This window comes from Cottoperca gobio, chromosome 5, assembly GCF_900634415.1.
Source record: "Cottoperca gobio chromosome 5, fCotGob3.1, whole genome shotgun sequence".
Taxonomy (NCBI): domain Eukaryota; kingdom Metazoa; phylum Chordata; class Actinopteri; order Perciformes; family Bovichtidae; genus Cottoperca; species Cottoperca gobio.
The window spans coordinates 15492173-15750936 of NC_041359.1; the positions used below are offsets into that span (position 1 = coordinate 15492173).

Below are 258764 nucleotides of genomic sequence, written 5' to 3' on the forward strand. Positions count from 1 at the left end.
TGGACTCGAAAATGAATCAGTAACTATTTTGATAATCGATTCATCTTTTTTCAAGCATAAATGCCACATATTTGCTGGTTCCAGCTCCTGAAATGTCAGGTTTTGATGCTTTCCTTTGTCATATATGATAGTAAACTGAACATTTTTGGGTTTTGGACTTTCAGATGAAACGAGGAATTACATAATTGTATTTCTGGTCTGATTTAGGTTACCTGTCTTTCACGGAGCAAATACAAGGGTGGTCAAATCAACAGCACACTTAGATGTCAATTGATTAATTTATCACACATCATCTGTTGGTATTCAATTAGTAATCAAAAAAGAAAAAACCCTCAATCCAAGTGTAAACAGACAATCGTGTTTTTCCCCAACATAAGCTGTAAAAATTTAAATGTGACTGCTGTTTAAATTGTCCATTTCACTCTCAGTGATTCATTATACATGCAATGAGATATGTGATTACCATTTTGAGTATCATCCCCCCCTTCAATCATCCGCCCACTACCCCACCCACACACACACATACACGCACGCACACACACACACACACACACACACACGCACACACACGCACACACACACACACACACACACGCACACACACACAGAGAGAGAAGCACATTCAAGGTCAGTTTTAAAGGACAGTTTTTCTGTTTTAATTCCTAAAACAGAGGAAAGCAAAGCTTTACTATCTGTATATCAGTGTGTCAGAGATCATCCTTCTGACTCAGTACTCAACGTCAAAAATCAGCATCACCGGCACCTGTTTGGAGGTTAAATGCCAAGCTGCTGGGCACGTAGCCAGCGTGGATTTCCATCTTAGTGCTGCTGAAAATAAATGCTAATGGTTCTGCTCACAGTGATGGCGATGAAAACAGTAGCATCTAATCTCAAACATGATGCTGTATTTGCTTTTATTTATTAAATTTCTTCTTTTTACTGAGCTCAGTGGCCTTTAAAAAGCCATCTGTCAACTTACCTGTCAGCATCTGTTACTGTGACTGTGCCGCAATTATTTTTATGGCATTATTTCCTGCAAACGAAAGAGAAAAAATATTTTAAAGAAAACATTTTATGACACGATATGACAGGAAGATCAAGAAAAACAGGCTGGCTAGCATTCTTTAAATGTGTCAGTCTCTGACTATTTTCCTTTTTTTTCTCCCATTGCGTTCTTACATCAAAGGAAATGCTCTATTTTTCTTGGACTCAACTGGACTCAGCTTCCCTCTGATGTCGCATTCATGTCTTGTTTTTCAGAGAGCAGTTGCAGCATGAAAAAGTACTTTTAAGAGCTACATAACAGTGCTTTCCTCCTGCTGCCCACCCTCTGTACCGCACCTTCCACTTATGTCTCTTCTTTCCTCCCATCACATATTCTGCTTTTGTATCTGCAGAGGAAATAACTCAAATGGAAGAAGGGACCTGCCAGTTGACTTGCTCATCATTTATCACAGTCTTTTTGTGGCCACTGTACGCATCAGATGAGTCAGCAGCAACCTGCGCATCCATGCACCACGACTCTGAGGATGACCGAGGGGGCATTTGTGGTCTTCAGCAAAGTTGACAGACAGGTGTGCTGCTTTTGGCCTGCTGTCGGACATCCTGCCTGCCACCTCTGACCTCTGAGCGCTTTCATTGGATTATGCTCTGAAATGTCATTAGCGACGAGGCCAACCCATGCTAATCGCTAACATCTTGAAAAGGCTGCTTCTGACATTGGTGCAGGGCCCGAATGAGTTGTGATAGCTGATGATTGTTATCTGCTCACGGTGGAGACGAAATCTGCCCGTCACCGTGTTGCTGCAACTATGAATGCACTGTGACAGAAAGCCCAATCTCACATCCTGCAACAGTAAGAGGATTGACAATGCAGCCAAGGGTGAAAAACATTGGTGGCAAGTTGTTATTTTCTCATTGAATGGTCATACAGCGCATCAGGCAAAGCCGTTTATGTGACGATTTGGTGAATAAGCGATTTGTCGTAGAAGAAAACTGCTGATCCAGGCTGGCTTATTCTCTAAAAAGTTAAATAAGTTCTATAAAAGCCTTCCCATATCTCACATTGAATTATGTTTGCAAATGAGCATTACATTTTCATTCCAAACCAGACACCTGTGCAACAAACCAAATAACTTCCTGATGTTATGCATACACTCTCCATTTTCCTCTAGCATAGACATACACATGCATATTGAGTAAATGTTTACCAATTAGCATTTCAAAACAAAAGAGAATATATTAGATGCTTATCGTGTGTTTCTCACAATGGATTGTCATTTGGCTTTTTCTGCACCCTGTAAACATGCAGTGTACATAGTGTGGTACTGATTAATTTCACCACAGCATAGTGTTGGGGTTGCATGCCCTGCTAGAGTGAACAATGGGAAAATGTTTCCATCTATGTCATTAAAAACAATTGCTGCTCTCCAGCCTACTCTCAGTCTCATCGTGTAGCCAAATAGTGGGTTGTAGTTTAAAATAGACACTTTTCAATTCGACACAATTAATATTCATAGTGACAGAAACCGCTTGCTGAACATGTTTCTCTGCAAAAACTTAATCTTCTCATGTGTTAAATCTTGTCCGGACAAAAGTTGCTCTCTACAAAATAAATCGAACACTGCAAAAGAACCTGAGCAATCGGTATTTTATAGTTGTTGCATATTGAATATCCAGCCCTACTGTGCAACTTTGAAAATCGTTTTTCAAAAGTTAAGAATTAGGGCACTGAATGCAGCAAACGTTGCTTCTTCAGTATGCCTATGACAAGCAGTACCTGCTGCAGCACAGGTGTGGGGGAGCACACATAACATACTTAAACAACTCACTAGTGAAGGTCAAAGTCATTATTGTAGCTAACAATTAATGCTAAGGTGAAGAAGAGGATACTGGCAGGCCCATATCTTATTTTATGCATACTAATGAGATAGTAATGGGGGGCCTGCGGTGCACTTTCACTCAAGCAGCACAGTGTTACATTATTTCTCATACTGGTTGTGTTGATGCTCATATAAATGGACTGTTTGGCTCTTTAATTGAGACAAGCAGTGCCTGCTATTTTTCTCCTGACTAGACTGGGCTGAACACAGTGACCTGTCCTTATGAATTCAAAACACATAATCAAACATAGCACCTCGAATTGTCTACGGGTTAACTGTCACCACGATTTTCTGAGCTTGTGCAACCTCAACTCCTTAAGTTGTTGGCGCAATAAGTGGGATACATGTGATTAATTAACTGTAATACAAATGTTACAGTTTTTATTTCAGTTACATAATATCAACCAGTGAAAAAAGAAAACTGAATAAGTATATGTACTGCCATTTATAGAAAATGAACTTACTTTCTTGTTGTCCATTTTCTGCCAGACAGCTACAATTACCAACAACCAAATTTACATTGATGGCTCATTATACTGCAATTACCACTACAGCATCATGCCATAACTTAAAGTAATGATCTAAATCTGCCAGCTGCACTTACAGCTTCTCCTCTATGACTCATTGTATCCGTGACCAGATTATAATGTTCAAACCAGCCGATAACTACTGACATGTTTATATAAAATGGGCTTAAAACAGGTTTCACCGATCCTCCGCTTCCTCACTGTCGTCGGTATAATCATGCCTGCATATGACCGGGCACATTCGGAGACAACCACTCTCCATCTGCTGCATTAGGAAACGAACACAAGCTGTTTTCAGCTCAACACATCTAACTCAGGCACCTGTTACTGCTAGACAGACTAGGCTCTTCTCGGCAGCTTGCAGTATATTATAAATTAGCTTCCTGCTGCTTCTGCTAAATGTACTAGTTTACATCGAGTTTACCAGGGAAAATTGCTCTACTCCTTCATGCTACTGTGATTCTAAGCAATTATGACCTTTAAATAAAATATCCTGTCATTTAGATTTTGTTAGCAACAAGCCTTTTCCCATATCCTCCTGCTGTGTTCCCATGGACACACAATAAAGTGTAGGGTTATAATATTAGCACCCAGTGGGCATGCAAGTAAGAATTGATTAAACAACATGGGGACAGTTTGACATTAATACCAAGTACGGAAGCTATTTCCAGCTCCAAATCATGAAAACACATTCACAACATTATCCGATCTATCAGATTTATCTTTCTGTGGAAAACAAGCATTACGTGGCAACGGGCTTCTAAATTCATTTTGCCTATTGTTACACATCATTGCTATCGTTTCCAGTAAACCACATCAAATAATGTAAATAATTAGTCTGTCAACCCTCACTCAGGCTAAAAGAAGACAACAAGCTGAAAAGCATTTTACCTATATTTTAAAAACGAAATGTTTGTAAGACTGTAGACAGGACATGTTGATTAAACTATTACTGTCTGTCTTAGTGTTGTTTAAACTATGAAGTAGATGTTTCCAGAGGCTAAAAAGCTGTTTTTATGTGTGAGACGCCATCCCAATGTAAAGCTAGAAAACTATGTTGTGTGCTCAGCGAGCGATTTCCGTTGAATTAATGGGTGCCATCTTTGAGTCCGTTATAAAGTTCATAATAAATCTTTGGTTCTGTCTGATTGTGGAGAGATATATAAATATCCATAAACTGATCAACCTTAATTCTGCATTCATTAAAGCTAGGGTGTGTAAGGTTGGAGAAGCTATCAAGTGTAAAAAGAGTTTTTGAAAATGATCCAACCGAAAAACCCAGCCTAAAATTGCCAACTCTTATCCAATAAAGGTAGCGAGCAGAGAAAGTTCAGAGAAAGTCACCATATTTACATCACCGACAGCGTGTTGCTTCAGACCTCCCTCTAAAGCAACTAACCAAAAATGATCATTATGAATGTAAATATACATTATGAACACATACAAAGAACTTCTGGTAGACTACGTTTACGTGCAATGAGTGCACGGGCAGAGTGCGCGCAGGCAGGCAGGCAGGCAGGCAGGCGGGTGGGTAGTTTGACAGGTCATTCGTCAAATCATTTCATTCAGCCCAAATGAAATGATTGGACTGCCGACATGACGGACTTATTACAGTCCTGCGTCAGCCACAGATACCAGATGTTTTTCTTTTTTTTGTCAGAGCATTTGATTTCTTGATTGCTGTCGGCATGTAAAGAGCATTTCAACAACTCTAACAAAATGTTTCTAAAACAAATTATTACTATCCTCCTTAGCGTTGTTTGTGACAGAAATATGTCTCAGGTGATTTCAGTCATGTCTTTTTGCTTAAACCTAAGCCAATTAGGCGACTCTTTCTTCAGACAGATGACAGATCCAAATAACATGAGATGAAAAATAAGATTTTACTTGCAAAACCAAGAGGAAAAACAATGGATGGTATGTCATAGGAAATTTAAATTTAAAGCAGATAGCAGCATAACATTGATATTTCTGTAATTATGATAGTACTGTGACTTGTTCAATGTTTAACAAAATGGTAATTTTTGCTGAAATCACAAACTTAGCCGATAGTGGTGGACTCCGGCTGTCTGAGAGGCAGGGCCGGAAATGTACAAAAGGGCTCCAGCTGCGAGAGATGGGGCACTCGTGCACAGGAAGTGTTCTAGCATGTAGGGCAGCATATATGGTACTACATTACATGTTCTTGATTTTAATGCCACACAGGCACTTCATCACATTCTCTCCACTGGAAGGGTACCCTAGAACAGTGTTACCCATTGCGTGGCTCGCGAGCCTCCTGCGGCTCGCCAAGCTTTAATTGGTGGCTCGCATGACAGTAGGCTGAATAAAGGGGTGATCGATATGATTATGCAGTCAATACAGATATGTCATAAAAACAGTAAAAACAAGCAGGGCTATTACATATAACCAGTGGTGGGCCCTGCATTTCACACCTAGGCCTTCAGTGATGTCCTACACAGTCCTACCTGAATTATTCCCCCTCTTAATACCATCATTATGACGCCATGGCTCTAGAAACTATACATTTAGACAGAAACGCAGTATAACCGGGAGTTGCATCACCCTAACAACAGAGTTATATTAATATTTCTGAAACATTTAGTTGTAAATAGCAGGCATTCCCAGCAGTACAATGTGCAGTGCCTCTCGGAGGCTGTGAGCCAGGGGTACCGCTCGTAGTTAGTGATTTGAAAGTGGCGGACAAACCCTTTTCCCGGCTGTGATAGGCTCGCTAGCGTCGGGGTTGGCCGTTCTCTTCTCACGATGTCTAGCTTTTCTTAAAAAGTTCGTCTTAAAAATGGCGTTGTAATTATATCTGCGACCAAATCGATCTCTTCTCCTCCTTCAGCCATTGTGGGTTGAAAAAAAACAGCTTGTAGAAATCTACACAAATTAGCTCGTTCAAAGTTTGCTAGCTCTGCCTCTCAATATTGCATATCCAATCAAAAGACGTGCACGTGCTGACGTTATCGTACGCCTGCTAGCTGGCCCCGGTGTCCCCAACTCGAAATCTGATTGGTTAACGCCACAGTTTTGTCTCCGTTCACTTTAAGCGACAGGCGCCTAAGGGCAGATTTCTTGGACCCTGGCAACACATTATGGCTGAAATATGATTGGATAAAAGCTCTAACATAAAGGCCAGCCCTCCAAATCTCGATCTGAGGCTGGAAGCAGCGCAACCAAGAGGAAATCTATGAAATGAAGAGAATAGACTATGGGGAATAATTTAATACATATTTGTGGAAGAAATATATAAAAATTAAATGTATATTCTGATGATGTTTAGGCCAGCAGAGAAGGCCTTGCTGGCCCTGACGGCCCACCACTGCATATAACCCATTAAAACACTGAAAGTGTCTGCTCTATTAGCCTACAAATAATACAAATAATATATATAATAATTATAATAATTGATAAAAGATGCACTAGAAACAAGATATTTAAACTTGCTCAGCACTACACTTGAGTCACTGCGGAGTTGCTAGTTGTGGCGGTCTATCCAGGACTACAATGGCGAATGTGCTCTTGGACGGGTAGATACGTGGTGGGCTAGTAAAGAAAAATAGATAACTTTAAGTCATTAAAAACATGTTAACTTAAGCATGCTTATGAGTATAGACTTTTGCTAAAAAAATAATTATATCTCTAAATTGGAGCATTTAAATTGGAGGATACTACAACCAACCTGGCACTTCATACTCGCGTTAGCTTGGCTCTGGTCAACTCGTTTCACCGTTTCATGCTAGTTAGCACGTGTTTCTACAGACGTAAAATGGATCGATTTCTCATTTAAAAAAAGTTGCACACCAGGTGGACAAAAACAAAGTGTGACAAATGAGAAAAATTAATGCTTAATTGGAGCATCAAACCACCGCAAATCGAGATGCTGGAGATGAGCTTTGTGGATATTGGTTGGCTGCATTGCATATTGTATGTTCTGGGTGGGATGACTAGATTAATAAAAAACATGCTTTTTATGACTGGATGTAGCTTTTCATACTTTGCGGTAAAAGTGGCTCTCCTATTGACTTTGTCCTATCAATGTGGCTCTCCTGTAAATAATAGTGAAGACCACTTCATCATGTTTGATCTACCATATGGACATTCAAGAGAACACTTTGTAGCGTTTTCTTTTACCATGCTAAAGTTGCTGTAGCTCACTCGGGTATTCTGCTTAAATGGCTTCTCAGGTCTTCTATACTAAACAAGTGTATTTTATATAACTATTCCTCGATCAACGACATGCAAGCAGAAAAATAACTGGATAAATTATCATTTAGTTTCCGACAGCCATCATAATAATAATAATAATAATAATAATAATAATAATAATAATAATAATAATAATAATAATAATAATAATAATAATAATAATAACTGCAGGTATTCCAGCTCAGTGAAGAAAACTATTTCATAATTAAGTAAGATAACAATGGTAAACTCCCACCAAATGAATCACAGTTCAGTCTGTAATGATTTTTTTTTATCTCAAATCAATTATTTTGTTCTGTTTTTGTTCTTAATGTTGTTGCTTTGTTTTTCTCATTCCAGCAAACTGATTAGGCATTGAATCAATACGCGCTCTCATCAGTGATTGACTGGAATATGACAGTAGAATTGCCAGAGATAAACTACCTCATTTTAGTGTTGATGTTGATTTGAAGTTTGACAGTAATTGTGCAGCATCTGTTCTAATGTGGAGAATATATGAAAGTGTGTGTGTGTGTCTACGCCATATGTAGCCATACGGATTGTGATCTGGCAAACGCATGAGCATGTGTACCAACATTTTGATCAAGTAATGAAAAGTAAAATGCTTACAATGTTTTTTTTTACCTCTTTTGTTGCTGTTCTATTAGTCAAGTATCGCAAACCTTTTGTGAAGAGCTCCACCTTTCATTTTCAACTTTTCATAAATCATGTAGACGACAGTTTTGAGCTTGATAATTGATCATTTTCTTACCTTATATCAAGTTCATGGACACCTTAACCTCAACTCACCGTTGTTGGCTTGAACAATAGACTCATTAATGTTTAATAATCATGTTTAATTTTGCAGAGAGACACTTATCTTTTTAAAAGTCGATAGAATAAGTTTCTTCGGAGAAACCTTTTATCATCAGGCCAATTCCTCAGCTTTGATGTGAGATAAAGCAATTGAGAATCCCATTAATACCAAAACATGGTCGGGACGATTTATCTCAACCAGCTAATGAGCCTGGGAATGTTTCCAGTGTGCATAATGAAATGTGGAGGAAAATACAATACATTATTAGCATATAACAAATAAATACTAAAACAAATCCGCCAGTGCTGGTACAAAGGAACAGGTAGACTGTGACAGAGCTGGAAGGATTATAGAGGATTTACCTGGGCACATAAACACTAACTATACAAATGTGTGCCTCTCATCGATATTTATCATCATTTTCTTAATAAAAGCTAAAGAAAACAGCTCATACAGTAAGAATAGCTTGCCATTCACTTTAGTGGGTATTTGTTTATGAATGTATTCCCTGTTGTTTATTTCAACAGCCCAGTTTACAAGGTTCACAGGAAGACCAAATGAGAAAACAGATGAGGTTTATTACAACTTGGGTCTTATTGTCATAGCTGTAATTAAAGACATAGGAATGTCGCTAAACAAAAGTCAAAGAGGGTAAGATCCTCTGTGTGTCCACACAGGGAAGGCTTCTTTTGGCCTAATTACATGTTCTTATCTTCACTAAACCACCTCACCTGTGTGTGGGTGTCTTTTTTCCCCAGATCAAAACTGGCCTGCTATAAGATCCATCCTTGTTTCCTGAGCCTCTCTCCCTTATTATCAAGCTTTGTTGAATACGCACTATAATGATTTCCACTAAGTTTCAAAACAACCTTCTGTCAGAAAGGTGCAGAAAATGTCTATAACTAGCAGTAGACAAGGGGTTGAGTGTGTGCTAATGTTAGCCAACTGCAAAATACTTCTTCAACATTTCGTTTGACATTAAAGGCCTTCAGCATCAAAAAGTTTATTGTGAAGCACAATTAGGAAATGTTGAGGTATAAACAGCAGTTTTACACAACATGTGTGACATTTGTCCCATTAGCAGATCAGCTATCGATACAAACAATCGAAACCATTTGGAAGTAAAACTGAGATACTGCATATCCTGCACAGCACAGGAAAACTGTTTGTGTGTGCAACCACGGCAAGTAGATTCAAATAATGTTTTACCTAAAACCATTTGTATAAAAACATGTATGATCATGTGACTACTTGTTCCTTGCCCTGTAGAGATCTCACTGTGTTCCAGATCTAAACAATCCCCTTGGTAAGAACTGTGATCACAGCCAAAAGTGCGACAATAAAATCCAAGTTGTAAAAAAACTGGAATAATCCTTTAAGACGTCCACCGAATAGGAATTAGTTTGTCTTCTCTGATGAGTCTTGATTTGAGATTTTAAGAACGTTTCTCGCAGAATCATGCTTAACGAAAGACAAGATGTGCCCTTGCTCATTAATCATCATAATTAGTGCCTCACACGTGTCACACACTTACTGTTGTGAAGTCACAGCATAGGCTTTTATGTAGGCCGTCACATCACAGCTAACTGCCCGCACAGTGAGAAAACACTCCCAAGATATAGTAATGATTAGATTGGTAGCCGACCAAATAATAGAGAAAATGTGTCTTTCAGCCAAGCATCAAAAAGAGGATGTGAAAACATTCAGAATTGCAAATGATACTGACAGAGCTAATTAAGCTGTGGGTGTTGTGTGGCGCTAAATGAGCTGGCGAAAGGGTCTAAATGTAAGGCTGCATGTTGCTGTAATCTTTGCACAGCGTGTGATTATCTAAAGCAGAGAATGGAAAATTGAACGGTTTGTGTCTGTCTTTAGAATCTCAACCTGCCGCAGACGTTCACTGCTTAGTTCATCTTGAATCCGTTATTATTTCTGTTTCTCTCGTTGATTAAAAAGATTGGATGTGTTATAAACCGAAAGTATTTCCCTAGAGATTTATATCTCCTTGTTCTCGTCCCTCCACAGTATTGATGTGCAATTTGTATACGAAACAAGAGCAAGATTAACGACCCTTGACAGTGAAATATTAAATGATCCAGATGCAAATCCGCTGTATAGAAGTGGCCGCTTTTTTGTAATTCAATTCAAAGGCAGAAATTAGACTTGCAAAACGTCAACCATACACAGGGAAATTCCACCGAGATGTAGTCTTGCTGTTAGTTGCAAACAACAGGGAAATGAAACATGCACCAGAAAGAAGGGACCATCAATCTAATGGGATTCTATTGCAAATTCTCTGCATTTCAGTATTGTCAGCTCTCACTGGGGGATAGTCAACAGTGGAATAGCTTTTATACACTTCAGCACGCAAGCAGGAGGAATCCAGCACTCTAGATCCCACGTCACAAGCATTATAGCATGTAAAACTGTGAATGTCATTTACATTTTTCTATAGAAAGAATAACAGCTTGAAATACAATATTTCGTAAAAAGCCAAATCAGCCTCATTAGATACGGCAATAGCCTCACTTAGTGATCGCAGTCATAATGGCTGTGGCAAGAATTAACTCCGCTCATTAGGGAGATTTCAGCCTCACTGTGATCAACACATGCTAGCCAAGAGATGAATGACCCATTTATTTATCACATTTCTGTGTTACACAGTAATTATTTTTCATTGTTAACCTTAATATAGGCATTTAGCATGTTGTGGTGCAGACATTTCACTTGGATGTGTTTGAGGGAACTAGAGGTGTCACCGTAAGTAACCTGAAGCATGGCCTCTGTTTTTTTTTTTAAATTCAGTGCAAAAATGGAGCTTGAGAAGCCAAGCTCTTCGTGTGTGTGCACTCATTTGTGCTGGAAAAGAAAGAAAGAGGAGGGTTGGATGACAAATTTGGCGGAGGGAACGCGATTACTGAGACACTGGCAGCATCGGTTGTCACTTCTGTAAAGCTTCACAATACAGCCATCTTTTTTCTGAACTCCCAACATCTTACAACTAGTGCAAGAAAGAGCAGAACGAGTTGGAGCTGCATACACATTATGACTGATAGTAATACATGGAGGTACCATTTGACCTTCTTACTACTTCAGTAGATGGCTCCGTGCAGTCACATCACGCAAGATGAAAGTCCAATAACCTTTGCATCATTCCTGCTCTCAGCTACAGAGAGACATTTGGGAATTAGATATCTGGGGGAAAGTGTGGGCTGATAAGAAAAAATGTCAACACAACATTAAAAGGCTTAACCTGGATTGCGTATTTTTTTTCTGTTTTTTACTTTTTTACTAAAACCTTTGTTAATTGATTATGAGTGGTACTATAAATGACCTTTAAAGGAACATAATGTAGGATTCTATATTTTTGTGATTTAGCACCCCTACCGTTTCAGAGTGCAATTCACTTACACCGCTGTGGTAATTATGGACACCTGTAAAATTATGCATACATTTGCTATGATTGAATTTCTTATGAATGATCAAAACTAGCAAGTTAACGACTTTGCTAACGCAGGTAAACATCAAGCAAGTGCAACAACACCCCCCTCGCCTTGGGCCTGAAAACCTCCTCCTCTCAGATGTCCAAAGCTTCTGTGCTAGTGGTTTAAACACCAACACTCCCCCGGGGCTTTGAGCTCCCAGCCCAGGCAGCACTGCTAATTGAGCTAACAGCTAACTAGCGAATGGCAGATACTGTTAGCAGCAGTGAGCTGCAAGCGTTACTTTAGCAACAAGCTCCATCATCACCCCATCCACCCGTATCCGCAACAGTCACAGAGTGTGGTGTCATCCTTCACCACACACTCTCGTTCCTGCCCCATGTCAACCACATAGCCAAAACAACCTTCTTCCCGCCTCCGACCATCACTGTCACTTACTGCGGCAGGAACACTCATTCATTTTTTATAACATCCAGGCTTGACTGCTGCAACAGTACCCTATGGTACCACAAACAAAGTTCTTAATAAACTCCAGTATGTACAGAACTCTGCCACCTACTTACCAGTACCTGCTGAACTGATCACATCACACCGGTCCTCCATGACTCCGGCTACCAACATGTTGACAATATGAAGTTGTATTCAGGCCTGTACAGATACTTCTTTGCAGTATTTGCCATTTTAATAAAAACAACCTTCAAAGCATTACTGTCATTATAGTTTGGGCAGTGAGTTCCTTTCAGTTAGTACTGAATTATTATGACTTTCTGTCAGCGTCTGAGTCCAGCTTTGAATTCACTGCAAATGATTTAATGATGTCACCACCCACAGCCTTGCTGAGCTAATTTTACTGTACTGAATGGAGAGAACATAAGATCAACTGTGGTGAACACATTTATCCTCACAATTCATAATGAGAAGGCGTTTGGAACTGAAATGTATGTACAATTAGCAATCTCTGTCCATTGTTATTAGTTGTTAGTAGCTTTTCATTGCATATCTGCATTACTGCACTGTGTTTTCAATGGGTTTGATGGAGTGCATGAGAAAAAGAAAGAGAGATTTTATTTCATACGCAAAAGTTTAATACATTCTTCCAAACCAAGAAACTGCCGTCTGTCAGCTGGGATTCCATTGAACATAAGGTCAAAAGAAACTACAGTATGTCAATGAAGGTTTCCTCTAGAAAGTGCGCTTATATTTACATCCAATGTTTTCTTTGTTGTGGCTCAGAATGGCGATAACATCTGGCATCATACAGTATGCAGGAACTCTTTTCTTGAATTATGCTGCATGTTATTCCAAAAGTGCAAAGGTGTTAGTCTTTCGCTCTCATTTGCAGACACAACATAATGTTATACTCTTTAAACACTTTAAACACGAGTCGTTTTGAAACACAAAATAGGCTGATAATTCACCAATGTAAAAAAATAATAATAATAATTACAATTCAAACTGACCTGAAAACAAGAATAAACTCATTTTAGAGGAAGTTTTGTAGTTTTTCACATAACGGAACAAAAATAAATGGGAAACCTCAGTACTACACTGAATAACAAATAATATCATACTCAACCTCACTGCTTCACTATAAACACAACACTTTTAGAGCAAAACATCAAATAAAAAGGAAAAAGAAAGAAATGAGACAATAATCATCACTGATTGCTGCATTTCCACTTTGCAACTCCCAGATTAGTACGAGGTGCTAATTGTTGTTACATATGCATCTTGTTAGGGGGAGGTATAACGAGTCACAAGGGACCACATCCATAATTTATTATTTTACCAATAAACTTAGATCACAGAGAGCGAAGAAATACCTTTATAAAATGTGGCAGAATAACAGCTTGTACATTATGTGCAAATACACAATGACTTAATTGACAACATAAACGATCATTTATTTGAGGGTTATTACGCATAATGTTTCTGATACTGGAGCTGAGTACACACACTCTGATAAGTCTGTTGACTTTGACTACATTAACTTTGTGTTGTGTTTTGTTGCCTACCTGTCAATCAAATGTTCTGCAACATCTCAATTATTTCTTCTTTAGTGTGGAAATATCCTGAGAAATGTTTTTTCTTTAATACTGTAACAATCCATGTGGAATAAATAGTGTGATCTACAACATGGGTCAAATTAGTCAACCTTATTTGGTAACGCTTTATTTTAAACCCAGCATTATTTAGTGTATTGAATTATAATGTATGTGTAAGCAGATATAAGGACATCTTAAAATTGTATTAATGAAAGTGTCAATAACTATAATAGCTCCTCCTTTGAAACATCCAGAGCTGTTGACATCTTTAATAATAGAAATACAGTATTTATTTAGCATTTATACATGTTATTTGTTATATTAATGTTATTGATGTGTTTTACTTTTTAATGAAGTGTTTTATTAATCTAATTTTATCTTTAAATACTTGTTCTTCCCTCTCCATGAAAACACTCTGAACACTGATGAAGGCCACACGATTTAGTAAGTGGACTTTTCATTTTGTGTTTGTTTGAGTGTCAAACTACTATTTCCAAGGTACAAAATGAACCTCTAAGCTCAACATATCTTGACATATGACAACAGTCCCTGTAAATGATATGTACGATACAAGCAGTGGATGCTTTAAAGGGGTTTATTATTGAATTGTTGACCAACACAATAATAAAGACTGTAAAAATGTCCTTGCGTGACTTACAACTACATTATTGTGTAACATAAACACTTTATTAGGTCTACACATCTTATAAATGCTAAATAAGGGGTGTCAAGTGTTACTCGAAGTTTAATTGTAATGAATCCTTCTTACAGGGCAAATAGACTTTTGTTGGCAGCATCACCTGAAGATATACAATCCCTGCCATCCCAATAAGATCCCTCGGTTCATTTGTTAATATCACTTGCCATTTTTGCTTTCAAGGACACATAAACGAAAGGTTGAGTGCAGACATTGAACCTAATTATGCTGATGGTTGTGGGACTCTAAAAGCCGTGGGTCATTAGCTCTCATAAAGGTCTACATGTCGTCCCCTGAGTGACGTTCTGCTGAGGACAGGGAGATGCATCTGATGCATTTTTATTATAGACTCCACAATGACTGCGGAGGGAGGTTGGTCGATAAAACAAAGGCTTAGGGAGTGTCAGGAGTGCACTGTTTTTTCAACTGTCAGGCTTGCCAACACACGTTTATATTGAATCTGTGCTCTGTATGCAGACCTGTATCATATATCTGCAGAGTAAGCCGCTATTTTTGTTGCAGCAGTGCGGTGAAGAAATTCAATGCATAATTTCTGCTATGAATGTGACTTAAAAACTACCTTAAATGTGTTTGTCTGTCTTCCTTTTCACAAATATATTTCTACTTCAGCTGAAGATTTTTCCTGAAAGCTAATTTTGCAAATGGAAGACACCTGAACAACATAATATAAAGAAATATGCCTCATTTTTGGCTGCGGTACTTTCAGTGTACTCCCTTTAATTTAAAATGCTTGTGTTTTCAGCTGGATGTTCCCCCCCGGGACATGTATCTATCTTCTCCACACAATAAAGCTTGATTTATTTTCAGTCTGCTCCGTGCATTCGGTAATGTAGTTTAATCTGATTCAAAGCAGAATCCTGGCATGCAGGTAGCAAACGCTCCTATTTGTCTGCTCTTGGATTTGGATCCATCCTTTTCTCTGGGACCTAAAACAAAGCATGTGCTGGATGTGAGCCACTCCACAGACGAGTAGCTCAGAAAATGATCTTCAGCATGCATCAATACGGCAATGATTCAGGTGGGGAGCCTGAATGGAGCTCGTCTCATTGCAAAACAAACAAATTAAGGTGTCTGGATAGTTGTTTTATGCATGGCACTGGAAGGATAACAGCTTATGGTAAAATAGGATTTATGATTTAATGTACTTTCTGTCTTTATATTTAACACATATACAATTTACTTCAAGTATAATAAATACTAGCTCACCATTATTGCACAGAGTAGAGTAGAGTTGAGATTGCATATAGGTCACACATACAGATTTCAATTGGAGTTCATTATTGCAACCAGACCACTACAGAAATACAACAGTATATGACCTTTCAAGGCACATAAAGAAGGCATGTGAGGGTGCATTGATGGTAAATTGAATTTTGTGTCCTTCCATGTCCATCTCCTTTATATAGAAATGCTTCAATAGTCTGTAATCTCACTTGACTGCATAGTGTTATCATGTTATCCTTCACCGATGAACTGCATGCCTGCAGAATGAGTTGAATCCAGGTGACATATTGAAATGAGAGAACATAAAGATGGCCTCACGTGATCATGTGTTCGGAAGGATAAGATGAAAAACAAGAAAATACTGTATATAAACCCCCGGCCCAAGCATAATTGTCACGTCAAAAATAAATCATTATTCACAGCAGGGAAAAGAAACATTAAACATGATGAGATTTAAGTCAACTGTGCAAGCTGAGTTTTTGTATTTTATGTTCTTCTTTCATGTCTTGTCACTCCAAAAATGCAAACATCTATGTACCTTGTATACACTGTCACTCAGAGCAAATAGCAGAGTATGTGAATTAAGGTAAATAGAGGTCATGGCAACAACAGCAGCGATAGGGCTGTAACAATATCAGATTTTCTCTACACAATTATTGTGGCCAAAAGAACGATATTATCATGATATCTATATCTGTTCTATATATATATATATATATATATATATATATATATATATATATATATATATATGTATATGTATATGTATCTTAAACTTAATGTGCCAAATGAATTACACTCAAAATACTTGTGTAGGGAGGTCTGTAACCATAACTGTTGAAAAGCGTGATTTAAGAGGCGCTGTGTATTAATTAACGATTTATATATATATATATATATATATATATATTTTCACGGTTATCGTCAATATTGGAATATCACTTAGTGTGAATGCTGTACTGACATGGTCTCACTTCAGATCATTTATCTCAACAGGATGGGTAACAGGTCAAATAAAATAAGCAAGTAGAATAGGTATGTAGACTTTATTATTCTATATATATATATATATATATATATATATATATTCTATATTATTAGGAGGTACCGAGCCATGCCAACTGAACTACTTGTTTTGTTTAGTTTATTAAAGGGCAAAGGCAATAGCCTTCTGCGTACATCAGACGTACAGCGTGTGTCCTACCTGTGGGTTAAATGCTCAAATGAAAATGGATACAAACAGTAATGAAGCAATTTAGTGTTCAGACATTTAACAGGGAGAGGAAAGATAGATTGTTCCATTATAAGAGTAAAGAAACCTAATTCAGACTAATAAAGAAGTTGTAAGAAGTTTGACCTTGCTGCTGGGTTGCTTGTAGTGCTAAGCACTGCCAAGCATGGCTTCTGCCTAAAATCTATTTTACTTTTATTTTTCAACTGTTGGGTCAATAACACCATGGACAACATCAGAAACAAGTTAAGGCTGTTCCACACAGATACAGAGTTATAGTTTCTACCATATACATTCTGTTAATTAATTAATATTAACTGTGCATGACAAGAATAGAGGACAGTAACAATCCTTTTGTTCATCTGCATAACTTCAATTTTGAACATTTCATTCCTCAAATTAAACTTCAGGCCCCTGCGCAGAAGCCCTACTTAGCTGCTATTGCTTTGCACTCTCCCTTCAGCTGCATACAGACTCTTGCTTGTGATTTTTCACACAAAAAAAAGCAGGCTAGTAAAATATTCATAAACAGGTTGCAGGGTATGCACATCGGAAAAAAACACATGACAATGCCTGACGCACATCTCTGTTAGATCGAAAAAGGCGCAATTAAAACTGCTGGGAGGTTTTAATACAGTGCGCTGATCTTTTGTCTGATTCTTGCCCTAGTAAAATATTCATCCCTCTGCTTCGCATAAATTACATCTCATTATCAGCTGTGCATACAGTCACATACTTTTACAGATATTATTAATGTTATAGCACTTTCATCTGTTACTGTGTAATTGGCTTCAAATTCTGCACCCTTTGTAGTCTCTCCTGGGTGAAATGTCTCTAAGTTTGTTGCTGTGTCTTTATGTAAAAACTAAACTAAACAGAGATCTAGAGATGAACCCTTAGGTGGTGTTTGGGTCAAAATGTGTTTTTACTAAAAGAAAAAATATATACTAAATCGCGGTTCTTCATTATGAAACACCACGGCTGTTCTTTCTGGGAGAAACATGTAATGCAAAACATTTTCTCTGCGTACATACCTGCTATGTCCTTCATCTGGTGTTGAACTCAATTTGACCAGAAAAGTTCTTGCGGTTTAAGTGTCCCATAAATTAGAAAGGATTCCCATCATGCAACCTGGGTCAAGAACTTCTCACAAGCTTAAAATGTATCCACCGATTTAGCATTGCAAGCGAGCAGGAAAAATGTAGGGAAATTAAATATGTATCACTGCTATTCCTATTTGAAAGGTTAAAAATGTGTCCTTGTTTATTATAATACAATTCTGCATCAGGCCAACACTTGCCATCTCAGCAGGTTAAGTCTTGGAATAAATTGTCTATATGAGATACAATGTCAAACCTGTGTTTGGTGTTTTATATGGTTAATTATGCAAGAGAGCGGAGACTCATTTAAATGATTAGTTGTGGCAAGAAGACCCTGGGATACATGGTGGTCGTGGGAGGCTGTGGATGAACTGAAGAAAAGACGAGAAAGCTCTGAGGAGCTTCACACTTAATGTGCACAGTTGTTAACTAACACAAAAGACTTAAGCAGATCAATGAGCTGAAACACTAATGTGGGATATCATGCTCAAATCATGTTATGGATGTTCCATACGACACAGGGGATGCAGCTCTCTCCGACACGTTGATTTCCTTTATCGGGACGCCTTACTATGACAGCTTCTTTCGCCATGTGTCCAAACATCTGCCAGCTCCCGCAGTCACTCTGTGACTAAAAAGACTGGCAGCTAGTGCCAGGAGTGGAGAAAAATTAAGCAACTTCTGAATTATTGAGGAAAGTCGGAGGTATCTTAATTTTAATGACTTTGGACATGAGGGGAATTTGAGGATTGTCATTGCTCTTTTGAATCAGAGCAAGGACATAAAAGCATCCTCTAATTCAACAAGGAGCCAACTTCTAATCTATTTTAGAAACGGTGGCGATCCCAAAGCAACTGTAAGCAGCTCTAATAACCAAAATGCAGCAGCCGGATCATATTCGTGTTACAGCCATCATTTAAAATCAGTGGGAAATGAAATCATACAATGAGAAAATGTTTGTACCTTGAAACAGTAACTGTATAATGTTCCTCTCTATTTTCAATATCCGATACAACCATTTTGTATCCACTCTAGTTAGCATTTGAATTAATTCAGCTGAAGATGAAATATGATGTATGCATTTATGCAAATTCCTTGATTCCTTTAAGTTTCAACAATCCTCTGTGACTTGCAAATTAGCAGAAGTTGTTGGAAGTGAAATGAAAATGGTTCCCTGGGCTTTGCTGATCCTGGTACAAATTATCTGTAAAAGAAAAATATATATATATATATTGATGTTTTACCAGGCTTTTCACAGAATAATAATGAATAATTAATCATTTTTCTTCCATGTCGGAAGAGGACAGCCATTTTCGATGTCGCAATATAAATGTAATGTGTCTCACTGTTAATGCTGTGAATGCCTCTCTCTATTCCTCTCTCCTGTTTACCATTCTCTCGTTTCTTCCAGTTGCCTGTCTTCCAGGAGTGCCAGTGTTAGGTCCGTCAGAGTCGGTTGGCTGCACCTGGAGAGGGAGGGGCCTAGGATATAAAATGACTTGTATCTTGAGAGATTTCCGGACGCCTTCCAAAGGGCCTTCACCATAGATTAGTTTGTCTTTGCTTTCTTTACTTCAACCACCCTCACTTCACTCATCCCTTCACATTTCTGGTGCCTTACATTCACATATATCAGTATGGGTTAAATAGCCTTTTCACCTTTCTATATTCTGTTGATTCTCATTTTTTTTGCAAGCCCTGAGCCAGGTGTATAAGACTGTATACATACAGTTTAGTGGCCTTCTTCTTTGGAAAGTGTTTACCATTGGTCATCGGTGAAAACGACGACACAAACGCTCACTATGCATGGCCTTTTACTCAATACACTGACATCGAGTAACTTATTGTGGCTTCAATATACCATACTAAACATGTTGAAACTCTGACTCTATATTCTGGATTTCTTGGCTATTAAATCATCAATTCAAGTCCTTTGCTGGGATTCGTTGCCCTACTGTGACAAATTAATCTATTATGTTCTTCATGAGCTTCACCGACGGTCCTAGGTGGTTTGAACAACTGCAGTGATTAATGGCAACATGAATTTTGTAGACACCCTCCACTGGCTTCAAATAGTAACTACTACCGCCTCAAATCTTTTAAGTCATAAGTCTCTCTGTGCCAAACTACTTTTTTTTTTCTTTTGCTCACATCTCTTTTATCCAATACTGACCACCCAAATCTAAAACTTTCCATGTTTCTCTCCTTATCACCGCATTACAGAAGATGATTCTCCGTCCTCCAAAATTAGGTCAACAGCACCAACATATTACATCATGGCAAAGACTCTCTACAGTATTGCTTTGATGAATTAAGTCATTTGCACATACGAAACAACTGTATGATCTAATAATGATTTTAAAATGGAGAACACAGTGGTTCAGTTAACACTTGCATTACAAGAAGTGTACAATTGTGTGTTATTTATTTTAACACTGATTGCCACTGTGAGTCTTCACACTGAGGGAGACAGATGATAAATATAATACTATCAATAATCAATACAGGGACTAGCGTTTGTACCCCAGGAGTTGTGTCCTCCTGTTTCCACAGGAACTGCAGCGGTTCCCATCTGCTCTCATGGAATCGTGTTGGTTTGAGTATTATTGCTATCGACACCTTTCTGTTCTCAGGGGAACATTTGTTTCGATGCACAAATGCAAAATTGAAATTCAAACCTTGAATCCCTGATTGGAATTATGAACACATCCAATATCCAAGACTTAGCTGCAACAAAACTCACAACACTTTGCAACGTCTACCTATTTTCTTTACTGATTGTCTTCAAACTTTCCCATCAGCATAAATCATGAATGCAATCCTGTTTTGCAGCTGACTTCCCACAGCACATAAATGCATGTACACAGATTTTACGAACCAATCCACACTTTACAATAACAAATGATCAAATAAAATCAGATGTTATATTCTTTTTAATGGGTTAAGCTGTCTGCTGTTATACCATGAAGAAATGAAGTGGAACCAGTGATCACTATGGGAGGCAACAAAAATGCATTAAAAATGGATGCCGTTCATTCCAAATACTTTTGATTTCAGTAATTCGGCCAAAACCGGATAAAGTCCTTTAATAAAAACTAAGCAATTGGCACAGATTTGAAAAGTTTGGATATGAATTTCTCATAAAGTGCCTTTTCTCCTGTTTGCTTAAAAAATAACTTAACATCAAAAGGACGGGTGTTATTCTTTTATAATGCAAATATAAAATAACCTACTTTTCTTTAAATCAATTGTTCACCATTAATCAAAAACATGTAACCAGACTGCATCTCACTTCTTTGACATTTTAGTTTCGGGGAAAGAAAAGCAAAAACTAGTATTGACTTGCTCGAGGCTTACTATTGAACCCCTCTTTGTAGTTTTAGAGTGCTCCCCTTTTTAAAGGTGTCCTGCAGCTGGCTGGCAGACACTTGTGTCACTGTCCTGAGGCATTAATGCCGAGAGGATTCAGCGCAGAAACATGACACACTGATGTGAAGAACTAGAGGACGGACCAACAAAAGATAAAACTAAATGGACAGAGTTAGTGGTAAAAATAGCTTTTGATTAAATAATGTAAGAGATTGAGAATCAAATAAATTATATATGGTCATAGCCTGAATTGCATTACATAATTGATGCACAGAGTCGTACATAATGTACCAACTGTCAACATGTGAAATGTGTTTGAAAAAATAATACAAGTGTGATTCTCATACCACTTAAGGGCAAAGAGGAAGGAGATGCCCTTGGGGACAATGCTGGTGTCATGGCTGAACTCGCATGAATCATGTATATTGCAGCTTTTCTTTTCTTTTTTAATCTGAAGCACAAATTAACTGTCAGAGGAAGTGTTAGAATGCCCTCAGGATCTCAACCCCCAAAGGGTGATAAAAGATTAGAATGTCAAATGTCACAGCACACTTTACAAATGTCTCATGAAACTACTAGAAACACTGCGGAGAGCGGAGGGTGGTTTTAGGGTCCTATGATTTTTCAAGGTCTTGGCATGAAGCTCCGCAGGATACATTTAAGACAGACAAGAAAATCGACATGACTCATCGTACATGTCGGCTGTGATTGCTTCTATGTATTAGAAACTATCAGAGAGAGAGAGAAGCAACGGCTCTGCATGAAAAAGCAGGACTCGGACCACATGAATGCAGAATCACCTGAGTGCATTTATCAGATTTCTAGTTTGATTGCCATGAATGCAACTTACTGTTGAATTAATAATTATTCTGATGCCGTCTTTTATGTGTTTCCAAAATCCACAGCGCACTGCAGGCATTGAGGCTAATAAGTGTTACTGTTCAGTAGAAAATTGAGTTTCAACAGGGGCTGAGATGCAGCCGCAAAATGAGTTTACAAGTACAAACAATCATCTGAGGAAGAATTTGGTTTTTCTAATATTCTCAAGTTAATTTTGTCGTGAAGAGCATGTCACCCATCTGTTTTATTGTTAATAAATAATAGTTAAAAAAAACCATTATGGAACACTTACATCCTTTTTATTAAAGCTACAAGCCTGGAACATGTCATTTCTAAACAGCTGCAAGGCAATGTTTCACAAAAGACACGGAGTATATCACAGAGTCTCGTAGATTATTGCTTAAATTATGACCACAAATGCTACCATGGCTTTTTAATTTTGGACTGTCTATTACTTAAGTTTACACTGATTGCTATTTGTTTGTCTTGTTTCGAGGATGCCTATTCCACCACATGAAAAGTAATTTGCGGAAACAAAAAGGTGACAACTTTAAATTGCTTTTCTTTTTCGAATAGTCCTAAACCAAAATAAACTCAGTTTACTATCTAATATGAGGAATAAAAGCATCAAAACTGAGAAACTGGAAACCTTGAAAACTTTACTAATTACTAATTGATCTTCAAAATAGTTGCAGATAGAAGACTTTCTGTCCGTCGACTTACAGACTTATTGTATCAGCTATGACCTCAACTGAGCAAAATCTCCTCACTGACAGGATGTGGTTGAAAGCCCTGAACAAAAAACAAGCAAGTGGAGCTTGAGTTGACATTATTATGTCAAAATGAAATTGTGAATCTTACATTTGATGATACTGATGTCTGACATACTACGTTCGTACATTAGAACTAACAGGAGTTAACTTCATGTGGTTATTTGCATTATCTGTGATGTTTTATTCATTTGGTGACACATCTTTGCACGGCTACACATAACTGGAAGTGCCCTGTTGCAGAAACATTTTTTGAAGTCTGGATGATTAATCAAAGGGCTGTCGTGTCGTCACCTGACAGAACAAGACAGAAAACAAAACAAACGAAATGAATTTAGAAAAAACTACAGTTCAGGTTAATTGCACATGCTCAGTCAGAATGCATTCATGTCTGGAGTATTGTCAACCACACAAATGTTTTGCAGTGCGTATGGAGGTAGTGCAGCCTTGGAGGACCGTGCGAGGATGCCCCCGAGTATGTGGGGGCTTTGACAAGGTAGGCATTTTGGAGAGGAAGCAGATGGCCCACATTAAAAGCAAAGGGCCCTTGTGACTGTCTTCAATGGCCCTGCAGAGAACTGGGTAATTAAATGAGAAATTTAATCAGATTCCTCAAATTAAATGTCCAGCTGGATAGTTCTGCAAGAACACCACTGACTACACATTTACCTAAGGGAGTGTCACCGGTGGATGCATAATTCTCCAATCAGCACACACTCATACATGATGATATTCCAGGTGAAGATTACTGCTAAAGTATTCCATTCACAGTTCTGCCAGCAGGAGGCAAAGGGACATCACTGTGTGGCCACAGGAGGGTCGTTTTAATAATGGGGCCTGGGAGGAAGCAACAAAACAGTGTGATGACTGGATGGGGGTTGGAATCAGTGGATTATGCAGGGAGACTATTTTCTCTTTTCTCTTTTTGAACGAGGCTTCAATCTCCTGCATATTCTGAACAGGCCTTGACAGTTGTTGTTTTTTTCTTCACGTTTGATGCAAAATGTTTGATGCAACATTTAAAATAGGCAGCACAATCCAGATCTAGACTTTGGTGATTTGACAATCTGACACGAGCTGGATTTCTGGAGTCTTCCTTATCATAGACAGAAGCCAGACTCTGGGTCCGTTCTGACTCATTTTGCATTCAGCAAATCCAAGAACCGCCTTCCTCCCTCCCTCCCGCTCCGCGCTGGCTCCCTCTCGCACGCAGCCTGTCCTGTAGGATGGGACCAGCAGCCAGATATCCATGCATGCCTGACCGCTAGTTCACTTCCTGGATGGAAGAATGGGACATTTCCAGCACCACTTTTCTTCGCATTGTGCATTGCCCTTTGTCACGCTGACGCCGCGGATAATCACTTAATAATGATCACGTGTAATCGATATTATTCGACCACTTTTTCCTGTAGTTAAAGACAGCGATCGATCGCCGATTGACCCCTCCACACTACGGGAATGTCGCTATCTGGAAGCCCGCTACAGGCACGGTGGAGTCCAACACATTTTGAACAGTTTTTGCACGGCCGTAGTGTGCGTTTCGTTTTATTCCTCGAAGCTAAAAACAGCCTCTGCTCGGACTGGAGGCGAATAAATTTGTCTTTTTAAAAAAGCAGTGACTCTGCAGACGAGCCGCTAACCATTACTTTGATGCTCTGCCTTCGTGGCTGCTGTGCCAACTTCGTTTCTGCTTCGGTCGTGTCTATGTGAATTTTTTTTTTTTTTTTTTAAAGAAGAGAAAAGACTCAAAAACTTTGTCACCCGTTGCCTTCTTGTTGCTCTCGATGAGGAGTCTAACATGCGGAGAATACGGGAACCGAGTTACTGGTGGATTTTATCCTTAATGTTTTTAACCTTGCCCAAACACAAAGACTGTCATCCTGGTAAGTACTTGCAACACGGGTTAGCTTTCATGTATGTAGCCGAACTACTGAGAGTCCATAGTGTTGCATTCTTGTTGTACAGTGAAGGGTAAAAGCCACTTTTGGTTGTCGAATAAATGCTTTTATATGCGGCTCTAGGGCCGAGCCGAGTTCACGTTAACGCGGAGCCGTTTAGCCTCCGTGATTTGTGTGCATGTTATTGATTAGGCAGCTGGACTATGGCGCAAACTATGCTTTTAACGTCACAGGCGAAAACATGCAGTCCTGCTAAACAACTCCTGTTGGACCCTTTTACATGTTAGCTACAACCCTGGCTATTCACACAACGCAGTGTCTCAATAATCTATAAATCTCAGGAAATGGAGCTAATATTTAAAATTCCTGTAAGCAGTCAGATGATTTGTGATTTTGTTACTTTGTCTCCTGTGGAATTAGCAGCATTTCTCTGTCTGTTTTTAAACCTGCAGTTTTGTTTTGGTGTTTTATAAGGTGCAGCCAAGTTTTATTATAGGATTACTGTAGTTGTAGTTTATGTGGAGGTTTAATCATATTTGTCTGCTTGCTGTCATGTGCGTAGGTAAAAACGAGGATGAGGGCGATAGTTAGCGCTGTTGGCTCGTGGATGGATTTGGATGGATGTGCATATATGAGGGGCGATTAATGCCACCGGAGCAGAAATATAGTCCTGGAATATCTGCTTCACTATCAGTTTTGACATGACTGATGTTGCACCCACATTTGTGACCCATCAGATTCTGTGCCATTAAACTATTAAAAATGGACGAGTTTGATGAATATTAACAAGTATTTGTTATAAGTATAGTAATATTAGAGCTTAACACTGCTGGACACCAGTGTATAACAGCTCAAATGTGTGACTCTCGCTTTGGTTTTTAGATAAGGTCATATTTTCACAAGTGTTACCATTGCCACCTTTGATCACAGCTATGACTATACAGTATGTGACCATGTTAAAAACTCTCGGAAATATAGGTAAAATGCCCTTCATGTCACAGGATATGGTGCAACAGATGTCCGCTTTGCCTTTTGAATAGTGTTTCCCAAAGCGCTGCTCCCTGTTGGCTTGCAATAGGGCCTGATTTAGATTAACATTAATGTAAGACCATGGTTAGCCTCACCCAGATGACTGGTTAGTGTAAAGGCTAACATTGGATTGAGTGTTAAGCACACACTGTGACACTAATACTGCTTTTAAAGGTTAAAAAAGGGACACAAATATATAGGACTATACGGTAGCCCAAAGGAAGTCAGATTGCAACACAGGAAAATGGAAGACAGACACCTTACTCAAAATAGTACAGATACTAAAGTTAATGTTTTTTCTTTACACCTCTTAGTTATACTATCTTGATACATATCATACATACTTTATATATATAATTTATATATATATATATATATATATATATATATATATATATACAAAATATATATAACTATTTATATACATACACAATATATATATATATATATATATATATATATATATACATTATTTTATATATATACATTATTTTATATATATATATATATATATATATAGTGTATGTATGTGTGTATATATATATATATATATATATACATATACATACATACATACACTATATATATATACATACATATATATATATACATACATATATATATATATATATATATATATATATATATATATATCTATATATATATATATATATAGAAATACACTTATAATATATGCATGTATATATATATAGATATATATTATATATAAATATATATATATATATTTGTATATATATATATTTTATTATACATACCATATATATATGCCTATATATATCTATATATATTATAGTATATATATATATATATATCTATATATATATATATATATATATCTATATTATATATATATATATATATATATCTATATATATATATATAGTGTGTGTATATATATATATATATATAGTGTATGTATATATATATATTATGTGTATGTATATATATATATGTATGTGTCTGTATATATATTATATCTCTCTATATATATCACTACACTATATATATATATATATATACACTATATATATATATATATCTATCTTTTGTTCTCTATATATCTCTCTTATATCTATATCTCTCTCTATATCTATATATCTATCTCTATATATATATCTCTCTATTCTTTTTTTTCTATCTCTCTCTATCTCTCTCTGTGTGTGTGTCTCTCTCTCTCTCTATCTCTATCTCTCTTCTCTTCTCTCGCTCATCTCTCTCTTCTTATGTCCTCTGCTCTCCTCGTGTCTGTGTGTGTGTGTCTGTCTCTGTCTCTCTCTCCTCTCTCTCTCTCTCTCTCTCTCTCTCTTCTGTCTGTCCTAGTCTCTGTACCTCCTCCTTCTCATTCTCTCCCTCTCTAATGTGTGTGTGTGTATATAATATATATTTTTATATATATATACATATTATATACACTTGATTTTTTGATACCTATATTGATATTTCATAGTTAGAAAATCACCATCGAATAGTCACATATCGACTGCAATGACATGACATCATGTCATCTGAATATAAACATTATTTTGGTAAAATCTACTGAGCGAGACATTTTACACTTAAAAAATGTATGTGTTATTGGTCTCTGGTGGACAAACTATGTGATATTATACACTTACTTCAGCTAACACACACCTGTATATATCTGTGATAAGCTAATATCGGCCTTTAATAGTTTATCAGTCTGGTTCTATTATCATACCATTTGAGGAATTAACTTAACAGTAATTGCATTTACTTTGTACAATCAGTTATATGTTAAATTTAATTTGAACATTGTAGCAACCGGAAAGATTCTAACATCCGAAGTAGTTTGATGTTTTTAATTCTGTGGCATCAATCATACCCCATAGGGAAATCGCAGTGATGTAACACAGGAGAATGGTTCCTCTCTGAGTCACCCCCCTTCTGCCCCAAAATCCCCCAGTTCCATGCTTCCACGTCCTTAGTTTGAGACTTTATTGACTAGTAGCCCTCTAGGCCCCTAACACGTCTGGGTTTCTCATATGGCATGTCTCACCAGACCTCTGGCACTCAGCAGGCAGGCAACACAGGCTGATGGGCAGAGCAGCTCGAAGGTGGTGGAGGATAAATCCAATTTAACTACTTGTACACTGTCACGTAACCGTATTCATCTACCGTCTAGGCCGGGTGACCTAAATCTTTATGATATAAATTTAGAGTTTACATCATAGACAGTATTGCATAACCGGTGCCTAAGTTAACATGAAAAGAAAAGCTTTGAAATGGAGGGGGATTATTTTCCCTCTTAAATCAATGCATACCGGATTTAAAGACATAGCTGTCGATGAAATTGGCCTGATTTTTGAGAGTTTTGTCTTGCGCATTATATGTAGAGGCAATAAACAATAAGATAAAATGATCAGTCCTGTTTTAAAAGGCATGTCTTCTCAGTAACGCAAACGTCTTGGGGTGTTTTTATCCAAAATGTCACTCCCTACACTAACATGGAGATAAATAAAATCTGTACAAGGAATATCTGGAGTGGTTATTTGGTGAAAATGCGGTTATGTTTGTTTTAAAGTTGTGTTGTTGGAATTGCAGCTCCGCAGACGTGAGGACCACAGCTTATAATTTCTTATAGAGGTTCTCCTGATTGCATCACTTAAGTAATGAGGAAATTATTGCATGTTATGTGAATACGGCTATTCAAAAACGGATAAAGGCATAAAGCCTTTGTGATACAGCTGGGGAATAATTGGTCACATAGAAAATGGAACCTTAATGAACAGGATTCGGGATATCTTAATAAAAAACAATTATTTATTTTTGACAGACATAATGGCCATTATTGGCTTGTGTTTACTGTATTATAGGGATGTCCTTTTCTAATAACACCATCACCGTCCACCGTCCTGCGAATAGTATATTAGTGAGCAAACATGCTATTAATGTTATTAATGAGGTCCTGATGTACTGCTGTGCCAGCAGGATGCCAGCTGTCTGGACATCACTGATGTGGGCAAAGGCATCATTATCATCAAGGTCCTCCTCTGCCTTCTCTGGATAATTGGTTCAATATGTACAGTACTGACAGAACCTCTCAAAAGTAACTTTCTGCAGGTTTCAAAATAGCATCAGTAACATATGCTCAGCCTCGATCGTGGATGGGTTCAGCACACGGTTATCTGTTGTCTCTCCACCAGCTGCCTGTGCCACCCACTAAATGGTCTGATGGGGGCAACACTGCAACTCTATTCATATTTCACTCGTGCAGATAATTTGCAGTTTCCTTTTTGCTAGTAATACTCATCCTGTGCTTATTCCTTTCAATTCTTTTGAGCAGGCAGCTTATCGCTATGTGTCTAATTAGTCTGAATACACTTTAAAATAACAATGTCATTTTGTTATTACGAACAGTTGTGACTTAGTGTGTTGTTCATATTGTATGATGGGGGTTTATCAGTAACCACTATTGTGGTGTAGGAAAAGCACCCCAGCGTGCTTTCTTCAAACTGATCAGCCGTGGAAAAAGTATTTTATTAAAGATATACTAAAGATGTGAAATAAGCTTCCTTTTTGTTATTCCACACATAAATTGTGGTTACCGATAACATAAAATCAGTTTAGTTTATGCTACAAAACACTTTTTAAGAAATATAGGATTATTATGTTCAATGACATTAAAAGTACCCTAAAACTAAATAAATAACATTTTTGTTTTTTTGGACAGAGACGGCAATCATAAAAATGAGACTCACCTTCACAAGCGTTGGCAGAATAATTTAAAGTTTGAAAGGATTTCTTGTAGTAGAGTGTGAATTATTTCTTTCGGGTTCAGTGTTAATGTTGCAGAATGTCCTCACTGATCGCAAATGGTCTTTGAAAAATTGGTCATCGTTTCCCATGTGTAGCCAGGGCAAGTGTTAATAAACATTTGCAACCTTGTATTAGTTTAATCATTTATGATTCATTTAAAAAAAAAAAAAACATGCTTCACGTCTGATTTTTTGGCCGCAAGGTCATTCCTTTGAAAATGTTTGGCCATGTTTTGAGATTTATAAAAAATATATTTGCGCCGTGTTCCCACACCAGATGTAGCGTTGCTGTGTGCTCCAAAGAGTCATCTTAGGCACCAAGAAATCAAATTAATAGACACTGAGTGTATTTTCATAATATGAAATGCTACTAGAACATGATGAAAGTGCAGCATGTTGGCAGTTAGAGACTGTGCTGCTCATTAAATGTCTCTAGTAGTGTTTTCTTGTAAACAAATAAAAGTTATGGTTGCATTCAGTTTTTTTTTTTCATTATTAAAAGGAATTGTGTGTATCCTTGAGGTCTAACAAATAAGTTGAATACGCTTTCTTCTTCACAAAATATTTGCAGAGCAGATTAAAAAATATTTTTTGTATCCCACAGTGGATACATCTGGATTCTAGCTTTTAAGTCTTCTTCTTCCCTGCCTTTGTTGGCGCATTGCTTTTTTTTATCATTCAAAATGGTGTGAAATCAGAGGCAGGATGTGGATCGCTTCACCTGCAGGAGTATGCACACGCAAAACAAACAAAATGGGGAGCCCCTCATAAAAACATTGATTCATAGTGCTACTAGCAGTTAGAAACTCAACAGGGTCTTTTCTTTTTTTTATAAAATGTTTTGGATAAAAGTAGTTGAGAGAGTGCAAAGACGGATCCCCAGCAGGGTGGATATACAATGCATGTTGAAGAAATATATATATATATATATATATATATATACATACATACATACATACATACATACATACATACATACATACATATACTCTACATATACTCTACCACCTATATCCTGTTTCTGCCTGCTCTTTAGTTGTATGTTATTCTAATTAAATTAGAAGAGGATCAATACCTAGCGTACCGTTTCCAGGAGCCGCAACTCACCCGGAGCGACCAGCGGTCATTACTGGCGAGGTCGTCCTGTCTGGAGATGCTGCCATTTATAGTCGAGTGGACTATTTCAGTTGATATGAGCCCAACATTATGAGAACGATGCTTTATTTAAAGGGTAATTATAGTAATTTGACATTAATTGTGATTAAACTGTTTATTTGTATAACTTATGTTAATCAAGGCAATCAGTCATCACTTCATTACTTGGTGTGTACAGATGAGTTCACTCGGGTCTTTCAGCCAAGATACTCCAAGCTGGTCACAGTAGCATTTTAATCATGACTCACCGCCGCGTACACACACACACACACACACACACACACACACACACACACACACACACACACACACACACACACACACACACACACACACGAACACACACACAGACACAGATTTCGACCAGGGTGGTTAAAATGAGGGAGGATAAATGCTTTTGGGGAAACTAGTGTATTTATTTTCTGTGCTTCCTGACAATAGTGATTAATGTCCAGGCAATAAGGCACTGTCGCTGAAGGACGTATACTGCTGCATTCAAGGACTTCGCCATATCAATAAATGTCCCGTGTCCTTCAGTCGCCTCGTCCTCTCTCTCCTTTAAACAATCTTTCCGAGATGTGTTACTGTGTCAGCTTTACGTACAGCTGGTCTGTCAGTCAACACTGCCCTGTAGAGAGTGGACACAATGGGACCTTCAGGCTCCCGTTTCCCCCTTTTTCCTGCATTGTGCTATTGTGGGTCAAATGAGAATGTGTTTGCTTTGTGCTCAGTTTATTTTTTTTTTGTTGGGCTACATTCAAGACTGTCTTTTTCAGAGGCGAGGAAAAGCAAATTCAAAAGTAGGCTATCCTATCCACCAGGCTCATTTTCCCTGTCGTGAATTATGGCGACAATCACTGAAGATATGGGATTAGGCTGTGCATGTTTTATCAAGCTCAAGGTGCTCTGCAGAATGCAAAATAAGCTCGTTGAATGAGAGTCAAGTTGCATTTGATGAATTGAATTTTAACCTTCGCATAAATTATGTTCTTGTTATTTTGTGCCCCTGTAGGAAATTTCTAAAATATATCTGTGTATACCTTTTTTGTTACTATGCATCTAGGTCACTTTTAGTAAAAAATGCAGTCACTACAGTCTTTATATAGACAATCTCAGTCTTTACCCGGCTCTTGAAACTGAACTGTAGTCACTGTGTAGAGTAGTTATCGCTGTCGGGACAGACAAGTGTTTTGTTCAAATAGAACGGCAACATAATGCTTAAACGAAATTGAAATGACGCCATGCAAACCTGACAGTCCTTAGATCTTTGGTATCGGCTGTTTCCGTTAGCAAGAAAACACCCGAGAGTTTTGGTTTATGCAACTGGAAGCTTTAGCCGTGTTGTTCCTTTTCAGTGGGCTGCTTTTTAACACAGACTTTTGTGTAGAGATTTATTTTTGAAATAATTTGTTACGGTTTTACGTCTTTTTTTCGTTTAGTTTTTACTGTCTGACAGATACATGATGATTATTATGGGATATTCTACAAAATCTGATTGCAAAACATAAACCGACATTTTTTTTATTACAACCCCTTAAATGTAGTTATTAAAGAAATGAGACCAAGATATGTACTGAGATATACATTTGTGTGTGAGAGTGTACCTCAGTAAACTAAAAGTCTTTGTAAAGAGAGCGTGTGATTGCTGCAGTTATAATCAGCAGCTCTGTAATCTCCAGTTTGGCTATTTTGATGAATTTAAACTCACTTTTCAGACAACATATAGAAAGTTGAGGATGCAGACAAAATATTGCGTCATCAGGCTCCACCTTTCTAGGGTTTTGACTGTAGGAGGTCTGTAAAGGTCCGTTACTTAAGGCGAGAAAACGGCTGTCACTACCCAACAGCCTAATACCCAAAAGATTTCCTAAAATGTTGCCATCTTTCCAAATGGGTGTTAGACTTAGCGATGATTAAGAAGCTTCCAATCACCAACATTAGAGCTGCAGCAGTAACTAAGACGGTCGAAGGCTAAAGAGAATCCACTGAATCATTGACAAATGTGGGCACTTGGAACTTAAATGCCTTCTTTATCGAGGGTGTGTGATAAGCAGGTTGCTTTGACATATCGCATCGTAGTTTGATGATGTATTGTTTATTTTGGGATATACACAAAGCATTTTTCTAGACTAGAATTGTACTAATAGTGTTGATTTGATAATTGGATAAATAACTTATTAGGGGTAATTAATCATGAGCATATGACATAAGAGGTAAATAAAGAAGGAGTTGAGTTTAACCCTGAGTTTATATCCACTCTTCCCCTCCAGTGCTAAACCCACCTCATTAATTCCTATTTGAAAGCATTTTCCCCCCTCCCTAAGTTAACACCCTGAGAGATCAGTCCCCAGGCTCTTTCCTTTGGGTTTCGAATGAGATTGATGTTCTGTTTGTTTCTCTCACACACTTCAACCGTCTCCCTGGGAGCTTTCTCTATTTCCAGAGAACGCTCTAAAACAACAATGGAGGAGGGGGTCATCGGTATCTAAACATGTTACTAAAAAGACGGGCAAAGCATTTCAGGTGGCTTCAGGCATTTTTCATGTACTTAATATATTGTATCTGAAAGCTTACTCTGGGATGTTTAACTGTTTCACAAAGTACATTTTGTGGGAGAAAAGCGTAGTATTGGAAAAATGACAGCGGCAACTAGTGTGAACATTCGGTGTTGGTTAATTTCAGAAGCTTCCAAGGGAGAAGATGTGCTGAGTTGGATAGTTTTCGAGGCGGAAAAGGAGTTTAGAGACTACCCTATCGATCCTGCTGACATGCTCCCCTTTAGGGAATGCAAATGTTTCTGTTATTCAACAAAAACATTCAAACCCTCCTGGTAGTGGAACCCTAATTAACTCGGGATTTGAATACCGTGGCCTTTTCCTTTTGACATTTCAATATTTCAGGAAGCCATTGTTAAACGCTTCCTCAAAAAAAAGACAACTCTCGTCTTTATTAGACAGTGAAAAGACCACACGGTCAACAGTGGAATTGGTTGACCATTTTAAATGAAATAAAATAAAAAACCCCTTTGCATTTTAGCAATTCCTGCGTGTGTGCTTTATCTGCAAAATACTGGTGTGAGCTGAAGGTGTGACAACTGCTGTTGTTGTCACTGCAAATGTAAACTTCACAACACAAGTGTTTACCACAGCAGAAGAGACCTATCCCCAGGTAACCACTAATCACTCAGGGGTGCCCACACTTAGCAGCCAGCGCAAGGAAGATGGGAGCTAGCAACCACCAGCTTCAATCGCCTAATCATCTGCGTCGCTGTAATGTTTACAATGAAATGCTTTGAATGGTCTTCATGGCACAAGTGACATTACTGGTTGCCATCTTAATATAATGAAAGTTGGTTGCTCTCGGACAATAAAAAACAAACAAAAACAAAAGGTTATTCTTGTATTCAAGCCTATGAATATTATAATTGTCTTGTCAATAATAGATGAAAGTATTCTTTATTAGGTAAAGAGGATTCAGGGGCCGGTACAGGACATTCATCTTAGCACTGGCAGCGCTTACCCTTTGTTCCCATATCTAAAGATAACGGTAGATATTGCCTAACGGCAGTGTTAAGTAATCTGTCTTTGATCGTACTCGGTACCAATAGCAGTATATGAGCAATAAACCTTTACATGAACTGTGAACATTACTGTGAACGCAGCGTAGTATTTGCCTGGTGCGAGCAATGGCGTCCGTTCAACCAGGACAACCTGCTCGCTATTTTTTATTAGGTACTCTGAGAAATAAACCAAAATATTATGATAATGTGTAGTTTTTGTAAGATGGAGACATATAGGGAACATTTTTATTTTATTATATTTGTTATGTTATGTGGGGAATTTGACAAAGCTGTAAAATAGACATTGCATTACTAGCATTTTACACTCTTTACAGTGTCCAGCTCAAGTTTCTTCCTTTAACGTGTATTGATCAATGTTATGATCAATTACCCGTAGACGGATCAGGCAGGCCCACATCGACTACTGCATGAGAAAGGTGGAAGAGGCACTTGCTCATGACTGGAACCAGTTTAGGTGCATGAGATGCAATATTTTCCAATAAGTGTGTTGATGCATATCAACTGATTTGATAGTTGTTTGTATTCATGGCCCAACGAAGAACTAATGTAGATCAACACATTAGCACAAATGGCAGTTTATTTCTCTCTGTTACTGCAAATGATAAAACATGTCTGTGTTCTCTAGGAAATTAAAAGATGTCAACGTTTAATTCAAATCTATAAATGTAGTAGAACGTAGCAAGGCATTGAGTAAATATCAGTAACTTATATTCGAGGGGCCGCTGTGAATATTTCTCTGATCTTTTAATACCTGATAAAACAACTCTTTCATACCCACGATGAAAAGTGGTGCTTTTCTGAGATAATGAAGACCGCTCTGGAATCTTAAAGGCAACTGGATATGACTTGAATTTAATTAATGGTAAAAATCACAGAAACAGTTGATTATCAAAATAGTTGTAGATATGTTGTCTGTTGATGGCTTAGTTGATTAATCGACTAATAGTCATTGGAAGTTCCTGATTTTTGCACAAAGGAGGAAAGAGCCTTGGTAGAGCTGAGAGAGGGACCAGCTCGCAACAACCACCATGGTTGACTGTGATGATGATCAAGTTAACACACTTCATGATATTCCCTTAATGCAACAACAACTTTCAAAAGATGTGAAGCTACATTTTGGAAGCCTAAATTCTTGTACTAAAACTGTAAGATAATCTAAGTGTGCTTGTCCTAATGGTACGCATTCTGTCATGTTTCAGGCCATTGGAACTGCAGCTAAATAAACTCACATCGGCTTCACCACTCAGATGAGGTAATGATTCTCGTCTGCTCGATGGGAATCATTACCTCGAGTCTAAGCCAAGTACTGCTAAATTAAATGCAGTTTTTTTAGCCTTTTGTTTGCTCCTGTGCGCATTGATCTTATGTTCCTCAGCCTTGAATTGGTTTTGCTGCAGGTTTGACTACTTGTCGGGGATGAAATTGGTGCCAAGGGGTCTTCAATAAATTTGATGTACAATTGTGTGGTTGTCTATTGATAGTCTACTGTTGATTTAAGCAGAAATGGATTCATTTTCACATCTTAACCAGGCAGCCTTGTATGAAGACAAGGCCAAACAAGTGTGTGAATGCGAAGGAGCTGTGGTCTGAGCAGATGTCCTCATTTGACACAAGTTATGTGGTATACACTGAAATGCACCATTTTAAAAGTCTTGTAATCCCTTTTTGCTAATTAGCGGCCGCCGTGACATTCCAATTCCTCCATCACGATACCGCTAAAGTTAATCAGCAGGAGCATGTTCTCATTGTTTGGACCACAAGCTATGAACATCTATTTAAAGTTGTTCTGAGGCAAAGAAATACCACATTTAAAATCACAGATTTAGGTTCAGAGTTGACTTGAACTTTATACATTTTTGAGGAAACTGAATCTGAAACCTTCAAACTTCACTAAATGTATCACGGTGTCTTTATTTGTCTTGATTCAGTTCATAGCCAAATGTATCAGTTTGAACAGTTGAAAGCATACTGTAATTTTAACAGCGGCGATGAAGGTACTTACAGGAGGACGACGATATCTCGGTGTGGTTGCCATTTTTGGGCAGTTTAATGAAATTAAACTTGGGCTCCAACTGTCCAAATGTCAGTAAATAGTGAAACATGTCCATCCCAGTGTCTCAAAGTACAAGATGATTTATTTAAATGTCTTGTTTTGTCAGTTTAAAACTCAAAGATATTCAGTTTAACATGATATAAAATGGAGAAAAACAGGAAATCTCCACATTTGAGAGGCTGAAAAACGTGTAATGCAGTTTACACTATATGTTGGACCCTTCTGGTCACACAGGTCTCATTTCTCGAGTTATGATTGTATTTACGTCCTGGTCCTGGTTCTTGAGAAATAAATAATGAACTGCTATGGTAAACATTAGATACTTGGCTGCTAAATAGGTATCAAGTGCATTCCTGTTCTTCAGGGTTTTATTTATCGTTTTTAAATCCACCCTTCAAGTATTGATTAGAGTCCAACATCAAAAAGCATTTAAAGAGGAAGAGAGGAGGTCGGACTGCTTGTATGGCCCCCGGCAGGTATGAAGAGCCTGTTTGGAAGTGATTCATTCAAAGTCCTAGTGCAGCAGTGCTATTATTTATGGCTAACATTGAGTCATTTGCCCGGTGAGCTTTTTCATCAGTACTCGGCAGATGTTTTCTACTAGAGCACATTTCCACACGCATTTGATTCCACATATGTTCTTGAATTTGCAGCTTAATAATAGTCATATTTACAACTGAAATCGCTTTGCTGTAGCGACAGCAACATAACATTTCATCCCGGGTGTCCAGAGATCAAATCACCAGCTCGGCAGTATCAGTGTCACGCTCTACCTGCTGCGTTCAATGGGTCCCATTTACATTGCAAGTAATCAACCATCACAATTCATGAACACCAGTAATCCGCGAGTAGTGTAATGTATCCACCAGAGGTAGCTGAATTTATTTCAGAATCAATAACTAGACAATTCATGCAGGGCTGCACACCGTGTCCTCGGGGATGACCTCATAAGGCACTTACGCCATCCAATTGCCACATATTGAAATCCTCACTTTGCACAGTAAATTTTCTTGACATTGTCAGAGCTGTTATGTACGGTCCTGACACTGTGTCTGGCGACACGTTTGAAGGGTTGTTTATTGTAGTCTGGGAGGGGAACAAGCTATAGCTATTTTATTAAAGAGGTCACCAGCCCTGAATTTGTTTAATCTTGTTAATGGTTTCCATCAGAGGCCCTGACGCACTCAATCAGTGAGCGCGGCAGCTATTTAATGCACTTACTTTACTGTACCAGCGTTGCCCTAGAAGCACACTCACCAGCAGATTGACGCATTCAGATTTACTCTATAATTTCACAATTTCTAAGGTTTGGCCATTTATTGTATTCAGCCTGTATGTGTCTAAATGTTGACTTCCCCTCCGGAAGTCATGCAGTTTTAATTAGTAAAGAGTCCGTTTGTTTTGGTCAAACAATAGAACAATAGTTCTTTACCAGCTTCTTGTGAATAAATGGCAGTATATTATATATATTTCTTTTGTTAAAGAAGGCTGAATACACTGGAGACTTTCATCGAGACCTTTTTGCCCACATGCTCGCTAAAAGTCTTTTGATGCGCTGTGTTTCTCACTTATTCCTTGTAGTAAAAGGTTGAAGAACAGTGTAGCACATGGGACTTTGCTCTATTCACGCCTCATCCCTTCTTGACTTATATGAATCATCACAATATGCTTTTTTTTAAGAGGGTTGGAAACTGCAGGAAATACAGGTGTCCGTAGTGAGAGCTGGTTGAGAGTTGGTGAAACGTTTTGATTTGATCATTAGGAAATGTCCTTATCCGCTTTTCTTCACATACGTTTAGAGAAAAGACTAAAGAGCGGCATAATGGAAAAAGTTGAGCATGCCTCCTTTGACCTTCCTCCTATTCTGCTTGCTTTTTTGTTCAAGTTCCCCAATGAAACAAAACAAGTTTTGTTTTGAGATTCTGTCTCTATATCCCCATATGAAGTTGTATTTTAGGGTTTTCAGCGCCCTGCATGGCATTGACAACCTCCGCTCTTCTCTGTGAATGTGTGCAGTTGCAAGTCCTGTCAATTAACATGATGACCAAAGAAGCCAGACCTTGACATGCACACACACACACACATGCTCATATACGCGAAAGGAAAAAAGATTAAGACGAGGCGTAGAGGGACTTTTTGAAATTGGTTTTTGGAATTTTTCATTCTATGAAAATTTATTTCAATGAGTTACTCGAGGAACAATTTCAACTCTAGACTAATGGGCTTAATTTCAGCTAATATGGCTGCCTTTCTTTGGCCCAAGGGTGCTGATGTCCTCTTTGCTGAAACGGCTTCTTTGCTTTTAGCTGTGTAGGCCTAAATATTGGTATTGGGATTTGAGTTGTTGTTTTATCATTTCTGAGCTTGACGTTATAGCCTTAAGCTTCGGCTCCCGCTGCTCCGTATCTTTGGCTGATCTTGGCAGTTCTCATGTTCCCGAGGTCCTTGGTGTGACTCAAACACTTCCGGGGATATCGAGCCACATTCGCCCACTTCCCCGAGGAATGAAAAACACATGTACTCTCAAGATCAAGCTCCCTTCTTAGCCCTTTTCTTTGCTCGACCCCCAACCTCGTTTTACCACTGTGACTTGTACTGATAACCATGTAAACCTCCACACGCTGCGGATTGAGTCAGGTGTTTGAAATAAAACACGTGCTTGACCTCTGATATTGCTGCTCCCAGATTCTTTGAGAACCGCTCATCCAAACCACTTCGCACTCCACGCTGCACTTCATGGAGTCCTCGGAAAGGAGTCGATTGGATGAACATTTGTTGACAGACAGACTCCTTCCATTTCAGTTAGACGAGCACATTTGAAATGTAGGTGCGTTTGTCATAAATACACGTTAGTATTTCACCAACAGCAGAAAGCCAAGCAGATGTTCTCACATTTGCTAGACGCCATGCATTGCTGATGAGATTGTACAGATGGCAGCTGTCTCCCGCAGTATGCACACTTGTTCCTCATGTACATAGCGACTTTGCATCACCAGTCTGCCCTTTATGCACTCTTGATGCCTGTGAAAAACACAGCTCACTTCTGTTTAGTACACATTCAGACAGAATAATGTAAAAGTTGTTAAGACCGCAGTTTGTCTAATTAGTAAATGCAATGATATGCCTTCTCTCTCTCCCTCTAATTAAAGGACGAGCTGAGAAAATGGGGCTGGGTGAGGTGCATGAGCTGCCTTCCCCGTCTCTCAATAACTACTGTCAACGTGTCCGTACGTAGCTGTATGAATGTAAAGCAGGCCGATGCTGGAGGAGAATGTCAAAGATAACAACGCTGACTCACTTGTTGGAAAGTAATTGATTTTATTCAAACGTGCGTTTTGGTGAAACGCTTTAATAAAGTGCACGCTCTTCAGGGAAGTTAGTGTTGCTGACTTATTTTCCACATTTAGTTTTTTTTGAGCACTTGGTTGGTGAAGACGGGTCAGGACACTTACGAGAAGTGAGCTCAGTTAACGTTCCTTTGATTATTGAGCTAAAATAAATGGAACTTTTCTGATGGCTTTTAACGGTTTTGGATTTCAGTTGTTCCACTGCAACGTGTCCTTCCCAGTTTTAAATATGTGTATAACACAGCAGAATTCTATGATTATCCTATTGCCCTTAAAGGATAAGTCTGTTGACATTCTCTATTTGTCTTTGGGTCAATAAATGCCAACACCAAAACCAACAATGAATTGATCACACTAACAAGTGTTTTGTGGAGTTGCCAAAACCTGAAATAGCTTATTCCTCGGTGCCATATCTAAAAATGAATAAAAACACATCAATGAGCCACTCTATTGTTCCTCCGTGACATGTTACTTCATTACCATTAACACAGGCGCTGCAGTTTATTTTGAGGCAATCCCACATACCCCATCCTGCTTCAGTAATTACTCACTCACATACATGCGGCTGGAAATAGTCCCCAACAAATACACTCTGTGAACTACTGTTTGCTAGAAACTACAGTGCCCAGCTGTTTTAAGAACTCATTTAGGTTTTTCGTTATTGTTTCTTAATTGAAAGTATATATTTTGGATGTGTTTAAACCAAAACCTCTGTAGGGAAAGTGTAATTTAATCCACATTGTTGGTTTTGGTCTTTTCATGGGATTTGTTGATAATAATAAAACAGAGTGTCACTGAGGATGGGTAAAAACAAATGAACTGATCACTCCTTGTCTTGTGGACGAGCTTAATGAGTATTCATTTATTCTTATTGTAGTCATTACTATAAGGCACTATAGCGATCTGTAGGGGGAGCCTGAAGATGGTGGGTAACTCACAAGCAGCAGAAGTAGCTGAGATCTGGTCCTGAATATGTTGCGTTGCTAGTTATCAAAAAAAAAAGTTGATATCATGAAAAGAAATAGGCCTAGTGTTCTATATTTAGACCGGGTTTTTTATTTCTAGTGTTCCATTTTCTATTTTCGGCTTATATAGGCCGTTAGCCACCTATTACCATACGATGCACTTTTACTGTGGAGTTAAAGTCATTTTCACATGAATCACATTTATGTGCCAAATCAAATGTTTATCACATGGGACTCTGTTCCTGTGTTGATAATAGGCACTAACTCTACTTCGGTGGAAAGGATGAGGTTGATGATTTTGCGTTGTTATATGCATGCGTGCATTTTCTTCAGAAGTGCCTCCACACAATTAGTAGAGCAATCTGAATATATTTATTTCCTTTTTTTTCTCTTCTTGAATTTGGTCCCATGTCGTCGGTTAATTAATCTGGAATCGGCTACATTAAGCGATTTTTAAGAAAACCATCTCAAAAGAAAGGCATTCACCAACCATAGCTTTTGTGATCTTTTAGCTGCATGGGGCTTGAAGATGTGTTACTTAAAACACCTTAACGGCAGCAATGTGTAAATGACATGGTCATTGTAACTCGGGATGCATTTTATGGCTCATGCGTCCTATAATTATCCACCTGGTGACATGGACGTGCCAGCAAGGCTGTTCTTCACATACCTAATGCTAACACTGTTTTAAGATTGATATTTAACTCCGGCCCCCAATGACTAATGGAAGTTAAACGCTCCTATGGTTGTTGTTAGGCTGCTGTTTTTCAAGGGCTCTCAGGGGTTCCTGGCTTGTTGTTGAGTGCGATATTATGGAACAAATAGCAGGGCGTAATAGTGGTGTAGATGATTTAACCGCCCTCAGGGCAATGAAAAGAGGAAAAATAATTTTGTATGCCTAGACGTTGTACTAGGTGTTGTTCTGTCGGTGTTTTGAAGCCTTTTATTTCCTCCGCGCTTCCTAAGAACATATTCAGATGTAAAAATCAGGCAAAGTTTCACAATGTCTAAATGTAAAAATACCTTTCTTACACCAAACTCTCTGCATAGAGCATCTCCTTTTTAAACTGCTGCTTAACCTACATAATTACCATTCACGTGTGTTTTTCTGGATTTATGAATGTTTGATTGCTGTGCAGCTCTCCTCAGTCTCCTTCAGGCCCGGCTTCGACTGTGTTGTCTGCTCGGTTCTGTCAGAGATGCTGTGGCTTTAATCCTTTGCCCACAGGGGACGGCTGACATGGATGAGAGTAAACTGTTGACATGGTGCTGTCTCCTATGCTCTCTGATCAAAGACGGTGCAGCCCTACTGTTTCACAACCTGTCTTCAAATATGCTCCGAGTGTCTGCCACAGAGACGCCCTCCATCTCTGTTTCACACTTTATGTTAACCCCTGGGTTTTCTTTCCATAGTCTCCTGATATGTCTGTGGATAACAAAGCATTCCATCATATTAGTAATTTATGACTTCACCCATTTAGCCTCTGTGACCTCCCTCCAAGAGTTGAATTTGATTTGGAAAGCTTTGTGTCAAGTGGTTCATACGTAGTGGAGACCATTTTTAGAGACAGCAATGCGCCAACTTTAAGTGCAGGGAAGGACTGATGTAGTGCTTAGTTTAATTAATCCCCAGTAATGATGCAACTATTAGTAAGAGCTGAGCTCGTCTTAAGTAGCTGGGTGTGTGCGTGTGCGTGTGCGTGTGCGTGTGGTGTGTGGTGTGTGTGTGTGTGTGTGTGTGTGTAGATGTGTGCAGATGCTTATGAACTATAACACTATCTGAAGGTGGTGTATCTTCAGGAGTCCAGGGAGTTTCTGGTGTTTCTGAAGTGACCTTTAACCTAGTGGGACTGAAGTCTGACATACTGTTGTCATGGTTACACCCTACAAAATAAGAGAAAGGGACCTCCTGTCACATGTATAATGTAAATGGAGATTTTAAACTGTTAATCTTGTTGGGAAAATTCTTAAAACGAGCATAATCTATATCTGTTTTGGTAGATATTATATTATGTTTTTTAAATATTTATTGCTTCTAAGTTTTTGCACGACTATTGATTGACAGATAATAATAAGCACTAATATTATCAGTATTCTTTTCCAGTGGTGTCTGCGTGGAATTGTTTCGGACCCACATGTTCTTAAAACTACATTACAGCCCTATAAATATTTGTATTATGGTGCTGACATTTTGGTTCTTTTTTGGTAAAGATTGTAACTCTCTCTCTTTTTGTTTGAATAGTTGTGAAACGGTGAACACAGTATAGAATACAATTTGTAACCAGTTGTACAAAAACATAAACTGTCAATACAACATGGATTCAAAAACTCTTTCTGCTTCCATTGTGAGTCTGGCAGATTGACATCTCTGCTTTTGTTTTAGTTTTCCTGCCGTTCCCTTTTACACAGAATCAATCTGCCTACCCAATTGTTTGCATCCTTCTAGCAACCGGCAACTATTAGTCAATACATCTCAGAGTTTTGACTGGCACAGTGGATCTCGACTGCTTGAAGCAACACACAAACCTCTGTTTTGCATGAGCACCTGATTGACAATGGCTTCAGCTAGACATTTTCTTCTCTACTGGCACAGGCTGCATCCATTGTGGAGCACATTTTCCCCAATGAGTTGGATTATTGCAAGTCTAGGACTAGGGACTGCGTTTGCTTAAGGACAATTGGTGCCTTTAGCATTCGCTGTAATTCTGTTGAAGATGTTCGATTCCTTTTGGGCAATTTGTCCTAATAAGCTCAAGAGACATTTGTGCCCAGAAGCCATATGTATGACTGATTGTCTACACTCCTGGTTACATGGACTGTCTGCATTTTACTGAATGATGTTTCCACCAGGAAGGTATTGTGCCATTATTGTATCCCTGCTTATTTTGCGAACATATTGACCGCCCAGCCTATTTTTTTCTTTTTCTTGTCAGGCCAGCTGCTGCCGTAAAATAATTGTATTGATTGTAGCTGTAAGAGAGCAAGAAGCATCATAGTGACTGAAGGAGAAGCTCTTCTTGTTTTCTGCAGATCCCCGATGGTGATGATCATTACCAACCATTAAGGCATCGTGTCAAATGCTGGCACCTCGGCTGAAAGCAAGGGATTTCTTTCTTTTTTCTTTTTTTGGTGCACATTGTCCCCAGTGTTGCTCCCGCTTCAGTTTTCACTGGTTCTGTTTGGGAGACCATGAAGTTCAGGAAACCGAACTTTGTCGTAAGAGCTTCAGTCGTTGTCAGTATTGGGTGTCCTTCCTGAGAGTAGCTGCAATTTGGCAGGAGATTTGAACCCATTTTGACTGAACGTTTCCATTAAACTGAAGTATAGAGGCACTTTAACTGAATCTACAATCTTGAGCGTACCGCAAATAGTTATTTTTATTCGTTTTCTGTAATCTTTTTATAAAAAAAAAGAAGAAATCTGCAAAATATGCATATAACAACTACAGTAAGCTAAAGGGCAGCATTTTGTAAACTGATAACAGTATTTTGACATTATCTCAATATTGCTGAAAGTTGACAAAAGATAATATTGAGTTATAGTCCAGCCCTAAGAGATGCAGGAGGAACCCAGTGGGCAGTGTCAAAGTTACACATTACACACCCATCCATCACCCCGACCTTCATATTCTCACATTTTGCGCAGCTCCATTGACTGCATACTTTCTGCACTGGCACAAATAATGTGTAAATCTAATGTACCCCGCAAAAAAAAAACCGAACACAATTTGTAAGCAGACTGGACTTAGGCCTATTACCTTCTCTATAAATCTCTCACTATGCTGCCATGTACATTTTCTCATAAATTTTTAATAGACTGTCGGATAAGTTGGCAAAGTATTTGTTCCGTCTGTAATTGAAACTTTTTCTTCCCCTGTGGATTTTCTCACCTCTGTCTGCCTCCCACAGTTGAATCGGGTGGCCAACCTCACCATGCTGGAGACGGGCACCGTGGGAGCACAGGCGTAATGAGGGAGAGGAGGGCAGCTGGTGACCCCTACTGGTCCTATTCAGGTGAGCTCTCATTTGTGCGCCAACCAGAGCCCTCAGTAGGAGGAGAAATACATTTCCTTGACCTTTTCACCTCAGCTGGATGTTGCCCATCATTTTCCTATTTTTGTCTACCTTTTTTGCAAGAAACCCCTGTTTTCTTCCTGCTGTAGCCAGAAGGGCTTAATCAGCATTTATATAATAGTATACCTGTACTGTATATTTTCATTGCACTTAGTAACTCTCGTGAAACTAATACACTAGAGCAGGGGTGTCCAAACTACGGGCCATTTTTAATTGGCCCGCAGCTAATTCTAAAAGTATAATGGAATAAGGCCCAGATAGAAACTTGCGCTTGAATGTTTTGTACTTCTTAGTTCTAACACAGAAACACAGTTTTGACTTGTGAGCTAACTTAAAACATCAAGTGTCAGATAAAGCTTGTGCTTTAGATTTGTACTGGATTGCATGTGATGAGAGCACAGACGCGACAGACACCGCACAGCTGTTCATTTCTTTTGTGGGGAGTTGACGATAACTTTTGCGTTACGGAAGAGCTGCTTGGTCCTAGGAGTCTAAAGGGCACAACATAATTCGAGCACGAGGACTTTACCACAGAGAATGTAAAGCTTTCCTGTCTGAAGTCGATGCTGAATACGGGGACGCACTCCACAGTTCTGATGTGCGCTGGCTGAGTCGCAGCTCCGTGCTGCAGCGGTTTTATTCCCTGAGATCAGAAATCGATCTGTTTTTGAAGAGAAGGAGCGACCTCTGAGCTGAGTGACCCTCCATGTTTGGCAGACCTGGTATTTTTAGTTGATCTTACTGGTCATCTCGACACTGAACAAGAACCTACTGCGCACATGAAAGCATTCTGTGTGAAGCTCCGACTCTTTGAGACACAACTACGCAACTTCAATGTTGTTCACTTCCCCACGCTGTCTGATATCAGATGTACTTTTCCAAAGGCCAACCTTTCTGATAACAAGGGGAAATATGTGTCTGTGAAGAAGTTTAAGAGAGTCTGCAACTAGAACTTATATATAATAATTATATACGATAACTCCCTGAAGAATCAACATCAGCTTCTCTCCCTCCCCGACTTCTATCGGAGCTTGGAAAAGTTTCCTCTGATGAGACGCCACGCACAAAGAATGATGAGTCTGTTCGGCTCAACATATGTGAGCAAACATCTGTTAACTCTGAACAAAAGCAGATTGAGAACCTAAATGAGCGACAGCATCTCTGTGATGTCCTTCGTATCTCAACCACCAAACTCACTCCTGACCTGCAGCATCCTTCAGTCCAAAGTGCAGCATCACTGCTCCCACTGAGTGCAACAGCTGTTCCCATTACAGGAGAGTTAAAACATATATTACACAGCATTCATGTTAATAAGATACATCTTTCAATACATTCAGTCAATTAAAGTTGATAACATTTCTAACTAACGTTAGTTGATGTGTTAACAAGCCCAATAACTTATTTGTGTAAGTTCACAGCCCTTTATACAGGGCTGTGAAGAGGATCACCTCCTGACTAATCTGACCAATCTGAGGCTCCGGTTTTGAGAATGAGCTGTAAACCCTTATTGTTACAAATTAAATTAAACCTCATTAATAGAAAGCTGTGATGGAGGCTGCACCCCCCCCCCCCTTGAGCATATTCAATTATCAAGCATTATTTACCTACATTTTATTGATTTTTTTTTTAGGCAACACACCTCACCTCGAGTGAGTGGTCCAACCCTTCATATATCTTTCTGTTTGTGGCCCTCAGTGAACAATGTTTGGACACCCCTGCCCTAGAGGAAAGAAAACCCTGACATACGGCAAAGTGAGCTGATGTTCAGATTATGTTGTAGCCAACTGTGATTAACCAAACATGATGAGGCCATTTAAAATGTATTTATTTATTATCGGGGTTTGAACCAGGCGTGCAATTTGTGTTGATTTGAAATGCATGACTATTAATTAATGTGCATGTAATTTAATAAAAACCTCGCAATTAGTTGTGAACCATACTCTTCTTCAACAAGTGATGGTTACAAATGTTACAAGCGGTCTCCTGCAGATCTCCATTTATATTAAAACATCTTGCATCATATATACAGTAGGCCAAGCTGTGAAAGCCAAGCTGGATTAGTTATTTCATGCCTGCCTCTATTATTGATAGTATGCCTTTAATGCCAAAGTTATCATTTTTAACTACAAACATGCAGTATTGTTTTTTAGTAAACTTGTTTTGTATCCACTCACTCAAATACTTAGTATTTAGATACCTTGTTCAGAAAGAAAGCTCCTTCTGCATTTTATATTCCCTTATCTTTATTAGCATGATGCTTTTGGACACTTTTGGGCGGGGTTTTTTTGGCCGGGGAACAGTTCCGATAAACACACATCAATGTTCTTTAAGAGCACTGCTTCACATTCAACTATACACATTCGCACAGTGCAAACACAGCCCTCAGTTGGCCATTGAGCAGCTCCGGTGGGAAATAGGGGTCATGTGCTTTGATCGAGGGCACCTCGTTGTTAGAGCTCAGGAAGGGAGGAGCAGTCAGTCAAATTGTATTTACAGGTTCCTGGGTCCAAAAACACCCCCCAGCAAATAACTAACGTGGTCCCTCTGCTCTAGGAATGAATCACAGCTCTGAACATGATTACACTGATGGAATATTTAGTCTTTGGAACTGCTGTTCGGTTTTAAGCAAGGAAATGCAAAGAATGTTTATTTGTTTTCATAAAAGTATATAATATATAATTTCTTCCCGATGTTAGTGGTTGGTGTTCCAACCCTGCTATAAAACACCGCGTGAAACCATAGCTGCATTACACTTCTATCCGTCTTCATCGTTCTCTTTGCATTGCAACAGATCTTTGGTTTTTAGTGTAGATGACCATATTCATCGCATTCTTACGAGAGGGACCAAACCTAAGTCAGACTCCAGCGGGACCTGATCTTATTCATTCTGCTTTGTTTTTTTGAGACGTGAGATTCGTACTCGTCTCATTTCTTTGCTGCGACGGAGTGTATTTTATTTGACGGAATGTTTTGTATAATTATATAAACAGTTGGAGCTGCAGGCTGTTTTAATACCTACTAATATTTTGTAACCATTGGGGAAATATTCAGCTTTTGTGTTTGTGTGCAGAGTTGTATGAAGGGAGAGGCAGGCTGGTAATTTGGAGAACATAACATCTCTTAATGTTTTTCTTTATATAAGGAGGGTGGTCAAAAAAAAAATGAACAAACATCGGGTTCATTTTGGACATTCATTTCAGGCCTGTGCAGAGCACTAATTCCTACCAGCGAAAGGCAGCTGGCTGATTGTACTGAGAAAAAGGGAAGCATTGAGGGAACACAGAAATGTCCATTGCTTTGGAAAGGTAATTAGTGGCTAAGGCTTTGAATGGGGGGCAGACAAGCGTGCCTTAGCAGCTAAATGGTTATTAACAGCATTTGCTCCGTGCAAGTGAGTGTAAAAGAAATGCACACAGTAGGGTTAGACTGAAGCTAAAGGGTACTGGTGCAAGACTTAAAGCTCTATGAGGAAGTGACATATAGTATAGAATACATAACATAGAGCAGCATATCACCAATTGTTTCACTCAGACTTTCCACGCCCTTCCCTGTGTATCCTACAGTCTACACACTTCTGATGGAGACAGCTGTTTGAAGAATGTAGAACAAAATGAGTCTCAGAAACTGGAGCGGTGGCACATTGGGTTGAGTAGGCCCGACGATTTAGAAAAGTTTCTTGAATCCAAAACTTTGTTCCGATCAGATTTATCAGTTGAATAACATCGATTGCTAAGTTTATATAACACGTTAAATGTTTGGCGTAATGGTTTGAGTTTTTACATTACTTAATGACATCAGTATAAAACACAATATTTCATGGTTTTCATGAGAAAGATCGAAAAGTACTTGTTTTTTTACACATTAGTCCAGTGCAATGAGCAATGAGGCCAAAGTGCAATGGGAGCCCTAATCAATCCATGACATGTCACCATCCTGTGTGCTTTAGTTATGAACCTCATTGCAAGTAGCCTCCAAACGTACACCCTGAAATTTGATTAAAAGTTATTTAAGGCATGTTGTGTGTGTGTGTGTGTGTGTGTGCGTGTGTGCGTGTGGATGCATTTTTCATAAGAGGGATGATATCATACTCACCGTAAGATTCCCACAGGAACAGAACTATGCATCATTTTCCCTCTTTTTATATCTCTGCAGGTTTTCACATCTTCTCCATTCGTTCCTCCGGCTTCCTATTTATCAGTTGTTTTATATTTTGGGCCAGTATAGGCAGTAGGTTGCTTCTGATTGTGCTCTCGTTGATTTATTGTTCTAGTTTAATTACAGCACAACAGTTGGAGTACCTTAATGTGCGTTTGCAGAAGCATTATGCTTGATCCCCTCTAACAGTGTGTTGATTGAAAAAAGAAAGCAAAGGAATAATGGTATTAGATGTAGAAAAGTATAGATTAACACCCTGAAGATAATCTCCACTCGATTTTTGTTTTTACTGCGTTATGAGATTTTGTCAAATCCTCGAATTACCTCGCATGTCATTCCAGACAGATATGAAGCAATTAGTCCTTATGAAAGATTTATGTTCTTGCTGTGCTCACTGTGCGAATGAATGACTATGGTTAGAAAAAACGCCAACTGTGCGTAATTGGGGAAATTAAAAATGCATTAAAGAGCACACTACTGTTGCCCAAATCATAGACATGATATGGTATTCTACATCCGCAAAATAACTAATCTAGCTATTAAAGCTTTACTCATTTGTTTTTAAAACTCTGAGCTCTGCTTTGTATTGATGGAGCTCCTACTGCAGCAGGCGTGGATGTTTTGGATGGAAGCCATCCTCACGAGCTGTTGTAGCCACTGAAAGAGCCTGCGATTGTCTGATACGTGTGGATTATATTTCTCCTCAGCCTGTTTTATTCCACTTCACTGAAGTTTCCCGTGATCATTACCAATCTTTCCACTCATGTCTCACATAATGAAGTGTCATTTTCAATCAATTGCTATGTTGATCCAACTTAATTAGTACTTTAGAGGCTACAAAACAAGATTAGGTAACTCACTGTTCTTGATTGCCAGGGCTGTTTGTTTTGTTGGCTTTGAATTAACCCTACATTCTACTGCTGCAACCACGTTCTGTATTTTCACTCCTTCAGATCTTTCACATTATTGTCGTCACTTTCTGCTAAATAATATGTCGTTTAATTCCACTGACACTGGTAAACATGCCAATCATACATTATTCTGCAGTTGGACAATTGATCTCATCATCATAAATCTTTATAGAGATGGATGGAGTCGTTTAAACAAAGCATAATGTTTGGGTCCATTTGAAAAGATACCTCTGCCGCTCAGATTGGTTGGGTTTAACATGATGAACCCGACGTGTCATAAGACCTTAAATTGGCGGGCTGCTTATGAAGGCTGTGCACATTGTCTCCTGTGACTTGACACCCCCCTATAAAGACTGGAGGGAAAAGAGCAATGCCATGTTGTCATGGATCCCGACAGAAGGAGCTCAGCCTCCTGGAGGTATAATGAATCGTAAGGAGGATTGCTCCCGGTAGACCTACATGTATGAGAAGCACTTGACTTTAAAGCAAAGCTCCCAGACTATGAGGCTGTGCAGGCGGTATGCATTGAGGGTAAAGTAAGGGGCATATTATGCAGGGATACGGAGGCATGCTCATCTGGGGTGAAGATAAAAATACCAACCCCGAACGTAGGTTTCCCTGTGAGTTTTTCTGATGAGAAAGAGAAGTGAGCTCCAGGGATCTTGCCATGCTCCCATTGATGAAATCAGATTTATTGGAAATAATGATGTTTTGCTCTTGATTGTTCCGAGACAATCAAATAATGAATATTAAAACTATTGTGGGAGTTGTTTTGTATCATGAATCATGATACACAATTTTAGTTATCCAAATGAACACTGCAAAAAAATTGTTAAATCAGATTTCGGCCGGAAGGAAATACTTAGAATGGCAGCGGAAAATCACAGTTGAATTTAATTTCCAATTATCATGCAGTCCAATGACATTACCATCAACTATACAATATGCCCTGCTATTATAAGTGGCTGTGAGTAATATCATTCTCAGAAGGGGGTGTTTTTTGCAATATTTCTGCATTACCCAGTCAAAATATACATTAGTAGGTCCTTATGTGAGCATGTGCATTGTGATGGAGTGCTGGCATACCAACCACAATCCATTTACATGACATTACAGTCTTTTCAAACCTTGCATTGATTCTTGCTTCACTAACTGATGCCCCTAGCCTGCTGGTTGATAAAACCCAGACTCTACCCCCCAACCTCCTGCTGCTAAAATGTAGTTAAGCTCTTAAAGCAAAAGGTTTTCCTGTTCTGTTCGATAACAAAGGGACTGCTGTGCTTCCGAATGTGTCAGTCCCAACGACATCAACATTCAAACCATTTCATATTCTTTGCACCTACAAGACGGTATATTGGGTTCAAGATTTTCTACTAAACACTATAGTTAGCTAAAAGTATTGTGGTTAGTATTCAACCAATGTTTTTTATGTAAGCTCGCAGACTGGCGGCGACATAAGAAACTTTGTTGCCAGTTGACACATGTTAGGTCTTTACAAAAGCAGCCATTTTATCACATTCAATCCCTTGATTGGCACTTCTTGGCTACTGCAAGCCCCTTGAGGCAAATCTGAGATATAGGGGCTATATAAATAAATTGGACTTGACGTTCCCCAACTACATTGATGTGTGCTACATGTTTGTGTTGCAATTGTCTCCCCCTTTTTCCATTTTTTATTTTGAGAGTAAGACATTTATTTACAATATTCTAAACTTTGTTGTGCTCATCCTGCAACGTTCCTCTACTGCCTCCCGTAGCCACTTCTGGACTTGATTAATATCCTCCTCCTGGGAGAACAGAGAGAGATTCATCTATCTTACGCCCTGCATTTATAGTCACAGCCATTCTCTGTGATGATGGAAGCTTAACACAACATCGTCTATTTTCCTCCAGTCTTGCTGATGTGCTATATCAACCTGTAGTTGTACCTGCACTCATTTTCTGAGAAAATGAGAGGTGCAGGAACACTAATTATTAAAAATGAATTCTGCCCAAGCTCACTCATTATTCATCTTGGTTATTGCTAGCAGTTTGGATCAGCCTTCGCGTGCCAGAATTGGTCCATTTGTCTTTGTCAGGAGTGGGCACTTGACAGATGTGCCAATACGGCTGCCGAAGTTCTGTGCTGGGGGAGAGGCATCTTAATTCTCCATGATGTATCACGCTGGCAGCAACCAATTTAGCAGAATTGAGCTCCAAATCATCTTACTTCCCACTGCTTCTGCCAACCTGTTTCCTTTCTCTAGATGAGGTAAATATATTAAGGATGGAAACAAATTAGGGCTTTCTGCGCCCTGGGCTAATACGGTATCCGTGAGGTTTTGTTGGTGTTGATTGTTTTTTTTTATTGTCACATTGTCATGTCAAGAGAACAGTGTGGTCTTGGGCCTGTGCCACCAAGATCCATAATGCCCAATGCACAGCAAGCGCGGCCAAAACAGTCAAATCTTCTGGATTTCCCAGTTTAGGACAGATTGATGTATTGGACCGACAGGTTTGTTGAGTAAACCTAATTAATTACATTTCAGGTGTCGCATGGCGTTGTTGTGCCTTGTGGCAGCATATTAGGCCTAGTTGGTGGCTCGGGTCCAACATAATGGATGTAGACAAGCTTGGCCTGCTGGGATTGCAATATTGAGGAAGTGTGAGATTGCCAGCCCACAGGTTTCCTCTCTAATATGGTTATGCTGATGAGCTGGAATGAGCTAGCTAGCAGCTCAGCAAATTTTTAAACTCATAATCATGATGACTTACTTTGTAATGAGTACATACCCCCCCAGAGGTGAGGAGTTAACTACAGGGGGTGGGGGGCAATGTCGTAATAGTGGAATAATGGCACAATGTTGGGAGATATGCAATGTTTTGCTTGAATTATAAAAGTGTTTGACAATCATATGTTCAGATGCTAAGAGGTATGTTTGCATAAAATTGCACTTAGACCTGAGTAGTAACTGTAAAGAAGCAATTGATGGGATGTAGTGCCGCATCACTTCTCGATCACTGACGTCCCCGGGCTTGTTAGATCGTTTATCCTGTGCTACTATCCCTAGTTTACTGAATTACACCGCTAACTATCGATTCCTGTCTGAATTCTAAATTATAAGGACACTTGCTGTGTAAACATGAAGCCATTGTTGTCCCTGCTTAGCTTGCAGAACTACCGCAACATAGAAGAGTAATGGCTGCTGAGAGTGTGAGCTGAGCGTAGAGAGGGCAATAGCTCCGAGTGGTTCAAGCCTTACTTTTCTACTGTGCTGTCCTTTGGGGTGGAGGATATGGTTTGGGGGAGAAAAAAAGACAGTTTTATGTAATGAAAATATATGGATTATATTTTAATAATGCTTACATTTTGAGTCTTTAATTTGGTGTATTAATCACGCTCTATGTTGGGTTGCTTAAAGTATGAAGATTGTTAAAAACTGAATACAGCCCAACATCAACACTATAAATTCTGAAACATTGTTAACTATTCTCTTTCTGCAAACTCAAAGACATTTATGTTAATTTAGGGTGACCCAGCTTGATATTGTCACAGTAGCAGGCAGGAGGAAGATCTGTTCATTCTTTCTGTCATTCTTTGTCTTGTAGAGTCTCATGACTCATTTAAGTGGGAGCTCATATACCTGCAAGGGGTAATAAATAATTTAGATGCATCAAGACATTATTGGGGTAGAAGCTGCACTTTGCGTATTGCAAAAGAAGTTTAGGCTATCACTTATTTTAGAATGTATGATAGCCAGAACACCCTCGCCGATTTTCTGTTTGTTTTATTCTTTTCTTTTTAAAGCCGAGAGCTGAAAATGACACTTCATTCAGCAAAAGTAGGCCGGATTTATAAATGGTGAGCAAAAAAAATAATCCTCATGTTGGAGAACATGTTGAATGTGCAAATGTGTCCAGTTTTCTGAAATATATAAATGTCCTCGTTACTTCCTTTTTTAATTACATTTTTAGCCCCAAGCAGCAGAGGGAAACTTTGAAGCCAGAGGGCAAAGGACCACTTTGTCAGTTTTCCATGTGCAAACGACGGCCTCTGCTGTGTCAGCCATGAGCTAACTGCTGTGGAAACAACAAGCCCACATTTACATTTCATTAAAGTGGCACTTATAGTAAGCTAGACTTTCATTTCTAGCATGTGTTTCATGTTTAGTATAAATGCAAAAATAGGACATCGGTATTGAGAATATGAATTTGTACTTTTTAACTTTTGTATTTTTATGTTCATACCTAGCAGAGACCTGCCCTCGGGAGCTTTAATTATGAATTTAATTGAACCAATCTTCCCCAGCTCCTCTGGAGTCAATTTTATTTTCCTCTCTGTGAGCTCCCTCCTCCCTTCTATCCTTTTAATTTCCCTCCTCATCTATCTTTACTAATGCTAGCTGCATTTCAATTCCGAGCAGGGTTCTGCATGTAGATGCATTGGGGGTGGTGAGGAGGGTGAGACACAAGAGTGGATTAAGGCTGGATTTAAAATGGCCGCTTGCTGTGCTTAGCTCAACACTCATCTGGGGGATGTGGTCATGTGCTATCTTGTGATTTGTGGCCTAATTAGTGGTTTTGGGGAACCCAAGGCTAAAAAAGACCTGCACAGTTTCTCTCTCTTGTGCACTCAGTTTTATTTTCCTCCATTTTCTTGCCTCTCTGTGTCTATACCGACTGACACATGTACCCACATATGCACACTCTCCCACTCTCAAGCTGTACAATTACAAGCAGAGGATGACTGTGAAACCACGCAGCAACTAAGCAGCGTGGTTTAGCTGTGTGCGGATAGAGGCTTCTCCACACAGCCACTTTAATAAATACACGTCTGTTTAGTTCAGGTTGAAGTGCACAGGTGCGAAACGGAAAGATAATTTGGCTACAGTTGATGCTCACCGCCCCCCCAGAAAAGGTGACGTTAAGATGGCCTCTGGCTGTCTGTTTTAATGTGTACCGGCGTATCCCACACAAATGGCTGCATTGACTTGGACTTTTCCGCGTTCAGCTGTGATCTCTGCAGAGAGTGAATGCCACAAAGAGGAAGGCACCTATTAAATGTGGAGACTTTGTGCCCTTTCCTATACTGTCACCATCATCTAACTTGGGCTATGCAAAACTGTTCCGCTGTGTTATCTAGCCAAGACCCTGTTAATTATAAAAGTAATTGAAAGTCATCTTGAAAATGAGTTGGACTTTTTACTCTATTCAAAGCAAAAACGCTTTGCCTTCAATACTTGTGTGAACGCGGCTTGCTGATTTGCATATCAATCTAAACTGAGTGAAAGTATTACACACTACCTCTACTAGTGCAACTAGTTCTAGGAAAGGCTATAGTAACATTTCACTGTTGTCATTTAATTGTTATTTTTCATATCTATCCTTTTGTCAGTGAGTCTCTGTCTTAGTGTGTAAGCCTGTGTTTGTGCACATTTGTGTTTTTCTGTTTCAACTAATAGAGAAATAGAATAGCTCATAAGCCTTTGGAAGATAATTACAATGTCAGGGCCGTGCATGGAGCTCGGTATCAGTCCCAGACAGCATGTGATTTGCCGAGCTGATCTCCACTTTGTGATGAACGATGACAATCAGATTTTTGCATTGCAAACTCCCCGCCTCCCAATGTCATTCACAATCTATATTTGATAATGAAAATTGCAACTTATATTAGAGACAACCTGTGTCCTGTATGTATTGCGAGTATCTGTAACTACCTATGTCACGCTACTATGAGAGGAGGTGCGCTTTTACATCATGGGCAATTTGGCAAGGATTATTGATACATTTCCCAGTTTTCACACTGGCAATGTAGATCAAACACTTTAAAATAACAGCTCTCCCAAAAAAAATGTACATGTACAAGCAGGCGAAATAAAATGGCAGATAACATGCCATTTGAAGGTTCACCGTGTGGGTGGAGATCTTTCACCTCTACCTGCTGACTGTGGCTAATAGTCTGCTTAGTGGTGACCTCATGCTGTGAGGCCATCCTGACGCTGTGACAGGCAGGTAAGTGAGAGGCCTCCGTGTGTCTCACAACCTCTGTCCCCCGGGAGACAGCAGCCTGCCTGTCTCCTTATGCCTGTCCTGGTTTATCGCTCTGCAGTGAACCACAGTCAACTCATCCTCCTGCCGTTGCTTCGTCCCTCAGTCACGAGGACGAGGGCCCACTGGCAGGCATCTACCGCCGTTCCCTCTGCCCTCACTATCTAGTGTCCAGCTGCTTAATGCAAGGATGGGGACACAATTGGGTCTGTCATGTTTGGGATGCGTTTGGCATTTTAGCCATGCTAGCTGCCTGGCTATGGGGGTGGCACTGCCTGACTGCCTGCTGTTCCACCACTGTGGTCCAGACTGAAATATCTCATGGATGGATTGCCATGAAATTTCGTACACATGCCCCTGATGCGCAGAGGATGAATCCTACTGACTTTGGCCATCTCCTGACTTCTCCCCCACTCGTGCCACCAGCAGGTCAAAGCTTTAACTTATCCTGTGAAATAGCTCCACATCTACTCCATTGGCACAGCATTTTCATACCGACAATCTCACAGATGACACGACTTTCAATTTTCCACTCAAGCTAGCAGCAGGTTCATATTTGTGGTTTTCAGTGAAATGTCTCAACAACTGTATTTAGTATTCACATTCATGTCCCCCCCCCACACCCCAGGATGAATTGTAATCATCTTGGCGAATTCCTCTTAACTATTCCTCTAATGCCGTCATCATTCATGACCACAGGCAAAGCTAATAACGTCCCATCAGCCTCGGATGTACTTTGTGTTTAGCGCTAATTAGCAAATGTTAGTATACTAACACCTACACTCAGATGGTGAATACGGTAAACATTATACCTGCTTAACATCAGCATTTTATAATGCTGATGTTAGCAATTAGCTCAAAGCACCACTGTGCCTAAGTACAGCCCTGCAGAGCTGTATGACATATGACAACGTGCAGCAGTCGAGCTTTGCATTTGGCCTGAATACAGTTGAAGAGAGTGCTGTGAGAAGTCACTGTACAAAAAGCAAGCTAATAATCAGAAATGGGGAGTTGGACCATGAAAAAAAGGATAATGTTCGCTTTATAGACATCCTAATATCATGAACATGATGTTTATTTCACTATACTATAACACAATGTTTACATACGAGTGATACAATACAAAGAGAACGTCATCTGGAGTTTACAGTTTTCCGCTTGTACCCAATTGGGGCTGAAATGCTTTAATGACTCTCGCCAGTGAGTTGAGAAAGTGTTCTGTAATAGTCCGGTGTGGAAGTTCATAGCTTAGCTGAAGTTCCCAAAGTAGAGATAATTAAACAAATTGATGTAGCTTCTTAAATGCCATGTGAGGGTAAGAGAGCTCAGAAAGAGGTGATTCCTGAGAGTGAGATAAGGTGCTCACTGAAAAGAAGTTTAACAATAGCAATAGATGGAGAGGGCGAGGTGACAAATTAAAAATTGATTATATTATACTTTCTCTCTATGTGTGTGCGCGCTCAGTCTGCAGGGCCCTGATTGGTTCAATTTAGGGAAACAGATTTGCTGTTTCCTCTGAGGACCAAATAAATAAATACACATTGTGCAGACGTCCTCACACATTACTATATAATATCCACTTAAGCCTCAGTGCTTCATCTCTATTTTAATAACTGCTGAAATACTCACTAATTATTCCGTGATATAATATTGACTGTGATTTAAATACAATTGCTATTTCTTATATTAAAACGTCCATCACACGACGTGCTGCAGGACATTTATGAGTGCTGAGGTTAGCGTCTGTGCTTCCGACAGTTAGCTGATATGAAACAGTTGCCCTTGGACAAAGCGGAGTAATGTAGCGTCACTAATCAGTGTTTCACTTTGCGGCTCTACAGAGGAGAGATCTGCGTTCTGCTCGGCAGAGTGCTCACCTCTCCCTCCTGTTTACAATTAGCAAGAGGTTTTCTTGCACGGATGCAGAGTTGGATTGGTGTCAATGTGCACTGATACACAATAAAGGCAACAAAAAAAACCCAAAAGAAAACATTTTCTCTTTTTATACCGTGTGGGGAAAAACAACTTCTATACGTGCGGGAAAGCAACGATGAAGTTTAACTAAAAACACATTTATTTACTTGCTTTATTCACCCAAATTATGCAAAACCTTCTCCCCAGTCATTAGCCAGACACACACAGGGTTTGTAATGATCTACTAAATGAAGTAAATTAGAGGGAAGTGTATTCTACGACAACATCTTCTATATCAAAAATAATACTTTTACATTTCAGGGACCAAATTCGCTGAAGCTGGATCGAAATAAAAAATATTAGACAAAGTTAAATTTGCCTAAAGAAACTGCGTTACTGAAACAACTGTTGCAGGGAAGGTAAAAAGCATGAACAAAGAACATTAATAATTAGAAACGCTTCTTTTGATTACCACACGGATTGTCATGAATTATTCTTTTGCTTTCCTTTTTCAAACATAATTACATTTCTTCAGAATGGCCGAGGTTATTAAAACGGATCTTGCTTTTATTTTCATTGTGCTGCCTGTTTTGACAATTGTTGTAATAAAAAGAGTAAAACAGTTGATGCAGTCGGTATAGCCTAGACCGACAGCACAATGTCAAGATTTAAAATAAAGGTAAATACGGACCTAAACATCCTAACATTTGATTCATTTCACATTAACAGTTAAATCAATGAGACTATTTTGAGTTGCAACCATCTCCTGCGTACACTCATGGTATTGGATACTATTACATTACAGTATCATAACAAATCCATCATGCACACTTCAATTTTATAAATAGATGTTTAAATGTACCCAAGAGCTAAAAATATAATCGCTTCTTCCAGTCTAGTTCCCCAGAAAGCCTGCATCATTTAGGCAGCAATTCTTTCTTTCTTTCTTGTTTGGCTCAAATGCAATTACTGGTCAGTTTTTTCACTACTACAGTTTGGTAATTTGATTACATAAATGAATCTTTGTTATAGGCTTTGTTGGAGATGTTTGTGTGGAGGTCCTGTTTTGACACGGTGAATGCACAAAAATAATGAACAGATCCGTCTACTTAAAACGCTCCAGTTTTTATAACCGACGTCCAGCGTTTGAATTGAGAGTGCTACACAATTTGATTGGATTTAATCCACAACTAAGGGCCCTGATGCACCAGGTCGGCTTCAGAGAACCAGTGCCAACAAAGGCTGGCGCTCACTTCACGCCTGGTGTTTAGAACATTGCACACTTTTGCACAAAAAGTAATAATTTTGAGTGTTTACTGAATTTAAATCACAAATTAAATAAGCACAAGTGAATCATTTGATCCATAAATTCAATAGTGTCATCCCTCCTCAAAATTGCATCCTTTTACTAATGACCAAAAACAGAAAATTAGTTACTGCAGAACATCTACTTGAAGACACTAAACATGTGTGGTGCTTGAAATCTTTCTACTCTTCATCATGAAACTAAATGAAAAAACAGACCTTGGTCATAATCAGAAGTGAGATGTTTGAGCTGTATGTTCTCTGTAACTCCTTGAGATTAAAATGTCAGGAAGGAACTGGGAGGAATGGTGAAACAGGGAGCAGCCACAGGGAGCAGGTTAGATTCACTGGTTGGTTTTAGAGCTGGACTGAAGCTAAAAGTGGTGGAAGACCTTTTTTTTCTTTTATCGTAGAGAACATATACAATCAACAGCTACGAGATGAGAAGTCCAGAGCTGTAGTTTTAAATTTTTAACTTTTATTTAGTCTTTTAATTAAATGTTGAAGATACTAACCCCCATTAGTATCACTATCATTTGTATCTCCAGGGTCATGAAAAGCAAGACGAGCAGAATATGCAGGTTCAGGGAGAACGGGGCTTTTTGCTTCCTTAACTATTACCCGATGTTATTTTTATAGAGCGTTATTAGTAGAGCCGGGCGATATGGAGAGAAAAATATCACAATATATTTTACCAACAAAACCTCGCTATCGACATTGTGACGATATTGCGTGTTTGAAAACTTGAATATTTACACAATGAGATTGTTGATGAAAAATAACTAAGTGGGTAAAGGCAAATAATAGAGCAACTAGAACTGTCTAAGTTTAGAAAATTACATTATTTTACTCTTAACGCCGCCTTTTAAAACCAGGAAAAGAAAACACTTTTGCACTATTACGATATCCAAAATCTAAAATGACTACATCTACACTACATCTATATAATATGAATATGTGGCCCAGCCTGACTAAGCAGAGACCTCACAGATACTGTAGCAGTGTTTCAGCTCTACAAACCATATGATACCTAAAGTGCAGTTAACAAAGCCAACACCTCTCACACAGCGGACACCAATCACTCAGGTCACACCCGTTTTCCTTTGCTTTGAAAAGGACTGAAGCTGAATTATTTTGTGGACATTTTGTTAAAATCGACACCGCAGTCTACAGCTGTTTGATCTGACAGAGCGAGCCGTCCACCTGCTGCCTCTTCGCCAATCACCTGCCTCGCCTGTCGCAGAACAGCAGCTGTGCTGTGAGGCAGAACACACAAACAGCGACACGTGGAGTGATGGCGCACAAACTGCACCCGCCTCGTCTTCCTCCAGCACGCACACAACATATTGTTAGTCGTGCAACACCCATCGTATTCAAAAATAGAGGTGTGCAACTGAGAATGAGTCTAACGGGGCCAGAGGGTTCTTATTCTCGCTGTGTGCGGGTATGTGTTCACATACATACTGAGGGGTCAGGTCAGGTCTGAGCATCAAATATAAATGTTAAATTGCCTATGATTTTGTTTTTGCTTCATGTGCTTTCACACACACGCCACTCTAGCAGTAGTTTAGCACGGTAACAACGGAGGTAATGAGGATAAATGTTAGATTGTTTCCGTCTAATTCATTGTCTGATGACCATTCAGAGATCCAAACAGTAATAAAGGCTTTGAAACATTTGTATGCATGTTGGCTGCTTGCCATATTGAAGGGGAAACTGTTAAATTGTATGGGAAGCTCTTCCTCATGGGGACAGAAATACATTCTGTCTCTTTTTCTTTACACAAGGTCCTGGAGATTATTTTTACAGACTAGGGGATGTTGTACTTATGCAGCGGCCAACACCCAAGAACAGGAAGCCACAGTTTCTATGAAGGTCCACGAGATGGAAGCAGATAGCGCCAAGGGAAAACAATATTTTGGCTGGAGCTCATTCTGGTGGCCAATTAGACCCCAGTGCCTGTATGATTTACCACTTCCTCTACCTGCTTTTATGTGTTTGGGGCTGCTGTGTGGAACACAATGACCCCTGATTAAAGATTGAGCTCATGCTCTGAGACGGCCGTGGCGCCATCCTTATCAGATGCCTACTTCTCAGAACTCAGCAAGACCACCTGAAATCAATGGTTGTATGGTTTTGCCACACCTACATACACAGAAACTGAGCATATTTCGACTTTTAATTTAAAATGATATATAATTAATACATAAATATACATCCAAGCTCAATTCATTATGATTTTGTTGCTACTTTTACTTTGGAGAGCAAATTTCCCAGATATTTCCCAGAGGTCTCATACAAGCACCTAATCAACTATTCAATATTTGATGTCTTTGCAATGCTTGCTGCATTAATGTGTTAAAGATATAAAAGCTTGCTTGACATTTCTGATTTTATAAAGAGCATTCATGAATAAATACATGCATTATCAACTTGGAAACATACAGTATATTTAAGGATTTGAAGTCTGTGGTCTACTATTATGGTCCCTTTGTCTTTTTTAAAGCATTCACCGAGACTCATTGTATATGCGGATGGATTGTTTGTCTTTTCCTCCACCCTCTCCTGTAGACATGGGCGGGAAGGAAAGCCCGGATATTGAATGGACGGGTGGAGTGAGGGGTATGAGGTCACACTGTTAATTGCATAATGTAACATGTCTAGATTAAGATAACACCTCAAAGAAACCGTTATGTAACCTGAAATCGGAACTGACCGAGCAGTCAAGACGGTATAAGAACAGCTATATGTTTGTCATTGTTTTGGCTGTGTTCGCCAGCACATTGGGGTAAAAATGAACAGTTACTTTCAGCTTTAAGGATCTTTTTGAGGGTGTCCATGTTGGATGAACAGTGTAGGAACTGGCTAGCCCTTTGTTTAAATAACCCATCAATGTAAGGACAGGGGAGTAGAACAATGGTCCTAAAAGAACAGAGCGACAATCTTTTTTTCTTTTTATGGGCAAAGAGTAGAGTGCTATTGTGTGGCCAAGTCATTTGACCTCAGTCCAAATGAGCATGCATTTCACTGGCCGGTGGGTGACCAGAATGAAGGCACAAAAAAAAAGCCACTGAAACAAGGAAGAAGTGTAGATGGCTGTAGCAGAGGTCTGGCAGAGCAGCACCAGGGAGTGTCTGCTCTTGTATACAGGTTGTAGTTTTCACACATTGATTGAAGAAGGATTTGCAACCAAATGTCAGGATATGCCTTTTTTTTTTTTATACGTTTCTTTTAACATCTAATTACTTTATGTCCCGGCAAGTTCAGGGGATACAGTTTAAATACGATTTTACATTTCATCTGATGTGATTATAGCACGATCAAATCAAGACTGAGAGTTAGTCTTTATAGTCAACATTTCAAGTCCACTGGGTCGAGTACAGAATATGTTTACTAATTAAATGTAACTTTTTACTGCCTTCTCTGGATGAAAATCTCCCTTTTTTAATTTTTTTTTTTACAAATCCTCCCAGCTATTGGAATTACGCTAAAAGTCGCTGATCAGCGGTGTTCTTTTCAAGTAGTGGGAGTTATTTACTATGCCAACATATTTTCATTTTTCTCAGGTGTCTACCATATTTGCTTCCATTTTATCGTCCCCCCTCGGAAAACTCTTATAGTTTCCCTCAAACGAACCAAATCAATTCAACATTAACGCCTCGATTTGTTGACAGACGGGCAAAGTCTCCAGATTATATTGTTTAACCCGAGTCACACATCCACACTTTCTACTGCCAACTCAAATCTCGCTCACTTCAAGGTAGAACATAAAGACAAAAAGAGATTCTTGTGTCTGGTTTGTACAGAGCATTTATCTTTGATACACATATACTGCATTTAAAAGGGTTAGGCACGTAGCTGCTCGATAATTATATATAGTTATAGTTAGTTATATAATAACTATTATTTGTCTTATTTACGTAGTAAACATGGTAGTGTACAGTATGTTAGGATAATGAGGCACAGGTCCTTTTTTTTTCTAAAATCTCTGTCTCACTCGAGGCACGGTTCTTTTTCTCCACACACAGATTGGTTTGGCTTGTGAACTTGCTTTCACTGAGTCAGTTCCCATCATAACTCCATGTTACGGCCTCATCACTCTCTTAGGGTGTGATTATTAACTTCTTTGGAGATAAGACATTTAACCTCCACTTCTTTCTTTACAACATTTGGCTTCAGTCCTACTAATTGGCCATTAGATTGCCATGAAATGCTGGAGAGAAAAAGTAGAAAAGATTTTCCTTGACACTGGTTTTCTTTATCGCTTCTGTTAAAATGACCACTCTGATCAGTCAGATCCTTTTGTGGTTGAGTCGTATGAGCTTGTACCAATTTCCGATTAAATATAGATCTTCCGGACTAACAAAGCAGAATAATATCTAAGTGAAGTACCACTTCTCACCACGCCAGGAAGCAGTGTGAGACCAGGAAATCTGACTCATAATTCAAACTGAGTGGACAAGTTAACAAAACTGACCCCCCTGTTATATAAGAAAACAATTTAAACTTATGTAACAGGGGTCAGTAAGTGACCCGCAGCATCAGCGAACGGGAGTGCAACTTCAAAATGCCTCTTGTGGAGTTTCATTTTGATGTTTGAGATAGCAGAGGATTATTGACGATCCATTGGATCTGATGATTCATTGGACTTGTCGGCTTTTTATGTCACTTTGGCTTTAGCATTACACATTGGGGGAAAGTAGTTGCCTTATCTGAACCTGCTGCCAGCTATCTCCCAGAGCAGCTAGACCTTTAATCACCTGTCACAGTTGGTGTCTGCGGCAACTCCAAGGATTCTGTTACTGTAGTGGTTCTGGATACAATGATGGAAAGTTATAATTACTGTGTGGGGATAGTATTCATCATATTTATTATCAGTTGTCATAGTCTTGTGAAAGGTATACATAGGAACAAGGTTGAGAAATGTGTGAGATAAAATGATAAAATCTGTAAAGACACTTTAAAGAATTTTCTTTTTCTCAATTAAAATCTTGAATGAATTCTTTAGTTATCAATAAAGCTGTAAACACGACCATTTTCCTTAAATAACAACTGTGGGAAGTGCATTTAGTTCAATACATGTTTATATGTGTTGGTTCAATATGCTCCGATAACAGTTTTCATTCAAATGTATTTTTTCCTTAACCAATAAAGTGTTCAAGACTTAATTACACAAATTACATTTTCCCATAAAATTCAGACATAAATAATAAATGTAACTTGATAAACAACCAAGACCAAATTCGAATCTAATCTATAATTGAAAATGTATTAAATAATAAAATAATAAGGCAAACACATTTTGGATGGACTAATAGGTGAAATGTATCTACTGTCTAGTTATACGACTATATATTTCATGCCAGACTTGTCATTATTAATTTGTATCCCTTTTACACTTACCCTACTCTTTATGAAACCTTTCTTCATCAGCCATGTGCATTTTGTGATTTATTATTGATTGCAGTTTAGTTTTTGCTGTTGCACTGTTTTAATATTGTAGAGAGACACATGAGTATGTTTTGTAATCTGGTAAAGTCATGCTTTAATGCAGAGGCCACTTTACATTTTTCTACACACTGACAACATGTCACTTTTTTATTCTTTGGAGAAAGTTAAAGGATTTTTTTTAATGACAATTCAAGAAACATGGCTGTCCTACTTGTTGGGGCTGAAGTTTCTACTCCTCATTCTCAGCTGACCAAATATCCCATTCCTTCTCAACTTTCTCACTGTAGTGTCGGTGTCCCTACAATTTAAAGAGATTATTTTCGGAGTGCATACTTGCTTGCTTCTTGCATCTGCCTCTTTGTTCACGACGGAACTCACAAGGTCTAATAAACGCACCTTTTAATTTGGTGAAGTGTAACTGAAGACTCACTCATGCATCACCCTCTGTGTCACCCGCAATGACCCCAGATGCCTTTTTTCATTCTTTCAAAACTGCGTTGATATGTTGAGTACCTGTTCCTTCAGATCTCCTCTGTGAAGTGGATGTTAGACAATGTTGAGGAAAAGCTTTCAAAAGCACCAAAGCAGACTCTGCAATTATTTTCACATTTAGAATTGCTAGTAAAAATTATTCTCTGTTCTTCGTAGCATATTCCCTCACTTGTCTTTGAAGACTACCGACGCCCACTGAGGGTATTATGTTTTTCTTTTTTACCTTCATGGTTCACTGATAATTGAGACGTCTTATGCAGACCGGCCATTAAAGGAATCTGACAAGAAAATCCTTTTTGAAAGTACAGTTCCTACGAATCTCAACAAAACCACACACCACGCACGCACGCACGCACGCACAGGAGATGGAGGAATAATTGTTGCAATTGATGATTCGCTCTCGTAAACATTCTGCCATTTACCCGAAAGTTTCCACTGTTTGTCTCGATGACACTTCTACGCTGAATGTTCTCAGAGTAAAAAAAGACTCTTGATTGCAGTGGCATGCAGTCTCTTACTGTTGTACATCTTAAGATACCCAGAATCCCACACGTCACAGAAAAAAACAGTGTTAGACTAAGCCCCGGCTTTCGGTATTAGTGAATCCAAGAAAATTATAAAACATTGAAATGAGGTTGTGACTGAATTTGTAAACCATATCCATCCCTGGTTGCTTGTTATACCTGATGCATTTGGGAGTCTGTATCTTTATTGTTAAACACTCACACTCTGCATCATTCAGCAGCCCGCATCAGGAGTCTGCTCTCTTTTTCTCGCAGTCGATTCAGCCGTGCGCTGAGCTCTGTCCCATTCCCTCATCACATCCCAGCCATTAGGTCACAGAGCTGCCAGGAAGCATGTAAAGAGTGGAACGAAGTGATGTGGAGGAAGGGGACGAAGTCTGTCGGTTTGTGTTGTGCAAAGGGGCTCTGGTATTTTACAGTAAGATAGTGTGGGACTGAAATTTGCTTGTGTTAGTACCATGGAATCCCCCTGCCTAAGAGTTCATTTTGAATGCGCTCAACATATACAGTAAAGACTCCATACAATGTGCAAAATCCATATTAAATTAGTCTCTACTGCTGTGAATAGGTGTAAGAATATGTATCTGGAGTATTTTAATGGAAAAAGGTTTGAGGCACAATGCTTATGAATTTCTTGCTTATCTGAGAAAGAAAGGACAAAGGCGCGCCGAGCCAGCAGCATGACTATGAAGATGGCAATTTCCGTCTGTCTGTTAGGTTGCTGGTCCTCCACTTTGGTCCAGACTGAAATATCTCGGTGTCAATCTGTCAAAATTGAGATTAAACTAAAAGAAAAAAAAAACATGTATTTAAAAAAATAAAATGATATATATATATTTTTTGCAGCACTAAATCTTCCCTCGGCGACAAACGTCCTGTTGAGGGTTCTCATCTTCACAAAAGAGATTTCAGACAAATTCAAAGATAACATTTCCAATTTATTGTAGTTTGTGGTTACCTTTTTTATTTTAATTTTAAAAGCACACCACCAATGTCGCTAATCATCTCTCGAGAGTGCGAACGAGTCTTAATTAAATGGCACATTTGAACCAGGAAGTCTGGCTGTAAGCTGTTTCTTACATGTTTAAAACGGACACTTTGGGTAATCATTTTACCTAAATTTGACTAACCTGGGGATATATTTTAAACCTGTGTGAGTCATCTGAACACTTGTACCCCATCTGACCTACATTTAGCAATGTTGCTGCGCTCTGAGATCTCAGCAAATTTCCTCAAGTCGATGGTCTAACTTGAAAGATGTTGGACCACCAGATGTCAGTGTTACTGACCGAAGAAAAGAAACGTGTCTCTGCTGGTCATCAGTTGACCGATTACAGACTTTGTTGACAATTCTGGCCCGTCCTCACATTGTACAAGCCCCTCGGCGCATCAGTTGTCTAACCTGGACATTTGATACTCCAGAGTGCTACAATGCCTGTGTCTCCACCATCTGGAGTGTTATCAGCATATTGAAACTTGACAGTAGGAATGTTGTTCAAAATGTAATCCAATGCTCCTGCACTCACTGAAGGGATTCTGCAGCAAACACGAGGCTTTGATCTCACTCACCACTGCTCAAACTGCAACAACTATTATGACCCGCTCTCAGTGCTGCCGATACTGTGCCTTTTTATATCTGCTGGTCATGTTATGTTGTCAGTGCCGCTCATACATATGGACTGATCAGCGTAGATTTAGCTTGTGTGCCAATTCTGGGAGTTCTGCCAGGCGGCATACAGCATGGATGCTTTCTCTCAGAGGGACAAAACAGAAATGACAAGGCAATTGCCATTCTGTCAGCATTGCCATGGTAGCACAGGCACGGCTGTTTATCCCAAGGTTAATGGGATGACGCCTGGAACTGAAAGTGGCAGATTGAGAGAAACATGCGCCTGTTTTACTTAAGACAAGAGGGCTGTCGCATCACACAGAAGCGAACCCAGATTAGGTTGGATTACCAAACAGTATGGATTTTATTAACATAAATCGTTTTATACCTAGCATAGATGGTAAATGACTAAATGGAGGCATTATGGAATTTGTCAAAGATATTGATGTAGATGTGATGTTTTGTCGTTAAACCCGTGCTGCCGTTGATAAAAACACCTTAACGTGTGCAGACCGTTACTGAAACTGATAAAATCAGTCTGTTAGAACTATTCATTTTGTACAGGCGAGCTGGTGGGCATCTTGGCATCAAACCTGCTAGAATCCATCTTGGTGAGGACAATCTGTATGTTTAACAGATATAGCTGGATGCTTGTTGTGCTTCTGCCACATGTGCTGAATTTGCCTATAATTGTTACATACAGAAAATAGTTTGAATCCTTCAAAGACACCCAGACATTACAAATGAGCCACTAATTCACTAATCTCTTGCAGTTAGAAGTCGCTGCTTACTGTAAACAGCTGTCCAGATTAATCGCTCCATACTGCTTATTGTGGCACTAATGTCCATCAGAGTCGTATCATCTTTGCGTTCACATCTGATTTCTATCATGCAGCAAGTTACATTCAAAGAGAAAAGATTAACACAAACCGGATAATAACGGCAAAACTATATAATGCAATCCACCAGAGGAAAACGACAAGATAAAGACGTAATCACGGCCCGCCTTCACAGACTCAACAAATATATAGAACATTACAAGCGTCTCAGAGGTAGGATTTGGTGCAGGGCTGTTGTGTTGTGGTGATTCAGATTCACCAGTTTCCTCTGCAACAGTGCTTACAGATACATTCAGCTCAATATTGTTATAATCCTGGAAGGTGAGCTGTAACATCGGTGTAACTGGCTCAACTTTTGTCCATAAATATAGTATACTGTACTATACGTATAGTAATAAGTATATAAAACGATCAGCATATCGTGTGTGTGTGTGTGTGTGAGCCGTATGATGTATAGTTAGAATATAGTTGCAAATGTAGCGCGTAATGTTTTAGATCATAGGTCTTCAACAGGGGGTCGCAAAATTGTTTGTAGTTAAAGCAATTAAAAAAAAAAAAGGTTTTTCTTTTTTTTATTACAATTATTATTTTTTTCTTTGCCATTCACATTCCCTCCTCCGCTGTACTTCGCGAAGGACGGCGACACACACTTACAGTCAGAGACAGAGTGGAGGAAAGGAGAGGGGTCGCACAGACCTCTTTAAGCCTCTTCTATACAACATATACAGCAGGGGGTCCCTGCACCACGCTACACCAGTTTGGGGGTCCTTGGCCCGAAAAACGTTGAAGACCCCTGTTTTAGATAAATCTAATCTACAACACTTTCTTTAAACGTATACTTATTTTTAATTTGTTCACCTCAGCCATATAGAGTGGCAGGGTTGCAATGGGGAAGGCTTAACCACTAGGATTATCGTCATTCTGATGGATGGCAATGAGACAGATTAATCGACGGCTGTGCAACCCTCACTTATCTGATTTTAGCGCTGCTCCTCCCTTTATGTTCTTGAAAGGCAGAATTATCTCTCTAGCAGTAAATGGGATGTAATGTGTGTTTTAATGGAAAATTAGCAAAAGATTACAATTTCCTCTAGTTACACTGAATAAAACAAGAGACACATTCTAGTGGTTTCAGTATACTTAACTTATTACACTATGTGTAATGTCGCTCACATTTTATGTGGCCCTATATATCTCTGTAACGTCTCAAAAGGTTTTCTGTAGTTTATCACAATTCACTTAAGAGCAGAAAGAAGAAAAGCAAGAAATGGGGGTTGAAACTGCCCACTGGAGAACCTGAATAGATCTATGTTTTATTGTTTGTAGCCCACATAGCAAACTCTGTCGGTTAGGGGAGTGGTAAATGTTCAAAGCAACTGGAGGCATTGTGCTTCAGACAGCTCTGCCAAAGAGAATATATTTTCTGCAAACACAAATGGGACTGAAGTAAGTCATAACCAATTGCACAACTGCCTCAAGTGTGTAGTACTTTAACTGTGTAAATATACAGCTAACCCTACACATTCTGAGCTCCACTGCTTGTCCTAGAAACATTCAGAGACGTTAATACAACTGTGTGGGTATACAAGTCAACTAAAATAGCTTCTTTCACAATCTAGCTTTTATTGATACATATTGCAGCCCGGCAGATACTGGATTTTTGAGACCGATGCTTACATTTGGGAGTTTGCAAAAATACAATACACAGCCCGAAAGTAATGTTTGAAAAAATAAATGTATAAATGCATAACATGAGCAACAATGTTTAAACGGATCCCTTACTTTTTTTCTCTCTTTTTTTTTTTTTACCAAGATTTATACTAATCGTAGATTTCAAAGATCCGCTCGTCAGTGCTCTCTGGTGGACAAACTATGTAACGGTGACAATGTTCCTATACCTTGTTGTTCCGCGGCCGACACCAATTTATCTGCATTAAGCGGATATCAATTTATCGGTCTAGCTTTATGGCCAGACGTAGGCTGGACATCTATCTCACGGTTAGATCAAGTTATGGCATATAAAATGAGCAACACAAGCCCAACAGATACATTCTTTTTTTACTTTAAGATAAATGGCAAATAAATTGTAAGTCAGTTTTGAATGTTTCACAATAAAAACAGAAACCGAGCAGCATTTGAATCCCACTGCTGTCCTTTTTCTTACCTCCTTGTTTGATTTTTACTGTTTGGTCTAGCGACTCCTCAGGCTAATATCTGCCTTTCTTTGGTTCGACTTTTTTTTTTAGCTCTCTTCTATTGATTGTGTTGTCGATTCTCAGCGAGACTGGCCTTGGTAGCAAAGCTTTTACATCCCGGGGAGTCATTTGCTTCAGTGTTGATCCAAAAGATATTAACTTCACAGAGCTTTAACCTTTTAATCAATTGTTTAATGGAGCTAATTGAGTTTAATTTAGCTTCCGACAACTTCCACGTGGATGACAAGGTTATAGCTAACGTGTCAGCAAGCACAAATCAAATGGAATAGATGGATAAATATAAAAATGTTTCTACATAATGGTTTAACAGAAGATTTGTAAACGGAACACTTTTATTTGAATACATTGAACTTTCACTCCATTTTATATAAATCCCTTTTGTGTGTTTTTGTTTGCCATACCGTTTTCTCTTTCCTTTTTATAATAATAATAATAATAGTATTGCATACATGATGAGCTCTGTCAGGGTATAAAATATTGGTTGGTGTACTGGTGCAGACATATTGGTAAGTCTAAAGCCATAACTGACAAATGTAATCCTCATTGCTAATGCAGTCATCGTTAGAAATTCAGCTCAAAGCCATTTCAACACTTAAATGCAATCCAGACCTCACCAGCTCATAATCTTGCAGGTGGTATTCAGAAGACAATTAATCTTAATTTACGTCACTGGACGAATCCAAACCATTTCCAGGGGCTTAACAGTGTTTAGTGCACCCTTTTCCTAACCTAGTGACACATTCATTGGAGAGATGAATGAAATGATTCCTGTTTATGTGCCTGCGCTCTCCACAATGCATGTTTATGGTTGTTTATGGTTGACTGACGTGGTAAAACATTGGATATTTAAAAAATAATCCTGAATGGTGCTGTTTTTTTCTCTCTCGAGGGACTGGAGCACAGTGTTGGCTGCGAGGTGTTTATACATTACAAGACATAAAGCCACCCTTGATCCAGGGTGTTTTAGTGAAGAGGGGTTCTCGTATCTTTTTCATGAACCGGTAGCAAAGTTGTCCTATATCTGTAGGGAATGGGATCATGAATATTGTGTTAACCCAGAAAAGTTAAAATCCGTGCATGCTTCCTTGTTCCCCTGATCCCTCAGCTTTTGTTGTTGCATTGGCCCATTGTACCCGAAAAGAGATCAAGGGGACCCCTGTCGGTTGTGGATTATTCCTTTGTAGAAGCGCCACTGTAGGGGATAGAGGATTAAAAGAGCAGACAGTGGATGGGGATTCTACAGGAAGTTCGTTTGCAGCACACACTGCACATTCATTGTTAAAGTGGAGTATATTCTATTGAATAGCCTATTTGGTGTAATGTTTTTTTGTTTTTTTAAAACTATTCCAGCTGAGGCAAAGACCCACATTAGCTCTGTAACCATTCTAAGATCAATGTCAGTATGTGTAGAACTGTAGGATCTGCCTCATTTGGATATTTATATCATATATGGACTTTATGGACTAATTAACGCTGGAATTGCCTGTAGCCAGATGATGAATTTTCATTGTGTTCACATGTTTTCCCAGCTGTTGGAGGGGTTTAGAGGGCACTGCAGCTCTGAATATGAAATAATCATTGTCCTCTTTCTCTCAATTTCCATTAAGGGCATATTGAAACCTGGCCGCTGCTGTCGCAGTAATATTGTCACAATGTTTCCGAAATTGTGTGCGTTATAGCTAGAATCTTTAGACAAAAGTGAATTCCGTAGACATGTGTATATTTTTCACAAGTTTGTGTTTATTCTATTGCTGCAGGAAGCCATGGACCTCGAGGCTGGGCAGCCTCTTACCCAGAATGTGCTGCGAAGAACCAATCACCTGTGGACATTGCAGATGAACAAGCTCTGGTTTCGGAGGAGTACCAGGAGCTGGTGCTTGACAAGTTCAACGCGGAGTCCTCCAACCAGACCACCATGAAAAACACTGGAAAGACAGGTCGGCATCTAGTGTTGTCACGATACCAATAATAATGACTTTGAAACTATACCTGCTCAAAGACTCTCGATACCGATACTAAAACGATGCCACGGCAAAAAACTAAAACGTCAGGAAAAGTAGTTTACTAACATACGACAAAACATAATTTTTCTGAATATATTGAGTCAAAGCGAGGCAGTGGAGGATGTGCAAAGAAGCCATACAAGAACAGGAATACATTATTTTACCAGTGTGGTCATACCGATTATTATCCAACCAGGACTGGAGAAACTGTTGATTAAGATCAGCTCTTTATACATTCACATCTGCACCTTCACGTCACACTGATAGTTATAACTTGTTAATTCCTTGCAGTGAGCTTTTTTTTGTTGAGTTGCCTCTTAGCGAAATGTTTTAGTGTATTTAAGTTCTCCCCTGGTAAGCAGTGATGCAGCGTATAAATCAAAGGCTTTTATTGTGAAAGGTAAGGGCGGAAAGAGTGCGCTGCCACTGCCAATGTGGGAGCAATAAAGAGTTTGCCATCTTTAGATTTTACTATGGATAATGTGTTGAAGCCTGGAACCTCGCTGCACACACACGGCTCTTATTAAAACATTGTCAAGGACCGATACTAATAACATTTGGTATTTTACCGCAATACTTTTCTAGTCTCTGTACGCAACACTATCGGCATCAAATAATTTGTTATAGCCTAGTTTGGGCCCTAAACTCCTAATACCAGGATGACTGTCGAGTTGGACAACATGACTGCGATATTCTGTGAGAAGAAAATGTGTCGACAGAGATTGTGCCATATCATTTAACTGAAGGTGGCCATCGCTTCTCAGCAGAATAGCTTTATGGAGAGATTAGATTCACAGGACGCATCACTGACTAGACATTATATGTGGTAATTGTATTTATAAAAAGCTTTAAAATGGTATTTAAATTTAGTTTACCATTCTACAACATACGGTATAATGACGATATAAATATACTGTGTGTGTGTATGTATATGTGTATATATATATATATATATATATATATATATATATATATATATATATGTGTATGTATGTATGTATGTATGTATGTGTGTATATATATATATATATATATATATATATATATATATATATATATTTGAAATGTATATATATATATATATATATACATTTCAAATGTGTATATATATATATATATATATATATATATATATATATACATTTCAAATGTATATATTTACAGTGATACAATACATTATACATATCACATACCCACTTGAGAGATTTTAAATACTTCCCATGTCAAATTTCAAGTCTACGCTCTTAATGTTTCAGTGAAGCACCTCACAATCACACGCATGTAGTAATAGTCTCAGTCCGTCAGTGGTTTTAGTAATTCTTTTATCATTGCCTTCATTGTACTGGCCCCTGCTCTCCTTCTATCGCTCCCCATCCTCAGCCTGCATGCCTTGTTTACACAAACATTTTGACGCTTTACTTGATCAACTGCTACTTCAAACCATTGCTACTATTCTTTTTTTATTTATTTTTATTTAACCAGCTAATCCGTGGACCATTGGTGTGAAACCCTGACCTTAATTGATCTCCTCTGCTTCTGGCACAATTTCTCTCAGAGAGTAGCTTCATCTTTTGCGTTTGATCATTATGAGAGTTGTTAGCCTCCATGACAACCAAGACCGCTGGGACAGCCAAGCAATGCTGCGAGCTGCTTATTTACAAAGATGGAAATAACACGGTTGGCTGTAATTTTGGGCACAAACCGTACAGAGGGAATTTTAGATGGCTAAGTACTGTGAAATACAGGAACAAATGTAACACAAAATATTATTATGCATATGCTATTTAGAAGAGGTCAACTCAACATAGAGGAAATTCACCCTTACAATATTGGGAAATTGATTTAAAAGGAGTTTGCCCTTTATGAGGAATCTTTTCATTTGTTTATTAAAATATAGTTTGCCGTTACCACTGCCCTTTTGGAATCATAGTGACGAGACATGATGGGTAGACTTTATTTTTCATTGAAACGTACAATATTTTTATTGAATGGTAAATGAAATATTACATTAACAAGATAAAAGGTACTTCAGAATATCATGTCATATTACTTACATATTACATTACATTGACTCTTGATAGACGCTCATTGTTACAAAAACTTTAACAGCGAGGTTGAGAATAAATTGAAAAGCAGTGGGTAAACTTTCACCGCTGCATTTTATCGTCTTTACGTATTGAAATATGGATGAATGTGTTCATGGACTACATATTTTATAGTTGGTTATTGATCCTAGCAGATATTTGTCCTTGACGCTCTTGGAAGACCTTTTTCAAAGTTTTATTTGTAATGTGTTGTTCTCCTCGTACAAATCTTTGGCCTTCAAAGTTTTCTTGTTTTCCACATCACAACTGTGTTTGCACACAGTCCACAATCTTTTGTCATGCGCCATCCTTGACAATCTTTTATTGTTGAATTGTACTGAAGTTCTTAAAGATGACGTCAAACATGACCAAGTGTATCCAAGCCCATTGTTGTCATTGTGTGGTTGTCCCAGCTGTGGTCATCAGGGGGCGAACAGACTCCCGTTAGTGACACTTCCCTCATCTATTACCCGACTACTGTCAACTATGATTATGGCTTTAATCATTCCGTATCATAAAAATTCAACCATGCAGTATCTCCTCTCATCTTGGCTGCAGTGTTTCACACATCAGATTCTTGTTTGTCCATTCGTGTACATTATATTGTCATGAGACTAGGACTACTTCGGTCATTTCTTTACATGGACCGCTACAACAGAGGGATGTAGGAGTGCTTCTCGTCACAAAGTCTCAAACGTAAAACCTTCGGTCACAAGTCCACTCGATTATGACCATTTTACACGTATATGTGAGCAGTAAACAGTGTCTATACCGATGTCATCTAGCTGGCTTTTTTGTTAGTGTTTTTCACCATTTGGGGGTAGCGGAAACAAGTTGTGTACAAACATTGTTGTTTTTGCATTGTCATACATGGTAGATATTAATTATAGCTGCTTTAAATTACATTATTATCGTTGAAGACACAAGATTTTGACACATTGGAAGCCAATTTGAAGCATTTTCCCTAATAATTGTTATTGCCGTATACATTGGCAGACATTGCTAAATCCCATTGTGTGCTTTCTTTATGCTGCCACTAGGGGGTGCACAAGTCCAAATGTTCAAATCCTACACAGAGGCCCTTTAACGTCGTTCATACTATTTAAAAGTTGATCTTGTAATTAGGAACTGAGTGGAAAGAACTTCATCGAGATTGATTTCACAATGTTCCCTTGTGCCTTGACCCGATTTAAGATGGAGCTGATTAGCGTTCCTCAACAAAACATTTCTCAGTCAAATTTCAAACAACTCTCAACGAAATTCATGAAGAATCGTAAGGGCCCCAGAGACATTTGCATTGATCAAGGATTTACTTCCACACACACTCCCCTTCTTTCACTGGCTGTGATTCAAGGTCTTTTTGGCTTAGCTTCTAATTCCTGCTCTGCTGTTGGAGGGTTCAAACGCAGCCAGGGCCGCATTTCTAATGAAACTCCCATGACCAGCCAGTATTCCCTTTCCTTGTGTTGCAGACAGGATTACACTAACAACAGCAGAAACAGGGATTTATTGCCAACCTTGTAAATATGTATGCGTTTGCACAATTATGATCATGACATGGTTAGTTTATTCCTATGCAGACTGATTTACACTTTTGACCTGACACTTTCAGTCTTGGAAATTTCCTCCATCTAAGACCATACTGTGGGCCATCAGCTTAAGCAGCACTGGCACGTTAATACTGCTGGCAGATTCTTTCTTGCCTCACGACAGGGGCTCAACTCATCCCTCATCACACAAGGTTCTTGTCTCTTCAGATCTCCTTGTCTCTCTTCCTTTTCTCTGGATCTCACGCTCGTCACGATTCTTCCTGTTAGTAATCATCGCATGGTGATCTGTTTCACTTACCTTAATGTCATCCATTCCCACTGCACAGCTTGTTCATCATGTCATCTGTGTTTACTGACAGTCTGTGTTTGCTTATACACACGCTCATTCTCTTGGTTTGCTTTGTGTGATATGATTAAAAGTGGGCTGTCCTTATCCAGAGAGGCTGACTAAATCCTCCTGTAACAGGGTAGGATCAGCCGACAGAGCACTCGCTCTAATCTGGCTAATGATGTCAAATGTAGACGTGGTACATTAACATGTAACCTCCGCCAGGACAGCAGAAGGATGGTAATATGCCTTGTCATGATGGTATTTCGGGTGTCATGAAAAAATGGAGAAATAACGCAGCTTTAACTCCCCCTTAAATGACAGCGCTGACTACTTTTAAAAATGTTGGCTTCTAGGAAGAGCAGACAGACTGAACTTTAAAGGAGAATCCGACTTGCTGTTGTCATGTACAAACCTCATAATATGTGTAATAAGTAATATGTGTTTTAACTACAGGAGGAGGATTACATGGCCCACTATGAATTGAGAAAAATGTTATGACTCTTAAAAAACCCTCTAAGAAGCCACTACAAGATTTCAAAAGTGCTTAAGCAAGTAACAATTATATTTTTCTCCACTGAAAAGAGACATTTTGGACTGGACCTTTTTTTGGTATACAGTATAGCAACAACATGCACAGCTGTGGTGTCATCCCCTCTGTGATTATGGTCAGCTCTCTTTAGGCAAACACCAATATCACAGCAACAGTTGTAATTTATGACGTTCATTGTCTGCTCACAGTAGTTCAATTGAGCAGAAATATTTATCATGCAGTTGAAAGGTTTTTATAGTGCTTCACTCCCTGAATCTGGATTAAATATTCCTAGGAACTTTTCTAAATCCTGCGTGAATAACCTAATAGTAATACGCAAAATGACCATTCCACAGAACAAGCAAAATCATTTTGTAATTACGTTATTTTTAGGTTTCACAAACATTCAGATAAATGCTCACAGAATTAAAATACAATGGAGACCTCAGGCTATGGAAAGTGATTGTATTTTACATGCCTGTTTTGGGATCTCATGGGCCTGAACTTGTATACTTACCATACAGATAATTATGACAAAATCACTGATAAATGAAATGTCATAAAATATCGTAAGTATTATTTAGCGGGGGGGGGGGGGGGGGGGGGAACCCGAATGTTTCGAAGAATTCCACTGTTGCCATGGTAACGGAAGTCCAAATCAGTATTGGCTTTGTCTGAAGCTTCGCACACTCGGCCAACGGGACGTCGAGGACACTGTAAGGGTCTGGTGTGTGCTCTTTCTTGAGGGCACCTCAGTGGCATCATTGTGAATGTGCCCACCATCGACTTTGCATCTCGCCACGATGATTCCCCACAGAGAGCGTCCTACAGAAACAAACCATGTCAGGCTGTGGGTTGCCAGGTAGACCCTTTTAAATAGCCTCTAATGAAAGGATTAAAGCACATTGATGAGTTCCAATTAAAAACACTTTCTGTGAAATCATTTCAAAACAAAACCAAATCTGCATTCAAGGCGGCCTATTTAACATCCGATTTCATAAAGAAAGGTTGATGTAGAAATGTTTGCACAGTTCACATTAAACGCTAACATAAATCTGAGCGAGTATACCATCTTTGCCAGGTTTTTAGTTCATACTGACAATGTCCCAGGGAGAGGAAATGACTGATAAACAAATAAATCAGTGTCAGAAGCAGGTAGAAATTGCATTTTGTCATTTCATCACAGAGAACAGATTTGATATTTTTTCGAGATAACGAAATGCATCGTCTCAGGATCAGAAGCTATAGAATAAACATGAACGTCACAGCATTTAAATGTGTTATCTTGAGATAATGAGATAATTGAGTTGTCATTACAAAAAAAACTGATGAGAATAAAGTTGAGATCTTAAGATAACTGGCGTAAATTAAAAAAATGAGTTGAATCAATTCTTTGACTTCTAATCTCCATTTTTCTGCCTTTGGATGAGTGTACTTAATATTCTTTCATTGTTTGATTCCTTCTTTTTATTTATTTTTTTCTCCTTTTGAACCCTCTTTGTCTCCAGTTGCTGTTCTCCTGAAGGATGACTACTTTGTGAGAGGTGCTGGACTGCCGGGGCGTTTTAAGGTTGAGAAGATGGAGTTTCACTGGGGCCATGGTAATGGATCAGTAGGCTCAGAACACAGCATAAATGGCCGAAGGTTTCCTGTAGAGGTAAAGAATCCTGTCACTACAATACACTTTGACAAATGTGCAATATGGGGCCTCGAGGGTCCATGTTGAATATTGGAGCATGGTGCAAAATTGAGGCAGCACATTGATGCTTCTAAAATCCAGTTTTACTTCAAGAAGAACTCCAAGAAGCCCCACTGCGTTCAGGGCTAAAACAAAAACCCTCAATTCACTGTGGTCAAAGCTGTTTTTTTTTTTTTAGGTAAAATCTTGCTTCCAGATGATGATGAAATAGACCCACTTAAAAGTGAAATTGAAGATAAATAGCAGCTTCCTTAATAATGTAATCCCCCCCTTGTGAAATGTGTCTTAAAGATACAATAGTACATATTTTATAACTAATCATTGTATTACTTCTAGTTGCTTGAGGAACATTTTAAACTGAGAGCCATCTTGACTAACTCATAGTTATAAAGGGTAAAGTCAGTTTGTTCAAAAATTAGAGGAGAAAATAGTGAGAAAATAACCCTGATGATGTCATCAGGGTGACTGCACATTTACAACAGAAACAGTTTATTCGAACAAGCCTGCACATACAAGGAATTTGTCTTTCATGTTATGGATTAAAAGTTAAGGGACAGATTATAAAATAGACGCATTTAGAATAGAACATATTAGAAGAAAATACATGCAAATGTATCTGTTTTTAAAGTGGAAGAGCTGTGCGGTTTTGTGCAGGAATGAGCAAAAAATATTGACAAGGATATCACATCAATGAAAACCAGAGTGAAAAGGCATTGAGGTAATGTAAGGTAAGGTTTTGTACCGAGTACTGAGTTAAAATGAGATAAACATTGAAGCAGAAGTTTGTCCTTGCTCTTAAAGGCTTTTTGCACAAGGTCACAACACATTTCTCAATGCCAGTGACGCCAAATAGCAGACCAAAGAAACAAAGGTAGAACATACTGCAAGTAATAAAGGAAAACAAAGGATCACCCACTCGTGTAGCACAGATATAAAGGGTATTAAGTCTAAAACCTTTTTGGTATTATTTATTTTGGCTCCTGGATTAAAGCAGAAATCCCACTCTTTATGTGGTGCAGAAAATTGGTTATTAGTGCCTTTCACATTTTTATGATTTACAATGCCATTTCTATTCATAATCTAAAATGAATTTGCAAATGTGTCATACTCTTGCATTTTTTTTTGCATTTTTTTTGTACCCCTTCTATCGTCAAATGGTTAATAATTGGTGTAAATATTACAGTGTATGAAAAAGAGAAATGGCTGTTAGTGTGCTTCGCTGTCATATCTCCAAACTGGCAGCGAGAGTTCTCCTGTGTTTGTTTCTTGACCCTGTTCTTTGTAGCCCTCTCTGCAGGCACATCGTTTGATGCTGAATGAGGAGTTAGATTTCTTTTTGCCACATCACTTTGTGTTCAATGTACTTTTAAAGGGCACCGGATTATATACAGCCATTATAAAGCTGTTGTGCGTATGGCTCTTTTGATGGCGTGCTTCTAAATTTAGGCAGCCGTTAGAAAAAAGCTGAGCAAGAATAAAAAATGATGCCTTACAGATGGGAAATATAGATTTTGTGTGTGTGTGTGTTTGTGTTTGTGTGTTTACATTAACCTCTCTGTCAAAGATATTTTATTTCAAAAAAATTAAATCCAAGACATGCAGCAGCAAATTCAAACAAAGTTTCAGACATACAACATATAACAGTTACGGACAATATTGTTTGAGATCACAGCATGGCTATATGGAAACGATCATATCCTGGATCATATAGCGGTACTTCCTTCAATCTATTTTTGAAAACACTTTAAGAGAGCATTTCCCCGACAACAAATTACAAGCTGCAGGAGCAGGATGAGTAAAAGCCCTTTTTTCTCATTTCAAGATGGACATTGGGGACAGATAGTAAGAGTAAGTCTTGCAAATATGTCACATAGCAGAGATGGTAGCTTCCAGAATCTTTCAAAGTGATACATTTACATAGATACGAAGGAAGCAATTTAGGAATGCCCTTATAAATAAGGAAATGCCAGTGATTGAGTTTGTGGGTGAATGCATGCCAACCAAGTACACAGACAGCAATGGTGAGTGAGGGCCTTAAGATATGTAATGAATTTCAGTGCTCCATGGGATACAGTATCTAAAGAGTGAAGTCATTGAGAAGATGCAAAACCTCTTTGCATCAAAAGAAAATAAAAATGAAAATTTGCATTTACTTTTTATATACATTTCAGAAGAAGAATGGTCCTAGGACCGACTCCTGGGGTACACCCTTTATTACATTAAGAGAGCTGGAGGTAATGCTTCAATATTGTATGATCGACACGGTCAAAAGCCTTATATAATCCAATAAAAAGGGCTCCACGGTGTTGTTTGTTGTCCAAGGATTCAATAAAATAATTTACTACCTTTTTTAAAGCTGCTGTGGTTTTTATTATGACCTGATTGATAATCAAATAAAAATAAGCTGCTCACTCACAAGGGATTCCAGAGTCTTAGCTAAGTATACACTGTTGGAAATGGGCCAATAGTTGTTTGAAAGTGTCGTGTCTCCTCCTTTAACAGGGGAAGAAAAACATCCATTTAGGAGGAATTTTGTTACAGACTAAGGAGAGATTAAACGCATATGTTAAAGGTGGTGCAACATAATCATCGGCTAACATTAAAGAATATGGATGTAGGATATCCGGACCTGCTGTATAAAAGTCTAAGGGCTTTGTACACCTCTGTGACAGTAACCAACTTAAAGCTAAAAGACTGACTAACAGTTACAGATCAAAACAAACGTCTTCTCTTGCAATTGGTAGAGAGAGTCAAACAGGGAACCAGAGGCAATGAGGTGCTTATTGAAGCAATCAAGCATTATGGTTGTCAGAGATGTTTTGAGAGTCCTTGACTGTGCATGAGGGAAGCTCAATACTGTTTTTATTTCCAGATAAAGATGTAATAGTCTTCCAAAACAGCCATGGGTTGTTTAGGCTGTTTCTCTTTGGCTTTTTAAATTGCAGCTGTGCAACAATTGCGGCTGGAATCGGCTCATCATATTACTGAATGCTCTCTTTGCTTTCCCAATGGTGAGTAATAGTTGGCCCCTGATTTTTTTTTTTGGCCAGCATTTCATACAAGTCCAGTGCAGCTCACCTCCTCTGCGAACATAGAAATCTGCTTCCCTCTTTACGGCACCACCAATACCATCCGGGGCAGCCTTTTCCATGGGAATGTGCTGAATAGTAACATGCGTGAACCCAGAAAGCAAAGGAACAGTACTAAAGAGGTAAACATTTGCTTTGTTCCTGTACTGTAATGGGTCCATCACTGATTACATGCTGTAATCACTGCATCATGCGTCACTGAACTATAAGCTGTGTCCAGGTGTGCCCACGCTGTCCGTAGACAGTGTTGTCTACATTTAGTGCCATGGACTGTGTAGGGGTCGCAGTGTGTATTGTGGCCTGCTTTGGGTTGCCTCCAAAATGATAAGCTTGTATTTTCTGTTTTCATCTTGCTGGTGGATCCAGTTGAATTGATTTATGGCAAAGGTTTTTTCTCCGTTTGTTGAAGTAACCCACTCCCGTTGTTGCCAAGAAACCTCTGTACAGTCTCTCTCTGTCTGAGATGCTAGTTGTTTTCAACAGCCCTCTCTTGGCGAGTTTGTTAACCAATAGCCAGACATTCTCATGTTCCACACATGCACGTGTGTCTCTATCCCTGGTCTTCGGCTCTGTGATATAAAAAGGCCGACTTCTGGCAAATTGTCTGTAAGACATGGAGAGATGCTGCACCACCTCTGTTGCTGTGCATAGAGGGGCTTTGTTACAGCGCTTCTTTGTATTTTCTCTTTATTTTGGTGATTGTGTGTTTTTCCAGCTAAAAGATGACTCTGAGAAAATTGATAACCGCTTGTTTTCTCTCTGCTGACAGCTTCTTGCACCCCTTTTAGCTTGTATTTTTTTTTTACTTTGCCATTAACCTCTTCTCACACTTTCTGAATGCATCTTTCCTTTTTCTCCGCTACCCCGTTCCTCAGATGCAAGCCCTAGGTTTTCAGTTTTACACTTCTCTTTCTAGACTCTTTGGCAACATTTCTCTGCTGAAGATGTATTCCTTATCTCTCGGGTGTGGAGGACACATTAACGTCTTCATTCGGACCTATGGGTTCTACCACAGCTAGCTGCTCTTGTGGCTGCTCTTGTGCTGTTTCCATATCAACCAGAACTGGCGGAATGTTCTCCACAGATGTCGGTGTAAGGTGTAACACAGCATTTGCCATCTTTTTCCTTTCCCTATAATCACTGGATGCAGCCCTCCATTTCTCTCTCTCTCTCTCTCTCTCTCTCTCTCTGAAAGCTCGCTTGACTGCTGTTTTCTTCTCTGGACGCTGAAACAGTAATGTGATATAGCGTCATGCCATACATCTACAGTGTATAGTCAATTTTATTTTAGACTAATAGATGACAGCAGATGAACATGTTAACGAAAAAAAGCATTTCCTCCCAGGTAATGAAAAACACACGAGCAATATGTACTTTCATGTTGCTTTATTTATAGTTTTCATTTAAAAACTGAATAACCATCCGTTTCAAATCAATTTAAAAGAGCATATTTGGGAACATAGAAGAAAAAGAAAACCTAACTGGTTGTCTCGATGAAGGTCTACATCAGGCAGGTTGCTTTAGAGTATTCTGTGTATTTGTTGAAAATATGCTGGTAACTGATGAAATGCTCTTTGGATGAATAGGAAGTCTGAATATGTTCATAACTCAAAGGATAGGGGACCCTCTTCTCGTACTATTTATTATGTTAACAAACATGTCAAGAGCATGCAGCCCTGATAACATTGACTTGACATACAGTATGATGGGCGAGTATTTTTTTGAACAAATTGGCAACCTTACAGTCATATCCTCATGGGAAATACAGCATTGTCTTTGGTACAGGAAGTACAAAAAGGAGAATTTCATCCACATATTCCTGTTAACTACATACTGTGTATGTACATGGTGCACCATATATGCAGAGACAGAGTGGGAGGTCTGCTTATGAAAGTTATTCTCTTAATCAATAAGTCAGCCGGCTTGTATCAACATGATGTATTATTTCACTCTCTGAATCAAAAGGTGAAAGAGGAAAATCAAATGATGAATCGTTGAAGTGGAACATGGTAATGCAGGATCTAGCCTTTGGCCATTGAGCTGCTTCATCCTGTAATTCCTGGCATTTTCATATTTCATATTTACGACGACAGAGTTTGATGTATTTGCGATTATATATCATCCAACACCATGCACGGCAAAATTCCACATTCATAAATGTTTGTGTTTGACATACCCAGTGATCTTTTTACAGCAGAGGTTGGCTTTTGTTTTGTTTGTATATGTTTAGTTCTTGGAGAGTTGAGCAGAATGACCTTGGAGGTTGAGCTCCAGGGCTGATTTTGTCTCTGCTAAACAGAGACTGTTTTCCAATCTGCTGTCTAATTATCTCTCCACTTCAAATGAGTCACATTCAGCCCTGACTAGCTTATAACACACTGCAAAAAGCATTTACTCTTATAGTGGAGGGTGAAAAACAACTCAAAAGTGTTTATTCCACCTGCCCAGAAGCTTGAAAACACACACAAATATAGTTCACACTTTCGTAAAGGGGGTAGAAAGAGAAATTCAAAAAGCTGCATTACAGAGCTGCTCTGCTTTTGTAACATGGTTATGTAAAAACACAACAACAAAAAAAACCCAACCATGGCTGTTCGGCCTGTGGCTCCTGAGCTTGACATTAATCTAACCACGGTCTTTTCATGGCAGTGAAGTGGGGAAATCGATAGATGGACCACCTGTTCGCTCAAACAGCACAATGAAAAATGTTTTTTTTTTCTGCCTCAGGGTACCATAAGGAGATCTTTTCTAATAATATATTAAGGTGTCACCCAGGTTGGATTAATTATACATGGATTACAAATCACACCTTGGAAGGGTACGCACTCAGTAGTGGGGATGTGTGAAGGGTTGGGCTGGGTGTTCAGTGCGGTACATTTCAGAACGAGAAAAAGCTCCACCGGCACTGGAAGCACATCTGCAGTCGAGACTAATGTGGAGGTATACGGCGACCCTGCGAGCTCAACACGCAGAGTAAATAGATGGAACACAGAAAACACTACAATGTTATGGAAGTAAAAACCCAGCTGTCATGGTTTGTGATGCATGGGGTGACTGAAGCCAACAACCCATCAGCGGTGTTGGAAAATGAGTGCACAATGAATTGAAACGCTAAGTGTATAGCAAGAATCTGCTATTATGTATCAGTCATGCAATTACAACTGGTGAATATGTTTTCTTTATCGGCTTGTGTGTCGATTTGAATTTGTTACGTTGCAATAAAAGCAGAAAAGAATGACGCACGTTTGTTAGCGGTGAACATCGAGAATCTGTTCCTGTTGAGAGACTAGATCAAGATTCAAAGGCTTTGTCATATGCACAACAGCGACAGCGTAGTTGTTGGAAATAATCATCTAAAGTCCCAGGCTTCTTCGACAATGCAACATACACTTTTCAAGACATAAAAAAAGAAATAAAATAGTGCAAGAGACATAGTAGTGTAAGTAAAATGCAGGAATAAGTCAAATATATACATATAAAATAGAATAAGAAAAACAGAATGTCAAATTAAATACTGTACAGTAGAAAGAAATACTGTATATTGTAATAATATATAAATATGTGGATAAGTGTGTGTACTATAAACATATGTAAGTAGGGACACTTCACAGAGCTCAGGAGTTTAATTGGAAATGCATCCCTCCTTCACTATCGATTCCTCTTATCGATGTTTTCTGACAGTTGCACATGTGCAATGACGTAACGCAATACACCGATCAGTTTGTTTGGGAAAAACGATTAAAAGCGTGCCGCTAGTAAACCTTTTATGTACTCGTGTACCAACAACTTATCAGGAATCGATAAAGAATCGGATCGATAAGGAGAATTGATAATGGAATCAATATCATTAAAATCTTATCAATTCCGATCTGTGATGTTTACAGTGTCGGACTCGCAACAGCCATCATAGCAACGGTAACGCTTGATCTACGTGGTGAATATGCTGTATGTTTACTCACATACACTCTGCACACACAACTTATTCTCATCCTATTCTCTTGTGCTGTCCTTTTTCATCGTCCGTGAAGTTGTCCGTCAGTAATCTGTAATGTGCGACACACTCGGTTTCATGTATTAGTTCAGTAACGCCTACTGTACACATTTTATGACACCTAATTCTTCTTGAAACTGAACGCTGTAGGTGCTCTATTGAAAGGATAAGGCAGTTGGTTGTGGGAAAACCATACTGTTTTTAAAGAACAACACTGTTATATAATGTATTTATAAATAATAAAGTACGGAAAAAAAGAATACATTAGTGATGCTGTGGTAACTCTTAAGATGTCTCCGCACACAATCTTATCTTTGCAGTTTGCTTGTCTTGCCTCACTGTCTCCAGAAATCATGCCAAACATGACTTTGTTTTTCACCTGTTTGTGCTTAAATGGAACTTGAGAATGGAGAGCAGCGTTCAGAGCTTGTGTTTGCACTAACGTTGTGGGGCCGTCTGCTCTACAGAGAAAACTGGAGGTGAATTATAAAGCTTGTTTTGTTTGTCTTTTAGTTTCCACCTGCTACCTCTGGTTTCTCGCCAGCTGTCTGTTATCGGTACTCACCGTTCTCAGATTGCCTTTACATCTCTCTGTACAACAGTACAGCACATTTTGTACTAACAAGAACAAACATGTATGAATGTTTCTGAATGTCTTAAGTGAGCCTAAAGATTGGTCAGACCACCTGTCTGTCCTGCTTAAAATCAACAACTTCCAGCGATATTGGTGCATGTGAATGAAGTGTACTCCAACGAGGGGGTTTTGTGCCTGAGCTTGCAAACATACAGTGAAACGAAGCGTGCAATCAAGTGATTCAGATCGCTTTCGGCAACATTTATTTTTATTGGCTGCCTGCTATGAAAGTGTTTGACAATTGAATATCACGTTTTCCGGTGTGCTGTTAATAAGAGCGGGTCACGTGGGCCGATGTCAGCGAGCCTAAGGGGGCCGGCTTAATTAGGTAATGTAGTTAATAACATCTGAAGGCTGATGAATGGCTGGAGCTCTTTCTTGCTGAGTTCTCGCACAACAAATTAGTTCCATTAAAGGCTGCAGTTAAAGGAAGTCTGAAGGAAACTAATTAACTTAAATTATCTGGATTGCCTCATTTTGTACCTTGTTTAGGAATTTGGTACATATTAGTGGATGTATCCTTATTTATACGTTTATTTATTTAGAGTTTTTGCATCTGATTATAGCACAGTCAATTGTGGCTCGTTTTCCCCCCCGTAATTTTCCTTTTGAAAGAAGAAAAAAGACAAGCATATCCTCTAATTAAATCAACATCTAGGACCTTTTTTTATTGCCAATTAACTTGGTTCAGTGACATGAAAGGCTTTTTCTTTTTAAAGAGGCTGGAGTATGCGAGATGATGGGCAGCTCCAATTGCTACTTTTAGAATCGTTCGCTGATTTCGATCAGCACTACCATAATATGTCTGCTTTGAAATGAACGGAATGAAAGTCTTTTTTTTTTTTTTTATTGGAAACCAGAGCCATCAAAGGTATATGATGTATTCTCTGTATGATGTGGTCACATTATATTCTCTCATCCTAAACTCTGTTGTGAAATCAGAAGTGATGTTGTGGGTGATTTAAGGTAATTGGAAGCAATGATTAGAAGCGCACCATTCTGTTAGATCTCGGCACAGGAAAAGAGCACATTCCTCCAGCTCTTCCTCTCAGCTCGTGACTTGTCTCTGTGAGGACAGTCGCCCTGAGGAATGGGATGCTGTATTTCTCTAGCATCCCCCAGGAGTGGCACAACACAAAAAGGAATGACACAGATTATGGGAGATTTATGGGACCGATAAATACACCCTCTTTTATGCCCCTCAAAACAGCTTTTCATCAGCTCCTCAGCAGTGTGTCCAAGTGATTGATGACAGGACTATTGGTTCTCCTTGTCCACTCCTAAAGCTGTTTATGCTCTGTTTCCCATCCCAGATGCAGATTTACCTTTACAATTCAGATGACTTTGACAGCCTGAGCGCTGCCATCAAGGAAAGACGCATCATCGTGGCCATGGCCGTCTTCTTTGAGGTAAGGTATCGCCGGGTCCGAAGGTCAAGACAAATGTAATCTGAAGAAAACTGATACTACGCAAGTGCACTTACAGCTATAGTGCATGCTTCTAGGGATGTCTGTCCGGTGGTCAATCACCTCTTTAGTCCAGCCTGAAATATCTCAGCAGCTTTTGGATGGATTAACATAAAATGTGGTACAAACATCCATGCCCCCTTGAGCATGAATTATATTCACTTTGGTAATCCCCTGACTTTTCATGTAGCGCCACCATCAGGTCAAACATATTATTTTTTTCAATAATTTGATTTAAGGACATTCCCATGAGCCTCAGCTCTAATTTGTGTTTCCTGCTCATTAGTACATGTTAGCATGGTAACTTGCTAAACTAAGATAGTGAACACGGTCAACATTAATATCAGCATGTTAGCATTATCGTTGTGAGCATGTTAGCATTTGAGGGAAAAGCACAGCTGTGCTTAGTTTATCCTCACAGAGTAGACTTATGTTTAAAGATGCATCCTTCACATCCGCAATTTAGTTTTTCTACGAAGAGTAACACTGCTCTTAAGGAAAACCTTCGTAATGGCTCTTCATTTAGTTGTTGTTATATATCATTTTTCATTGCCTTATTAAATGACTATGAACAACAAGAAAGAGATAATTATATCAAGAGTGAATACAAATAAACTGACAGCAAATAGGAATTCATACTAAGAAAATAAGAGTGGATGGAAAAAAGACTATAAATTGGTGAGGCAATTATGACTTAAGGGGGATAATTGTTAGTCCAATTATGAAAAAGGGATGAACATCTGAATAAGTATGAGGTCAGTAAATGATAAATATTTATTGGAATTGCTACCTGTGTTGTAATAGGAGAGTTTATCTTTCACCTAGCAGCTGATAATTTTTCTATTTTCTGTGGCACATTGCAGATTGCTTACAGAGATACTACAAATTGTCCCCTGAAGGTCTGCGCACATAAGCTCTAAAGAGACAAGAATGGTCCTAATTTCTATTAACAGTTAAAACACTTCAGAGATTTATGAACCGTGAAAAAGCATACACCAGCAGCACATGCTACACTCTTAATTTCTATTAGCACTATCTTTACGATTGATGGCAGGCGATCAATGCGGGCTAACTTTCAGCTTAATAGTATATAGGCAAGGGTCAGCTCTCAGGAAGAGTGAGGCTGGAATGGGGACACAGGTGTTTGTAATGTAGGTCTACTCTCAGACACTGATAAACCGTGTGTGTACGAGAACCTAAATGCCTTCGCTGGGTCCTGACAGCCCTATTGCTTACTGCAATTAGCACCACCATGCACAATCCGCTGAATAGCAGTTTACAGTGCAAGAGTTTTTAAAGTGGGCACACACACATTGGCTCAGATTTACCATCTCTAATCAATGAGCAGAGTTCCTCCTTGTCTCCCCAAAGGCCTATTAATGGCCTCTAAGGTGTGAATATTGTCCACATTCAGCATTCAGTTCCACACAATTATTCTCCTCTGACTGACCTGAATTAATGTTGAGCAAGGGAAGATTGGTCCCTGCATCCCATCACTGTTTTGTCCAGTCCTGTCTCTTAAGTAGGACATTTGGGAATATGGCATTTGGGAATATAGCAGGATGTGGGGCTGAACAACATTTGCCAGTCTTCAGTCATATCGAGAAATGAACAGTAGGTCTAATAGATAAGGAGGGAATCAACAATGGTGTTAATCTTCTGGAGACAGTAAAGCAAACGGCCAAATGGCCTCAAGGAGTTACTGAATACCACCAGCTACATCTCATAGCACGATCAGATGTTTGACACATGATTTTGTGTCAAAATGTGATCGTAATTTTCCACAAAGAACCATTACATAATGATAATCAAGATATTTGGTAGTAAATGCCATGAAAAATACACAGTACAGTACCGTCCTCTAGTAAAACTCCAGAGACCGGATTAACTGGGACATAAACCTTTCAAAATCTCCCCCAAAAAATGAACATCACAGACTTCACAATAATAATAATAATAATAATAGATGGTATTAGATGCTGCTAGATTATATTGCGTTGTAGAGATGTTGCCCTCGTCGTGTCCACCACCCTGTATTTTGTTCATATTGATCGTCTTTAGTCATTATGTGAGATTATTGTTCTAGTCTTGTAATCCCTTTTTGTAATCCCTTGTCTCTGGACATTTCCTGCAGCTGGGGCAAAAAGACAATCCAGCTGTGGACCCCATCATCCAGGGTTTGAAAAGAGTGGTGCATCATGGTGAGTTATGGGAATGTTTTGTTCATTTACTGTGCACTGGTTTTGTTTTTACCTGTCATACCACATGAAACAATAATGTGGGAATCATGTGGGATATTCAAAAACACAACTATCCCTTACAAAATCACTCTGACATTTCTGCTCATGTTTTAGTTGATCCGAGAGGTAAATCCTAGTGGCAGACATTGTGCTCCTGCCCGACCTCCATAGAACAAATACATGCACTCACTTTCAGCTGCTTAAGCATTGGTCTTCATTCGTATTTATTTTTTACAACAAATAAGAGTCTAAACACAAGATATGAGCAGAGTTTAACTTCAAAAGGAGGACGAATTTGCAAGAAGATTTGCAAGATACCGCCTCTCCCTTGCTAGTACAGCACCACAGTAGGAGACTTCAATTGCAGAGACGGAGCTATTAATTACATCTGAGCCTCAATTACACAACACTCTGACTCAGACGTACATGTTTGTACATTGTGGGCCGTGGCTCCTGCGAAGGCTCATATTCACATTTAAACAGTTAATGTCTTCACGGCATATTGTCCTAAACGTACCGCTGCTGCACTGTTCTCACTGCATGCATGACTTATGCAGACCATAAGCAGATGTTTTCACGTGACTTTGTTATCCTTCACTGCATCTGTGGACACAGCAGCTCTGTTTACACAGACACGTATGGCTTCTCTTTACAACCTGCCGCTGACAGTCTTTATGTGAGCATAATCATACACTGACAAGGGACATGTAAATGGATGAGGATATATAGAAGCATGGAGTAATTACGCTGTATCTATCGCTGGTTTCACAAGTCCAGGGCTGAGCTTCATTGAGTCTGTTGTAATTACGATTTCACCCCCTGTACTTCCTCGAGATGGATGTTTGATGTTTTGCGGTAGTACGGTTGTGATTTTTTTTGTGTTGTGCATTGAGGGGGAAAAAAACTTTCCGAATGAGTGGGGAAAGAAAAAACATGTGAGGGGGGGGGGGGGGAAGCTCACTTAGAGACCTCCAGTTTTTGTTTATTGAAATTTTCTGCACTCAAAATTCCATTGAAGTAATTGCAGTAAAGAAAATGGCCTATTTTTCGATTGGCCCATTATCAGCTGCTAGGCCATTCTAACTGTGGTATAACTCTTCTTTTTTTTTTGCCATATAACCTTAATAAAGGCAGTTTGCCAAAACACATAATTGCACTCAATTATTTTATGAATCGCCATCAGCCTCCAAAATTGGCTGAACCCTTCACAGATGTTCGTGCTAACAACACAGTATCTCTCATCTTCCAGCTGCGAGAGAGCTCGGTGTGGGTGTGGTGGTTTTTAGACTCTCTTCCTGCTGGCTGCTAAATGCTCCTCGCCTCCTCCCCTGTTAGGTTGGTTGATTTTTCCGCTAGCTCGTTATCCCACAGTCATCCATCCATCAGCATCTCGGCGGCCCATGAGCGATAGGGCACGTACGCTGTCTGAAGACTTGGAGAAGAAAGGCTGTGAATACTGAATTTGACTTTGAGTACAGATGATGCATGTGAGCGAGGCTTCCAGTGCCTCAGTAGTCCTATCAGTCCTATCACCCCAAGCCTCTGCTTTTTCAGATAAGTTCATGAGCTGTGAGAGATTGGATTTGACATAAATTCTGCTTTATTTTTCATGTCAAAATTCAAGGAAAAAACAAGCCCACTTGCATAGCCCACCCAGCGTAATTGCTTTGTATAAAGGGTTCTTCCTGCAGTTTATTTTTGTACACAGCGTTGCCTGGTTCTGGTAATCATTTGGATCTGTCTTAATCCCCGTGGCCCATGTGACAGTTGTTACACGTAGAGCAGGCTACCACCTTGCCACAGATCAGCTGTCAGAGCAGGCCATTGTATCTGACTCCCCTCCCTTTGCTCCTTTCTAAGGAGTACCAAAGGGAGATCTCGGAGTACAGAGATTTGGCCAGTGATAATAAGTGGTGAAGCTTTTAACTGCTGTCACCATCTTTCCACTAGTGGAGGTTTTAGGAAAGCAGTTAACATGCCACAGGAAAGATGAAAAGAAACAACCGTGTTAATATTGGTGTAAATGTAACTGAAGATATGCAGGGTTTTCAGCAAAGCATTTAAGGGTAAGGTAAAAATGTGGTGCTTTTTGTACCCTGACAAGTTTTGATTCCATGCTTTACCCAGAAAAGGAAACCAACCTCAGGTCGTTCATCCTGAGGGATCTGCTGCCATCGTCCGTGGACAATTACTACCGATACACCGGATCTCTGACCACGCCGCCCTGCATCAAGGTGGTGGAGTGGATCATCTTCTCCAGGCCTGTGTATCTGTCCCACTCACAGGTTTGTTAAGTCCACACACACAGACATACAGAGCACACAGCTATATTCTCCATTTGCACACAGTCCGTGGATCACTTACTGTACCACAGTATTGACGCACAAGCAATTTTTCCCCTCATCTACCTCTCCTCCATCTTCGCGTTTTCCCTCGTTCCTCCCCAACTCCTCTGCATATGAAACCATAACTGCCTATATAGTGGATGAGTAAGCAGGAAGGGAGAGCCAATTACTGGCATTGGAATGATAGTGTGAGATCACTTTCATACATATATTATGCTGTTAGTCTGAGGCGGTGACTATAGCATCTTAAATAGAGTACTGCTGCACATGAGGTTGGTATCAGACAATTAACGTTGTTTAAGTACTGACATGTTCATTAAAAATGATTACACTACATTACAATGATTGCAGTAAATGTTTAATATATCTGAAATGCAAAATGAAGCATTTTACAGGACTCCACCTAATGTGCTTTAAAGCCGTTTACCTCCGCCTATTTTCTTGCCATTTGTGATTTTGAGAGATAATATATGCCAAATCATGCCCCATGCTTTTTGCTGATCCCATACACAGTCCTTTGCTGCATCTTTTATACATCTTGGGTTACCCAGCTGCATATTCTCTAGAGATTTCTGGGCAGTAGAAATGTGCGGGGCTCAGTGGAATTTCTATTAACTTGCAGGAGGACAAATCTTTTGTTCAGAAATGACTTCTGCTGCAAGAATATTGACCATCGCCACAATGTTTGTGACGCTCACAGATAGTCTTTTATGAACCTGTAATTTATTTCTCCTAGCACGCATAGGACACATTGATTCCACAGTATCTGTAATGTGTAGTCATTACAGCACGCGGCAGGAGATCATTCATGGCAATCAATGGCCACAAATTTGCCCCATTGAGAAGTTACAGCGCAGTAGGTAGCCGGAATGATGATTGAGGTCTGTGCCTGCTGGTGCCTGTGGTGTGAATGTTTTTGCAAATACTCTGCTCCAGTTGTGAACACTCAGCTGCTGGCAAGGGGCTACAAATGCAGTCCTGCATGATATATTATATGCAACACACACAAATAGTAACAATATTACCTAAACTTTGCTTCAATAGCTATTCTCTTGTTTCTTTCTAGCTGGAGGTCTTTTACGCCATCTTTACAACGGAGCAACAGGACCACGTCAAGTCTGTCGAGTACATGAGAAACAACTTCCGGCCCCTGCAGGATCTGGACAATAGGAAAGTCTTCAAGTCGGCTGTAAAAGACGCATGGCAGAAAGATATAACTGAGGTCCTGGGAAACCCTCACAGCACTGAGGCTTGGAGAAGTAAGCTTTGTTTTCTGCATTGTTTAACATTGTGTTTGACGCTTGCACAGCAGCACCGCTGGTCTAACCAATCAATCATACAATCATGTAATTACAATCATTACTTGTTATTTTATTCGGTTTTTTAATTGCTGCCTAAAGCACTCACAGTAGTCAGAGTTTGTGGATTAGCATTACTTAATGCACACTGTGTGTAATACACGCTTACGTCAGAGATCAGCAAATCAAGCAAAAAAAAAAATGTCACATCCCATTCAACAGCTTCCCAGAATCTGTAGCTAGCTTGCTAATTAAGCTAACATTAGCGTCATGAGGCGGTTAAAAATACTGTTTCTGCCTGACTTGTACCAAAATGAAAAGGCGTCTTATATTAACTATTATGTACTTGATGGCTACATGACATCTTGCTAAAAGACTGAGGCTTAAACTGCATACCTCAGGCAAGAGGTCAGCATCGTCACCAGTTAATGATCCATGGATAAGACATGGGAATAAAGAAACAGCACTGTAGAGCCAGTCAGTCCCAGTGATGTAAGTGTGATAAAGAAAAAAGTAGTACTCTTGGCCTCCGCTAGGTTACTACTAGGTAGTAAGCTAGTTTACTTCAGTTAAACATTTGAATCCATTCGTTAAAATTCTTTGCTTGTTTTAAATAATCGCCCTCCAAAGTCTTTAAACGGCAATCAATGGTATCGCTCTTACTCGATGTTTGAGGGGTGTAGGTTGGTTGGTTTCCGCATTGGCCCCCATGCTGAGGCGGTTCAATGATTCTGTCGCACTAATGTAGAATACAAGTGTCAAAAATAACATGTTCTTAAATGATCAGCGTTTGTATTTAAATGGCTTTAGTATTATAACAAGAATACAATTCAGTCTGATTGCACAGGGCTAGTATTACTTTGGGTCCTTGTGTGATTTGTTGCAGATGTCCATGTCCTGCATTGTCCATTTCAATGAAAGTTTTGACCACATGTCATCTTCCACACACAAAGACTCCTGAAAAATCTAGTCAACTAACTGCACAGCATAGAGACGCAGCTCAAATCAGTACGTCGGTGCATTTACTTGGACCATAGAAAGTCATTATTCTGCCGCGATTAAAATCGGCACAAAAATAGGATACGATTTCAAATTTCACAAGGTCTATTGATAAAGATTGGTCTGTCAGAATAACGCTCGCCATTCTCTCATTGTTACAAGTCATTCTTATATCAAAGACGATGTTAATACAAAGACCAGACCTCACGCAGGGCTTGATTAGAGTATTTTTGTTCATCTTTCTTTTATGTGTGCATCTTGCGGTGCTTGCTTTAGAAGAACAGTACAGGAAATATGGAGACTAATGAGAAAGTCTGGTGCGCCTTAAAGTGGTGTTGTTGGTGTCTGGCAGGGAGAATTGATTGGGAATGCTTGTGATGAAGTTGGAGCACTCTCACAAGGCCGATCAGCAATCATCATTAATATGTGGCACAGCTAAATTAGACCCATACAAATTAAGTTGTGAAATTGCTTTTGTGGCATTATGTCAGGAGGCAGAATGAATGTGGACCAGTGTCTCTCCATTTTTTTTTTTTCCACTTCCCCCCTCCCTCTTGCTCGTTTTCTCTTTTGTGTCTCGCTCGCATTTCTATTGCACTGTGCTAAATTGTAAGAATCCATACTTAACAGGAGGTGCTGGGAGTAAACGCTGTCAGTCTTATCTTCAGGAGTGGCATCTGTGAAGGTTGTGTAAACTGGGATATTTATCTGCGCACAGTAAATAATGGCTTTGCTTGTAAATGTTGAGAGAGCCAGGTCCTTACCTTGACTGAATGTTCTATCACTGTGGCTTTTACAGCCATGAAAGTTGTCTGGCCATTAGAGATGCATAGCTTCAGATGCAACATACAGGTTGAAGATTAGTTTATGTTGGGTACATTCATTGTGTATATGTATATATATATATATATATATATATATATATATATATATATATATATATATATATATATATATATATATATATATATATATATATATATATATATATGATGCATTTTTACTGTACACACGTCATCTATCGCACGTCTGTCCGTCCTGGGAGAGGGATCCCTCCTCAGTTGCTCTCCCTGAGGTTTCGTCCATTTTTCCCCCTTTAATTTTGGGGTTTCTTTTAGGAAGTTTTTCTTTGTGCGGTGCGAGGGTCTAAGGACAGAGGGTGTCGTAACCTGTACAGTCTGTAAAGCACACTGAGACAAATGTATAATTTGTGATATTGGGCTGTATAAATAAATTTGATTTGATTTGTATACAACTGCAAAAACAAGCCATCACCCTGTGCACGCAATCCTTTATTCTCCGACCAGATTTAGCGTACCTCTGTTGGTTAATGGTGATATGGTCCATTGGACTGCAAATGACTTTTATTTTAATTATAACTTACTCTGCTGCTTATTTGTTTTTGTTGAATAATTGTTTTGTCTATAACATATCAGTAGAGGCTTGTTTTGGCCGACTTAGAGAGCATTGAATACCGTTGTATGGTATACCGAATACCATACAATTTGATAAAACGGAGAAAAGCAGCAAATACTTACATTGCATAAACTAAACACAAAGAATGTTCGACATGTTTGCTTGAGGATGACAACAATCGGTTGTCTAACTGCTTACCAGTTTATCTTCTCTCCGTTGACTAACAACATTGTCAACAGAGTCTAATACTGTAATGTTGTTGGTCAGTGTTAAGAGTATGGTGCTAGCTGCAGCAAGAGTCTCTAATTGTGATGCAATAGTACTGCAGTTGTGCCTGTTGGTATGTAGCCCTCAGATGACATGCATAACTTATCATCCCTGCAAAGTTCAGAAAATAATTTAGGTTCAAACCAGATTTATTTATTTATTCAATGGAATTATTGGTTTTTTTCGCACACAGCCTCTATAAAGATATTGTAGAGCCTTGAGAGGAGATAAGCACTGGACAACTGTCAATTCATCCCCTTTATTGTTGAATCCGCCAGAGAAAGATTTGTGTTTTGAGAGGCATTGCAGACTGAGCTGAAACCACTATGAAGGCGATGTTACAGTGAATCTATTCACAGAAAAATGAATAGGATGTTTTTTTTCTAAAGCCACTAGCATGTTAAGTAATTGTGCCATTGATGAAACATTCTGAACTATTCATTGGATTAATACCGTGTCTCAGTTGAAGTTGTTCTTTTCAGTTGAACCTGAGATAAAGTGACACGATGTGCACACAGGAGGAGCACATATTCATTATACATTATATTAAAAGGTTTTTATAAAATGAAAAAAACCACCTCGGCTGAATGTATTTTGTAATTAATACAGAGATGCCATGTCATTTCATCAGTAAACCACATGTAGGAAAAGTTAATTAATGTGAACAAATTTTAAAAAGATTTAACAAATATACATGAATTACAACAGTGTTGTAGTTTAAGGTGCCAAATAGGTGTTGATGAGATATTTATCTTGAAGATCTACACCTGCTGTCAACTTCAGTGTTGCCAGTGCACTACTGTTCTTGGTGAGGAGGAGGATGGCTGACATGACGGTAATGATGCAGGCAGTAGAACCATGATGATGTCTTCAGCTGTTATTAAATGGCTGTTTTTGAGCTACTGAAGTTGACAACGAACATCCAACGGGTTATAATGCATTTCACACCTGTCACACCTCATCAACACCCCAAGATATTCTTGCTATTGTGTGTGTGTGTGTGTGTGCGTGTGTGTTTCCCCCCCCCTGTGTACATCTGACTGATTTCCTCCCACTCCGTCTCCCTTTCACATGTCATGGTGCATAATTTGCACCATACATAGCTTCACTATGTAAATGGGAAAAAACTGTGGTGACAATTTCAATTTGACAGAAACCCTGTGTGCACATAATCAGCTGACACTGGTTCCTGATTGCTGTTGCCCTGATGTGCTGAGAAGCATGTCCAGATTGTCCCTCACTCATACTGACGGATCCCTGTGTAAATATCCGTGCTGCAGCCTACACTGCCACCTTGAGGCCGACTTACAGCTTTACTTTCTTTCTCCTCATGCATCCTGTTTAAAGTTGCACAGACAGGAACTTGCAAATTACGTATGGGCAGGAAGCTGCGCTTTTTATCTGTAACACATGTTTAGCACTACATCCAGCGGTTTGGTATTCTCCCTAGAATCTCTTGCAGTGTTGTGGAAGGAAAAATGTCCAGAATAACAATCTGCACTGAGACTCGATTTGACCCCACGCAAGCCTTCAGGAGTTTTTATTTTGAATGTCTGTATTATCTTGCACCCTTTAGTTTCCTTAAGTATAAATGCCTTCAAGTCAAGTCAGCAGCAGACAGTAATAATAGGCTTGTTAAAAGGCAACCTGCATTCTGCCCACACGCATAGACAGACACAATTACATGTGGTCAAGCAGTTTCCCCAACACAGTCTTTCAAAAGACAGTGAAAAAGTGACATTTGCTTGCGTTTCTTTTTTGCCTTACATGCTGCTTCTTTATCCTACTCGCCTCTACTTTCCCGTCTTACAGTGTGCAGCAGTGCCCCAGTGAGCATGAAGATCCAGCCTCTGAACCAGACTGCTTTGATGGTGACGTGGGTGCGCCCTCTGACCGTCTACCACCCACCCATCACCAGTTACATGGTCTCCTACAGCTGGGTGAAACGGGATGTTGCTGACGAAAAGACCTTCACCAAGACTGGGGACCAGAGCATGGTGTGTATTATTATTATTATTATTATTATTATTATTAGCTGCCACTAGCAACTGTTCATACCAGACCAAAACAATTTTTCCGAATTGTCTTCATGGGTGTGGTTTGAACGGCTCTGACTGATTAGCAGAGCCTCTGATGTATCTGGCAGGATCAGAGGGTGACTGGTCAGGGTGTGGAGGAGACAGGATGTGATGCACTCTGCATGGGGCTGTTGCTTGATATGAGGGCCCAGACTATCCTCTGTCACTTCCCTGCCTATGAGTAGACGTAGCACTGTAGCACACACTGACTGAAGTCTAACTAATACAAATGTAATGTGTTTAATCATGTTCCATGTTCGTCTGTAATGCAGGTCAGCACATTATAGGCTCAAAGATAACTTGTAGCAAAAAGTAAATCAACAATGTAAAGCAAATAATATAGATTTTTATTTGAACATTTTGAAAACTTTTTAATCCGTTCTGTTTCCAGACATTGAAAGGCAGCTCTTTGAACAAAAGCTGTCGTCTTTTAGCAACCGACGCAGGCAACTGTGCAAGTGTAGTTCTTCACATCTCAGTGTTTGTCAAGTTTTTTTTATGTATTCTGATCTCACAATTCTGCTTGTGTGCCTTAAACATTGAGTTAGCACTTCATTCCTTCCTGTATCTATCAAACTGCACATCCACTATCTCCACAGAAATGTATCCTCCCCTTGCAGGAGGTTACACCTACAGGGCTGTTCTTTTTCCACACTGCAGATTCTTTTCCCTGGTTACATATCCTTCTATTTGAGGAAAATCCAGCACCCAGCTGTGCATCTCCTTTAAAGCCTACTGACCCCCAGCTGTCTTGAAAGTCTACATGACTGCCTCTTTAGATATAAACAGTGCAGTGAACTCACCCACTGGTTCAGAGACTTGGGATCAGTTCCCTTGTGGCAGTACTACCTCCAGCACGCGTTCCAGTAAACACAGCAGTCATCGTCATGGGAAGCTGGTGAGGGATCATGCAATGTTGCTGCACTAGTGACTTTTACTGCTTGTTTGGAGCAGGATTAATATCTCAAAATATAACTAATTTAGCAGTCATAGACTGAAACTAAATAAAAACAATATACTTTAAGAAAGAATTAAACTAATATATAATATATCGGTATCGAAAAAAGGACTCAGCATAAATTCCAGTCACCTCTCGTGACGTTGAACTTCAGAAATGGAATGGATTTGAAAGAGTACTCGAGTTGATTCTCAAATCCAAAAATGTAAACATTGTGGCCATTTGTACACAGTCCTCCCACCACGCATCTGGTGTGTACAGTGGATATAAAAAGTCTGCACACCCTTATGAAATTGCAGGTTTTTGAAATGTAAAGACAGAAATAACAACAACATAAATGTCAGACTTGTTCCATTCCAACAAAAAGCCAGAAAGAAAAAATGATTAGGACATTTTTAAATAACCACAACACCCTGATTGCATAAGTCTGCACACCCTTTCATAATGGGAGCTCTAGTTGTGTTCAAAGTCATTTAATCACATTCAAAATCATGCCTGTAGGTAAATAGCATACACCTGCCATCAATGACAGTGATTCTGATTAAAAGCAGAGTAAAGTCAGCTGTTGCTGAAGTATTTGCTTGAATGTTTGTTGTTGCATCCTACTGGCAGAGCCATGGACCGCAAAGAGTTACCAAAGAAACTGCCAGATGTAATTATTGAAAAGTACAAATCAGGAGAGGGATATAAAAGAATATCGAAGGCATTGCATGTACCGTGGAGCACTGTCAAAACTATCATCAATAAGTGGAGAAGATGTGGCACCACAGAGACATTGCAAAGATCAGGACGACTCTCCAAAGTTGATGAGAGGACGAGGAGAAAACTTATCAGGGAGGCGACCAAGAGGCCCACGGCAACATTAAAGGAACTACAGGAATGTTTGGCAGGTACTGGTCCCTCCTTGCATGGGACCACCATCTCCCTTATTCTGCACATGTCTGAGGCGATGGGGTAGGGTGGCAAGACGGGAACCCTTTCTTTGAGTCACCCCAAACCATGTGGGAAGATGTGTTGTGGTCTGACGAGACAAAGGTTGAACTTTTTCAGCTTTAATTCTAAAAGCCAATACAGCTCATCGTCCAAGGAACAGCGTACCGCCTGTGAAGCGTGGTGGTGGTGGCATCATGCTTTGGGGCTGCTTCTCTTCAGCTGGGTCAGGGGATAATGAATATCAATATATTCTGTCACAAAGCCTGCTGTCCTCCATCAGAAAGCTGAAGATGAAGAGGAATTTCACATTCCAACATTATAATGACCCAAAGCACACGTCCAAGTCGACCAAGGCGTGGCTTCAGAAAAGGAAAGTCAAAGTCTTGGAATGTCCCAGTCAGAGCCCGGACCTCCATCCCATCGAAAACATGTGGAACGACCTAAAGAGAGCCGTACACAAGTCTCGATGTGCAAAGCTAATAGAGACTTAGACACAAAGACTTGCTGCTGTAATAAATGCAAAAGGTGCTTCCACAAAGTATTAGTTGGGTGGGGTGTACAGACTTATGCAATCGGGGTGTTGTGTTTTTTTTTTTTTAAATTAAAAAATGTCGTAATAATTTTATTTTTGATTTTTTTCTGGATTTTTGTTTGTTCTAAGATCACATTAAAGATGGAACAAGTTTGAAATGTACGTTGTTGTTATTTCTGTCTTTACGTTTCAAAAACCTGCAATTTCATAAGTGTGTGTAGACTCTTTATATCCACTGTATATGTAGCTACATGCTTCTGAGACATTATACCTGGACATTACAAAAACAAAAGAAAACTAAATATTTACAAACTGAAACACACTGAAAAGTAACTAAACTAAAATTAAATTCAAAACTAAACAAAAATCCCAAACTTGCTTTAATGCATAGAAACTAGCTAATGCACTAGCTATTAATAAAACCTTCCACATGTGTTTTGCTTGCTTCACTTGGATGTTAACCCTTCACTGTGCAGGATAATCTTTGTGCAGTTTGAGACTAAAAAGATGTTTTCACATTCTAGATGATTTTGTGAAATTGCAACTAGTTTGGAAGCAATTTCATGTCCAAAATATTACATAAACACTCAAACTGAGGACGGGGCATCTCAGTGAATCAGTCAGAGACACCTTGTGTTTAGCAATCACACGGAACAATATTTGCGTATTCATAACGTACATCCTGAGAGAGGAAGAGTAGATTTGTTTTACTCGCTGTGAACTATTTTGTGGGAAATAAACACATTTTAGAAACCAAATATTCGTAGTTTATCTTTTCTTCAACACGTTTGACCGGTGGAACCTGTTTGTCGACTTTATTTAACAATTATCCGACAGATTTTCAAAGAATGGATTAATATGAATGATTTGTTTGTTGTTGTTCCTATAATATATGTGTGTTGTGTTAAGAGCTTTGTACGTGTATGTTGTTGTTGTGAGTGTAGGAACGATTATTGTGTCCATGAAGTGCTACAGTGTATTAATACAGGAGATCAGTGGCTTTACTGCCGGTATTCTCTCCCTGCCGTCACCCTTTCTTATTTTGCACACTTCCATTTCCATCTCTGGAAACCTTTTTGTCTGAATAATGTTTCCAAACTACTAGCTCTCCAACACTAGAGGCAATGTTCTGAGGGCCATTTTAATATAAGTAAAGTCATCTGCAAAGTGCAAAACACAATTAAATTAGGCAGGAAATGAGGTTTTAAACTGCGTCGGACTGCCTAATACACTGTTGACGTTTGAAATGTATTTTCATCCATCCACACATTCAAACGTCATTTACAACATGTTTGCAAGTGTTCTTAAATCCGTACGTACGTGCGTCTTTTCCCTTGCAGAAAGCCGTCATCACTAATGTGTCCCCTGACGTCCTGTACCTGTTCAGAGTGCAGGCGGTGTGTCAGCATGACCTGCGCAGCGATTTCAGTCAAACGCTGCTGTTCAGAGGTACGTGGCCAAAACCCTCCAGCGATCAAGTCATGATGTATTCTTAAATAAGAAACAAATGAAATGGTTATTCTAAATGCTTGCTTTCTCTTTTGTTTCTCAGCTAATACCACAAGAATATTTGAAGGGTCTCGTATTGTGAAGACGGGCATGGTGAGTTGACCAGAAGATGGCAGTGCACATTTAGTTTTGTATGTTAGTAACATTCATGTGGTTCTGTTGGATAATCTCTTTCCCTCTGCCTGTCTCCGTCAGCCCACAATTTCTCCAGCGTCGTCGGCTGACATGGCTCCCATCAGCTCCGGTTCCTCCACTTGGACGTCCTCTGGCATCCACTTCTCCATTGTCTCCATGGCAACGGGGATGGGCCCCTCGTCTAGTGGCAGCCAGGCCACGGTGGCGTCGGTGGTGACGAGCACCTTGCTGGCAGGCCTGGGCGTAGGCGGAGGGGTCATCTCTTCTCTGCCCAGCTCTGTTTGGCCCACACAAGCGCCCCAAGCCACGCAGAATCCCACCCGTCCATCCGTCTCACCTGCAAAGTCCAGCACCGAGCAGGCGGCGCCCCAGGGCTCCGACGCAGACACCCAGTCTGAGGAGAAACAGGCTGCAAGTGAGGGTGAGGAGGAGGAGAAGGAGGGGGAGAGAGAAGGAGAGCAGGAGGAGGGAGAGGATGACAAGAAGAAAAAGAACAAGAATCCACCTGATAATGAGGAAAAGCAAGCGAACAGCACTGTGGCCAAAGAGCCTTTAATCCCCACCCCCGCATCCACAGCCAAAGAGAAAGGAGAAGGGCAACCTACAGCCAAAGGCACCACAGTACCCACAGTACCCACAGTACCCACAGTACCCACGAGCACCGGTGGCGATGAGTTGGTCAACGTAGAGAAGAATCCCACGGATGTAAATGAAGTCTCCACTCAGGAGCCTCGTAATGACACCGCGGAGATGCAGATTCCACAGAGCTCCACACTGACTCCAAAAATCAGTGATGGCAAGAGTCTCTGGCCTTTCTCCGTCCACACTGGTGAGCGAACCTCTCTCTCCCACACAGATATGAGACAGTAGTGTTTGATGTCCCCTCCCAAACAGACTCATCTCCTTTTGAATTCTCAGTAAAGCGCGTTCTCCTGTTGCCATCCTACAACGCAAGGCAGAATTCTGTAGTCGACTACAAACAGTTAGGGAGCCCAATGTAGGATAACAAATACATTGATTTAAGAAAGTGACTACAGCAGTTAACGTTTCAGTCAAAGACAAAGCTCCAGGCTTGTAGGCCTGAAGGCAGTCTGCCATAGGGGTTCTGCCTCCAGGAATCCCTTGAAGCCTATTTTGAAAGTGTTTGAGATTGTTGAAGATTTTTTTGCCTGATTTTTTTACCCTCCATAATGTTTTTATGTTGGTCTCGATAACATTGATTGAAAGCTTTAATCAGGATTCATGCTACACTTTTGGCCCAAAGTAAAGCCTGAAATGATTTTACTGCCCGGTTTTATCATGATCAGTGTTAAATGTTCTTCTTTTCTTCCCTGCTGTTGAAAGTGTCTCATTATGGGGTTATTGTATGTGTCTTACCGTGATAGAAAGGTGTATTCTTAACTAAGATCAATATTAAGCTCAGACCAGGCACAGGTTGACATTAGATGTATATATTGAATGAAGATTAAAGCCCCTCGGTGTAGAACTAGAACGTTTCTGACTCCCAGTGGTGGCATCAAAACAGACACTTTGGCAGACGGCACTGCATGCTATTACACCCCTCCCCTCGTGGATCAGACCTGGAGACACAGAATAAAAGGGCCCAAAAAGCAACACATCAACACCAAGATTATCTCATTTTACAAACAAAAACATTTCCCCCCTCACAATCATTTCAAACATGCTGTCATTTCATAAACCTCCCACACAAAGGCACAATGTGATGATGTAATTCAGTAGAATATATTTTAGGCATGTATTTATGCGCATACGTTTACATTCCAGACACGACTATCTTGTCCAATGTGACCCGAACCCCTCACCCGGGGATGGGCAGGATGGTGTGGATCGTCCCCTTGGTGGTGGTGTCTGCTCTCACTCTGCTCTGCCTCATCATGCTGCTGATTGTGATGATCTACTGGAGGTGAGTTCAATACGTCTCACCTCATTCCACATGGGACATTTTTTATCTAAAAAAAGTCAAATGGCCTTATACACAGAAATGCCTCCTCTTTATAAGGGTATCACTGATTTCTCCCTCGGGGGGTTGAAAATCTAGCTGCCCCTCACCCACACTGACCCCCCCCCCCCCCATAAATCTCACATTTCGGGTTAAGTGACACGCCTGCATACTTGTCTGGATTTTCCAGTCGGTCTGCTCCACATTTAGACGGCGTCTAGTTCGGAGTTGTGTCCGTGTTATGCACGTCTGTATGAGTGTGCATCAATTTCAAACAGTCTGGTAGAGAGACAGTACATTCATGCCTGCTTGTCGTACATCCGGCCCATCACCCACCTGGCTGAGGGTCAAGAGAGCTGAAGGTCCTGCAGAGCCAGGAAGGGGTCCCAGCTGTGTCTTCATCTGCTGGGCTAATTTCCAGCCACGCTATTGGAGCCTTCAGTAATTACACAGGCCAGGCCACTGGCACATGTGGCATGGTTAATGAGTTACAAATAGCACCATGGACCATTTCCTCGGCTGGTCCCATGCATAATCGCTGTCTGCTTCAAGTCGGGTAGGATTTTGTTTATTTTACAGCCTGAGATTTATTTTTGTTAATACTTGAAATGTGTTAGATGCATTTTATAAATTATTTTTACCAGGACAAAAAGTGTGAGATCGCTGCAGCAAATATTTATGGGACAACAACACCTTACTGTGGCATGTTGTGGAGTCATATAATATAAGAGCGAGATATAAATAACAGCCTGGTTATTGGCTCCATAGAAGTGATTTTAAAAATCCGATCCAGTCGGTAGATGGAAAGTCGCGTAGTGTAAACTCTCCATTACTGAGAGTCGTGGCATTTGATTAGAGGAGCGGGGCAAGTTTTGAGGTTAGAAATGGCCGTCACAGCTGTTGTTGTGACAACGCTGACAGTTCACAGACAATGCCTGCGTCCCCCTGGGGAAAAGACCAAGATGAAATCAACCCATTCGCACTCTCTTCCTTCTTCACGCTCTCGGCGTAATTCACAGATGTTTTAATCATGAGCAACATAATATCTCCATCTATTTCATTTCAGATGTTTATTTAAAATATATGTCATGAGTTGGACCATCTTTTGAAGTGTAATACCCTTCGTCTTATTTTTAGCTTGTTCATGTTGGCAGATAGTCTTAGGTTATGTCTACAATGTAATTAATTGCTGGGTTTACAGAACACATCTGGAAGCCTCTGAGGTGTTTGTTAAGAACTCACAGATGTTCAACTGAGACAAATAAAGGAAAATAAGAATTGCGTTTCAGCGATTCAGTGCTGCTGATGCCAGGGTTGAATGGGTTGCCTCTTTCCACTGGCATCAATTCAGAAAGTCTATTTAATCCCAGTTTGCATTTCCCTAATGCAAACTATTCTTCTGAGATCATGGGAGGGAATCAGGGAGGAGGTGTAGACTATGCTGGTTAGTTAGACGCACCACATCTGCACCCACAGGGAGCCATTGGATTGGGAGGCTGTGACGCAAGCCAGGGGGTAGCGGGCTCTCCTCCCTTTTTGTTTTTCACCCTCCCCTTTCAGTCTTTCTCTCTTTCTCTTTCTCTCTCTCTCTCTCTCTCTCTCTCTCTCTCTCTCTCTCTCTCTCTCTCCCTCTCTCTTTTTTATATCTTTTAAATACAGTTTATCATTTTTATCTTTCTCTCTTTGCTTTTCTATATCTCTCTCTTAAAGAATGACAAGCATCTGCTCTCTCCTCTGCATCAAGTACAGGTAGGATTAAACCTTGGACATGCTGGCACTGGGATGAAACATGGCTCTTTTCTTTGCATGTATTGGTATATAATGTGTGTGCATGTGGAGGAGGGGGTGGAGGCTGGAGAGGATGTGCAAGGTGTTCAGGACTTTAAACATGTCTCACTTGCACACAGTCTCGCTTTTTCAAGAGTTTTCTTAAAAGTGAGGAACTAGATTGTTTTAAATGTATTCTTTTTGTTAGATAACATCTCACTAACGTTAGAGTTGTTCTGCTCCATGCAGGAAGGACAATCTTTTTAATGTGGAACATTTTGGTCCAATGAATCTTTTTACAAACCTGTAATATCCCCATAACTAATAGATATATTCTCTTGAAACCACGGCTGCCTTCACTTTATCAGTCTGTGAACTTTGGACCCTGAAACTGTACAATTTGGGAGGAACGTTGGCTTTGGAACAGGAATTACCTATGGATAAGTAATGAATGTTAAAAGTTTCATCTGCTCTCGACAAAGAACTTTGTTTTTCACGAGAACATCTGTGCATTGAGCAGCAGCAGCAGCAGCTGCTGGCATCAATCCTGCACACTTTCTCCAGAAAACAACGCCTTAAGTTGAGTTTTGTTGTCCTCAAAGTGGAGTGGGATATCTTGAAAGTGCTGTGTGCTGCCCTGAAGAGAGAGTCTTGTGTTTGGATTAGTTGTCTTCAGTTTGAGTAGAGAGCTAAATCTGGCGCTGCACTGTGTGTCGCTGTCTGTTGTTTACCTGTTCCCTGTAGTCAGCTCAGACTGTGTTTCCAGGAGCCACTCGGCGTCAACGACTCTGTGTGCGATCAGCTGTGTCCCACTCACTCTGGGGTTTTCATTAGCACTTTCCTGCCGTTCCCGTGTCATTTTATTCAACTTCAACGCTGATGTTGACAGACCGGATCTGAGAACAATGGGATAACGACTCCCTTATAGACTTTGCTGTGGCATCTCAATGTTCTTCTCTCTGTGTCCCTGTAGGAGGTTTTTCCAGACAGCTCACTTCTATGTGGAGGAGAGCAGCTCTCCACGGGTGGTGGCCAATGAGAATATACCAATCATCCCGATACCAGGTAAGCCATATTTCATTGATTCTATAAGTATATGCAATATATGCGATGTTCAAATATCTATAATTATTTGTCAAAGTGTATTTATGACAGTTTGGTTGCAGTTTTGTAGATCGGTGATTCCCAACCAAGGGTACTTGTATTACAGGGTACTTGTGTGGTACTTGTGTAGCCCCGGGGGTAGTCAACTCAAGAAATTGGAAAGAAAATTCAAATTCAAATTGTGGAAGAAGAAAAAAAGAAAGATCCTCATATTAAGTCAACCATAATAGAAGCAGAACACAGTGTGTTTAAGAGTGCGCACTAGTTAGCAAGCAATGAAGCTGAAACCATTCGCTAAAAGCAAAATGATAAATAGAAAAAGATAAATGGCTAACATAGATACATACAACATAAAAGTATTGCAATAAACAGGCAAAATAATCAGCGTGAACTAATAAATAAACAGTCAGAATAGTTATGGATAAATGGTTGACATAAATGTTGAATAAAATAATGTTATTTCCCCTTACAAAAGGATTTAGAAATAAAGACATAACAAAGGAAACTATGTCTGCTGACACAGCCCCTATCCTCATTAACTGTGTTCTCTGTCACCTCTATCTCTACATTTGCACAGCTTCCGACCATTTGCATGTGAAATGACTCTGAGAGTGCCTCTGTAGGGATTGTGTGACTGGCTTTTTGTTGCCTTTTTAATGTCCCAGGCAGCAGCGCAGTGGCAGCTAGTCGATATCAGACTTTACTTTCACAGTTGCTTAAAGCTCGGGGACATTTCAAGGCTTTGATATAACCGTTAAAGAGCACAGTTGATGCCACTATTGACTTTACATTTATTAGGCTTTTCCCCCTTCATTATCCCTTTCTTTCTTGTTCCCCTTTTATTTCGATCTTCTCTTTTTCTTCTACTCTAACTATGGCAATGTTCTTACACTGCACACATTCAGCTTGACTGACCCCATGTACTTGATTGAAGTTGAAAATGTGCAAGAAAATTCAATTTATATAATTTAGAGGCTTTATCTCCATGGAAATGTAGACATGTAAATGTTTAAAGTGAAAAATGACAGCATGAGATTGCTGTTGAAAGCCTTTATATTGCACACAGTTCTGTGCAAGCATACATGTGAACATAACTAGGTACAGTTTTATATGCAGTCAAGAACAATCGGGCCTAATCAGCCTCACTTCACTTCAATGTACAGCTCTTAAAGCCACAGTTCACCCAGAACCATTCTGATGAACTGATTAGACTGATAAGTGACTCTTGAAAGTAATACAGGGGAGGACATTTTGATAAATGGAACAGATTAACAATCCAGAATTCACCTTTTACGCTGTAACCACTGAGGCAAGTAAGAGCCCTTAAAGCCCCAGCTGCGAGGGTGTATTAGTTAAGACATTTGCTATTATCATCAGCAATGACAGCTGGGTCCCCTGCACATTGTCCCAGTGTGATGGTGACCCGTTTTTATCAGAGATCCCTCATGTGTGATTTGGGGCTGATTTGACGGGACAGATGCTCCCGCCTATAAAATGCTCAAAATACCAAATCTAGATATTTGTGATAGATGAGTTCAGTCTGTTTAAATGGCACAACATTGACTTTTCTTTTCTGATCTTTTCTTTTCACATTTCATTTTTACATTTCCTGCCTGGTAGAATTACAGAAAAAAATATGAAGCGCATTGGTTTCCACATGTGTATTGCCAACACACTCACGCATATACACACATTCTCAGAGTATATGGTGGCTAGAAACAAACCCTAATAATGCACTACAAGCCACACTCACACACACACACACACACACACACACACACACACTCTCTCTGTCTCTCTCTCTCTCACTCTCACTCTCTCTCTCTCTCTCTCTCTCTCTCTCTCTCTCTCTCTCTCTCTCTCTCTCTCTCTCTCTCTCTCTCTCTCTCTCACACACACACACAGTAATGGGAACTTTGCTAACTGTTGTGTGTTTGTCCTGCAGACGACATGGAGGCCATCCCCGTTAAGCTGTTTATCAAACACATCATGGAGCTCTACAAGAACAACCTCCAAGGTTTTTCTGAGGAGTTTGAGGTACACTTTCAACACCACTTCACTAATGATTCTCTGTGAAGCCTTGCTGTGTAACTAATGTGGGTCGTACTTTGGAGTCGGGCTTATACGGGCCTGATACATTGTTGCCTTTTTTAGTTCTGCTCTGCTTCATGTTCACATTGACTTATTACGGACTAATGCAGAGGAATAACTCAATAATTGGACAGTCGCAGCCGTCATCCTGCATCATCAGCAGTATAGCAAGTTATGCAGCACTTTACTGCGACTTACTTGTGTATTTATGTTCTCTGGTGTTTCAAAGAGCTCGTAAAGAAACAACTGATGATGAGCGTCATGGATTTCACTCAATCTTTATTGGCTGGTTTGCATTCTTGACAGTTCACGATCAGAAGATTAATTTATTAGTACTTTTAGCTTTTGAATGATCTAAAATATAATCCGCTTTCCTAGAATCCAGTGGTTGTTGTGTTTTGTTTTCGCACCACCAACCACAGTCTGCTCGGAGGCAACCCGAGACTCCCCTCTCCGGGTGGCTGTTCGGTCCGCACCGAGTTCCAATAACAGATTTCACACCAGCCTTAACAAACGTAAAGTGAGATAGACGATGGACTTGTTCAGCACTCTTCAACTCCCCCTCGACTGTGCACGTGTTGTCTGCAAATTGGCCTGCGTCTGAACAGTGGTTAGAGATTATTTTGTGCGTGCGTTCGTACGCAGGGTTTTTGAGCAGATGGTTGAGAGAAGGATGACGAGAGACGGGGGTTAATTAGAGAAGGACTGTCTGCAGGTTGACTGGATGGGAACACATTCTCCGTGTAACCAGGTTAAGAAACGAGGCAAAAGCTTTGCCCCCAGAGGATTCCTCCTAATTGGGGTCATTTGATGTGAAGCTCGTGTGCATCATTTTCTAACGCATCACAATGAAGACGTGTTTGAAATGATTGTTGTATTTTAGGGGTGGGTGGGTGCAGTGTGGTGTAGAAGAGGAGATGAAGGCTGTCTCACTGGAGGCCTGGGTTCAAGCCCCGGTGGCAGTGAGCAGCTGCTCTTTTGAAGCGTCCTTGACCAAGACACTGAATTTCTGCCTGAGGTTCTGCTTTGCTGTTTATCCTCAGCGCCTCACTCATGGGGGCTCATAAGTTTCCCTGTAAAGACAAATACATAAAAACTAAAAGGGATGAAGTTTTACTCGCAATGAAATGAAAAGCTGAAGTTTTCTATGAAAGCATTTAAACCGTTAACAGTTAAGAAGGTGAATGCCAATACATCTTCACTCCTTGTTTAATACCATCCATCTCTGTCGCTCCAGGAGGTCCAGCGCTCCACAGCAGACCTGAAAATCACTTCAGAACACTCCAATCATCCCGACAACAAGCACAAAAACAGATACATCAACATTGTGGCCTGTGAGTCGGCTGTAAAATCTCATTGAGACGTCTACTGCTGCACAATCCAATGATGTTTTTTCTAAGATGTTTTCATCCTTTTATTAATCCACAACCTAGATGACCACAACAGGGTGAAATTACGAGCTCTGGCGGGGAAAGATGCCAAACATTCGGATTACATCAATGCCAACTACGTGGATGTGAGTTTTACCGACTGCGTGACCAGCAGGTCCCGGTTAGATGTTCTTTGTTGTGTTCGAAAGGTTGTAAAGTCACCTGCATGATCCTGTGTGTGTGTGAGCTAAATGTTGACTTCTTGATTTAAAATATTGATTTAAGTATCAAATTCATAACACCGACAGACAAAGCAATAAAAGAACTATTTTAAGAATATTGATTAATGTATAAATATTTACATTTTCTGTCAGCTAAAGGAGTGGATTTCATGACCTACCTGTGCCAGTAAACCACTCATATCAGCTATGATATAACTGGGTAATTTATCAAATATTGATGGCATCTTACCACTAAATATATCCCACCACTCTTTGTTCAGGGCTACAACCGGCCCAGAGCTTATATAGCAGCTCAGGGTCCTCTCAAGTCCACATTCGAGGACTTTTGGAGGATGGTTTGGGAGCAGAACACGGGAATCATCATCATGATCACCAACCTGGTGGAGAAAGGGAGAGTAGGTTTACTTTAATTTCATTTGCAGACGTCAAAATTCAAAACTAACCCCTTACTGTATTTCAGACTTTTTATATCATCCGTTGTGTCCTTCAGAGGAAATGTGACCAGTACTGGCCGACAGAGAACAGCGAGCAGTATGGAAACATTGTGGTGACGCTGAAAGGCACTAAAGTGCACGCCTGCTACACACTGCGGCGTTTCCTTATAAGGAACACTAAAGTTAAAAAGGTAACTAAAGGTCATACTCCTTTTAAATCTGTTAGGTTTGAATGAGATTTGACTTTTTAAATATGGATCAGGTTGCAGCAGCTGTTTGCTAATCTGTTACTTCTTTAGCTGCATTTAAACTAGTGGTTTTCTAAATTGGGTTGCACCATTAATATGTAAGGAATGTCTTAGCTACAGGCTGCAGCATAACATTTTTAGGGCTTAAGCGATGTATTAAACTTCCATGATTTGTTTTATTAATATATAAATACGTGGAGAAATATGTGTTCAGACTTAGTGGCATAACTTTAAAATCTTTGACCTTACTCCGTTCATTTAGCTACACAACAGTTTCATATGTACAGTTACAACATTTAAAAACATTCAGTCACATCTGAGTTTGAATGTTGCGGCCCCTTTGTGTTTTTAACGTCCACTCAGCCGAGATATACTGTAGCACTGTGTTCGCTACGTCTGTACTATGTCCTCCACGTACCGTGAGAGAAGAGTCTGCATTGTATTCTCAGCAGGGTCACACGTCTGCTCTCATGTTCTAGGGTCAGAAGGGGAACCCAAAAGGGAAGCTAAATGAGCGCATCGTGGTGCAGTATCACTACACTCAGTGGCCTGACATGGGAGTACCAGAGTACACCCTCCCTGTCCTCACCTTCATCAACCGCTCATCAGCGGCTCGCGCTGCAGACATGGGCCCTGTCCTGGTGCACTGCAGGTACGGTACTTACTGTAGTGCTGAGCTTTTGGCCTAAATGAGTGTCACTTATGAGTGCTAAAGTCTCATCTTTGCTGACTGGGTTAACAGCTCCCTCTATGGGCCTGCCATTATGCTCATATTGCTTTGTGCTCTGCTTCTCAGTGCTGGGGTCGGGCGCACGGGAACATACATCGTCATTGACAGCATGCTACAGCAGATCAAGGACAAAAGCACAGTCAGCGTCCTGGATTTTCTCAAACATATCCGCACACAACGCAACTACCTAGTTCAGACTGAGGTAAGAAACCTGAAATCATCCCGTATGTTGTGAAACTGGATTACATTAAAAAGGTCATCTATGATTAAAGATGGACGGGGAGTTATTAAAGCGTTTCAGTTTGGTACTCTCGGCTCAGGTTAAGGTCACACTTTTCAAACTACTGTACACTCAACACTACTTTAACACCATACAGACTAATGTTCACACTGGCTGACAGACGGGCTCTGTTTCCCTTTCACTAACTTTAACATTAAAGTAACGCTTACACATTAATGCATCCAGAATTATTATTCAATACTATAATATATATGATTCTGAGTATTTACTTTTGGCACTTTAAATATATATTATGTATATATTGATCCATCTGAATAAGTTAACATCTAAGCACATAACTTCCTGTGACCTGTGAGAAACAGCTGGAGTTAAAAAAGCATCGCTACAATAACAAGCTGATTGAAATGATAGCAAGCTGAGTTTTAAAAATGTGTTGGATCTTTCCACGTGGTTATAATATTTTTTTCTATTTGTGTCTGTATTTATTCATTTCACACTTTTGGTCTGAATACTCTCCGTCTCCCCTCAGGAGCAGTATGTTTTCATCCACGACGCTCTGATGGAGGCCATCATGAGCAGAGAGACAGAGGTGCCTGCCTGGCAGCTGCACAGTTATGTCAACAGCATCCTCACGCCCAACTCGACAGGCCGCACGCTGCTGGAGAAGCAGTTCAGGGTGAGTAAAGCTTTCTGGGAGTCTGACGGGTCCGTTTAGACGAGCTGTCACCGTCTGCGGTGGCGCGGCCAGCTGAAATCAAGGCGGTCGTTGGATCAGAAGCTTGATAGCATCATGCACGGTGGCTTTTCCAGCTCTAGGCAGGAATAGATTGAGAGTGTCTCTGATGTTGGCTCCTGCTGTCTTATGCAAAGCTTGATGAATGTTTCATCAAGCTCCTGCTCAGTCAACATCAGGAGAGGGAGACTAATTGCTGGCACATAAAGTCTCTTCCTCCCGGGCTTCACGTGCACATTATTACTGTGAAAGAATTGATGTTAATCTTGGGTGTAAAACAAACATTGTGTTTATTTTTCATGATTTATTTTTATGTGACTCTCTGGACTTAAATCTGCTTTTCTGATGTTATGCTCTTTGCTTTCTGTCTCACCAGCTGTTGACTCAGTGCAACGCGCGCTTTGTGGAGTGCTTTAGTGCCCACAAAGACTGCAACAAGGAGAAGAACCGCAATTCCTCAGTGGTTCCTTGTGAGTATCTTATCTGTCTTACCACAGCACACTTGCAATGGAGCTTTGGAGAACCGGGGGTCATGTCGAACACGTAAAGCCGCTGGAGTGTGCACCCAGGGGTGTCCAGAGGGCTGGTTAAAGTGGGTTTAAATAGAAAGTCAGAGGGGTTGCAGCAGAATTTGAATTCGGACCGTATTTAAAGCGTTTCCTATCAATAAAATCTGCTCTGCCGGTTACTTTTCCTTCATTTGAGCATTTCCTGTAGTATTCTACAGCTTCCTATTTTCCAGTCCATAAATTATTAAAGACAATTCGTGTTCCAAAATTAGAATCTATTTCCATAATCCTATAAATTAATCTTTCTATGCGTTCTCCGCACCCTGGCAGGGAGAAAGACGTCCTTGTTGCTATAGCAACAGTGAGGACTGGTAATGAATGTGTGCATTATCAGCCAGTGCGAGCGATACAGCCGCCTCTGATTTAAAGTGTGTTTTTTTTCTTCCCCCCCCCCCCCCCCCCCCCTCTCTCTCTTCAGCGGAGCGAGCAAGGGTCGGACTCACCACTCTGCCTGGAATGAAAGGAACAGATTACATTAATGCGTCCTACGTAATGGTACAGTGATAGCCTGGCTTCTTCATCATTGCTCACTGTGTGTTTGGAAGACGTTTATTGACAGATCTGACAGTTAGGATGACAATTTCTTAGGAAATGATCAGCAGTCTGTCAACTTTCACAGTCATCCATCAGTATGAGTGCTCTGATCTTCAGAAAGGCTAACGGCTCACATCTGTCACCTCAGGGTTACTTCAGGAGTAATGAGTTCATCGTTACCCAGCATCCTTTGCCCCACACCACCACAGACTTCTGGAGGATGATATGGGACCATAACGCTCAAATTATTGTCATGTTGCCTGACAACCAGGGCCTGGTGAGTTACCCTGCAACACAATAATGCTCTGCATGTTTTGTGTTATTTGCCCTTTAGATCTACATTGTCTAATTTAGAGCAAAACTGTAGTCTTTAGTCTACAAGCTGACGGAAAGCATAATGACAGCTAAACCAATAAAACAAAGAATTAGCGATAGAGTTTGATAAATAAAGACACTTGCGACGTATCTTGTTTGACTTGCAGGCTGAGGATGAATTTGTTTATTGGCCGAGTCGGGAGGAGGCCATGAACTGCATCTCCTTCACTGTCACACTCATCAGTAAGGACAGACTGTGCCTCTCCAATGAGGAGCAGATCATCATCCACGACTTCATCCTGGAGGCCACACAGGTAAGACCCTGGATCGCTGCTTAGTCGCACCGTACCGTACTTAGATTACTGTGACCGTTCTTGGGGTTTGATGACTTGATGTGCACAATCACAAACATAACTTCTGTCGCGCGTGTGTACGTCAAGTGACAGTCCTCTCCTGTGTGTGTGACAGGACGACTACGTTCTGGAGGTGAGACATTTTCAGTGCCCTAAATGGCCCAACCCCGACGCTCCTCTCAGCAGCACCTTCGAGCTCATCAGCGTCATCAAGGAGGAGGCCATGTCTCGGGATGGCCCCACCATCGTGCACGATGAGTAAGTTTAGTGTTGTCCTCTGTCAGCACAGTGTACTTGATCTGGATCACGTTGACCCCAGGACACATCTGGATCTGTATTGTAAGGGTTCACGTAATCCTGAGATGTTTAATTACCTCTGATTTGTCTTCTTTAAACTGTAGCGTCTGCACTAGTAGAATTGAAAACAAGCCACTAAATGTGGAGTGCTATCCATGGCTTGGGGTTTAAGTGTCCTCCAGTGTAAGATAACGCTGAGAATCTACAAGATAAACAAAAGGGCCATTCTAAAGTCTCTCAGTAACCAGGCAACCATAACAACTCCCACAAATGTCTTTCCGACAGACCTCTGTGCCTCCAGCACCTCAGCTGCTGTTAGTGAAAACATCAGCTAATTGAATAGTTTCCATCAGTAGAAGGTCCTGATACTCAATCACACTTTATCCCTCATCTACCTGAAGCTGGAGCGGAAGTTCCACCAGCCTTCAGGCCACTCCAGTCTCCCCACCTATTTACGCCAGATGCTAATGTGATGGGATGCTAATTGCTAGCTCTCTGCAAGGGACTAACTGCAGACTTTGAAGTTGTTAACATGATATCCTCTGAAACCAACAAGTAACTGTTCTCACTGCAGGATATGAAAGGAAAAGGATACAATGTGTGAGGAGGTTATGAGTTACAAGAGAACAGCCCACATTGTCTTGTGATAGAGTTAGGACTAAGCATGTAGGAGGTGTCATGTAACATTGTTTTAGGACGACCTGAACAGGAAGACAGTTCAGACACACGGTTGTCCCACGGAGCTGATTTTGAACATTTTCCACACAGGTATGGAGCCGTGTCAGCGGGCATGCTCTGCGCCCTCACCACACTGTCCCAGCAGCTGGAGAACGAGGGGGTCGTCGACATCTATCAGGTGGCTAAGATGATCAACCTCATGAGGCCGGGAGTCTTCACTGATATAGTAAGTTCACTTTTTACGTAAAATACAAATTTGGAATTTGGGGTCGGCCTTTTCACAAGCGGAAACAACGGAACATAAACGTGTAAACGCCTGCGAACAGACCCCGTCAACAACTAGCTGCTCTTAACATAGTGGAGCTTTTAGCATCAGGGGTTGGTGGAGACCAAAGACAGCATATGAATCCTAATGTCGCTCTGTATCTGCTGGAAGTTTAAATTGTCAGCACGTTCACCATATCATCTTCATCAGGTGATAATATGTCAATGTTGAGTTTACAGCATGTGCTGCTGCCCCCTAGTGGCCAAAACATTCAATCAATGCTGCTTTAAGAAACGTTTAAGGTTGCATTGGTCAATTCCATGTCAGTAGAGAAACACAGTATATGCACAGCAACCTCCATCACTAGCTTACGCTGTTATGGATGATGTTAGCAAACACCCCCCCCCCCCCCTTTCATCCAGCAGACACAGAGCCACGTAAGCATCCATTTGGAGTCATTTCTTTGTCCAGCTGAAGGTTAGTCCATAATTGTGTGGGGCTAAAAGGCTCCAGAGAGCTGCAGAGATGGTTTCATCACATCCGTCATTTCATTCAAGTCTGTAGCAGAAATAGGGATTCATATAAATGCAGTTTTTAAAGAAATGTCCCGACCTGTCACAGTTCTGTTGCACATTACAAGATGTAATCTGTAATGTCACTTTACAGTACAGTTCATTGAGCTGACACTTGTGTCCTAAGCGACTTACAATAAGTGCAAACAATCATGAGGATACAACTCATACATTAGCTTGAAATAGGTGCAATCCTTTAAGTGCAGAACAATAGCTTCAAATAAGCCAAACTAAAGTGCAACATACGGAAACAATAGAATATGAATTCAACCATTAGCTACAAATATGTGCAGAATTTATTTTCTTATGTTAACCTGTTGTGTGTTTGTGTTCCTGTGCACAGGAGCAGTACCAGTACCTTTACAAAGCCATGCTCAGCCTGGTGGGTAACAGAGAGGGTGGCCTGAGCCCCATGCACATGGACACTAATGGGGTGGTGGTGATTGCAGACGAGTCGGACCCCGCAGAGAGCATGGAGTCGCTCGTCTGAGGCATTCTCACAGGCACTTAATTTGTAAAAACTTTTCTGAGGCCTTTTTTGCCAGACTATTGATTAAATGAATAACCTTATTACTTTTTATACTGATAAAAGTTTTTTGATATTTATGTTTTCGTCCTTTATTTCTCGTCTTAAATGTCCTGCTGAGCGTTTGCACTTGTTTTAAGTTGACGTGAGGGAAAAGCAGCTCTGTCCAGTTTGCACTATACTATCAGTGTTACTGCCTAAATCCAGTGAGCGAGGACGTTTCACAGTTACATCCTGGCATCCCGACACGACTGGGATCTTTGGACCGCATTGAGACCAACCTGAAGCATGAAGACCAGGATGAGTTAAAGCGATCCACTTCTAACAATGTCTCGAAAACAAAAACATCACAAAGTAGCCCAGCACGCATTACGTCACTTTGTCACCTCGATCAAACAAACTGTTCCGAGGCTCCGCTCCGCCTGGTTGAAGCTCTTTATCACATGTTAAGAGACTATTACCTGCTTAATATTCATATAATGTCCAAATATCTCACTGCTCTCTTGTATAATGTACTTATGGCTTATTTTGTTAAATTGTGTTACGACATCTAATGTGAACATGTATTGCTTTTTACACGGATTTATATTGTTATATTGTTTTGTAATATATATATATATATATATATATATATATATATATATATATTATATCCTTAATATCCAACCAATGTTTTTTTTGTGCTTTTGCCTATTTGTCCACTGGCCTCGGTGTAGATTCATGTTTTTTGAGATGAATAATCTACAAATCTTAATTTTGACCATCATTTATTCGCAGCTTCTCTAACCACAACTGTCAAAGCTCAACTGTTATCACTTGTAATGGGTATCCGTATTGACACAGTACAATGTCTACAAAAAGTATTCACCCCACGTAAACTTCCATGTTTTATTGTTTTAAGACATTAAATCACAGTGGATGTCGATCAATAGAAGAAACTACTTTAATGTTAAAGTGAAAACGAATGTCTACAAATCGATCTTAATACAAATAAAAAACAACTTTTCACCTTCTGGCAACATTTACGGCGAGTATGTGGATAGCTTAGCACAGCCGGACACGTTTGCAGTTTATCACGTTGCCCCCTCAAACTTAGTTTAATGAGGAAATAGCAAAATTTAAATTCCTGCCACTAATTCTGGACTGCATTGAGCTTCTGACTCGGCCACTGTGGGACTATAGCATTGTTCTTTTTAAAGACATTCCTGTGAAGCTTTTACTTGGGGGTCATTTGTTTAATTTAAAATAAAATCTTGCAGTTCTCTCACATAGAGAGGATCCTCCAGGATTTCTTAATATTTTACTGCGTTTATTCTGCTCTCTACCTTCTTGATCCTTGAAGTGGGCTCTTGCAGAGAAGTATCCTCAGCAGGCCTCGTGATGAGGATGGTATGTCCCTGCAGATGTGCCGTGTTTGGCTTACAAGAGAGCTCACTAATGCTCTTGCCCTTCTTTTCAACACACTTGATTTTGAAGATTTTTAGAGCTGTACCATACTCTTTCAATTTTTATAATCATATGTGGGATCTCCAGTGCCTTGGAAATGTTCTTATGTCCTTCCCCTGATTGGTACTTTTCAGTAAACACGCAGATTAGTTTGGAGTATTTGTTTTGTTTTTGTCTTGCAGTTTGTGCCAGGAAATGTACTAAATAGCGATGGGATCCAGGTAGACTTATAAATAACTTATCACAGCTTAATTACACACAGCAGAGCTCCATTCAGCTTGTAAAAAAAAAAGCAGTCAAAATGAAGGGATGAATATGTGTGTAATCGGATTTAATGTTTGTTTTCTTTATTTTATGTCTACTTAGTTACAGCTGTGAATCAATTAAGTATTTTTCTTTTGATCAGTGTAAAAAAAAAAAAAAAAAAAATGATATCCACTGTGATACAAAGTTGTAAATAAATAAAACATGAAAAGATCCAAAGGAGGTGAATACGTTCAAATAGACGCTGTTTGTAACCAAAGATGTGGTTTCGGTTTGCAACATGTAAGTGGTTTTGTGAGATCTATTTAGTCGACTTGCAGTGAAGGTTAACCGTGTCAGAGGTTAAGCATGTTTCTGTTGCAGCCTCAGGAACTCACCTTACAGTAAATAAACACCGTACAAGATTTTAAATTCAGACTGTAAAATATATTTTATTTGGGACGGTATTGTGTCGCCGCCCTATTTTGTGACTTATTAATTATAAGCCCTTTTCAACCCTGAACATTCCTCTCTCTTTATTGATTTATGTGTGTCCTTGTGCTCTATATATATATATATATATATATATATATATATATATTGACATCCACTTCTCTGACTAAGGGGAGATTGCTAAAATTCAGTGAAAAGTCTCCAACATTTGGAGAAAAGTCCAGATTGCTGATCACTTAGTTTTGCAACAAGTGAATGCCAATGTCCTTTCTGTTTGATATTTCTACGCTCGTTGTGTACTGTGGCTGCACACATTAACTTAAAAAAAAAAAAAAAATGTCTTTCACTTTAATGTAATCTTTGTGATCATAGAAGTTTATATTTTCATACAAATATTTGCTTTGGAGAGTGGCCCTGTAAAAGATTGTACCTGTTGTTGTGGGAAATGTGTTATCTAAATTTCAACAGAAAGAGCCCGACCTGCGCCTCTGAGGTCCAGGCGGATATTTAAACCAGATATTTCTTGATATTTGCTCAAAGGTCCAGGAATCCAGTGTGTAGGACCTCCGTGCATTTCCCCCCAGGTTGGTAGTGAAGTCTATTTTGTAACTTTAAATAATGAACTAAAGGGTTTCGTCCATCATATCACGTGTATATGATAGTATCATAGCCGTATATATTTCTATGATGCTGCCATATACGATATTATAGTGTAATAGTGTTATTTAATAGGTAAATTGTATTGCTATTCATGAAATAAAGTTTGGGTTTGGGTGTACAGCATCCTTGTATTACATGGAACCACTGATGGAGGCGTTTTCACTTAAACTGATAGCATGAAAAGCAGATGCGTAACTTTGTCATGGTGTCGCCCCCTGCTGCCGCTCTCACCACACAGCAGTGGTGGAGGAGGCTTTACTCTTGGAGAAGTGCTGTGAAAATACTCTACATAAAAGTCCTGCACGCAAAATGTTAACTTATGCACAGAAGTATCAGCAACAAAATACACTTAAATGATCAAAAGTACTTCAGTATTATTTTAGCATAATGCATAATGCTATATTATTCTTGAGGCATTAACGTGTCAGCAGCATGATCCAAGGGGGAGCTACTTTTGAATACTTTCATATACTAGTATTAACAAAATGCATATTATTAATTCATACATTTTAAAACCTCACAGGTTTTGTAGCCTATGAATAATTGTAATGTGTAGAGTAACACGGCACTTTAGATTTTAAATGAACGTAGTGAGTTTTTGTACCTTTAGTTTGCATTTCGGCAAATTGGCATCACAAAAAATATGCCGAATTAGCTATTAGCAGTTCCTGTTAGCAATGTGCCCATGGCTGTACTGACGGCTACCACTGGATCACTTTGTTACTGAGGAAAACTAAATGTGTTTCAAAGGGAGAATCATTTCCAATTATTATCTAAGATGCTTTAAGGCCGTTTATTTGCAATGAAAAGATATTCTCTAACTGTGTAGGTCCCAGTGAATCTAAATATATATATAATATATATATATATCATGTCTGTGTTGTTTTATAGAAGAAGTACCTGAGATACAGAAGCCTATTTGAGTAAATGACCGTAGTTACTTTTCCCCACTGCCAAACTAATGCCTAAAGTTCAGTGTGTCTATAGTTGTGTCTCCGGTGGACGTGCAGCTAGAAAACATGACAGCAGATGCACATGTACAGTAATTTTTATTTAGAGGCCACAGTTCTTGCATATTACAACTGTTGGCTTTCATAAGGCAAAAGCAAGAATGAATCCACCAGCTAATTCACACAGAAAACAGAAAGCGTTTGGGGAGGGTGGGAACCCACGGGCATGCAGCGATGGCTCAGAATGCAATGTACAGCATTTTGTATTTATATATATATTTATATAATATATACAAAACAACAGTGAGACCCAAACAAATGCCAAACATCTCATTCTACACAATTACAGAACAAAGACGGACCAACGTTTTTTTTTTCTTTTAATAAAAAAAATGATTTTTGCTCTTTTCTCTGTAAAAGTGCAACTCAATTAAAATAGAACCTGTTTCAAGGCCTTTTAATGTTGAAATAAAAATAGAATCTCCCAAGTTATCAAAATGGAGCTATGAGAATATTGCATCTCTAGAATACCCACTCGTTGAAGTTCATGATTCCTGTTGAACCGTGTCTAATTAGTAATTGAGATAAGATCACATAGCATTGTTGATGTTAATAACAGTGAGTAGACAATGATGTATCTGTAACAGCCGTAAACAAATACAGAGGTTTATTTTCAGTTTGAAGCAGTTGGCATTCACTTAAAAACAGACAAGACAAAGAAAAGGGTCCACACACTCATCATCACGACAATGTACCATTAATGAATGTAGAATACGACAAAGAAGCGCCATATAGGTTTGCATTGGACAGGGACACACCTATTAATCTCACTCAACATTGTCAAACAAATGGTTCTCCATATTGCTTAGTAACACATAGAAATGAATTTTCGAAACGAATGAAACGAAGATAGGTGCTATCTTTATCATGACACAGCTAAACTGCCAATCATGGTTATTTTTTAACATTTTTATTTTTATTTTCCTCAGTATAAGTACTATCTTTTATAGTTATTAGTTCCTTCATAGGCATTTCGAGCTGACAAAGAGGTCCTAGAGTGGCTATCTGAGTTGATACATGCATCGGTAACCAGGCTAAAGTCAAAAGTGTGAAAGGGGGTCGTGGGGGGGGTTCAGGGGCGAGGGTTGGGAGTGTCAGTGTACGGGCTCTAGTCGTCGTCTTCATCCTCCTCGTCGCTGTCCTTCATGGAGATGCCCTGCATGCCTCCTTCCCTCACTGAAGCAGTGGCCTCCTCCAAGATCAGCCTGTTGCGCACCGTGTCGTACATCTTACTGTTCAGGGTGGAGTCGAGGACACCTTGCAGGCGGAAGTCCCGGTACTTTTTCTACAGCAGGACAGAGATACATCAGCACAGCGTAGATGCAAAGAATTCTTGGGCGTTTTTAATTTTTTTATCAACCCTGGCAGGTGTTTCCTGCGCTACCTTTGTGATCCTGATGAGGATTTTTAGCTGGTAGACGTGGAGCTGCTGATCCATGCGTTCAGTGAGCCAGGTCCCCAGCAGGTTCATGGTGGCAGTGTACCATTGCTGAAACACATAAACACAACACTCTCCAGCAAAACACACACTCACACACATACTCAAGACATCATAACATAAAACTAACCTTTTACGACACACATAAAGAACAAGTAAACACGTACTGTATACGACAATAACATTAACTTTCAAGCAGCCTCGTGTGTGTATTCAAGCATCACTTCAATAAAACCTGTGAGCAGCTTCAATACATGTGAGGCTACGTTTCATTTCGCCCGTGTGTAAAGTGCATCCAGTTAGTTAGTGAGGATTAATGTCGAGGCTCTATCCCACTTCACAAGAGTTTCCTGCATTTCTTGAGTGAGAATCAGCAAACAATGCAAGTTAAAGCAATAAAGTCATATTCAAAGTAAACACATCTTACAATCTTATCAGCTAAACAGAATTGCAAGCTACAGTACAGTGCTTGTTCTAACAGTTTCTTTTAATCATGCATTTCTAATCTAAAGGTATAAAAACAAAATGTTCTTCTGTCCCTGAAAACCTGCTTTCAAAAAAGATGTCTCTCTAACTTTAAATATAAATGACTTAATACGCCAAGATCACAGGTTTGCTGGAAAGAACACCTCCTTAGGGGTTTTTTATGAAGAATCTAACAGTCAAGGACTGAGCTAAGTTGTGGGTGTTTTTACAGACAGAAGTAACTTGTTCTAGGTTTGGCAGAACATTGGAATAGCTTAGTATTTTGTGAAAGACACTTATTCACTTCCTTGCCGGGGGTTAAATGAAGAGATCAATACCTCTCTCATGGCTGTTAGCTGAGTATAAAGTATAAAGCTACAACCATCAGGCAGTTTGCTTATAAAGACCGGGAAAAACCTCGTCTGTTTAATTCGTACAAACTGGAAGGAGAAACTCCAGGAAGTGACTGCGCCTGGCCCAGAAATACTGTGGCACATAACTCCCAAATAAAACCTTGAATTATTGTTTTTATGCTTCAATTTTCTTTTCTTTTTCAAATGAAAGAAACAAGATGTAACTTTAGAGGTCCTGGTAGCCATATGTTGTTCCCATGGGACAGAGTCAGGCTAGCTGTGTTCTCCTGTTTCTAGTCCTAGTCTAGTTTTCAGGGCCTTTAAATGTATTGAACACAAACTTATCTATTTGCATGCGTTACTTATTCACTGAGATATTTAAGAATTACATGTGGAAATGTGTTCAATTACAATTTTATCTTGATGACAAATTAAATTATATCTACAAAAATAAATTGAGACTTTCTAGAATTTGGGCCTTCGTGTTTGTTTCAGTAAATGTTGCCAACACACACACACACACACACACACACACACACACACACACACACACACACCACGAGTGTGACATCCACACACAAACTGCATTTATTGCAGAAAGAGCGGAGAGGAGCAATTTTAGAGTAAATACTCAAAGCACTCATACAACTGCTACTTGAAAATAATGTATAAAACCGAGGCGAAGTCATAAAGCATTAACAGATGTATCTGTCTCAAACTGTAATTACCTTTTAATTACAAAATAATATTCTCTGAGTCAATTTTGAAGCTGCATGGCCCATTAATTATTGAAGGCAATTGCTTAGCCTTTATTTATAATGTATTCAAATAGATGTTGAGCTGCATTTAAATACCCTACACTGAATATAGAAAACTACTACTCTATGGGGAATTGAAATTATAGTTTTGACACAAGTTCATTAGCAAAAGAAAAATAGAATGAGAGTGAGTAAATGGTTAGCAGGCAGGGAGCAGCGGTGCTATTTTCTTGTACCTTGTATCTACTTTACTTTGAGTGGCAGTTTCCCAGACTGTTAAAAGTTAAAAGTGACAAGAGAACAGCACCCACTTCTAATAGAAACAGTTGTCACACCTCCAATTTCAAGAAAAATAAGTCAACTTTAAACATGTGAGTAGGCAGGAACGCAGAAAAAAAGGCTTCCTCGGCCCCAAAATAGAAGTGGGAGGATTTCATTATTTTTGGTTGTTGACTTTAGTTTTGAGCCGAGGTTTAGTTTTGAACAAGATTAGGTGAATGGTTGAAAGGTTTGAACTTGAGGCCGGATATGCAGATGCCTGTCCACTTCACAGTCGAGTTGAGCGTGCAGTGCATGCAGACCTCGCAGGTGGGTGGGTGGCACAGTACGTGCTAAGGAAAACTGCTCTATGTGCAAATGAGGCAGAACTCTGAGGAGGAGGGTCATGCTAGAAGATGTACACAGGAAGATTATTTGACTCTAAAATCATGCCAACCAACATAATGTGATAAAACAACGCAACGCAACACTAGAGATAAGTGCCACTTTTTGAATAGAGGAGGCAGCAGGAATGGTGTTAATCAGAAAAGAGGAGATAAAAAGGAAATTAATTAGTGAAAGAAAGAGAGATAAAGTAGAGCCTAAGCAACATCTAGGAACTGTTTTTCACATGCATGCAAATGGATGGATGGAAATGCATTCCAATGAAAGCAAAAAACATAGACATCCTTGAACTGAAGTATAGTTTAAAAAGCTAAAAACTGAAACATTCACAGCTTGTGAACTCTTCAGAGGAATTTAACATGACAGTGCTGAGTGGGATTTCGGAGCACTTTGGGGCCACACAGAGGACACGAGGGGGAAAACTCCACACCAGAAAAAACTGACACAGACGGAAACGGGGGAGCTAGTGTGAACCTCAAAGACAAAAGCAGACTCACTTCACAACAGTGTCACTCCTCACTCCAAAACACAAACAACAAACAGAACAAAAAAAAGGTATCTGGCACAAGACTCCTGCTTCTACGGCTAAAAACACACACATTTAAAACCAAATGGAGACTTCTGAGCATCTCTCAGACATAAAAAACTTCACATCACTTCCTCACAGAACTGAGAGTCTGTCAAACACACAAAGCCGTCGCACACCTGTAGAGACACAGGTCTGTACAAATACTTTCTGAATGACATGAAGCACACACATCACAGCATTATGTGTCTTTCGAATCACACATGGAGGACACATTACTGCCAATGTATCCCGTTAGGATTATGTTTTTGTAAGACAGTGCTCTCTTAACCCTCTAATACACTGGTTCCCAACCTTTTATAGTCCCGTCATGCCTACTCATAACCCCCCATAACACAGGATGTGTATTTCCATTATGTGTTCGCTGTTTTACTGGAGTAAATTATTATGAGTCCTGCAGGCTACAGCAGCACATTCTCCCAGAAGAGAAGCTGGAACTTGGTAATATTAAGGAAATTACATTTTTACACAAGGATTAATTGTTTATCAATTATCTTTTCTGTCAATTAATTAATTAATTAATTAATTAATTAATTAATCAGCTCTGAAAGATAGAACTTAGAGAAAAGTGAGACTTTGCCCGGTGTGTGTCGCTCCTTATTAACTAACAATGTAATGTAAGCGCCAGAGGACATTTTTTGTCTATGTTGTTAATTGCATTTGCCATTTTATGTGTGATACAGCCATATTTTCCGTAGTAAAAAAAACCAATTAGTATTATGATTGTTGTAATATTAATGAGGAAAGATATGTGTTCCTACATCAAGCGACTTCACACATTTATTATTCTCCTCTTTAATGAAACAGTCTGTTGTAGGTTACAGTTACACTAAAGTTAGTTTGGATGATACAAAGATTATACAAAGTAGCACGTTTAGTACGAGGTTACCGAGTTACAGCGTAGCACTTGGTGTTGGCTGTAAACTCAAACTGCTTCAACAGGATGCTCAAAGTATTTCAAGATGAAATTTGAAAAACAAACATTATTTTGTGTAGCGGAAAGATTCTTTCTTCTTATTTTCCTATCCTGTAAATCATCTCATGACCCTTAAGATTAATCTTGCAACCCCTTAGTGGGGTCTTAACCTCCCCCCCTCCCCAGGTTGGGAACCACTGCTCTAACAGACCAAGGGTATAAGACATGTCAGCCTCAAAGTTTGACATCATTGTGTCACTCCGGCCCATCCAGCAGTGCATCCTTCACCCAGCATTTTCAGTTCACAGAGAAACGTGCACGGGTGCTCCACTGTGGACTGAGACCAAGAGTGCTGAGTGTCATTTTTTCAGGAGGCTGACATGCTTTAGGTGGAAAGTATCTGAAAGCACAGTGGTTGAGCTAAAATAAAAATACGTGGCTGTGCTGGTACGTGATCACGATGGATAGTACGGTTCTTTCCAGAGAGCACTGCTTCAGATAATCCTTTTTGGAGGATGCTTTTATGGACTCTTTGTAAATAAAAGTTTCCTTTTGTTAATACACAAAGGCCCAAAAGCACTGTGGCAATGCACACCAGAATGCAGAGGGCAGCAGCTAAGGTTCAGAGAGAAGAGAGACAGAAAGAAAGAGAAAATTCAAGAGGGGTAGAGGATCAGAAAAGCCTCTTCTGCCAGGCTGAAATACATTTGCTGCTCTCAAAATGGGACTTATCCCTCTCTGCCCTGTTGTTTTGCCACATTTTGGAAGGCCCCTCCCTTTTTGTGAGGAGGAGACGGCATCTTACTTACATCAAATAACCTTTCTATATACACCTCCTCATTGACCTTATCACGAAGCATATCCTGAGAGTGGCGCACAAAGGTCACGTAGCCGTCAGCCACGTCCATCCCGGGCTTCTGTAAAACAGAAAGAGAACAGGGTCGAGGCTCAGGTAAGGAATAAGTAAACACTGGATGATGATTAAAACAAAAAGTAGCTCGTTCAGCTGAGCAGGTAAACACACACACGCTCACGAGCACACAGGGAGGTAGGGTGTTAATGCACTTACAGGTACATCCACATATTTAGAGGCTGCTTTCACCTGAAATCAGAACAAAATTGTCAAAACACGGGCTGAGAGAAGAACATTTGAATTACTATTAATACCTTTAGGGCTGGGTATCTTTTTAGATTGTTTAATACTAGTGCAGATATGACACCTGAGTTTTGAAAGTATACTACAGCAGTCTAAAATAGAAACAACAAATGAAGATGGGAACTGTCTGATCAAATAAAAAGTACAAAACAGTTTCAAATCTAAGGGAAACATTAAATTGCGATGTACTACAAAGTATTGAGGTCCGATAACCAGCCCTAAGTACTACTAATCCGCCCATTAAGGTCAATTCATCTCACCGTGAATGAGAGGAATGAAGAGAAGAGAGTGCCTTCATCGTATCTGGAAATCTTAGCCAACACGCCATCCAGAATGGCAGCAAACTGAGAAAGGAGAGAAAGAACAGGACTAAGTGTTACAGTGTTATCATGCTGATGTTGAACTGGAATAATGTTTGTAACCATGTTCACCATCTTTAGAGAAGCATTTTCTAATTAGCAATTAACACAAAAGTGCAGATGAGGCTGTTGGGAATGTCATTAGTCTTGCACAAACCAAAGTATTGGCGAAGTTGTAATTTTGACCTGATGATGACGCCAGATGAAAAGTGGGAATCATCGAAGTGATTACAACTCATCCTGAGAGGCGCTTGAATGTGCGTAATCAATTTCATGGAAGCTTTTCATGTAAAGTAAGAAGATTCATCATCTGGAAATCTTGAATATCTGTCCATGATTTAATGCCAAGTCCAGTAAATGTTGAGATATTTCACAGAATAAGAAATGTGGACCCGATGATGGCGCTAGAGCAACATTCAGGGGATCACCATCTTCATTAGGATTCATTCTCTGGCAATCATGACAGAATGTTATGGTAATCCTTTAAATAGTCGCAATCTCTACTCCAAACTTTTAATAATAAAAAATCTAATAATAATAATATACAGTCCCACCTTTGCAACCAGAAACTGGATCATGTCTTTCACACTTTCCTCGATTAGCTCGTCTATTTGGGTGTGGTACTGTTTCTGCAAAAGGGGAGAAGTTTTAACAAAAAAATCAATTCAACTGATCTTTTTCTTTTGCAAATATAAAACTAACTATAATATCTAATTGTCATTTAATAACATGCAGTCACCAGGTGAAGTTTTTACCTCTTGGCCCATCTCCATCGCGCACAATTTAGCCGATTGGTCCTTGGCGTCCACCATCACGTTGAACATGGTGCATAATGTTGGGGAAATGCGGAAATCTGTGGACTTGCTGCTCTTCGTCAGCTTGGACTCAAATGCCATCTTAGTGCTGCAATGCAAGTGAAATATTTAAATGCACTATAATATGAAATATTCACATCAGAGTTCATTATCAACATTTGGCTCCTCCAAGTATATTTTCTGTTTCTGTCAGTCTGTCTTCTTCTCATGTACGGACACACACACACGCACCGCTTGACGCAATTCTCGATCATGTTGCTCGACATGAGCTGAATGCGACTCTCGAGGTGTTTGGCAAACTCCTCCTCGGGCCAGTGCAGGTCCCTGATGAAAGTCTGGAGGGCGTCCAGCTTCCAGAAGAGATCCTCCGATGTCCCGGAGCCATTACTGCCATCGACCCAAAAACACACACACACACACACACACACACACACACACACACAGGTCAGAAGACAAAGGTCACCCTGCTGCAGAGAGGGGGTGGTGGGTTGGGGGTGTTGTGGCAGGTGCAGAGGAGGATGCTGTTCCTCCACACCTAAACACAGTCAAAATATACTCCGACCATACACTGACTGGTTGGTCCAAATGTCTGTTTCAATACAACTGTTTCTGGACAGTCAGTGTATGGGTGAAAAGGAGCGAGCAGGGTTTACTGTAACAATTCAATAACCATGCTGTAGAGTATGATTATTGACTGGGGTGTGAAGTGGCCACATGCAGGAAAAGTCACTGCAGATACAGCAGCTAATCACATTGTGTCAAGACAAAGGAGTAGGGAATGGAGAAGTGAGGGAGGGCATTTAAAAATGGCATGTATAGGTCTGTTTACGGGGGGAAAAACAAAATCACAGGCCCTCTCTCAACATACATGTCCCCAGGCTGGTGGGGCCCCTGGAAGAATTACTAAACAAACCATGCAGACCTTGTAGGGCATCCTGAGTAGAGCTCATTGGGAAAGTGTTGTAGGAAAGATGTGGAGTCTGAAGGGGAGCTGATAAAACGGAGAGGGAGCCGCTCAGCCTCTCCGCGCTATCGTCTCCAATCCCAGCCATTATCTTCCCTTCCAATCAGACTACTGGCAGGTGGTCAAGGTCAGAGATGAATCTAAGGCCATTTACGGTATACATTGCACTAAAAATCACTAAAGCAATTGTCTTTGGACAAGAACTCTGCAGAGATACAACTTTTGTAGAACGGATCTCTTGACTTGCAAATGTGTCCAAATAGCCTTGGACTTTTTTTTTTTTTTTTTTGGGGCCTGTATCTCCACACCTCAGCTCAACAGCATGCATGTTGAAACAAATGAGAGCTTTTCTCATTTTAGAAAGCAGAACCCCATCTACTCTAACACCTTTCAGAGCGCCCTTGGCATGAACATGGACACAATCATGGCGTATTCACACGAGATGAAACATGCTGACATTGTTCTTTAGATTCGGTGTAACATTGTATCTCCAGTTAGACCAGGTAGAGAATTGTAACTGTACATTTTAGAATTTGGGCGGAGGGCATCTTCATACCAAGGCAGTCTCTGTTTGCTTAATATTTCTAAAGTAGACTAGTTGAATACACACTCAGAGTCATATATAGCAGCCATCCATGACGGGGTAGAAAAGCTAGGCATTTGTGGAAGGTTAACTGATAGTCCTGCTACTGGCACTGGCAGATTTGGTACTTTGGGAATTTGGAGGTTCACATTTGGTAGATTCACATTGGGCAGATTACTTGTTAAACTCCTGCAGAAAAGACAGACAAAAAGAAAAAAAGAATCCATAACAGTGATGTGGGAGCTGCAGAAAGCCATGTAACACTCATCATAACAGTAACGTAAAATCTGAAATTAGGTGAAGACAGGAACGTACAGTTGCACACATAAACAAGACCGACAGTAATCGTCAACGATGCACATTATACGGAGAACTACAGAGTAAAAAGAGCTTAGGATGCACACATGTACTGTATTAAATGCAGTGAGAGAGAGAGAGAGAAGCAACTTAATAATACTAAAAAGAATAAACACAAATAAAAACCAAGAAAACACTTTACCTTAATAAATCTTAAGTACAATCTTTGCAATAAAAAATGTAAAAAGCAAAAGTGTGAAGGCCACAACAGTTAAATTATAACAGCAACTTAACCGCCTGGAGGCGTTTTGTTTCTTGCAACATGTCAAAGCACACATTATGAAGGTTAGTTCACAAAACAAAACAATGGAGACATTAGGTGTTGCCCTGACCCTAATGTGTCAGAGAAAAATCAGTGAGACACATACATTAGTCAAAGACTATTTTCAGAATAAATAAGACACTTCTTTCAGAGGATAAATACATTATTCAGCCCACTCTTGGCTCATTCTTTAAAAGTGAACCTACAGGAAGCCTGGGTGAACATTACAGCTGCTCCCCCAGATTTCTCAGGCTCCACGCAGTCAGTCTGTCATCTGAATATAAAAGCCTTGCATCTCCAACCATCCTACAGCCTAGATTTAAAGACGGAGGCTCCTTACTTTACAGGCTCCCAGGATTCTCGATCAAAGCCCTTGTGAATTGACTGTGCAATGGAGGACTCCATCAGATCCACATATCTAACCACAAGAGGAGCATAGAGATCCTGGAGGTGTTTGTGGAACTTTCCATTGCACAGATGATCTGTGTAAAAAAAGAAGAAGAAAGTGACAGAAAGACATTAGTGTCTTTTGTTTGAGTACAAAAATACATGAAGGGTCTAGGGAAGGGAAATGTGGGAGCTTACAGTCATTCCGGAGGAAGTCGTTGAGCAGTTGGAAGAGGGGGAAGCTGTCCCAGCTCTCAGGGGACTGGATCTCCAGAGCGGCATCCATGTCGGTGGCATAGAGGGCCAGGAAGTTTTCTGCATGCTCCACCATGAGGTCTGTCCACCATGCAAATGCCTGAAGACACAGCAGGAGTGAAAGCAAACAGGTGAACAAGAGCTCCGCTTAAAAGACGAGTTGACGCAAGGAAGAAAGACAAGTAGGGAACAACACATACGACTGGAGCTCATCGGTTCTTTAAAAGGAAACACCACTGGCTTTGTGTATGATCTACGCTTGTTAATGTGCGTCAAAGGGCTAGTTCAACATTTTGGGAAACATGCTTATTTGCTTTCTTGCCGAGAGTTAGGTAAGAAGATTGTTGTCTCTCTCATGTTTGTTCCAATACATATAAAGCTACAACCAGCAGTCGGTTAGCTTAGCTTAGCAGAATTTAGAATAAGGGGGAAACAGCTAGCCTGGCTCTGTCCATGAGTTTAAAAGAAAATCCCACATACCAGCACCTCTAGGGCTCATTAATTGACATGTTGTATGTGGTTTGTTCCATCTGTATAAAACCAAAGTGTAAAAATAACACATTGTTGTTTTATGGAGAGTTATGTGCTCAATATTTAACAAAAAAAGATATCACTTCTTAATTAGTGAGCTTTAGAGGTGAGGACAGAGCCTTGCTCCCAGTCTTTATGCAAAGCTAACAAGTTGCTGGCTATACTGTAGCTTAATATATAACTAATAGTTATAAAATGTAACTTTCAACAAGAAAGCAATAGTCTGCATTTCCATATGTGCCAAATTAGTCATTTAAGTATGCATTTTATGACATGTTCATGAATACTGAGTGCTGTATGTGGACTCCTTTCAAACATTCAACATGTATTCTTAGCGTGTGTGTGTGTGTGTGTGTGTGTGTGTGTGTGTGTGTGTGTGTGTTTGTGTGTGTGTGTGTGTGTGTGCGTGTGCGTGTGTGTGTTTTCTATCACATACTCTGAGATTGAATTCACTGCTCCTATTGATTAGGACTTAGGATTTGCTCAAATAAGTAAGTTTACACGTTTGCAAAAGAATCACACAGTGTTGTTGCATGTTCGTGCCTTGTTATATTCATGACAGCATCTGTAGATTAAAGGGAAAGGTGCTTTTCTCATGCAAATGTGGCGCTTCCTGCATGCTTTTCTCTCAAGCTAAGAGATCAGAGGGTCCACCATTCACATCACAAACCCATAGCGCGCTAGATGCGAATGTGACTCATGCACATCTTCGACTAGGCACACCAAAGACTGCAGCACACAGCATCTCTAGAGTGCGTCCGTTCCAATTAGTTAAGTAAGTCTCGGAGATTCAGCTGACCGTTTTCTAGCACGGTCAGGATTTCCTCACACTTTGACAGCAGGAGTACAGTAGTTGCTTTGCTGGCAGTCTTGGCTTGGCTTATTTGCGTATCATTCAGACTAACATGTTGCCCAATTCAATAACCAAAGCTCAAGCTTTCCAAATTATGCTGCATGCTTTACCTATTTATTTATTTTTATACTTTTTCTGTTATTTTCTCATTTGGCTTTACCACCACGTTGGCAGTCAAAACCTGACTTACCTTTCTACTTACCTGCCCGAGTCCCACAGTTTTAAAATGCTTAACAGTTCTAGTGCTAGAGAAACAGGCAGCAAACAAAGCTCTTCTCCATCACATTCAAGGAGAGATGCTCTTATTGCGAAGAGGGAATGATTACAGGGTTGTAAAAGTTTCCAACAGGTGAGGAAAGGGAAAACGCTCAAAGGTGGACGGGCAGAGTGGCCTCCAACCTTTGATCGAGGTTAAGGGACACATACAGGACCCTGAAAGCTCTAGAGCAGACCCAGTGTTCAGCCAGACAGCCAGACAGACTATAGTGCTGTAACAATGCAACCTTGTCAAGGGATCAATCTTGAGGGAGTGTACTGATGCTGAGGGGGGGGGGGGGGAGACGTGGCATCATCTACTGGACATGCACAAAGCATTATGGGAGTTTCTCATTCAACTTTACTACATACCTCTTTCCCCTGTTTGGACAGTCACCAATCATATGACAGTGAGAACACAGTAAGATGTACAGAACAATAAAGTATTTTGGAGGCATTTCTCCTAAAAGGTTTTTATTTAGTTTGTTTTTTAAACTAAGGATAGACAGCAGAGAAGGATGGAAGAGGAGAAGCTGGGGAAGTAATGCTTGAACGGACTGTGAAATTAATCTTTGGATGGAGAGGAAACAAATGTTTATGGTGGATCAAACTTCAAAAGGTTAACATGGAGCATACTTTGGGAAATTTACTGGTTCAGCATGCTTGGAGAGAAAGGAAACCTCTTTATGGCCCGATGAACATGCTTTATGATCACAATTATGTTGTGCAAGCTACAGTGCCTTTTTAATTTTTAAACATGTTTGCTCTCATTTCTAGGACTATAAACCCACCCATTGCTACAGTATCTCTGAGATCATTCTCTGCCTGCAAAGGTGCCTCTTGCCATAGTGGCGCACATGCCATACAGGGGGGTCGTGATGGGGACTGAAGAGGAAAAATAAATAAAAATACTGTACCGATTGATCTCCAGAACTTGTGACTGCCGCCTGTCAAGCATATTCAGAGAGATACAATAAATCTGCTTTATCTGTATGTTCTACGATCACATTGGATCACCTTCAGATCTAACGACACAACGATACATGCTCATCAATGCTTTCCTACCAGCTCAATTATACATCAATGTTTATATCAGCAAACAGGATGCAATAAATAAACTATTTAGTGGTGGAAACGCTACTTTATTCTACGCCACTACTTTGCAGAGGGAAATATTTTTTACTCCATTACATTTATCTGACCGCTACAGGTTCTTTTCAAATTAAGATTTTACAAACATAAAACATATGATAGGCTTATAAAATACAATGCATTGATGATATATATTAAACAAGTGCTTTCCAATTTCTTTTAAATTTAAAACTCAATTAAATTTCCCCTCTACAAAATTATCCAATATTTCACAAAAAAAGCTCAATAATAATAATAATAATAATAATAATAATAATAATAATAATAATAATAATAATAATAATAATAATAATAATAATAAATAATAATAATAAAATAATAATAATAATAGGGAATACAAATCTAATAATAATATTAACATTTGCTAATATACTTATTCTTACTATATAATGATACATCATTAGTTTTATGTGCAACAAGCACTTTTGCTTTTGATACTTCAATCATATTTAGCTGATAATACTTTAGTACTTTACTTTACTTTATACGTTATGGCCTTTAATGGTCTACTACTACATTGTTGTATAGGGGCTTTTATATTCATATTTTATATTCATGTATTATATATTAACATTTCAGTACTTCTTCCACCACCGGCTATTTTGTCTTCTAATTGTGCTAAAAGGAAAACTTAACAATATTAAGAGAACACGGGTTGTGAGTAACATGCATAATCCTGTGTCTCTGTTTACCTTCCTGCCTTCTGTTTATACTGGCATACCTTTCAAATATTACCATTTGTCAACGCTTTCACGGGCTTATGTAACATTGCAACACTGAGCTACGATCAGAGTGAAGAAGTGCACACATGATATCATTTTATGTCTAATTTATAGTCTCTGCTCAAACACACCGCTCTGATCCCATGTAGTCATGGTCTGTTGAGCACCAATTAGAGCTCTCCTAAATTAAATTCATCTTTGAAAGGCTTTTTTTCTTCTTCTTCTTAGTTACCCATAGATGAAAGCAGCTTTATTTATAGAAGGCTGATAATAAGACTAACTCCCTGCTAAGGGGCGGAGTGAGATAAGAGTGAGAGTAAAGAGGAACAGTGTTTTGAGGAGGAGAGGAGGAGAGGGTTCTCACTCACCTCCGCATGGTGTTCCTGGTTCTGCTGGAGGACCTCTATGACTAACTCCGCCAGGCGAATTGTTTCCTCCAGCTTTTTGGCAGGCGTGACTAAGCGGCCTACGTTCTCTGAGACAAAAGGATGAGGATGAGGGATGAGTGGTTAGTCAAGCACAGAGAAGGATTCCAGGGGGATTTTTATGACTATTCAGAAGATTTATTCCTGGCTATATCTTTGATCATTTAATAAAAGTATAAACACAGCGGTTACACTGTGATGTTTATCTAGCATACCCTCATAATAAGTAAAAATGTGTTCTCATTTATATGCATTTTGGGCTGCATGACATTAATAAAGCAATACAACTAATGTGTTTGTAGGATAATCAGACTTATGTTGGAAGAGTATCAGGCACAAGAACAGTGGCGTTGAGATGGAGGTGCAATGTGGCATCAAGAACATGCATATTGTGAAGCGGTACTGAATAAGCCATCTATATAAGGAGCTGTCGCATGGTTAAAAAAACAAACGCTCAATGAGAACACACTGTAAAAAATGATTCATTAATTCTGTTTAAAGTTTTCTTTACTTATTAACTTTAAGATTTCATGTCATAGTGACTCGAATCAAGCTTTTTAATTAGGTTTTACTTGTGTGGAGTAAAAAAACAATAATTTCATTAATATCTGTGCAGATTTGATTTTTAAACAAACAAATGTATTACATTTATAGCCTCTTTAAATAAAAAGTCATTTCCTAAATTATTTGACATGAATTTCCAAATTATAATAAATGTCTTTTTATATTCTTCTTTTTTAACAATATTATCCAAATTGCCTTTCTTGAAGCAGGTCATATATTTTGTGGTTTGAGACACTTATAAATGAACTATTATCTCATAAATGAATAACCTAGGAGCCAATCATTTGAATGAATGACTTCAGGTGTGTTTTAATGAATATCTTTACAGTGTGAAGGTGTTGGATAAGCCATCAACTAAAGTTTAGCACATTAAAAACTGCGTGACCCTGTTTCAAAATGTGCAAAAGCTCCAAATCGCTTGCTTGTACCTTTGCTGACAGAATGATCTGATAATACAGTTAAACATCATGAAATGGGATTATTCAGCAGTACGACTGTGTGGGATGATATGTGCATAATTTGAACATGGAACTGAATGGCTACACAAATCAAAAGCACATTTAAACGTAACTCTACATAAAACAGTAGTGGTCTTTACACTGGGGGTCTTTTGTTGCTTTCACTACTATTCTACTAAGTAGTAGCATGTTCTCAAATATTCCTCAGGTATTTCTACTCAAGCCAAATGGAAACACGTATCGATTTTTGGGTCTTGGATGTAAAGTAGATTAGAGAAACCCTAATCTGCCACTTTAGATTACGCTTTTCAATCGTCATGTAAAGTTTATCATCAGGGGAAATCTGAGATATCTAAAGAGCCGAGATAAAACTTGGGTCATTGTCTTTAGGGACATCATATCGACACTAATGGATGAATCACATGGATTTGCGTTACAGTAACTATATATTCAGTGGTCATAATGCTCTGTGAAAGTTGAGCACTGGGAGTGGATCTGATAAAACGCTTGTCTCGTGGTTTGGTCTAGAAGAAAAGCATAGCGGACCTTTGTGGCTTCATCAGCACCGCATTTCAATCAGAAGCTTTGTATGTAATACAGTATGTAATATATCGCTTATGTTCCAACACAGAACACCAATACCAATGTGTCTGACTACTGTGGAATATTAAAGGGCCAGTTCACCAAAATTACGAGAAACATAAGACACTCAAGCAAAACAACTTATTTTAAATGTATGGTTGGTGGTATTTAGCCATGCCAATAGTTTCGGGTGGTGACAAAAGTCTCAGTGGCTGAAACCAGCTGCAAATAGTATATATATAAAACTTTATTTTTCAACATGTTGAATGCACTCTTTGCTGTCACCTGAATTGGTTTATATTGACTTTCTGCTTTTGTTTTTATAAATTTGTACTATGTTTTATGCATTTTATTATGTTTTATGTAATGCCTGCTTACGTCTGTGTGTGCTACAAGACAAATTTCCCCTTCGGGTCAAAAAGGTTTTAGGCATTTGAAGTATATGTTGCACTAAAACCATAAATACCTGCATGACTATACACCACAAGCGTAGGATACATTTTTTGTTTGCTTTTTTATTTTTATTTTGGAATATTGTTAAATTGACCCTTTAAGAATGTAAAATGATGGCAAATTTGATTTAAATGTATGTTTATATACGAGTAATATATGCCCAATACAATCCCATTATCAAAAGTATGATATTTTGTGGAAATGTTTGCTAATATGTCTTCCAGTTGATAATGAGGGTTACATCCCTTTTTACTTTAACATTATTCAAATATGTGAATTATTCTTTTTTGTAAGAGATTGTATTACTCTACAATTCTTAGTGCAAAAAACGTTGGTTAAATGTATTTATCAGCCACATACAACCACCTAACTGAACATACACATAAGCTCAACTAAATGGAAAGAAAACTTCCAGAAGTCTTGAGCCACATCTGAAATGATATAAAGTAATACAATCTCCAAGTATTTACTTTATAAAAAAGAGATGCTTAAAACATGCCAAGACATTTGAGAACTTGAATGAGTGTGTATATTACAAGAGTGTATAATATACTGTATGGGAGATGTGCTACAGGCATAAAGTCTGTGGATACATGCATATGTTCTGTATCTATTCACAAAATGTGTGTGTGTGTGTGTGTGTGTGTGTGTGTGTGTGTGTGTGTGTGTGTGTGGAGTGTGGCTAAACCACAAGCTAAACATGGCTTCACCTGGATCCTTTTGATCCTTTTGACCTTTCTCAACTTCAGCGAGAAAAAGGGAGAGAAAAGATAAAAGAGGAGATGTTTAGAATTAGCACGGTTCTAGGGTTATTTTCACGTTACAGGGGGAGGGGGGGGGGAGCTCAGAGTTGTTATTCATCACCATGTGACCCTTTCAAGGAATCGGCTGGGGGACAATTTCAGCTCCAAGGAGTGAGGTTTCTAGGCAACAGACAAACTTCACAAACATAGAATAAAAAACAGACACACTGAAATATCAGCCTGTGGAAAATTGGAAATTAAAAAAAGTGATAAGATGTTTGTTAACAAACAGACAAAGCTCAGACTATTGTAAACAGGTAAGACACACACACAGCTGCCAGGATCATAGACAGGACACACTGAGTGACTTGATACACAAACAGGAGCTGTTAAATCCATACGCGCTACACCCTGTCCTGTCCTCCCCATACAATAGCTGTCGACCGATGCTTCTTCACTATCTTTGGTGTCACGGCGAAAGGAAATCCTACCTGTCCGGCACAGCACACCACTGACACATGATCAGACCAAATGACTGGAGGAGATAACAATGTAAGCAATGTAAAAATGCATTCAAGTCAAAGGAATGGGCATCCAACCAAAAGAAAGAAGCTTACAGACCAGACTGCTCATTCATGTCCATCACAAACAGATGGTACAAAAAGAAAAGGACCCCGACTGATTCATTGTGGTACCGCACAGATTGCTCGATTGGTGTGCTCCCCACTCATTCTCACAGACAAAAGGCACAGATAAAAACAAACAAGGCAGGAGCAACATATCTGAAGGAAGAGAAGAGGCAGAAGGGGGATGAGGTGACAGAGCGCGAATAGAGAGGAGAGAGACTGGGAAGAGGACGATGAAGGTACTCACGGATGGTTAAATCCATCACTTGAGACGCCAAGCAGAAGACAGGGTGCTCATACATTTCCCTCTTTTTTCCTATAAAAAAGGATCGGGGCATGCAAGAGGCTGGGGTCAGAGGTGGGAATGCTAAAGGTCAGAGGTTGATGGGAAGAGGGCTGTCCAGGTGAAAACGACATTCTGTTGGCCAGGAGGCAAAGTCAAATGTTTGCTGGTTTATTTTGAAACAGGCGCCTCACAAGGACAGTGGAAAGTATATTCACATAGCATGGCAAGATAGTAAGGTTTGAATCCTTAGTATCTTTAGCACCCTGGGGGATTTCTTTCAAGGCATAAACAACATCAGGCAATGCATTGGATGGGTATACTGGAAGAAAAGACACAGCACGAGAGAATAAGACATTATAAAATGTCTTGTCATTGATGTCATTTTTGGTATGTAATCCATGCCAATAAAGAAAGGCCATGTTGTTATGTCTCAAAGCACATGCAGGTGGCTGATGCTGGTTTGATGTTCAATCCCAGCATCCCTTTGATCCAAAGCCACATATCACATTGTCAGAGGTCAAATGAAGTGATAACTCTGGCAAAGCCCATGACTGTGGGGAGGAGGAAAGAAAACTGAGTAAAGAGCAGGGAGAGAGAGAAAGACAGTGGTCTTCAGCAAGGAGATAGAGGTGAAGGGAGAGCTGCTGGTATTTAAATGCAGGGGAGAAAAGGGGGCGGGCAGAGTCAGCAGGAGGAATCAGAGAGGTGAGAGCTACCGTAAGATAGTGGGAGAGGGGGAGTGAGCATCGACTGGGAGTCTGAGAGGACATTCAGTTAAGCTGAACTCACTGTCCAATCATCTAATGTCAGAGGCCGGGATACTACACAGCTTGAATAGTCAGGACACAATGAGAGATCAGCACATCAACAGATTTCAGGGCTTTGGATTTGAATGCATTTTTACTCACACACCTCTACACAAAAGCCAACTTGACCTACAGAACAGCACAGAGCTAAAGCAGGCCTGAAACAAAGGAGAGAGTTATTGGACTGAGACAGAAAGTGACCGACAAACTGTCACAAATAATTTGGGATGCCACAAATCATTTGGGATATGGACACAAATATACCATATACCAAGTGAATTCACCATGTGCAAATAAATTAATAACAGTGACAAGTACAATTTCCAACTGGAGTAAACAAAGGGAACGCCTGGGAACAAAAATGTACTCCATTGTTAAAACAAATCAATTAAAAAGCATCTTTTGCTCTTTTAGTCCACACACAACCACTGGCTGAGCATTTCAATCTGAAACCACACATGGTTAAATGACTGCATCACACACATTCTTAATAACCATTATGATTGTAAATCATCCACACATTCACTCATTCACTCAGTCCTTATGCCATTATGTGATGTTGGGCTGTTTTTGTGTTTTTCTGGTTACCTTCAATTTTAGCATATTCTTGAATCCGCTCGTAGTTGAGCTGAGCGGCCTGCTCCAAACATTTGCGGATCACTCCTTTAACTTCTTCTGGTGGAACTGGTGTCACAATGTCCTTCATCAGGACCTACGTGCCACATTAAAGAGAAGTTATCTATGTATTTTTCATTACAACACATTTGTTGTGTCTTGGGTGGTGTATTAAATGCTTATACAAATTATATTTACTCTCTCCAGCAAAGATAACGTGGCCTTCAGTGCTCCCTCTGGACGACCGAAGGGGAAACAATATCTACAAGGGAAGGTGTATACAGAAAATGTAATATAACGGTGGGAAAATTTAGATAAGCTTAATGTTTTGTGTCTTTTATGGTTATGTGCTGTCAGTGAGTCGGCAATCACCTGAAATTTACAATCTGGTTTTCCAATATCACACGCAACCGCTCCTTGATGTCTTCAAAGCGCTCCTTCTCGTCCACTTTCACTGTGGTCAGCCCGTCTGGCCTATGAGGATCACACCCACACACTTTAACCCAGCTGAAACTCTGCAGAGGTTCAAGTTATGCAACCATCTGACAGGAGCAATAATTCAAATGCTGGAGAAAAGCTTCAAACTCCTAAGGAACTGAATGCAAATTATGTAAGATTTGTTTCTTGAGTTCACTTTGTGTTACACATACAAATACATTACAATGTCTCACCTTTTCAGCCCTTGAAAGGGCGGTATTTTGGAATCCTTTCTCTGTCTAAACTTGAATATGCGTGCTTGTTTAGAGACAGTTCGAAGATCTGGGCTTTGGGAGCTCTTTGGTGACATTTGGACCTCATAGCCTAGCGGCCCCCAGTAATTGCTGCCCTCTCTGACTTTAACGCACGCATAGGAGGATGAATAATATGGACAGTAAGAGACTATGGTAACAAAGGACAGAGAGAAAACAAAACAAAGAAAAAAGGTAGAAAACAAGGAAATATGTGGAGGGATACAACTGATTAACAAAATAACATGTAACACAAAAAGCTGCAAAAATGTAACATAACATAACATAAACATAAAGAAACATAAATATGGCAAAATAACATAGATGGAAGACAAAAAAGTGGCTAGGAATGGCCCACCTACTCTGTATATACAATCAGATTGCCTTTAAGGAGTACAATTTATATTATGATCTCAATGTGCTTTCAAATCCTGTTCAGCAATGTCACTTACAAAGCTCAACATTTAAAGAAAGGGATAAGAGCACACCTGTTCCCATGGACATGGGAGGCACAAAAAGCGAAGCTGTAGTGAAGAAGAGTGGGGTCAATAATAGCCCCACTTTCTGCTCTTTCCAGTAGATCACGCAGGTAACACAGATGTCTGTGACAACCTCGAACTCCGTTCCTGGCACAGTACTCATCCAAGACAAACACCTGGCCTGGACTAAACCATCCCTGCACAACGCAAACACAGATGGACTTTCATTACTGCGTATCAGCTAACAGAAACAACCCATTGCCATAAATATATATTATGCGGTGACGTTATAACGGGCGGAGAGTCACTCACCAAGCAGCAGAAGGTGTCATTGAGCCTGTGGTCCAACGTGAGCCGCTGCACCATCTCAAAAAGCGAAGCGTGGTCAAAGCTACAGGGGTTAGCGGAGATAAACTCATCCATGCCATGTTTCTGAGCTCTGTCAGCATCTATCCAGCCAACGGCACAGGGGAGAGAACACGGTTCAGAGGAGAAGACATCAGTGAGAAACAGGCAAAGAGTAAGTATTTGTCACAACACAGAAACAACAGGGATTGTTGATTTCTACTTCTAAGGGCAAATTATAAACACTTACAGCTTACATTGTCAACTTGCATTGTGTCAGACAGCGTAAAGAGATTTAATGTATTGGTGGATGAGATTCTATTGATCTGAAGCTAAGCTCAGAGGCACGGGTGCTTCTATTGTATGTGCATGCATGCATATTTGTATGTCACATTCCCTGATGTTTTGAATGGGAAATACTTTTTTAAAGATCCAAAACATGTTTGAAAAAGTTCTGTTTGGATATTAGATGCATTCGTCTTAATGTATTCAATAGATTCTGCCATTCTCGATTGTTGTATGTCACTCAGGTCCTGACAAATATTGGGATGTGTGCTAATAAAAAAGACAGAAATATGGCAAAAGAATAATTCATCCGAACACACTGTAGAGATACAGTATAAAGTGTTAATTTAAAGAAAGATGTTGTAAAATTCGACTGGAGATTTGCTGATCTACGGATCCTCGGAAGTCATATCCTTTCAGAATGTTTTTGTTTGTCTTGTTTCATAACTTTTGCCATCAAGACTTTCAGACTTTAAAAAAACTAAATTGATCTGTGAAATTCAATGAAGAAAGAACATTAGTAAACATCAAATTGTGTAAAAAATGTAATGAATCTATGATGAAACTTATTAAACATGGTTGATGAAAGAACATGGAGGAAAACCTTCTTTCTCTAAACACAAAATCTAACATCTACTAACTAAACTAACCGTCATTTCCTGTGCTCTGTAAATAATATCTGTCAGAGACTAAATGTTGGGGACGAGGATGATTCTAAATAGATAAGAGATGCAGTCACGTCCTCGGTGTGAGTGACAGGTGTCATGTCCATGAGACACTGACGTGAGTGATGATGATTTGGGAGTGTGGGTGGGAAGGGGAGGCCTGATCTTGGCTGGGCAGAGCAGGGGCGACGTATAGAGCAGAACTGACATCTGTCAACCTCCAGGTCAGTGAGAGGGAAGGGGAAAGAGTGTAATACGGGTGCTAAACATTCTGAAAATGTGCTATAAGAAGAAAAAAAAGAACCTACAGAGGGTTAAACTTCAGGATATTAGCATGTTTTTTGTTTTTTTTACTCCAATCTGAGAAGGAAAACCTGTGAGACAACAAGTAAAATGTGGATGATGGTAATAACAGATTGTTTGAGGAAGAGGGACAGGACAGGTAAAGTAAGTCATAATGAAAAAAAGAGTAGGACAGTTAACATGTGAGGGCCTGAAACACCGAGAGAAGACAGTAAATGGCAATAGAGGTGAACCCAGTGCTGGATGAGGAGACAGTGGCAATGATGATGAAAGAGGATTTGGTGGCGTAAAACAACTTTTTAATGGGACAATAAGACAGTGGTCGGACAAGTGCTCGATGAAAGTGATGACCACAAGAGGAAGATTCACTCGAGTTACATCCAAAGAGTAAAGAGAAGGTGCCTGGGGTTGGGCTATGACAGACAGTGAGTGGGCTGTATCTCCTTTGGTTGGATTAAATGAGGAAATGGAGTGTAAATCCAGAATACACTCAATACTACAGTAACATTATCATAACTTACAATAATGATAATGACTTCAACCATAAATAAAATGACCAAATGCCCAATGTGAATAGGCAGGTATTTTTGCATACATATATAAAATTATCACATGCTGGAGAACAGAGTGACCTTTCATTGAGCTTTTAAATGTCATGCACATCTGCAGACCCATTTTCAAATTTGCATTTTAATCTTTTTGTTTGGCATTCCTTTTTTTTTTCTTTTTTCTACGCATTTGCAAGTTGACAATACTTGAATATGTTGCAGTGTATTCATGATCTCTACAGAGCAAACTACCAGGCATACCACTACCGGAGAACTCTAATAGGGTAGCAATACAATTTGGTGCAAGTACATGGGTAAATAGCATGAAGCCGAAAGAGGCAAAACTGTATCATTCTCTGGGAGATGGGGGAAATGAATGAAAACTCCTGTATTTGTACAAAAGTATGGACACATGACACAGGTGTTCTCCTATTCAGGCAAACAAAGGGCAGTCAAAATAAATCAAAATGAGGTTTCTCCTTTCTGGAGGTTTAACACTGGTCTAGCTTCTATCTACAGGCCCATCTACTGGAGGAGGGGGAGAGAGGGGGGGGGGGGGTCCGGAGTATTTTATCGTAAGAAGGGGCGGCATTAGCTACTCCTTGTCTTTGGCATTCAGAATACTCCGCATACATATTTGCCAACTCTCATGGAGAAAAGTTCAAAGTAAAATAACTATAAGCATTTGAGCCCTCTGAAGTAAAGCATGATCAACACTTAAGAAGTGTCAAAACTAATTTTACTCATGCAGGAAATATATATTGAAATTAACTGCATCACAGACTGCCATCATCATTCACACTTTATCTACACTTCTATCTTTGAATAAATCTGTATGAACATCTGATATTTTCACCAGAAAATAGAAGAAGAATCACCAGCTTGTTTTTAGCTTTTGAAACTTATATTATTAATAATACATTTACACATTAGATCTTTCTCATACATAAGAATTGTGTACTTCCTTTCTAATAGTATGTCACATTTTGTCATCATATTGCTTTACTCTGAGGGATCCAGTCACCAATATGAATAAAGAGAGAAGGCAATTATGCAACAACTATAATATCAACTTTAACCATTACTGAGTCAAATAATAAGTTCTTAGAATAAATACATGCATCCTATACTGGCACGAATGGATGCTTATACTTTGACCCTCAAGTTGAGGTCGTCAAAACCAAAAAAAGTTATCAACTAATATCTAAGACATGAGGCGAGACGTGAAATAAGGAGAAGAGGGAAAGAAGAGAGAAAGAACGTTGCATTGTCAGATAATCGGCGGGGATTATCTGAGCTGTGCCGGCTACAGGGAAGCACTTACCCTTGAGTCCAGCTAGAAGACAGCAGGGTAAGAAGGGACAAACCAGAATAACATAAAGACTAGCAACAAGGCTGGAGGAGAGCAATCACGAGAGACCCTGACCTAGCAGCTGCATTACTGAAGAAGGGTACAGGCAAAGCATGAAGAAGAAAACACAACTCAAAAACAACAACCTATACCAACATGAGAGTACATGTGAGGATATGTGAACTTGACAACAGATGTTGAAGCATATTAGAGAGAGAGAGAGAGAGAGAGAGAGAGAGAGAGAGAGAGAGAGAGAGAGAGAGAGAGAGAGAGAGAGAGAGAGAGAGAGAGAGAGGAAGACATAGCTAGAGAGAGACAGACAGACAGAGAGAGAGAGAGAGAGAGAGAGAGAGAGAGAGATAGAGAGAGAGAGAAGGAGACAGAGAGAGAGAGAGAGATAGATAGAGAGAAGAGAGAGAATGAGACAGAGACAGAGGGAAGAGAGAGAGAGAGAGAGAGACGAAGAGAGATAGATAATATATAGAGTATATATTAGGAGAATTAACAGATACAGATACATAGTGGAAGAGATAGAGTAGAGACAATATAGTATAGATGATATAGAGTATAATATGATTTATATAGATATACATATATTTATAGATATATATAGAGATAGAAATTATATATAGAGTATATGATACAGATATCTTATATGAGATAGAGATATAAGACAAAGAATAAGAATAGAGACTATATAAGATATCAACTAGACAGAATGGATATATTATAGAAGAGGCTAATACTAGAACATATACATATATACAATATATAGATACAGATATATATATATATATATATAGAATACATATAGATAACATATATATATACAAGAGAGATAACAGATATATATAACACATATATATAACAGAGATATAGATAAAGAGAGAGAGAGATAGAAGAGATACAATAGAGAGATATAAAGAAAGAGAGAGAGATAGACAGATATAGAAAGATAGATATAGAGGAGAGATAAGAGAGAGATATAGAGAGATAGAATATAAGAGAGATAAAGAAGAGAGAGAGAGAGAGAGAGACAGAGGGAGAGAGATAAAGAGAGAGAGAGAGAGAGACAGAGAGAGACAGAGAGATAGACAGAGAGAGAGACAGAGAGAGAGAGAGATAAAGAGCGAGAAAGAGAGAATTTACGATCCTCATCACTCCACTGCAGTTTATTTTTTCTCGACAAGTACTTAAAGAGTCAAGAGCTGCACGTTAAGTACTGTCACTCTGTATAACTACAGATCAAACAGAAGGCTTACTTTTAAAAGGGACATTGGCACACACACACACACACACACCTACTAAGATGAAGTAAACCTCAAGTTGGTTGTATTGTGTAAAAGATGACCATGTCTTTTCTAAAAGGAAAGAGACTATGAAGGTCCTGGAAAGGTTGAAATAGATCGAAGTGTTTGTAAACGAGAAATAACCAATTTAAATTTAAACTTGCTTTAAAGGAGCACTCCACTGATTTTAGACAAAGATCAGTCAGATTTCTTTTTTATCAGCTCAGTGTGAAAATTAACCGAAAACCTTTTGAAAGTTACATTTCATTTTTGATCATAATCTGATAATAATATGCTGACATTTAGGCCTTTTTGGGAACCAATATGATGACAGAAAAATAAAGACCCTATTAAAGCTCATCAAATGGTCTGCTGTATTGTCAGCTTCAGGTGGGTACTTGTATTATCTTTTGAAACCTTTTAGAATATATTTGTTTAAATACATTTAAAAATACTGAAATAGCGAAATAAAGCGAAAACTTAAAAATCTGATAATTCTCAGGCAAGATCTGAAGTCTTAGTAGAAGTCAAACTGAATAATATCAATCATGGGTTTCATATCTGCGTGTTAAGATTTGACTGAGTTTTGACTTTCGAGTTGCATTATGGGGAATATAGGATCCAATGTTTTTTTGGTTTGGACCCATACTAGGGCCTAAAAGTCAGGATATCTTAGCCTCTTTAACATATCTCTGCAAAGTCCAGTAACATTATGAAAGTGCAACACTAAATCGCTGGGGCGCCCCTTTAAGCAGTCTTTGAAATCCTCATATATCATATTCATTTGTTGTATTTTCTGTTCAGTATATTATACAGAAAGTCCAACACAATAAGCCTGTTCACGTTTAATAGAACACTTATGTAGCTGATGTGCACTAAACCACTTTCTAGTATGAAACTGGTTGATTGCGAAAGAAAAGAACATTTGTTCAGATGTCTCAGAACCTTCATAGGACTTTTGTTTCCGATCAGTTCACTGCAGCAGAGTCAGGAGGGCTGTGTATGTTATGGTCCCAGTGCCATTCAAGACCACTAGGGGGTGAAACATGTACGCGTGGTGTGCCACAATGTTTCAGGGAGGGGGGGGGTGGGAGGTCTGTGCCACTGTGAGGAGGCTTTGAATGGCAACAGCTGGCATCAGAGGAGTCAACTAACCACAAGAACGATCACATACTGGACAAAGAAACCAATGGAGAAACAACATAGAATTCATGTGATAGGATTCTGAGTAACTGATCCAATTCATGTCTTTATAGTTTTACTCCAATGATATGATTAACACAGAGTGAAATAAACTTGGGCCTTTTTAAAATTATTATATCATTATCATTATAACCCTGGGTGTTCATTTTTTCTTTGTATTAGTGAGTAATGCCAATTATTTTGTCTACAATTCATCTAAGAAAAAATAAAAATTGAGTTCTAAAATAAATCATTGTTACACTATGGAGTCAAAAGATGCACACAAAAAGTCATGCTTTTTTCTGAATAGCAGGATCTATTATTGTGGATTGGTAAAAAGTATGTGACATTAAGCTCAGTAGGTCAGAAAGGTCTATGTTAGTGTTGTTTTGGGCAAAGATAAGCTCATTTCTCCAAAATAAGAAAATGACTGCCAGCAAAGGTCATAACCAATTTGAGTATTATACAGATGGTGTGAAGTAAAAATGTTGCTGGCAGAATTTGTAGTAATACTTACAAAAATAATGTATTTGACCCTTCTTTAAGGAGGGGGGGACACAAGAGACGGTTGCAACAGAAGTTGGTACAGATGCCACACTACTGTAGACACTCTTACCTTCACTTTGCTACCTGACCTGTGGGCTGCTTAGAGGTGCAAGTACAGTGACAGATTGGTTACAACTTCAGACATGTTGTCTGGCTTGGCCATCATTCAGTGACAAGGGAACCATCTGAGAAACTGTCTCAGAACCACGACTGCCTTCACAGCTGCCTTCTACAGCTACGACTGGATTAGAGCAGGCCTATGGTTAGGACAATAGCAGCACTCCCTGGCACTGTCAGTCTGAATTCAACCCCAGTAGGCTTGAATGTTCAAATCTTATGTGTAGTGACCTATTTATGTTCATACAAAGTTTGCACGCCATATCCTGCTGATGTACGATAAAGTATTTTTCAGGTTGTTTGTTCCTCGTGAACAGACTGATGAAATAGCATGGAGTTGCACCTTAAAAACTGTGAGAGTGGTGACAATGAGTGGAAGTCCATCAGATGCTGGAGGGATCTGTGAGAGACCAAGGCATGTGTGTGCGTGCTTGTGTGTTAGTTCTACCATCACGTTTTGTGACTGCAGTGTGGAGCGCATGGCGTGAGACATTTATGGGTTAGAGCTTTCACTGCATTGTGAATGAAAACTGCTTCTGCTTAAGTGACCGCTTTTTTGTGTTTCGGTCTACTTACAGAACTGAGAAATGGGAGCATCCATTTGGGCTGAGGCACCCCCTTTGGAGTTGAGTTTCTGGACCTGAGTGGGTGGGACAGGCTTGTGGGACTGGCCAGTGGCACGATACATTGCCTGGACCCACAGGATGCGGTCCTGTTCATCATCGCTGGCAAAGATCACAGTGTCGCCTTCCTTCACTGCATTGAAGAAAGCCCTGCCACCATCCAAGCCTGAGACAACAGGACGTTAAAGAACAAGCAGTTAGTGTTTAACAGTATGTGTGTGAGTGCAGGTGTAGCTACAGCATGTATAGGCGTGCCCCCTCACCTGGCTGGGGGTCACTGTAGTCCACAGTATACCCGTCGAGCTGGAGCAGCTCTTGCGGTTCTGACTTTTTCTCTCTGTAGCTGCACATGGCGAACGTATACTGACTCACCTACAACCCAAAGGATTAGTGATTAGTGAAGTTATTCTGTACCGTATTGAGTAATGACATTTAATGTACTTATTTTAACGCCAAAATCAACACATTTCAATAAATTCCCTCTTTTCCTGCATATCAGTGTAATATAAACAATGAATTGTGACTCAGTAGGTTACAAGTAATCTTTCAAATTCACAAATGGGCAGAAAACCTCAACAAAACACTGAACACTGTTTTATTTCTTACCCACCTGCACAAGGACAAAGAAACGCTTCTTCCAGCGCTTCCAAACATTTTTTCCAAAAGCCCACAGATACCTGTCAAAACATTATCCATACACAAGGAGTCAAAACACAGTCCACATGTCATAGTGAAAACAAACACTGATTAGTGCGTATACCTGGAGCACAGAAACGGTTAATTACATTTCATATAAAATGGGATTTACAAAAGAAATGAAAAAGGTTCAACCAAATGACCTTATATATAAGGTATAAGGGTTTCATGAATGAAATATGATTAATATTGTCTTTAATACTTTTACTTTTTGTCGCTCATTAAAAAAAAAAGGTCTAAACTACACACTGGCTTCCACCAGGGGGAGTAGTGCACTTCACAGTATTTTTCCATGGTACGTGACTAGAAATGAGGCCAAGGAGCTGAGAGCTGGAGTTCTATAAGAAAAACATGGAAAATGAAAGGCACACAGAAACGTCACTACACGGCTTACTTGGCAGCTCATCTCTTACCCGCAGTGTTTCATGTTCTGTGGTTTGTCCATACGTATGGCCAGTTTGATCCTCAGATCTTGGTCGGGGCACGCCTTGGTCACAGTCATCTTATGGAGCTCTGACTGCTTGGGGCTGTTAGGAGTCGGGTGGAGGACGACCTGCACTCAAAGGAAAAAGACAGCATAAAGTGAGACTCCATAATTATGAGCGTTCATATCTAGGAGGTGAATCTTTGATCTCATCCTGTGCAACATTCAGCAACACCAATCAGTGTATTTGCAAGGGCATGTGATTATATATGTTTGTGTTTGATAATTTTTTAAAAGAGAAAGAATAAAGTGAGTCAGGGTAGAGAAAACAGAACAGCGCTTTGCTCTGGCTCCCCGAAGAGGAGTCCTAATCTCTCTTTGCCGAGTTAAAGAGCTTTGAGGAAGCCGGCCTTCCTGCCAACGCTGCTGCAGTGGGAGATCAAAGAGCCTTGTCACAGCCAAGGTCACTGCCACTATGGGGACGTCTGAGGCGTTACTACCCAAACGCAAACCAGCAACACCACCATCATTAACCATTTATTACAGTAACCTTACACATTTACACCTCAGGAAAGAGAAGGGTGGAGAACTGGTAAACTCTCTACATTTGAGTCAGAGGAGCTCAAGATTTAAATAACTCAAAGATCAGAAACATGATGTACGGGAACATTTTTCATCAGTCTACTTCTATCTTATAGAGAAGTACTGCAGCATTTTTTTCACTCATATAACTCTCACACAAACGAAGTGAAAGAATCAAAATGAGAAGTGTTTGGTGGAAGCACAAGCACACATAGAAAGTGTTGTTCCATCTTCCAGTGATCGCAAAAAATGTTCAAATAAAAGTAAAAATGCATTGGGAGTAGAGCTGCGGGGTTTTTTTTGTACGCAAAAACATGTTCTTATTTTGACAACATTTAAAAAAAAAATGTTGACAATATGTTTACCTTGCCAACATATCAAAAGGTTTTGTCTGAAGCACATTCAAGTGGTGGTACGCTGGAGACTCAGTTGAGCTTATTGAAATCCGAATGTCACACAATTTCAACTGAACCGTAGACTGGCTGTGGGTATACGCCTGCCATTGGACGCCTTTTTCAGCTGGCACTCTCCTCCCTTCCGCTACCTGCTCTATCTTCTTTTCAAGGGCACAGTTGCTGCATCCTGTGCTTAGCGCCCTAGACGACTGTGATTGGTAAACACATACACAGTGTTTAATTTCCCTCAACCAGAATGATAATGGTTGCAGCCAGACCTTTCTCTTCCGCTGACACAGCGCTGTGAAGATAAAGCTTGTGATGGTTTATGTATTCCTATGTTTATTTTATAAGCCAAACATTTTTTGTAATTTGTTTGTGTGGTGTTTATTAATGCGACACGTGAGTCTTGATTACAGTATTCTCGTGGCTGTGTTGAAATCAGAGTTGGTAAAAATAAAACATGTAGAAGTGTTACCCTGCCCAGTTCTTTGTCCTCCAGTGCCAGCACCCCTGTGCTCTCTGTAAACAGTTTCACCTTGACACCAGGCAGAGGGTGTGTGGTGGTGAAGTCCCCTTGGGTGCCCCAGCTGAAAGACACAACAAAAGACACTCCAGAGGTCAGCTTCCATGGCAGCATGGGAGCACAGTGTTCCAACACAATGACTTCATCTCCAGCAATCATTGGATCGCTTTTACGTGTCAAGAATAAATGTGGAAGAGACATTTCCTCTCCATTTAACATTTTCTAACTGACATTGCATTAAAGGTCAGTAAATGAAAAAAAAACGAATTATGTAGAAATAAAATCTCAGTTTTGACAAAATGACACAGCCTTGAAATAGCAGCTGACAGTTTTCCGACCACAGGGATCGCTGTATACAAGAGAGATACATTACATAGGTTATAAACACACATACACACACACACCACAGTATATCTTCTTATCACAGACGAAAGATGATGAGTGACTGACTGGAAGTCTTTTATAAAAGAAGAAATACTGCGAGTCACACACATCTGCAGTATGTCAAAGTCAGAATAAAACCACAGAAGATAACAAACACACACTATATTCCTCCGTCTCACTGTCGCTTGTTCTAAATGCATTCCTGCTATTTATATACCGGACATCTTTAAAGCTGCACTTGGCAAGATTTTTATATAACAAAACACCCGTCTTATCAGCCAACATTACTTTGTGAGTCTGTAACAGAGAGCAGCAGAGCGATGCCACAGACGGGATGAAATTAACTTCTTCTGGCACGTGTGTTATATTTTAACCTCTTATCACAGGTATGTCTCAAACGTGTTGCGTCGGCCTATAGTTTATAAATAAAGGTTCGAGTTTAGATCGCATGACACTATAAATGGAACACATTGAAGCTCATAATCACACTGAGAGGCAATTAAGAGTCTCCAATCCACCAGACCTGCATGTCCTGTATTTGGGGAAGAAAGAAGACATCCACACAGAAACGGAGAGGTTCAAAATTAGACGCCAAGATGAGTCATATGTTGACATTTCTTTTCCAGTTTGCTTGAAATCACATGCCCATGTCAAAGCGATTTCAATGTAAGTGATGGAGGACACAACTCAGCTAGTATGAGGCTTCAGTTAGTCAAATCAAGTTACAGTCAAAGTTCCCTGTCGAAGTTTCCTTGCTGATGTAATAATAAAAAATATAAACTTTGGTTGAACTTTAATTTGAATATAGAAATAGGACTGATGTTGGCCCCTTCTCTTCCATTGGATTCCACCAGGCATGGATCACTGTGTGGCCAGTATGGACAGGAGGAATGCTTATAACAATCAGCAGTGCTTTTAATGTAAATATGGTTTTAAGATAGACTCAAAAAATGTGAACATATCCTTTACCAACCACTCATAATGACAAAATCTCATTGCCCCCTCCTCAAGAACGGAAACAGAAAATGCAGTTTACTCTAGTCATGTTACACACATACTGTTTATGGGTTATTGTTACTTCTCTTTGCCATCTTTTGCAGGCATAACAACATGATATAATATAAAGGCCTGAATTATCTCTCTGTTGTGATATATGGAAGACATGGTTTCAATGTCCAGCCTTGGAAAGCTGTTTTCCTCGGAACAATTTATATCATTTCATTATATTTCATAACATAAGACACTGCAGTTCCAACGTGCGCAGAGCAGAGAAGCTGCTGACTGACGGTGACGAGCTAGTGGTGAGCCGTGGGGATTTCAAATGGAAGCATTGTGCTGGCATGAAGGTGACCTTGTTGATCAATCTAAGGTCTATTAATGGATGTGACAGTGCTGTGCTCCTGCAGCTCTTCTAATACCTGGAACTCTGTGTCTGCTCAAGTGGGTCAGTTGAAAAAAATAAATATCAGAATTACAAAACAAAAACAGAAAATAATTAATGTGGCAACATTAGGAATATCAACCCTTTAACTAATTTATCAAAGTAAAGTGTAAAATCACAACAGTAAGTTGAATGTCTGAGCACACAGTTACTGAGCATAAGCAATTACGGTATGCAAATAACCTGCAGTCCTATGTAGTTCATGTGTGTGTCTGTGTATGTAACCACCCACACACACACACACACACACGTTACCCTTGCCTTGTTCTCCTCTAATCCCCTCTCATGTCCTTCCATCTCTCTCATGCTCTCTTCATAAAATGGCTCTTGAATTAGGGAGATCAGAGGAAGACATGTGGGCCTTTAAATAGCTTGTATATGCATGAATGTTTCATGGACTTCTTCTCTTGTATATTATGCTGTGCAATGCTAGTTAATTAGATGAGGGGGGGGGGGGGGAAAGGTAGATATATTTAGCAGAAGATATATCTGCCTTCACCAGGACACCATCATTGTTATGAATCTGATCGAGAATAACAAGCAGTGACGTCACAAAGTATTTTAGGATATGTGCAATCCGCTAGGACTCTCAAAGAAAGGAAGGGAATTTACAAACTATGGTATTCCATTTCATACTTGACATACTGTGGGATTACACAATACATTCTTACAACTTGGTCGGCAGAGACAGAAATCAGCCAGTAAAATAGGTTTTTGGGTTCAGCTGTGAATCATGAATGACTCAAGCAGCTTTGACAAAGCAGAGATAGGAAAGGTTTTCGCTTTCCCACAGGTTTAAGGGGTTTGCAGTTAGGGCTCATCACATTACAACGATGTTCATTAAACCTGTATTTCCCTAAGCGCAGGTTCAAGTAAAGGCGTATACTAACTACAAGAACTCTGGACCAAATAATTGATACATTCAAAGAAAAAAAGAAATAAATTGAAGTTTTGCTCAACTGCACAGTCCCATTTCTTTTTAAATACAGTGTCTCAGACAAAAGTGCCTTGGAGAGAAAATGACGCATCAGAGAACACAAACGAGGGCACTTAAAATGTCTTCCTACAACCAAGAACACAGATGAAGTTTGGCAACGTAGGTTAACTCTATTTTCTTGTAAATGGATTTCACTCAGGGCATCTGAAGCAATTCACAGAAGCCACAAAAGATCAATAAACGAATGGTGCAGAATCTAAAACAAGTTTCCAAAGCACAGTGTTAGATTATTGGAGGGATAATTAAAAATATTGAAATTACATTTTCCCTTTGGATGGAATTAATAATTAAAAGAGGCTGTAAAGAACTACCAGTAGTGGAATCACTGGATGTGCTTATGTAGGAAACGTAAAAAGATATAACAATATATTCTGATACACACAAGGTCAAATGTTGCCTGCACACAACAGAATCAAAATAAAGCACATTTGACCGTCTAAAGACTTTTTAGAGATTGGAAACCAGTTTACATTTACTTCCAATTTGCTGAATACCTCATATCTGATATGGGATGCTAAAATGATGACGGCCATACCTGGTTGATAACGTCCTATTCAAGTTTTAAAATCAACAGCAGAACAGAACTAAAGGCTTTATTTTATTCTGACATAATTAATTTAATTAAAAATGTCTAATGTGTCCAGCCATGGCTGCCAAACAAACACCAATGGATATTATCACCATCAAACATTTAACTGGATACATTTGGGAGGATTTTCTTTTTTTAAATGTTTCTCCTAGAAGGATTCAGTAAAAAACTATAATTTACATAATCCTAATCCCAATAGTTGAAACAGATGTTGGTTTATCTATATGAAACAGCAGCGATCGGCAATCAATATTAAGACAGCTGATGCATTTGGTTTTGATTTTATAGAACAAATGCTCCTTACGTTGGCTTGGATGCTTCTGCTTGGTCGGTCTGGAGTTTCTCGCCTCCCTCCACCTCCATGGTGCAGTAGACGATCCTGTTCGGAGCCAGAGACTTCAGCCCCTGCACTTCCATGATCACCACCTGGGAAGCACAGACACCTCAGTGAAGGTTGTAGACGAGAGTGATTCATCTCTTGAAAAAGAGAGCAACAAGTCAACTGTAGATATGAAGGCGGCACATCCTTTGAGTTTTATAGATATTTTAGAAATACTATTCCAGCCACAATCCCACTTTACACTTACTGCTGTTGCCCTCAAATTAATAAAATGTAGATTTTTGCCCGTTAGAATTATAGTCATCCTTCTTGTAAAGTACAACTCTGTATTGCTGAAACTGCTTGTGGGCATCATCTTACACGTAGTCTTTAATCGCTCAGTTAATACAATATAGATGCACTGATGTCTTCATGGTGCCAATATATCCAACTATAAAGCGAGGAATCTGTCCATCCCTCTCTACTTTGTCCTTAGCATATCTCAAGAACACTTCATCCAACCTACGTCACACCTGGTGGGTGTATTTCTGGAGACCCAAAGGAGTGCTTTGTCGAATTTGGTGTAATTTGGACAATATTAATAAAACATTATTATTATTAATAATAATAAACAAGCGAACAGCGCTCTGGGCAGGTGTATTAATCAGGACCCAAGAAAGCTCAGTGTTGAGTGTGAAGTCGTTTCTATGAGCGGTTTTCCAGAAAGCCACAAGAAGACATTACATCAATGTCTATACAAATGGAAGTATATCTGAAGACTGTTAAAAGAATGAATGAGTTAAATATTCAAAATAATTCATATTTATTTACAGCTGATCAAAAATAAACGTAGATGATTGACAGCCTTTTTCACTCTCCAAAAGTAATGTTAAAAAGGACTACAATGATCATATCAGGATCATACTAATACGTCTATGTTGTTATCAACAGAGATAAAAAATGCTAAAGAGTCCAACTAAATTCTCAGATAAATGTCCAGGTTGTTGCTGGCAGCTGCTGCAGCCGACCACTGAGAATGTAAACAGTCTTGACAAAGCGCTATAAAATCACCATTTCACACAAATAGCTCATTTCCACCATTAAAATCATTTCAGCAATTATATTCCATAAGGTTGTGCCCACTTCTGTGTGAAGGAACAGAAAAAAAAAAAAACAGTGTCACATTATTTGCACATTATGTACTTCCTGATTTGGAAATAGCACCGCATCATAAGGAATGAGGTGCGATTGCTCCCCGATCTGTGGTGATAGCTCATCTCAGACAAGCTGATAACAAGATGACTCACGTTCCCCACTAAGGAGCAGGTAAAAGGGTTTGTGTGTGTGTGTGTGTGTGTGTGTGTGTGTGTCAGTCAGTTCTTCACACAGCGTCTGTTCAACCCCCCAAACAGGTCTGTTTCTATACTTAGTCTCGAGCAGACAAGTACTTGACGACAGCTCTGATTTATGAGATCTGGTGTAGGCAGCTGTAGTTTCATTGAGTTTAGATATTCTGATGAAATGATGTCCGCTGCATCTGGTAATAGTTAGAAATCCTCAGATATATGTCAAAATGATCAAAACATACAAAGTTTTCACATACATTTGATTATAAATTCATATCTAGCCTCATTCCTAATGCACTATACCTCCAAAGTGAAGGACAGAACCACATCAGACTTGGACAGCGTGTTCTCGTCCTCCTGGCCCATGTCGATGATGGAGGTATTGTGTCCCCGTTTCGTCTTCTGGAGTTTGAACTCCCCTCCCTTGGACACGGGCATGCTCTCCAGATTAGCCATCAGCTGATTCACCGAGGACTTGAGCTCCTCGATGAACATGGCCTCCATCTCTTTCGACACAAATTTGGGGAACTTACCACCCTGTCGACAAAACAGAAAAGGGTCAGCAAACATTCACAGTGTTGATGACAATTAACATTATTACGAGGTAAAGTGGGAATTTACAAAATGCTAAAAAACATAAAAGCAAGATTAGTGTTGGCGTCTCTTTTTCATATGATGGATAATTCATTTAGTATAAAATAAATACACAGAGTCTGACTCACCCTGGCAATGTGGTCCGCCATCTGAAGACGACCATCCAGCTCTCTTCTGATCTGTGCAGCCTGCTCATCCAGGTTGTCCAACTATTGATAGAAAGAGACGAGCAGGTCCATGAGGTCACATTAAGAGCCAAGATATACTTCAGGACGGCCAGGGCTCAGTGCCAAACGTCACCTACAACTCCCAGCATCAATTGTTTTACCATGAACAATGACAGCACATTATGTTATTTACATATGTTATTGATAACATGTATTTATATAGTATATATTTCCTGACAACTCACTCAGTGCATGCTGAGATAACCGCACCTTGTGATCTGCACATAAATGAGCCTGTACAGCCATAAGGATGGACGGATGGACATCCTTTCATCCTGTCTAGTTACCGCGATCATTTTAAACTGTTCAGATTTATTACTAAGTAGAGGGAAATCTGTGAAATCATCGTTGTTATGAACGCTTAAGAGACAGAAGAGAAATCCTAGTTCTCTGGTTCAACAGCAAGATGTTGAAAGAGTGAATGATGGACGGAAAACATTTTGATGCATCATTCATGTATTTAAAGGCTCCCTCTGAAGTTTCTGCCAGCTTGTCCCACTATCGAGCAATGTTTTGAGGAGGACGTGCATGCACCATACACATCCGTATCACTGTTGGTAGTACTAACACACAAAGACATGCAGCAATGTGCCCACTAAGGCAAGAGAAGAAGAAGATTGCAGACTTTATAAAATAGGCTTTGCAGATGTTTTATGGGCAGAAAAATGCACTTGACATGTTAGTTACACCTCAAGGACACAGTCCATTCTTTTAAAAAGGAACAAAATGGATGCAGCACAACCAGAGATATTGTGTTTTTTATTCAATGCATTCTTGACACAGACTTTGGTGGGAGATTCAGTTATGTTATGCTATTTGTGTCTAACATGGCCAACGTAGCCTCGATCCAATAGCCTCAAGCAGAGATGAAGAGCGGCTTACAGAGGTCTAGAAAGCTCCTTTATTTCTAACTCCACATCTATAGGTTGTTTTATTTTTCAAAACTTGTAGTCTTCAGCCCCAAATGATGTTGCGCCAATTGACATCATGCAATTCATCAGCATTCATGACTCACTCTGGAGCCATAAAAGGATTCAGACTACTTGTTCACATAATGCTGTAGTACTCCCCAAGACCTCTAAATGCTGTATAGCAGCATTTAAATGTCAATTATGTAAGCTAAAAATGTGACCACTCAATCAAAAGGGGCTTATTCTGATTGGTAGAGATGGCGAATGGTTTAGGCTACTCTATAGCAGGGCATAAAAAGGCGTGGTGTGGCAGCGCACATGAATAGATCGAAATCAAAAGGTAATTCATCAACCTCTCATAGGAACCATGTTGCCGTCACCATAGAGACCGTGAATGGACCACTGTTTGAGGAGAAGTCTTTTTGAAAGTGTCAAGTATTTGGAAATGTTTTCTTTTTCTTGTTCATTTCAATCATTAGAATGAAAATTCAACCTTCTGAAATGGTCAAGCTGAGAGAGAAACAGTAAAAAATAAAGAGGATGAAAATACATTCACAGTGATAAGGTAACGCTTTAAATGAGCCATCCCAAACTGTTTCGGCACATTGAGACAAAACCAGTGGTAATGTAGGTTCTTTAGAATTTTGGAAAACCGCCTGCATTGGACAATATCAGCTCTGGGCAAAGATGTCTGACATCTGTTAGCCTAGTTTTTGTCCTGGAGTAATGAAAAGCCGAGAAATTCATGGCTCTCTCACATCAATAATGAATGAGAGTTTTATATTAGCTGACACGAGGAAATAAAAGAGAGGGTTGATGTCTCTCTCCTGCTCTCGGCTTCTATATGCTTCACTTCTTCAGTTATTCTCTCAGCCAAAATGGCTCATTCTTGTCAAATGTGATGTTGTGACTCACCAGTCACCACTGTTTCCTCTGAGGACGGGAGCCTAATTGAGACGTAGTATCTGCAGCACAGTTGTACCTTGGGAGTCACAAACCTTTCCACACAGCGATGTCGGGCAAGTTCGCAGTGAAAAATAAAATCTACCTAGTCTCACTCGGGTCTTGATAAATTGCAAAATCCTTGAGTTTTACACACAGACGGTATTTTAACAGTGTGTGGGTGGGGGGGTTCAATGCTTTAGTTTTCATGAAGGACATATTTCAGTTTTTCCTTTTTATAGAGGGCACATGAAAACATGAAAGTTTGCAGTTAAAATATGTCGGCTTGTCAAAAGGAACATATTTGAAGTTGGAACTTGCAGTTTGTTAGCAATGGTGTCTGTAAGTCACATAACCAATCAACTGATGGAAACAACCAGAGACATCACCCTGATGAAGGCAGCTAGCCAAAAAATGTTTCGCGTAATGTGGGAGATAATCATTTCTACAGAGCTGCACGGTCTCTCCACTCCAACTGAGCACGTGATCTTTGCGATACAATACCCTAAACTCCTCTAGTCTCCTGCTGCTGGGACGCATGCCAGAGCTGACCTCTCCGTGCCTTATGATATGCCACCCACTCCTATTACATTAACAGGCCTTGTCTTTCAGGCTTCACTATATTGATTCTCTGCCCCGTCCCGTAATCCTTTTAAAGAGAGAATGAGCTGAAGCCACGGTGGAGCCGTTAACAGCACAGCTCGGACTGGAATCAAGTAGCACGCAAAACATGGATGAGAAATAAAGAGTCACACAAATAGAGTGGTAAAAACAGTGCTATAAGCATCTTGGTCCTGCAAGCAGTACGGACACTTTACACTGTTGAACTCGTTGCTTTCTTAAATGTAGATATTTTTGCTGGTGTGGAATTTTCCTGCATTTCACTTTCTGTAATTAATTATGTTCACTGATGTGTACATTATGAAATGATGTCAGCCAGATGGCATCTTAAATGGAGGACAGTCAGTGTGAACTGTCAAGTCTAGTGTGTTACCAGTGCCGGCCACTAAACAGCCACCCTGCTACATAACGCAGAGTTCCTGTTTAGTAGAGCACATAATCAGACTGTGCCACCAGCTGCAGCAGAATGTCTGCACTTGCAGCACAGTAGTACTCAGTACTGTTCTGCCACACAGTGACACTTAAACAGTGGTGAGCATCGTGTGGTAGGAAGTCTCACACGCAGGAGATTTCTTTTTTCATTGTCATCTCCAGCAGAAAACCAGATTCACCCACAACCATAACTGTGACTGGTACTGATTGCATTCCTGCCTGCCTGAGCTGTGCATGAGTGTCACCTTTCCACCCTGCTGCTGGCGATCTGTGCAGCCTGTCAAAACACTCAAGAGCTCTGGGCACTATTGGACTGCGGAGCCAGCGACATCTGACTCGTGCAATCCCAGAACAACTGTCACTGCCATGCCTGGAAATCCAACAGCATGGCTTTTTGGGGTCTGACACAGCATTTTTACATCTCATCTGTGTGCCTTGCCCTCCCACAAAACACAACAGATGTAAATCCATATGACCTGGCAAATCCTCTATGTGACTTCAATATTGGTCATTGTGACCATGTGCCGATTGGAGCTCGTCTGCAAAATGGCTAACATGAGAGGAGTGACTCTGAAGCATGTAATGTGAAGGGGGATGGGGCCAGTTTCTTCTATTACTCTCATCTCTCTCTTTACAGCAGAGAATAGAGAAGACAGCGGTGGCTGTGGGAGGGAGTAGAGCTGGAGGTCAGTGTGAACTAATACCCAGCCCCTACTGAGCCTCACAGCACCCCAATCTTATCAAGACTACAACTACTGAAAGGTCACAGTTGTCAATGGCCACCAGGCTAGATATAGGTGAACAGGCAATCCCATATAAAAATAAGGCTGGCTAAAAGGTAAGTATCGCTCTACGTTACTGGAGCTGACAGCAGCACTGCAGCTAAATAAAGGTGACACTGCCTCAGTGTTAGCCAAGCTGACAGCAGGTCAAAGGTGATGGAGCAGAAGCAGGCGGGTAGTTAACAGCACAGCTGATGACAGATTCCCAGGTGGATGCTGGGAAGCAGATAGCACACCCAGCCAGGGGAAGTTTCTTGCAGAGAACAAAGGCTAGGGTGGACAGGACTACATTGTAGCTGGATGGGACCTGGAGGAGTTGAAGCAGCTGGTCTATATTTAGACGTGATATGTGTCTGTACGTGTGTGTTGAAAAAGTACGCAGTGTGAAAGAAAGCTTCTCCTGTGTAGCGACATGCGAGGCATGCTAATTAGGAAATGTGCTAATGAGTGGAAGTTGTAAATAATTCTCCATCGCAACTTTTAACATCTTAATCATCTTATGATACATATTTCTTCACTCTAGTGGAGAGATTTGGTTTATTTTGTCTTTTGATCTTGTTGAAAACAGACTTAATCAGTTTTTCTTCAATAGATTACCATGTTTAATGTGAAAGGGGTTACTCAAAGGAGAAAATAATCCCTCTACACAACAGTTCCCTCCAGCTTTACAGGTCATTGTTTTGGTGTTATGGGTTATTGTTTAACTTGTGTAAATGTTTTAAGCTACTGGATGCCTGAATTTCCCTCGGGATAAATAAAGTATCTATCTATCTATCTATCTATCTATCTATCTATCTATCTATCTATCTATCTATCTATCTATCTATCTATCTCTCTGTCTGTCTGTCTGTCTGTCTGTCTGTCTGTCTGTTCTGTCTGTCTGTCTATCTATCTATCTATCTATCTATCTGTCTGTCTGTCTGTCTGTCTGTCTGTCTGTCTGTCTATCTATCTATCTATCTATCTATCTATCTATCTATCTATCTATCTATCTATCTATCTATCTATCTATCTATCTATCTCTCTGTCTGTCTGTCTGTCTGTCTGTCTGTCTGTCTGTCTGTCTGTCTGTCTGTCTGTCTATCTATCTATCTATCTGTCTGTCTGTCTGTCTGTCTGTCTGTCTGTCTGTCTGTCTGTCTATCTATCTATCTATCTGTCTATCTATCTATGTTACCTTATAATAAATATTGTCCACTCAAAGCCATGTCCATGTGGGTGCATCAAGCTTCACCCTGTGTTTCAGCCCCACTGCTTTACAGCTTAGAGGTGGTTGGGCAGGCATGGAAAATGCTTTCATCCTCTTCCAATCCTGTGTGCAGTGAAGAGGCTCCATTACGCAATTATATCAGCTACTGGCTAAACCAGGAAGAGCTCAGGCCTCATTTCCCAAATAACAGTTGCTGACAAGACAAATTAAAGAGGAAAAGTCTGTCAGTCTGGGGGGGCCACAGGCCGTGATTCATAGCTCAGTGGGGGAAAAGTTTCATTCTGATGTGCTTATGCCTTACTTTCACTCCCAGGCTTTAGTCATTTAATCAGCCCTTTGAGATTAGGGAAACATTGTAATTATTGAAATTATTTTAAGCAAGAACGCCAAACATTCACATGGTTTGTGAGGATGTGCTGCTTTTCTTTGTCATGGCTGATAATAAGTTGGGTATTATTGGGTTTTGCTGCTCTTGGCACTTTCCCTATGTTTGACATGTTATAGATTGTACATAATGATACATTGATATGAACACTCCCTGAACAAAGGACTGTGTAAAGTCAAAGGCTAGCTCATAGCGATTACACAAAAAAACATTGTTAAGCATTCAAATGATATAAAAGTATTTACACTTTGGCCTAATGCTGAAGAAGTGTATTTACTTAACTGTAAAATAAACAAAGAATTTTGGAGCAACCGCTGTATCAAACAAAATAAAACATAAAGCATCAACAAGCTAATTTTGATTAAATTGAAATACTGAAGTTTGAGATTCTTCGTTTTGTCTTTTAATGTGTACAGAGCACACAAACGCTTAGAAACTATTGTCATAATAAGGATCATAAATCTTTAATAAGAAACATGTCATGCAGTGTCTGATGTGCACTGTTTGGAGAGTGCTGTACTTTCAGCAAAATGCATGTTTAGAAAAGTAATTTTGGTTAGAGGATTTATGAGATACAGAATAATTTTGTCATTTGCTGATTGTCGACCTTTACTCTCTAGACAGTCTGCAGGTAGATGACTGATTTCTGCCACAGCTGTGTTACTAAATCTAAAAATAAAGTCTTAACCTCGCCACAGCCAGGTTCAAAAACAATAATATATAAATATATATAATATAATCTTTTTTTAATTTAATTTTAGGAAATGTTAGTAAAGGCAACATTAAAAGAGGGCACTAAGTTCTATTAATATAGTTAACCAATTATAGTTTACAAAACTGCTTTGCAATGCAGACACCAAACACATCTTACAGTTGTTTGGACACGGTTGGTGTTGCGACAGCTAAATAACTGCAGCCGTCAGGGAGTCGTGCATGCAGCCGCCGGCCATACCCGTCTAATCAGTCTGTTAGTCATTTCCAGGGGCAGCTCATGCTTCAGCATGAGACAGAAATAGACCAGTGCTTTCTTTCTACTATTTGGATGCAATTGCAAAAAATGTAAATCCTAAGTGATAACAGTAAAAAATGATGGCCTCTGAATCTCAGCCAATCCACGAAAACCTTTCATCACATCGCAGCAGCCCTGAGCCCATGCTGACTGGATTGCCGCGTATCCTTTTTAGTGATATCATTTATTAGAGTGCAATATACGGCTGCTGGTTGCTTACTGATGAGATGCTCAAAGTCAACATCAGTGCAGTCGGATGTATTTATTATAACGGCAAATGAAACGAGAGAGGATTCCAAGAACAGCAGGAAAAAGAAGCTGGTGTAAAATACTATTTGCTCACATGTAGGTATATCGATGATCAATTTAAAACAAATATGTCCCTTTGCACAGCGATGAGTCCATGTGCCATTTTTACCTACCTATATTTGTTAAAAATCAATATCACACCACAGTATGAAGCTGTACACACACATTTCTGCAGCGTATACTGTATGCATCTGTGTTGGTGTATTGTTGAACGTTCTTCAGCAGCTCTGTATTGTTCAGATCGGGGTCTGTTCAGGGAAAAGGTATGTTCTGCATGCAGATTTCTGACCAGATACGAACAGCTCTGCTGCCAGCACATTAAGAAAAACTAGGTTAAGCATCTTCAAAGGCTTGGGAAGAAAAATGCACAGTGGATTTGAAGGCTATGGTGATGTATTGCACCTCGTGCTTTAGAAGCATCTCACAAATGAACACTCTGCAGAACAGAGCCCATATTGATCTTTGCCAACAGAGACATTTGAAGAATACTGAACAATCTAATTTGTTTAACAGCACCTCATGCCATCTGCACAGATTTATACATTAGCAACTGTTGAAGAAGGATGACACCTGGTCCAACGAAATTCAGCATTTTTAAACTCACTGGCTTCCAAGAGGTGGCTCCATTAGATCTAAATGAAATGAAGAGGTACGTTCGTTATGCATTCAATTATGAGCAGATGTAAATGGGTCGGAGCCCCAAAGAAAAAATACATTAGTGCTGTTTTCCCATAGAGAGCAGTAAAGCAGTAAAGACAGCAAGTGAAGGAGAGTTATGTCTGTCACGAGCCCCCAGTGGCCATTATTATCCACCTGCAATCTCTACATATCCCCCCTACAATGAAGAATTGCTGGCCTCTGATACCAGGAGATATATCTTGAGGCGAGATATTCACTTTTAAAATATATCCATGCAATGGCACAACAACGGCATGTTGTCTATGGCAAAGCCTAATAAATAAACATACATACACATAGAGTCAATAAATAGTCATTATTATCATACATTTAGTCATTAAACAAATTAAATAATAAAAGGGTGATTATTGATGAGCGTTTGTCTGATTAAACATCATCATGGATTATTTTGACATATGTTGCTAGTGCTGGTGGTTCTATGTCTATTATACTAATGTCACACAGTTGTTTTACTTAGATAGACCAGAATATTGTGTTTTCTCACAAGGAGTTGTTTAGTAGAGACAGAGAGTTTCTCGCAATAATCGTGCACCGGCTATCTGGAAGTGTTCAGAAAACAGATTTCAGGTCCAACCAAAAAGTTGGTTCTGGGGTTAACTTTAGCCTGCCTAATGCCAGGGTGGCAAAAATACCCATCACAAGTTCTGAAATCACACAATGACGCATTTAGTGTTAATGCAGTGCAAAACTTAAAGATATTCAAATGACAATAATGTAAAAAAGAGAAAAGCAGCTAATCCTCACTTCAAAGAAGCTGGCGCCAGCAAATGTTTCACATTTATGCTTGATTAAACATCATAGATGACTGATTCAAAACTAAATCAGCTCTTAACCCTTCCACTTTACTACCTGCAGCTCAACAAGATAATTATTGTCACTATTGTGACCAGGAAGAGGATGTTGTTTGCAGTTTAGAGATATATATTAGTACATTCATGGTGTATTCTGTAATTGATCTACAGTTTAGAGCCATCGTATGTGTTCTAAACTGCACACATATCGGCACCTTCTTAAACTAATGGTCTAAATCACAACGGCATGTTCGTAAATTGGCCTAAGTAATCTAATCCTCTTACATAATTGACAGACAGTGTTATTTGTATGTCAATAGTATATAGTCATATATTTGTTGTGTGAAATGAGTAATAAAAACATCTAGCGCCTTGAGATTGCTTTTAGCTTGGAAAGGTGCTTTACAAATAAAATGTATTATTATTATTAATAAATATCACATATTCTATATTTGGTTCAGTTTTTTGAAAAACTTTAAAAAGTGACATCGGCCATTAATTTATTAAGGTGAAGTGAAAAACTGAAACAATTCTGACCCAGCACTCAAACCTTCAGAGACGTATCACCTGTGTGCATGAGATCTTACCTGACAGGCTTGATAAAGCAGCTGGTGCTCAAACTTTTTGATGCCGAGGATATTCTGGAACATCTCGTACAGCTGGTCCTTGCTGAGGATCAGCTCAGAGGCCGCGCTGGCAGTCATGCGTTGCTGCGCCTTGCGTGGATCCTCGTCGCCACGGTAGATGGTGTCAAATTTGGCCATCCAGGAGCTGAGCACCGTCTCCTTGCTCAGACCGTCGATCTCTGGAAGGCTGCGTACGCGCTTCTCGATGTGCCTCTTGAACACTTCCCTGAAATCATTGGCCGAGAAGCCGCCGCTCTGGACCATCTTAGCCACACGGTCACTCTTTAGGAACACCTACATCGTGAGAGACCAATGTCACTAATTAGAGTTATGTAAGGGATAAACAAAAGCACTGATATTTCAAATGATTAATAATGATTTGGTAGATCAAGACTTCCAAATAGACTCTTTTCTGTCACATCATGTCAGCAAAAGGAAACTGTTCTTGTTCATTTTGAATTGAAAAATCAGAGGCATATATGTAAAGCTGTGACTCAACACGACCAAAGCTGCATTCTGTCTCTTGCTAATGACAGCCTAACAGGGACAGAGACAGGCGAGGCTATATTGTCACAGCATCAAGCGAAGTAACCATCAGAGCTGACTGCTTTGTCACTCTGACAGTCACATTTTGTTCTCAGCATCCATTATGGCTAAAAAGCAACGACTACTGTACTGAAACATTACAGTACGGTGACACCTTACTCTTGTCGTTTGGTGTATGTATCAGTGGATAACAAAGGTTTTCAGACTGAAATTAATAAGATGTTGGGTTTCCAATTTTGCAGACCACATCATCTAGAAGCATGTTTTCTCCAAAGACATCACACAAAGCAACCTGTGATCCTGCATAACTCAGCTAATAATGGTGTCCCTTGCTGTTTTAATAAAGATGCCACTTTAAGTGGATAAGGACATTAAAAAAAGATATATACACTGCTGACGAGGTGCTAAATAACCCAAGAGAAAAAACATGTACTTTTATACTCTATTTACACATTATGTTTACTAAGTGCAAAAAAGGTTTTAATCATCTGTGCCTTACCAAAGTCTAGTCAACACACAGCCATGTTGATTTTTAGGGTTTCCAATTAGGTTATAACTTTCCAGAATTAATTGTCAGCTGTAAGTCGTACACTTTAAATGATATATAATTTCACATTACAATAAATATATCACAAAATGAACTAAATTCCTGGTTAACTGTGACATACAGGTCATCCTATAATTAACTTGCATGGCAGTCTATATGTTTCCCAACCTTGTACTTCAGTTTTTCATAATGGCTTATTTTTCCATCATAGATTTGGCCTTTAACATATCCCACTATCTGCAATGCCTTTTGTACTGTATGCATGGCAATAATGGCTTTTTCATCTGCGGATTGAATAGTGAGGTTTTAAAAGATGGCTGTGTCAGCCACATGCTCTGACTCATAATCTGTGCAGTGAAAAGCTTCAGCCACCATTTTACCACTCAGCCGCCTGAATACAAGCTTTTTGACATGGAATAGCACGAGGACTGTGTAGTGCTTTTTTGATTTTTCTTTTTATACTGAAAGCCGGCTCATTTCTGGTTTCAAATCTGCTGCGAAAACGACATATCACATGTGTCATAAATCGTTACAGATATGAATAGATAATAAAAACTCAGCTGCATTTTGACTTTTTTTTGTCAAACCTCCAAAAATGCACATGCATGTGAATGATGAATTTCACATTCAGTGACTGTAAATGTGATGCAACGGTTATGGTGTGTTGGTACCTCATTGTAGCTCTGCACAGCATTGATGAATGCCTCATCAGCCACAATCTGTGTGTCTCCATTGAGGAAGGCCTGGAAACGATCCTTGGTCTGCTGGAGCTGCTGCTTGGTTATCTGTGGAAGCAAGGGCAAACAGAGGGCACCGCAGCGTTAAAGCCATAGGACAATGTGTCAAAACAAGCACACATTAGATTAAACAAGAATAATATACATCCACTTTTGAATAAGTTATTCTGTGCGAGCAGAGCAGCCCAAACTTTTTTTTCCCCGAAAGATGCTTCCTCAAACTCCCAGGGGAACACGCCAGGCCAGGCCAGTTTGGAACATTTAATCCCTGTAGTTTCCCAAGTCTACCTTTGATCCCTTGTCATGCTCTGAGCAAGTGTCCAAACCACATCACGTGGCTTCTGTCACGGCAAAGGAGCAGAATCTTAATAACAAGGTCCACCCAAATATACGAGCTCCTCATTATAGCACATGGAGTGACACCAGGAACCTCATCTCAGCTGATTGTATCTACAACGTCCTTCTTCCAATCACTACCCAGATATTGGGACTGCAGGTGAGAGTAGGAAGTCAAATTGATTGTCTTTACTACTTACAGTGTGGAACAAAGCCTGCAGTGCTGCAGCCAGTGCCCCTAAACGGCAGTCAATCTTACAATCCTTTTTACAGTTCATGATTAAAACCCCAAGGTACCTGAATTCTTCCACTTTGATATTCCCCCTTCCTAACCTGACCAGAGCAATCCACCAACCCGACGGCATCACACTCAGCTGCAAACTGTTCCAATGGACATTGTAGGTCACGGTCCAATGAAGCCAAAAGGACAACATCATCCAGAAATAGAAGAGACACCACCCGTATAACACCCAACACGACAAACTGCACGTTGATACCCTAGCCACGAATATCACAAACACGAGAGCGGACGAGGCTTGTCAGGTTCCAATGTCAAAAAATGAACGTCCTTAACATAACAGTTTGAGTGTACAGGGGAGAAATGATTTATAACAGCCACAATATGAGAATATGAGGTACAACATCACACTTCTTTTAAGCCATGCTGGGATAGCAGGGATGGACATATTGGTCTGTTGATTGGCTGGTTGGTCACCCACTTTGCTCTACACTGAAATATCTCAACAACTATTTGATGGATTGAGATGACATTTTGTAAAGAACAGCTCAAAGTTTCCACTTATCCATTGGTATTTCTTAACATCTAATTAATGGATTGGCACAACATTCATGGTCCCCAGATAATTAATCCTACTGGTTTTAGTAATCCCCTGATTTTTCCTCTAGCACCACCATGAGGTCCACATTTGTGGTTTTGATTTAGATGTCTCCACAACTGTCGGATGGATTTACCATTTAATTTGGCAAAGACATTCATGTCCCCCTCAAGATGAATTGTAATACATTTCCGCTTTTTCATCTAGTGTCATCATCAGTTCAAATCTTTAGTTAGTCTAATAGTTTGGTTTATAACCAAAGACCTGCAAAACAAAGAACATTTACATCAGCTTTACTTTGTGTTTTACTTATTAGCGTCGTGATGTCATGTTGCACATCTGTGATGTTTTCTCCTTTGTTTCTCACTCAGGTCTCGATGACCTTGGATTGATTTGACAAATGGTTACTGAGTCAGTGACCTAACCATCAATAGACTGATAATCTCCCTCTCTGACAACTGCTTTCAATGTACAGTTCAAGCTGTTTTGAAGCAAACAAGCACAAGGACCTGCTGGTAACGTGTGTGTGTTTGCGTACGTTCAGCTGCACATTGCAAGTGACAGACTTTAGTGTAGGAGTGAGATGGAAAAGTACCACATATCATGTGCCTTTGAGGCAATCTCAACACCATCTGCGTGTCCTTCGTACCACTCCAACCCCCCTTCAGTAATGTTCAGAAAATGAAGATCATGTAACATAAGATTTCTCCATCAGAGCCAAAGTGAAAGTTTGGCCTATAGAATAGATTTACAAGGGTGCATATAAATACAAACACATGTAATATAGTCACACGCCGTAGATTGACAAGGACATGACCTCTCCATTATTGCCATTAAAAACACAAGCAACGCAAAGCCTCACAAATCATTTCACCAAAAAGGCCACTCCTACTTCATCCAATATACCGTCGCTGCAGGATCATAAACCACTTAATGTCTGAACATAAAAAATGCACTTAACAGCACATCAACAACATCAGAGATCAATACTTGTGCTTCTACTTCAAGGTTTCGGGTGTATTCATCTTAGCAATATAGCTCATGTAGATGTTAGATTAAAGAGAAAGCGTGGACAAACACTGCTATGTTTTAATAGGCCAAGGTGTTCAAGGAACCTCCTGAGGTAAGAAATGTGAATATTAACACCAGTATGTAAATCAGTCCAGTCTATGGAGACACTCAGAGGCTGAAGTCTATATAGTCATCCTTGGTTTCTTGTCCATTTCTGGAAGTGAGAGGGTCAGGAAAAAGCAGCAGACACTTTGTTTTGCCTTTCCTCATAATGTACAGCTGTATTATATAATGCACAGACTCAATTTATGAGACTTTCATTCCCTTTTTCTCATGAGAGCATGTTTCCTTAAATTCTGAACGAGTCAAGCCCAATATTAAAAATGTGTCTCAAGGGGCTTGACTATCTGTAATGCGTACAACACACTCCATCCTTAGACTTTCGCTTCAGATAAGGAAAAAATGTTAACGGGGAAAAATGGAAGAATGTTTTATGAAATATAAACATATTATTTAAAAGGAATAAATGGAAGAAAAATCAAAGTGCATACATGCTCAGGCTGAATTGTAGGGATGTTAAGTGATGAGCTACTAAGGTATGGGGTTAGATGGTTTCTGATGAAGGGTGCTGGGCTTTTGAAGCTGAGCTAACATTTCCACCACTAGACTTAGGTCCTGTAGCTTTCTTGAAAACGAACTCTGGTAGCATTACTCTTTGAATCGGCATTAAATGCAATTAGACCATGCAGCTCCGACGAAATAGATCATTGATCATTTTTATTGTATTTTGTTGAGGAGCTGTAATTAAAGATGGAACAATTAATCAATTAGTTGATTGACAGACCATTAATCTGCAACTATTTTGATAATTGATCAACCGTTTCAGTAATTATTCAGACAAAAGCTTCCAGCCTCTCAAATGTGAGGATTTGATTTAAAAACATAGTTTGAAGAATAAAACAAGCCTTTGAAGAAATCATCATGAGAGCTGGAAAACAAATAATTTGAATGTTTAGTCTATTTTAGATTAAAACGATAAATCAAAAAAGGAATTGCCGTTTTAACCAACAATAAAAAGGATCCTCAGTTACAGCCCTGTCTGTAATCCATGCGGGCAAGAGTAGCCTCTATTATATATCATATTTATTAAATAATAACTTCTCATTCCCTTGTCACATATAGCTGTAGAAGAAACTCTTTTTATTTTATTGTAATAAACTCTAGGAGATTGGGTATTGGCAGTCATCCAAACACTGGCAGAACACATTTGTGTTTTACCTGAAGATTTTACCATGAAAGGTCAAAGCTATTAATAGTTTTGCTTCCGCTGACAGTTTCTCTCCGCCGATCTGACTTTATGTGACAACACAGCAAGCTGCTAACTCTGTGTGTGTGCATGTGTTTATTTGGAGAGCTGACCCTGAAGTACACAGCAGTAAACCAGTCAAAATGTGTCCACTTCACCAGCAATATAGATATAGCTGAGAATCATAAAGTATTTATGACTTTCAGTTCATCATGGTCTTTGTTTCATTGCTGATTGGAGAACTGTGCTGAATAGTATCTGAGCTGATGGATGAGAGAAAATAGCTCCTTTTTCATCAGTATTGCCAGACTCTCAACAAATACTTTTCCTGCTTTGCTCTTACTGATTCTCTCTCTGTGGCTCTTATCAAGATTGCAGTGTTACATTGTGATTCATTGGCTTGCAATGAAGTGAACAGAGACATTAATCACCCTTCACATATCAATAGAGGGGAAATGCACATTGCATTGGCTTGATGTACAGTAGCTTTAATACAGTTCAGAATTGCTATGGATTTGCGATTATAGTTCGATACAGTATAGTTGTAGCTGGTGCAATATTTGAGTCACGGTCAAATATTTAACGACACAAGAATTTTTAATTAAAAACTGCTTTTATGTTAAATTATAAATGTGTTTTTTTTTAGTTTAGGTCTCTTAAAGTTTTCATAACTACTCAAAATGGTAATTATTTTATGTATCACTGTTTATTAAACAGTGCATAGTGGAGATAAACGGAAGGTAAAGCATTAAGGAGAAGCTTCAAATACACATTATTTAAACATATATATGTTCAGCTTATTGAGCCCCTAAATGTGGTTCATAGTTTGAAGCCCCCTCAGGCACAAATCTTGTATAAATAAAAGCTGTCTTTGATGATTCTTCAGGGAACCGAAAGAGGATATTTCTACTTACTGCTGTGTCAATATGTGTGGAGTGGAGTGTAGGTTGTATGGATCTTTTCATAACATATTTTTGGTATTACATTTTTTCTGTCATGCACAAGATGAAAGAAGACACTGGAGAGCTTTTAATAGACAAAGGAAACAATGCACTGTCTAAATGAAAATGAAGGCATCAACAAATGGGAAGAATTACTCATTTTAAAGGATGTTCACATGTCCTCAGCTGTCAATCACTACCTTCAATATAATAGGGGAATTGTTACATAAGACATGTAAATTGTAGAGACTGTTCAGGGCTATAAAGAGGATTAAATACTGAGGCCATGAGTCTAACATGCAGACCTATTGTGGCATATATTTACAACATTTCTACTCTTCTCAGCCTATAAAATATAAACAAAGTGCTAGATTTTTAATTGTCCGACATGCATTTCCCTAAGTTTGCTTAAACCTAATTCTATTTTCTCTTTTAAATGAAGGAAATAGAAGAAGGTGAGTACAGGTCATATTCAAATATTACAACTTGAAGAGCAGCTCTTCTCTCTGTGTTTATGAATAGTGCATTTATGCTTTTGTATAACTCCAAAGAGAGAGACTAAAGCAGAATAACAGGTTACATAACACCTGTAATAAAATTATTAATATTCTATTCATATTTATCATACTTTCTCTTTGAGATTTTTAATCAAACTGGCTTGCAATGTTTACAACACATCAGGCTGCCCTTGCAGTGCTGTGATGAGTGGACTAATTAGCTAATTGAATGCAGTATACAATAAATACTGTAGCGAATGTAGTTAAGCGCCATAAAGCTGACTCGCACTTTAGCTTCTTCTAGAAGTTACATTACGTTAAATTAAGGGGGTTTCCAAAATGAAATGGCTGCAGAATAAAGCAGACGTGCAGTTTTCAGTGGTGGGCAGCTACACTCATAATTGATTAATAAAGAATACACCAAGAAGATTTATGTCAACCTAAAAAGGGAGGTACAACTTTACTTTCATGAGATTAAATGTGCAAAGTGATGATGAAAGGATATCATGTAAACTAAATGCTCTTATTGAGTATATATCTGTTTGCTCAGGGAAGCGCTGCCAACCAATGCCGCTGTTGATTTTCAGCAAACATAGCATATTGAATCCTCTTGCCAGACAAAGAATATTTTAGTCATGTTGCAGATGACACCACCAGGTCCACATCTGAGTAAACAGCAAACACGAGTACGGGAGTGAGCGCTGTAGGACAGCTACACCAGCTACGGCCTCATCAAACACAGAACACCAGCATCGTGTACTGATTGTGGTCACAAAACTACAATTATACAAAGACAGATGCACAAACTATTATCTCAAACCAGACACGCGCTCGTAGATTCGTTTTGAAGGTGCACGCACACGCACACGCACACACACACACACACACACACACACACACACACACACACACACACACACACACAGGGTTGTGAGTAAATACCATTCCGCTGGGTTAGTCAACAGCCAGGTGTATACTCTGCAGACAGAGCTTGACAAACGGCAAACAGGGATAATACAGGGAGCTCTGGCTCTGTATAACCAGTCTCCACACTGTTGTCATATTCAGCTGTGGCACTGCTGATATATAGAGGAGAACACTGTGTTCACAACCAGCTACAAGCCCCTTCTTGTAACAGTCAGTCATCCAGTATCACACCACCAACTCACTGGCAGCAGCCGCACAGCTCGGCTGGTTCTTCATTATGCTCATTCAGTGAGGAGCAGAAGATAAGACCTTAACCTAATATAACATAAATTGGATGGACATGTGAGCTTCAATATAGAGGGGATCAAATCAATAGGACAATTTGCATTCATTTGGTCCAAAACTGTCAAAAATTATGTCTGAAGAGGATTTATCTGTTCTGCCTGATTTTGATTATATTCATTTGGTCACTTATAAGTAAATGCTTTATTGTTTACCACAACACTTGGCAAGGACCTAAAAAACCTATAATGTTCCCTCTGAATGCTTGTTGTGCTCATACAGCATCCAGCAGAGGTGGAAAGTAACTAAGTGCATCTACTCAAATACTTAAGTGCAATTTACTTGACTGAACTTAACTTGAGTACTTCAATTTTATGCTACTTTTTATTTCTACTTTCTTCTACTTTTAACTCCACTGTACAGTTTTTATTTACCGCCTACTTTTCAGATTAAACATGCAAAATACACATACTGTTTATACCAGGGGTGTCAAACTCATTTTAGTCCAGGGGCCACATGCAGCACAATTTTATCTCAAGTGGGCCGGACCAGTAAAATCACAGCATAATAATCTATAAATAACGACAACTCCAAATGTTTCCCTTCGTTTTAGTGCAAAAAAGTAAAAGTACATTCTGAAGATGTTCAAATTTGATCTTTTTACAAAACATTAACAATAGTATGCCTCAGTTTATCATTTACACATGTGCATTACAACTGGTATCTGGAACAGTATTTTACTTTATGATCAAAACAACTCATTTTCACACTTTGCAAAGTCATCCCAGCAGGCCGGATTGGACCCTCTGGCCGGACCGGTTTTGGCCCCCGGGCCGCATGTTTGACACGCCTGGCCTATACTAATGCATCAATAAATTAATTTGGATACTTTAAGTACATGCTTTGATGATACCTTTGTAGTATTTTGTGAGGTACGGCTACTTGCATAACATTAGATCTTAATGATTTTCAAAGCATTTTGTTTTGATTGTTAAGGTCTCTGGCTTATGTGCAGTGTTAACTTCCTGACTGTTCGTAAAGCTCTACCAACAATAAAACAATAGATTGTTTTACTTGATCAACAGAAAATTAATCTGCACCAGTTCTGTTGAGTTGAGTTGTGTTATACAGCATTTTAAATTGAAATAAACTACATAATAAATACATTTTTAAAAACAATCAACACATAAATCAATAGGGAAAATAATTGTCGGTTGCAGTTCTGGTACATAGCAGTAAAATATGCAATCTTGGGTATTGCTCTCAAAATCAAAAGGAAAATCTATGTCCTGTACGTTCTTATGGTCGGTTGCAGAAAAATGAGCACAGTTTGATATGCAAGTCTAACCAATGGCAGAGAAGCCCTGTACCAGAAGGTTACAGAAGGTTAAAACTTCAAACAGCTGAAAAGGCCATTATATTATATATATATATATATATATATATATATATATATATATATATATATATATATATATATATATATATATATATATATATATATATATTATAATCTGATAAAAATGTGTTCCTTATTTTTCTTATAATATATTTATTTATTTTACATTTATCTCCTGTGATAGTATTTCTCAGATATGGTTCAAAATAAAAAGTTCTTGCTGCAGTGCGACAACACTATTTTATATTGTAGAGTACGCAAAGCCAACTGTGGGTTGGTATCTCTGATGCTGGTGCATTACTCTCATCAAAAACCTGAGACATAAATCCTTTCCTTCCACCCTCTTATCACAAATCACTTACTGCCCTTTTCCCTCTTTTCTCTGTCTAGTAAATTTCTCTCACTCTCATGCCTTTAAAAGTGATTATCTCCGATAGCTATTTCTTTGTGCCAATCTGTTGTCATCTAGTAAAATGCTCAGTAAGGTTTGCGTCAAGTATATTCTTCAATAGCAAATGCTTCAGGATGTAGTGAAAATGAATCATAAAAATAACATTAATCAGACTTTTTCAAACATGGTCTTTACATGAGAATTAGAAACACTTTGAAGATTGTAGACAGAAAGGAACAAATATATGTTTATAAAATATTTCAGTGGGCTACAGAGGTCTAATAAGCTCACTTCTTTCTAACTTCACACCAACATATTTATGTCATTGTAAAATGTGTAGTCTTCAGCCCCAACTGACACGCAGCTCCTTCTGGAGCCACCAAAGGTTTTACAAAACATATGTAATAGTACACCCATGACATGTGATGAGTTGAAATCAACACGTTTTTTAGAATTATTAATAAGAAAGGAGAGTTCTGATACCTCTTTAATGTGAAGAACAGATCATTTGCCCATTTGTTGTACACATTGATCTGTTATGATTATTTATGTGGTCTTGTGTAAGGATGATAATGCTTCTTCTGTCATTTTACATCAATGATAGTGATCCATGCAATGCTTTTGAGAAGAAAGCAGAAGGCCTCTGAAACAGATTGAGGTGGTGTACTGACTATGTTTTAAGGAGGAGGCACAGGAACACGTGACACCCATAATAAAACAGGAAATAAACTTAGAGTGAGTGTCTACCTGACAAACGGCGTCACGGCTGCTCCAGGCTGCTGTTTGTGTTCTTTATGCCTCCGTCAGAGTCATAAGACAAAGAGGGAAAGAGAGTTGACAGAAGACTGCAGTAATGATCCTGCTTTAGCTCTTACCTCCTGTCTGCTTTCTTTAATTTGGAAAACCACTTTCTCTAATCTCTCTCTCTGTCTCGCTCATTGCTGTCTTATTCCAGTCTTAGTGTACTCTAGTAATTGTACCTTTGAAGCAATGTTTCAAATGGTTCAACACAACTGCACACAATTGAATAAACATATTTAACCACCAACAGCCGCCTGCCTTCATTTCACTTGCAAGACTCAAAAAAGATGTGCGATGATGTCCAGCCGCACATGTGCAGTGATTATAACTGCCATACCTCATAATTATGACTTAGAATCTCATAATTACGAGAAAACTATCTCACCATTATGAGGAAAACATTTCACAACAACAGTGTAAGAAAGAAAATGTGATTATAACGGTTTGAGAAAACAGGAACATGATGACTAGCTGATTTAATTTTGATGGGTTTTGATTGGTTTAACGGTTAAACCAAAGCCCATCAAAATTAAATCAGCTAAATGTGTAAATGTGTAAATTATTAATATGTGAAGACTGCACAGGCATCTTTAGTCGCTCGAGTTCAAGCACAAACACACAAAAAGCTTGGTTTTCTTAGTTTATATGATGGTAAATTTAATTTAATTTGGATTTGGACTGGATTTTTATAGACCAGAAAATAATTGCAGGTAATTGCAAATGAAAATAATGCCGCCCTAGTTTTATTTTAATGTAATTTTGATGAGGAAAGTCATAATCATAATAAGGTTATAATAAATGTAATGTAAATGCTTGTTGCTAAAAGAATACAGTAGATCATACAAGTAGCTTGAGATGTATGTTATTAACACATAATGGTTTGTTTTTTCAGGTTGCATTGCAAAAACAGGGCTGCTAATGTTCTTTTTCGTTTTCCACTTTTTTCCTGAGTATGACTAATGTGCAGTATTTGGAGCAGGGATTATATAGGAACAATGGAAAAAGATTGACAGGAGCCCTGCAGTTTAATCTGTCTCAACCCATGCATACAGCATGAGGACATATTAACAGTTTCCAATCATATCCAGGGGCTGTGTCCTTCAGAAAACATGGGTATTTTGTGTTTTACCACCAGGATTAAGGTTGAGCAAATGCTAACTGTAGATGGTTAAAAATGTATGCCGCTTTGGACAACAGACAAGATTACAGAGGCTCTGTAAGGACACATATGTTATACTATAAATAACAAGTACACTGTATTATGAGAGAGAACAGATTCAAACTAAACCACAGATACATCTTTGCCTCTTATGAGGAATAATTCCTTACATGATGCCACCTTGAAATATACAATATTGTACATTCGTGTGCAAACACTCTATGGTGTAACATTTTGCATTTCTGCAGCTATATCTGTCAGTACATGATTGCCCCGTGTACAAATATCAGGTCACATGGCGGCTAGATTATTCAAATGCAAAAGGCAAATATGAGTCAGTTTGATCCTGACTGTGCTGCCTTCAAAGTAGTCGAACCTTTGAGAAAAGACGTTAGTATTCTAACAGATAAGATCTTAGCCTTCCCTCCTGGTTATATGCAGACAGAGGAGATGTTTAATTTTTGAAGCTGTGATTTGTTACACACGGCTGCACAGATTGTAGGTGAGGGGGTATTTTGCCTGCTGCTTTTCAGCTGTCACCCCTTTTGAATCCACTTTCATATCCATACCATTGATGAACACCTTTGTTCTTCAGTAGTGTTGCTAGAACACACTAAGACAGCAGCTACTTCATGGGAGATTAATATTCTTTAGCAGCAGCTTTCTGATTGGCAATGTTAACTCAAAGCTTGACTGTGACACTCACTGTGAAGCTTCTTTTATTGTGAAAGGATGTGTTCTTCTACCATTTAAAGACCTTACATAATATCATAAAGGATTTCAATGGCATACTTGAACTCCCCATTTACTGCTGCGCTCTTTCTGTCCACATGACAGAATGTGTTTGTTGTTCACGTTTAATCTTACAAAATATCTTCTGATTTTGTTCAAGGAAGACAAGAGAAATAAGGGGTAATAAATGAAGAGACATACTCTATACAAATTAAGATTTTAAAAACCATTCAGTGTTTAAAAAATGCTCATAAGCCAGTTAGCGCATATTCTTATAAAAATGTTTAATGTTACTAATTTTACTCATGCCTCTTCCAAGGATGTCAGTATAATCGCTATAGAGCTCGAGAGCAGATATAGATAGAGGAGAGAGAGAGAGCGAGAGCAGAAATCCCAAAACACGCGCGATAGAGAGAGCGCTAGAGCTATCGAGAGAGAGATAGCGAGCCGACTCTCCGTCTCTCAGATCTCTTGTCTCTTCCCCTCTCTCTCTTCCCTCTCTCTCTCTCTCTATCTATCTCTCTCTCTCTCTCTCTCTCTCTCTCTCTCCTTCTCTCTCTCTTCTCTCTCTCTTCTCCTCTTCTTCTCTCTATATTCTATCTCTCTCTCTCTCTCTGTACTATAATAACTATGTTCATGTATGACGATTGTGCCATATTGTGATTTTCTATGCAAATACATTTTCTCTTTCCTGATGTCTGAAGTGATGCCAGTAAGCGTCCAAGGCTTAAAGATAACTTCACTTTTATTCACATTTAAATTTCTATTTATAAGTGTTATTTCATATATGCGACTCTTACCATTTGTCCTGGCAAGGCATTCGTTATGGTTTGAAATGTAAAACAAATCACAATTGCTTAGCACTAAACACCAAAGCAGCAAACTTCATCCAAGTATCACTGATTTGCATTTCAGTCTACTTCACATTCAAAGCACAGAGCCTGCTGCACAATTCATAGCTCCTCTCCCTCAGTAGTAACAACGGGCCTACTGTATAGTATTAAAATGCTGAGCCAAGAGGCACTCTATTAAGAATGCCTGCTGGCAGATGTGTTGATTGGGTCAGATTATCTTCTAGGCATCACACTGTCTAATTGAAAACGTCCTGAACCCAGCAGATTATTCAATTCTAAAATACACATTCATTGTGATCTATTAAAAAGCATATGGGTTTGATTCATCAGATTTCTTTTTTAGCAGTTTGACTGCTAATGTTTGCTTCTGTTTGACTGCACAAGAGCTTTCATTTATTATCCAAATCTGCATTAAACAAGAATATCAGAGCTTTGTCAGTGTTTTGTTCAGTTGTGCTTATTACCTAATAAGACTTCCAAAGCCATGTAATATACTTTGTGAGGCTGTACTTGGGCCATAAGTGGTACAAAGTCTTCCCACTCAAGTTCCAAGTCCTATACTTTGGATTTTGAGTCCTAAACAAGTACTTCTTATATACTGCAATTCATCTTTTGTTGACCACCGTATAGTTTTTGTCTGCAAACAAAATTATCTTTGGTATCGTTTTTTTCCAACTCATTAACGTTTTTCACGGTTCTCTCTGAAAACATGATGGGATGCTGTCCTACATCCTCTGGGAACCATGAAAGTCTGTACAAACTATAAAAGCAAATCCATCAAATAGTTGTTGATATGGACCAAAGTGATGATCTGACCAACCGACCAACATTGCCGTCAATAGAAAAACAACAAAATTCCTTATTACAGGACACATAACACACTCATAATGCTTTGTGATTCATGACCTTGCATAGTAAATCATCCTTTATGTTTAATTCCTCCGTGCACACAGTTTTGGCATCTTTTTGCTAATAAACGAAGGAGGACTTTTCCCTCCAGGACAATCCACACTGATGCCATAACTCCATGAATTACTCAAATTAAATTTATATCTGTCAATAACATCAATAATATATTTACACCATGTTTAGAGTGGGGGGCATCAGTGTAAGTGTTTCGCAGGACAATTAGCCTTGCAAACACACGTGTCACCAGTGAAATTTGCACATACACAAGACCTACATTTGAACAGCAGCCTCCGTACTGCTGATTGTGAAGACATATTTCAGACTGAGTGAGAGAAACTATTTCCCTCGCCCTTATTTCCCTTATTGTGTTACCCTTTCACAGGGTTATAGCAATACATTTGAAGAAGCAGCAGTGGAGCGCCCATACTCTGCAACCTGGCCTGTTTCTCTGTGATAGCCCATTACTGCTGTTTGTGCGCCAGAGCTTCTGATAACGGATTATCATGGAGCTGCTCCACATGTTTCGCTGAGGCCTTTAAGTCTTTTCATTACAGAAATTGCTTCATCATATTTCTGTGACTAATCTATAATAGCACAAAATTGTAATAGGCTACATATTAGATTGTGTAGCCAACGCTGTGAGCAATTTCCTTAATAAATTATTGTTTGCGGACGTCTGAGGAGCCCACATGAAAGGGAGGTTCAAGGGAATCTACAGACAACATATTGGACCAATGTTGAATGTTGTTTCTTCAATAAAGTGTATTTTGTGAAAACATATATATAATAAACTGTACAATGCCATAACACTGTAAATGAACAAAAGTGCCAGAACGTGCTCTGTGTTGTTAAATGTTTCTGTGTAATTAATTATCTTCTTTCTTTCTGTGTTTAAAAAAAGACTTGAAACGTGTCATTTAATTCTGCACACAGTGTATAGTTCTTCTGAGGGGATTGTTTTAATCCAAAGCAACTTTGGACCAAATCAACATCTAGGCAAGACTGTAGGCAGACAGACACTCTTTCATTTCCTGGTCTGAAAGCAAGCATTGAATTGTTTGCCTGGATATTCACTCACCCCCAGCAAAAGGATCGTGGCTACCAGATATGAAAGTGCATTACTAAGCATGCATTAGACTATCAGTAACCTATGCAGAGCGGGACTCCAAACAAACAAATAGATGGAGACACTGTGGTTTATGCCTCCCACATAGACTTGTGCATTAGTCAGCAGAAAATAATTCAGACCATATGGCTTAAACTGTGTCCAAAAGAAGAGGAATCGTCTGAAGGTTAAACAAAAACAACAGATACAAGCACCATTTCCATAATGCTGTTTATAGAGTTCCCCGTATGATACATGATTAGCCAAAGATTAACTGAGCTGAATGAATCCTGCAGGTCCACGCTAAGGGTAACTTCTGCCTGGTGAGGAGAGCAGCAAGAAACTGCTACTACAGTCTCGTTGAGCCATGTGATGATCATTGTTTTTGCAATATAAAAGCAGCCCTACACACAAAACATGTAGATCACTTACATCCATAATTGCATTTGCACTTTAATGAATTAAAATTGGCATTACAGCCTTGGAGTATAAACAACAGATGGCCTATTTCTGGTGGGACAGATACAAGCACAAATAAAGGACAATAAACTGGGTCCATTGTAGTGATTAACAATCAGGTCAACCTTGCTTTAGTACAGTAGAGCCTGTGCATGGTGACTTTGACAGTAAGGACACCATGACCCAAAACTGGCTTCAACATGAATGGAGCCTCACAGCAGGATGTGGGCCTTCTCCCTTATAGTAACTTATATAAATCTCAGAAACTGGACCTTCTGTAGAAAATAGTTTTTTTTTCTAGAATAAATGTGTGGACATCTAATTTATGCAATTCATTAACTGCAACCCGTCCAGAGGAGCCAAGCTCATCTTCAGAGGAAAAAAAGGCTAAGCAACCCTCCTCAAGAGGTCTGTGCCTAAAAGTCACCTTGGGAGGCCAAATTGACGGGATAAGTGATGGCGCAAACGGGTTGAAATTGGATATCCGCCAGGAAGGCAGGACATAGAAACAAATACAGCTGCATATGTAAAAGAAAGCAGGTATTCAGTGAGATGTAGTCCAACAAGCACAATGCCGTTTTAAATAGCCATCCACCGCCCTTTCAATGAATGGGCTCTGAGACTGATCTCACTTAAGAGCGTGTGTATGGAGGAACATGGACTGCACTCACTCTGCAGCTCTGCAGTACCATGTGTCCTTTCACTATCAGGAGCTCGGAGCGCGTTTATGTGCTCCTGTCATGCTCCTGAGGATTTCAGCATTTTGCGTCAAAAACAAACAAACAGTGGCTTCACTGGGACTGTGCTTTATCCGTGCGCTATCGGATAGGCCTAGTGGCCAAAAACCCCTCTGTGCACTACCTTATGTAGGTCATCAATGACAACATCTGCGATATGAAAGCAGGCATTTCGTCAGCATGTGGTTATTAATTATGCCTTTGCACCGAGGGCCCTTACCTTCTGCTGTCGCCTTGCCATATCTGTGGGCTGTTTTGCATTGAATGGGTAAGCGACGCATCGCATCACAAACACATACAACTGCAGCTTCTTTTTACGGTCTTCTTCTTCCCTATGCATCTTCTCCAGATCCTCTTTCTCCTCGCTGGCGGCTGACGGGCTCGGGCTTGTCGGACGGGCACTGCTGCGGCTGCTGCTGGGCGCTAGTCCACCCGAGCTCTCGCTGGTCCTGCTTGGAGAGATGCGGGATCCGGCCTGAGGTGCCATTGCCTCTTTGCTTTCCTCCTCCACTATCCCATCAGATTCCTCCTCGCTGGACGACGGATCTAACATCTTGCTCTAGAGGTGATGCGTCCCTACAGATATCCTAACCTACTAAAGGAGGTGTTTTGATATCCCCCAGATGATGGCTGTGCCGTTGTTTTATCCGTGCCTTGATTTCATGAAGAATATGCCCGAAGTCAAGACAGGGATAGGCCCTGATTGTACTCGCTCGCTGAGGGATGTCAGCAGTACGAGTGGAGCTGGAGGAGGTTGAGTCTGCTCACACTGAGCTTTCTCCGCCTGCGCCGAGCACTCGTCGATGCTTACGTATTTTCTGTATTTTATTGGCCAGTCACTGCTGCGGATGTGAGAGGGGGAGGTGAGAAGGGAGCAGAGGGGAGGGGCAGGGGGAGTGTAGTGTACAGCTGAGGGGAAAGCGGGCGATGGCCTCTCCCTGCCTGCCAGGCGGGACTCAGGCGCGGGGAGCTGGCCCTGGTCCTGAACACAGAATAAGAACAGAGAGTGAAGGATGCGCGACTCGTCCTTAATCTCATCCTAACGCTCTGCAGTGTTACACCTAAAATGGCTGCCACAGGATTTATCTGATATTGTCACTGGAATGGGGAACATTATTCCGTTTATGGGCAGTGCACGGGATGCAGAGTAGTTGGTGTAAACCGTGGGTCCTGATCCACCCCGTGCCGTGTGCTGTTGAAAGGTGGGGTAGCCATGAAGACTGAACCTGCTCGCTCTCTGTCTGTAGGCTTCTGGTCGAGAAATACATTGTTGCAGTATGTGCTGGTAGGCAGTCTCTTGCATTATGCTGCAGTCACACCAGCGTTTCATAGAGATGTATTATTGAAGGCGAAGAGGAATCATCAGGTGTTGAACTTAATGCACAGTTTCTGACCAAATACAAATGTCCAACATACAGTGTTGGTCTTTAATAAAATACCATCAAAGACTTGGTTGAATGTTGGTATATTATGTTAAATATGAAATGATATGACAGTGTTTATATATATATATATATATATATATATATATATATATATATATATATATATATATATATATATATAGTAAGTATTACAGTGTAATGCTTTATGATATCAAAGTGGGATTTGACGCACTGTGATCAAGTGATCACGTGACCTTTCGAATCCTTCCACACTACAATACTAATGCAAACAAACTACATGTACATGGCACACGGTTCGCAATACTCATTTCCTGTATCTGTTTTTAAAGACAACTTGCAACAGTTTTTTCCTCAAATCTTATCTCATTAAAAGTTTAGATTGGACCAATATATTTGTGCACTTTGCTAATCAAAAAAACAGGTAGCAGATTAAGATAGGTTTCGTCAGCATGACAGAAACAAATGCAAAGACTATTTGACCTAATTAAACTGACAGGGAGACACTGCCACAAACTTCTACTCAACACACGTTGTTGTTGTTGTTGTTGTTGTTGTTGTTGTTGTTGTTGTTGTTGTTATTACCTGTAGGACAATAATAACTTAGGATACATCTTATACAATCTCACCCCAGCTATCTAACAATCTCTGACTAACTGTATCACATTGAAAACCCAATACTAAAGACTAAAACCACATACTGGAGTTGATCTGTTCATGATTATATCTCCCCCTGCTGATGAGATTTTTTAAGTGTGGGCTTGTGGAGCTGGTCTGACCGCTGGGTCCTGCTGCCAACTGGATTTATCTTAACCCTAATATCGCCTTCCATTTTCTACTTTTTAGTTTCATTTGACTTTCAATTAACTGCTTATGACTTTTTGTTACAGGTCACATGTCAAAAAGTTAGAAGATGTTCAACTAAAAGCGATATTCCCTTCTCATATAATTACATTTGATTAGGTTTTTAGAGGTAAAGCCATGCAGTAATTCCTCTGACCCTTGATTGTGTTCACCTCCCCCACACTCATGGTACTTACAGTACCAGCACATCCAATGACAGCCTTTATACTGTAAACTCAGCATGCACACAGGATAAGCTTCATCTCTGAGATTAAATTGAATCTGACCGTTGGACAGTTGGCCAGTTGGCTGCTACTCCAGATGTTTTTTACGCGTCTGACCCACAAATTCCCTGCAGGTAACGATGCTTTCAAGGAATCCTTATCTCTAGGTTTTGCTCTAGTGGATCTCCTGTTGCCCTGACTTGGCATTTAATAGTCCTGTAGTTTTTTCTCATACAACTTGCCCTTGTGGATTCTCAGCATGAGGTTTGCCTTTGTTCCCATAGTATTCAACTCATTACATTCTCAACAGGCCACTACCAGCTCCTGACGGGTGAGACCCCTCAGTTTTCTGCGACTGCACACTCTTGAGATCCCTCGAAGAGGTCTTGCACTAACCTCTGCAACAGAACTCTCCAAACCTTTTAATAAACATTAATAATTGACTGAAGTTCTCTGCTCCGCTCCTCTACTTCATCCAGAGTGTGTACACATTAAATGTTGATGTTCTTCACGGTAATACAACACAAAAGGCCAATGTAGAAAAAGTACAGGTTAAGTTATGCGGCTGAAATGTTGTTTTTTTATGTTTTAAGGAGAGAATTTACATCTTCATTTTGTGTTAAATTTCCATCGTCGGTCTAATGTTCATGAAGTTTAGAAGACAATTTCACCACAACATCCAATAAACAGCTTTTGATGAAGATGAAGGCCAGGTGATATGTTTAAAAGCTCCAGAACGGCTGCTAAATAGACCTTGTAAGAAGATCAACTGCTGTTTCCAAGGTCAAAAATGAACTTTAGCTTTTAAATCGACATGGGTGAGTGGTCCTTAAACCTGCAATAACACATTTTTTGGTTACATAAGGGCAGTAAAAACAAGTTGTGAACTCAACATTGACTTATTAACACCTTTTAAGTTGACAACAGTTGCCTATTTACACAGACAGCAGTTACAGAACAACTTTAGCATTCATTTGGAGTTATGTTTGTGTCCACCAGACAAATGTAAGCCCAATCTTCATTCTCCTTGTAGTTTTGTTTTGATCTCCAGCAACTCCTGAGGGAAACTATCTGGCTCTTCAGCTGCTAAAGGCTCCACTACAATATGTTCACCAGCTAGTCGTTTACTTTGTCTGTTTGTCGTTTGGGGCTGGGAAGGTAGATTACGGTCCGTTTTTAGAGCGACTGAATACAGCGATGATGAGAGCAGTGAGAGAGAACCAAACAGTAAAGTTGCGTAAAGATTGAGCTGAAAGACATTAAACCGCTTCCCAAAGCTGAGAAAACTGTTGTTAATTTTCTGTCGGTTTGTCACCACAATCAGCCTTTTTCACATACAAGTAGCTGTTGTTACCATTGTTAAGATAAAAATATTGAAAAATAGTTTTTTAATATCTACAATTCAATGACAAGTAGGCAAACTCTATCTGCTGATGAAGACCATGTGACGCTATATAAGTGAAACTACAAGAACATTAACTAAATGGACATTGTGTTGAGATTATTTGTATCAACCGAGATCAAGAATGAACTTCAGTGTTCATGAAATATAAGGTGATAACCCTTTAATATAAAGTTCATGTGATAATGTGTGATTTAGTCACTTGATAGCAACTTCAGGTATATTCACAAATGTCAACATATCTGTCAAATACATGTTGAAGGAAATAAAGGAGCTATGGTATAAATTCCCCGTTGAACAGGATTAACCTGGAGAAATATATATGTGTATATAGTATATTCAACTATGTTCAAAAGAGATGCGATGAATAATTTGAACTTCCCCTGACCCTACTCTAGAAATTAATTATTGATTGAAGTCATACTCTATGGACACATGCTGACTTTATCATCACGCCTGAGTTTCATCTCAACAGTCTTTTTTTCCCATGAATTCTGTCTCTAAGAATGGAAAAAAACATAAAGAATAAAGAACCAATAAAAACACACTGGAGTCACTGGTTTGACTTTAATGTGTTTGTGGCTATTCCATACTGTAATGTGGGTGAGAGTTGACACAGACAGCATACGTAAAGCACACAGTGACAAACCAGACAGTGCAGCACAGCTGAAACATCACACAATAATGGCATTATAATATATTTATTCCTTCTCTACCTCAGCTCTTCATTTATACATCGTTCCTGCCAAACATGCTCTGGACAGTATATGTCCAGAGCATGTTTATTTTATTCAGTGTATATTCTCAAAGAGTGTATGAGCGGGACACATGCGTGAATTGTGATTATTTTTGCAGAAACTGATTCATGTTGTTCACTTCAGCTTGTATCGTTCAGATGTATATTCCTCTTTTTAGGCTTTATCTAGTCACCATGATAAGCTTTGGGTTCAACCGCATTTAAAAAAAGTGACACAAACACACACACACACACACAAACACACACACAAACACACACACACACACACACACACACACACACACACACACACACACACACACACACACACACACACACACACAGGCTCAGAGCTTCGCTGGAGTAGCTGAGGAGCTCTTTGAAATATTTAAATGCTGGAAGTGTTTTAAATGTGAGATTGATGGAATAGGGTCAGTGTCTGCATTGCAGCAACTATAGCCGCCTCACAGAGGGCTTCACACCGAGCAAGTACTGTATGATTAAGCTCAACATTTTCACCAAGAACGCGTGTACATCAACAGATGTGTTTCTTCTATGTGAAATTGACTGGATACATGGATTGCAGAGGACTGAAATGCTTAGTGTAAAGCAGAGATGGGTGTAAATTGGCCTTTAGGAGTAAGTAGAAGCCCGTTTTTGAAGAAATTCCCAATCTGTATAAATCCTTTTACGTAACACAGTCTCTGATGTTTTTGTTTTGAATTCTGATATTTCCATGTTGGCTCTTTGAAATGACTCTTGCATTGAATTTGAAACGGGTCCAGAATAACTTTTAGTTTTTTCATCTGTTTTACATTTTCTCTTGGCAGCCTTTTATGTAGATATGTATTGTTTCTTATTGTATACTACTTGCACAATATTTTCATGTTCTTTATTTAACAGCAAAACAATACAGATACAATACAATACAGTAGATATAATCAACTCTATGTGTTTGCTTTTATGGATTATTATCAACATTTAAGGTTCCTCTTATAATTTCAGGCTACACAGGAATAATGATTTTATTTTATTTTGTAAAGAAACCTACAATCAACCTTAATTAGGATTTGAAGTGGGCTTGAATCTAGTTCTATATTAACCCCGGGCCAAAGGTAAAAAACACTATATCATTCGTTAGACAGCCCATTTCCAGGTGGAGGCCTCATAAAAACCACCAGATTTATGCTTGTCTCTCCCTCACACAGTTTTCAGGGTAGAGAGGAGAGATGATGCCAAAAAAAGATTCATTAATAATGCAGCGAGAAGCTGGAGCCTCACCACTTTAACATGACGAAAAAGCTTATAGTTCTTGGACCAAGTAGGATATACGATTTATCCAATCAGTGCACACAGCAGTGAAAGAGTTCAGATGTATGTATCTTATTATACATACAGAAGACACAACCGTCAACTGGATTTTGGAGAGAGGAGAAAGATCAAATGCAGTGAGAAAGTAAGAAGAGCTAATCACTGCAGGCTCAGAGATGTTCCTCTCGATCAGTACAGCTAAGTACTGCCCTCTGTTGGCTGAATAACCAAAGAGCAGTTAAAGTCATCTGTTTTGTGTTTACTGTAAATATCCACCGCTACTAACAAAGTGAATATTTGATCGCCAGTGATGGATACAGTACTAGAATATTTCGCTTGAGTAAAAGTACTATTACGGTACTTTAAAGAAATGCTACACAAGTAAAAGTAAAAGTATTTGGGTTAAATGTACCAGTAAAGTAAAATGCCTGTTAAAATGTGTTCTGAGTCAAAGTTACTGTGTTACATTGTTAAATGATGATGATGATATATAATAGGACTGTTACCTTAAAGAACACCTTTAGGCTACAAAATAAAGTGCATTAACATGCTCCACCTTGCTCCAAGTTGTAACATTACACATTACTGCATCAATCATTTTCATCCAATAATATAACACACATTATTCTGAAATGGGCCATACTGCATGATGGGTACTTTTACTTTTGATAAGTAAATGTTGAAGCTAAAACTTAAACGTCAACAAAGATAATATTTTGAATATGGGACTTTAACTTGTAATGTTACACTGTTGTACTGATACTTTTTCTTAAAGGAGAAATATTATGAAAAACTCCGAGTTTTCAGAGTTTGTGCACGTACATTTAGGTATCAAGAGTGCCCAGCGACCCACAAACTGTGAAATAGGGTCAACCCAGTCAGTTTTCTGCAGGCTGCCTCGGTCAGAAAACATTGGATTCAACGAGCCATTTGGATTTGGCTCCCCTACCTATGTCAGATGTAGGGTCATCAGAATGAACCGCCCCCATCTAATATCTCCAACCACGGATGAAGAACTACCGTTGAAATTTTTCTCGCAATCAATCAAAGCAGACAGGGCTTTTTCAGGAGAGGGGCTAAAAGAGACAGGTGGGTCAATACAGATATATTCAGACACACAGTATGAGAAAATAATTCGTTTTTTGAATATTAAAACATGTAATAATGTTCTAGTAGTAACCTAAAATAAGATCTTAAACTTCAAACATTTAAACAATGAACTAACATTATCAACAGAATGTGAAGAGGTAACAGTGTTGACGTTATGTCACAGACGTCTGTGTGTTGTGTTGCAGAGATATCTACTGAAATCAGCATGCTAACTGACTAGTGCCGCTCCAGTGTGTCATACCACTTGTTCCTCTAGAGGTGATAGTGAGACACTGTAGCTCCAGTCTCAGGGCTTATCAACATCACATCCATGATCCCTGCAGGAGTAGAGTGTGCGGTGGATGGGAGACGGACGGATCTTCCGTTAGCAGGTAGCAGATAGCACCCATTTATCCGACTCCCCGCCGGATAGTCAAGCTTTATGTTGCTGTTGTTACAAAGGTTAGACCCAGTGCTCTATCAGCCCGCTCTGACTACTGGTGCTGGGATATGAGAGAGATATATAGCCATGGAATAAAAAGATTTATTTGGAGCAGATGCGTCAGAATTACATATTGAACCGTTAAGTAAAAGATATGAGTACTGTTACCACTGCCCCTAACTTACCGCTGTGCAATGTGTTTGTACCCTGTCGCCTCCAAGTTCCCTCCACTTCCAGTGCATCTAGTGCTTATTTTGCTGAAATACTTTAGTATGAACCACGCAAGCAGAATATAAACTAAAATAATAGAGCTCTTTAAATTAGAATTTGACACAAGGCCCCTTTCCGAGTTATGGCCACAAAATGTTTCATTTTTATTTATCAATTACCAAAACAAACCGACATACTGAAGGAGCCAAAATGTAATAGGGTTCAGTGTAGTGTAAAAATATGTAGAAAGTTTCAGAGAGATTAGATTTTATTTTTATTTTTTTGGATGGAAATCAAAAACCTGGCTGGATTTGCAGGATGTTACAGGAATAAACTGTCAAACCTCATGATTGGATTTCTGCCCTTTTTTGTAGTTATGAGTTATTGACAATAGAACATCATTGAATATTTGACTGAGTCAACATGCATGCTCCACGAGCCTCATTCATAATAAAGACATTGGATGGGTATTTTAAAACTAACTTACGATTGAATTATAATGTAGTCCTCCTGTTTCTTTCAACTGAGAACTACAAAATCAATCAATGTTTATTTTTGACCACATTGGACAGCTGTGTTTTTATCTGTTCTCTGCATAAACCTCTATTTTTACCGCAGCTTAATATTCCTGTCAGCCTCCAGCTTGTGAAATGAGTTTTAAAATACTCCTCATGACTTCTGGCTTTACTCTTCAGCATTGGGTATCTATCACTTTCAGAGTTGATTCCTAAATCCTGTGTTAAGTCTGGATTTCGCTGCCTTTCAAATAATTTCCCCTCATATGAACCATAACAACAGTTAGTGATCCTTTGGCACCGAATTCTTCTGACTGTTTTTCATCGTAGACTGAAAATGTCATCAGTCATTTTGTTATTAACATCAAAAGCCTGCCTGAGGGAATCAGTTAATCAAAGTTACTTTCTTTTTTTAGATAACTTCCCAAGACACACTTCTAATGACTTTCTTAAGTCATTGTTATTCATGTTTTTAATCCGACATTGGCTGCTTCCTCCGTAGTTGAATAACTTTCAAGATTCCAGTGGCCCATTTATTCTTATATATAACTTGCAGTCGTGTCAATGTCAAATCCACAGTGGCTTGAAATCAAACTCTGTCTAAGCCACATGGATAAATAATGTTTCAGACCTCTTTTTACTCATAACCTACATGTACATGAGTGATTCAGTCAGAATAGAGCCGTATGACAGACTAATAATAGCAAAGCAGTTGTTGTATTATACAGTATTATTTATTATTTATATGTACTATTTTATTGTTTTACTCTTCATCCTTTTATTTATTACTTCCTGTATTTATCCTGTTATTGTGAATGTATTAACAGCTGCTTTTGTCCTGTATCACTAGCTCCATTATGTCTTTGAGTGTGTGCTTTACTTTGTCTCTCAAAGCACTTTGTTTTTGAAAAAAGAAATGTTGATCATTTGAAAGTACCATAATATGTGATCCCGTGGTGTGGTGAAAACTGTGGGCATAGTAACTGCAATACTTTAGAATAGTGTGAGCAACACAAGCGCCTGGACAGACCATACAATACAAAGTGAAAGATCAAGTGGTAAAAAGTCAAGAAAAATCATCCTCAGGCCCTTGATTATTCATCTTCTTCTGTGAGACTCATGCTCTGTGTACTATTTAGGTTTGGAAATGCCTATATATTTGGTAATCATGCTGTTTTGTGAGTAAGAAATCACTTCAGCCTAAAATGTAGAGTTTTTGAGCTATAATAGCCCCTCAATCGAGAAAGGTCAATTTGAACATGTGTTATCACTGAACATAGAGTGAAGATTAATAATTAATCTGGTGCACAAAATCAGACCAGTCTGAAATATCACTTGATAGATCCGTACATCTAAAATCCAGGTTGCAGTGGAATACATTATTTATTTCAATCAGTATTGTGCACAATCCTAAATTCATTTTGTAATACAGATTTGTCACCAAAAGAGGTCAGCAGAATTCTGTTTATTACAATAAAATGGCCCAACTGTCATCATTAGAAAAGAAAATCTACAATACAAGAAGCTACAGTGTATTGTTTATTGTAATGTATGATAATGAACATCGATTTATTACTATTTCAATATACAATATTTTGTTTGTAATTTGAGACGTAAAACTGTATTGTTTAAAATCATATTATCATACTTGCTGCAGAGCTGGCCTAATAATTTATTGGACCCTAAACAATTGCCTGATCCCAAAACCATGTCCCTGAGTACCTTATGTTTTTGTCTGATGCAGCTGATATACACATTGCACGAAGTACAGTAACAATTGAACATGTCTATAAGCACCAGATAGTTATGAGTTGTACAATGTAACTCTAATGTTCTTGAGCATATAGCCTCACATGTTAAAAATTGTTAAAGGAGACACTGTTGTTAGCAACATATTAAGAAGGTTATTACACGGTTGTTAGAAACATATTAACTTAAGAAGGTTATTACACTGTTGTTAGAAACATATTAAGAAGGTTATTACACTGTTGTTAGAAACATATTAAGAAGGTTATTACACTGTTGTTAGAAACATATTAAGAAGGTTATTACACTGTTGTTAGAAACATATTAAGAAGGTTATTACACTGTTGTTAGAAACATATTAAGAAGGTTATTACACTGTTGTTAGAAACATATTAAGAAGGTTATTACACTGTTGTTAGAAACATATTAACTTAAGAAGGTTATTACACTGTTGTTAGAAACATATTAACTTAAGAAGGTTATTATACTGTTGTTAGAAACATATTAAGAAGGTTATTACACTGTTGTTAGAAACATATTAAGAAGGTTATTACACTGTCGTTAGAAACATATTAACTTAAGAAGGTTATTATACTGTTGTTAGAAACATATTAAGAAGGTTATTACACTGTTGTTAGAAACATATTAAGAAGGTTATTACACTGTTGTTAGAAACATATTAAGAAGGTTATTACACTGTTGTTAGAAACATATTAAGAAGGTTATTACATGGTTGTTAGAAACATATTAAGAAGGTTATTACACTGTCGTTAGAAACATATTAACTTAAGAAGGTTATTATACTGTTGTTAGAAACATATTAAGAAGGTTATTACACTGTTGTTAGAAACATATTAAGAAGGTTATTACACTGTTGTTAGAAACATATTAAGAAGGTTATTACACTGTTGTTAGAAACATATTAAGAAGGTTATTACACTGTTGTTAGAAACATATTAACTTAAGAAGGTTATTACACTGTTGTTAGAAACATATTAACTTAAGAAGGTTATTACACTGTTGTTAGACACATATTAACTTAAGAAGGTTATTATACTGTTGTTAGAAACATATTAAGAAGGTTATTACACTGTTGTTAGAAACATATTAAGAAGGTTATTACACTGTTGTTAGAAACATATTAAGAAGGTTATTACACTGTTGTTAGAAACATATTAAGAAGGTTATTACACTGTTGTTAGAAACATATTAACTTAAGAAGGTTATTACACTGTTGTTAGAAACATATGAAGAAGGTTTTTATACTGTTGAATAAGAACAGATCAGTTACCAGGGCAACACAGGTTTTGGGGAGGAAATGTCTTGTTGTAATGTATCGAACTGAAGTGGAAGGAGTCTGTACGGATGTACGTTTCTCTTTCCATTTTCTCCTCCACCGTTCATCTGATCGACTTCACACTCTGCGGGTGAATTGCTGAGGACTTAAGGAGGTGCAGTGTTGAGTGCCAGCTCTTGAGATCTACGTTACATATTTATTCGAGCGTTATGTACACACTGTATAGTGTATTGAGAGAGGACCCATATTAAATACGCTGCCAAGCGGCATACTGGGTACAGCTTAATGGAGGGTTTTAATGGCTGAAACTAAATATAATTACACAAATTATTATTTAATTAGTTATGTAATATATTTAAAGACATGTGTTTGTGTGAACATGTGAGTTATTAGAAAAGCGCTATACAACTATCATGTATTATTATTATTATTATTATTATTATTATTATTATTATTATTATTATTATTATTATTATTATGTGTAAATATATACATGAATAAATACCCAATTACATTTAACATTTATATATTTATTGTCTCATTTATTTTGTGATTTATTTATTTATGGTGATAATTGAGCATTAAATTACATAATTGTTTATTTATTCATATATTTAAGCATTTCAAAATGTAATAATTTATTGTGTTATGTATTTATATATTTAGTTGTTAGCCTTAAAACCCTCCATGCAGCTTGCTCCACGTCACTAGCAACAGTATTAACTATTACACCGGCAAAAGCAAGCGGCAATCGGTGCTAAAAAAATTCATTGACATTTATTAATTGACTATTGACATAACTGTACAGGGGTTCATGTTTATACAACTCACCTGTTTTAATCATCGGCCTGTCTCAACCTATCCTAACCCAAACCATTGCTACTGTGTGGCTCAGATAGACCTACTTGCATCTCGACGGGTTGAAACACCCACTTTGAGCTTCACAATGGCTTTTCAGAAACCTATGGGTGACGTCACAGAGACTACGTACATGATTTATACAGTCTATGGGTACAACTCGCTCTCCGCTGCTCACTACAGTACATTTAAGAACAGATGAAGAAACAGAGACTGGAGATGTTACATTGAAGCAAATTCAAACATTTCAAACATTAATTCCCAGAAATAGCCTGGTTCCAAATAGCTAGCTGTTAAAAATGACGTGTATACTCTCCCATTGCTAAGGGACGCAACTATGTCATGGCAGGTGTATTGCTTAGGACTCAAGAAACCACGATGTTGTGTGTGAAGTTGTTTGGATGAGCGGTTCTAAAGAAAGCTGCAACCAGCTGTATGCCTACCACATGCCAAGCTATCCGCATGTTCCGAACAGACATGTTTTGAAGTGGCACTGCACTAGTATTCAAATAAATTCAATTACTTACCTCACATTATCACACACACGCAAAATCATAAATTAATTCAGAAAACAAGAAAAACTCATTCATCCAAATAATTTATTAAAATAATTTTTTCCCCACTTGATTTTCTACATTCAAAGCTGGCAACAAACCAACAACAAACATTAGCAGAAGAAAACAAACATTGTTTCTCTTATACAAAACAGAAGTTAAAAGCTTTGTGTTTAAAGATCAACTCTATTATCAATGTACTGATTTAGTCCAGGAAAGTAGTTAATACATTGAAATCTGTGCTGTCCTGTGAAACCATGTAAATCCAAAACAAAACCGGCCTGAGTTCAGCTTCAGTGCATTTTACCGATAATCTAATCGGTTTTATAAATAGATTTCATTTCTGAAGCAGCAGGATTTAAAGGAACAACTAATCCTTCAGTTTACCTGAATAATTCAAAATAACTAAATCTGCAGATGGGCCTATAGTTTTCTTAAAAGCTATACGTTTTCATTGCAGCAAAGAGAAGCTGAAGCAGATATTTCTATTTGTTTCATGTTTCTGATGATGCTTTATTTAGAAAAATATATTTTAAGAGCATTGTCCCCGATGGTCTTACAATAACAAGTAAACAAGCTATTCGTACACATTCACTTATTGATGGTATTTATAGTTTATTGCAGTGTTTGTGGACAAATTGTAGAGGAACAGTAACATCTCAGACCCCTCCCTGGGGAAGATATCTCCTGTCAGCCCGCCTCTCCGCTGGAAGAGTCACTCTCTTTCTACATCAGTGGCGTTTCAACCCTGATAACAAAAGCTGTCGACACTGTGTGGAGTTGGACTTGAGATCTGTGATTTTTAAATGTGTATGGTTATATTTGCGCCGGTAAGTTCTACTTTTTGGTTATAATGATATTCACTGCATATTACATTGTATGAATTACACCATCTATGTGATCTTACTGTTTCGATTTGCTGATTGATGAAATGTCTTGTTGTGAATCAGTGCAGTTTATTGATGTGACATTCGCCACTTAAAAGTAAAGAAAAATCTATTCAAAATCTCTCATTCTTAATATGAATATTCTGCATAAGAACTGTAAAAATAAAATGTATGATAGACTTCAGACTTACATCGTCAAATTGAATCTGTACTGTACTGCTGTGCTCCCCCTCCAGCGCACAGTAAGTAGCTCCGTTAGTTGTCTTCCAACCTTTAAATTATTCAGGTTTTGTTTTCAAAGCAATTATAAATCTTAATAATCAGTAATTTATTGATGTCTATACATAATGCAGTACGCTGCACTCAGAAATGATATCAGATCAATGAAATGTATGAATTGTTATCAACAGACTGTGATCATTTTATGGCTATTATTTGGTTTTCCTAGATTTTTGCCATCTGTGCTTTTGCAACATGTGGAGGATACTATGGTCGTCTCCAGGTTAAAGTGGACTGTGGAGGCAGGAGGCAGAGTAACCTCAGCATCAACATTGATTTTGGCTATCCTTTCAGGTAAAGTGGTTGTTTGTGCTTTGCTTTGCATACATCTTTTGATTTCATTAGGTAACGTATGAATACACAATGAGCAAAAATGAATTGCCATATCGTTTTGTTTTTATGACATTAAGTTTAATAATTTCTTCTTTTACAGTTCATCTTTTAACATGTTTTGATTTATATCATTTCATTGAAATTAACAGACTAATTAGACTAACAAAGATGGACAATTTTACTGGGCACCCAAAACAATGCAATGTGGACTAACCAGACATGACCAGACAATCATCTCTGCATATTTCCGGAAACTGGTCAGCCAGACAAAAAGAAACAAAAAAAAACAATTTAAAAGCTGTACAGCTCTAACCCATCATGTTGTCAGGCTCAGCAGAGAGGAGCTGCTCCCCATTAAAGCTTGCCCAATTTAAAAACAGGAAGGTGGACAGCTGAGCAGGAAACTGTCCTAATTTAAGTCCAAAATGTTTCACTGCAGCATTCAGCATGAGACTTGACCTCAGGTGGGCTCTTGTGATCTTTCTTTGTCCCTGTTTCATTTCTCCTGCACACCTGCATGTATTCGGGACCGCCTGGGTGCTGTAATAAACACCACTGAGATGTTTGAAGGATGAGATAAGAGTGACTTTATTTGTCAGCCCCGTTGCTATTTTGAGTGAACAAAGTACTCATTTATACAGAGCTATAGTAGATTATGGTTTAGTTTCAGTTTGCAGAAGTAACCCATGAATGGTCCTTGCAGTTGGATTATTACTCATCAACTCTATACAAAAAGTCAAGCCTGAACAAGATTTTAATGGCTTGAATTTCACAGCAGTAAAATATGCAGGAAAGACACATTATTTAAGTGAACGACATCAGTATGTCTTGAGAGCGACCGGCCACAATTAACATTTCATTTGATGAATGGTGTGGTGGGTCTGTGGATGTGAACTCTGTGGTCTTGTGGTGCAGCAGTGTGTTCGACCAACCCCTAACTCCAGGCTTCAGAGTCAGTGATGGCCAAGCTGAACTGTTAATTAGTCGTCTCATTAACAGCTCAGCTGACTTGACACTGGTGTCTGTGTGTTAGTTCAGTGGTACCCACAGTCATGTATAAATAACTCAACAGGAACTGAAAATGCTTCCAACCCAAATTTGAGTATTTTTCAGTTCTTTTGAAATGTTTTTTATGTTTTGAGATGTAGACGACTCGTAATCTTGACAAGCAGGAGTGTGTGTCATACAGCAAATATTGATAAGACTCGACACACCATATGCCCAAGGAGTTTATAAATGATTAAATAAAATAAGATGGAACTTTATCTATTCAGAGGGAAGTCTTTGTGCAGCACTACAAATTAAGAAAGAGTGCAAATACAAATACAAAATAAATACCCACTGCAAAAAATAGAAAATGCCAAAAATAAATGAATGTTCATGAATGGATGAACAAATATTTAAAAAAAACAAAAATGATGGGGAAAAGCCTGCCATTGAATGTCATGATTAATCCTCATTGTGAAAGTGAGTTTGGAAACTGTATCACTTTACTACAGTTCCTTTTGTAGATATAGAAGACATAGAAGAGCCAAGTCGCTTGCAGCTTCTTTATATATCTTGTAGAATGTGTCCCTTTGTATGCCACACCAAATGGTTTCTCACCTGTGCATCTAAGTTTCTTTTAGCTTTTTTTAATGAAAGAGCTCTCAGAGTTCCAGCGAACAATGGACGGCTAAAGTGACGTTGTTAAAAACAGACTGAATCTCCTCGCATGACAGTTTTTAATAACAATCTGTTTGTATCATTCACTGTAAACCTCCTCTTTCTATCTCGTAGATTACAAGATGTGCATTTCAAGGCTCCCTTGTGTGAGGCAGAGAGGGAAGAGATTATTTTCCTGGATGGCGACTTTTCCTCAGCTGCTCAGTTTTTCCTGACTGTGGGTGTTTTTGCTTTCCTGTACTCTCTGCTGGCAACCATTGTCTATGTCTTCTACCAGAACAACTACTTGAAGAACAACAGAGGCCCGCTTGTGGTCAGTGAGTTTATATCTTCAGCAAACATTTCTCTAATCGATACCTGAATTAGATCAAATATAGTGTGATAATGTTGTGTTTTTATGACATGAAATACAATAAATTAACGATTTTATTCCATGTTTTCTTTCTTTGTCCTGAGCAGGACTTTGTTGTTACAGCCGTCTTCTCCTTCATGTGGCTGGTCAGTAGTTGCTGTTGGGCCAAAACTCTTTCTGATATCAAGACGGCCACAAACCCAACACAGGTGCTTCTGCTCATATCAGCCTGCAGAGCTCAGGAGAACAAATGCACGGCCACCCAGGAGCCTCTCTGGTCACAACTTAATACATCTGCGGTAGGTGTTCAGTCATCAAACTTACTCACTAGTTTTGTGCACTGAAACACAAAATTGGATAAAACAAGCCATTCACTCCTGTCCCTTCTTCTGTGTCCAGGTTTTTGGTTTTGTAAACGTCGTCCTCTGGGTTGGAAATATTTGGTTTGTCTTCAAAGAGACAGGCTGGTACAAGACAGGTCAGAGATATCCAACCAGGAGTGCTTCTGGGAAACGTGCCAGTGAAATGCGGCAGCGGCTCTACAGTGAGAGCAGCTTCGAGCAGCCGGAGGAGGGTTTTGGTCCACAACCCTCCAGACAAGACAGTTTCAATCAGCAGATCAACAGGCAAGTTAGCTTCAACCAGTCACAAGTAAGCTTGAGTTTACCGCACGCATATCTCGGCAAACCAGTAATTTAGTGGCTTCTCAAGGGCCGATGATATTTGTCAATGAGATGTGATTTTGCTCTTGTATAATGCTCTACATGGTGAACGAGATGGGAAAATTATTTTTAATTTAGATTAAATGAAAACACTGATGGTAACTTTTTGGCAAATGTGGTGTTCATAACGTGATTTATTAAATTCTAACTTTTTTTTCAATTGATGGACTTGGAGTTGGGCGATTCCCCGATGTCCAAGTTGTACCTGGAAATGGAGAAACTGAGTGGTCAAATAAAACAGTAAAATAATAATAATAATAATAATAATAATAATAATAATAATAATAATAATAATAATAATAATAATAATAATAATAATAATAATAATAATAATAATAGGCAGATGGAATATTTTTAGGATTCAAATATAATAATTATACTGGATCAATGAAAATGAAATATTCACATAACATAAAAACAACGTAGTAGGCTGATCTTCTTTCAGTAAAGGCCCTAACCCTAACCCTAAAATAGACACTATAATATAACTGCTAACTTTTGTTCAGACAGCTTTTTATAACATATAGATAGACTTAGAATTTGCATTTACTATAAGTTTGGTGTAATAAAAATCCATTAACTATGTTAAATAAATGATTTACTTCAGTGAAACAAAGTACTGTGGTAGCACTTGGTCTGCAGGTATATATGACAATATGTTGTCTCCAAAACCCCAGAAAATCATTGCATAAAATGTCAAAGAATAAATGAACAATGATGTAGTTGTTTGCTTTTGTTTGGACTTATGTGATGTTGATCTTATCTTATTATAAAATTAAATGTTATATATATATATATATATATATATATATATATATATATATATATATATATGTCGGGAGTTCAATACCAGGCTGTCTTTAACCCTGAGTTGCTCCAGGAAGACCGTAATATATTATGTTTGATGGAAAGCATGTGCAGTATCAGTTTGGAAATATGTTATCTCTATAAATATATAATGTTTGATTGTAACATTTATTCTCTTCTGTAATTACTGATAGATTTCCAAATATTATAATGAATGTGGCACTCCAGTGTCTTTGTTTGTCCTTTCTTTTATTTTGTTTCATGAATATTGATTTTAAATGAATAATGAGTACTGTTTCAGTAAAAAGTCAAATGAATTATATTTCTGTGTAAATATAAGTATATTCACATTTTATTATACTTGTCTCAAAGAATTATCTTCTAAAAGAATATGTTACAAACTAAACAAGCTAAGATGCATTATTTGGATGTGGAACATCTTGAAGTCCTCATTAGCACTATACTGATCATTACTATCATTTCACAAAATGTAATTCATAACAAAATGTGTACAGTAACTGTAATGTGTGTGTTTTGTGCTGATGAAGATATTAAGCATATCAATTCACGTCAGGAATTACATTTAGTTTGTTGTTTCACTTGAAGTGTGTCTGAAGTGTTGCTCTGCATGCTTTTTCAGTGATACTCTGGTTTTCAGTAACTGATATCAAAGTGAGCGTGTCCATTGTGTAGCTGTTGCTGCCATGGTTTTTCTTATATGGTGTCAGCCTCTTCATTTCCATGAAAAAGGAAACGAAGCCGAGGAGACTGAAAGTGAGGAAATACTAAAAAAATAAATGTGGAAATTGAATATTGACTTTAATGGAGACAGACCTGTATAAAACAAACCTCTTACCATCCCAACTATCGTACAGCCTGTACAGTTTGACATGTGTGATGACAAAGACTTTGCTTACGGGGATACATTTATCTCATCATTAAAGTATAGAGTTACTTCTATTAAACTCAAGAGTTCATAAAACGTGAATTAAGGATCATTTAAATGTGTGTGTTGTGAGCGGTGGTCTTTGCTTTATTTAGGGTAAACTACAAATATTTCTCATTGAATGAAAACTGTGTTCATGACCCTTAGTGATTATGTAAACTTTCTGTTTGTCTTCGTTTTAAAGGGGCACTCCACCAATTTTACACATAAAGTTTACTCATCATTAAGCGTATTGGACAGCCTGTGAAAACAGTGTGTAATGTCAAAGGTTAAAGCCCACGGAGGAAGGCAAATAAGTGATATGCAGGCGTTATAAGTCAAATGTAGTTATTTCTGTTTAGAAGCTGGACCTGGACGTCTGTAGCAAGCTGATATCAGACAGTGTTCTTGATTTGTAATAATTGGATTGATTTCCTTCTTCTCTACATTCGAGTATTTTTCTAGGAAGTTTTTAAAAGTCATGCCTGGCACTATAACTATTATATTGTTATATAATGTTGCTAAACATTTTAGTTACTGTATTTATTTAACATTACAAAAATAAGGACCTCAAATCACACACATCTAGGAAAAAGTAAACGTAACAAAATAAAGTCCAACACTTATTTCCATTGTGGTACTTTTATGGTAAACTTGCAAATTTGACCTTTATAAAATTATTGTAGTTATTGAGCAACCAAAATAAGAATATTGGCAATAATAATATAGTGATTATTATTATGAAACTATCATTGAGCTCATATATTATCTTATCAATACATCTTATTATGGACGTTTATCCATTGCTTGCTTCACGCAGCTGAGCTAGTGTTAAACATTCGGCTGGAAATGTATTCAGTGCATCCCCATGTTTGTTATTAACACCTCATATGCAGCTCCTCCTATCTGATTTGAACAATTAGAACAAAGAGAGCCAACACTTGACAGACACACAAAGTACTTGCAGGTGTCCAGAGCAGGCTCTTTAAAAGAAAATTACAGTGTCATGAGGCTACAGCATGACAATTAGGGTCAGGTTATCAGCAGGAAACAAAGGGACTAGATAGCCTATTGGGTATGGAAGTAGGGTGTATTTATATGTAATTAATCCCCTGTGAGCTGCAACTGATGGTGTAACATTTATTCTTGGTTATGTCGGTATTTCCCACCAGCAGAGCATTAAGCAACCATGGCTTTTATTTTTTATTTTTTACAAATGGAGCACAATGTGGAGCATACTGTACACACAGTAATGGTGCAAAGACATTTTTAATTTCTTTGTTGACACCTGCAGGGGGCATCATCTGCCTGTTGTATCATCTGAAAGCTCCGTTAAAGAAGGAGGATCCAGTTTTGTTTATAATGACTAAAACATTCAATACGTTTCTGTTCACTTTACTTGAAACATATGCCCTAGTTTAATCCAGGCACGATGTGTAGTTTTCCACTTTCAAAATGTATGCTTACATAATACACGAAACCACACTGCAGATATGATGTAAGCCAAGGGTTAATGTGATGACGTTGACCTCAAGGGGGAGGTGTAGCATCACACTAGAAATGTAGCATACATTGGTTTGTCTCTGGGCTGCACAGCAGATGATAAATAGTATTAATCGTGTTGTTCTAATTGGACAGATTGACGATACATGAGCCTCCACTCTTTTCTGCTTCTATTTAACTTTTTTTTAAAAATTGTATTAATTGTAAAACATTTTAAATCTAGAATCTCAACCGCAAATGGGAACATTTAATTTTATATTTTGTTATTACACTTAATTCCCGAAGGTATGCAATCTGAGGTTTTAATACCAAGCCATATAAAATAGGTAGTTATTTTTTCAACTAGTTACAACTTCAGATGATGCGAACTTAACATGCTTTTGTGAGAAACATAATGCAGTTTTGTATTTGTTCATGTCATGATTCATCTCAATTAAGTAAAATTGCAAATGGGCTATGATATCAAACAATACATTATGTCATATTAGATATATCTAGAAGTTCTGTTCAGCAGTTTCTAACTTAGCTTTGAAAGAAATGTCAAATCAGACCTTAAGATACTGATTCCAACCATAGACCTGTGGGAATTTCCCTTTAGTAAGATACTGTACTTGTGAATATTTATTTCATTCACACAGATAATTCAGTGTCTTGTGACTCTCGTGACTTTTCTAAACTGCTGTGAGATTAATTTGCACCTGCTAAAAACAATGTAGAAATGCAAAAATAAATGCATTTGTATTTGTGTTTCACCAGAAAGATCTTAAAACGATTACATTTGTATCTAATAAGATGTTATAATGCTTTAATTTAGGCTTTCACATATCTGCCATCTTTCTTGCTCATTATCATATCTCTTTTGCTTTAAATTTGCATGTGTGTTACTCAAAGTGACAATTACTGTAAATCTAACATGACTGAAGCCCTCTGCCCTTATGGTCGCTTTAGAGGATTCATAAAAGATTATAGCAAGGGATTAGAGTGGGATGAGACACTTTAACTTGACACATTTTGAGTATTTACACTATGGACTTTCCTCTGCCGCTTCAGAGTGGCAAGATGAGAATGTAATGAGGAAGTGACACTGAATGTGCAATATTTTACATTTCTAGATTTAATCCCAACTGCAATACGACCTCTGCAGAGGAAAAGGATCCTGTTCTACACTAATATATATTGTTTGTCAAATTACTCTTATTTGTTGCTGTTATCTGTTTAAAAAATAAACAACTTTATATTATAAATATATTTTGTATCTCAAATCCGTGAATGTATCATTTAGTTTAAATGGCAGGTAATCAAACCGGCATGTATAGTTCAGAGTCAAATGAACACAGGAGTACATTTCTTTTCATGCATGCATTTATTATCTAGTCAAAACTAATTATTTTCCCTTTTTCATATTATTCATGAAAATGATGCCACTGGTAGACCAGTAAAACACATAGTTACAAGAAAGTATTTCACGTGTGATTACAGATTCATCATTGCAGAAAGTTTGATCACATTTCAGCAGGTTTAACTTGATTTGAGAGTTGAGATGTTTTTGAGTGCACAATGACTCACACTCACTCACTCACTCACTCACTCAATCACTCACACACTCATTTACTTACTCACTCATATGCTCACACAGACACACAATTGCTGTGCAGGATAACCTCCACAGCAAATGTATTTCGTTACAATTGTTAGTTTATACATATTAACAGATGAGATTCAATTCCTCAGTGTGTTTAGTCCAGAGTCCGTTCATCAAAACCATAGATCCATTTGGCAAAAGTTCAAGACTTTTTTTTCAAAGGATCTTTTCAAAACTCTGGAAGTGATCAGTAACAAAAATGTCCAAAGATTTGAGGATATCATCGTGATTAAGACACAGAGGACACTTCTGTCTTGCTGGCAGAGACTGAGGTCTCATCCTCCACCATGCCGCCCATTCCAATAGTGCTCAGCATGCAGTTACGGAACTGGAAAAAGAGCAAAAAGGATGTTGAAATAACAAACATGTCATGTGCATTGTGGTGGGTTCCAACACTGAAAAATTAAGATAATTTTCATATAAACCAACCTGTTTGTTCATCAGCACATAGATAACAGGGTTGTAGAGGGCTGAGCTCTTTGCAAAGAAGGCGGGGATAGATGCTGTCATGGCGGTGAAAGCAGCTCCCTTGTTCAAGAAGATCCAACCGGCAAAGGAGGCATATGGCACCCAGGCTATCAGGAAGCCAAAGACCATCAAGATGCACATACGTGTCACTTCCCTCTCGGCCTTCTGGGTAGACTCTGACTCCTGCTGCTGGGCTGCGGCCTGAAGTTTTGAAGACCAGAAAACATTGTCAGAATTCACAGCACAATAATAATAATTGTATTTCTTTGAGGTTTGTGAAATAATGTAAATATTTCATGAACTTACAGCTTTTACTGTCAGTACAAGACTTCCGTAAGAGAAGAAAATTAGGAAAACGGGAGTGAAGAAGTGGACAACAAACATGTACATGACGAATGATTCGTTGTTGAAGCCTGGAGCCAGAGTGTAGTAGTCAGGTCCGCAGGAGCACTGCAAGCCCTCAGGAAGGTACCTGTGTAGGTTTAAGGAGAGAAAGTATTGCAAATCATTAAGACTTACAATAAGCTGTACATTTACACTATCTAACAACCTCACGACTAAACTTTCTCATTGTCTTAAGCCTGAATGGTTTGTTTGAGTGGTTTTCAATGTTTTTAAATCTTAACTGTCAGGTTTTAGACATTTAAAGTCATATTTTTTATAACTAAGTAAAATGGCAAATACAAATGTGAATTACCTGGACCAGCCCACCAGTGGGGGTGCAGCACATGCAGTAGCCATGACCCAGGTGCAAAGAACTCCAATTCCTGCGTGAGTATTACTGAACTTGAAGCTTCCCATGGGTTTGCAGACGACAATGTATCTCTCAACAGCCAGGACTACCAGGGACCAGAGAGAAATTTCACCTGTCGAGAGAAAGAGCATCACAAAGGAACTTTTCAGCTGTTGAACATTTAAGTAAGCTGAAAGCCCAACTTATGTACAGTATATCTCAGTCATTATCAGGTTTTACAAATGGCCTTTCATGAAATGATAACTGCTCTGTAGGAAATTATTAAGTACTGAGGAAACTTTAAAGGGGATTTAATAGCAGTTCAACTATTATGAAAGAATAAAGTTGACTTTTTACCTCCAAGTGTGGCCATGAATCCCTCAATAGTGCAGAAAGTGGGTCCAAGAATGAAGTAGCCGTTGATAGCAGATGTGAAGGTGATGGTGAATCCAAAGAAGCACATGATCAGTCCAGCCACAGCCAGGTTGACCAGGATTAAGTTGAGAGGCGTCTGGAGCTTCTTGTTCTGAACTGTTACCAACAATGTCAGAGCATTGATGGGAGTTCCAGTGCAGATCAGGAATACCATGTAGAGAGCTAGAAACTTGAATATCATGGGATCTACCAAATAATACTGTGGGTATTCAAAGGGACTTCTAACAATCCCGCTCCTGTTGGACAATGGGATGTAGAAGTTATTGCCTTCTGTGCCATTGGGCTCCATTCCTCCTTCCCACACCATCTTCAGTTGCCTTTTTTGCCGGAGCTTCAAACGATGGACAGTGGCAAAAGTGTTTGAGATCACTCAGTAGTTAACAGTGGAATAAGCCAACTCCCACAGCTTATGCTGTCTTGGTTGGTCTTTTATACCTTATCGAGGTTATCCCTAAATTGGCAAAATTAGATTATAAGAGGATTGTGAGGAAGTGGAAAGCTCAAGACTGATAATTGACTTTAAAAAGTTGTGATGGACAGTGACCTACATTTGTACATGTATATATATATATATGTTATATTTTGAAAAAAATATATTTTGATAAATGAGGAAAGGCGTTGTATTACAATATATAACACTCTAAGAGAACACCTTCTTCTCTGTTTATGATATATTTAATCTCTCACAGTGACAGAATCAAGTATTGTTTAGGAAGAAACAAGTTATAAATAATTAGTCTATTAAATATTTGTTTAAGTATGAAGAATGAATGGCCGATGGATGTCATTTTCCTAATGTAATGATCACAAATAATTATCTAAAAATGTATTGATCCATGCACACTATGTCAACGTACATGCAGAGGGTATAGTATGTATTTCCTTGTTTTCCCCCGTTCATTACTCATTTCATATTTCAACAATATTGTTGGAGGGAATTCAGAGAATTCAGGATGGTGATGTCCTAGTGGTTAGTGGTACAGTTTCACACTGGATGCTTGTGAGTTCAATACCAGGGCTGCCACCATTGAGTCCCTGAGCAAGGTACTTAATACATTTAGTTAACTGTAAATCGCTCTGGATAAGAGTGACATCTAAATGACCTGTAATGTAATGTATATATATATTAAACCACATAATTACACTTTAGTGGCCGACACTTTGTTAGACGTTTGTGCAGAAGGCATTCATAATGTGTTAACAATCATATATTGATAGCATCAGCAAAACAATATGGCAAACAGTTGCCTGTAAAAAATTTGATAGCTGAGACAAAATCAAGATAATTACGCTGACAGCATACAGAAGTCACTCATGATGACAAAACTACTTTCAGCGACCTGGGGGTGGGGCTGCTGCACCCTCAGCTGCTTCTTTGCTTCAGCTTCACATGGGTCGGCAATAGGAGGACAGTTAGCTCATCTCGCAGCCCTGGCGTTTGCCCGATGGGGGTTGCTTTAGAGATTATCAAAGAAATTGGTGTCATTAAAACAGTAATTTATTGATTTTAGTCCACTAAAAAGTGTCACACATACATCTGTGGCTTAATAAAAATATGCGTTTTATATTAGGTACAAAATTACAATGTAACAAGAACAAATGACAAATTTCCAGTTTAGCACGTCCATTTATTTGTTATCATGTTTTACACTTATGGAAATGAAATTACAGCAATGAACATTGCTGTAAAGATTTACAAATAATATATTGATTGAAAATGAAACACTAGAAGATAATAAAATACAACTGTTTTATTCCTAAAGTAAACAAAATATATATATTTATTTAAAAAAATGAACAGTACAGTAATATGCATAATCAGCAAATGCCTGTCAGTAAATTCAGCAAAGTTGGCAGGTTATCGTTTAGAATTTCTTTTTAAGAGGAGACCTGTTTGTTCAACAGCACATAAATAACAGGATCATACAGAGCTGAACACTTTGCATATAAGGTGTGGGTTGCTGCTGGCGAGACAGTGAAGGCAGCTCCCTTGTTCCCAAAGATCCAACCTGTGCAAGTTTAGTATTGACAAGAATCCAGACAACCAGGAAGCCAATTACATTAAGACGCATCTACGTGACCTTCTCAGCTTGAGTGTTGCGACTCTTGGTGCTGTGCTGAAGTCTGAAGACTAGGGCTGTCAAGCTATAAAAAAAAATGATCTAATTAATTACAAGCGTTGTGATTAATTAATCTAAATTAATCACATATATCAATATTTGCTGTGAGAAGCATTTAAAAATATTCAAATGTTTTTTTGGTAGATGAGTGAATCAATGAGTAGACATTATAGGCTACACTTAAAGGTCAACATGTCTTTTATTTCAATACTATTTATCTAATATCTTGTATGCCACAATTATCTTAGACAACACAGACCATCAGTTTGACATAAAGTGCAATTTCAAATCGGGCATAACATCTTTCATTGCACAATAAACAATATCTTTAAATATATTGTTGTGTCATTTGACGCCATCTGTAAAGCCTCCGTTAACCCCCTGTCCTCTACCACCTGCAGTACATTGCAATACATTTCACGATGGAGTTATTAATGTGTCTCAGGTAGACCGACTCATTCTGTCGGGGGCATCTAAGAGCGCGATTAATCTGCGTTAATTATTTTGTTGCGTTATTTTTTCTGTGATTAATGAATCGAAATTAACGCGCTAATTTGACAGCCCTACTGAAGATCTTACATTTTTGAATGTGATGTTCAAGGCACTGTGGGTAGCCTGACAAGGACCTCATTCACGTGAACCCCCCAAAGTGATATACAGTATCAGCCACAGCTACACCCTTCCACCAATTTTCATAAAAATCGTCCCAGTAGTTTTTCCGTAATCCTGCAGTCAAACATACAAACAAACCAACAAACCAACGTATACACAAACCAAACCTAAAACATAACCTCTTTGACAGAGGTAATAAGCCTTTCAACAAACTAAATGAAGTATACAGTATTTATTATACCTGAATTAGACAAAAATGTGGAGGCAACATAAACTAGAACCATAATCGAGATAAAGACAGCAGTATTCTGCATGATCTGCAGTGAACGTGATGCTTTTCATGAGTTTGCAGATAACAATTTACTGTATCTCCCAATTAACAATAATCTCCATCTTGCATAGATGGGAAAGGAGATATAAACACGTCCCTTATAAAACTTTTTTTTTTAAATTAGGTTTGTAATTATACATACAATATATAAATTAAGTTTCTAATAATTAGCAGTAGCAGTAGTTGCAGCAGTAATAGTAATTGTAATGGTATAGTATTATTGTTTGTAATTGTGTATATTTATAGTGTATGTAAAACCATACTTGTAGGTTTACATAGCAGGCTTTACATTATGTTCAGGGCAGCTACATTGTTCTCTGTTATATTAGACATTACTTAAATAAAGATTTCCTTATACGCAATGTATAGGTTTAACACAAGGGATTTAGTGGGGTTTACCTCTACGGATTGTATAGGTTTAATACAAGGGATCTGGTGGGGTTTACCTCTATGGCTCTGGAACCGTACTCCTGGTGTAGGGATACTCACAAGTCCCCGGCTGAGCGCCGTTACGTTGGAGTTCACCCCGGTGGATGAGAGGGTCGCCTCCCTACGCCTTCGGGTTTTGGGTGGAAAAACTCTGACTGATGTTTATGCCTATGCCCCAAACAGCAGTTTGGAGTATTCAGCCTTCTTGGAGACCCTAAATGGAGCCCTGCAGTGGGCTCCAGTAGGGTACTCCGTAATAATAATAATAATCATAATAATAATAATAATAATAATAATAATAATAATAATAATAATAATAATAATAATAATAATAATAATAATAATAATAATAATAATAGTACAATTAGTACAAGGACAGAATAAGAGCATTTACAGTACAATAATCACAGTGTTGATGTAAATGAGTCTGAAGTACCATTATAAAAATAACAGAATTAAAATAGTATAAAATAGCAGATAAAATAGCAGATAAAATAGTAGATAAAATAGCAGAATTAAAATAATATAATATAGCAGAATTAAAATAGTATAAAAATAGCTGAATTAAAATAGCAGATAAAATAGCAGATAAAATAGCAGCATTAAAATAGTATAAAATAGCATTGGAAATCATGCCTAGTTTCCGTATCTGTGCCGTACTTAAATTGTCTAATTTTAGCTATATTTCTAAGGTGGAAGAATGATGTTTTTGTCACCTTGTTTATGTGGGATTTAAAGCTTATATCTGAGTCTATGATAACACCAAGACTTGTAACTTCAGGTTTAATCAAAGGAGTAAGTTTCCCCATGTTATTCAGTATCATCTCTTTTTTATTCTTATTTATTGCTGACAGACAGGTGGTGATGGAGTTGATAGCTGTAGTATCATTTGGTTCAGCAGAGATGTACAGTTGTGTGTCATCCGCGTAGCAATGACACACTGCTGGGAGACTTCAATGGGCACGTGGGAAACGATGGAGACACCTCGAGAGGCGTGATTGGGAGGAACGGCCTCCCTGATCGAAACCTGAATGGTCGTTTGTTGTTAGTCTTCTGTGCTAGTCACGGAATGGCCATAACGAACACCATGTTCGAACATAAGGATGCTCATAAGTGTACGTGGTACCAGAGCACCCTAGGCCAGAGGTCAATTATCAATTTTGTGATTGTATCATCTGATCTGAGGCCGCATGTTTTGGACACTCGGGTGAAGAGAGGGGCGGAGCTGTCAACTGATCACTATCTGGTGCTGAGGTGGATCATAGGGTGGGGGAAGACTCTGGACAGACCTGATAAGCCCACACGGGTAGTGCGGGTGAACTGGGAATGTCTGGAGGAAGCCCCTGTCTGGGAGATCTTCAACTCACACCTCCGACAGAGCTTTTCAGACATCCCTGTGGAGGTTGGGGACATTGAACCTGAGTGGGCGATGTTCAAAACCGTGGTGGACCCCGGTGGTCAGGGAAGCCGTTCAGGGTACCGACAGACTCGAAGGGCAGCAACCTCTGCCATGGCAGAGGCAAAGCAGCGGGTGTGGGAGAAGTTCGAAGAAGCTATGGAGAAGGACTTTCGGTCGGCACCAAGGTGCTTCTGGAATACCGTCCGGCACCTCAGGAGGGGAAAGCGGGGAACCATCGAAGCTGTGTACAAGGGTAGGACCCTGCTGACTTTGACTGAGAAGGTTATCGGGTGGTGGAAGGAGCATTTTGAGGAACTCCTTAATCCGACTCTATGGTAGAGGCAGAGCTGAAAGCTGATGGTGGACCATCGTCAATTTCCCTGATGGAGGTCACTGAGTTAGTCAAACCACGCCACAGTGGCAAAGCCGCAGGGGTTGATGAGATCCGTCCAGAAATGCTGAAGGCTTTGGGTGTTGAGGGGCTGTCTTGGTTGACACGCCTCGTCAACATTGCGTGGAAGTCTGGGACAGTGCCTAGGGGGTGGAAGACCGGGTTGGTGGTTCCCCTATTCAAAAAGGGGGACCAGAGAGTGTGTGCCAACTCCAGAGGTATCACACTTCTTAGCCTCCGTGGTAAAGTCTACTCCAAGGTGCTGGAAAGGAGGGTTCGGCCAATAATCGAACCGTTGATTGAAGAGGAACAATGCAGATTCCGTCCTGGTCGTGGACCAATGGACCAACTATTCACGGCGTATGACCGGGTCCCCCGGATGATACTGTGGGATGTGCTGCGGGAGTATGGGGTCAGACCTCTGAGGGCCGTCCAATCCCTGTATGCCCTAAGCGAGAGTTGTGTCCGGATACTCGGCAGTAAGTCGGACTCGTTCCCAGTGGATGTCGGCCTCCGCCTGGGCTGCTCTTTATCACCAATCCTGTTTGTGATATTCATGGACAGGATATCGAGGCATAATCGTGGAGGAGAGGGGTTGCAGTTCGTTGGCCTGAAGATCTGATCGCTGCTCTTTGCAGATGATGTGGTCCTGATGGCATCATCAGTCTGTGATGTTTAGCAGTCACTGGATCGCTTCGCAGCCGAGTGTGAAGCGGTTGGGATGAGGATCAGCACCTCAAAATCTGAGGCCATGGCTCTCAGCAGGAAACCGGTGGATTGCCTACTCTGGGTAGGGAATGAGTCCTTACCCCAAGTGAAGGAGTTCAAGTACCTCGGAGTCTTGTTCGCTAGTGAGGGGACGATGGAATCGAGAGATTGTCCAGAGAATCGAAGCGGTGGGGGCAGTATTGCAATTGCTTTACCACACCGTTGTGATGAAAAGAGAGCTGAGCCAGAAGGCGAAGGTCGATCTTCGTTCCTACCCTCACCTATGGTCATGAAGTTTGGGGTCATGACCGAAAGAACGAGATCACGGGTACAAGCAGCCAAAATGGGTTTTCTTTGGCAAGTGGCTGGCGTCTCCCTTAGAGATAGGGGGAGAAGCTCAGGCATCCGTGAGAGACTCGGAGTAGAGCAAATGCTAGGGAAGTGTTCCAGGCACGTCCAGCTGAGAGGAGACTCTGGGGAAGACCCAGGACTCGATGGAGAGATTATATCTCCACACTGGCCTGAGAATGCCTCGGAATCCTCCAATCGGAGCTGGCGGATGTGGCCCGGAGAAGGGAAGTTTGGGGTTCCTTACTGGAGCTGCTGCCCCCGCGACCCGACCTCACATAAGCGATAGACGATGGATGGATGGATGGATGGATGGATGGACAAGGGATTTGGATGGATCTTGGATGGAACATTTGCAAAACTACAAACACTTTATTCATAAATACAAGTATTTAAAAGTGAACTCCCATATCAACGGAGGGGAGAATTCAATTTACTTCAATTCATTTCATAATTGAGCCATTATAAAGTTACAAAAATCGTTAAAATATCAAACAAACAAATTAGTTATGTAATATATGAGGTTTACTTCCATTCACTGGAATTGATTTTCCAGACAGCGCCATTATTAAACAGCAATAATTGTTCAGAAATGCTTTTAAGTAGATGGGTTTCTCAATTCAGCAGGAAATGTTTGTCTTAGCTGTATTTCAAACCAACAATTACAAAAAACTTGATTCAATTGTTTAAAGTACACTAAACAATTCATGTATGTACAGTTATACTTGTGAGGAAATTCAAATTGTACAATGGTTTTATTCACAAATTGGCCAAGTTGCTGCTGTCAGCAAAACTAAGGTAATTGATTTAAGCAAAAGCTAAGTGGTTTCAGTTTAATTAGGTAATGGGACTATGCATCTCTAATGAAATAAGATCACTTTCTTCAACAATGATTATGCACTCCTATAAAGGGATTACCTTGGTGTCTGCAAACGCAATGACCTACTCCTTGCTTTAACCTTGTTATTTAAATTGGTATTAGTGCGCCCAGAGTGCGAGGCAGAGATGGCTCAACACACGTTGAGAAAGGATAGAATGATTTGTGCGTATCCAACTCACAGTCAGAGTCTGAACAACCTGCTTAACTCTCAAAGGAACACGTATATGTTATAATACGTGCAGGATTGAATGCTCTAAAGAAAAGCTGTAAAAAAAGAGGCTTCATTAGCATAACTGTATCTTTCTCATAGCAATAATGCAGTCTATGAGCAACTACTGTACTTACATACAGTTTGATAAGGCAAGTATTAACCCCCTAACACAATGAAACTATATCACAGCAGCATGTTGCAGCAAGGGATTCAACCAAACAACTGGACTGAGAGACTCATCACCTCTCTAAACTTCTGAACCCTCTTTGCAACTTTTAAAGCGGAGAATATCATATAAAGTGAAGTGTGATTCTGCGACTGGCCTAATTTACACCTGCAATGTTTTTTTCAGTTTGAAAACTAGAAGAAAAGACCAACAACAGGCACACATTTATCCAGTCAGGCCATAGAGTGACTTTCGAAAGGGCTGAGGCAAAAGAAAGGACCAACTTCATCTCACACAGGGTTAGGGATTGTGTTACGGTTCTGGGTTGATTTCGCCCTACAGTCACAAGCTAACCACGGGAGAGCTCTGACTGATCTGAGTGTGGCAGTCAGTCTGGTGGGAGAGGAGGGGTGTCCACCAACATAATCATAGGGTTGTTTGGTTTGATCCTCCAGTCAGTTTGTCGTAGTGCCCTTCAGAAAGACACTGAATGTAACTGACTGTTTGAGTCTGTGCGTAGATGGGTAAGGCATTGTGAAGCACTTTGACCTCATGTCAGGTCAAAAGGAATTGATAACAGACACAGCAGGTAGGTGATAACAATAAATAAAGAGTAATACAATAAGAATGGCTGTATGGAAAACTATGAGATAGCCTGAAAAGGCAAAACTACATTTAGGGAAAGATTAATGATTGTTAATTAAGTTATAGCTCAAACAAAAATGAAACATTAAAAAATAAATCAAGTCCGTTTCCAAAGTCAATAATGAACTGTGAAGCTGACCAATCAAACTGCTCGTGGTTGCTGTGGATAGAGACTCTGTCAGAACCACTTTTCAGAATTAGAGTTTACAGGCTAGGAATAATGAGGTAATAGGTTATGACTTGCTTTATCAGGTAATAGCTGTATCCACATTATCTGTCAAAGGAGACTTTTCAGTAAATGGATTAGTCATTTAAAGCAGACCTACAAACAAGATGAAGTAGTAAAGTGATGCTGAAATGATACTAGAGAAAGTGTTTTAATTTGACGGAAGGGGCAGAATGTTATTAGTTTGAATAATCAGTAAAGTTAACCACATGTGGAAAAAGTTTCCTCACTGACTTTGTGGTTTAATTTTGTTCAAAATGTTTTTGCTCAAACTAATCTTTCATGATGTGGTGGTGTTATTTCCATGAACAGGAGCCTCTTGAAATTGGATAAGTAGCAACATTGCTACTGTAATTGACCCAAAGAATGGATGAAACTCAGCCACTGATCTGGTTATTTAAAGTGGCATTAGGGTGCTGAGTGAGGCAGCCAAAAGGTTATTTTAAGTTCATCAACTTGTTAAACAGCACCGGTCACACTAGCGGATCATTACAATGAAGGCAAGGCATGTTGATTACTGTACATGCCACTTGACCGTAACATCCCTAGTTTGATTTCCACCGTGGGACCTTTGTTGCATGTTATACCACTCTTCCCGTGAATTCTAGTCCACATTGTAAAATATTATTAATATATATATTTAAAATATTTTTCTTATACTGATGCCGAAGTATTTCTGACTGAAGATTTTGCCTATGAGTTGGGGCCATTAAAGTATAAAGTAAAATTTCCATTTTATTTTTCTAATATTGGACTGATACTAAAACATAAAAAAAGGCAAAAGTATGTGAGGAATCAAAGCTATTTTAGTATATTATTATAGTATATTATTTTGCTACACCGCTACTACTCTGCCACATTTAGGGTGAAATAATACAGCTGTTACTAGCTTCTTTGCTAGCCCACATTTTGAAACAAAAGATAATCCTATAATATATGATGAATATGTTTTTCTGAACCTTGTTAACTCCCATTACAACCTGTCCATATTTTGTGTTTATACCTGTTACGACCCTTTCTGTGGTCTATGGGTGCACATGGAGTAACATAACATAAACATAAAAGGTAATGTAAATAAGAAAGGGTTACACCCTTTAAATTGTAACAAGGTAACTTAATTTATTCCAAAAACTGGTTTCAAACTAAAACACGCAACACAGAAGCAACTCAGCGTCAGGGTCTCATAGGCCAAAATAATAAACCCACACTATCTGAAAACGAAAATTTGCTAACCTGTCAAATGAAAATCACAATACTAAGCTCCCTACCTCACAGTAAAGAGGAGAAAAATGGGAGACAAACGAAAAAGGCAGAGAACCCCTACCAGCTTCTTTAAACAACGCTAAAACTAGTAAACAATGAACCACACAGTCCTATACCACGTGCGAGGCCGACAGCTCCTGTGGCAGAAAGGCAGGGAAATCAAAAGAGAGAGACCACTGGCTCCAGGAAGGTTATATGGCCCCATTGATCACTAATGGAGCTCAGGTGTGGGCAGAGGCGTGGCCAACCTGAAACACAGTAGAATATAAACACACAGCTATAGACAGAATCGGAGTTTCGGGCTTCCGGTGGAATCGCAATGCATGCTGGGGTGGCAAGACTAGAAAAGTGAGCACCAACTCCACAAGGGCTGCCATATTGGATTTATTCTCTAAGTGTTAACATTTTATTTAGCTTATTCTTCAAGCGTGTTTACATTGTATTTGGCTAGTTTTTAGTGTGTAATCATCGCTCTTCTAGTTATGGGATTTGGACACCGACATTGTGTGGTGAAAGGATGTTCGAGCAGTGGGAAAAAGCTAAATAAATGGGCAGAATCCCATTGTGAGCTTCACGATTGCAAAAATTGCGACTGCAAGCCCCCGTTCAAACTATTTCCATTTCCAACCGCACTAAAGAACAATGATAGAAGGCTAGCATGGACCAAAGCTGTAAAGAGACAGGATTACAATGGGAAGTCTTGGGAGCCCAAGAAATCTTCACGGATTTGCAGTGAGCATTTCATGCAAGGAAAACCAACAAATAAATTCCCTGATCCTGAACTGGACCTGGGGTATGTAGTCTATCTACTTGATTTATATACCTAACCCTAACCCTAACCCTTTCTATATATTGAGTTTTATAATAATTAACAAACACAAGTTAGGTATATATTTATAATAGCTTACCCTGCAACACAACTGCAATAAGCACTTATGATATCGTCAGTTTTCGTGACTCCGCAGATCCATGCCAAATGTGGCGTATGGGAAACTTTCATTGAATGAGTACAATTTTCTTTCAAAAAGCAATACTCTGCGAGAGGATTGAAAGATATTTGTTTCAACCAGCCAGAGTCAAACAGTCTAAATGCTTTGCCTTCTTTGTATTCGTTCAAAGTTTGTTTATGAAACTCGACATCGTTCCCTGGGTGGTCAGACATTAAAAATAATGTTATATCGCTGAGGTATATCGGCGGCCAAGAAGTCATGCTGTTGTTTTCATTGACCCAGCCATCCTGCAATGTCAAGGGATCAGGCACTGAAACGCCACTCGGCATAACTAACAAAAGCTTAGTCTTTTCTTTTTCTGTGATTGAAAGTCTTTCGTTAGCTGTTGGTTGCTCCTCAATACCCATCTCTGATGCAGCAAACACCCTGGCAATAAGCTCCAGTTTTGTTCCTGAAACCTTTAAATTCCGCTTGCGGCAAAATACTTTCAAAGCTTCGACTTTCCACATCTGAACCTCATCATAAGAAAGGAATTCAGAACTCACTGTAGAGTAGTAGGTTTGTTTACAACACGCTTGAAGAATAAGCTAAATAAAATGTAAACACGTAGAGAATAAATCCAATATGGCAGCCCTTGTGGAGTTGGTGCTCACTTTTCTAGTCTCGCCACACCAGCATGCATTGCGATTCCACCGGAAGCCCGAAACTTTGATTCCGTCTATCTTGCAAGAGGCTGGGAGAGGCAGTGGAACGTAACACGCCCTTCCATAAAAACAAACATGTCAAATGTTTACACTGAACAAGCATATCACCATGGTTACCACTACACCCTGGACAGTGTATCAGCAAAAATATTTTCAACCCCTTTTTTATGTCTGATGTCCAGGTTGTGTTCTTGGACTAGCAAGGCCCAACGCATCAGTCTTTGATTATGATTGTACACTTTATTTAGGAACACCAGGGGATTATGGTCGGTGTATATCACAATAGAAGCTGTACTGGAACCCACACAGACCTCAAAATGCTGCAGTGCAAGGAGCATAGCTAATGTTTCCTTCTCAATGCTGAATAGTTAAGCTGATGACGCTTGAACTTAACTGAAAAGTAGGAGACAGGATGGCTGATCTTGTTGGCACCATCCTGTAGTAGCACCGCTCCAGCTCCAGTAGCACTTGCGTCCACCTCCATCTGGAAGGGCTTTGAGAAGTCAGGGGCAGCTAGCGCAGGAGCACTACAGAGGACAGACTTAGCACAGTCGAAATGTTGGCAGTCAGGGGTCCACACATGTATTTGGGCTACACAAGCGAGTTAGAGGGGCAACCATCACAGGAAAATTCCCGGCAGAAACACCAATAGTACCCAGCCAAACCTAAGAACCGACGCAGCATATATAAATTGTTAACAAATAAATTCCCACCATTTTCATATTTGTTTTAGAATGATCAAGCTTCTACAATCGGCATTAAACACTGTTAGGGGCCACTTTCCTGACCCATGTATAAAAGGCGGAGTCAATGTAAGTCTTTTCCTGAGGAGATACATTCTGAACATGGCGGTGCGATGGCTCACCACAGATCTCTGGGACGAAAAGTGTGGATGTGAGCTGGCCTGTTTGTGCGACATAACGAAGCATCTCACTGTTAAACCTGCAGCTTCAGGGCCGTGTGATCACAGACATGTATGATGCAGTGAGAGCTTTCCAAGCTGAGCTGCCTGTGGGAGACTCTGATGCAGCAGGAAACTTTGGTCACTACGTGTTTCCAAACACTGACAAACCATCTCCACCGCTGTGTTCCCGACTGCGCATGAACTGCTCAGCAATCCGTTTGCAGTTGACGTGGAAACAGCACATGTGAACATCCAAATGGAGCTGGTTGACCTCCAGTGTAATGACACACTCAAAGCAAAGTGTGACTCTGTGAGCGCTGCAGTTTCCAAGCTTCACCCCCGAAACGATGCCTTAATGTTGGCCCTCTCTGTGATTGAGTTTGACACCCCTGGTCTACTGCTTGCTTTGTGCAGTTTCTCCTCTGCTGTTTCGAAAAGTGCAGGGCTCCGCCCCCTACACACACTGTCACGCACACAAAACGCACAGACACATACACACACGCACACAGTTACAGTCAGAGACGGAGTGGAGGAAAGGAGAGGGGAGAACTAAAACAAAATCCGCTGCTAAATGTTTTACTCTAAATGACACAGTATAATTATATATTACTTGTTAATCATGTTTAAAAATGTCAGCTCAAAATTGTCTGCGAGCCATATCTCGTCATCGAAAGAGCCATATATGGCTCGCGAGCCATAGGTTCCCGAACCCTGCTCTAACAGAACACCTTCTTCTCTGTTCATGATATATTTAATCTCTCACAGTGACAGAATCCAGTATTGTTTAGGAAGAAACAAGTTATAAATAATTAGTCTATTAAATATTTGTTTAAGTATGAAGAATGAATGGCCGATGGATGTCATTTTCCTAATGTAATGATCACAAATAATTATCTAAAAATGTATTGATCCATGCACACTATGTCAACGTACATGCAGAGGGTATAGTATGTATTTCCTTGTTTTCCCCCGTTCATTACTCATTTCATATTTCAACAATATTGTTGGAGGGAATTCAGAGAATTCAGGATGGTGATGTCCTAGTGGTCTAGAGGTACAGTTTCACACTGGATGCTTGTGAGTTCAATACCAGGGCTGCCACCATTGAGTCCCTGAGCAAGGTACTTAATACATTTAGTTAACTGTAAATCGCTCTGGATAAGAGTGACATCTAAATGACCTGTAATGTAATGTATATATATATTAAACCACATAATTACACTTTAGTGGCCGACACTTTGTTAGACGTTTGTGCAGAAGGCATTCATAATGTGTTAACAATCATATATTGATAGCATCAGCAAAACAATATGGCAAACAGTTGCCTGTAAAAAATGTGATAGTTGAGACAAAATCAAGATAATTACGCTGACAGCATACAGAAGTCACTCATGATGACAAAACTACTTTCAGCGACCTGGGGGTGGGGCTGCTGCAACCTCAGCTGCTTCTTTGCTTCAGCTTCACATGGGTCCGCAATAGGAGGACAGTTAGCTCACCTCGCAGCCCTGGCGTTTGCCCGATGGGGGTTGCTTTAGACATTATCAAAGAAATTGGTATCATTAAAACAGTAATTTATTGATTTTAGTCCACTAAAAAGTGTCACACATACATCTGTGGCTTAATAAAACTATGTGTTTTATATTAGGTACAAAATTACAATGTAACAATGAGTTACATTGCCTATGCCCCAAACAGCAGTTTGGAGTATTCAGCCTTCTTGGAGACCCTAAATGGAGCCCTGCAGTGGGCTCCAGTAGGGTACTCCGTAGTAATAATAATAATAATAATAATAATAATAATAATAATAATAAGCTTTATTTGTATAGCACCTTTCATACAAGAATTGCAGCCCAAAGTGCTTCACAGCAAAAACATAACAATTAGTACAAGGACAGAATAAAAGCATTTACAGTACAATAATCACAGTGTTGATGTAAATGAGTCTGAAGTACCATTATAAAAATAACAGAATTAAAATAGTATAAAATAGCAGATAAAATAGCAGATAAAATAGCAGATAAAATAGCAGAATTAAAATAATATAATATAGCAGAATTAAAATAGTATAAAAATAGCTGAATTAAAATAGCAGATAAAATAGCAGATAAAATAGCAGCATTAAAATAGTATAAAATAGCATTGGAAATCATGCCTAGTTTCCGTATTTGTGCCGTACTTAACGACCCTACTGCCGGGAAATCACATTCATCACACCATTCTTGTAAATGTTTTAAACTGTCAGAGCCATATTTTGAAAGCCTCCCCTGTGGCCCTTCAACTGGTTTACTCCCTTCGGTTAAATCAAGTTTTTCTCCAATACACATTTATCAGAGAAACTTCCTCTTTTTCCCACACTGGACTGATGTGGTCTCTCCTCTAGTCAGCAGCCTCGCTGCAGCGTTTTGGATGAGCTGAAGTCTCTCCGTTGTTTTTTTTGGGAAGCTGGTAAAGAGTGCATTACAGTAATCGAGTCGGCTTGAGATAAAAGCATGGATTAGTTTTTCAGCGTCTTTTTGATTTATAAATCGTCTGATTTTAGCTATATTTCTAAAGGTGGAAGAATGATGTTTTTGTCACCTTGTTTATGTGGGATTTAAAGTTTAGATCTGAGTCTATGATAACACCAAGACTTGTAACTTCAGGTTTAATCAAAGGAGTAAGTTTCCCCATGTTATTCAGCATCATCTCTTTTTTTGTTACAGGACTAGTAGGATTTCAGTTTTGTTCTCATTTAATTTTAAGAAATTATTGCTCATCCATTTATTTATTGCTGACAGACAGGTGGTGATGGAGTTGATAGCTGTAGTATCATTTGGTTCAGCAGAGATGTACAGTTGTGTGTCATCCACGTAGCAATGACACACTGCTGGGAGACTTCGATGGGCACGTGGGAAACGATGGAGACACCTCGAGAGGCGTGATTGGGAGGAACGGCCTCCCTGATCGAAACCTGAATGGTCGTTTGTTGTTGGTCTTCTGTGCTAGTCACGGAATGGCCATAACGAACACCATGTTTGAACATAAGGATGCTCATAAGTGTACGTGGTACCAGAGCACCCTAGGCCAGAGGTCAATTATCAATTTTGTGATTGTATCATCTGATCTGAGGCCGCATGTTTTGGACACTCGGGTGAAGAGAGGGGCGGAGCTGTCAACTGATCACCATCTGGTGCTGAGGTGGATCATAGGGTGGGGGAAGACTCTGGACAGACCTGATAAGCCCACACGGGTAGTGCGGGTGAACTGGGAACGTCTGGAGGAAGCCCCTGTCTGGGAGATCTTCAACTCACACCTCCGGCAGAGCTTTTCAGACATCCCTGTGGAGGTTGGGGACATTGAACCTGAGTGGGCGATGTTCAAAACCGTGGTGGACCCCGGTGGTCAGGGAAGCCGTTCGACTGAAGGAGTCCTTCCGGGTTATGTCATCCAAGAGGACTCCGGAAACAGTTGCAGGGTACCGACAGACTCGAAGGGCAGCAACCTCTGCCATGGCAGAGGCAAAGCAGCGGGTGTGGAAGAAGTTCGAAGAAGCTATGGAGAAGGACTTTCGGTCGGCACCAAGGTGCTTCTGGAATACCGTCCGGCACCTCAGGAGGGAAAAGCGGGGAACCATCGAAGCTGTGTACAAGGGTAGGACCCTGCTGACTTTGACTGAGAAGGTTATCGGGTGGTGGAAGGAGCATTTTGAGGAACTCCTTAATCCGACTCTATGGTAGAGGCAGAGCTGAAAGCTGATGGTGGACCATCGTCAATTTCCCTGATGGAGGTCACTGAGTTAGTCAAACCACGCCACAGTGGCAAAGCCGCAGGGGTTGATGAGATCCGTCCAGAAATGCTGAAGGCTTTGGGTGTTGAGGGGCTGTCTTGGTTGACACGCCTCGTCAACATTGCGTGGAAGTCTGGGACAGTGCCTAGGGGGTGGAAGACCGGGTTGGTGGTTCCCCTATTCAAAAAGGGGGACCAGAGAGTGTGTGCCAACTCCAGAGGTATCACACTTCTCAGCCTCCGTGGTAAAGTCTACTCCAAGGTGCTGGAAAGGAGGGTTCGGCCAATAATCGAACCGTTGATTGAAGAGGAACAATGCAGATTCCGTCCTGGTCGTGGACCAACGGACCAACTATTCACGGCGTATGACCGGGTCCCCCGGATGATACTGTGGGATGTGCTGCGGGAGTATGGGGTCAGACCTCTGAGGGCCGTCCAATCCCTGTATGCCCTAAGCGAGAGTTGTGTCCGGATACTCGGCAGTAAGTCGGACTCGTTCCCAGTGGATGTCGGCCTCCGCCTGGGCTGCTCTTTATCACCAATCCTGTTTGTGATATTCATGGACAGGATATCGAGGCATAGTCGTGGAGGAGAGGGGTTGCAGTTCGTTGACCTGAAGATCTGATCGCTGCTCTTTGCAGATGATGTGGTCCTGATGGCATCATCAGTCTGTGATGTTTAGCAGTCACTGGATCGCTTCGCAGCCGAGTGTGAAGCGGTTGGGATGAGGATCAGCACCTCAAAATCTGAGGCCATGGCTCTCAGCAGGAAACCGGTGGATTGCCTACTCTGGGTAGGGAATGAGTCCTTACCCCAAGTGAAGGAGTTCAAGTACCTCGGAGTCTTGTTCGCTAGTGAGGGGACGATGGAATCGAGAGATTGTCCAGAGAATCGAAGCGGTGGGGGCAGTATTGCAATTGCTTTACCACACCGTTGTGATGAAAAGAGAGCTGAGCCAGAAGGCGAAGGTCGATCTTCGTTCCTACCCTCACCTATGGTCATGAAGTTTGGGGTCATGACCGAAAGAACGAGATCACGGGTACAAGCAGCCAAAATGGGTTTTCTTTGGCAAGTGGCTGGCGTCTCCCTTAGAGATAGGGGGAGAAGCTCAGGCATCCGTGAGAGACTCGGAGTAGAGCAAATGCTAGGGAAGTGTTCCAGGCACGTCCAGCTGAGAGGAGACTCTGGGGAAGACCCAGGACTCGATGGAGAGATTATATCTCCACACTGGCCTGAGAATGCCTCGGAATCCTCCAATCGGAGCTGGCGGATGTGGCCCGGAGAAGGGAAGTTTGGGGTTCCTTACTGGAGCTGCTGCCCCCGCGACCCGACCTCACATAAGCGATAGACGATGGATGGATGGATGGATGGATGGATGGATGGATGGACAAGGGATTTGGATGGATCTTGGATGGAACATTTGCAAAACTACAAACACTTTATTCATAAATACAAGTATTTAAAAGTGAACTCCCATATCAACGGAGGGGAGAATTCAATTTACTTCAATTCATTTCATAATTGAGCCATTATAAAGTTACAAAAATCGTTAAAATATCAAACAAACAAATTAGTTATGTAATATATGAGGTTTACTTCCATTCACTGGAATTGATTTTCCAGACAGCGCCATTATTAAACAGCAATAATTGTTCAGAAATGCTTTTAAGTAGATGGGTTTCTCAATTCAGCAGGAAATGTTTGTCTTAGCTGTATTTCAAACCAACAATTACAAAAAACTTGATTCAATTGTTTAAAGTACACTAAACAATTCATGTATGTACAGTTATACTTGTGAGGAAATTCAAATTGTACAATGGTTTTATTCACAAATTGGCCAAGTTGCTGCTGTCAGCAAAACTAAGGTAATTGATTTAAGCAAAAGCTAAGTGGTTTCAGTTTAATTAGGTAATGGGACTATGCATCTCTAATGAAATAAGATCACTTTCTTCAACAATGATTATGCACTCCTATAAAGGGATTACCTTGGTGTCTGCAAACGCAATGACCTACTCCTTGCTTTAACCTTGTTATTTAAATTGGTATTAGTGCGCCCAGAGTGCGAGGCAGAGATGGCTCAACACACGTTGAGAAAGGATAGAATGATTTGTGCGTATCCAACTCACAGTCAGAGTCTGAACAACCTGCTTAACTCTCAAAGGAACACGTATATGTTATAATACGTGCAGGATTGAATGCTCTAAAGAAAAGCTGTAAAAAAAAAGAGGCTTCATTAGCATAACTGTATCTTTCTCATAGCAATAATGCAGTCTATGAGCAACTACTGTACTTACATACAGTTTGATAAGGCAAGTATTAACCCCCTAACACAATGAAACTATATCACAGCAGCATGTTGCAGCAAGGGATTCAACCAAACAACTGGACTGAGAGACTCATCACCTCTCTAAACTTCTGAACCCTCTTTGCAACTTTTAAAGCGGGAATATCATATAAAGTGAAGTGTGATTCTGCGACTGGCCTAATTTGCACCTGCAATGTTTTTTTCAGTTTGAAAACTAGAAGAAAAGACCAACAACAGGCACACATTTATCCAGTCAGGCCATAGAGTGACTTTCGAAAGGGCTGAGGCAAAAGAAAGGACCAACTTCATCTCACACAGGGTTAGGGATTGTGTTACGGTTCTGGGTTGATTTCGCCCTACAGTCACAAGCTAACCACGGGAGAGCTCTGACTGATCTGAGTGTGGCAGTCAGTCTGGTGGGAGAGGAGGGGTGTCCACCAACATAATCATAGGGTTGTTTGGTTTGATCCTCCAGTCAGTTTGTCGTAGTGCCCTTCAGAAAGACACTGAATGTAACTGACTGTTTGAGTCTGTGCGTAGATGGGTAAGGCATTGTGAAGCACTTTGACCTCATGTCAGGTCAAAAGGAATTGATAACAGACACAGCAGGTAGGTGATAACAATAAATAAAGAGTAATACAATAAGAATGGCTGTATGGAAAACTATGAGATAGCCTGAAAAGGCAAAACTACATTTAGGGAAAGATTAATGATTGTTAATTAAGTTATAGCTCAAACAAAAATTAAACATTAAAAAATAAATCAAGTCCGTTTCCAAAGTCAATAATGAACTGTGAAGCTGACCAATCAAACTGCTCGTGGTTGCTGTGGATAGAGACTCTGTCAGAACCACTTTTCAGAATTAGAGTTTACAGGCTAGGAATAATGAGGTAATAGGTTATGACTTGCTTTATCAGGTAATAGCTGTATCCACATTATCTGTCAAAGGAGACTTTTCAGTAAATGGATTAGTCATTTAAAGCAGACCTACAAACAAGATGAAGTAGTAAAGTGATGCTGAAATGATACTAGAGAAAGTGTTTTAATTTGACGGAAGGGGCAGAATGTTATTAGTTTGAATAATCAGTAAAGTTAACCACATGTGGAAAAAGTTTCCTCACTGACTTTGTGGTTTAATTTTGTTCAAAATGTTTTTGCTCAAACTAATCTTTCATGATGTGGTGGTGTTATTTCCATGAACAGGAGCCTCTTGAAATTGGATAAGTAGCAACATTGCTACTGTAATTGACCCAAAGAATTGATGAAACTCAGCCACTGATCTGGTTATTTAAAGTGGCATTAGGGTGCTGAGTGAGGCAGCCAAAAGGTTATTTTAAGTTCATCAACTTATTAAACAGCACCGGTCACACTAGCGGATCATTACAATGAAGGCAAGGCATGTTGATTACTGTACATGCCACTTGACCGTAACGTCCCTAGTTTGATTTCCACCGTGGGACCTTTGTTGCATGTTATACCACTCTTCCCGTGAATTCTAGTCCACATTGTAAAATATTATTAATATATATATTTAAAATATTTTTCTTATACTGATGCCGAAGTATTTCTGACTGAAGATTTTGCCTATGAGTTGGGGCCATTAAAGTATAAAGTAAAATTTCCATTTTCTTTTTATAATATTGGACTGATTCTAAAACATAAAAAAAGGCAAAAGTATGTGAGGAATCAAAGCTATTTTAGTATATTATTATAGTATATTATTTTGCTACACCGCTACTACTCTGCCACATTTGACCTGAACATGAAATGAACTGAATATGACAACACATATTTATTCATGCATTTATTTATCTAAGTTCATTTTTATATATATATACAATGTTTACAATTCATGATGACCAACTCTGCAATTGACAAAAATATAGAATTTTACATTGTATATAGTTGCTCATTTTGAAAATACAGTACAAAATGTGTTCCCACAGATGTTAGAGAGAAAAAAATATTGTGGCATTCAAACCACATGTTCTTTAAGGATGTTATGTAGATTCAATGGTGCCAAATAGCTGAAATGTTTCAGTGACTGCTGTTCCTCTGACAGCAGGGGGAGTCAAAGTGAGCATCCACATACATGAGTTCACAGATCTTACCATTATTTGCAATTATTTAGAATTCACATCGACAAATGACATGACAAACACTTTCCAACATCCTTCAAATAAAAGATGAGAAAATGCAGTTCATGAGTTTGTTGCTGGAGCCGTTCATCACTGGTCAAGTAGTCCAGACATCCCTGAACTTTACTCCAGGAATTATTCCCGATCAAAGAGAAAATACAAATGAAAATGTCCAGGTGTATGAAAATGTCTCTATATTTAAGAGACTGAGGACACTTCTGTCTTGCTGGCAGAGACTGAGGTCTCATCCTCCACCATGCCGCCCATTCCAATAGTGCTCAGCATGCAGTTACGGAACTGGAAAAAGAGCAAAAAGGATGTTGAAATAACAAACATGTCATGTGCATTGTGGTGGGTTCCAACACTGAAAAATTAAGATAATTTTCATATAAACCAACCTGTTTGTTCATCAGCACATAGATAACAGGGTTGTAGAGGGCTGAGCTCTTTGCAAAGAAGGCGGGGATAGATGCTGTCATGGAGGTGAAAGCAGCTCCCTTGTTCAAGAAGATCCAACCGGCAAAGGAGGCATATGGCACCCAGGCTATCAGGAAGCCAAAGACCATCAAGATGCACATACGTGTCACTTCCCTCTCGGCCTTCTGGGTAGACTCTGACTCCTGCTGCTGGGCTGCGGCCTGAAGTTTTGAAGACCAGAAAACATTGTCAGAATTCACAGCACAATAATAATAATTGTATTTCTTTGAGGTTTGTGAAATAATGTAAATATTTCATGAACTTACAGCTTTTACTGTCAGTACAAGACTTCCGTAAGAGAAGAAAATTAGGAAAACGGGAGTGAAGAAGTGGACAACAAACATGTACATGACGAATGATTCGTTGTTGAAGCCTGGAGCCAGAGTGTAGTAGTCAGGTCCGCAGGAGCACTGCAAGCCCTCAGGAATGTACCTGTGTAGGTTTAAGGAGAGAAAGTATTGCAAATCATTAAGACTTATTGTCTTAAGCCTGAATGGTTTGTTTGAGTGGTTTTCAATGTTTTTAAATCTTAACTGTCAGATTTTAGACATTTAAAGTCATATTTTTTAGAACTAAGTAAAATGGCAAATACAAATGTGAATTACCTGGACCAGCCAACCAGTGGGGGTGCAGAACATGCAAGAGCCATGACCCAGGTGCAAAGAACTCCAATTCCTGCGTGAGTATTACTGAACTTGAAGCTTCCCATGGGTTTGCAGACGACAATGTATCTCTCAACAGCCAGGACTACCAGGGACCAGAGAGAAACTTCACCTGTCGAGAGAAAGAGCATCACAAAGGAACTTTTCAGCTGTTGAACATTTAAGTAAGCTGAAAGCCCAACTTATGTACAGTATATCTCAGTCATTATCAGGTTTTACAAATGGCCTTTCATGAAATGATAACTGCTCTGTAGGAAATTATTAAGTACTGAGGAAACTTTAAAGGGGATTTTAAATAGCAGTTCAACTATTATGAAAGAATAAAGTTGACTTTTTACCTCCAAGTGTGGCCATGAATCCCTCAAGAGTGCAGAAAGTGGGTCCAAGAATGAAGTAGCCGTTGATAGCGGATGTGAAGGTGATGGTGAATCCAAAGAAGCACATGATCAGTCCAGCCACAGCCAGGTTGACCAGGATTAAGTTGAGAGGCGTCTGGAGCTTCTTGTTCTGAACTGTTACCAACAATGTCAGAGCATTGATGGGAGTTCCAGTGCAGATCAGGAATACCATGTAGAGAGCTAGAAACTTGAATATCATGGGATCTACCAAATAATACTGTGGGTATTCAAAGGGACTTCTAACAATCCCGCTCCTGTTGGACAATGGGATGTAGAAGTTATTGCCTTCTGTGCCATTGGGCTCGATTCCGCCTTCCCACACCATCGTCCCTAGTCTGTTGTGCTGTTGAGCTTCTTCACCTAAAGAACCAAAGAGAGTTGGTGGACTCGACATTCAGACCTGCACAGTGTGCTCTTTATACCTCATTACTAATCTTATCATCAGTTGCCAATAATGTATTTAAAGACAGAGATAAGGAAATTAGAGAGGACATATTAATTAATCCCGGATAGAGAGCCTAATAGATGGTATTCTCCTAATCCTCATAGAAGAAACTGAATTAAGTTCACCATCTTCAGTAAACATACTCCAACCAAGCCAATCAAACCTGGAATCATATGTCTATATATTAATATATATATATACAGGACTGTCTCAGAAAATTAGAATATTGTGATAAAGTTCTTTATTTTCTGTAATGCAATTAAAAAAACAAAAATGTCATGCATTCTGGATTCATTACAAATCAACTGAAATATTGCAAGCCTTTTATTATTTTAATATTGCTGATTATGGCTTACAGCTTAAGAAAACTCAAAAATCCTATCTCAAAAAATTAGAATAGTTCCTCAGACCAAGTAAAAAAAAAAGATTTATAACAGTAAAACAAAATCAAACATTTGAAAATGTCCATTAATGCACTCAGTACTTGGTTGGGAATCCTTTTGCACGGATTACTGCATCAATGCGGCGTGGCATGGAGGCAATCAGCCTGTGGCATTGCTGAGGTGTTATGGATGCCCAGGATGCTTCAATAGCGGCCTTTAGCTCATTAGCATTGTTGGGTCTGGTGTCTTTCAGCTTCTTCTTCACAATACCCCACATATTCTCTATGGGGTTCAGGTTAGAGGAATTGGCAGGCCAATCGAGGACAGTAATGCCATGGTCAGTGAACCAGTTACTGGTGGTTTTGGCACTGTGGGCAGGTGCCAGATCATGCTGGAAAATGAATTCCTCATCTCCATAGAGCTTTTCAGCAGACGGAAGCATGTAGTGCTCTAAAATCTCTTGGTACACAGCTGCATTTACTCTGGGCTTGATGAAACACAGTGGACCAACACCAGCAGCTGACATGGCTCCCCAAACCATCGCTGACTGTGGGAACTTCACACTGGATTTCAAGCAACTTGGATTTTGCTCCTCTCCAGCCTTTCTCCAGACTCTGGCGCCTTGACTTCCAAATGAAATACAAAACTTGCTTTCGTCTGAAAAGAGGACTTTGGACCACTCTGCAACTGTCCAGTGCTTCTTTTCCATAGCTCAAGTCAGACGCTTCTTCCGTTGTCTTGAGTTCAGAAGTGGCTTGACCATGGGAATACGGCTATTGTAGCCCATTTCCCGGACACGTCTGTGAACAGTGGCTTTTGATACCTGGACTCCAGCTTCAGTCCACTGTCTTTGAAGCTCCCCCAAATTCTGGAAGCGACTCTTCTTCACAATGCTGTTAAGGCTGCGGTCATCTCTCTTGGTTGTGCAGCGTTTCCTGCCACATTTCCACCTTCCAACAGACTTTTTGTGGATGTGCTTTGAAACTGCACTCTGTGAACAGCTTGCTCTTTGAGACATTTCTTTTTGTGTCTTACCCTCCTGATGGAGGGTGTCAATGATGGTCCTCTGGACAGCAGTCAGATCAGCAGTCTTCCCCATACTTGTGATTTAGTTTACTGAACCAAGCTTAGTGTTTTTCAAGGCTCAGGAAACCCTTGCAGGTGTTTCGAGTTAATTAGACGATTCAAGTGATTCACTAGTATACTTTTTCATGATATTCTAATATTTAGAGATAGGATATTTGAGTTTTCTTAAGCTGTATGCCATAATCAGCATTATTAAAATAATAAAAGGCTTGCAATATTTCAGTTGATTTGTAATGAATCCAGAATGTATGACATTTTTGTTTTTTTAATTGCATTACAGAAAATAAAGAACTTTATCACAATATTCTAATTTTCTGAGACAGTCCTGTATATACTGTATATTTAAGCAATAGCTCACGACAGGCCGTGGTATATGGTCATTATATCACAGTTAAGGGCCGTGGTTCAACCCCCTTAACTGTGATATAATGACCATATATCACGGTCTGAAGTGAGCTATTGCTTTTATAAAACAGTTACCAAGTGGGGCAATATGAAAGAAAAATACACACTCCAATTTAAATAGTTTTATTATTAAATAATGATGTTCAAAATAAAATAGTCCCTCCGTTGCCTTCTGCACAAAACATAGTGCGAGGTGGTTGCTATGCAACAACACTAACAGCTAGCGCGATGTTCTGTTCGTTTCGTTTTTTTTCCATTTGGTCTACCTGCTCTTCACGTAGCTCTGCATGTCATCTTTTAGGGGCTTTTTTCTCTGGAGATAGGCACTGATCAATCCACTCCTCCAGAGTAGAGAACATTGTATTATACGGATTGCATAAATGGACGCTCCCTTGTATTGGCGCATGCACGACCGGAACCCGGGACCAGATTGACTGTAAACACGTCTGTGTTTCAGCCTGTATAGTACGTGTTTGATTATTGTCATTTCACGCTGATATTATTTAGAAGGTGGCTTAGTTGATGGCTTAGACGATGAGATTGTTGAAGTTAGTTGGTTATGGTTGATTGGAGTAAAACAGTCTAGATATATTTCAGGAGTTACAGATGTTTTTAAAATTCCAACAGTTGAAGTTAAGTCATTACCAATTGAGGTCAGGAGGAGATTAATTTTGTCTCTAATAATTATAATTTTATCGTTAAAGAAGCTCATGAAGTCGTCACTACTGAGAGATATAGGAATAGAAGGCTCTGTAGAGCTGTGGCTCTCTGTCAGCCTCAGTGCTGAACAGAAACCTGGGGTTGTTCTTATTTTCTTCTATTAAGGAAGAGTAATAAGCTGCTCTGGCATTACGGAGAGCCTTCTTATATGTTTTAAGATGATCTAACCAGACTAAACGAGATTCTTCCAATTTAGTGGAACGCCATTTACTTTCAAGATTTGTCGACTTTTGTTTTAGTTTGCGGATTTGTAAATTAAGCCATGGAGCTTTCTTTTTCTGTTTTATGATCTTCTTCTTTAGAGGAGCGACAGAGTCGAGTGTTATTCGCAGTGAGGCTGCAGCGCTATCAACAAGATGATTAATTTGGGAGGGACTAAAGTTAGCATTGGAGTCCTCCATTATATTGATATTGAGTCCTGGTATTGAATTAAGTGCTGATGGAATCACTTCCTTAAATTTAGTCACAGCACTTTCAGATAAACATCGAGCGTAGGATATTTTGCCTACTGGTTTGTAGTCCAGTAACAGGACTTCAAAAGTTATTAAAAAATGGTCTGATAAAAGAGGATTATGTGGACACACTAATAAACTTTCAATTTCAACACCATATCCCAGAACAAGGTCCAGAGTGTGGTTTAAACAGTGAGTTGGTTCATGTACATTTTGACTGAACCCAATTGAATCTAATATTGAGATAAATGCATTATTAAGGATGTCACTATTAACATCCACATGAATATTAAAGTCACCTACAATAATTACTTTATCTGTTTTAAGGACTAAATTTGATAAAAATTCTGAGAATTCAGATAGAAATTCAGAATACGGACCAGGAGGGCGGTACACAGTAACAAATACAACTGGCTTTATTGTTTTCCATGTTGCGTTTGAGAGCGTAAGAACAAGGCTTTCAAAAGAGTTATAGTTTAGTTTAGGCTTAGGATTGATCAAGAGGTTTGAGTCAAATATGGCCGCAACTCCACCTCCTCGGCCTCGAGGCATGTGAGTATTAATATGACCGAGGTGGAGTGGATTCATTTAGACTGACATATTGTTCATGTCTCAGCCAGGTTTCAGTGAGACAAAATAAATCAATCTTATTATCTGATATTAAATCATTTACCGATCCAGCTTTCGTTGATAAAGATCTGATGTTTAAGAGCCCACATTTAATTTTTAGATTTCATTGCACTTTTGCAGCGGTGGTGTTTATTTTAATTAGGTTTTCATGTGTAACTCCTCTTCTGTTAACCATAGACTTGATTAGTTTCAGTGGTCGTGGGGCAGACACAGTCACTTGTCTCTGTTCTTGTCTTGTTAGACCTCAGTGCTGCTTTCGACACTGTTGATCAGGACGTTCTACTACAGAGACTGGAATTTTCAGTAAATGTTATTCATTTAAGGATTTAAACTTCAGTTTTGAATGTACTTACTTAAACAATACTCAAGTATACTTTTGGACGACAGAAGCATAAACATATTTAATAAACCTCATCCAGAAGGTATAGCAGTGTAATTCTAAAAATCCATATAATAATAACAATAAGATCCATTTAATGACTTTACAGCCATACTTCCTTGTTATTGCTATTTTCTGGCTCCCTGTGGATTTAGTTTTTCTAAATGATTTAGTAAAAGCAGTCTTACACTTATTCACAACAAATCTGCATATAAATAATTTATAAAGCTCTGTCTAATCTTGTACTATGTTTTTGCTATGAAGCACTTTGGGCTGCAATTCTTGTATGAAAGGTGCTATACAAATAAAGCTTATTATTATTATTATTATATTATTATTATTATTATTATTATTATTATTATTATTATTATAAAGAACAGACATAATGAAGAGTAAAGACTTTGACCCAAGTATTGCCGTTTGGGGTTGATGACCAGTTTAAATTCATTGAAATAATCACATAGTGTGTATTTAAATCACACATGCAAACTGTTGACACTGGATGAGAAAGTGATCTGATGTCTTATGATAATAAAACCATGTATGTTAATGCCCTGCATGTACAAACAGCAACCATCTGTCACACGGCTGTCATAAGTATTTCCAACTCCCACTAGTGGGATTTGCAGATCAAGGAGCTTGTGTTTATCTGCTTAGCATCCAAAAATTGTCACTAGCAAGCTGTTAAACCGGAGGGGTTTGGCCCTTTCTAATCTTCAACCCTCACAAATTGGATTCACACCTTGTACGCAATTCAAAGGCGTTGAGCAGGTTGTCTGGGAGTTAGGGCACACGTTAGAGGTGACACCTGTCTCCTTCAATTTACTTTGTCTTCAAAAGTGATTACAGCTGCCACACACTGCCCTCAGAGTTCACAGACATTATGGTGTCTCTGAGGGCAGAGACTGAAGGTCAAATATATGTTTTCATGTTTTCTGATGATGATAAGAATTTCCTCTTTAGAGGGCACTATAGATGCCCCTAATAAATCACAATACTATTAAAATGTTATGTTAGCTGCTCAGTATTTGGGCTGTAAAGCATGCTGGCCTAATTATTTAGATGTAATGGTACATACTGAAAACAACCTACTTTGTGTGCATCTTTGTCAGTACTCAGATCTATACTTCAGTAAAAGTAGCAATACCACAGTGTTACAAGTAAGAGTCCTGCATTCAAAATATCACTTAACTAAAAGTACTAGCATCAAAATGTACTTTAAGGACAAAAAGTAAAGGGACTTGTTATATAGAATAGCCCATTACAGAATAATGTATATTATATTATTGAGCTATAATTATTGATGCATTGATGTGCTCATAACTTTAATGTTGCAGCTACAGCTAAACGTGGGCCTTATTTCTTACTATATACACTGGTGGGTAGCTTGGGAATTCACCCCTGAGATCAATAAATTATTATTATTTTAACACAATATAAATCGTAAATGTCACACGCATCAAAAACACAAACATAATTAAACATGTATTTAAAATTTAAACAGACATGCACATTTATGTCAAGTACTACATGTGTAATACAACAACAGATCACTTCTACGTCAGTTCACATGAAATATGTCACCCTATCGCAGGAAATGAAAAAAGAAAAAAGTCAGATCATTTTAAGTTATGATCTCATAGAATAATCATAACTCTGAATCCCAAGTTTTTATATTGTCAGGAACTCCCATTTATTTATACTTCAGCTTTTTGTTCTACCTTTCATAATGATCTTTTCCTGTAAAATATAATGTTTGACAGGTAAAATGAAAGAGCTCAAAACCAGCTTTTTGGAGTATTGAATAAATAAACTTTGCCAACACAACAGCATTCAAAAACGTATTTTGATCGTCTTGAAAACCCCAAATAATATTGAGAGTGGATAAAGGTAAAATGATTGCTTGTTCAGATAACTAACCTGCCCCCTGCTGCCAAAAGGATGCAACAACTAGATAATACCAAAATAAATGCATAGTGTTCACCTCGGCACAAAACCTACAGATATTATCCTCAGTTATTCTCCATAATTTAAGAATTTTAATGCTGGTACAATCTTATAGAACATTTTTAACTGAAAAGATGAAAATCAAACACAATATGTTTGAAAAGTGTATGGATAACATGTTATATTCTCAGAGGACGTTAGGAAATAATACAAATCAGAGTTGATTATACAATTCGGCAACAATTTATAATGTATATATATATATATATATATATATATATATATATATGTGTGTGTGTGTATATATGTAATTTAAAATAACAAGGGCGACAAACATCAATAAAGTCGTATCTTTATCCATAATAAAACATGACAATTTATTTGTTGATTATAATTTGTAACAATAGTCTAAATCTAAAGAGTAATGTTCTTGAATTTATGATCTGCCAAGCATTAAACAATCAAACCAACAGTAACTGATAAACTTCTTAGCAAGCATAAAAACTACAATTATTCATACAAGCAGGCATTAAACCTGCTTTAGGATGGTTTAAAGAGGTCAGAGTCGTGATTTGCTTATGTGGGGCATCTGGCACAACGGAGATGTGAGAGCTGAGCTCTAAATGAGATTGATACAGAAGCTTGGAGACACCCATAAACCCGAGGCAGGTGAGAGTCTAAAGCACAGATCAAAAGGGTGCCTGCCCCATGCGTAGAGTCACATGTTCACAATAGTTAATTGGGATTAGCTTTCTGCTTTACAGCTATGCAAGGATTTAACACACTCCTGTGGAGGTTAAGTGTGTTGAAAGTGTAACAGGATGTGCTGTACCTGTGCCAATCAGAAAAACACTAGTTAATCTGTTGGTAGGTCAGGAAGACACATGACTGTATGACTGACCTAGAAAATATTGTTGTTGTTTTTTTATTTAGCCTTTATTTATACAGGAAAAATCTCATTGAGACACAGGGTCTCATTCTCAAGAGAGACCTGATCAGATGGTAACAGTACCATACAAAGTTGCAGACAGACAGGACACTAAACACAGAGGCAACGTCATAAAAACAATTGTAATTGAAATTGCAAAGAGTGTAGAATTAGGTATTGCGAGAACAAACACCGACAGATGAATTCTCCAGATTTTTTTTAAATGAGTTTAAAATCTCCTCGGTGTCTCAAGATGGACAGCTTAAGTTCCTGCTGAAGCGTGCTCCAGGTTGAGGGGGCCGAGTATGACGAGGCCTTTTTTCCAAGTTACGTGCGAATTGAGGGGACGGACAGAGTGTAGTTCTGAGATCGTAGCCCATAGCTGTACTGTTTGTGTGAAATGTAAGTGGGTATGTAGATACATTAGTGTTAATCAATGAACACACAAAAGTGTCACAGAAGCACACTGGTTTATATGTCATGGAACAAATATGTCTACTTCGCATCGAAGTAACAGCCTCCCAACTTCACCCACTTTACTTGTTTTTACTCCATGAGAATCAAATGCTAAAATATCATTTATTTTAATACATAATCTGAATATTCTCATGCAGAGTTTTGTGTCTGCGGTTAGGGTTAGCTGTGGGAGAAATATAATTTTGCGGAGACAGGGGTGCAAATGCATACGCACAGGGAGGTGAAAGGGAGGTGAAAGGGAGATGAATATGGCTAAAGCCCAATATAAAGGGAATAGTCTCCTGGAGTCAAGGCACTTTCTCTTAGGCCCTTCTGACATAGACAGACAATAGATCTGTGCTCCTTCTAATCTCTGATCTCCATAGTGGCTCAGACACTCATGTGCACCAAAGGATTACAATCTAATGCTCTCCTCTGCCACCTACAAATACATGGATATTACAACCCATTGATACCGAATCCAACAAATTACACTCATTCAAAATATTTTCATAATGCTGTTTGTAACATCTGACTAGTACAATCTAAACAACTATTAAAACAGTAGTCACATGCAGGAAGCCAGGCTCTACACAAAGGTGAAAGGTCAGGTGTGTGGTGGTGGCTGCCTGACGAATGCATTGAAAGAAAAGGGTCAAATCAAAGGTGGTTCAATTACAATAGAGAAGCAATGGTAAAACTAAAAACAATTATTTTCCTTTTATGGCCCACAATAGTAGCGTGTAGTTTCAGTAGTTAGTATTGAACTACTTGAATAACTATGCAAATATGAATGTAGTTAAACTACCCTACTGAAAAATGTAGTTCACTACTCCCCAACACTGCAAATAAGATCACTGTCAATCGATAAGGAAGAAGAAGAAGAAAAAGGGCACAGATGACAAACAAAGGAGCACATATATATATATAGATATATACATATATATATATATATATATATATATATATATATATATATATATAGATATATATAGATATATATAGATATAGATATAGATAAATATGTATATAGATATATATAGATATAGATATGTATATATCTATATATATATAGATATAGATATAGATAAATATATATATATATATATATATATATATAATATAGATATATATATATATATATATATATATATATATAGCTATAGATATAGATAAATATGTATATTTATATATATAGATATAGATATAGATATGTATATCTATATATATATATAGATATATATTTATCTATATATATATATAGATATGTATATATATATATCTATATATATAGATAGATATAGATATAGATATAGATAAATATGTATATTTATATATATAGATATAGATATGTATATGTATATATATAGATATAGATATATAGATATATAGATGTGTAGATATATATAGATATAGATATAGATATAGATATAGATAAAGATATAGATATAGATATAGATAAATATGTATATTTATATATATAGATATAGATATGTATATCTATATATATATATAAATATATAAATATATATTTATCTATATATATATATATATATAGATAAATATGTATATTTATATATATATATATATATATATATATATATATATATAGATATGTATATATATAGATATAGATATAGATAAAGATAAATATGTATATTTATATATATAGATAGATATGTATATCTATATATATATATATAAATATATATATATATATAGATATACATATTCATCTATATGTATATATATATATATATATATATATATATACATATGTGCTCCTTTGTTTATCATCTATCTATATATCTATATATATATATAGCTATATAGATATAGATAAATATGTATATTTATATATATATATATATATATATATATATATATAGATATGTATATCTATATATATATAAATATAGATATATAGATATATATATATAGATATAGATATACATATCTATATATATAAATATACATATTTATCTATCTATATATATATATATACAGTATATATGAGCATAATTATAAGTGATAATCTCAAACAGAACTACTTCCATATTGGTTTATGCATTTGAAAAACATATGTGAAGAACAGTTTTTAACAGCGGGACTATCTCAGTAAACAACCTTCATGGTTTAAAAGTAGGTGGTACATAAGCATTTACCATGATTGAACGTTTGCTTTTGGTGCTGAAGTGCCCTCTGGTGGTCCATTACATGCTGCTCAGCATGGTTCAATATCAGGAAATTAAATGCTGGTGGGTTTTTCTATCCTGTCATATTGGGGCAACCGCATTACTGACAATATAGGAATATCATTAAAACCTTAATTTAAGCTGAATTCTATTATTGTTTTTCTCCTGATTCATTAGCTAAAGGAGAATGTAGAAAGGATGATGGTTCACAGGATTGTGTGATATATTTGCATGTTTTTTCTGTAAAATTTGAATGTATTTTAGACATAATGTTTAAAGTTTACTTTGATATGTTTTGTTGGTGATTCATTAGGATTTGCATTTTATTAATTGACCAATTGTTTTTCTTTTGTTTTGTTTCAGAGGCTGTGCAATACTAATATCCTCCTGGTGTGTGTGTGTTAATTTGTCTTTGAAATATTATATTGTTGTGGTATTATGTTGCCTGAGTGAATAAAAACAGTCTCCAATTTGGGGATTAATAAAGAATAACTGCATAAATATTGGCTAAACATCATTCTTATTTATTATCCTACACCTCATCAGAAGTTCAGTTACAGCATCATTTATGCAAGGTTTTTCAGAACATCATCAAGTGGAGCTGGTCTTCAGTATATCTTTGCAGTTAGGCTAAGCTCATAAAACATATTAGGCTACAGTGTTCTCAGTATTCACGGGTTGCGAGAAGATGTTAAAGTGACACATTGCATAGCAACATGGATATACTCCTGCAACTAAGGAGCAGAGCTTAATGCAGCAGGAAATACATTATTTTTGAAGTGGGATGCTTTGACCATAAACCTGCAGCACCTCCCAGACTCCAAACCTTGGAATAGGTAATGATTTGATGTTGTATTTGTACTATGTTGTTTATCCTGTACACACGACATCTATTGCACGTCTGTCCGTCCTGGGAGAGGGATCCCTCCTCAGTTGCTCTCCATGAGGTTTCTTCCATTTTTTCCCCTTTAATTTTGGGGTTTCTTTTGGGAAGTTTTTCTTTGTGCGATGCGAGGGTCTAAGGACAGAGGGTGTCGTAACCTGTACAGTCTGTAAAGCACACTGAGACAAATGTATAATTTGTGATATTAGGCTATACAAATAAATTTGATTTGATTTGATTTGATCTTTTTTGATGTTATTTGTATTACTTACAAGCAGAGGTTGAAAAAGTAGTCAGATCTGCTTTTAAACATGTAGCGGAGTAGAAGTATAAAGTTGCAGGAAATGGAAATACTCAAGTAAAGTACGAGTACCTTAAAAGTGTTTACTTAAATACAGTAATTGAGAAAATGTTGATGTCCACCGCTGCTTACAAGGTACAGTAATACAGTTACAGAGTAAGAAAACAAGAACGTGTTTGTGATATCATTTATTTAGAATTTAAAATATTCTTTAAAAGAATGAATCACTTGGGTACATTTGGGAAAGAAAATTAATAGGTTTTAGGCAAATTACACGGTAAGACATTTTGAAATATGGAGTGCTTCGGGTATGGAAGAAAAGAACAAGAGGGGCATTCATAAAAACATAATGTGGCTGTGAACTACTCATTGTTTTTGTTTTTTAAAAAGCGTAATTATTAGGTGAGTAGACCTACAGGTATAAACAGCTGAACAGAACATCAGGTGTCCATGTGATGTTAAAACACACTCGTAGCCAGTTTAAGGACAATACAATAGGAAACCTTTGTTGTGTTTTCTTAGTTTTTGTTAAGTATTTGTAGTTCAAGTATATTTGACAATATTGACAACAAAAAGTGTAAGGATTAACTTACAACTTACAAATGAACTTTAGACAAGTTTCTCTATAGTTGTAGAGTTATTTTTACTACTGATGTTCAGTGGTAGTAAGCATTAAGCCCTTCTTTGTGTTTATAGTGAACATATAATACAGAAAGTTCCTCATGCAGAAATCAGGGGAAAGTAATGCTTTACACTGTGCTTACTTGTTTTTATCTGTATGCAACTGAATTTGTTGTGATGATAGCTTTAAAACTGTAAATCCCACATAATGTGTACTTGCACTGTAATTACAGTGTAACACGGTTGAACACTGAAGCTTTATATTACTCTGTAATTTAAATGAGAAAGGCTCTGAACATACAATGTGTTGAATTACAGCCTGCATACCCAGTTTGCTCTCAGTTTCAGGTGTTAAATGCACACAGGTGTGGTCTTTTATACTACGTTACAGAGGTGCATTGTATTCAATGTTAAGTATATCATGTTTAGAGTTATATAAAAAACTTATTTAGAATATTGCCCATTCAGAATATTATTGTAAATATTGTTAAGGCTTGTCACCCAATAAATATATTATCATAAACTATTTAATAGGATTTCCGGAATTAATATTAATAAATTAAATTAATGAATACACCTAACGGAAATACAATGTTTTATATACTGCCGACCAACGAGAGAACCAGTTTATGGTCAAAGAAAAGACATTTCTTTGATTTTGTAGCTCAATTGCTTATAGAAATCCTTCCTAGACGTGTAGTTATTTAATAGGGACTCTATCAAAAGCACATGAAATATAAATCAGAAATAAAAACGTCACCTTATTGCTCACATATTCTACAAACACTGTAATATGTTGTGATGAGCGTTTGTCAGTGTTTCCCTTTTTCTTTTTTGTATCAGTTTTGAATGACAAGTAAAACTGCTTAGGATTTGCACTCCTCAAGCTTCTTGTTTAATTTCAGCACTTTCTTCTTGCAGTTTAGATGATGGATGATCTCTGAGCTCTATCACCTTTGTCATCGGGACTTTCTGTCGGGCAAAGTGTGTACAAGCCTGTGAAAGTCTGAAATGCTTCTTTATTTAATTCCTTCTTTAATATTGCAGTAGGTAAGTTCTTAGCTGGTGTGCACAGAACTGTCAGTCTCTGTGTGGAGAGAAAAAAGGACAGTTTGCCATTATTGTATACAGTGTGTTAACTTCGGTAAAATAATACATCTGCTGTACTATAGTCACGTTTTCACATAACAGCAACACAATCAACACTAAATGTCAGTTAGGGCGGGACAGGTTCTAGCTACAAAATCAATAACAAATACAATACAGTTATTTTTTGTCATACAAATGCAGTGCACAGAATGCCTAAGTATTGCATTACAAATTCGGAAAAGGTAACGGAAGAAAACACAAACAGTGACTTTAGAACTTTTTCAGACTTTTTCCAACCTCAAACTTTTAACATGAATTTGTTTGTATACTTGGAAATAGGCACCAACTAGCAACCAAAAGCTTAGTAGAAAAACCCTGCAATAGTCCTCAAGTGTTTCAACACAACTACTTTTTTACACATGCATTTCAAAGTGGTGAGATTCAGCCTCACATTTTCCCAGATGCCCTTATTTTCATGTAGTCAAACCAAATCCGTAATATCAATGCACCCGATTGGTATTGGCGCCAATACTGATCTTATTAAGCAGATTGAGTCTCGACCAGATGCCATATATAGAACAGTTTCTTTGTCAATGTCAGCAAAACAAGTTTCCTTAGTTAAAATTCCAGACCCTAAAGTGAGGTATTGAGAAACTAATTGTTACTTAATGGTCTTTAGTTTCTATACTAACTCTATTGTCTGATCTGCTTTTGTTTGTAACAGTATCAACTTGTGTACCTGTCTCAGTGTTCCTGGAGTGACACTCACTGCATACAGCATCCACAGAGGAACCATGAGTGTTGAAGAGAGAGTGAAAAATCCTCCAATGGTGTAGCCCCACCAGGGGTATTCATAAGTGTTGTTGAATTTGAGGGGAGTATATTTGACCAAGGAGAAGAGAAATGTGAACTAAAAAACAAGCAAAGAGAAGAGAAGGCATACAAACATAAAAGGGATCAGAGAAAATAAAATTCACAATTGGCCATTGTGTATTTTAATAAGTTTAAGAAAATCCTACAAGATTCTGGTATTCAGGTGGAATATTAAAGTGAAACTAGCTGACTAGTGACACCCAGTCATATTTCCACACACACAACAGCCTTCATAACCTCTTTTCACTGTTGGTGATTACCTAATTTCTATTCTATATTTACGTTCTTGACTTCTGCAGTACTTGTCTGTATTTGTATTTCCTCTTATTGCTCATTGTTTATTGTATGCACCAAACACCAAGGCAAATTTCTTGTAAGTCAAACTCTACTTGGCAATAAACCTTATTCTGATTCTGATTCTGAACCACATCAAACACCAAATCGTCATATTTCATGCATGTAGAAGCTTTTAGTGTTGTTGATTTGGCTAACATCTATTTCCATGTATGTTTACAGTTCGATATGAAGTAATTCTGTATGTGTGTTTGTTTGTTTGTTTGTTTTTTGCAAACGTAAAGCTTCGACGTAACGATGAATCTTGGTCTCAGCTACAGATATTTATTTCCCAAAAAAGATCACATATCTGAGTTTTATTTAGATAATCGTAAAATTAAATATTTCATCAGGAAAACAAGCAAGTGATGACGCAGATTCTTCTAACATCTAATTCAAAATGACTTTGAACAGTCGTGAGTTGCAATACAGTACCCCATCAATGGTACTGGCCTCCATCTGGTTGAGACATGGACTACCTTTAGGACAGAAGCCTCTAGCAGCTGTCAAATACATTTGCTTGTTAGTAAAGCAAGAACAACATTATAAGGCAGACGTGCCAACATCTCCAATACTTACAGTACAGATAGCTGGTGTGAAGTATTTCCAACAATATTTCATAAACGACCATGGCCGATATCCAATCATGTCCTTAATATTATCATAATGACGATCTGCACCTGAAGAGAATAAGTAGTGTTAGTTACATCAGCGTTATGGACGTCACATTTATATATTCCTATTGATGGATCATTTTTATGCAGCTCCTCAAAATTCAGCTTCACAAATTTGGTACGATCAGAAACTTTGGGCTCTCAAAATAATAGTTTTAGAGTTTTAAACCAGGGTTACCCAACCTTTTTAACTTGTGGGTTAGTGACACCTTAAAAGAAAGCAATAGCTACTTTACACATAAAGAAGTGAACCACACCAGTGATGTTTCCCTGTTCTAGGAGATTAATATAAAGTTTTCTCCTTCCTACCCTGGTAACTGCATTGCGACCCCTCAGGTGTGAAACCTGGTTTGAAAACATCTTGTCTGTACAACATGAGTTTATAAAGAGGGATGCAACAGTGTGTGGGTTAAATGTGTCCTTACCATAGACCCATCCAATACAGACAGACTGAAGAACAGCAAAAAGCAGGAGTGTCATCCCACTGCAGGCGTAGTAGTCAAACAGCTGGAAGATATAAAGACCTCCCTGCAAAGGAGAAGAGAGTCCTTCAGTGAAACTCAAAACAAGGTTGTCATTGCATCATTCACACTCTGTGTTTAACATGTTATTGTAAGAGTATTTACCATATACAGCAGAAATTATATTCTACAAAAGTGTATTGTAAGTCACTTTTGACAAAAGCGTCAGCTAAATGTATTCATGTCAATATAACCCTTAGATCATCTTCTGGTCAAGGAGACATGAATACATTCACCGTCACACCTACAGCTGCTTTTATTACATTGATATATAGTGTAAGTAAAGGCCTAATTGATTCAAGATTTCAATATCATTTCGTTTCCACCACTCACCTCCGTGACCATTAAAAGGCCCAAAAAGAAACTTCCAACAGAAATGGCAAGAAGAAGGAGTTTACGTCGACAGTTGTTTTGAAAGAAGTCCGGATACATGTCGGAGATCGTTGTGACCAATGCCTCTTGATATACAAACTAGAGTGATGAAAGAGATGACTGTGTATTAACACAAATTAATTGTATTATGCTGTCTGAATCTAATTATAACATTATAACAGTCCTACCTCACTATCTAATCCTAAAAGGATGATCATAACGAAGAAGAAAATAGCCCAGAGCTGGGGAAGTGGCATTAGTGCCACGGCACGAGGATAAGCAATGAATGCCAACCCTGGACCTACAAAGGTACACGGAAAAATTAGTTATATTTTCTTAAACAATTCAGACAGTATCACTCTGGGTTTCTGTCAAGCATTATTAACCCTCCATACCTGACTCAGCCACCATCGATATATCCACACCTTGCTCCTTTGCCATAAAACCGAGCACAGAAAAGATGGCGAAGCCAGCTACAAAGCTGGTTAAACTGTTCAACAGGCAGAGGTAAACACAGTCTCTGTAGGGGACATATAGAAACATTAGTAAACTTGTGCTCTAATAATCCAAACTACAGTAAGAACTGAATAACGTTTGTAATTGAAAAGTGAATGCAGATGAAAGAAATGCAAACCTGTAGCAGTTGTTGCTGTATTTGTTGTAGCTTCCTAAAGATGTCAGAACACCTGTGCAAACTCCATAAGAGTAGAAAATCTGGCTGCCAGCATCCATCCATACCTGAGGGATTTGGATGAGTTTGTAAAGATGCATTTATTTGCCAAGTCACAAAATGGTCATACTGACAGTGTCTGCAAAATGGTCACTGTGTGGTTTTCCTACAATTCCGCCCTTGCAATTCAATATCTGCTCATAAAAACTTTTGAAGTTAAATGATTCAAATATGCTATGAGTTAAATAAGTAAAAAAGTTACATAAACACATTTAATTAATTTGCATCGGTTGAAGACGTGATAAGCCTCTGCTTGGATGTTTTTTTGATGTGTAAATAATTATAAAGCTTTTGCTTTTTTAGGGAAAATCATGTTAGAAACTTTTTTATTGCTTTGGTAAACCATGTGCTATTCTAGCAAGTAGTCAGGCCTACAGCAGTAGGTTGCTCTGTTTACTAATTGATTTTGTGACTTGTAGATGTTGAAGTAATCTCAGGACCTTTTTGGCAGACTCTTGAGCTTGTTTAAGGTTATATTCAAGCACTTGGTTAAGGTCAGGGAAAGGTCGTACCTCTGGATCAGTGAGGCGGGATGGGTCTGGGTAGAGGTAGAACATGATTCCTTCTTTGGCCCCTGGTAATGTAAGACCACGAACAAGCAGCACCACCAGCATCACATACGGAAATGTGGCAGTGAAGTAGACCACCTAAGACAGAACCAACAGCTTTCATGTTACCTTTTAATATGAAATATTTTAAGAACAGGGTTTACATGAACTCAGACATTAACATTAAGATTGTTCTGTACCTTTCCTGTGGACTTCACTCCATTCCAGACACAGAAATAACACAACGTCCAGGCAAGAAGTAGACAGAGGGCCAGGTCGTAACGAACATTGCCAATTTTCTCAATTCCACTGGACAGGCCCAAGATTCTCCTCCTGTAACAAAGCGTAATAAGTAACATACAACAAAAACACAGGAGCGCTTATATGATGCATTAATTCATGCAACTTACTCCCAAAATTCTACAACCGAAGAAGTGCTGTTTCCATACAGGTGCAGAGGGGATGTTTGATTGTGACCATGCTCAAAACAGCCATCTTATAAGAAAAAATAAGAAAAGGTTGTGAAAACGGATAAACAAAGTGAACATATTACACAGTTTCATGTGTCATAGCTGAAAACTAAAGTCCTGGTACCTGTGTTCCAGCTGTTGCGACAGCTCGCCCATGGAAGCTCAGACCTGAAGGATGAAAACAAGTAGAGAAACGACCAAGCCAGGATGATGATATAATACACCCCAGTGTACAAAACAACCACTTGACTTCCATAACCTAAGCCTGTAGAGAGATAGAGACGTATTATTTTAATACCATAATAATGTTTGTTTTGTACTTAAGTACAGTTCAGGGGTACTTGTACTTTACAATATTTCCATTTTATGCTACTTTATACTTCTATTCCACTATATTTCTGATTAACATATTGTAATATTTAATCCATTACATTTATTTAAGTTACTTTTCATATTAAAATTTTGCATTGTAAAAAGCATAATAAGTTTATAAAATGCAATGCATTGTTTAATATTAAACTTCCCTTGTGAACTCTTACAGAAAAAGCAGTGCAGTTGGGGCCCCTTGTCACAATTCAGGTGTCTATGAGTTGTTAGCAGTCACAAAACAGGCATTTTCCCTATTAACTTCTCAGATGATTGCATTTAAATAACTGTTCGAGACCCAAATAGGTAAACGTATCCAATAAAAGATTAATAAAGGAAAGTAAAACACTGGACTATGAAATATTAGCGACCCTTTTACATTCACAAAGTAATTTGAGCAATTATATATTAATGAATTAATTATAAAATGATATGGAATCATTGCAGCTTTAAAAAACATAAAACAGTGAGATGAATTAAAAATCCTTATATATATTATAACAGTTGATTTAAAATATGTTTAAATTCAGTCTTAAAGACTTGTTGAAACAACCCAATGTCCTACAAACTGCGTCTCTATGCAACAATATTCATAATCAGTTACAGCAGTTACACAGAATTGTCTTCTTATTTTTGAAGCAGCAAATAATGAAGACTTACCTTCAAAAAGAGGGCAGATCTTTCTCCAACATGTTATTCCACCCTGACTGGTGTACTGGCCCAAAGACGTCTCCAGGAAGAAGAGTGGGATGCCGCAGGTGAACAAAAACAAAACATAAGGTATGAAGAAAACCCCTTTAAAATAGAAATGAAATATCTTGTTAAAATATTGATAAAAATGCATAAATGTGTGCACACTTAAACATTTGGAAACATGTATAGTTAGGCAGCAAGAAGAAACAGGTTCAATTATTTAACATTAAGAAATCATAGCCACTTTATAACAATACTGACAGAGTTGTAGGGTTTCTGTCACCGCAGCATTTGCAAAATCTTCTCTTACAAATCAATTATAAACTGAACACAATCCTAATCCCTGCCCAGGCAGGCTACACGTACTGTGTACATGATGCACACCTGGCCTCAACAACAAAGATTTACCTCCTCCATTTCTGTAGCAAAGGTATGGAAACCTCCAGACATTTCCCAGACCGACAATGTGTCCGGCCACTGCCAGGATGAACTCAATTTTACTGCCCCACTGTTCCCTCTCCTGAGGTTTGGATTCAGTAGGTCCTGGTCCTGGTCCATGGTTCATCAGATTCAGTTTCAACTGTGAGTTTTGTTTTTGGTCCATTTTAACCTTTAATAGGAATTGAATTAATGTTAGTGTGACAGGAAGCTGTAAGGCCGTATCAAGTACTGTGCAGGGAAACATGTTGGATTCCATTGAGTATGCTCAGCCAGTTTATTAAATATAGTTAAAATACTTAACATGAAATATTTATGAATGGCATACTACATACGTCATACTAGATACTAGCTACACACCACACTTTCAAAATCAGATATTAAAACATTATGAAGATTCTAAAGCCATGTAACGTTAGCTGGTGGTGGACTTCAGGAGGCGCCATCATTCTCCCCCAACACCAGTGAACATCCTGGTAACGGACACTGAGATTGTAAAATCTTACAAGTACCTGGGAGTTCCCCTGAACAATAAACTGGACTGGTCAGATAACTCGGCTCTGTCTGCTCTGACAGAGCAGCTTTATCTGCTGAGGAGACTGAGACTCTGTGGTGGCATCTGCTATTTCTTATGGAGTGGTCTGCTGGGGCAGCAGCATCTCGGCCGCTGACAGGAAGAGACTGAACAGACTGGTTAAGAAGGCCAGCTCTGTCCTGGGGAGCCCTCTGGACACTGTGGAGGTGGTGGGAGACAGGAGAATGACGGCCAAGCTGTCCTCTCTATTGGACAACATGTCCCACCCCCTCCAGGACACTTTGTCCTCACTGTGCAGCTCCTTCAGTGACAAGCTGCTTCACCCGCTGAGTCTCACAGAGAGATACCGTAAGTCCTTTCTCCCTGCAGCGGTCAGATTGTACAATCACCACGGCCCCCCTGGTAGACCACCACAGCAAGAACAGACTATTCCACCACTGCTGTGCAATTATCACTCATGTGCACTTTTTATAACTTCTGCAATTATCACTCATGTGCAATATTCACTTTTTTAAATAATTTATCTTTGTTATTACCGGTCACTTTATATATCCACTACCTTTTGATGCTGCTACTTATTTTAACATGTGTACTTATATTATTTTTATTTTTATTGTATTATGTGTGCTCACCACCTTACTTTAGATGTCTCCCTTGTTCATTCTTGTCTTTACTGTAACAATGTAAATGTCCCCGTTGTGGGACTTGTGGGATTCTGATTCAGTAACTTTGAGGTAATTGCTACTGCCTGCATGCTAATATGCTCACAATGTCAATGCTAACATGCAGATGTTAGCAGATAATGTTTGTTCACAAAAACAAAGTATAGTAGAAAATGAAATGATGTTGGCATTAGAGGAAAAGTTGAGTTATCGCTAAAGTCAGGAGGATTTGTCTGCTGGGAACTATTAATGTGTGGGAAATAGTTTTGATTTGGGAGCCACCAGCATGGCTAATTACATTTAAAAGAAAATGTGATCTGGACATGTGAAGATCACGTTTTCCAACAAATGATTCTGTCCTCACATTTTCAGGGACAGTGCACATTGATCAACATCATCGATATATACAGTACCTGTGTTGTCCCTTTGCCAGATGTTAAATTAGCCAATAACAACAACAAATAAAAACACACACCATGTAAAATCACATTACATTACAGAAGGGACGCAATCTGACCGACACAAAGCCGAGCAAATGAGAGCAGACAAATCAAGCATGGATTGACCAGGTATGATGGCAGGTCTGGTTGCTTTTAGCCAAGTTTATAGATATATGCAAACTAATGTTAAGAGTCGTTATGTCGTATATGTAAAGGAAGGACGTTCCAAAATCGTGAAGCGCTTGTAAAAGCTGTCTGTCAGAAAGATGTTTTTTTTAACTATGTCCCCTCTTATCCTTGATTTGGTTCAAATATCCCCAACATTTTTCTGAAAGATGATTGTGATAAATAGGGGAGGTGCTAATCCATTAAGAATTTTTAATATTAAATAAGCATTGTGAAATTTTATAAAACTTTGCCAACAAAGGAGACCATATGTAGGAAGTATTACAGTGATGGCAGCTTTACGTTAATTATCCAGGACCATGAAAGCTTGTTTATATACAGATTGTACAGGCTTTAATATTGTATCAGTGGTAAGAGACCGAGTGGTACAGTATGTTATGTGTGAGAAAATTGTAGCATGAAAATAAATCTACACTATTGAATATAATACTGTGACATTTTTATTACAAATGTAATTGTGATTAGTTTCATTCTACTTGTTTTTCCAAAAGTATCTGAAAAGTATTTTATCTCCTATTGAAAATCATTGTAATTAACATATCAGTTGATGCAGAAACACCAAACAATGAATTAGTGTTCAATAAAAATCTAGCAAATTCAAGTTTTGCATTTCCTTTAGAAAAGTAAAGTAAGGGAACAAAACATACATGTATGGTTTAATATGTCCTTCCATAATTGTCCCCTTAAAGTTCACTTTTCTTTAGAAGAAGTAAAACAACAGATTCAACTGCATAAATAACCAATTCAAAGATTAACATTAATACCTTAAAGAAATGCAAAACATAAGCTAATATACTATAAAATAACTGTCTAACAGTCAAACCTGAAAGATGTACACTTTACCTTTACCAGTGTTTCCTCCTCTGACAGTTGTTTTCTGGAAGAAAACTCCAGCCCCTCTCCAAGAATAAGTTGAGTGAAATGGGTTTCTGTGAGGAGTGGCCACTGAGACTAATTTAACCAGTATTTCCTTACCAATAGAAACCAATAGAAACCAATGGCACACACACACACACACACACACACACACACACACACACACACACACACACACACACACACACACACACACACACACACACACACACACACACGATGTTGGTTGTATCTGTATTTCAAGATAAAACACATAAGACAGATAACCACTTGGGGGAGGGGTCCCCTTTATCTTGGGCATACAGAGTTACATGCAGCCTGTTTGTTTGCCTCTTGTTGTTTATACAATACATTCTTAAGAGCTGGGTCATTCAAAAAAAGATCAATCAAAAATATAATAGTTTCTGTGCTTTTTAGTTTTTTAATTAATCAATAGTACCCTACATTGGGAAACACTGGACTAAATGTATACAAAAAAAGTATTTAAAAGTAGCCACCTCGCATATCTAATGCATCGATGCATAAGTATTCACGATGTCATATATAAACATACATCATGATTATAAATTAGTGCTTTTATTTTTGATACTTTAAATACAATTAACTGATGAAACTTATTTACTCTAACTTAATTAGGATTTTGAATGAAGGAGTTCTTCTACTGGAGTATTTCCACAGCGTTGTATTGGTAAAGTTAGTAAAGGATCTCAGTACATCACTGATTCATGGCCTTAAAAAGTCATAATGTAAAAACTTTGAAGACTCCTATTTACACATCAAGTTACAGCAACCCAACTGAAGCAGTGTCACTTTATGTTATGCCTTGTGCTTATAAATACATTTGAGATAAATGTGTTTTCACAAATTTATGTTGAAAGCTACTCTCTCATCTGAGTTTCAAGGCTAATTTAGACAGGTTTGTTTTGCATTTGTGTCATATTGCTAACAACATGAACAAAAGCAACTAATCCAGGCTAAAACCTCTCACCTTTCTCAGTCATTGTTCACCCAGTAAATTAGAGCCCAAAACGAGTCATTTATATTTGGCATCTGGTGGTCGTGTGGTGTCTTTACAAAATTCAGCACAAAATACAAAGTACAAAGTACTATTTCAGATATCTGTAATGCTGCCATTTTAGTTTCACTATGATGATAATAATGATGAAAGAAGGTGTACTATGATTAGGACTGTTTTCAATTACAATAACACTCTTTAGACCAGGGGTGTCAAACTCATTTTAGTTCAGGGGCCACATGCAGCCCAATTTGAGTGGGCCGGACCAGTAAAATCACAGCATAATAACTTATAAATAACGACAACTCCAAATGTTTTCCTTCGTTTTAGTGCAAAAAAGAAAAAGTACATTCTGAAAATGTTCAAATTTAATGAACTATCTTTTTACAAAACATTATGAACAACCTGAAATTTCTTAAGAAAAAAAGGTGCAATTTCAACAATATTATGCCTCAGTTTATCATTTACACATGTGCATTATAACTTACAGATCACAGTGTATCTACAAAGGAACAAAACATTTTGTCATTAGGTATCTGGAACAGTATTTTACTTTATGATCAAAACAACTAATTTTTACACTTCGCGAAGTCATCCCGCGGGCCGGATTGGACCCTCTGGCCGGCCGGTTTTGGCCGCATGTTTGACACCCCTGCTTTAGACCTTTCAGGTGTATGCAAGCTCTGCAAGTCAGGTGGGTTTTTGCTCCAAATTGTTCATAGAGAATGTGTTCTCTGCAATTACTTGCATTTTTCCCAGTGCATGCTGGGATAAGCTCCAGGTGTGTTTTGATCTTATGTGACCAAGGTGTGGAAATGATCAAACACGTTGCAAGCGTAGAAGCTTCAGAGTTTGCCGCTACAAACCCTGAACCCCTACTGGAGGACCTGTGTAACCACATCTTCTATAACAACCCACCGCTGGAGGTGCACAAACCCATGGACCAAGCTGAAGTCTGTTAGCTAAACTCCTTCTTACACCCACCAAATACTGTTCCTTTGCCGTTTGCCTCATTTTAACATGGATGTATAAAAGGACGTTCCTGCGGAACAGTGGAGCAGGTAAATGTATCTTACATCCTGAATAATTATAGTACAAGCTGTGAACTTTAGTCATGGGGTTCTCATATATTTTTGTAAAGAATTATAGAAAATCATAGTAATTTTAGTAAGTACAATGGCTTTGAATGAGTATTTTGCTGTTTACCAGGCAAGTAGGCAGCTAGTGACTGCAGCCTCCAATACACAATTCAATACACCCTGCAAGTAAAAGTTGTGAGCGGTAACTTTTTCAGTTGGTGCAACACCGAGGAATAGCAATAAACTGCATGCTAATTATTTTATTTGTGCGGTACAGTGCTGTTAGTTTTTCAAATATTTATTTGAAAAGAGTTGACGTTACAGTGCGGTTACTTACCATAATTCTTTTCACATAAAAAAATCGACAGTTTGAAAACAATGCAAGCTCTGGCACAGCACCACTCAGAGACACTGAGGACCAAACTCCATGAAGTGTGTCTTGCTCTCATTTCCTATTTGTATCTTTGTTTACATCTTTGAATCACGCATTCAGTTTTCATTTGCCTACATGTGTTTACATTCTTGACTAATGATGGTCATATTTACTATAGGTTAATAACTTACACTCAGCAGTGTCCTGTGCTGCTATGAACACCTTAGCTGTGCTTTATGTTGACCTCAAGAAGGCCATGGACCCGGAGTTAGAAGGCACAGGCCAAGCCCTGCTGCTCACTACAAACGCCTTTATTCAGCAGCAGGCCAATCTTGCAGTAAATGCCATGGTGGAAAACTGCAGCCATGGTCGGATCGTGAGCACTCTGAGGGCTGAGGTAAGAAGAGAGAAGAGGCAACATTCATTTTTACAAAACGAAATAAGGTGAACTGAAACAATATTACCCTGTCTTTGTCCCACTTCAGCCACCGTTGTGTCGCGGTAAGAGGGAGCATGGCACAACCTCTGCACCAGCTAGCTGATAGCCTTGGAGCAGCTTGCATCTTGACAGCAGGATGGAGCTTCAGCAAACGCTTCCTTATTGCTATCTCTAAAATGTGTGTAGATGCTGCACCAGAAGTTAACATTTCATTCTGAAGGCAGGAATTCACCAAGGGTCCTGAACATCTGCCAAATACAGAAAATGCAGATGACACTCCTTAATTTTAGTCAAAAATATTGGTAATTAATAGATGAATCTGCAGGGATGAGGATACAAACACAGAAAGCTTACATTTTTGTAAAATCACAAAATGGTTTGCATACTAAAATTATGTTAAACCTTTTAATTATCATTTTAATTAATTATTTTAATTATCTGAGAAGGTTGCAGGTGTGACAATAAAATATAACAATGGTACATCCCTCCATTCCTGACTGTACAGTATATCCAAATGCTGCATGTATGTAGGCACTAGAGGGAGCCAATGGTCTGCTTTCTCTGAAACAGAAGCTCATCAATCGCAAATATACACATATGCACACCAACAGAAATACTTTTAGGTAAGTAAGAAAAAGACTGAAGGTTAAAAAAGGAGATGGATAAAAACCACAGTCTGCGGGGTCAGTGTCAGTTTAGCCTCAATCATCCACTCAAACCTCTGCCTTAAAAAATAGAGAGAGAGCTTCTGTGGTTTAATAACAACAAGAGGTTGCTTGTCAGGAAAACATACAGTTACCCACTTTAGGTCATTTAAGCATTTGAATAAATACTTTTGCCTCTTAAAATGCATCCTGGTGCGTCTTATTGCAACCTGTGCAATAAATAAATACTGATATACGTAAAGTAAATTCCACATTTTGATATCAGTGTATCAGTGTATTTAAGACCAGCTTTTGAATGCCACATTTTTTGTTAAGTCTGACTTAATCGGAACAAGAATCAGCTTTATTGGTCAAGTATGTATGCAAGGAATTTAACTCTCAATGTACTTACACAGAAATAGGCATAGGCCTACAGCTATACAACAAAAAAAGGACAACAAAGCTGAACAAAAGTAAAGCTGAACAAAAGTAAACATTAACATTATTTAAAAATATATATGGAAATGTTTGGAAATGACCTATTATGAGTAGGTGAAAGAAGATAAATCAATATAAAAAGTATTAAACAATGCCGCAATGAACCACAACGTAAAATGAATATAAGACTGTTTCTTACAATTGTTAACAATAATATAGTCGTGCAATGGTGCAGAGTGCAAATGTGCTGAAATAGATATTAAATGATTAATGTAACAGGTTGCTTTATATACAGTACATGATGTAAGTAGATATGTACAGTATATGCATGTTTACATGTCAGTATATAGTATATTCAGTATATCCGGCGGCTTCGGTTTATATTTGACAGTGATATGTACATGTTTAAAAAACAATTGTGTCAATTTAAACGATAAAGAATTAAAAAAAGAATGCCATTTAAGTTGTTTTGGCATACAGTTAGTAATCTAAAGGTGAAAAATTGCCAGAGTTAATTACAAATATCTGTCAGATAACAATCAGTACAAAGCGTATACAAAACTTTTCTATACTTTAACCATCCTTTATTATAATGGTGAAAGAGGAAGGGATATAGTATGATTAGCTGTATAAAAAAATGTTAGCAGTATTATTATCTTTTCAGGCTACATTAGCAAACTCCTCACTGTAAAGTTTGTGATTGATGGTAAAAACCCAAAACGTTGTAATTTTTAAATAATAATCATCATTTTAGTCAAGTAGGTTGAGAATCAGGATTCCTACCCTGCCAGTTGATAGGCCATAAGTCATAGATCATCTATACATATTAATAACCCTGTAAGTAAAGTTTCCAGTGTAAAAGATGTGAAGGTTGTAAGCTCTGAGTAAGGAATCTTTGTGAGAGATTCCTGTGGGATGTGATACCGGACTCATCCAAAATAGAGTATAAGACGTTACATATAAGATGATATTAACATGCTTATATTCATAGAACATTATAAACTACAAATATGAAACATAAGAAAGTCCAGATGCTAAGTGCTGCAATAATAAAATGATTAATGATTAATAAACAATCAGTAAAGCCAATGGTATATAAAATGTAACTTTATGAAAGATGACTAACAAATGAGTCATGTGATGGCATCAAAGGCACGGGTCACCCTGCAGAATGCCTCCTGGAAGGGGGAAGAAATCTACACCGATGTGGAAGAAACCCCTTACATAAAAATTAAGACTCTCTCCTAATAGGCACTGGCCCGGACCTATCCTCGATACCACGCGATATGCCAAGCATCAGAAACCAGACAGTGGCTACAGTATATAATAACATTGAAAGGTTTGAGAAGATCAACAGCGATGCATTGTTACTATTCACCGACCGATCGATGCCAGGTTCACAATTGTGAGATGAGAAAGGAGCTGAACGATCTGGCGGGTGAAGAGTACCAGGGAGAATTAAATGACTGAAAACAAAAGGGTCATCATCACGACAAGCAGAGGAGACCTGCCCCATTATGCCATCATACATATGAAAATTGAAAGGTACCAAAAAAAGACCTTAATAACTACAAAGAAACACCTTACGACAGCCACAAAGATGTGGACCAGGACCAGCAGCAGTATCGAGAGCGGGACCAACAAGGAAAGGATAATATCTACCTCCAGAGAAGTACAGCAAACTGACGGCAGAGCAGAAAGACGCCCTCTAACTCGCCAGTGGGAATCTGGTGGACGGAGGGTCAAAGAAGTGATGGCGTCAAAGGCACGGTTCGCGCTGCAGAATGCCTACTGGAAGGGGGAATAAATCTACACCGATGTGGAAGAAACCCCTTACCTAGTGGACATTGGGGCTGAGGTGTCAATGACCCGTAAAAGCCTTACGACAGCAGGACACCTTAAAGTTCAGCTGGCCACAGGAACCATCGGGAAAGTGCCAAACAAAATCTGGAAAGGAGTAGTGTGGGTGAAAGGCCCCTCCGATTTGATAATAGTCAGAGATTTGAAAGAATTGAACAAACCAAGAAAATACTGAAGTCCGATAAGAAAGTTGCTCGGCATATTACAGTCAAGATTGGTCCAGATGGGGCTCACACAAGGAGAAACAGTAACAGAACAAAAGCTGCAAGAAAGTGATTTCTCCCCGGCTGGGAGAGAAACGTTGAGAAACATAATTTCCAAGGCACAAGTTGTGGAGACCTAGGAACCAAATACATGCACAGCATTGAAGAAGGACTTCATCCCCCAGTTCTGCAGTATCCACTGAACCCTGGTGCTATACAGGAGATGGATGTGATCATGAGAGAACTAAGTGCTCTGGGGATCATCAAAGAATAGCCCAATCCTATAACAAACAGCCCAGTGCAAACTGTGAAAAAGCCTGAAGCAGCGGGAGGAGGATGGAGTCCAGTGATTAATTGTAAGGCCCTCAACCGACGGAAAATCGCTAATCGGGCTAGCCTGATCAACCCACAAGGCTTGTTAAACACACTGCAAGTCAAGAAATCCAGGTCCTGCATTGAACTAGCAAATACATTATTTTCCCTAAGATTGGCAAAGTACTCACAAGGGAAAACAGCCTTCACCCACAAAGGAAACGCGTACATTTGGCAAAGACTTCCCCAAGGATACAAAAACTATCTAAATGTCTTCCACTCAGCTAGAATCGATGTATTGAGTGATTTGGGAGCTACTATCTACAGCAACGACGTGTTCATCGCAGATGACACCGGGGAAGAGCACCTAAAAAGGTTGCAGCAGGTAATGGAGAGACTCACCGCAGCAGGACTGAGACTCGACCTCAAGAAATGTCAGTTTGGATAGTTTCAAGTGAACTATCTTGGTTTCCAGGTTGCAAGAGACCTGGGACTCTCAGAGGACTACCAAGAAAAGATAAACCAGATGGTCCCCCCAACCTCGAAGAACAACCTACAAAAGATTTTGGGAGTCTGTAATTATGTGAGAGACCATGTTCCCCAATACTAAAAATACGCCAAACTATTGTATGCCTGCCTCCGAAAGAAAGAAGACGAACCAGACAAGAAAACCAAAAGAGACACAAAACCACAAACCAGAACACCCAGCAGGACGGAAGGATTGCAGGGCCAACGGTTGTCTCTCTCTCTCTCTCTCTCTCTCTCTCTCTCTCTCTCTCTCTCTCTCTTTTCACTTTATAAGTAGATTAGACCAACTACAGCAGTTATATTTTAATCCTTTTGTTAGAATCCATTACAAGTTTGATAGAAGATAGATTTGTATTGTATAATCAATGTGAGCTGTATGCTTTGCTCTTGCTTATACTTGCTTAAATTTTTTTGGGATTTAAAGTACAGTTGTGGACATTGAGAATTAGTATCTTTTGATGGTAGTAAAAAGTAAGGTATTGGTGTATTTAATATCTTAATGGTTCTGAACGGTTTCTCTAGCCAATATATTAAACAAACCCTTGGGACTTTTATCTTATCCACTGAAAAAAACCTAGTCAATACCAAGTGCACAGATCAGTAAGAGGGGAGCTGCCGTTAACAGGCGTGGCTGATATTATTATCTGACTTTAGGGCTATTCAGACAGCAGTAGTATAAGAGGACCTAGGTTAGGCGCCTGGAAATAGGCAGTTAGAAGCTAGGCGAATCTCTTCACCACCAGTTTGAACAGTCTTGAGAACCCTATTAGGGTTATACTCAATAGGCCTTAGGCTCAGAACCTTCAATCAGAGACCTGGTCCAGATATACTCAGGTTATATCAGGGCATAATCTACGGGATCTAAAACACTTAAAGATTTCAAGTATGTGTAACTCAGTTTGATGAAGAAGTGAGACTTTGTGTAGTTGCCTCAGGTTGCAGCTGTGTTTCTTTGAACTTAAATACTCCTGTACAATGTCACTTTGACATAGGTTGCCAAAGATAACTCATTAACAACCAGTACAATGATTTGTCCAATATCTTGTTTCCACTACGCCCTGCAGACGCTGCTATGGACAGTTATTTCCATCACAGCACTGCTGCACTACAATAAAATTGACTTTGACTTTGACAATTGTTACAAGCTCCTCTGTCAGAGACAGACATTAGCACTAAACTGAAGACGAGAATTTTGAGATGGAAAAACCTAAAACAAAGATTGCAGAAGATAACAAATGGTGAGTATAAGATCCAATTCCCCTTGAGATTGCTTTTAGCTTGGAAAGGCGCTTTACAAATAAAACGTATTATTATTATTATTATTATTATTATTATTATTATTATTATTATTATTATTCTATTGGTAAGCAACTTTACTGTTTTGGTTCAATGTTACCTCTCTCAGCTGTTTTCTGCAAAAAAAAAGCTTGAAAAACCTACTGTACACTATCTGTTCAGCATCATACAGCAGACAGATTCGCTGGTGAACATAGTTGAGCATTTAGCAGCTAAAGATATTTCCCTCAGGAGATGGTGGAGACCAAAACTGAGTTAAAATGAAATATGTGTGTTTGTTAACAGTTGCCATATCAACTTAAGAAGTGACTTGTTTACGCTGTCCCCAGGGGCCAAATAAATAAGTTATTGAAGGCTTAATTACATATAATTAAAGGAAAACAAATGTTTGTAACATACTGGCCTACTACCATTAAAGCAAATACTACTAATATATAAATACAATAACTAAATAAAACTATATATTACTTACCAGACACTGTTGTGAATTTATGTGCTT

The 258764-nt window shown here is 39.0% G+C and overlaps 6 protein-coding genes across 20 annotated transcripts; 2 read left to right on the top strand and 4 right to left on the bottom strand.

Moving 5' to 3' along the window:
• The first annotated feature begins 24018 nt into the window (after positions 1-24018).
• On the top strand, positions 24019-119548 carry ca16b (carbonic anhydrase XVI b). Of its 2 annotated transcripts, XM_029431135.1 has the most exons (30): positions 24019-25043; positions 44893-44997; positions 72258-72437; positions 78506-78654; positions 87724-87819; positions 90011-90077; positions 92244-92401; positions 93528-93720; positions 98254-98438; positions 102283-102391; positions 102495-102544; positions 102647-103415; positions 104372-104510; positions 106257-106295; positions 107287-107378; positions 109363-109454; positions 110746-110842; positions 110942-111024; positions 111381-111515; positions 111611-111745; positions 112282-112454; positions 112599-112734; positions 113303-113449; positions 113883-113976; positions 114494-114570; positions 114758-114886; positions 115092-115238; positions 115393-115535; positions 116343-116478; positions 117433-119548. In XM_029431135.1, the coding sequence occupies exons 1-30, from the start codon at positions 24959-24961 to the stop codon at positions 117577-117579; spliced, it is 4287 nt and encodes a 1428-aa protein (XP_029286995.1). In that variant the 5' UTR covers positions 24019-24958; the 3' UTR covers positions 117580-119548. The 2 variants fall into 2 exon arrangements, with proteins under 2 accessions (XP_029286995.1, XP_029286994.1); XM_029431134.1 differs by lacking the exon at positions 106257-106295 and having other exon boundaries at positions 24020-25043.
• A 1901-nt stretch (positions 119549-121449) lies between these two features.
• cadpsb (Ca2+-dependent activator protein for secretion b) lies at positions 121450-183806 on the bottom strand. 14 transcript variants are annotated; one of them, XM_029432772.1, is made up of 32 exons: positions 183246-183806; positions 168278-168391; positions 166475-166807; positions 157698-157778; positions 157279-157512; positions 155615-155736; positions 151852-151963; positions 150386-150525; positions 149887-149953; positions 149540-149648; positions 149230-149442; positions 145493-145504; positions 142335-142471; positions 142032-142219; positions 141188-141289; positions 141014-141077; positions 140789-140912; positions 138450-138482; positions 135626-135732; positions 134301-134330; positions 133756-133764; positions 131688-131844; positions 131443-131584; positions 130511-130672; positions 129168-129323; positions 128877-129024; positions 128676-128750; positions 128023-128106; positions 127676-127708; positions 127416-127523; positions 122812-122916; positions 121450-122712 (listed from the first exon to the last, which is right to left on the bottom strand). In XM_029432772.1, exons 1-32 carry the CDS (start codon positions 183576-183578, stop codon positions 122536-122538), a joined length of 4011 nt encoding a protein of 1336 aa, XP_029288632.1. In that variant the 5' UTR covers positions 183579-183806; the 3' UTR covers positions 121450-122535. The 14 variants fall into 14 exon arrangements, with proteins under 14 accessions (XP_029288632.1, XP_029288629.1, XP_029288631.1 ...); XM_029432769.1 differs by lacking the exon at positions 138450-138482 and adding an exon at positions 139356-139424; XM_029432771.1 differs by lacking the exons at positions 138450-138482; positions 145493-145504 and adding an exon at positions 139356-139424.
• A 12584-nt stretch (positions 183807-196390) lies between these two features.
• synprb (synaptoporin b) lies at positions 196391-200649 on the top strand. Its single transcript, XM_029432173.1, has 5 exons — positions 196391-196485; positions 196991-197115; positions 198934-199132; positions 199279-199470; positions 199571-200649. Exons 1-5 carry the CDS (start codon positions 196462-196464, stop codon positions 199868-199870), a joined length of 840 nt encoding a protein of 279 aa, XP_029288033.1. The 5' UTR covers positions 196391-196461; the 3' UTR covers positions 199871-200649.
• A 4350-nt stretch (positions 200650-204999) lies between these two features.
• Positions 205000-206713, bottom strand: LOC115007891 (green-sensitive opsin-like). Its single transcript, XM_029430991.1, has 5 exons — positions 206329-206713; positions 205936-206104; positions 205545-205710; positions 205200-205439; positions 205000-205098 (listed from the first exon to the last, which is right to left on the bottom strand). The coding sequence occupies exons 1-5, from the start codon at positions 206711-206713 to the stop codon at positions 205000-205002; spliced, it is 1059 nt and encodes a 352-aa protein (XP_029286851.1).
• Positions 206714-227102: 20389 nt separating this feature from the next.
• On the bottom strand, positions 227103-228766 carry LOC115007888 (green-sensitive opsin-like). Its single transcript, XM_029430986.1, has 5 exons — positions 228382-228766; positions 227987-228155; positions 227648-227813; positions 227303-227542; positions 227103-227201 (listed from the first exon to the last, which is right to left on the bottom strand). Exons 1-5 carry the CDS (start codon positions 228764-228766, stop codon positions 227103-227105), a joined length of 1059 nt encoding a protein of 352 aa, XP_029286846.1.
• An 11057-nt stretch (positions 228767-239823) lies between these two features.
• Positions 239824-250184, bottom strand: LOC115008138 (sodium- and chloride-dependent GABA transporter 2-like). Its single transcript, XM_029431472.1, has 15 exons — positions 250046-250184; positions 247350-247551; positions 246909-247043; positions 246007-246147; positions 245823-245907; positions 245613-245745; positions 245377-245511; positions 244769-244872; positions 244530-244654; positions 244323-244435; positions 244096-244233; positions 243667-243769; positions 243147-243247; positions 242101-242271; positions 239824-241359 (listed from the first exon to the last, which is right to left on the bottom strand). Exons 2-15 carry the CDS (start codon positions 247543-247545, stop codon positions 241195-241197), a joined length of 1845 nt encoding a protein of 614 aa, XP_029287332.1. The 5' UTR covers positions 247546-247551; positions 250046-250184; the 3' UTR covers positions 239824-241194.
• Positions 250185-258764: the final 8580 nt, after the last annotated feature.

Excerpts from the sequence above, each read along its gene's own strand:
- cadpsb (XM_029432769.1), bottom strand. The coding sequence starts at position 183,578 with ATGTTAGATCCGTCGTCCAGCGAGGAGGAATCTGATGGGATAGTGGAG. Across the intron at positions 135,733-139,355 it reads AGTGATGGATTTAACCATCC|AGAACGTAGGCCGCTTAGTC; the intron begins GTGAGTACCTTC and ends CTTTTGTCTCAG. Across the intron at positions 127,524-127,675 it reads CTAAATATGTGGATGTACCT|AAGCCCGGGATGGACGTGGC; the intron begins GTAAGTGCATTA and ends TCTGTTTTACAG.
- LOC115008138 (XM_029431472.1), bottom strand. The coding sequence starts at position 247,545 with ATGGACCAAAAACAAAACTCACAGTTGAAACTGAATCTGATGAACCAT. Across the intron at positions 245,908-246,006 it reads TCGCAACAGCTGGAACACAG|ATGGCTGTTTTGAGCATGGT; the intron begins GTACCAGGACTT and ends TTTTCTTATAAG. Across the intron at positions 244,436-244,529 it reads ATCGATGGTGGCTGAGTCAG|GTCCAGGGTTGGCATTCATT; the intron begins GTATGGAGGGTT and ends GTACCTTTGTAG.
- synprb (XM_029432173.1), top strand. The coding sequence starts at position 196,462 with ATGTGTATGGTTATATTTGCGCCG. Across the intron at positions 196,486-196,990 it reads GTATGGTTATATTTGCGCCG|ATTTTTGCCATCTGTGCTTT; the intron begins GTAAGTTCTACT and ends TGGTTTTCCTAG. Across the intron at positions 197,116-198,933 it reads GATTTTGGCTATCCTTTCAG|ATTACAAGATGTGCATTTCA; the intron begins GTAAAGTGGTTG and ends TCTATCTCGTAG.
- LOC115007891 (XM_029430991.1), bottom strand. The coding sequence starts at position 206,713 with ATGGTGTGGGAAGGAGGAATGGAGCCCAATGGCACAGAAGGCAATAAC. Across the intron at positions 206,105-206,328 it reads ATTCATGGCCACACTTGGAG|GTGAAATTTCTCTCTGGTCC; the intron begins GTAAAAAGTCAA and ends TTCTCTCGACAG. Across the intron at positions 205,711-205,935 it reads CCACTGGTGGGCTGGTCCAG|GTACCTTCCTGAGGGCTTGC; the intron begins GTAATTCACATT and ends AAACCTACACAG.
- LOC115007888 (XM_029430986.1), bottom strand. The coding sequence starts at position 228,766 with ATGGTGTGGGAAGGCGGAATCGAGCCCAATGGCACAGAAGGCAATAAC. Across the intron at positions 228,156-228,381 it reads ATTCATGGCCACACTTGGAG|GTGAAGTTTCTCTCTGGTCC; the intron begins GTAAAAAGTCAA and ends TTCTCTCGACAG. Across the intron at positions 227,202-227,302 it reads ATGTGCTGATGAACAAACAG|TTCCGTAACTGCATGCTGAG; the intron begins GTTGGTTTATAT and ends CTCTTTTTCCAG.
- ca16b (XM_029431135.1), top strand. The coding sequence starts at position 24,959 with ATGCGGAGAATACGGGAACCGAGTTACTGGTGGATTTTATCCTTAATG. Across the intron at positions 72,438-78,505 it reads GAAAAACACTGGAAAGACAG|TTGCTGTTCTCCTGAAGGAT; the intron begins GTCGGCATCTAG and ends CTTTGTCTCCAG. Across the intron at positions 78,655-87,723 it reads GCCGAAGGTTTCCTGTAGAG|ATGCAGATTTACCTTTACAA; the intron begins GTAAAGAATCCT and ends TTCCCATCCCAG.